This window comes from Canis lupus, chromosome 20 (genome assembly GCF_048164855.1).
Source record: "Canis lupus baileyi chromosome 20, mCanLup2.hap1, whole genome shotgun sequence".
Lineage (NCBI taxonomy): Eukaryota > Metazoa > Chordata > Mammalia > Carnivora > Canidae > Canis > Canis lupus.
Genome location: NC_132857.1, coordinates 36,930,183 through 37,210,379, shown reverse-complemented (window position 1 = coordinate 37,210,379; position 280,197 = coordinate 36,930,183). Strand labels below are relative to the sequence as shown.

The 280,197-nt window shown below is 42.6% G+C and overlaps 4 protein-coding genes, 1 long non-coding RNA gene and 1 pseudogene across 17 annotated transcripts; 4 read left to right on the top strand and 2 right to left on the bottom strand.

The window, feature by feature from the left end:
• Positions 1–41,772: 41,772 nt before the first annotated feature.
• DDX18 (DEAD-box helicase 18) lies at positions 41,773–58,189 on the top strand. Its single transcript, XM_072788946.1, has 14 exons — positions 41,773–42,306; positions 44,203–44,487; positions 46,297–46,437; positions 47,855–47,990; positions 48,342–48,442; positions 48,559–48,758; positions 48,850–48,964; positions 50,414–50,553; positions 51,819–51,980; positions 52,290–52,442; positions 53,129–53,242; positions 54,691–54,747; positions 55,109–55,286; positions 56,383–58,189. The coding sequence occupies exons 1-14, from the start codon at positions 42,222–42,224 to the stop codon at positions 56,523–56,525; spliced, it is 2,010 nt and encodes a 669-aa protein (XP_072645047.1). The 5' UTR covers positions 41,773–42,221; the 3' UTR covers positions 56,526–58,189.
• Positions 58,190–82,687: 24,498 nt separating this feature from the next.
• LOC140611878 (5-hydroxytryptamine receptor 5B-like) lies at positions 82,688–97,070 on the top strand. Its single transcript, XM_072788945.1, has 2 exons — positions 82,688–83,717; positions 96,081–97,070. The coding sequence occupies exons 1-2, from the start codon at positions 82,959–82,961 to the stop codon at positions 96,384–96,386; spliced, it is 1,065 nt and encodes a 354-aa protein (XP_072645046.1). The 5' UTR covers positions 82,688–82,958; the 3' UTR covers positions 96,387–97,070.
• Positions 97,071–105,719: 8,649 nt separating this feature from the next.
• CCDC93 (CCC complex scaffolding subunit CCDC93) lies at positions 105,720–196,658 on the bottom strand. 10 transcript variants are annotated; one of them, XR_012013132.1, is made up of 26 exons: positions 196,454–196,658; positions 192,381–192,494; positions 190,836–190,930; positions 180,740–180,851; positions 176,496–176,594; positions 175,508–175,564; positions 165,555–165,655; positions 164,891–164,908; positions 157,728–157,764; positions 154,534–154,626; positions 154,182–154,232; positions 153,242–153,328; positions 140,216–140,332; positions 134,443–134,505; positions 130,808–130,881; positions 129,578–129,659; positions 129,063–129,134; positions 127,732–127,785; positions 125,727–125,789; positions 122,901–123,009; positions 119,551–119,633; positions 117,243–117,280; positions 115,767–115,851; positions 111,412–111,525; positions 107,451–107,590; positions 105,720–106,127 (listed from the first exon to the last, which is right to left on the bottom strand). XR_012013132.1 is itself a non-coding variant. In XM_072788941.1 (25 exons), the coding sequence occupies exons 1-25, from the start codon at positions 196,493–196,495 to the stop codon at positions 106,074–106,076; spliced, it is 1,914 nt and encodes a 637-aa protein (XP_072645042.1). In that variant the 5' UTR covers positions 196,496–196,658; the 3' UTR covers positions 105,720–106,073. The 10 variants fall into 10 exon arrangements, 4 of the variants coding, with proteins under 4 accessions (XP_072645042.1, XP_072645043.1, XP_072645044.1 ...); XR_012013133.1 differs by having other exon boundaries at positions 140,216–140,329; XR_012013134.1 differs by having other exon boundaries at positions 154,182–154,229.
• LOC140612169 (U4 spliceosomal RNA) lies at positions 183,819–183,884 on the top strand (annotated as a pseudogene).
• A 59,611-nt stretch (positions 196,659–256,269) lies between the features above and the next one.
• LOC140611876 (uncharacterized) lies at positions 256,270–259,555 on the bottom strand. Of its 2 annotated transcripts, none has more exons than XR_012013131.1 (3): positions 259,428–259,555; positions 258,733–259,081; positions 256,270–257,160 (listed from the first exon to the last, which is right to left on the bottom strand). It is a non-coding gene; the product is annotated as an uncharacterized lncRNA (long non-coding RNA). The 2 variants fall into 2 exon arrangements; XR_012013130.1 differs by having other exon boundaries at positions 259,302–259,442.
• On the top strand, positions 259,543–279,211 carry INSIG2 (insulin induced gene 2). Of its 3 annotated transcripts, none has more exons than XM_072788938.1 (6): positions 259,543–259,679; positions 265,457–265,837; positions 272,430–272,554; positions 275,745–275,911; positions 276,116–276,215; positions 277,389–279,211. In XM_072788938.1, exons 2-6 carry the CDS (start codon positions 265,594–265,596, stop codon positions 277,428–277,430), a joined length of 678 nt encoding a protein of 225 aa, XP_072645039.1. In that variant the 5' UTR covers positions 259,543–259,679; positions 265,457–265,593; the 3' UTR covers positions 277,431–279,211. The 3 variants fall into 3 exon arrangements, with proteins under 3 accessions (XP_072645039.1, XP_072645040.1, XP_072645041.1); XM_072788939.1 differs by having other exon boundaries at positions 259,636–259,802; XM_072788940.1 differs by lacking the exon at positions 259,543–259,679 and adding an exon at positions 264,677–264,794.
• Positions 279,212–280,197: the final 986 nt, after the last annotated feature.

Sequence of the window (280,197 nt, the reverse complement as noted above, 5' to 3'; positions counted from 1 at the left end):
AAAGTCCTACTAGACCACCATGCCCCATCCTGTCTTCTAAACAGATAACTGCTGCTACCCTTTGGCATGTCTCTTTCTAGAGCTTCTTGCATTTACATTCACATACGTGTACCCATGAAAATACATAGCACTGTTTCGTGGGAGCAACTCTCACAGAAATGATGTCATGTATTGCTCTGAACCTTGCTCTTTTTTTACTCAACAGTGCATCTTGGAGATCTTTCTCTGATAGAGCACCCAGAGCTACCTCATTCATCCTAACCATAGCAATGCATTCAGTAGCCTGGCAGTGCAGTGTGACTTATGTAGACATTCCCCCATTGTCGGGCATTTAAGTTGTGACTAGCTTTTTTTTCTGATGTAACAGTCTTGCCATGACATGTGGTGATGACCCAGGCACATTTAAGGACCCAACACAGGCAGACCTCTGAGAATTATCTGAGAAAGCATCCCAGGAGATAGAGAGATGTGGAACCTTTAACCCAGCGAGGAGGCTCCAGTGGTGATGGCTGCAGGGGATGCTCAGGGGAGCCTGCTGTCCCCAGTGGCCACAGATCACGTTTGTTGGAAACTGAGAAGTTCCTGTGAAAGCCAGACGCAGCCTTCCAGTTTAAAGAGGAGACTGCAAATAAAAAACACACTTAAAAAGTATAGTTGACGTAAAATGAAATAGTCACTATGGAAAACAGTATGGAGGTTCCCTCAAAAAATTAAAAATGGAATTGTCACATGATCCAGCAGTTCCGTTGTTCCAAATATACTCCAAAGAACTAAAAGCAGTCTCTCAAAGAGAGATTTGTACACCCATATTCATAGCAGCATTATTCACGGGAGCTAAAACATGGATGCTAGCCCAAGAGCAGACAGATGAATGAATAAGGAAAATGTCATATATACATACGGTGGAATATTATCCAGCCCTAAAAAGGAAGGGAATTGGGCAGCCCGGGTGGTTCAGCGGTTTAGCGCCGCCTTCAGCCCAGGGCATGATCCTGGAGACCCAGGATCAAGTCCCACATCAGGCTCCCTGCATGGAGCCTGCTTCTCCCTCTGCTTCTCCCTCTGCCTGTGCCTCTGCCTCTCTCTCTCTGTCTCTCTCATGAATAAATAAATAAAATCTGTTAAAAAAAAAATAAAGGAAAGGAATTCTGCATGTGCCACAACATGAATGAATCTTGAAGATATTATACTGAGGAAAACAAGCCAGCCACAGAAAGACAAATACTGTGTGATTCCACTTACTTCAAGGTATTTGGGGTAGTTAAAAATCATAAAGTCAGGGGCACCTGGGTGGCTCAGTGGTTGAGTTCTGCCTTTGGTTCAGGGTGTGATCCCAGGGTCCTGGGATCAAGTCCTGCATTGGGCTCCCCACAGGGAGCCTGCTTCTCCCTCTGCCTATGTCTCTGCCTGTCTCTCTGTGTCTCTCATGAACAAATCAATAAAATCTTTTCTAAAAATCATAAAGTCAGAAAGTATAATAGTGTTTGCCAGAGGCTGGAGAGGTGGGGGCATGAGGAGTCCTTGCTTAATAGGTATCGAGTTTCAGTTTTCCAAGACAAAAAAAAGTTCTGGGCATAGATGGTGGTGACAGGTGCACAACAATGTGAATGCATTCGATGCTACTGAACTGTACACCTAAAAAATGGTTAAGATGGCAAATTTTATGTCATTATTTTAACACAGCAAAAACAAAAGACAAAATAAAATTTTTACAAGTGTAGTTACATTTTCCCTGGAATAATTAAAGCAAGCCCTACAAAACTGAGGACTCCATGCATCCCAAACCCAAACCAACTTGAGAGGTTAATATTGATAAAGTACAACTTCAGCTCTTCAAACTAAACAAGTATTGAAATGCAGCCCATGCTTTAATGCTCTTTTTATAGATTTATAATATTTTTCCTCTTTTGAAGCAAATGAGAAAATAGATTAGTCCTATATCGGATCCATAAAGGTGCAGGGAGACACTGGCTAAGGAAACCTACTAATGTGGGCAAGTGGAATCTACTAGGCCAGAAGGAGAGCAAATTAATTTTATTCACTATTCTTACCAGTCCAGTTAATCCTGGATTGCATGAAATCCCAAAAGATTATGTTTTATTCTGCCTGTTTCCCACCAGCCTATGCCTGGGGAATGTCTGCACATCCCTCCTCACCCTGCTTGCCTTCCCATCCTACAGGACAGCCCTTCCCCCCGGCCCCCGTTCAATACCAGCAGAGCAGTGCATGCACATTATATACACAGAGGTTCCTGCTTGACCCTCAGACTAACTATGTGTAAGCTTTGGGGAAGGAAATTCTCTGGTATGTGCACTTTTTCTCTCAACCTATAATGCAGTTTCTGGCGCTGCATTCTCAGTAAACACTTTTTGACCTGAAGATCCCTAAGGAGAGTACTCTCCTCATCCAATCATCTCCAAAAGTTTACAGGAAACAGGTGGGGCGGGGTGGGGGCGGGGAGGAGAAGCAATAAGTTACCAGCTCAATTCATCAATTCACTCAGTAACTCCTTAAGGAATTAACTCTGTGGAGTAAAGGTTTTTTTCTTTCCTCCTTAAATTCAAGCATACTTCCTAGAATCTCCAGTATCTGGGAATTTGTGTTAAGTAGTCTTTGTTAATTAAATAATAGATTTAAGAAGCAAAGAGCTCATATATAATATATATATATAATATATAAGGCTCATATATAATAGCCTTCTGGTAAACAAAAGCCCTCACTTCTGACTCCTGGAGAATCTACCTCCTGGAGCTGGGGTGAGGAAATGTCCCATGCATGGGTGACACTCTCTTGGCTATCTTGAGAACCACACTGAGGTTCAGGAGACTAGAAACCACGTCCAGCATTTCCATTAGGAATGTTCATGATCTTAGGTGTATTATCAACTCCTATATGTCAGTTTCCCCATTTACAAAATGGAAATAATAAACATGCCCTGCCTACCTAATCCAGATTGCCGACTCCTACTCATCCTTAAACCATGTCCAAGCATCACCACACCTTGGCACTGCTCCTGCACACCTTCCCATTAAGAAAAGTATTTGCAGCAATGGACAGATTCTAAATTGACTACAGCAGTATCTGTAGTCTCGCATGCTCTTCCAGTAGCCTGCTCCCCTGTTCCTCCTCCTCCATCAAGAGGTGGAATCTACTTCCCCTTCCCTTGACCTTGAGCAAGGCTTTGTGACAGTTTCCACAAATAGAATGCATGAAAGCCTAGAGTCAAGTCTTACCTTATAAAAGATGACAACAGTGAAAAATTATGTTTTGTGCCCTCTTTGGAGATACACCTTCAGAGCCCTGAGCCATCACATAAGAAGTCCACTTACCAAGAAGCCACCAAGCAGGGGAGACTATGTGGAGAAACCAAACCGACGGAGAAAGACGTCCAAAGGTCACCAACCACCCCAGCTGCTCCAGCCCCCAACTGCTGTGTCTTCTCAGCACAGGTGACAGACACATGAGTGAATAAGCCTTTGCAATGTCGCTGGCCCCAGCCACCACCTGATCGCAACCTCATAGAGACTCTGATCCAGAACTGCCCCACCAAATTGCTCCTGAATTTCTGACGCTCAGAAACCATTACTGATAACATATGACTCTTCTTATTTTAAGCTGCTAAGTTTAGAATGAATTGTTACATAACAACAAATAACCAGGGAACACCTGGGTGGTTCCATGGTTGAGTGTCTGCCTTTGTCACAGGTTGTGATCCCGGGGCCTGGGATCGAGTCCCATATCAGGCTCCTCGCAGAGAGCCTGCTTCTCCCTCTGCCTATGTCTCTGCCTCTCTCTCTCTCTGTCTCATAAATAATTAAATAAAATCTTAAAAATAAATAAATAAATAACCAGAAACACTCTCTCCCCTGAGAAGCCCACACCTACATCATACCACACCTACATTTATACACCTATAAAATAACTATGCGTTTATCTATTATAATTTCCTATTTGATAGCAAGGTTTTCTTGGTCTAGAACCATATATCATTATACTCAATTTTTAGTGCAGTGCCTCGATAAAATGTATGAGGTATTCAATAAGTTTGGAAGGATGGATAGATGCACGGATGGAGAGATGGAGAAATAATTAAGTAAACACCTCCCAAAGAGGCTATAGAAAAATATAAATGGATGGATATAAAGTATCTGTAACAATATCCTCCATATTGTACAAGGTTACCTGTTCTAAAATAGCCATAAGGGATGCTGAACTCTAGGAAACTGAGGGTTGCTGGAGGGGAGGTGGGTGAAAACAAGGGATAATTGAGTGATGGCCATTCAGGAGGGTACTTGATGGAATGGGCACCAAGTGCTCTATGCAACTGAATCACTAAATTCTTCCTCTGAAACTGAAAAAAAAAAAAAAAAAAAAAAAGAACAGGAAAAAAAAATATGTCTGTTACTTAAGATGGGTATGATATGGTTAGGGAAGTTTATAATAAACAACATTTTCGGGGTGATAAACTCGATAACTTCCACTCATTCTACTCTGATCCAGCTAAGCTGGGCTACAGTTACTTGACTGCTTGTCTGCATTTCCATTAGTTATAAGCCCCATGGGAGCCACAATAATTTTATTTTGTTTACCACTTTACCCTTAGAGCCTAGCATAGTGCCTGCATAGACTGATGTGTTAGAGGTAGAGGAAGGAAAGGCAGAAGGAAAAGTGTATCAGAATTCAATATAAGTCTCTTTAATGGTCTCCTTGACTGTGTAATTGTCACCTTTTTAAAACTTTCAAACATTTTAGTTGTTCCTGATTTCAGATTGAATCCAGAAGGCATTTGGAGAAAGGGAGATCCTAAGCCCAATGCTTATAATCTTCCTCATTATCAAGTCTTTATCAAGCAGCAGTCTGCCTCAACAATGAGCTATGCAAATGCTGGGCAATTGCCTTCTGGGGCAATTGCAATCTGAACAGAATCCTGGTATGTATTGCACGTGTAACTCTCCCAGCAGTGCATGAACAGAAAAAAAAAATTAACAAAGAAGGAGTTTGATGAAGTGGCTAGGGTCATCAGGAGTTTTATTATATGTAGAAAGAACAAAACAGTTCTGAAAAGTTCGATAGTCTGCCTAAGGTTACTTACTGCTAGTAAGCATAATAGCTGCTACTTAGCAAGATAAACACTTTAGTGGATTAACTCATTTCATTCTCATAACAACCCCAGGGGAATATTATTAGCACCCCCATTTTAAAGATGAGGATTTCGATGAATAGAGAAGCAATGTGCGCAAGTCAGAGGCCAGGAACTGGGGAAGACAGAACCTAACCCAGAAAATGTGTCTGAAGACTTCAGGCTCTTGAGTGTTATGTCAACTTGCCATAGACTGTGGTCACACATTACAGAAGTAGGATCCACAGCCAGTTTTTCCCAGCTATGGGCAACATGATGCAGCAGGGAAGCAGGGGAGGTGGTGATTACTTTGAAAATAACCATAAAATTCCTCTCAGGGAAAATTAAATAAGCAAATCAGGTTTCATGGACCTTTTTGATAGGGACTTGAAGGCCAGTAGGCATAGCCCGGAAGAACTGAAACTACAGAGTTCACTGTTTGTGACCTTGTGAATTTTAAAAATATATATATTTATTTTCATTATTTATGAAAGAGAGAGAGTACAAGCAAGGGGAGGGGCAGAGGGAGAGGGAGAAGCAGACCCCCCGCTGAGCGGGGAGCCTAACCTAAAGTTGATCCGAGGACCCTGAAACCATGACCTGAACCAAAGGCAGATGCTTACCTGACTAAGCCACTGAGGCACCCTGAGAATTCATTGTTTTATACAAGAAATTAATGAGAAACCATAAGAGACTCTTAATCATAAGAAACAAACTGAGGGTTGCTGGAGGGGAGGTGGATGGGGGATGGGGTAACTGGGTGATGGGCACTAAGGAGGCCCTGTGATGTAATGAGCACTGGGTGTTATATAAGACTGATGAATCACTGAACTCTACCTCTGAAACTAATAATACATTGTATGTTAATTGAATTGAATTGAAATAAATTAATATATTTTTTCATAGGAAAACTACTTAAAAAAAGAAATTAACAAGAGTATAAGAAGTATGCTAGGTAGAAGTGGAAAATGAGGCCCCTACAAACACAGCAAGAGGCAGAATTTGGATAGAAAATGCTGTCAGTGACAACTCTCCAAAGGTGGAAATGACCAAGTTGCTTTAAAGAACAAGGACATCTAGCCATTCATGCAGAAGTCATTAGTGATAATCATCCACTGTTTCCAGCATTTCCATTTCTGGGCACACAGTTGAGGTGTACTTCCCAGACTCTGCAATTGAGTGGAGCCATATGACTAGTTCTCTCTAAAAAGACATGAATCTCTTCCTATTCAGTACATTTCATTGCCTCTAGAGTTCTCTTCCCCTCTCCCATCCAAAACATTTGAGACAGGGACTACTCCAGCCTAGGACCCTGAGTTTCCATGATGAGCAGAACCCCCTGCTGACCCTTGATGGAGTATAATGAGCTATAGTTGCTTTCCCAACATTCCTTTATGGAAATTCTCAAACATTCAGAAATCGAAAGAATTTTATGGTGAACATCTTTGTAGCCACCACCTAGATCCTACAATTAACATTTTGCAATATTTGCTTTGTCTCATTTCCATCCATTCTTTCATCCCTCTATCCATTCATCAGTCCATTTTATTTTTGGATACATTTCAAAGTTAAGTTGCAGGTGTCAATATAATGTCATTCCTAGGGGGTCCCTGGGTGGCGCAGCGGTTTGGCGCCTGCCTTTGGCCCAGGGCGCGATCCTGGAGACCCGGGATCGAATCCCACATCGGGCTCCCGGTGCATGGAGCCTGCTTCTCCCTCTGCCTATGTCTCTACCCCCCCACCTCTGTGACTATCATAAATTAATTAAAAAAAAATTTTTTTAAATGTCATTCCTAAACACTTCTGAATTCATATTGCTATGTAGAACCCATATTTGTCTGTACTTATCTTTCTGGCAAAATGTACATATATATTTTGAAATGTATAAAACATATGAAGTGGCTTAAACAAATCCTATATGCCCATTTGATGAGTTACACTTGTTGGTTTAAGCCATTGCTGTTTAGAGTTGTTACCACAGCATAACCTAGCCTATCCCAGTTATGAATTCCATTGTATGTTGTGCTGCCCTGTGATGTTACCAATCCTAGGTATCCCTAAATCTACCAGTCTACTGAACATAGCCTAAAGATAGTGAGAAGGGGAGGGTAGATTGGTCTCCAGTATAGTGGTGTGGTAGCAAATCGGGCAGTGCACAGAGGAGTCAAAATGCCAAGTAGAGATTAAGAACTCTACACAAACAGACCTTGAAGTCAGAGGCATCCATCTTGGAGAAATGCAAGCATCTCCCCCCATCCAAGACAATTGGAGAATATTAGAAGGAAATCCAGAGGTGCTTGGGTTTCCTTCTAATGGAAACTGGCTCAGTTGTTTGGGCATCTAACTCTTGAATTCAGCTCAGGTCATGATCTCAGGGTCATGAGATCAAGCCCCACATCAGGCTGCACTCGTGGAGCCTGCTTAGGATTCTCTCTCACTCTTCCTCTGCCACTCCCTCCCCCCACCATCACCATGTCTCTCTATCATTCTAAAGAAGAAGAAAAATAAGAAGGATGAGGAGAAATGAAGAATGAGGAGGAGGAGGAAACCCTGGGCTTGTCTTTATATTATGGAATGGATTTGAGCCAACTTGATCTGAATTTATTGGCACAGTTAGTTACTCATTCCTCCTTGAATAGTTTTCATTTGGCCTCCAGGATCACCCTCTCTCTTGTGTTTCCTCTTACCTTCCTGGGTGCTCATTCTCAGTCTCCAGGTTCACTTTACCTTCAAATGTTAGATTACTACAGAGTTCAGTTTCTGGGTCTCTCCTCTTTCCTATCTATCTTCATCCCCCTGCAGATCATGTCCAGTGCTATGACTTTAAACACAACCAGTGTAATAAAAATTCCCAAACTTAAATCTCTATCATGACTTCTCCCCTGAACTCCACTTTAAGATTTGACAGCCAACTTAACATCTCTACTGATAAGTAGAATAGGTACCTCAAACTTAATGTGTCCAGAACTCCTAATTGCTTCGTGAAACTGCTCCTCCTGAAACTATTCTTCCCCACCTCATATGTGGCATCTTCATCCTCCCATTGCTTAGGCCAAAAATCTAGTAGTCATTCTAGATACTCCCCTTTCTCTCATAGATATATAGACAGATAAAATGAGGAATTAAGCAATTGATAGAGATATATCCTCTTATGTCAAGAAATGTTCTGGATGTGAAGGTAAGCTGGCAGCAATATCTGTCACCCCATTGATCTCCAGGGTTGACTGGGCTGATCTGTATGTCTAAGCAGGTGCCCCTTTCCTTCCTCACCATTCCATGTGCCTCCCTTTTAAAGCTGCACTGTTGATAAAAGAGGACAACCTTCCTTGATAAAGGAGGACCCTTCCTCAGTCAAGGGTATCCAAGCAGTTATGCTCCCCTCTGGAGCCTGCAAACAAGCTCTCAAAATCCATTCATAGGAAAACACAGGGTAGTGGAGTTTCCAAGACTCCATACTCATCCAAATGAGATGCTGCATGTAGCAGTCTGCCTTTCTTGGAAAGGAAAGGAAAGGAAAGGAAAGGAAAGGAAAGGAAAGGAAAGGAAAGGAAAGGAAAGGAAAGGAAAGGAAAGGAAAGGAAAGGAAAGGAAAGGAAAAGAAAGGAAAAGAAAGGAAAAGAAAGGAAAAGAAAGGAAAAGAAAGGAAAAGAAAGAAAGGAAAAGAAAGGAAAAGAAAGGAAGGAAAGAAAATTTCTTTACTTCTAGAATATCTCCAGAACCTGATGCCTTCTCTCCTCTTTTAGCACCACTCTCCTAGTCTAAGCTACCAACCATCTCTCCCCTGGATTATGTCAATAGGGTCTCAACAGATCTACCTGATTCTATTTTTGACTTTCTACAGTCTATTCTCAACATATCAGCCACAGTGGTTCAGTTAGTTACACGAGTCAGAACACATCATGCTTCTGCTCACTCTCCAATGGCTTCTCATTCACAGAGTAAAAGCTAAGCTCTTACCATGTTACAAAATCCTGCCTGATTTGGTCTCCCCTTACCTCCTAACCTCATCTTCTATTTTCACTGGTCTCCAAGCACACTGGCCCCTCATTTATTCTTGAACATACCAGGCATGAGGGCAGCCCAAGTGGCTCAGCTGTTTAGCACCGCCTTCAGCCCAGGGCGTGATCCTGGAGACCTGGGAGCGGGAGCGGGCTCCCTGCATGGAGCCTGCTTCTCCCTCTGCCTGTGTCTCTCTCTCTCTCTCTCTCTCATGAATAAAAAAATAAAATTAAAAAAAAGAACATACCAGGCATTACTCCTGGCTGTTGTTTTTGTTTTGTTTTGTTTTTTAAGATTGTATTTATTTATTCATGAGAGATACAGAGAGAGAGGCAAAGACACAGGCAGAGAGAGAAGCAGGCTCCATGCAGGGAGCCTGACATGGGAGTTGATCCGGGGTCTCCAGGATCACACCCTGGGCCGAAGTCAGGAGCCAAACTGCTGAGCCACCCAGGCGTCCCTCCTGCCTGATTTAAATCAAAGAAGAATGGGAAGATGTAATCAGCCACAGGCTTGCTCAGAAGATCGATAATATCTACAGGGATGAGACTGATCTCATCTTTCCACTCTGTCAACTTCAAGGAAATGGCAACCAACTCTTCTTACAATCAAAAGGTGAGTTGTCATGGCTAGAAGCCTTGTGTCCTCCATGACAGTGTCCATAGGACAAAGTAAAGGGAGGATTAGCCCAAGGTCTCTGTTCTCAAGTGCCTCCCTCCTCCCCAGGAGGCAGAACTGTTCCAAAGCGCACTAGAAAAGCTCCTCTTCTTACATATCATATTCCAGAGCATATGGGCTGGCAAAGGGGAACATGCTTACCATGACAATCACCATTCTATGCCCCTGGGGCTAGGGACTTTATGACAACCATCAAGTAAATATTCTGGGAGCAAGGAAGAATGAGACAATTGGTATGTACTAAACACTATTGACAGGCCACTAAACTCAGAAAGAGGAGCACTGAACTCAATACTTGCTCTGCCATTAACCTTATGACATTTATAAGTGATGCCCCATTCTAGGACAGTTTCCTCATCTGCAAAATGAGGAGGTTGAGCTAGACGTTGCCTTCCAGCTTGAATTTTCTCTTATTCTGCGGACTCTGTGTGCCGTGGTAAAGATCTGAGTCTTCTTATGTGTCATTCCTCATATATGTATACATCTCTTTTAAATGATGGGAACTCTGGGAAGTCTTTGATCCTCTATTTTAAAAAGAGAAGGGAAATTTTAATGAGAACATTTTGTACTGCTCATTCCCTGCTGGCCCTTAAGAATAAAGGATCTTTTTCTACTATTACTGACATTTAAAACATAGCCATTCAGATTCAGTAATTAGGTCTCAAAATCACTCAGCATAAAACTATGGCTTCCCAACAATTATTCTAGCAAGGAAGCTAGAATGACCCTCTCATATCTGTGTTGCTGACAGTAATTCCTAACCATCATCTTATTACTTGATGTAAGAATGAAAAAATGAAAGCAATGCTCTTCTTGACACCAGAACCTCTGTCATTATCAGAACACAGAGGAGTAGGCTTGACCCTCTGTTTTCTGAAGGTCATTGGTGTTGAGAAGCTGGAAGACAAATTGTGAGCTCCAGAATCTCTGGTGGGAGGCATAGGAACATCGATCTCTCTGTGGAAGATGAGAACAGAAAAAATGGAAAGAGACAATTAAGCCATTGCTTTTTTTTTTTTTTTTTTTTATCAGAATGCCCAGCACCCAGCACGGTGCTTACCAGTACTCACGCAGTATGCACTGCATGAATTAAAGGACAAGTGAACCCATTGCTTTCTCAGAAAGCTCCATTTAGGTGTAACTGGCAATCTGCACAGATCAGCCACCTTACCTCTTCACTCCTTCTGCCTTTGGCATTGACTCACCCTGACTATTATTTGTCAGCTCATCTTTGATTCTCATGTTCCTGAGACAGTAATTGCAAAACTGCTCAGAGACAGTAAAATACAACTCAGCCCTCTGCCCTCGTACACAGCTCACCTCCTAACAGATCCAAATGGAGGTTGATTCAGGGAAATGCCGTCCCAGCCCCTCAATTTCACAGGGCATATCAGCCTTACTCTAGCCAGGCAGTTAGGGCATCTGGGTTCCACACTTAACTGGCGACACTAAAGGCATACACCCTAAGCATTCACCTGGAAGTATAACATTAAACATGCTGCTGCCTTTGGGTACTTATCCAAAGCTCAACTTAGAGGAAAAAAATTGTTTTGGAGGATATATGAAATCTATCCTTTTTATCCTTCCATCCAGATATTCTAAAGTCCACTCCTGATTTAAGTAAGACCAGCAGAAATCTGTTAGCTAACAAAGTCTCTGACCCCTTTCCCTCTCTACTGCCTCCCATTGAAAAGCTTCCACTGACTTGGGCTATGGTGTGACACCATCAGTCTACATTGAGAAACATAATGAGAGGCACTCCAAGGGAGCCCCAAATATCTACACAGAGGAAGCTGAGAGTACTGTTGCATTACACAGTGTTCTCATCGGGAAGAATCCCAGAAGGAATGTTATTCTTACCATGGCATCGAAATGAATGATGCACTCCTTACGGATGGGTTTGTTTTTAATCTCATGAACTCAGTAGTATAACCAATCAAATATCCCTTTTCATTTAGTTTCTAGAATACTTACAGAGCAATTTGAGGCCCATCTGCTACAAGAGTAACAGATTGTATGGTCTGCATTTTTGCTTTGGCTTCTTTCCTGGCTCCTTTTTCTATCTCCACCAGTAATTTCTCTTCTCATTTCTCACCTACATGTCTTTATGGAGTTTTGAAAAATTGAATGTATTCTTGTAAGTGCTTTAAATCATTTATGGACAAGGGAAGGGCATAAATTTGTTAATTGGTTCAGGCACATTAACATGAAATCCCATCTTATCAAATTTTGACAGGCATTTGAAATGTAGTCCTCCTTCCCAAAACCTTAGTGAGATGTGATGACACAAACAAGTGTTCTGATTATTTTCCCCATGAGTTGCAACTAAAAGGGCTTCAACCCACAGCGGTTCTAAGATCAATGGGCAATGCTATGTTTAATAACTGCACAGAAGGACAACTGGCAGGAAAGGATGTGGTTACTAATTATTGACTCAGGACTGGAAGGATGAGCAACAAAGACAAATGTTGTGTATGTAATACCTGTGCCAAAGACTAGCCCAAGCATAGGAAGGAGCCAGGTGTGAAAGACTCCAAAGCTTGACTGAAAGAATGCTGGCAGCACAGAATGTCACACCAGAGCAAAACTGAGTGCCTGGGACATCCATAACTATTCCATACAACCTTGACCCACCACCTTGGTTGATTGTATCATGCAATCATGTACATGCGATTGCATGTACATTTCACCTGTACAGATTGTGAAGCTTCCCTTTCACTCAGAATGAAGAAACTTTAAGGTTAAAAATGAAAAACAAGAAGAGTCGATATCACAACAGCTGCTGTAAAGACAAATACAACTTGCAAATTTTCTGAGGGCTAACACTTTAAATTCTCTAGGCTATGTATGGAGTGATGGGGTGGGATCTACAACAGCTGTAATTCAATTCTTATGTTATATGAAGCTAAAATGGCATTGCTTGATATTAAAAGTTCTTATAAAATAAAAAAATCTTCACAAACAGCATTGGAAATAAAATGCAAGCCCTAAAAATTTCAGATTGTACCTTCCATCCCAGCCTCATTCCAAATCTAAACTATGTATCTCTTTTATTCATAAAATGATACATATACTTATGAATAAAAGCCCAAAGCTGGGCATTTTGAAATGAGTTATCTAACCTCTGAAAGCAAATAAGATCATTTCCTTTCACATCTCTTCATTCCTAGCAATTACCTGGCTGAATTTCAACCTGACTCTGAATCGGGAGGGAGCATCTACTTTGCCCTGGCTGAATATATTGTGAGCAATCCGTATGCATGTTTTCTTCCATTCTAAAAGCCTATCTCTTAATAAGATTTTTTATTAATTTCCTCAAGCAGATTTCCACTATCAGAGGTGCTGGCTGTGCATCACAAATGACCTACATTTTAGTGGTTACCGGTCATTATGTAAGTAAGGAGGGAAACATCTCCTTCTGTGCGACTCAATGGTTTAATAATTATTAATGAGACATTATGCCTTTAAACATTTCTGACAGATGATTAAATGCACTATAAATGTTTAACATCACTCTCTGAGGTCTGGCAATGTGATGTCAAATGCCTACTCATGCTTCACACAATCAGAAAAGACAAATTAGATTATGGCAATATGGCAGCATTATTGATTTTTGTTTGTAATATTTACAAACTGCAGGTAAAACGTAATGTGAAAAAAAAAAGCGTGTATGACAATGGCAGGTCCATTTACTCAAAAGTTTTTCCTTTACACTCATTTGGAAGTAATTTACCTGGTAGGCAGTGGTGTTGGGACAACTCTTGAGTCAACTTCTTGAGCTGTATATCCTTCTTCCTGGGCTCTGGATGACAGGAGGAGACTCATTCTCATGTTGAGACTCATGGCCCATCTTTGCCAATCCTAGGAAATAGGAACTTTGGCCCAGAGACCAGTTTGCCTGTCAGAATCACCCAGAAATTTTTTAAAGACCTATGTAGGCCTCTCACTATTTAGTCAAACCAGGATCTCTTGAGGTGGTCACAAGCATTGGTGTTTTATTTTTAACTTCAAAATATCTGTAAAATATAGCTAGGGTTTGAGAACTTTTGATGTATACCATCCGCTGTGCCAGATTTAAAACATGGACTCAAAATTCTTTGACATGCCTCTCATTAAGAGGTGGAGCCTAGAGACACTTCCCTATAATCTGGGCTTCATGACAACTTGACTGATGGATTATAAGGCAAAAGTGATGCCGTGCTAATTTCTAGGTTCAGTCCTTAACAACTGGAAGCTTCCACTTTCTTCTGTCTCCTAAGACCTCATTCTTAGAACCCAGCTACCATGCTGGGAGGAAGCCCAAGCAGCCTGTGGGAGGTCCATATGGAAGGAAATTGAGGTCCTGACCCAGAGTCTGCTTGAGTAACTAGACTCACCAACCATGTGAATGAGCCATCTTGAACGTCATTCCTCCAGCTCCCGGTAGATCTGCCCTAGCTTTCATCATATAAAACAGAGACATGCTGTCCCTGCCAAGCCTTGGCCAGACTTCAGATTCATGGACAAAATAAATCCTCATTGTTATTTTAAGCCATTAAATCATGTGGTGGTTTATTAGGCAACACGTAACTGGAATATCTGCTTATCCAAATGGTGTCATGGAAGGGGATTTACTCCTTTAAGAGTTGAATTACAAACATTAATGGGCTTAGAGCCTCAAAAAAATGCAGCCTTCCACCTTTTCTTTGGTCAAAATAGTGAAACTCTCCTCCCTTCTTAACACATGGTAGAGCTCCTCCAGGAAGTCTTCCAAGTCTGTATCATTTCTCTGTTATTCTCCCAACCACCCTAAGCCTGTTTACAAAATGAATTAGTGCCTTAGTCACATAAAATTGTAAACTCAAAATATTGAATACCAATTTTTATGTGGAAGACAGTTTGATGAGAAGATAATCATAGTCTTTAAAGAGCCAAAATTTGGAAATAACGGCTTGAATTGATAACAACTCAGACGGAATGAGTAAGAACACAAGGATTGGGGGGAAGGGAATTACAGTGTGAGAGAGGAGGAGGGCTTTATACAATACCGAGCTCAATGACAAGCTGTGGGCCTTGAAATGTGTCTCAGTCAGTTCTGCTGACTTAGCAAATACTACCCACTCAGTGGTATTTATTTTCTCATAGTTCTGGAACCAAGATCAAGGTGCCAAAGTTGGTTTCTGGTAAGACCTTTCTTCTTGGTTTGTTGATAGAAGCTATGTCCTCACATGGCCTTTCCTCTGTGGGAGTGTGGGGAGAGAGAGATCTCCCATGTCTCTTCCTCTTCTTATAAGGGCACCATTCCTGTCAGATTAGGCCCCAACCTAATGAATTCATTTAACCTTAATTACCGCCATAAAGGCTTTATCTCCAAAAGTAATCACATTGAGGGTTAAGGCTTCAATGGTTGGGGGACACAATTCAGTCCATAACAGAAAGGAAAAGGCTTAGAACAAGTGGACAAATTCTACAAGGAATTATACCCTTCTTAACATGCCCCAGACTAGGTAGTCATCTTGCCATTTTTGTTACTAATAATAATAACAATGGTAATCATTTATTGGACAAATATGAAGTGCCTGACATCTCATATTGTCATGTTAGCTTCTCAGAACTACTCTATCAAAAAAAAAAAAAGGAATATTATCCTCAGGGTGCCTGGGTGGCTTAGCAGTTGAGCATCTGCCTTCAGCTCAGGGCATGATCCCAGGGTCCTGGAATCTAGTCCCGCATAAGGCTCCCTGCTAGGAGTCTGCTTCTCCTTCTGCCTATGTTTCTGCCTCTCTCTATGTGTATTTCATGAATAAATAAATAAAAATAAAATATTTTAAAAATATATATGTATATATATTCCAACATATATATATGTGTGTGTGTGTGTGTGTGTGTGTGTGTATATATATATATATATATATATATATATATATATACACATGATGGAATATTGTACAGCCATTAAAAAGAATGAGACCTTGCCATTTGCAACAACATGGACAGACCCAAAGGGTATGATGCTAAGTGAAATAAATCAGATACTATATACCATATAATTTCATTCACATGTGGAATTTAAGAAACAAAACAAACAAGCAAAGAAAAAAAGACAAACAAAAAACTGTTAATTATGAAAACAAACTGCTGGTCTCCAGTGGGAGGGATGGGTAAAACAGATGAAGGGGATTAAGAGTACACTTATCCTGATGAACACTGAGTAATGTAGAGACTTGTTGAATCACTCTATTGTACACCTGAAACTAATAGAACACCGTAGGCTAACTATAGTTGAATAAACACAAAAACAAATTTAAGAAAAAAAAAAAACAAAGTTTTCAAACTTTTGCTCTAAGAGAAAAATCAAAAACCATCAGGCAGAAAAGAGAATTCTTGCTAGACCGATTCAACAGGATTCTTGCTGAAATCAGGACAGGATGACAAGACCCTGACGCTGTGAGGATGAGGAATCTAATTTGACATGGAGGGTAGGAGGTTTCCACCCAACTGGTCTGGCATGATTCTTCCCAAACTGGACTAAATGGGGTAAAGGCAGGGCTCAAGGTCAGGGCCTAGTCAAGAAGACAGCTCAGACGAGGCTGACCGGTTTGGTCAAGGAGAGCCTCTTTGTCACCCTGCTGATGAGGAGCTTATAGTTGGATTGAGAGAGAGATGGCAGCCAGCAAATGCAGCCCAGAAGGCTAAGATGGTGGATTTCCCCTACAAGTCTCTCTGCCTACAGACTCTGGTTTTGAAGAGGGCAGAAGAATGTACAGGAGGAACTGTAGGTGCCATCACTGAAGAGGAGCCAGGAATGGCATGGTGATAAGACAAGGCTTCAGAGAGTGCTGGGGGCCTATAGAAATGATCCGACCATAGATCAGGTTCTGATAACTTTTGGCCCACAGCAACTCTGAAAAAGCAAATACATCCTGGCCCACGGCTAGTCAAGCAGTTTATCCCTAGGGGCCTCCTACACAGGTTTCCTCAAAGCAAATCAAGCAGTCATTTCTTCACGACACACCCTTTGTTGGTCCTCTCATCCATATTTCTTTAGTGCCACTAACCAAATCCCTGATCTGTGCTCAGCCAACCTGAACACATTGAATGTTAGGGGACCTTCCTTGCCTCCTCCTTCAACTTTTACTTTAAAAGCTGAATTCCTTTGAAGTATGAAAAACAATCTGCCTCTAAATTAGCCTGGGAGGCTTCAAGAAATCCAGCACAGTTGACAGCCACAGTGTATCCCAGGCCCCATTGCTGACCTGTATATACCACTGGATTGATTGGGAATGGCCCCGATTGATTCTGAACTTGCTCCCAGAGAGTGGAGGATTTTCTGAGATAAGTTTAAGTATTGACCAGCGCTGCCAAGAGGTGGCTGCTGATATCCTGAGGGAGAAAACCCCAGGGACATCCTTGTCTATGCTTCACCTTCTCTAACTTTCTCCCCAGCCAGCTCTGCCCCTCATCTCTCTTCCCAGAACCCTCAACTCCACCTCCAGTCTGCCAGGCAGCAAGAGCACAGAGACTACTACATATTTTTTAAAGTGTTAAATATTTGAGACTGCTTCTTGCCCTACTCTCTCCAAGATATAAAACTATTGGAAACATTTAAGTGTCCCATATAAAAACAGGGAAATTGAAATAATTTGCCACAGAGATTTTCAAAAAAGGATGCAAAATACCAGCATAATTACATAGTCTTTAGCTCAGGATATTATATTCCTATTATATAGTTATAAACCTGCCTTTTCTTGTCTTCCTGTCGGGTAGAGCAATTTGTTTTAAAACCTTTTAAGTTTTGTTTAAAAATCATAAAATTTATGTCCTGACAAACCAATATTTTCAAACTCTAAGCTATTTCCAGAAGACCATTTACACCCAGAGCAGCCCAGTGGTGTGTGTCCTGGCTGATAAAGAATTGAACCGTCAGGGGATGTCGGACAAAATTCCAGTAAGGAAGGAGCTTGAGGTGAGTGAGCTTTTTCCTCAAGACAGAGGACCGGGGGGCAATCAAGTAGTTGCATAGTTAGACTGCTGAGTTCTTTTAGCTGGAAGTTGGAACTCTGTTTTGATTTTCTCAAAATCCAAATGATATTAATAAATAGTGACAGAAAGAAGCCATGTTTAACCTAGTTGTGTAATGATATATTAGAATAGAGAGAAAAGAGATCACAAATTCAATGGTCTTATACATGGTCATAACCTAGAAAAGGCCTAGGAAGGAAATATCTACCTGACTACTGCATGCGAAGTCGCTGCACTTAATACTACTGCATGTAATAGCCCTGCATGTAATATCACTGGATGTACTATAGACATAAGGGTGGGAGAACACAAGGACCTCCCTGAAAGCCTTCATTAGCCAGTTTAAGATTTCTGTGATCCAGAAGTTCAAGGATGATAGACATAGGAACTTCTAAGGTGTGATGGTTAACTTTACATGTCAGCTTGACTGGACCACAGGATGCCCAGGTATCTGGTCAAACATCATTCTGGGTGTGTCTATGGGAGTTTTTCTGGAAGAGATTAACATTTGAATCAGTAGACTGAGTAAGGCAGATCGCCCACCCCAGTTTGGGTGGGCCATACAATGCATTGAAGGTCTGAATAGAACAAAAAGTTGGAGAATTGGTCTCTGCCTGACTGGTTTGAACCAAGGCATCAGTTTCCTCCTCGCCTTGGACTTGGACAAAACTAGAACTTATACCATAAGTTCTCCTGGGTCTCCAGTTTGCCAATTATAGATGTTGGGACTTGTCAGCTTCCACAATCATGTGAGCCAACTCCTTGTAATAATTCCCTTTTATGTATGATTGATTGGATAAATAGGTAGGTAGATAGATAGATAGATAGATAGATAGATAGATAGATAGATATGATCTATTATTTCTTTTTCTCTGGATACCCAACTAATACACTTGGTGACCTTGGGGTATATAAATCAGGCCCCACAAAAACAAAGGAGTCAAGAGAGACAGACACAAACAAAGCAAGACAGAGACTAATAGAAAAAGATTTAGACAGGCATAGAGTAGAGAGACATACAGATAGAGAAACACAGAAGCAGAATGAACAGAAGCAGACAAGATGAAAGAGAACAGACAGGCCTACACACAGACATACAAACAGGCACAAATGCAGACAAACAGGAAGAAGGTGAAAAAATACAGTATCTCATGATGCTGTCCATAATTTGTTCTTGAATCTGTCTTTATTTCTCTATTTCAGGAAATACTCTGAGGGGGAAACATGTCCCTTATATTTTAATCACACCTGGGCCCAGTCAGGATTGGCTATTATAGATAGCTGTCAGTGACCTGCACCACACCCAGGAGGAAAGGATCAGCTCTCATATTCCACAGATGCTCAGATACTAACCTGCAACCACACCAGAAGCCTGAGACCTAAAAAAATAAAAAAAAATAAAAATAAATAAAAAAAAAGAAGCCTGAGACCTAGTCTCACCTCTGCAGGTGACACCGTGTAAGGATGGCATGCTTAGACAGGAGGTCTCAACACAACTGCCCCCTAGGGTCTCCTTGGACTTGACTCCCCCCAGACCAATTAAAACAGAATCTCTAGGGCTGGGCATTGCTATTTTTTGCAAGCTCCCCAGGGAAGCCAGGAAGCAAAGTGATCTGGGTTCTGCTACAAAAGGCCATATGCCGAGCTGCAGAGTTCAAACCCAAGAGCATTGCAAGTAGCCCAGTTTGATGATGTTCATCCCCCAGGCACACGACAGTCACTACTTACAGCCCATGAGCTCTACTTTCTATGCCACTTTCAAAGCTCCAGGGAGCACAGACTAATCACAATGGCACATTGTCACTGCTCCACGCCAGGCTAAATGCTATACAGGCATTGCCTCATTTAATCTCACAACACCCTGTGTCATGTAGATAATCTCTCCGGTTTTCAGGCAACAAAACTGAGGTCAGAGAGATCAAATGGTTTGCCAAGATCAAATAACAAGAATGTGGGAGAAGTTCCCACACAGATGGTCTCACAATGAAAATCAGAGCTGCCCTCTGTGCAGAGCACAGGACCACACACAGGAGGGCACCTGGGGCTTCCGTCTGGGTGACAGTATCCTGGCCACACCAACTGTACGCTGTGCTGTCATTTCCTTCAGCCTGGTCTGAGGAAAGACACAGTTAGAGCCTGGGCCCACCAAAGGTAAGAGGGTGGGGTGTTGGACAGCGTAAGCTTTTTCATTGACTTCAATTAAACTCACCAGAGAAGTAGATCACAAGGGACTCCAAAGAACTTTTGCTAGTGTTATTTATATTATTCTTAATTCCAGTTTAGCAGAAAAATGTTTTTCTCAAACCTACTCCACCAGGTTAGGGCTTTCTCTATTATTGAGAAACAGCGCCATCTACTGATGCATCTTCTCATTGTTCTCGTAAACCAGGAGAAAAATAATTACTGTTGTTTATGCCTTTAATTATGAACGTGTTCCAAGACGTGGCCCTTCTTTCCAAAAGTCTGTTCTACACTTAAAGCCAAATAAATTATCTTATTTTATAGCCACAAATGACAAATGGGTTTGGAATTACACGACAACTTTCAAGCATATGTCTTTTTTTTTTTTTTTTTAAGAGAGAGATTGAGGAGGGAGGAGGACAGAAAAAGAGGGAGAGAAAGAATCTTAAGCAGGCTCCATGCCCAGCATGGGGCCAACTCGGAACTTGAGCTCAAGACCCTGAGATCATGACCTGCCCGAAATCAAGAGTTGGACACAACCAACTGAGCAACCCAGGCGCCCCTCAAGGATGTCTAGAAAAATGGATCCTACAAATCAGGATTTGATGAGATAGGGCAGCCACGTGGCAAGCCCTTGGGTGTAGAGTCAAGAGGCCTACACAGCAGGGACCATACCTGTTTCCCTGAGCCTGCATGGGAGCTTCACAGCCAATCCAAAAGGATATGAACCCTAAGTTCCAAAATACTAATGACCTAGGTATTAACCCACAAATAGATGTTTATAACTACTGTGCAGAAAAAAATAAAACATCATTAAGATAAATAAAAGAATATCTAAATAAATGGAAGGCTACACTATGGTTGGGATTCACAGTCACAGTGGGGATGAAATCTCCCTCAAAAGGGATAAAAAGTGGTTTTGGGGGGGATACAAAAATCTGTTTTTATGTGTAAGGCACAGATATACAGTATATCTGTGGCATTAAAATTTCAGGAGAGAAAAAAAAAAAAAAAATTTCAGGAGAGTGGGGGCTATTTAGGGGGAAAAGTCTAAGAAAGATTCTTTAGGGGGCGTATGGGGGGCGTAGACTGAGAAGCACTGGGTTTAGAAGATTCAACATTGTTAATATGTCAATTCTTCCAAAATGATTTACAGATCCAATGCACTTCTAATCCAAACTCTGATAGGGTGTGTGCATATGAATTGACAAGCTGGTCATAAACGCATATTGAAGGAAGAAAGGTATGAGGTTGCTCCACTAGATAGTAGGATTATGGCAGTGCTACAGTAATGAAGACAGTGCACTACTAGCCCAAAGTAGGCAAAGAGACCAGTGGAATAGACTGGAAAGATTCACACACATATAGACATTTGGTTTACAGAGCAGTGGAGAGAAGATTCTTTTCAACAAATGGTACTTGGATTTCCATAGCAAAGCAATGAAAATTGACCCTCATGTCATTATTACTAGTGGATAAAAATATAAATATGAAAGGCAAAGCGACAAAACTTCTGGACCACTGGCCCTTAAAGTGTAGTCCCCAGACCAGCAGGACCTAGGAACTGTTAGAAATGCAAATTCTCCAGCTTCCCCCAACTAACACCCCCAGACCTCCTGGGTCAGAAAATTTGGCAGTGGAGCCTGGTCACCTGTGCCCTCAGAAGCCCTCCAAATGATTCTCACTGAAATCTGAGAGAGAGCCAATTTAGGGGAATATTTGTGTGATCAAGGGAAGGGAAGACTTCCTGAACAAAGCATAACTATAAAGGAAAAGATGGGGAAATAAAAACGTAGAGCTTATGTTCATCAAACAATACCATGAGGTAAAAGAACAGATCACTCAGCAGAAAAATAAACTTGTAACACATAACTGACAAAGGCTCATCCCCAGAATATATAAAGAACTCTTACATATCAATAAGAAAAAGCCCAAAAGAAAAATGGGCAAGAGACCTGAAGACACTCCTTAGATGGTATTCAAATGGCCAGACAGCATGATGAAGAGCCCAATGTCTTTAGAAACTAGAGAAATACACATCTAAATCACAATGCAATATAAGTACAGACCCATCAGAATAAATTAAAAAGACTGGCAACACCCAAGTATTGGTGAGAAAGTAGAACAGAAATTGGCAAACTTCTCCTGTAGATGACTAGATAGTAAGTTTTTTAGGCTTTTTGGTCAAGAGACAAAACTGAGCATATTATCTAGGCAAGAACTTCTCTAATGAGAAAAAATTCTTGTTCCCTTCCATGCCATGCCCCCCACCCCTGCCACATTTTATTGGAGTGGGCCATCCTTGGTGGTAGGCAGGTTTTGCTCCCAGTTGTGGTTGGCTGGAGATAGGCCCAAGGAGCCTGGTGGGCAGGGAGGTGGGAGGTGGCCATCATGGTCAGTTTCCCTCTCTGCCCCAGGGACACTCAGATCCCAATTCTACCACCTGTTTTTTGTAAATAAAGCTTTATTGAAACACAGGACACATAAGTTTACATATTGTCTGTGTCTGTTTTTACAGTAACAATGGTAATTGTGACAGACCATATGGCCCACAAAGCCTAATACATTTACCATCTGGCCTCTTACACAAAAAGTTTGCCAACCCCTGTAATAAATCACTGAGCTGCACATTTCCATTTTATATATATAATATATAATATTATATGCATATATAAATATGTTATATTTATGTATATACAAACATACTATATTTTATAATCTCAACTATATATGTCATATATATATATAAGATTCTATGTTTAGCTCTGCCTCATTTTTGGCAAAGACCTTCAATGCACAAAATAGCAATTAAATTAAATACCTTTAAAAAATAAGCACACTTTTCTTTAATTAAATATATTAATTACAGATGATGAGTATTAAAGAGGGCACTTTAACTGCTATAAGCGCTGGATGTGGTATGTAAGAGATGAATCACTAAATTCTATTCCAAAAACCAATATTTCTCTGTGTGTTAACTAACAAAATTGAAAAAAATTAATTATATAGACAAAATACTTGCCTCCAGAGCTGATTTTAGTCTCAATTTCTACATTTGTAAAAGAATAGATCATCAACTTTTGCCCCAACTACTTTGATGATATATTTCTTAAAGATGTTTCAAAGATTGCATGATGATACTTGAAGGCACTTTCGACAAGTGCCTTGCCAAATGTTGTCACTTCTCTATTTGAGTTGTTCTTACAAGACTGAACCCGCGTATCTATAAACACAACAAAATTCAACAAAGGAGTCACATTTAGTAATGCTTTATTTACTCAGTGATGTGAGGGAAGGCAAGTTTTCTGATGCACTGAGTTTCTCTTTGCATTCTGTAATTCATCCATTCAGCATATAGTTATTTAGAGCCTATCATGACAAAACGTTTATTTTCACCATTTTAATACTAATATTTCTGACATATTTTGTATCTTTCCCTGTCTTTTACACAAAGAATGCAAGAATAATTTAAACTTTTCTTTATGATTCAGGCTTATTATGGAACCCAACTGTACTCAAAAATGTTGGTTTTCAAATATACATTTTAGCTGATAAGCCCTTTTATAAAATGCTAACATATAACATAGATAAAAAGAAGAGTTGAAATGAGAGATGGGGATACAGCCGAGTCCCACCCACTCAGCATCCCTGGGACACAAAAAACCCTAACAACAGAGTCATCATTAGAAAATATCAGTGCCATACAGAAACACTTTCAAAGGCTAGTAAGAGATAAAAGATAGCTCCATCTCAATAATCCTGAATTATGTTCCAAAATTACTGCTTTTTTTAATTTGAATGAGTTCTATGTGTCCTTCTCAACATCAGCAGTCACCTCTTGTGGCTGATCACTGTGGCTCCCAGAATCTTCTCTCTCCTCCACCCATCCACCCCCAACATCTCTGGTTTCTGAAGATTGAAAAATCAAATTTACCAGCCTTCACAGGAATGTGGCTAAATCAAGAGTCCAGAAACAAGCAGGACATGAATAGCACTTTCTTGAATAAAGGACATAGGCTTTACGTTCTGCATCTCAAGTGCATCTATTTTGAAAACCAAACACATTTTTCTAATTTCCTGGTTGCCAAATGTATATTAGAAGCTAAGCAACCCCTAGATAGGTAAAGAAAGTCTCTGAGTCTAAAAACCATATCTACTAGTAACTTTCAAATGCAAACATTTGGATTGACTCCTATGTGTTTCAACTTAAACTTATATAAAATATGTATCCATAAGTGCTGGTGAAGAAAATATAAAGCTAAGGCATATGCATAGACAAAGCACAGATAAACCATGGAGGTGCCCAGACTCATTTACACCCAAGGACCAGTTACAGAAACAAAGCCAGTTAAATAATTTAATTCTGACTTAAATCCTCCAGGGGCCTTAAGCATCCTTCAAATTAAACTTCAAGTTTATTTCACATCACAAAAACATTCTGTCTATAAAGAAACCATGGAGTCTGGGGAAACCAAAAGTTTTACAGAACTGAATGTAGTATGTGATTTCACATATATATAAAATCTGGATTGTGGGCAGTATCCTAAAAGGTATATCTACTCACCAGGGTTATGATGCTTAAATCTCTCCTGCTAATTCCAGCCAAGTGCTCCTCTGCTTATCACTGAATACAGGGTTAGAGAACTTTCTGAGTCAGTCCTATATGTATTCAATCTTTCTAGGATATATTCACGTATTATTAAAAATTCGTATTTGGTACAACTTCAATTTTGAATTCAGTGTAGCTTTCAATAAAACTATAAAAGTCTAATACCTAGGATAATCATACTTCAGATAAATAATGTTAAACCCAGAGAAAGCAATTTAAAATGTAAGCAGAATAAGCTGATGATCTTCCACTTCTTCAAAATAACAGTCTTACTACCTGTATCTCATTTTAAGTAGTATGAATCCTTAAAAGAGATAATTTAAATAAAAACAATAACAATTTGAAATTGATTCATAATCTGTTAGTATCCATCTGAATATGAGAAATACTTCTTCAAAAATTTAAATGAATTGCCCGGATTAATAAAAATATCTTACGGCTACAAATATTCCCTTGAGCAATAGTTGCCTTGTAGGTGCCACAATTAACTATTCATTTGAAAATAATTCCGGGTTTGAAATAGAAGATCTAAAGGAAAATTCAGGACAGATCTGGTACAAAGAATGGGATGTTAAGAAAACCCACCACACACTCAGCATGGACCTTGCAAATACCTAGTTATTCTAGCTCAGTAAAAAGGTAGAGAAAATAACGTTAACTTTCTTGCCTTTAATTTAAAAAGAAATGTACCTTTTTTTTTTCCTTACCACAACGAATATCAAATTTACACAAAACCTTAGCTCATCAAAAAGAAGTCAAGGCATAAAAGATTATTCAACATTACAATAAAATTTTTATAAAATTCAGACTATATCAAAGCCATTCTGCAGCTGCTGCTCCATTCTGGATGAAAATGTCCATGGGAGAAAGCCAAACTTTAAATAAGGACCAAGGCACCCCTCCAATTTGCACTGGGGGTATTTTATCAGCTGTGCTCACAGAAAGACACTTCCGTCCTTGAAATCAGATAAAAATGCTTTAGGGGCCCCCTGGTGGTGATTTTTAGATCTTGACCATCAGATAAAAATGACCGTGAATCAAAGGAGCAGCCAGGACTCAAGACCAGGTTCTATAAACCGATAACTCCTCTGCATGATTCTTAGCATTTTCAGTGTGTACATTTGTCCATTCAATTTCTCTCTACATATTCTTCTAAAAAAAAAAGTTTTCTTGGGACGCCTGGGTGGCTCAGCAGTTGAGCATTCTGCCTTTGACTCAGGGTGTGATCCTGGAGTCCCAGGATCAAGTCCTGTGTTGAGCTCCCTACATGGAGTCTGCTTCTCTCTCTGCCTGGATCTCTGCCTCTTTCTCTCTCTCTCTCTCTGTCTCTCATGAATAAATAAATAAAATCTTTTTTTTTTAAGTTTTCTTACCTCTCAATTCCCTGCAACTTAAAAAAATGAACATCTAATGCCTTGACACAAATAAACCTCCCTGTCTCCCGCTTCAGATAATTTCATTCAAAAGCATATTGTACAACACTGTGGTTAGTGCCAAACAGTACAAATTCCTAAGTCTGCATGAAATCTATTTATTTACTTATTCTCAGTGCTGGCAAATGCATTACAGTTGGCTTAAATATTTTAATTGCCAATATGTTGCTAAAAGTGGTGGATTTAACAAAATAGAAAAGCATACATAACTGAGTTTTACTAGGAACTACAACCCAAAACAGGAGCTTCTTGGTGGCCTATTAAACTTGGAATATTCTGCCTAGACACATGAGATTGATCTAATAAACCATTCTTCTAAATCTACCTGAAAGGTGGACAGCCCAATTAGTAGAACCTGAATTCACCGAAGAACATGCTCAAAGATGCTTAACTTGACTGAACATTATAATCAACTAGGGAGTGTTTTTAAAATGAGGAACCCACTCTTCCAGGGATTCTGATTTACTTGGCCTGGAGTTAGACCCAGACATCAATATTCTGTAAAAACAAACAAACAAACAAAAAAAAAAAAAAAACTCCCCATGAAATGTTTAAGGATAGCCAAGGCTGAGAAACATCACACTATTTCCAGGGACTCTGGCCACTGCAGTCAGACTGCTCCTGTGTCTGCTTGTGGCTGAGGCCAGACTCTAAAGGGTGACTTTCTACACCCACGTTTCCCTCTTCTGTTATTTCTCCCTCTTGTAATTACATGCAAGATTGCAAGATTGTAACATAGCCAATAAACTTACCCACTACTTAATATGTTGGGTTACAGCCAATTATAAATTTTTAAATCTCATGCTCACAGAAATTATATAAGCTAAACTGCACAGAGTAACTTTAGAGTTCTAAAATTAGTGAGATTATTCATTCATTCATTCATTCATTCATTCATCTTTTTAAAGGTTTCATTTATTTATTTGACGGCGAAAGCACAAGCAGGAGCAGCAGCAGAGAGAGGAAGAAGTAAAGTTTCCTGCTGAGCTGGGAGCTTGCTGGGATCACGACCTGAGCCCAAGGCAGTAGTTTAACCAACTGAGCCACCCAGGCACACCTCATTCATTTATTTTAAATAACAAGTTCCCAAGCAATGCTGTGACTATTGATCTGGGGACCATACTGTAAGAATTACCCTCCTATACTACATGTTGAAAGCTCCTCAAGGCTCTATCCCGGACACTTTCTCATTTTACATTACATTCCCATTGTATACAATTACAGCCAAAACTCCCCACTAGACTACACAAATGACCCCAAGTTTCTAGCTCTGGCCAGACTTTTCTGTCAGCTTCTTCTAACCTCCAATTGGCTACTCAACATCTCCACCTCGTGGTCTCAATGGCATCACCATTTCCACATTGCAAGTCCAGGCTTGTGATCTTGACCCTACTCAAACCAGGTCCTCTTCCTCTTCCAAGGTTCCATGGCTCAGTGAATGGTGTCACCTCCCACTTGCCCAGGCCAAGATCCTGTGATTCATCATGGATACCATCCTCTAATGTGGTGCCTTTAACAAACAAACAGTTCATTCCAAAGTTTATCCACTTTATCTCCTAAATATCTCATAGCCGCTACCTACACCCCAACCCAGAATATAGTCATCCTTCACCTGGACCATCACTCCCTCACATTCATCCTGCATCCCACCCCCTCTAATTTTTTTTCTCCACACCACAGTTTTTTAGCTTTTTTTTTTGTTTTAGTGAAAATATGATATTATTCTCTGCCCTTCAATGGCTTTTGATTGACTTTAGAATTAAAACCAAAAATCTAACTTAACTTGGTTTATAAGGCTTAGAAAGCACCAACTTCCACTCACCTTACCATCCTCACCTCATGCTACCCGGTCTCACTCTGAGCACCAGCCACATGAATTTCTTTCGAATGTTGAATTGTCCTGCCTCCATTCTCCAAGGATACCTTACCATGATGCCCGACACAATGCCTCCCCTCACCTTTTGCCTAGTTAAACTGGACTCATCATTCAGCCTTCAGGTGAGGTGTTACCTGTCCTGAAAAGTTGTCATATACTTGTACTTCTCGACCTCATGAGACCCAACACTTTTTACAACAAATATTTTGTAATGTCTCCTTTAGTATCTTAAAATTAAATTTACAAATCATATGACCACCATATAAATATAATTTCTAGAACAGTGTAGTATCCAAAGCATAATGTAAAGCAGAAATTAAAGGAAAGTAATTTAAAATAAAAAGTAATCTCTATTTCAACGTATAAATGATTAGTCATGGCCACATAAAAAGATCCAATAAAGTAATCACATGTTTGCCTATGATTCCATATATAGAATGAAAGAACTCCAAATGCAGACCAACACAGATTTGTTGTGTTGATGACTCAAATACCATCTGCAGCTCTGCCACCAGCAAAGTGATTTTCCAAAATAATAAGCAACTCTTATTAAAGTTGCAAACAAAATAAAGTGCAATCTTCCCTCCACTTACACCAAAGTTACATTCTTAGAAAATTCTATGAACATTAAAGTCATGCAAAAATACTTAGTATTTCTATGTAAAGTGGACTTCAATTCCAAACTCAGATGATTAAATATATAAGTATCCAGAAAGACATTTGAAGGTCATGTTAAACTAAGACAATAGTTGGTAGAGAGAAGTGTCCTGTGAGCTGTAGTATGTCCAACACCCTGTTCCTCTCTCATTAAATGCCTCCAATCATTTATAGGGGCAAACAAAAGTGCTCCTATGGATTTCCAAAGTTCCTCCTGGGTGGCAGTACTGCCCCCAGGGGAGGCAGATTATAGCAGCCTCTACCTTTAGCTCTGACACATACCATATGCCCTGGCAGAGCCCTGCTTTTCCTTTGTAATGACACATCCACATGTAAACACTCAGTTAATGTCTGGCCCCTTCATAGACTAGGGGCACCAGGAGAACAGTGACAGAATCTGCATTTTTTTCCATCATTGTGTCCCTAGTGCCAGCACTGCATGCTGGCACTGGGCACTCAATCAGTTCTGCTGAGTGAATGAATTAACACGATTCCTCTGGTGCTGTGTGCTAGAAAAGCAGACAGCTTCATGCATGGCTCCACACTAGTGACAAAAGAAGCAGAACAGGAGTCTGGACGTAACACAGAACATTAGCTTGATTAGAGAGGTCATATGGATCTCTCCTGTTGTCTTAGTCAGTTCCAGCCACTATAACAAAATTACCAGAGACTGGGTAGCTATAAATACCAGAAATTTCTCACAGTTCTGCAGGCTGGAAGTCCAATATCAGGTACTAGCATGATGAAGACCCTATTCCTATTGTAGATGGCAGACATCTGGTTGTATCCTCACATGATGAGGAGAAAGAGGACATGCAAGTTCAGATAGTTATAAGGGCACTGACTCTATTCATAGGGGCTCCACCCTATTGACCTCATCTAATCCCTCCTACCTCCCAAAGGCTACTTCCTAATACCATCACATTGTGGGGGAGAGTTTCAACATATGAATTTGGGGGGGTGGAAGGGGCACAAATATTCAGTCCATAACATCTGTTGAATTTAATACATTTCCTTTTTCTTTAAGAACTACCAAGTTTAGGGGCACCTGGGTGGCTCAGTTGGTTAAGCATCTGACTTGGCTCAGGTCATGATCTCAGCGTCCTGGGATGACCCAGTGTCCAGCTCCTTGCTCAGTGGGCAGTCTGCTTCTCCTTCTCCCTCTGCCCCCACCTCCAGCTTATTCTCTCTCTCTCTCTCTCTCTCTCTCATAAATAAAATATTTCTTTAGAAAAAAGAACTACCAAGTTCAGCGTATACTCACATTTACAGAGTAAGATCCAAATCACACAGTTTGTAATAAGCCCTCCAGTAATGGTGAAAGGAACAGAATACAAGTTTGTCATAAAAAAATAATCGGAAAGAGGCAACAAAAGAGTCAATTTACTGCCTTCAGGTTATTCACAAAATAAGGTGAGTGGCCAGGACAATTAGACTCCTGGAAATGTTTCAGATCACTGTTGCTTTGTTTTACATGTGGCTATCAGGACCAGAAATGATGACTAGGCTGTTTCAAGTTACAAAATCCATTTTATAGCTAAAAACTCTGCTGGATTCAAGAGGAGCAAAGTGAGGGCTTGCTGTAGCACAAGTTGCACATGAGAAAAAAAGATAACTACTTTTTAGTATCATATCCTAAGAGTGTTCTCATTATAAGTGATATATGTGTCTTTCCTCCCAATATATCTTACAATTTAGAAGCAAATATTCATCAAGCTGTGTAAATCTGCCCCAATTTATTGAAAATTTTGACACCAGGTAACAGGTCCAAAAAACAAACAAACAAGATCGAAGCAGTAGAATAGAGACTTCTCAAAAACATGGCTCTGTGGGGGAAAAAAAAAAGACAATTCTATGGTGAGGAAATGTTCATATTATGACATCTTTTTAAAACTTAATATAGGTGAAAAATAAATAAATAAATAAATAATTTAGTGAAAAACAAGACAATTAAATCACTGAGAAAGATTTTTTTAAAAGCCACATGCTTCTGTCATTATAATATTTGCATGTGTATAATGAAGTAAACATGAGTTAATAATTAAGAATAGCAATCAGTATCAAGAAGGAATAAGGGGAGACCCTCTTCAACAGAAAAGGTCTCCTATTCCTTTTTTTTAAGTAGGCTCCATACTCGGTGTGGAGCCCAACCCGGCGTTTGAACTCATAGCACTGAGATCAAGACCTGAGCTGAGATCGAGTCTGATACCTAATAGACTGAGCCACCCAGGCTCCCCAAGAGACTCCTATACTTATGTAAAGTCAAAAAGCCTAAAATCCTAAAGTTAAGATATAGCAATCTCCCAATTACTTAGAATAATGATATCTACATGAAGAAAGAGCTTAGAAAGTTAAAAGAGGTTACCACTGGGATTAAAACTGAAATCAGAGACGTTTTTCATCATAAATGTCACAATACTTTTTTTATTTTTATTATATACACATGGTCCCCAACTTACAATGGTTTAACTTATTGGCTTTTTTACTTTATGACGGTGTGAAAGTGATATGCATTCAACAGAAACCGTATTTTGAGTTTTGAATTTGGATGTTTTCCCAGGCTAGGTACATGCTGGGGACAATGCTCTCTTGTGATGCTGGGCAGGGCAGCCAGGCAATCACAAAAGCAAATAACCAATACATTGACAACCACTGACAACCATCTTGTTTCTCACTTTCAATACAGTAGGTAAGTTGCATGAGATGTTAAACCCTATTTTATACAATAGGCTTTGTGTTAGATGATATTGCCCAGTTGTAGGCTCCTGCCAATGTTATGAGCGTGTGTAGAGTAGATGAGGCTGAGCCACAATGTGTCGTAGGTGAGGTTGTAAATTCACATTCAACTTAGATGTTTTCAACTCAAGACAAGTTTATTAGGCTCTAACTCCATCGAAAGTCAAGGAAGACCTGAATAACTATTATCTCCATAACTTTTTAGTACTTAGCTTCTGAGAAGGTCCATAACCAGGCTGTGAGCCACATGAACTTTTAAAGGATGTATTTATCCCATTCCATGTTAAAAATACTATTGCTTAATATATTGTTTCAGTTACAAAAATACAAAATCTCAGGACCTCAATGCGGAACCTGAACAACCATGCTATATTAGTGCAAACATTGGTGAAGGTCCAGACTGTGAACTACAAACTTTAAACCCACAACCATAATGACTTAATAGCAAGTTGCACTTTTGCATGACTCCTTGGTCATAAGTTATTTCCTGAACTGAAGACAGTGAGCTAGGTCTATAGGCTTAACCCATTCTTTTCTTTGTGCGTGTGTATGTGTATGAATCAGTCTTTCATCAAGACTTCTTTAAACATTTTTTAGCTGAATTGTTAGCATTGAAGTGCATTCTGTTGATGGGAAAGAGATCGTATTCCTTTCATTGAGAAATTTCATGTTTTTTAGAAAACAAAAAAAAAGAATAGCTTATTATAGAAGAGCACTGCTCCCTTGGGAAAATTATGATTTTTAAGGAATATGAACCTGTCAGTCTGTAAGTTATGAGCTAGAGGCAGCATCTGAAGTTTTGATTAATCTACTCATTATGCAGTTGACCCTACTTGCTAGCCTTGACAGCAAAGAGAAAAATCTGCACTGCTAATATTACTTCAAGTAGAAAAACATGGAAGGAGGTTCTTAACAAGACTCTTCGAAGGTTTCAAAGTACCGGGCAAAGTCTGGAGAGGTGATCTTGGAAGAACAGGTCCTTGGTACTTAATGGCTTAAATCTGCACCTCTGAGAGTGCTCCTTCTTTCCCCACCTTGGACAATTTCAAGCCAAGGGACTTACAAGTATGTACCAAAGAGGATGTGAGAGGAACTAAGGACTGAGAACAGATTCACTCATTCAGTCATTTCCTACTGAGTACTAACTATGTGCCAGGCACATATGCTAGGCACCATGCTGCATGTTGGAAGACAAATATAATAAGATCTGTTCTTTTGGCACTGAGAACCCAGCACCCAATAAGCACATTTTTATGAGCTCTCTGGCTGCTTTCATTTTGCACAAGGCTTTCTTTTCAGACACAAAATAGCAAACTAGAGGACACCTACTGACATGATATGCAGGGTTTTTTCTACATGACAAGACTATTCTAAGCACTTGACATGTATTTATTCATTTTATTCTCTCAACAATGCAATTTGATAGTGACTAACATCATCCTCACTTTATACATAAGGAAACAAGCATAAAAATTTATGTGACCCACCCCAAGTTGATATAGTCTGACTCCAAGACTTGTAGGTATTGGGGATACCAGTCGATCATTCCTCTTACACAGACACAAGGCAAACCGAACGAAAAGGCAGAGGAGATTAAACAGACATTCTTGTTTCATAGCTGTAGAAGTGAATTCCTCAAGATAAAGGGGAGAAACATTACCAATACAGCTACCTAGATATACCCTGAGCTAGCCTACCATGTTCATAGTTTAGGCCTTCCTTTGTCTACACCTGTACTCTTGCTCCAGGATGTCTTACACTTCCAAATTAATAGATAGCTATTTGCAAAACTAAACCCATGATAATGAAGCACTTAGTATAACACTTGGTAATATTAAGTTGAGAAGAGTTTTAAAGAGGCTAAAGAAATTAACCATTGATTTTATTTGTAACTTTAGCTCCATTGCAATGCTTTCTCTGAGAAACTTGGAGGAAAATGAACCATTGCAGGTGCTAAAAGGCCCACAAACATAGATGACATAGATGCTGTAGACTTGCTGGAGATGTTGATGGAACAATAAGGCACAGGTATGACATGAAGATACACCAAGGCTGCCATCCAGAGGTCAATTAGAAGGTACTGGTTAATCAGAGGACCACCAATGCCTATGGGAACTTCTTAAAATTGAGTTCCTTTTCTGTGGAATCTGCTGGGGCTTCCACCTGTACAAATCTTCAGATAAGGAGCTAGATGGGGGGCAGTGGTGACTAGAAAAATAGGGAGAGTAACCTCCCACCATCCATAGGTGGCTCTCTGCCTAAGAAGAAATCTTATCCAACCAACAAAGAAAAAGAGAACCAACTCACCTTGGAAAATCAAGAAAATAAGTCACTCTCTACATTTTTTTCCTCTCCCTTACCCTCACTGCAGAACCCACGGAAGAGGACAGAAGATGGACGTGGGCAGACAAATGTCTCAAGTGTCTCCTTGAAGTCTTTGGAGAGGAATGCCTAGCTTGCTGTATGTAGAGCAGAGGGCAGAGATTTTAATTCAGTGAGAGATTGACATGTTCAATAGGCTAGATTTTTTTAATGAGTAAAGATGACAGAAAAGCTATAAAATCAAACTGAAATATTGTTTAGGGACTCCACCACACAGCTGGTAGAGAAATCTGACACCACATGATAAGAGTTAAAAAAGTCAAACTCTACAATGTTTATACCCAAAGAACCCGAGATCCCTCAATCAAGCCAGTTACAGGTTGATTTGGTGTCTGAGGAAAAAAGAAATAATCAATTAATATAGAAATAATTTCAAGATGTATCTTAAAACTACCCCAACTCCACAATGTGAAACACATTTTTAAAATCCTAGGCTGGATCACTCAAGTTTGAAGCTAACTTAATGGCTAATTATGAATATCCTCATCTCATTAATGAATACTTGATATAAAACATACAATCTATTAACACCATTAATAAATTCCTGATGTAAAATATATCTCATCTGTACTGGACAGAGAGGAGCAATTAATGCCTCTACGACAGATGAGATCAGCAATAAAAATTATAATTTCAAAGGAAAAAGTTGTATCTATTTGGATTTGTGCCTGAATCCTGGGCCAGACTTGCCACTGAGCCATCATCAGTATTTCTGTTGGTGTATCCTAGTTCATATTTTTCATGGCTAGTGATTAAAAAATAACTTGTAAAGGTTAAAGGGATTGTTGCTTTAAATTATCTAAAGGAAATGTACCTTGTTGTTTCTTTCTGTCTTAAAAATATTTTACCCTGAAGGTGCAGGCTCATATCAGGCTCAGGCGTCACAGAACAACACAAGGGATCCCACCATTCCTGGACTTCGTTCTCCCTTCATAAAACTGAAGGCACTGGGCCTCTTTGTTTTAGTGGAAATATTTCCTTGTCTAAAACTAGGTAAGTGATACCTGTTTTACTGTGTGTAGAACACACACAAACATACCAGAGTTCCCTGCAATCATAACTCTGATACTTGTGTCAGAGGGTCCCCACCTGCATCTTCTCCATGCCCCATCCCCACAAGAAAGACCTTTGTGATTCCCTCCTGAGCCTCTTCCCTGCGAGATTGATACCCCAAGATTCTTTCCAGCCCTAACACTCCATGGATCCTTCCAGACACAGTATCTCTGCCTTTCCTGTTCCAGATCAGGCCTCCACATCCCTTACTTGAGAATACAAATCAGACATCCTGGCAAATAGGATGAGTTAGTCCTTGCACATCTTTACATAAGCCCCAAAGAAACCCCTGGAAGTTTGCAGCAGGCAGGCTGCTGTCTGTCACAGGCTGGAAATCCAAACCAGCTGCTCATAACTTTCATATTTTCAGAATAATAGTCAATTAAGGCATATGAAGATACTCCTTTTGGCTTTGATAACCATTTCCTTTCTGTCTTCTAAAAATGGATAGACAGCATAGGGCTTCAAGAAATCTCATCTCAAGAATCACAACCCTAGACCCAAGGCTAACACATTCTCTTTCCTTTGATGCAGAAGGTTGATCCTGGCTTATATATATTCCTTCCAATTAGTTACAGGAATGTGGTTAGTATTTCAACTCAAATTTCTTGTATGAAATATAGAAATTCTGTCATGAGATGCTTCCATGATATAGGTGCAAGTTTAATTAAGCTTACTCAGAAGTGATTGCATGAATGTATGAGAGATGCATTTCTCGTGTACCTCATTTTCTTGCCTTGGTAGAAATTCTAGTGCTCAGCTCAAGGGCTTCCCCACAGTCCGAGGTTTTAATTGGCTCTCCCTATTCCTAGCTAACTGTGCGTTAATTCTGCCACAAGTGGATGAATAGTAATGACAGTTGTCACTTACTAAAAGCTAAGTATCAAGCTAAATGTGCTTAGCATATAAAAACCTCATTGACCCCTCACACAACTCCATAGGATAATTGTTATTACTACATGTCTTCTACAGATAAAGAAACTAAAGCTCTAAAAGGATAAATATTTGCCCAAATTAGGATAAGCAGTAAATGGAAGAGCTGAGATTCAAGCTTATATCTGTCTTATTCCAAAACTGAACCCTTAACCGCTAAATTTAATTTTTCCCTTGGAATCAAAACATTTAGCATTCTATGGTTTCCAAAGTAAATGTGTGTGGGGAAAGGTATATATGATTTACACATGATGTATTATTGCATATTATGTTTATGTATACTAAATTACATATAGTATATGTTAAGTATATTTACACATTATATATAGTTACAGTTATATATTCATATATATCGCTGTTCCAGACCAAATCTGCCATTCCCAAACACCCCACCATCCCCACTGTACCCTCAACAAATACAGGAATTCTATGATGACAGCTCATCTTCCTTTAATTAATCAGTAAGTCTTACCAGTTTTGTTTTGTTTTTTTTTTTAGGATTGTATTTATTTATTCATGAGAGACACAGAGAGAGGCAGAGACACAGGCAGAGGGAGAAGCAGGCTCCATGCAGGATCCTGACATGGAGCTCGATCCTGGGTCTCCAGGATCAGGCCCTGGGCTGAAGGCAGCACTAAACCGCTAAGCCACCCGGGCTGCCCAAGGCTTACCAGTTTTATCCTCCAAATATTCCCTTGATCTTTCTGTCATGAATCTATTGAACAGAATTGAAATTAATGTACTGACTACCTACTATGTGCTGGACAGAATTCTGGAAACCAAAGACATGTCTGTCTGTAAGTATCTCATAGTGTATGAAAAAAAGAAAGATATTTAAGAGAACACATCACCATTTAGTGAAAAAGGAGCATCAGTAGACATTGCCCACAACACACAGGCAGCCCCTGAGGGGAAGTGAGCAGCCTTGGCCCAGGAGTTTGGAGGAGCTCCCCAGAGGGGGCTGCACTGAAGCTGAGTCTTGGGGGGAGGGATGATGAGAAGGGGACTGGCAGCTGGACAAGACTGAGCGAAGGCAGGGAAGGGGGGGGAGGGTGACTCAAGCCAGAGACCACGTGGAGGCAGGAAGCAAGCATGGTGAGGTCCCATCACTTTGTCCCCAGTATACTGTGAACGAACAGCCACCAGCTGTTTACCCAAGTCTGCCTGAACACCCCAGACAAATAAGTTCTCCAAAAGCATAACTTGAATCACCCGCCACCACTGCACCCTTCTCAAGAAGCTATATTGTCATAAATTATCAAATTACTCCCTAACTGCTGCCTCTTATTTTAGGGCCTTATGTTCCTTATGTTTTAGGGCCACATTTCCTTATCTTCACTACTCCTTACCCAATCTCCTCCAAAACCTCAAATGAATCTATTCCCTTGCTGACTATAGGATCAACCGTACCCTACACCTGTTTTACCATCCCCACCAAATTAGATGCATGCTCAGGACCCATTTCCTATGCCACTGAGTCTTGGTCTGCCCTTACCTACTCCAGGTGCCAAAACTGCCAGGCAACTGGCATCACAGACTCAGAATGGTATGCATTATCCGCCCTTTGGTCCATCTTTCCATCTGCCCACAATTACTCACGTAGTGATCCATTCCCACGTTCTTCACTCATTCAAGGGGTACTTGTGGATCATCTATTTTATGTAATTCTTCTCAAAGGAAATATTCCGTACTAACTTCATTTTCTCTTTCACCTTGATCCTCCCCTCCGCCATCCTCCAAAATGGTTTTCTTCTTCTTGTATTTTATACGACACATCCCAAGCTGGAGATTTCAGAAGCATCCCCCGTTCCTTCCTCTCTCTTCACACCCACATCCAATTTGGCCACCCAGTTATGTCAGTTCTCTCAGAAAACATATCTCTTTTTTAAAATATTTTATTTATTTATTCATGAGAGACACAGAAGGAGAGAGGCCAAGACTTAGGCAAAGGGAGAAGCAGGCTTCATGCAGGGAGCCTGATGTAGGACTCGATCCCAGAACTCCAGGATCATGCACTGAGCTGAAGGCAGTCGCTCAACCACTGAGCCACCCAGATGTCCCTCAGAAAACAGACCTAAACGTATTCTGTTCTCACCCCATGATCTTCATAATGTCCCTACCGAACCATTACAATGGCCACCTGATTCATCATCTCACCACTATTCTCTCCATTTCTGTCACAGGTCTTCTCCAAACAGGTGTCAAACATTTAATGGGGACCTATCTAACTCCAAGTACTCTGCTGGACATTGGAAGTCTAACTTGGAAATTTTCAACTTCCACCAAAAGTGTGACTATTTTAAGGGTGGGAGCTTTGGCTAATTTGATTTTATATTGCTAGCTCCTAGCCAATTACTGGCCGATCATCACTGATTAACAGATATTTGTTTAAAAGAATGAGTGAATGAAAGGAAAGTTCTCTGTCTGGGTGGTCCCAGATGAATTCATTCCAGGTGAATGAAATAACAGTCCTGTTTTCAAGAAGGCAAGATTAGCTGAGAAAAGACAAAAGGTGGAATATGGGCAGATAATTTGATAAATTGTATAAAATCAGTCGGTGAAAAAAATCAGTCAATGAAGAGTCAGATATTTTGCAGTTTTCACTGTAGTAAAATAGGTAGATAGAAGGGTGGGGCATGGCAGCTGCTTTCCTAAATTTACTCTCCAAAAGTAATCACTTTCCAAAAATGTTTATAGAAATAAGTTAACTTGGTGGTTGTTAACATTACTACAAAGGGACTGTTATGTGAATCCCAACACTACTCTGGGAAATGGAGTGAATTAACATGGAGAGAGGGGATATCTTAAACAGTACATGTATTATTTTATAATCATGAAGCAGTAAAAAAAATAACATGTTGAGAACTACGATGTGGACTTTCCAGCTTCTTCATATGGATTGTTCTTCATTTGAAGAACCTTCATATGGATTGTTCACGAAACAGTCAAAATTTTATTTCAGAAAATTCTCTGCGTGCAATATAGTATCTTAATTAGGATCCTAGAACATAAAAAGGACATTAGTGGAGAAACTGGTATTATCTGAATAAAGTTTAGCTCATAGAAACTAGTTTAGTGTTAATAGCAATTTATCAGAGTCAATGTCTTAATTTTGACCACTGTCTCATCACTATCTGAGTTGTTGAAATTAGGACAAACTGGGTGGAGGGTAGTATTTTTTGCAATGTTTTTGTAAATCTACAATAAATAAAATAAAAATGTATTAAAAACTAATCTCAGGGCACCTGGTGGCTCAGTGGTTGAGCATCTGCCTTGGGATCCTGGGGTCCTGGGATCGAGTTCCACATCAGGCTCCCTGTGGAAAGCCTGCTTCTCCCTCTACCTATGTCTCTGCCTCTCTCTGCGTGTCTCTCATGAATAAATAAAATAAAATCTTTTTTAAAATCCCAATTCTGAAGCCTTATCTCCACAACATACGGAGAAGCCAGGGTCAGTCTATGATTCAATCACTAGTGGTCAGACTGGAGGACCCTGCAGGGAGAGAGGACTCCCCACTCCCACCCCACCACACTTTTTCTGTGGTCCCGTATTGTTACTTAATAACATGTAAAGCTGTCTTCTCCAGTCTTTTCTCTGACCCCAGGTCTTTGCTAAGCTGTTTCCACAAAAATACCTCTAACACTGAGCAGCATGCTGCCCGACCCCTATCCATCTCTCTCTATTATACTACATCATCTTGTTTTAATGTCTTCCCAGCTTTTAGCCCCATGTAAGTTACCTTGTTGACTCACTTGTTTATCTGATTCATATTAATCTCCCTCTCTAGGCAGTAAGCTCCCTGAAAACAAAAAGCTTGCCCGTCTTTTTCACTGCCTGACCTTGGGAGCCCAAAGTAGCACCTGGCACAGCATTGGGGTTTTTTTTAAAGTCATAAATGAATATATTTCTTGTGAGAAAGGTTTCTATAATGTACTTCTGTACCCTCTCCACCTTCTAGAAGCTCTGCACCATTAATGCCTTAGAGAATTGTGGCAGCGCTCCCTGAAATCATCCCTCCCTTTCACAACCATTCATTAAGACATTTCTTTTTTTTTTTTTTTCATTAAGACATTTCTTAAGCACCTGCCATTGCTTAGTAAAATCCAGAGAACCAGAGTCAAGCCACATGAGGGGAGCAACACCCCACTTATTTATATAATATAGCACTTTTTAAGTTCCTATACACTAGAGTGGTTGGCTTGTAGCAACTAGCGTTTGAAAGTTCCCAGAAAAATCGCTTCAAGAGTCTTCATGCAGTGGTTAGAGAGAGTGAGTCAGTTACTTCTTTTTCAAATTCTAAGGAGTTTGTGAAATAGACTGTTTTCTTTTCCCAGTGAAGTCTTTTGTTGTTGTTTTAGAGAAGGAGGAAGAGAGAGAAAGAGGGAGTGGGAGCAAAGGGAGAGGGAGAGAGAATCTCAAGCAGGCTCCACACCCATAGCAAAGCCTGAGCTGGGGCTTGATCCCACAACCCCCAGATCATGACCTAAGCTGAAATCAAGAGTCTGGCTGAGCCGTCCAGGTTCCCTGGAGTGAGGCTTTTTTAAATTATTTAAATGAAAAAAAATCATACACGAATCTGCTGTTTATTATATAAACTCTTGTCTAAGGCTTAAAACCTGAAATCATTACTGAACCAAAGCGGGTCCGCTCCTTGGTGAGCTATAGACAGAAATCACCAGGTGATTGCCTCACAAGGTCACTTTATTTCTCCCATAATTTCCAAAGCATGACTCCCTGAGCAAGGGAAAGGAGGCTCCTTTCTTTAGGGCTTGGGATGATGTTCGGAGGGGAATTTCACATCATACTGAAGCTGAGATTAACTGTGGATTAACTGAGTTAATCACTTCAGATTAACTTCTGATTCATCTGTGCTGGCCTCATCCTCGGATGTTCCTTTTTCCGTGTCAGCAGTTCATTAGTGAGTTTCTAAAAAGTCAAGCACAAGCTTCTAGGAGGGTCTTGGGTTCAGGAGGTCAGCCCTGAAATCAGAGGGCCAAGGGGTCTCACAAGTGACAAAACAAAACTGAAAGAACGGGATGGCTGAGGCATGATCCATATTAAATTTAAGTGTTCGAATAATATTTAAATAAAGGCAGCATCTTCAATTCCCCGCTCTGCCCGCTGCTAGCACAGTGCATATGCACAGAGGGTATGGAATGAAAGACTGAGTCCCTATCCCCATCCCCACATGAGAGTGCTGAGCTGCCATGGGCTTCCCTCATCGCTGCATGGTTTGCCACAGCTTAATTTTCTCTCCTCTCCACATGCCAACTCTGTAAATTCCACGTGCATCTTACCCACCGTTCCATTCCCAGAAACGAGCACACACCTGTCACATTCTCCTCGCTTAAGAATTGCTAAATGAGTGAACAACTGATGAATGACTATATTCTGGGAAAGGAGACGTCTGGGATGGGGAATCCCGGGCAAGAGATTTCAAAGAGCTCAGCATACACTGCGTAGATGCTAAGACAGGCCCTAGAGTCCCAGACAAGAGGCATGTCAGAGGCACGTGATCAATTTCCACCTCCCCAAACCCTGGCAGAGGCTTTCTGAGATCTGATCTAATGATATCAACTTGTCTGTGAGGCCTGGTCTTAGAAATTCACTGTTAAAAGTGCTGGACTCTTGAGCTGCCAGGAGGGAGCACGGGTTTATAAACCCAAAAGCCACAAGGTCACACGACTTGTTTCCAAAGAATTGCCATTACCTGGCAGAGCGAAACTGGCCATCTAACAGCCCCATTATCGGTGTAGCTAGCAGAGCTTACATTAGCTCGATTTCAGCCCAAAGTGGAAGACTGTGCTGGGGGCGCGGGGGGGTGCAACTGACCAGCTGCCACTGCCGAAAGTCAAGAGCTGCTGGTGCTCCAGGAATTGGAGCAGGGCGTGCGGAGACCCCGCTTCCCAATGTCCTCCCAACCCTGCTTCAAAGGACTCTTAGCATCACTTAGCTTCAGAATCTGCTTTCCCAACAAATACACGAAATTTAGGGGGTTTTTAAAGATTTTTATTTATTTCTTCATGAGAGACACACAGAGAGAAGCAGAGCCGCAGGCAGGGGGAGAAGCAGGCTCCCTGCGGGGAGCCCGACGTGGGACTCGATCCGGGTCTCCGGGGTCACGGCCCGGGCTGCAGGCGGCGCCCACCGCGGAGCACCCGGGCTGCCCCGACATTAGACTGTTTCCTAGTTTCCAGCAGTGCAGGATACAAAGGGGGCAGCACACATGCCCGGAGACTCCCGGAGGCCTCCTGCTCGTCCTCGTTTCTTCAGCCTCCTCCGGGGAAGCTCCCAGCCCCGGGACCTGCAGGGGCCCTACAGGTGCAGCCCCGGGACACAGCGTCAACCGCGGTGGGGCCTCCATTCCTCCAGAGGGCGCTCAAGACTGCGGGCGCCAGGGGCCCCGGACGCATTTCCGCCCAGACGCATCCTTTTCTCGCGGCAACCTCCTAGGGGGGGGCCGTGACGTATTTCCGGTTGCCGCCGCACGTGCGAGTCGGGCGGAAGTGACGTCAACCCGGTAGCCGAGGGGTGGCGCCGCAGTGAGGGCGCCCGGCCGGCACCATGTCCCATCTACCCATGAAACTCCTGCGCAAGAAGATAGAGAAACGGAATCTCAAGTTGCGCCAGCGAAACCTGAAGCTCCGGGGTGAGTGCGCTGCGAGGACCCGGGGGCCTGGGGCCGGCGGCTGCGCGGAGCCCGCCCCTGGGCCGCTCTCCTCGGGCCGCGTGGGCCTGGCGCGCCTCCTGGGGTCCCGCGCGGGGCCGCTCGCCGCGGGGGGCGCCCCGGGTCGGCCCGCGCTCCCGAGCCTCCGTTGCTCCGCACAGAGTCGGAGCAGGAGCGCGACGCCTGGGGTCTCTAAGCGGGCCTCCAGCCGGGCTTCCAGCCCCAGCAGCTTTTCCTGCGCCTGCCTCCTTCTGGCTTCCTCGCGTCGCCTCGCCCGCCCCACCCCCTAGGCCCATTTCCAATCAGACACGTGGAACTTGCTCATCTGCGCGCACCTTCTTTCAGATCATCTGGTTAATGTCTGCGTTGCTTCAAAGGAAACTCCTTGGCTGCTTGGTGGGATTGGCTTCCCCTCCCCTCGTCCATCCTCTCTCGAGGCCTGGAGTGTATCCTGTTTGCAGCTCTGCAGTGCCCCCTGCACGTGTCCAGCGCGTGCCCTCGATTCCATTGCACCCAACTCTAGGTTATGAATGCCTCAGCCGCCTCCAGGTGTTTGCATCCTTCATAAAGACTTACTTACCTGTCGGTCACCTTGCTTACCTGCCTCACTTGCAGCCCTCCGTTCCTAACAGGGAGCCAGAGATCTTGAAGTTACCGCTTTTGGATCCCGTGTAACCTCAGCCCCCGAGGGCAGTGTTGGGAGGCATAATTCCTTACCCTACTTGGATTTCAGCACAGATGAGTTGCTTGAAAGGAAACCTGAAGAGGACAGGTTGTGGGTTTTAGAAATGGTGTGTGTGTGTGTGTGTGTGTGCGTGCGCGCGCGCGTGTGTGTGTTTCTGATGCCTATCAGTAGTGCAGCACTGCTATTTCTTGATACTTAAAGGTAACAATTGAAATTTTAAGAAGTGTTGTTACTTTTTATCCTATATAAACGGAAACTTTTTAAAAGACATCCTTAGGCATATATATATAAGGTAAATACGGGGACCGATAAGTGAATTTTCAATTCACTGCTGCAGAGGAAAGTTAAGGTTGAGTGTTTCGAAATTATAGGAGAAGCAGCAGTTGTGTGAATAGATGACAGTCTTTTCTAATCTATCCGTGAGCCATGTATTTATCAAATACCTGATATTAACATGTGTATTTGTAGCTGCCGTTGTCTGGCCCCATCCATTCTTTTTTTTTTTAAATTTTTATTTATTTATGATAGTCACAGAGAGAGAGAGAGAGAGAGAGAGGCAGAGACATAGGCAGAGGGAGAAGCAGACTCCATGCACCGGGAGCCTGATGTGGGATTTGATCCTAGGTCTCCAGGATCGCGCCCTGGGCCAAAGGCAGGCGCCAAACCGCTGCGCCACCCAGGGATCCCTGGCCCCATCCATTCAGATGTTTAACTTCACTGAAATTTTGCTGTCTCAGATTTTTTTTTTAAAGATTATTTATTTATTTATTCATAGAGAGAGAGAGAGAGAGGCAGAGACACAGGCAGAGGGAGAAGCAGGCTCCGTGCAGGGAGCCCGATGTGGGACTCGATCCAGGGTCTCCAGGATCACGCCCTGGGCTGCAGGTGGCACTAAACCACTGCGCCACCGGGGCTGCCCAGCTGTCTCAGATTCTTAACTCCATAAGGACAGAGACACAGTTTTTTGAAGTTGAATCGATGTAGCATTTCCTTTTCCAGCATTTTTCGTTAAAGGAAACTTACTTAATTTGGTAGAAGAATGCCATAAACTTAAGTGGTTTTAATAATGTACATGAAAGGGAATTAAAAGCTAAATCATTTCAGTCACAGACACCATGAAGTTTCTAACCTGAGATTCCAGCGTTTTAAGCAAACCTTCCCTTTGTCACAATGTGTTTTCCGTTTTTAAACAGGGGCCTCGGATGTGAGCTTATCAGAAACACAAAATGGAGATGTGTCTGAAGAAACAGTGGGAGGTGGGAAGGTTAAAAAATCTCTAAAACAGTCTGTGAACATGGGCTCGTCAGAAGCCCAGAATGGAGAGGTAGCTAAAAAAACAGTGGAAACTGTACAAATTAGAAAGAAAAAAAAGAAATCTACCATAATAGTCAATGGAGAAGCAGAAACACAGCCTCCCAATTCAGAATCAAAAAAAAAGAAGAAGAGAAAGAGAAAAATGGTGGATGATGCTGGGCCTGGTAAGTACTTCAGTTTCTTTGAACTTCAGGCATTGAAACAGTTTTCACAGTGTCACCATCTTTCTGTTATAATTTATTCATAACAACATGCAAGAATCCTTATACTCACTGGGATACCAGAAAATAACCTAGTAGCAAAAAGAAGTAGGGTGAGGGCTGGGATGTAACATTTATATAAGACACTGAGAAATGTGTCCTTTTGTATTTCCTAATGACTGAAGGAAACCTCATGCTTCAATAAAAGCCTCCTTTGAATTCTAGAAATTTGCTCTTTTTGACAATTGGCTAGGTTTTTAAACAGACCATATTATGGCACAGTATTTTAGGTTTATTACCTATTTTCAATCAAATGTGGCATTACACTGAAGACATCTGGGCTGGTACATTTCTTCCTTCTCGGGCCTTTATTTCAGAGGACTTTGCATTAATGATTATTTTTACTTACCACCCCCCTTTTTTTTTACTCCCAGTTTTTTTTTTTCCTACCATAAATTCTCCTCTTGAAAGGAGACTTAGTAATAATTTGGATATGCAACTGCAACGTGTATATAAAAAGAGCGAGTACTTCTGTATAAATGGAATGCTAGTTTCTAAGTGAGTAGGATAGCCAGGATAGGAGGAGGCCAGCTTCTTTTGGAAGATAGTTAGATTTGGATAAGCTTATATGAAGGATAGGCCTTTTAATTGAGATGTGAACAAGCAGAGATTTCAAGGGGGACTATAACAGGTGTCAAACTATCAGCCCGCTGCCTACTTTTGGAAATAAAGCTTTATTAGAACACTACAGTGCCTATTTGTTTACTTGGTCTTTATTAGGGCAAGCCATATGGCCTGCAAAACCTATAATGTTTACTCTGGACTTCTATAGAAAAAGTTTGTCAATGTCTGGGTTAGAACTTCGTATTCATCTAACTTAAATTAAGATTCCATTTAGAAAGGAGGAGCTTTGGATTTTTCCAAACATGCCTAGCCATCCTCATGCTGCCTGTAGATTGACCATTTCCCAGAAGGAGAGTAGTCAGATGCAAGGAAGAGGCCAGTCCTGAGCCACAGAGTCCTGAGTTCTGGTCCAGGTCAGTTCTGTTCTAACTAGTATAACTAGCTACCATGAATTTATAAAAGCCCTGCATGATAGTTAACGCATTTGATCCCGAGTGGAACATTGAAGAGTTGATGGGAGGTAAGGCTGGAAGAGTAGTTTAGGGCCCTGTTAGGAAAGCTGTGTGTAGAAGTGAAACGTCAGGAGGCCTTCCCCCTGCCTCCTCTCCCCACTTAGTTTCCGGGAGCTGCCAGTCACCCAGCTAAGGGAATTGTTGCACTTGCACTGAGGTCTCTCTAGTAACGTGAAGAGCCTTTGGGATTTCTGCTCATCTTTATACCACAGCTAGCTTTTATGAAAGATTTATATTTAATGGAATAGTAGGACAAATTAGTGCCTTTTAAGAGTTTGAAAAACCATTAATCATAGCCCTTTTTTCCCCTCTGTGAAATACATAGAATTTGATGTAGTTAGTATATTTAAATTGTTTCAACTTTCCAAAAATGTCTTGGTCACTTAAGATGCTACAATAGGCCTAAAAAATACAGTTTGTTGGTGAATCTCCATGTCCCCCCTATAGATTACATGTACATTAATTACATGTAATTAAATTTTTAGTCATGAAAAAGACATTCTTCACATCTTGAAACCAGAATGTGTTAAGCTTTTGAAAACATGCCTCTTTGCATTACAGATCTTTTTATTTTGTGATCCATTTGGTATTATATTTTAACAAAAAAATGGGGGGGGGGTGTCCTTTAAAACCAAAGATACCAAAAAATCAAAAACTGAAGACAAAGGGGACTCTGAAGAAGGGACCCAGGCTCCTGAAGAGACAGAAAACAATGGGGAGAAGCCAGATGATGAGGAAGAGGACAGTGAAGTGCCCAGCCTACCCCTGGGACTGACAGGTAACTTGAGAAAGTTTTCCACAGAAACCTTAAATATGTCATGCCTTCTGGATTCTAGTTTGAAGTTTCAGTTGTGATTTTTAATTTACCTAGAACAATTATATGCAATTTTTTTTTTTTTATCTAGCTGCTGCTTTATCTACTTAGTGTGCCTTAGTTCTTGTTATTTCTTTTTTCCTTTTATGCATTCTTAGCACTAAATATTTTGATAAGCACACCAACAGCTTCTCGGGTCCTCTAGTCCTTTGGTTTATTGTTTTCTAAAGATCATTCCATTTTGTAGTAGGAAGATCGTTGGCACAAGTCTAGAGATCTGAGGTTTAAGTAATGCTGGCCCAGTTACTAGTAAGGAAGGATGAAAATCACATTATTAAGGGATTTTGGCCAGGGTAACTTCCTTTGGCCTCTGTTTCTTTATAAGGTCAAAAGTTTGGGCAAAATCATTTGATCCAAACCAGAAATGTGTAAGAATTCCTTGGGTTTTTCAGTTTGGGTTTTTTGTTGTTGTTGTTGTTGTTGTTGTTGTTGTTGTTAAAATACTGAGGCCTGATAACCCCAGGCTTATTTAATCAAAATTCAAAGGTTATGGCAGCAGTTCTCAACCAGGGCAATTTTACTTCCAGGAGGGGTGACCATGTCATCCCAGTTTACCCAGAACTTGACTGGTTTTTGCATCTGATGTCCTGCATCCCATAAACCTCCTCTGTCCCAGACAAGTCTTGAAGGGTGACTTTCAACATGTTTGGTTCTTAGAACTGAGGGCAGGCCACTATCATTTAGTGGGTAGAGGTCAGGGAGGCTGCAGAACACCTGATAATGCATGGACAGCCTCTCACAACAAAGAATTATTCAGGCCAAGGTGGACAATCAGCAGAGCATGTGTGGGGTGGGGGCTACCCCAGATGATTTTGGTATCTTCCCCTGCTCAAGAATCGTGCACATTTGACATGTGGGTTCAGTCTAATGGTGTGTGGCTATATCTGACCTTCTTAGTTGTTTTTTTTTGGAGTGAGATTAACTTGTGGTTGACTTCATACTCAGTTTCTACTATACTGGATGCTTTCCATTTGTATTTCAGATTTCCTAAATATTTAATATCTCTCTGAACCACCCCCATGCTTGGTATTTTCATTTCATACAAGCCCCTTTATTATACCTCCTCTCCATCCTTTACTATTTTGTTACAAGATAGGTTCTAGACTTTACACGGCCGTCAGCAGTGGAGAAACTTCAAAAAAGGATCTTTATCTTAGTATTGTATAGAAATGGTTGGGGTTTAGTCCTCCTTACTGGAAAAAGTTTTACTAAGTTTGATTCCCACCCAGTGATGTTTGCAAACAGCAGAACTATTTTACATAACTATAGCAGCATTAACTTAGAAGATAAATTTGCTAACGATAAACCTTCTTTTATTTAGGAGCTTTTGAGGATACTTCATTTGCTTCTCTTTCTAGTCTTGTTAATGAGAACACTCTGAAGGCAATAAAAGAAATGGGTTTTACAAACATGACTGAAATTCAGCATAAAAGTATCAGACCACTTCTGGAAGGCAGGTATGATTAGATTATCATTGATGTTTGGTCATTAGTGCCTATTTTTAGCACTAGTCGTTTAGAAGAAATTGGGAACATATTCTGTTTTGCAACAACAAAAGTATTTATGCTTCATTAAAGGCATTAAGTTACTGATGTTTGAAGAAAAGTGTTTCTGTTTCATAACACAATTCTTATTTCTGTATTTAGGTATTTAATCTCTGTGATTGATTTCAGTGATAAAGAAGCTAGGGACTTTTTCTTACTCGTTTTCTAGTCTTGATGTCTAAAATGTGATAGTACATAGTAGATATTGAGTAAATGCTTGTTGAGTAAGGAGACGGTCTATTCCTTTCCATTTTTAATATTTAGGGATCTCCTAGCGGCTGCAAAAACAGGCAGTGGCAAAACGCTGGCATTTCTCATCCCTGCAGTCGAACTCATTGTCAAGTTAAAGTTCATGCCTAGGAATGGTGAGTCTCTGATCTGATTGTTTTTGCCAGTATCTCACTAGAAGTTTATTGTAGCTATTGAGGACTCCTGGTGATAACAGCGGAACTTATACCATCTGTCATTTTTTGCCTTTTAGGAACAGGAGTTCTTATTCTCTCACCTACTAGGGAACTGGCCATGCAGACTTTTGGTGTTCTTAAAGAGCTAATGATGTACCATGTTCACACATACGGGTTAATAATGGGTGGCAGCAACAGATCTGCTGAAGCACAGAAACTTGGTAACGGGATCAACATCATTGTGGCCACCCCAGGCCGTCTCCTGGACCACATGCAGGCAAGCCAACACTAGTATGGGGTACCCTGTCTCATTGTCTGTGTGAAACCTAAACCTGACAGCTAATCAGTTTTTGCTTTTGTCTTGTTAGAATACCCCAGGGTTTATGTATAAAAATCTACAGTGTCTGGTTATTGATGAGGCTGATCGTATCTTGGATGTTGGGTTTGAAGAGGAATTAAAACAAATTATTAAACTTCTGCCAAGTAAGTAGGTAATATCTGCATGTGGTTTGCAGAGTAGTTGTTGGAAATGGATGAGGGTTGTTCGTCTATGAAAACTGTTAATACTGTAATTTTAATAGAGCCAAGTGAAGTGGTTGTGCCAGTCATCCCTGGAGAGAGTTTGCAATACAACTTATCAGTAACTTCTTGCAGTGGTTTTGCTACTTTAGAGGTTATAATGCAAGTCAGACAGTTCTAACATAGGTCGACTCCCGTCTGCCCCCACTACCCCTTTTCCCTTTTTTCACCCAATCTGACATCTCCTAGGTAGCCATAAAGGTGTTGCCTTCTGTATTGTGTTTGAGTTGTCCATACCTTCGTTACCGTACTTGCAGCATTATGAACTGTTTATAATAAGGTCATGATTCCATTTATTATATGGTTTTTTCATGCTTTATTGAAGTATAATTGATATTGCAAATGTCTGTACATGTTTTAAATATACAATTTAAGTTTTGACATGTTTACACCTGTGAAACCGGTCACCCCTATCAGTAGAGAAAACATTCTTTCACCATTAAGTATTATCGTGTTAGCTATAGATTTTTTTTTTGTAGCTACCCTTTACCAGATGGAGAATGAGAATGATCCCTTCTGTTCCTGATGTTCTGAGTTTTTTTGTTTTTATTTGCATATATTACATTGCTTTTATTAATCCTGAATGGCATGCTACAGGTACCGTACGATGTGTACATTTATTCATTACAAAATGGCTTCCAAACCATTAGAAATGAAATTGCAATAACAGCATAAAACAGGACAGTAACATCACAATCAGATGTTAAATCTATCAAATGCTTTTACCCTACTAAATTAGATGTTTTTTCCTTTAAATTTTAAATCTGTTAATATAGTAACTTATATCGGTTAACTTTTAAATATTAAACACTTGAAGTAAACCCCACTTGATCGTGATTCATTATTCTATGTGCTATATTCAGCTTTGCTAAAATTTTGTTTAAAAGTTTTGTTTAAAAGATTGTGTCACAAATCATTATTGGGTTTGGTATCAGGGTAATGGCTGGTGTCAAAGAATGAGTTGGGAAGTAACTCTTCAAATCCTGGAGAGATTGTGCAGAATTGGTAATATTTTCTACTTAAATCTTTGATGGAATTCACCAATTGAAGTCTTTGGAGCTGGATTTTTCTTTATGTAACATTTTTAACTACGAGTTCCGTAATAGATACAAAGCTATTCAGGATTTCTATTTAATCTCAAGTGGGCTTTAGCCATTTGTCTTTCAAGGAAATTTTCCATTTTATCTAAGTTGTTACATTTATAGTCATAAAATTGTTCGTGATACTCCCTTCTTAATATGTAGTGATATCACCTGTCCCATTCCTGATAGTTCTACTCCGTATTTCTAGTTGTAAGGTGATGCTAAAGATTCCCTGAAATAGTTGAGTTATTTTTATATGTATCTGTTTCAGCACGCAGGCAAACCATGCTCTTTTCTGCCACACAAACTCGAAAAGTTGAAGACTTAGCAAGGATTTCTTTGAAAAAGGAGCCATTGTATGTTGGTGTTGATGACGATAAAGCTAATGCGACAGTGGATGGTCTTGAGCAGGTACTTTTCATCAAGATCTTACATTTAAGGATCATTTTTGGTGTGTATTTGCAGTTGTTTTGATCATCCAAAAAGCAGATGAATTAATGAACTTTTAATTCAGATACAGTGAATTGGGTTATTGTCTCACTGGCATCATGAATCTTGAACTTTGAATAGTTTGGTCAGCTCTCTTTATTCTGCCTCTTAATACTGTTTGCCGCAAGAAGACATTAATCACTACAGATTGTAAATGCAGTTAAGAAAAGAAGCGTATTGGGATGCCTGGATGGCTCAGTGGTTCAGCATCTGCCTTTGGCTCAGGTTGTGATCCCAGGGTAGTGGAATCAAATACCACATCAGGCACTCCAGGAGGAGCCTGCTTCTCCCTCTGCCTATGTCTGCCTCTCTCTGTGTGTGTCTCATGAATAAATAAAATCCTTTTCTTTTTTAAAAAAAAAGTGTGTTATTTAGTGATCTTCTACTCTAAGATACAAGGTGAGTTAGCAGATGGAGAGGCTGGTTTCAGGCACACTACTGTGAAAAGTTGGAAATGAGGTGGCATTGAGATCCAAATTAGGTAGACTAAAAACAGAACTTTGAGTCTTCTGATGAAAAACTATTTCAGGGATCCCTGGGTGGCGCAGCGGTTTGGCGCCTGCCTTTGGCCCAGGGCGCGATCCTGGAGACCCGGGATCGAATCCCACGTCGGGCTCCCGGTGCATGGAGCCTGCTTCTCCCTCTGCCTGTGTCTCTGCCTCTCTCTCTCTCTGTGTGACTATCATAAATAAATAGAAATTAAAAAGAAAAAGAAAAAAGAAAAACTATTTCAAATAACTATCTCATTTAAAAACTTTTTGTTGGTTGTATATTTTAAAAGATGTATTCACTCAGCTTTGTTATCTTGTTTAGGACAGTGCACTTTTGCTGTAGTTATTTGAGATCTTGCTATTAAGGACCTTTATAAAAATGAAGCATTGCTTATGCTTTGATGGTTCCAACGAGTAGGTGTTACTTTATTATGGCTGCACAAACTGGTAACCAGAAGTCTATAATCTCAGAAATACAAAAATTATTGATATCCAGTGTTTGCACCCAATAAAAGGAACCAGAAGAGCTAAAATGAGTGTCAGTTTATGCTTTGTTTTAATAAAGACAGTAATTTTGGTAGAGGTAAGGCACGATGGTGTATATGGAATGTTTATTTGTGCTCTCCAAATTACATTGGTTTATGAACCTGAAAATGTCTGATTATTTTTTTATCTATTTACTTGAACCACTTCTAGGGATATGTTGTTTGTCCCTCAGAAAAGAGGTTCCTTCTGCTCTTTACATTCCTTAAGAAGAACCGGAAGAAGAAGCTGATGGTCTTCTTTTCATCCTGTAAGTCCGTGAAATACCACTATGAGTTGCTGAACTACATCGATTTGCCTGTCTTGGCCATTCATGTAAGTGATCATCATGAGTTTAGTAAAACACAGTTAACACTTACCCAGTCGTATAGATTGTGGGGTTTGTGGTATCGCCCTCTAAATGTGGAATGATCCCATGTGGAGGGAGCTTTGCCGGGTATGAAAGGGTAGGGACCACAAAGGGGTAAGACATACCACCGACTTAAGGAAATAAGATACAGGCCAGAGAGTGAAATTGAAATGAAGCAGGTTAACAACTCCGTAGCTGGGGGTTCTTGTACAATTAGACCTCCTAGAAAGGACCTCAAGTTTCCAGCTCTAATGGATGCTTTGATTTGATTCTAGGGAAGGCAGAAGCAAAATAAGCGTACAACCACATTCTTCCAGTTCTGCAATGCTGATTCGGGGATATTGTTGTGTACAGACGTGGCAGCTAGAGGGCTGGATATTCCTGAAGTTGACTGGATTGTTCAGTATGACCCTCCAGATGACCCCAAGGTAACTGGCATCCGCAGTGGCTCTACATTAAGGAATGAGCTTTCTGGTTTCCCTGAGACCTCCCGTATTTCATACTCAAAGGTGTATCCCATAGTCATTCAGGTCATGTTTTACTCTGCACTGACCGTGGTATTTCTCTGGTGCTGATGATATTTAGGGCTTTTGCAGGACCCAAAAGGAACATGTAAGATTTGAGAGGCCTCAGTGAGGTTGGAGTTAGGAATGTCATGTGCTTGCTTGGAATGGTCTATTAAGAGCAGTAGGTGTTAGAAGAAAATAAAATCTGCTTCCAGAAATAGGTAAGATTCTGTGCCTATGTAGTAAAATAAATTTTACTAAATATTTTCAACAAGCAATAGGTTACATAAATTGTCAGCTAGCAGGAAAACACGTTGAAAATGTTATTTTGAAGATGAAGCACACTTAGTAGTCATTAGATCACAGAGTTAATGTGAAGATCAGGTCCAGTGACTATTGGGCCTCCGTCATTGCGCTGTTACCTCTTTGGTCATGGCACATGCAGACGCCGGGGACGTGGCCATGGTGTGTGTGGCACCGCCCTGTGGGAGGAGCACCATCTAATCCAGATGTGCTGACACGCTTCTGTTCGCCACCATGCAGGTCCTAGAAAGGCAGGTTCCCATGGAACTTAATGTATTAATTCAGGTTTTCTCTCTCCATCAAAGGAATATATTCATCGTGTGGGAAGAACAGCCAGAGGCCTAAACGGAAGAGGTCACGCCTTGCTCATCTTACGCCCTGAAGAGTTGGGTTTCCTTCGTTACCTGAAGCAATCCAAGGTAAAGATCTTGGTTTGGAAAATTTTAAGTGGGAACCAATGCCTCTTGATAGGAATTGTGTGCCAAGGCCAATGGCTTTAAGCACCATTTCAGGATGGGTCTGAGGTATTGGGAGTCACTGCGGTGCTATGGGAACAAAGCAGTTAGGTTGGGCAAGGGAGATTCAGTGCGGGTCTGGCCTCACATGAACAGCCCTTGACCTCTTGTCAGGCACTGTGTCCCAGCGTCCCCAGGCGCTGTCCCTTTCCCCGGCCCTGTTTGAAAACACCTCTGCCTCTCCTAAGCATCTTCACACCTGGTCACTTCCACCTGCCCTCCCTTGCTACAGCCTTGTTTTCATGATGACTCCATTCACTCCTGCCTCTTTCTCCTCCTCCTCCTATACCCTTCTCACTGACTCTGTTTTACCTCTGTCTCTCCCATTACCATCTCAAGTCTCCCAGTAAAAAAAAAAAAAAAACCTTCAACCCTAAAACCCACTTTCCTTCTTCTCCCTTTGTCATTGCTGCTGATGATTGCCTTTCTTCCTTCTGTTTTGGAAAGGTTTTGGTTTTTTTTCCTCTATTTCATCTCCACTCACCCTGATCCCCAGCCCACCCTCATCTGGCTCTGACCTCCGATCTTGTGCACACCCATCAAGCCTTCTCTTGACACTCTCCCCTGCTTTGGCCTCCCTTGCCACTGTATTACCAGGTGGATTTTCTTCCACCTTGTAGGTATGTGCAATTCCCTGAAATGGCCTTTTCATCTTGTCCCTAGAATGCCTTTTTCTGGATCTTTAGGATGCTTCTGTTTGAGTGAGCTGTGCTGTCTTGTGGGATGCCATCACTGATCTCCTGTGGTTTGTGTTCCCACACCGCAAGTGCTCATCCAGCTGTCGTCTTACCCCCTACCTGTCTTCTCTGCAAGACAGGCCCTGAGGGTGGTGTCCAGAACTTGGTGGCTATTTTTCCAGCACCTCTCCAAGGTCTGGCATTTTTACAGTTATAGGTGATGACTGGTGAGAGATCCTTCTTGTAGGAGTATGTGGTCTTCATGAGCTCTGGTATCACAGACCCCAGTCACGGGGCTACATGGTCCTAAAACAGCTCTCGACACAGAGGGAGGGGCTAGTGGTCCTTCTGACTGGAAGCATCGTGCTGCCTCATGTTAGATCCATAGAGGTCCTTCTGTAGAGAAAAGGGCTTTGTTTATTCACTTTCCCTGTCCAGTTCCTCACCTTTCCTTTCAGGAAGGTTCCTCAGCACAATGCATGTGAAGGTAGCAGAGGTAGGAAAGCTTTCCTTTGGCTTCGGGAGACCAGAGGAGCAGCTGTCTGTCCTGAGGGAGTTGTACATGCCTGGCTGTCCTGGTTCTTCATGGCACGGGATGCTTGTTATTGCTCGATCATCTACATGCCTGATATTGATCCATCCTGGCTTACTAATCTCCATGCTTTTGTTTTCTAGGTTCCATTAAGTGAATTTGAATTTTCCTGGTCCAAGATTTCTGACATTCAGTCTCAGGTATGTTTGGTATTTTTGTTTGTGTGTTTTTGTTTAAAAAAAAAAAAAAGTTTGTGAGGAAGAAGTAGCCTCAGTTGGTAATCATTGTCCTCTGACTTTCCCCTTTCATAAACCAGGTTTGGACTGTGTGATCTTTTAGGGTTCTTGCTATGCTGTTTACCGGGTTCCTGTGTTCCCTACCTTATTTCTGTTTATACCTTACAAGAACTTTGTCATTATTCTTACTGTGCCCTGATTTTATAAGTATTAGAAAACTTGGATCAAGTGTATTGGGACAAATTTTTTTTACAGGTTGGTTTTATTCTAATATATATGAAGTTTGTTTTGTATTTTATTGAAACCAGTGTCTTCTTCATTTCAGCTTGAAAAATTGATTGAAAAGAACTACTTCCTTCATAAGTCAGCGCAGGAGGCATATAAGTCCTACATTCGAGCATATGATTCCCATTCTCTGAAACAGATCTTCAATGTTAATAACTTAAATTTGCCTCAAGTTGCTCTGTCGTTTGGTTTCAAGGTGCCTCCTTTTGTTGATCTGAGTATCCTTTTTTTGTTGTTAGGAACTCACCCAGGAACTGAGAGACAGTTGACAGAGGGGCATTTGGGCTTAGCGTTTGGTTTGGTGTCCACTCTGGCTGAGGTCTGGAAGCCCTGAAATTCATTCTGATCATTATGTGCTTGTCAGTGCTAGCACATGGCGAGTGGGGATGAACTGTCACAATGGAGATTACAGAAACAAGACAGCCTGTGGTTAAAGCCTTTGAAAACAAAGGCAGATGGTGAGAGCCAGAGAGTTGTGCTTTCCAGAGAGAAGCACAGAGGGGTATAGTTGCATGCAGGGCTCAAGTGGTCGTGCCGCTTCCCTGTATGAAGTCGTGGAGAGAAGCATGCCCTGGAGCTGAAAAGAAATGGTGGGACCTTAATTTTTATCCTGTCAGAGCCATTGAAGGATTTCATACAAGGAAGTTGCAAGACTAGCAAAAGAAAATAACACTTACATGCTACTCAGGGTAAAAGGCAAAGGAAACAGTTCCAGTTGCTGCTGTTGCAATTGCTAATCTATACTTTATCTTCACGTTTTCCACCAAGAAAACAAACAGTGAAAGTTTGGCCTTAAGTTAGCACCATGACATTGACTCCCAAATGGACGAGACTAGGGGGTCACCATCCTCATCATAGGCAGTGGGTAAATGCCTGTTGTGATGAATACTTCTTGAATCATGAGGAAGGAAGAGCAACTCCTCCAGTAGCTAAGCATTCCTGAATCCGTTCAGAACAGAGCTGAAAGTCACTTGTTTTGACACTGAGGGTGGTTTTAAATGTGTTTCTATAGACTTGATGGTTTAGGTCTCAACTTCTTATAATAAGTGTCTTCAGTTTCTTTGTGCAGAGAAAACAGTATGACTGTTCCATTGGGCTTAAAAGTCATACCTGCTCGTTTTTGTCCATGGTCACATGACCACTGTAGACTTCCTGGAGATGTGTCACGTAGGTTTATGGTTATGTTTTCGTGGTGCGGGGAGGGGTTGTGGTAGTGGAACAGCAGTGAATGTGCTGGTTTGTTCTATGTGTGGATATTAGAAGATGGGAGTTCATTGTCTTCATGTTGCTTGATTTCCTTAACCTTCCCTTCAGATGTGAACAGCAACGACGGCAAACTTAAAAAGAGAGGAGGTGGTGGCGGCTTCGGATACCAGAAAGCCAAGAAAGTTGAGAAGTCCAAAATCTTCAAACACATTAGCAGGAAGTCCTCTGACAGCCGGCAGTTCTCCCACTAAAGACACACCTTCCTTGCATCTTGAATAGCTTTGTCCCGAAATGGATTTTTTTCCCTTTTTCTAACTAAGGAATTGTTGTGGCTTCAGGATTGGGACTGGTGAAACAGCAGTATGAATTAATGTTGCAGCACTGGACATGGATACTTCCAGGAAATACTTCTCTTATTTGGGGGGTGTAAAACAGAGTTCAGTTTCTCTAGGTTGCTCAAGGGCAAAGCAAGAGGCCTTTTGGCTTTTGTTGTGATGAGAGAGTATTTTAAATCTTTCATCTCCAAATTAGTCATGATTGTTTGGTTTGTTTGTTTTTTTTAGAGGGTTTTATTTTTTTATTTTTATTTTTTATTCAAAATCAGTTAACATATAGCCTATTATTCGGAGGTAGAGTCAGTGATTCATCAGTCTTGTGTAACACAGTGCTTGTTGCATCATGTGCCCTCCTTAACGTCCATCGCCCAGTTCAACCTTAGAAGGCAGTAACCTGGTGCACTGAACAGATGCTAGGGGTGGTGATTAAGAAGATTGACTCAGGTTTTTTTGGATTTGGTTGATTCTTGGACCTTAACCATAGTTCTTGACCTCCCCTGATAATGCTACTGTGGCTAGGAAGCACCTTATATTAAAGTTGGCATTCGTTTTTATATATGCCAGATTTTAAAGCAATGGGCCTCTCTCCCCTTTTTTAAGAGCAAGAAATGTGGGCTGTCATTGTTACTTGAATAAAAGCACCTTTGGCATTCTAACATTTATTGGGAACAGTGGGAATCCGATTTTCGAGCCTCATTTATACCAATATAGGTGTAATACTCTGCTCTTCTCCATTTAATAACTTAGCAAACCTTTTTGATAAAGGCACAGAGTGATAACACAGTTCAGTCAACTTTGTTTCAAGTGGTTTGAATTTTGGTGAACCCTTCCAATTCTGCAGAGTACTCAGGCAAAGCATCGTTTTGAGAAAAAGGGCCCCTCTTATGTCTATGAAACAAAAATAGGTTTATGATGAAAATTGGAAAGGAACAGAGTTCAGAAAGAGCAGCAAAGTTGGGGGTTTCATCACGTGGAGTTTTTCCTGTAGGAACTCTTGATTTCTGGAGTGTTTGATGTGTCTTGTGTTATTTCCAGTGCATTTTATAATTATAAAATGGTTATTACATTTTGATCAATTTGAAACCAAAGTTGCTAGCATCATTTTGTTGTGCCAATTAATATTCATAGTTTCCTGTTAAATGTTAGTACACTGAGAACATTGAATATGGAGGACGGAAACAGCCTGACAAAAATAGCATCCCAGTATTAAAAAAAAAAAGTGATACTCTGTGTCTGGGCTTGACCACTGTTCCCCTGGCTGGATCTGTCCTGGGGTTCAGGATTTGACTGCTGGACTCCTGGCATTTAACAATTCTTCATCTAAGATATCCAGGAACTTGTTCTCTTTTTTTGTTTCAGAAGAAATTATTTCTCAAAAAATACACAAAAAACAAAGGGAAATCTTGCTTTTAATCAAAGAGCAGGAGTAAAAACTGAATATTTTCGTACATAGCCATCTGGTGTTTTGTATATATACTTTTAAATTTTCTATCAGAACTGAAGTCATCCTCTAGCCCCTACTTGTAAACCGCTTATTTCATAATGTGTCAATTTTCCTGTCATTAAATTAATTACATCGATTTTATATTTCATTTATTACGGTGTCTTGTTAACCCTTACTTGGTCTGCCTAGACCAAGGTTCTAGGTACCTGCTCATCACAGAGGGAGTTTCCTGTCTTAGCATGTTTCATGCTCCTGTTTGTCCTGCCATGGGTGACATCCAGTGTAAGGCAGTCTACGAAGATTTTATGAGATAAGTACATTAAAAAAAGGTTGAAAGATTGTTTTTTCTATAATAATGGTTTTTATTTCAGGTACTTACTGAGTCAGGAGGTTCTGCTGGCAGGATGGTCCAGACTAGGGACCTCCAGAAAGCCAGCCTTGACCAGTCTGGCCAGGATTTACATGTGAGGAATCCACTGACTAGAATCAGATACAGTCAGGGCAGCACCATGTGTAATGCAATGCTCATTTGCCCAAGAGGAAGGAATCCATAGGCTTCTGTTCTGAGAGCACAGCTGCCAGTGGCATATGTTGGAGCTGTTAACTTGACAAGTGGGATTAAGTGGCTTCAGTCAGGAAGGTTAGGCATAATGGGCAGGGAGCCAAGCAGATGACTTGGTGCAAATAGAACCCTCTGAGTCCTCTGGGCTGCCAGGGACAATATGTCATTGCTTATCTAAGTTTGTTTTAGTCTTAACTGACCATGTTGGTGTAAGTAAAGCCAAATTCAAGATACCTCAAAAGGATCTTGTTTATTGAAAAATACTTAGTGGTTAGAAACGAGTGTTCTCGAACCAGAGGGTCTGGGTTCAGATTCCAGCCATGCCTCTTTTCTAGGCCTGTTAAGTGAATAAAATAGAATAATAAAACCTACAGCATAAAGTGGTGAGAACTGAATGAACGGAACCACATAGGAGAGTGCCTGGTGCAAATCTGTGCCCGTCAGCTGTCAAGCGCATCCCACAGGAGAGGTTTGCTGTTAAGTAGCATCAGGTACAGGGACTCATTGAAAATCTGGAGCCAGCTTGGACTTTTAGAAGTATAGACAGGATTTCTGGTAGTCCAATCTCCTAGAATTGTGATCTGACCCGGGTTTTGGAAAGCGCTCCAGTTCTGCAGCAGCACCTTCCTAAGGCAACTGTCAAATAGATGAATGCAGGTCTCACGGCCATTCTGGGTTGTACCCGGTATTAGGTGGAGGCAGTGATGATGCCTTTGGATAATCATAGGTTGTCATGAATTGAAAGCCTGCTAGGTACCAGAAGACAGGGCTGAGTATGGCCAGACTCTGGCTATAGTCTAGAGAAGGAAAAGAGGTGTCCTAAACAATTGCATTCTTGTTTTCCAAGTCATTCGATGGATGGAGAGAGAGATGCTAGCCATTTCTAAGCCTGGGAAATCTGCATTCTTGGATTCTGGTAGACATTAGCTGGTGGAAAGGTAATGGAACCTTCTCTGCCTATAGAAGATATGCTTTCTGTTCTGGAACAACAGTTCCAAATGGTAGTTGTGCCAGACTGGCTACTTAAGAAATATTATGGTGGTGTAAGATTTTCTCGCCCCATGGCCAGGAGATTGTGATTTAGGCCTTTGATGGGACGGAAGAACCTCTGGATAGTTCTTGGGCATGGGTAGGTGTGGGAACATCCGTACACATAAAACCCATTAATAAACCTTTTATGTTCTCATCTTGCAGGGTGAAAATGCCCAGTACAGGAGGTGGTGTTAGGAAGTTTAGTCATCTACAAACCAGGTGGCCCAGAGTAGGCACATAGACCCAGGCTTTCCAGAGGAAACAGCTTTGAGTTTGTTTAAATGGCTTACATGGGAAAAGGCACACTAGGTCAGCATAACAACTATGGCTTTCCTGCCGCCTCCTCCAGCCAAAGCCTCCAGATCCCCTGACAACGTGCCATTCAGTTGGAATGCAGTTGATTGGTCTTGGCACAGGAGATGAAACAGATATGCCTTGACCACTTGTCTAGGACTCAGCATCCTCATCTGTATCTAAGGAGAAATGCGGCAACTTTAACTTGAAGGCACTAGTGGACATTTTTTTGTTGGAGGCGCTGCCCAGCATCTATCTAACCTTCCTGTGTTTAGAGACCATACCGTTTAAGCCCTGCTGGGTCTTCAAAGCAGTTCCCATCACAAAAGCCTCCTCTGCAGCTCGGACTAGTTTTGGTAGGTGAGATAATGCCTGCCCCCGCCTCTGAATAAGGTACTAGTAAAACAGGTGGCAGCTGCCTTATCCCACCCTGAAGGCCACTGTGTCAGGAGCAGAGGTGGTGCTTGTTGGGCCACCCAGGCAGCAGTGCTTGATGTCAGCTGGACTGTGGGGGCTACGGCTATCTACAATTGCCATTGTTTCAATTCATCCCTTTTCAGTTTAATTAATTCAGAGTAGCTCTTTGTTGCTTATAACTGAGACTCCAAGGCCCCTCTAATATCTAATGATCCTCAGACTTGGTTTCTATCTCTCTCTTTGTTTGTGGGTAAAATGTCTAGGTTGCTTCCCATCCTTCAGGCTGTCCTTATCCAGAGCTGCCCTGCTCCAGAGTATAGGGGAAATGGTGGATTCGGAGCAAGGCAGGGATTTGGAACGTGAAAGGCAAGGATCTGTCAAAGGAAGAGCAAGTGGCAAGCTTGCCACCTCTCGGGACAGATCCTGGAAAAGCTGGTGTAGAACTAGAGGTTTTGGAGGCAGGAGAAGGTGTTACTTTGGCATCAGTCACCCTGCTGGGAAGTGCTGGCACTGGGAAGGGACAGGCTGACAGTCCTTGGGTGGTCTTGGGCAGCAGTTTCTGGAGGGAGGCAGAACTTGGAATCTCAATTGTACTTGGAGGTCTGCCAAGTTCCCTTGGCTGTAGAGGGAGGCAGAGGTGTCCACCGGATGAAATGCAGTCATGCACAAGAAGCATTTAGCAGAGTGGAGCAGTCAGGTCTTAGAAATGACAGCTATTGGTACCACTTCCAAGATCATCCAGAAAGGCGGCAGATGGTCAAACAAGAAAAATGATGTTCTTCAGGACTTAACCTGCTCTCCCCACCATCGCAATGTCATGGGTTCGGCTGCTTTAGGACAATAAAATGGTGGTTCTGTCTTCCTGATTCCAGAGCTCCCCAGCAGAAGGCCTTTGGGGCTGAAAGGGGCAAGGCCCTCATAAGCATGCTGCTCTCCCCCTATACCTGTCATAGGATCGTGGAGGCAGGGGTTGATGGGCCTCCGTTTTGTAGTAGAGTGGGGAGCTGCTGCAGATTGGCTCCTCTCCAGCTAGAGAAAAGTGAGTGGTGTAGGGAAGAACAGGAACAAACACTCATCAGGCTCTAACATCTTCAAAGCATGTTCAGGATGCTGAGCTATGGGCCTGACCCCTGGGGAGGCCAGGCTCTGACCTGAGAGCTCCATAGACTTAAACTCCTTTACTCCTGCCTCCAGACGGTCCTGAGAAGGACAGATATCCCCACAGTACAAAGACAAAAAGGAAGCTCAGAAGAGAGTTACTAATCGCTCTTAAGTCAATGGCCTAGCAACTTAACATTCACAGCACTAGCTCTGTTGTGCAGGAGAGAGTGCTGTCCCACTCAGGCCTGCAGCCAGGCCACCATCCCACTCAGCTCCTAGGCCAGCTGTGCAGGGCTTTCTTCCTGCAGGAGAGGGAATGCTGGTGTCCTCAGATGCAGACGGGAGAGCCTAGTCAGCACCTGAGATCCTGAATCCTGACAGCTGGCGGTGCTGGGCAAGGACGCAAGCTTCAGCTTGCAGCCCCGACTCTCCAGTCCTTAGCTGCCAGGGCGACCAACTTTGAGGAAAATAAATGAGGTTAGAAACCACGTGGGCAGCAGCCTCAACTTTGTTCCCTGTACCGTCTTCCTTCTGCCATTGCCAGTTGAAGGACTTATTTGTATATGTGCACATTTCTCAGGATTCTTAGCAACCATTTGAAAGCGAGAAGCTGCAAAAACCTGGCTTCTGATTTCAGCCTTGGGGCCGTGTTTCACAGCCATAAAAAACGGGTTTAAATGTTAATGGAACTCTGCAGGAACGGAAGGAACTTTTAAGACCAGCTATGTGTCAACCCCAAATTAGACATTTCGTGGCCTCACTGCAGACAATACTGCAAACCTGATGTGACCAGAAATTAAATTCACCACCATTCCCTGCCTTAGAGAATTGTCCTCTGACAAATCCAGTTGGCTTGGCCCTTTCTCATCTACGATGGAAAGTACAGCAGCTTACCTTTATGTGTTTGTCTCCCTTCACTCTTCGAAGGGCCTGAGTGTCATACATGGGGACTGAATGGCTGGAGGACTCTGCTTTTGTCCATCTTTCTCCTCCCCTCTTAAGGACCTGCTTCACATGCCTAAATAGGTTTCCATAGCAATATTTTCTGAGCAATAGGTGAACTGAATTGCACTGTGAAAGAAGCCCAGGAGAAAACATTAATAACCTGAGAAAGTCCAAATTCTTCTACAAGTCTTGAGGCTGTTAAAGTGGGAGGGGACGGATGCATTGCCTGGAGGATTGGAAAGGGCAGTGCTGCCTCCTGCTCACACAACACACATCATGGAAAGCTACAGATCACCCCAATTTCTCCACCTCCTCACTTCCAAACCACCCAACCCAAAAGCTCAAATGACAAAAGACAAATGTAAGTAGGGAGGAAGATATTTGTAATTCATATCAAAAAAAGTGTTTTGCAAAGGTCTCCTACAGGATTTCTGGAAAGATGGTGGCAGCAGTGCCAGGATAATTTTTGGATTTTTGTGAACCTGCATATAAAAGTTGAGCACCTAGAGAGCAATTCTAAAAGGCCAAAGACAGTTACAACAAAAGTAGGTGACAAGTGTCCCCAAAACGAGTGGGTGGGGCAAAGCACCAAACAGCCACAAGACCTACTTGTTATGGGCAAAATACAGGAGGAAGTATACAACGGCTGATGGACCTGGGAACAGGAGAATGTGGGGCCGGTCGGAGGACAGCAGCTGAGACTGGAGGGTTTTCCCAGTCTATGGTGAGTGAGAGCACAGACCCACCATAGGGTCTGAGGGGCTGGAGGAGTCGTTTCCCTTTGAGATTTATGTTCTAGTGTTGCTCACGTACCATACGGTTCCCACATGGTTTCACACACAAGGTATACAACCACCATCAGCTTCAATGTGACAATCTTTCCACTGCCTCAGAGAACCCCAGTACCTGTTGGTAGTCACTCCCCATGTCCCCCTGCCCCAGGCCCTGGCAACCACCATCCACATTTTGTTCTTTTTTTTTTTTTTAATTCATAAGAGACCCAGAGGAGAAGCAGGCTCCCTCCCAAGGGACTCAATCCCAGGACTCCCAAGATCATGCCCTGAGCCAAAGGCAGACGCTTAACTGCTGAGCCACCCAGGCATCTCCACATTTTGTTCTTATAGATTGGCTTGTTCTGGACCTTTCATAAAAGTGAAATCATATGATAGGAGGCGCTATGTGTCTGGCTTCTTTCACCTGGCATGTTTTCAAGATTCCTCTGTGTTGTCCAACAACTCTGTACTTCCATTCTAATTTATGGCCAAATAACAGTCCATGGTATGAATATAACCACATTTTATTTATCCAGTTCTTCACTGATGGATATTGGGATGGTTTCTATTTTGATTATTATAAACAATGCTACTATGGACATTTGAATAAGTTTTTGTGTGGGCATTGGTTTTCATTTCTCTTAGGAATGCACCTTGGGGTAGAATTGTTGGACTATGACAGATCTAGAGGGAGATTATAGAAATCAGCCTACCCTGAGTATGGAAGCTGAGAAGTCTCCAATACGCCATCTGCAAACTGGGAAGCCAGTGGTATGGTTCAGTCCAGTTCCAGAGGTCTGAGAACCCGAAGAGGATCGAGTGGTGTATGTCCCAGTCCACATCTGAAGGCCCAAGAACCAGGAACATGAATGTCCAAAGGCAGGACATTCTGTCTCCACTCAGAGAGAGGGCAGTCCACTCTACCACTACTTTTGTGTACTACTTGGGCCCTCAATGGATTTAATATATGTTTAAAAGTTATGTTTTGGATGTACTTGAAAGGGAAAGCCATCAGAATATTGGAGAGTGTTTTTAGTTGTATGTTGTTTAAATGTATTTGGCTAAGAATGTGGGGTCAGTCCGCTCAGGCCAACATGACCTGCAGGAGAGAGATGAATTTTTCTGCTCTGTGAGTCAGTAGAGGTGGTGACCCGGAATCAGGGCACCACTGAATGAGCCCCATGGGTGGGGGTGGGGGGATCCAAGCAAAGGCCATCCTGTGCACACAGCACTCTCCTTGCCCCGTGGTAACACAGCCCCTCATCAGATGGGTGCTTGTGCAGTCAGAGAAAGCAGGCAAACACAAATACCAGGAGCGGAGTCCCATCTGCTTGTTTTCACACCTCAAGGAGGACCTGGGAGAAGAGTTTGGATTACTGATTGCAGAAGTCTCACCTCTTCCTCAGAGCCTCCGGGTGCTGCACATGCCCCCTGCTCTGGGAAAAGCCCAACCCTGGAAACCTAGTGTTTGTGCATCCATATGGCCACCACCGTTCTGCACAGCCACACTACAGCCTTAAAGAGACTTTGGGCTGGAAGCTTCTCCTCCAGGTGGATGCAGGCCAGGCAGCCACTCCAGGCAAGGGTAGCTTCCTGCTGCTTCAGCTGCCTTCCTTGCACCTTGATGTGTCCGGCAGGCCTGAGCCCACCCCGATGTGGGGAGAGTTGAGCCTGTCTCTGATGTTTAGTTAAATGTCAAATGTTGAATGTCCAGTAGTTTGTATTTATTTATTAGGGAGTTACAATACATTTTCCTTATCTTTTTTAGGCATTTGTATTACTTTGAATTGTCTCCTGAGGACCGCTGACCACTTTTTTCTAACACTTCATTTTGAAAAAATTCAAACATGGCAAAGTTGAAAAAAAAAAAATTTCAGTAATACCCATGAATTTATCACCACCATTGTACCACTAATGTTTATACCTTCTGTCTGCTTTTGTTTGGAATTTTGCTTTTTTTTCTTGTTGCATCTCTTTCTATATTAACATTATTTATTTATTAACACATGTTCTAGTTCCTTGATGGAAGGATTTCTCTAGTTTATTGACTTCCTCTATTCCATACTTCCGCATATGTTGCTCTCTTCATCTTCTGTGTTGGTTCACTTTCCAGGCCTGTCAAAATTCAGGGCCAGCCTGTCTGTCTGCAACTGTAACTTCTTCTATATCCTTAGAACATTTGTGCTTTAAGTGAAACAATATACAAATCATGCAGTAATAATTTAATCTATTTATGAAGCAAGGCACTGATCCAGACATCAGGAGTCCTGACCTACTGTGATTTCAGATTTCACCATTTGGGGCCTCACTTCACTCATCTACAAAATAAGAAAATAGGATTAGATAGTCTTTCCAGATCTGCCATTCTGTGGTACTAATATGGAAAAAGCTAGAATAATAGATTACATTTTAAATATAAATTAGATTGCAAATTCAGACCATAATGTGGCATATTTATGTAGATAAACTTTCCCTAGAAAAACCATTAAATCACCCCAAAAAAATACAGCATGAGCGTCTCAAGTGACAATTGATGGCCATCAGTGCTAGATTCATTCTGGCCATATTTGCATGCCTGATGAGAGATTTGACATAAAAATCAGTAAATCCGGACAAAACTGATCTTCCAGAAACAGAAGGCCATTTCCAAGGGGAGGAAATGCTTGTCTCACAGTCAAGTGAGATCCTCACTGTGTGATAAAAACATGAAATCTGACAACCAGCTTTGGAGGTGGCAGGTGGACAGCTCCCATGTCACTCACTCTTCCTCCAGGGAGCACGCTCAGGAGAGTGAAACTGTGTCTGCTAGGGGGCTTTCATCTGTGATAGGACACTCAAGCCCCAAAAAGGCCTAAAATATAACAGGCTTTTCTCTGTCATCTAATGAGAAGTCTAGGGCTTGGGGATTCAGGCTTGGTAATTCAGGGCTATGTGTCATCTTCTCTGTGGTTTCCTTTGTTCTCTCCTGCTGGTCGCAAAAAGGTTACAGCAGCTCCATGTGAGCTTCACATGGCAATATTTAAAGGCAAGAAGGAAGGCAGGTTTTTCTTAAGTCTCTTTTTTCCCCCCACTGAGAGGTAAGTCTCTTCCTAGATTACCCTAGCAGTTTGCCATTCAATGTGTGGTCCAGGAACCAACACCACTTGAGAGCTTTTTGAAATGAGAAATTCAGACTCCATCCAGATGTGTTGAACCATGATCATTTTCCACAGCAGCTGGACCATTTCATATTCCAGTGGAAAAGTGTAAGAGTTCCAGTTTCTCCACATCCTTGACAATACTTGTTATTTTTCATTTTTTAAATTATAGCCATCCTATTGGGTATAAAATAGTATCTTGTGAGTTTGGCTTGCATTTCCCTGGTGACTAATGTCCTTAAGCCTCTTTTCATTTGCTTGTTACCACTTGTATATCTTCTTTGGAAAAATGGCCATTCAGGTCATTTTTGTGGTGGTGGTTTGTTGTTGAGTTGAAAGAGTTCTTTATTTTAGAATCTAGGCCCTTATGGGACACCTGGGTGGCTCAGTGGTTATGCACCTGCCTTCAGCTCAGGGCATGATCCTGGAGTCCTGGGATTGAGTCCCACATCAGGCTCCCTTCATGGAGCCTGCTTCTCCATCTGCCTGTGTCTCTGCCTGTGTGTGTGTGTGTGTGTGTCTCATAAATAAAATCTTTAAAAAAAAAAAAAAGAATCTAGGTCCTTATCAAAAACGTGATTTGCAACTTGTCTCCCATTTTATAGGTTGTCTTTTACTAACGTTCTTTGATGCATAAAAGTTTTTACTTTTTATCAGGTTTAATTTACCGATTTTTTTTTCTTTTTTTGCTTGTACCTTTGGTGTTATGTTCAAGAAAATACTACCAATGCCAAGATCATGAAGATTTTCCTTTATGTTGTCTTTTAAGAGTTTTATAGCTTTAGCTCTTAGATTTTGGTCTTTGATCCATTTAGTTAATTTTTGTATAGGTGTGAGGTAAGAATGTAACATCATTCTTTTCTGTGTGGAGACTCAGTTGTCCCAGCTCCACTTGTTGAAGAAGATCCTCTTTTGCCCATAATGGTCTTGGCATTGTTGTCAAAATCAATTGGCCATAGATGTATGGGTCTGTTTCAGGGCTCTATTCTGTTGGTCTCTTGTCTTATGCCAATACCATTTCGATCACTGTGACCTTGTAATTTTAAACTTGAGAATTATGAGTCCTTCAAATTTGCTTTTTCAAAATTGTTATGGCTACTCAGTATGAATTTTAGGATTAGATTTTCCATTTCTGCAAAGAAGCTATTGTGATTTTCACAGGGATTGTATTGAAAAGATAGAGAATTTTTTTAAGGATTTTATTTTTTATTTATTTGAGAGAGAGTAACAGAGATAGCAAGAAAGAACATGAGCAGGGAGGAGAGGGAGAAGCAGGGTCCCAGCTGAGCAGGGAGCCTGATGCGGGGCTCCATCCCAGAACCCTGGGATCATGATCTGAGCCAAAGGCAGATGCTTAACCGACTGAGCCACACAGGCCATGCAGTCGCCGCAGGGAGAATTTGTCTTAACAATATTGTCTTCTAATACGTGAACATAAAAGTCTTTCCACTTATTTAGGTCTCTTAAAATATCTTTCAGCAATGTTTTGTAGTTTTCATTTACAAGTCTCACACCTCTTGGGTTAACTTTATTCCTAAATGTTTTATTCCTTTTGATGCTATTATAAATGGAATTTTTCCTTAATTTCCTTTTTGAATCACTCATTTCATATATAGAAGTTAACTCATTTTTGTATGTGGATATTGTAACCTGCAACTTTGATGAATTCACTTATTAGCTCTTAACGGTTTTTTTTGTGGATTCTTTAGAGTTTCTTACATGTATGATCATGTCACCTGTCATCTCCCTTTCTAATACAGATGCCTTTCCTTTCTTTTTCTCATTTAATTGCCCTGGCTATAACTATGGTGAGCATATGTGGTGACAGTGAGCATCTTTGTCTTTCTTAATCTTAGAGGGAAAGCTTCAGACTCTCACCATTGAACATGATGCTAGCTGTGGGTTTTTCATCACTATCCTTGATTATGTTGAGGAAGTTCCCTTCTAATTCTAGTTGATTGTTTTATCTTGAAAGGATGTTAGACTTGTCAAATGCTTTCTTTTTCTATTACATGCTGGTATAATTTTTTAGAGATTTGGAAACAACACCCAAAGGTCATCTTTACCCCATTTCATATTCAAAACATGCAAGAAAGAGAAAGAAAAGAAAGCATGTTTTATTTCCATCATGTACGACTGCCATTAGCCCTTCCTGAAGTCCTAAATGGAAATAATGGCTAGTATTTGGAGAAGTTTTTAAAGAAAGATAATCTGAGAATTTCCAGAATTTGTTATGGAGTCAATCTTGGCAGCGTAAAGGGTCTGGTTGTAGTGGCTTCCATAGCCCTGCATCATTTCATCCTCAAACAACACTAAGATCCCGCAAGTTTTATTATCTGGCCAACAGAATATAAATGTTATCCCCAAAATACAATGAGGACTAACAGTTTGCCTGACTAGATGAGTTCAATTGTCTGATTGCTCAGGAAACAGAAAAATCTCCACCAGACCATAGAAGCATAACACAAGACACTCAAAAAAAAAAAAAAAAAAGGCATAAAGCAAGAAAATCTTCCATGACAAGATCATCTGGAAAGTGAAAAGCAATTTGTTGTTATTTAAAGATTTGATTTATTTATTTGAGCATGTGCCAGCGGGCAGGGCAGGGGTGGGGGGATGTATATCAGGAGAAGGTAAGTATTGACTCCCCGCCAAGCAGGGAGCCCAGGATCACGACCTGAACCGAAGGCAGACACTTTAATTGACTGAGCCACAGGTACCCCAAGTGTAAAGCAGCTTGCACAGAATTTCATAACACAAACACATAGCTCACAATGTGAGCTCCTTGAAAGCAGTTAAGCGTTTTTGTTTTTTACTTTGATCCTTTGTATGTGATTTAAACTTTACCTATTTTCAAAAAGACATGCACTAAAAAACCAACAAGACCTTGAGTAAAAGATACAGAGCTAGTTTATTAAATTACACAGAATTACCGTATGACCCAGCAGGTGTATATTCCACCCCCAGGTGTATGCCCAAAGGAACTGAAGACAAGAACTCAAACACTTCCTCACCTGCCTATGTTCACTGCAGCGTTATTCACAATAGCCAACAGGTGGAAGCAACCCAGCATCCACCAACAGATGACGGTCAAAAAAATGTGGCTTCACATTAATTCAGCCACAAAAAGGAATGAGATCTTGATCCATGCTTCACTTGCTCCGATGTCTGTCCCAGCTCCCTTCACTCCCCACTTACATCAGTGAAATTCTCAACCCGCTTCATTTCCTTGTCCCAACACCAACCCATTGTATAAACTGCTGGCAAAATAGTCCTCCTAAACACGCACACCCAGGAGGGTCAAGCCTGGTGGCTCGTGCCCCGGCCCTCTCGCAGACCCATCACAACGTGCGCCTGCAATGGAACAGCCAGAAGTTCAGCTACACATGTAGTGAAATTTGGGTCATTGTTCTTTACAACAGCTTAAAAATTAAGTCAAAATGAGAGCGATTTGCAACTACTGGTATCAAGAATTCTGAAATCTCTGCCGACCCAGCACCAACAGAGTCCCCTACACTGAAGTACGCTTCGTGTGTTCCAGTTCTGCTCCAGCGTGCTGGCTTGTTCCTCACCACTCGTGGGTATGGGGTGCCTCTGTCTGGTGGCCAGAAGTCTTCCAGATGCGACGTCGAACCCCGATCAAGCTTATCGAAGCCGTATACCCAGCTCGCTCCACCCCACAACTAAGTATCTGCTTTGCTCGCGTACAACTCCTCTTTCTCAAACCGGGGGTGTTCCTTCTCAAATCACTTGAGCAACTTCCTCTACCTAAAGCCTCCTGTGCCTTTCTTGTCCGTTTCAAATCCAACCCCTAGGCAAGTCCTAGCTCTTAAACGCCTCCTCCAGGAAGCCTCCCCTCATGCCTTGCAGCCCATCCGTGTTTTCCTATGAATGCATTGTTTGGTAGCTCATGATTCTTTACTAGTCGTCATCTTGTGTTGCCACCGGTCTATTTCATGTGTATTTTTTTGGTCTCTCAACTCGTGCCTTCTGCATCCTACCTCCTCACAGCTGTTGCAGGTGGGGTTCCCTAGAACAGAGGTGCTGAGGTGGAGATGAGTGTGCAGGAGGTTGTCACACACGGCAAACATCTCCTTTGGGGATGAATGAAGGTTTGGGCTGAGTGAGCAGCTGAACCTCCACCCCCCTACAGTCTAAGCCCATTGCGAGGTTGACCAGGGTGTCAACTCTGATAGCTTAAAGAGGAAGTGATGGCAGAAATGGTCCACCATGATAACTTGTCAAGTGTCATCTGCAGCAGACGGTGACAAGGTAGTCACTCTGTTTTTAGGGGTGGAGAGCTGACCAAAGGGCACTCTGCTGGCCAGCGCTGAGCTGACACCAGCACCCACCCACATCTTCAGTCTCCAGAGATGCCACTTTGTTCTTTATTCGGTTGGCACACTGAGCCTCAGGTCATGTCCTTGTTCAAGAAGTATGTGGAGAAGCTGGAGGAAAAGTGGGTACAAAACAAAGAACCTTTAAAGCCCTCTGCTTTCTCTGTAACCCTGAGAAAATGAAAGAAAGATTTCATAGAAGGAAAATTGATCCATGGCTTAAACCAAGTTTTTAAGGGTAAGAGTTAAGTTTGCTTCAAGTTTAAGAGTACCCAGAGATCAGACTTTCTGGAAGGGCCAAAAAAAGCAGTTTAGACTTCATGAGATAAGAGTGTGTGCCTGAAATGTGTCGGAATCAGAAATGATAAACATCAAAGAAGGTCCATGGAGGAGGTGTGGTAATAACTCTCCTACCACTTATAAGAAATCAAATTCCAGCAGAGAGAAAGATCGAAAGGAGAGAAAGGCAGTGGGAGAAAACAAGGAGGTAGAGATGAGCCCGTCAGGGTGATCCAGTGACTTGAAAGCATTATTTCCAGCTTCCCACTTCTGAAGTTCTTTGAGGCAACCCCCCTCTCCCTTCCTTTCCCCCTCCCTTCCACTGCCCTCCCTACTCCCCCCACCTCATCACAGGAGGAACAGAGGAACCACAGGGCCACGGGGGTATGCTCTACTGCAGCAAGAATCTGAAGTCCTCTCAGAACCAGCCACTGCCCTCCCCCAGAATGAAAGTCTGGGGCTTTCAGAAATCATAATACCTCTGCCCTCAAGGTTGGTGGGCAGAATTGGGGATTTCATCCAGGAATTATGAGGCAGAACAGTGAGTGAGGGATTTTTCTTAGAATCTACTTTTTCCAAATAATTCATACTTTTCCAAACTTTAAGCTGAAATTCACCAACAAGGGGTACCTGGGTGGCTCAGTGGGTTGAGCGTCCAACTCTTGGTTTCAGCTCAGGTCATGGTCTCAGGTCATGGGATTGAGCCCCACGTCTGGCCCTGCACTAAGTGCAGAGTCCGCTGGAAATTCTCTCTCCCTCTGTCCCACTTCTGCGTGCTCTCCCTCCCTCTCTCTTTCAAATAAATGAGTGTGGGAATCCCTGGGTGGGCTCAGTGGTTTAGCACCTGCCTTTGGCCCAGGGCCTAATCCTGGCGTCCTGGGATTGAGTCCCACATCGGGATCCCTGCATGGAGCCTGCTTCTCCCTCTGCCTGTGTCTCTGCCTCTCTCTCTCTCTCTCTCTCTCTCTGTGTGTGTGTCTCTCATGAATAAATGAATAAAATCTTTAAAAAATATGTTGTTATAAAATAAATGAATAAAATTTAAAAATAAATAAATAAAATTCACCAACAAGCCACAAATTGGTAGGATATTTCTTTATGGCTCTCTCTATTCACCCTATAAATCTATAAATTAAACTTACCACGTGTCATCTTGTCTTGGTCTATTTTTCTCATTTATACTTCAGGCAATTTCTTAACTTACCTTTCCAAATTAAGAGCCTTCAAGTTCTGGAATTTGCTTTGTTTTAAACACTTTTTTATTCCCGGGTTGTTCGAAATTGCAACTATTGGTCATCCTAGAGCTGATGCTTCAGTTATAGGATCTGGGGCTAAATCACCTTCTTGAGACTCAATGCAGAGTGTGGTGTGTAATGGAATGTAGGTAATTCCAAACCTGGTTATAACCCTCCTTCTCAGTGTTGCCTTCCTGTGAAGGCTTACCACTCTCTTGCATGCACCCCCCTGCTTCCACGCCTTATTCTGCTTCTTTTTTTTTTTTTTAAAGAGAATCTTTTTTTTTCTTTTTTTTATTTATTTATGACAGTCAGAGAGAGAGAGAGAGAGAGAGAGACAGAGACACAGGCAGAGGGAGAAGCAGGCTCCATGCACCGGGAGCCCGGCGTGGGATTCGATCCCGGGTCTCCAGGATCGCGCCCTGGGCCAAAGGCAGGCGCCAAACGGCTGCGCCACCCAGGGATCCCCCTTATTCTGCTTCTATCCCTTCTTCTGATGAGGCCCCAACAAGTGGCAAGATGAGCCAGAGGGAATAAGAATCCGGTGGGAATGGACCAACGAACCTGGAGACTGTTGAACCGGGTAGAGTCTTCAGCTGCCTACCGTGGATGAGATGGGACCCGTGCGTGTAGGGCCCTGCAGGTACGGGGTGGTCTTCATTATCATCACTGACTCTGGAGAGCTTCCAGCTCTAGACCAAGAGTCTTTGCCAGAGGCCTTTGCTTTAGCGGGAGCGGTGGGATTTTTAAGGGTTGAAGTTTGAATGCATGGAAATGAAAAAACAAAAAACAAAACCACCTACCTTTGGTCCTGTAAAAGAAAGCAGCTGGGGGGAGGGGGGAAAGGGAGCCCATCTGCTAATTAAAAATCCAAGAGTAGTGGGAGGTACAATTACTCTAAGGCTCTCTCTCTCCCCACATTCCTGCAAACAAATTAGGCCCGACACCCACACAATGGAAAAACAAACGCCAATTATGCCTGAATGTTTCCTGGAACATGTTTTCTCTTCCCCATCACCATCTGATTATTAACATTACTTTGATAGTGGGTTGGAGATAAGCCCATTGCTTCTCTGGAGAAATTATTTTCACCCACTTTCATTCAAAAGCAAAGCCACAGTAGTGGGGAGGCCAGAGCCAACAGAGAGGCCAGGGCAGTTTCTTCCTGGGTGTGAGATGGGAGAGACTGGCATCTCCAGCCCCGTAGAGAATGCAGGTCTGCAGGGCTGAGGACCAGCCACAGTAGATTATAGCAGAAAAGAGGAATGTGCTTTTTAAAAAGGATTCAATTTCACCGTAAGACATAAATGAAGAAATGTGGTTGAAAATAGTTTTCTAAAGGCAGATGACAATATGGCATATGTTAATGTATAGAGGATATAGGATATATTTCTGGACTTATTTCCAACTCTAGATATAATGGGGTACCTGGCTGAGACTAGCTTACATGCTTTTTAAAACCTTGATTAAGATAAGCAGTGGGTGTGAGGGGGAGAGACGGCTATTTTAAAGTCGCAGGCAGCTCTGGTTTTCCTGGAGGTGGAGGAATTTCACCTTTGCTGGCAGGCAGCTCTTTTGAACATTTTGGTCATGCCAAGGCAAAGGGGCAATCCTTTCTGGAACAGAGAGGTTCAGGGAGCACAAGATCTGCAAGTCCCCATAAAAGACTATTTTCCCTCTGTGTGGAAGTCTTCTCTGCTGATCATGTTCCCTTTAGGTGTGAAAAAATTCCTCCAGATGTGGATTTAGACTCCGATGTCCTTAAAATATTTTGCTTTGTTCCTGAGGAGTATGTGTGTGCCGAAGCACGCTTGTTCAAGAACATAACCATCTGGGATAGGAGCAAAGTGGCGCCAGGACCGTAGCCAGAAGGATGCAGTGTGTCTCTTCACTTCATACTCTCTTCTTAAAGCTTCTCATCAGGCTTTGTTGCAGACTGGATGACTAATTTCAGGGAACGTACCTCTTCTGGGGTTTCAGCTGGAGCTAGTTATTTGTCCAGGCAAGGGAGGGACTAAGGCAAGACCCAGGGAGGAACATTTATTTCGGATGGGAGTAAACATTCTGGGGGTTGGTCACCTTAGAAATGGGCTATGGTGGGATCCCTGGGTGGCGCAGCGGTTTGGCGCCTGCCTTTGGCCCAGGGCGCGATCCTGGAGACCCGGGATCAAATCCCACGTCGGGCTCCCGGTGCATGGAGCCTGCTTCTCCCTCTGCCTATGTCTCTGCCTCTCTCTCTCTCTCTCTCTCTCTCTCTGTGACTATCATAAATAAATAAAAATTAAAAAAAAAAAAAAAAGAAATGGGCTATGGTGTGTGAGGACTGAGGGGTTGTTGAAGCTGCAGTTCTAGAGAGAAGAGGAATCCTCACGTGGAGGGAGGCGGCTAACCCTCGCAATATGGTGATCCCCAACAGCTATATCCAGCACCCAGTGGTTTTCCCTCTGATTCCTTGTTAAGAATATAGGTTATCCTGTGGGAGGCCATGCCATTGTGAAGGGGCTTTCTCTGGGAAAGCACAGGCGGGGGACCTGGAAGTTCTAGACTCAGAATTCCTGTGGTCACGCAGGGCATTCCACAGGGGAGAGGCCAGTTAGAGAGAAACATCCAATTGGCTTAAGTCAGCAGTTCTCAGCTGTAGCAACTTGGACCCCCAGGGCACACTTGACAATGTCTGGAGCCATTTTTGATTGTCACAGTTGGGGACTTCCTACTGGCATCTAGTAGAGATCAAAGATGCTGCTAAACAACTTCTAGCTGTTGTAATCCTAGAACAACAGCTTCCCCACCACCGCACACACACTCTTCAAAGAATTATCTAGCCCAAATGTCAAGAATGCTTAGGTTGAGAAATTCTGGCCGAGATGGAGGTAGTAAATGCATTTAGATATTTATATGCAAATATAATAAAAGCTGAATCTCCAAAATAGGAATCATGTTGCTTTTAAAAGAAAACGTTGTTTGGCAAAAGACAACAAGATGAATTTTTGAGGGTCAAGCAGGTGTCAGGCTTTGTTCCGGGTCCCAGCAGCCAACAGAACAAGTTTCTTGTCCTCAAGGAATTTGTGTTCTAGTTGGAAAAGTAGACCCTTAAGCATCGTGTACATTTCAGATGATAATTATAATGATAATTCTTGTGAATTAACTTATTTAAGCCAACAGTCCTCTAAGATACCTGCTCCTCTAATCCCCGCTTATTAAGACACTGAGGCACAGAAGTAGCTCGTCCATGATCCCACCCTTGACAGCCTGACTTCTTTATAGCATTTGACATTGCTTACAGTCACACAGACTTCAGCAACAGGATTTTGGTACCAAAACTTACTTTGTCTTGCTGATTCCTTCATGAGTAGAATGGAGGTAGTAAAAGTATCTCATAAGATTACTGTCAAAATTAAATGTGTTAATGTATAGAAAGTCCTTGGCATTCAATGAGGGTTAGTGAGTTAGTGAGAGCAAATGCAGGGTGGATGGAGAATGGCTGAAAGCCCACGTTAGACCAGTGGTTCTCACAGTGCGGTCCCTGGATCAGCAGCAGCAGCACCTGGTTATAAATGCGACCTCTTGGCCCCTAGCCCAGACCTAACCCTGGGGTGGTGGGGTCTGGCGTCCCAGCAATCTGTACTTTAATAAGCTCTCCCCACGCACGCTGGAGTTTGTGAACGAAGGAATCAGACCATTCTAAGGTGGTGGTGTTTGAGCTGTGATGCAAGAATTCTCCTAGACCCTGTCCTGACCTCCTCCCTGGCTACAGACTTGGGTGCTTTGCTTCTTTCAGTCTTTTGGAAATTCTATTTCCTCCTCCTTTTTTTTTTTTTTTTTTGTTACTGTTTCTTCACTTCTACTTAGCTTTGTGCTTAGCAGACTCCTTCTCACCTTCTATAATAAGATATTTTCCCTGATACCCTTAAACACCCTCAACTGTTCCCCCATCTTCAGTGAACTGGCCCTCCCTCCCTCCATCCTTCCTTTCTTAACTCCCTCCCTCCCTTCCTCCATCCTTTCTTCCTTCCTTCTTTCCTCTCTCCCTCCCTCCCTCCCTTCTTCCTTTTTTCCTCTCTCCCTCTCTCCCTCCTTCCTTCCCCCTTCCTTCCTTCCTTCCTTCCTTCCTTCCTTCCTTCCTTCCTTCCTTCCTTCCTTCCTTCCTTCCTCCCTTCTTTCCTTCCTTCCTTCCTTCCTTCCTTCCTTCCTTCCTTCCTTCCTTCCTTCCTTCCTCCCCCCCTCCCTCCCTTCCTCCATGCAGGTTGAGGAGCCACTCCAGGCACCAAGTAATGGAGGAAGAGCAGGGAAAGGCCCCACCAAATCCTCAGGGCCCCTGTCATCTAGTAGAGACAGAAATGTGTCTCTGTCACTGGACTGGCCTCCAGGGCCAGCCAGAGCCGGGCACCAGTGGAGTCTGGGGGTGCAGCACAAGTGGGGATCAGAAGAGCTTCTCAAGGGAGGTAATGCTTGTCGGAGACTTAATGAACAAATGGGAAAAAAAAGCCTGACACAGTGATATTAAAAAATCATCTGGAAGAACAAGGGCAATACTAGCAAAGAATGAATGCTTTTTAATAACCGCACCACAACCCAGAGACAGAATCATGGAAGCGGCATGACAGCAGTAAAGAGAAAGAGAAGGATCAGCTGACGGAAGATGATAGAAACGTTCTCTCTCTACGTTTTCATTAAAAACAAAAATGGACAAGCTGATTAAACTGAATAAATCCTCGTTTGGTCAATGGTGGGCGCTTCTGGATCCTTCTCTGCTGATGTGTTCACTATGTGGCTGCTCTTCCCCTGCTGGCAAGCCTTTGCTCACCCCTCTCTTCCTGCGCCACCGTGTTCTCTCCTCCTCTCCCCTCACCCCTGTCAATAAAAATCCTCCAGGCTCTTAATGTCCAGGTCAGAATCTGCCTCCTTCAAGAGACCTTCTCAGCGCCTCCTCACTGGAGGGGATTTCTCCTCCCTGCAAGACCAGAAACCTTTGTCTATACCTCCAATTGGCTGTTGGCACATCTTGCTGCATTCTGGGTTATCAGATTTGCTTCTCTGGTGGCTGAAAGGGATCCAGGGTCAGGACAGCTTCTTATCTCCCTTTGTACCAACACCATGTCTTGCTCTCAACAACCAGGACAGGGCTCCCCTGGACAGGATTCCACGCAGCACGGGGATAGGAAGGCCGGGACCGGACCCCACCGCCTGCTGTGGCCCACACGGCTCCAGCGGAATCAGAGTAACGTTGCTGCAGCTATTCATAAACTTTCATAGCAGAAATAGAGGGCAGGAAAGCGACTTACGATTCTGGAGTAAATTAAGGACATTGATGGAGACAGGATCGATGTGTCCTACTATATAAAAGAAAACCTTATTCAACACAATGTAATAAATGCAAAAGAGAGGAATGACAGAGAAAAAGATATGTGACGACACTGATGGAAACCTGCTCCCAATGTCCACGATAGCCAAACTGTGGAAGGAGCCTCGGTGTCCATCGAAAGATGAATGGATCAAGAAGCTGTGGTCTATGTATACAATGGAATATTCCTCAGCCATTAGAAATGACAAATACCCACCATTTGCTTCGATGTGGATGGAACTGGAGGGTATTATGCTGAGTGAAGTAAGTCAATCTGAAAAGGACAAACATTATATGGTCTCATTCATTTGGGGAAATATAAAAATTAGTGAAAAGGAATAAAGGGAAAGGAGAGAAAATGAATGAAAATATCAGTGAGGGTGACAGAACATGAGAGACTCCTAACTCTGGGAAACGAACAAGGGCTAGTGGAAGGGGAGGTGGGTGGGGGGTGGGGTGACTGGGTGATGGGCACTGAGGGGGGCACTTGGCAGGATGAGCACTGGGTGTTATGCTATATGTTGGCAAATTGAACTCCAATAAAATTTTTTTAATTAAAAAAAAAAAAAATCTGCTCCCTAGGGGCACCTGGTTGGCTCAGTGGTTGAGTGTCTGCCTTCTGCCTTCTGCTCAGGTCATGGTCCCAGGGTCCTGGGATCGAGTCCTGCATCAGGCTCCCCGCAGGGAGCCTGCTTCTCCCTCTGCCTGTGTCTCTGCCTCTATGTCTCTCATGAATAAAGAAATAAAATCTTAAAAAAGAAAAAAAGTCCCTGCTCCCTAATTACATTGCAATTGATCAATATTCTCGATATTCTTAAGTTCAGTATCCAGGTTCCTGTATAAAGTAGTTAAAATGAGATGAACAGCTCTACACAAGGATATATAGATGATAAATCACCATGTGGAAAAATGCAGGATTTTTAGCCATTGAAGAAATGCAAATTAAAACAAAACATATAAAAAAAAAACATATCATAAGACACCAATTAAACATTTTTCTTCTAATGAAAAAAACATTGATTTTGGCAAAGTTGTCAATCTCTCTCTCTCGTTCCTCCAAAGCCGGAGCCAAGAGAACAATAAATCTATTAAATCTCTCTGAGGTACAATTTGGAAATATGTAAAAAGAACATTCATACTGTTCCTTTGTTTCATCTCCATTATTAAATTTGGGAGAAAATGCACCGAAAGGGGGCACCCCAAAGGGGCAAAAGAATTCTAATTGTAATTTAAAAATGAGCCATCAAAATGCCTGGTAGGCACAGTGGGGGGGGGGGGGGCGCGGCCGGGGATTTGGTGGTTCTCACGAGCAACAAGCTCCTTGGTACGTGTTCAAAGCTGCCGTCAGAAGAAATGAGACAGTGGGTCAGAGACTAAGGACTTTATTCCTCTGGGCAGAAGCTGTAGCCTGAGCTCATTCGTGCCGGCTCCCCACATTTCCCAGGTCCCACAGGGGTTACCAAAGGGCCAGTGATGGACACCTGGACAGGTGTTAGGGGAGCTTGGGGTTCCCCCACTCCTATGGGAGCAGAAGCAAGCTTGCCCTTTGCCCAGCGGGGAGAGCTCACCTCACCCCAAAAGCCTCTTGCTGCAAACACAACTCTGACAAGTGGCCTGGGTAGCGAGCAGTCAAGACCCTGGATCCTTGGCGTGCCCTGCGGAACGTGCAGGCGCTCCGGGCCCATGGATCTCCTCTCCCAGCAATGCCTCTTTCATTCGCTCAACACAGCCATTCAAATTTATTCGATCACCTTCTGCGTGGACAGAACTAGATGGTGAGGTACAGCAGTGAGAAGATTCTGTGTCTAGGAGGAGCTTAGACTTTAGTGGCCAAGGCAGGTAACAAAAAGGAAGGAAATAACGTGATGTCACTTTGTGAAGTGTTGTGAAGCTAAAGCAGAATAGTGGGATGGAGAACACCTTATCGATTAATTAATTTAGCTTTCTGATCAGATTTACTCATTACCAAAAAAAGCTTCTGCTATTGACAATGCAAAATCTGAAGATGTTTAGTTCATTTTTTATATCTTTATTCAAAAGGTAAAGTTAGGACTTTTAGAATCTTTTTGTCTCATTAGAACTGATATTTATATAATAGATTCTGTGTTACTCATTTCTTTTCTCCTTTTGTGTATTTTCTTAATCAGAAAGTGTGTTCCTGTGTGTAGTTCCAGCTTTATATTCCTCCAACATATTTCAGAGTTACTTTCTCACTTTGGTTTTAAGCAAGGAGGGTGCCTTTAGAGAGAGGGATAGGCTGTAGATGGATGCTCAGGGGAGCCTGGGGACGGTGACCCTGGAGCAGAGCCCGCAGTGGAGTGAGTGAATGAGACTCAAGAGGGAAGAGCATCCCATGGGGAGGGAACAGCACACCCACCAGAGCCCTGAGAATGGAATGTGCTTGTCCTGCTCAAAAAACCTGAGGCCAGGGTGTCTGCAGTGCCATGAGCAGGACAAGAGTGATCTAAGATGAGGGTGGAGAAGCCCACGCAGACTTGTAATTGAGACAATATGGGTTTCTTTCTTTTTTTTTAGAGAGAGAGAGAGAGAGTACCAGAATGTGCACACAGGGATGCCAGGGTCGGGGGAGGAGCATAGGAGAGGGAGGGAGAGAATCTTAAACAGACTCCACACCCAGCATAGGGCCTGGTGTGGGACTCATCTCAGGACCCTGACATCGAGGGTCCTGAGCTGACTTGAGCCAAAAAAGTCAAGCCTAACTTGACTCTGAGCCAAAATCAAGAGTCAGACCCTTAACCAACTGAGCCACGCAGTGTCCCAGAGACAATATAGTTCTCTAACATGACAAACAGACTTTTTATATAAAGTAATTTGTACAAAAGAGTTAAAGGGAAACAATCGGACAGGAGCCCACTCCAGTGTACAGACGGCTGCTTGGCTTCATGGACACGGGGTGGGGGTGAGGGGCGGTCAGAAGAGCTGAGTCCCAGCTGTGAGGCACAAGGCAAGTCCGCAGACCTTTCTGTTCTCTGTCTGCAAATGGGAATGAGGCCTAAAAGGGGTGTGGGTAAGATCAAGGGGAAATAAAATGTGTGGAAGAATTTTCTTTGTTGCAATGTTTGAGGGTCACAACTGTAAAAGCAGGATCTACCTCAAAAAAATAAAAAAAAGACACAAGAGAACTGAATCGAAGGTTTAAACTCAAAGTTGAATAGTAGCAACTCGTCACCATGTACTGGACACTTCCTCAGCCCCCTGCCCTGGCTTCCTTTAACTATAATGTTCTAGAATAATCTCCTGACAGGTGTCCTGAGCCTTTTTTTTGAAATGAGCAAACAGAGTCTAAGTTGCTCAAAGTCTCTCAAGTAATCAATGGTACATGATAAAAAGTGCAAGTATGAAGAGAATATATAGCGACATGGAACGTGTTAAGCCAAGTCTGCAAAATAAAAAAAAAATTAATTTCAGGTTTAAAAAATGTATGTGGCTAAAAGCAAAAGCAAAAGAACAGCGAGTCGGGCGTCTGGGGCAATACGAGTGCTTTCACGTTTCTGATACACTTTGTTCTTCTTACAATTTTGTCCAATAAAATGGGGGGGGGGAAGTTATTTGTGAAACTATTTCGAAGGCCGGTCCCCCTGCCTGTTTGTCTCGCTGCACCCCCCACCCCCACCCCCCCGCGCTTTTATGCTCCTGCCGCGTGCCCCGTGCAACCCTCCGTTCCTCTTGTCCACTGTCCACACTCCCTCCCTGCACTTCAGGACGTGGGGAGCCTTCTCTGACCACAGCATCCCCGTCTCTGTGATCCCAGAACAGCCCACTTCTGAGATTTTATCAGCCACCTGACACTTCTGCCTGTATTTTTGACTTTCTCGAATGTTGCTCTCTCTGCCCTGCGAGTGTGCTCCCGACCTGCCCTACACAGTATGCAGGAAGCAGAAAGTACCTACTTACCAAAGGGGTGAAGAAGGGCGAGCAGACGAGAGGAGCATTCTTGGGGTGTCCTCCCTGCTTGGTCCAGGTCCCCAAAGACGGCCCCGTGGGCCGGGGTGGGACCGCTCCGGGGAGGAAAACCCTTCCACCTGCCCGAGCCTCAGCGGCCTCTCCAGAAAGCGGCCCTCTGGGAGCTGACCCTCACTCTGCTCCTGGGGTGTCAGTGGGGAGCCGGGGGTGACCTGGGGTCCGCTGAGGTCACCCCGAGAGGGGCAGTTGTGGTCTGCGTTCACGTGTCTATCCTGCCCAGGAACAGAAGTAACGCAGTGTTGGGTTGAATTTAATTGGTTTCTACCCCTGCCCGAGGGGCGACAGAAAACCAGTCCAGCTGTCCCTGGGCTGTGAAGAGCCGGCAGGGAAGCTGCTGACGTTCCGGGTCCGTCCGCGGCCGCCAGGGGCGCGGGGGGGGGGGGGCCACGCTGGCGCGGTCGGAGGGGGCGACCCACACCCACGCGCTCGCTCTTCCCGCGCCTCCGCCGAGCTGCCTGGAAGCAGCGGCCGCCCCGAGCCGGAGTCAACTCGTGCGGGCACCGCGAAGCCCCTGCCAGGCCCGATTGTCCCCGGGGAGGCAGCAGGATGCGCTCGGGGCGGGGGGGGGGGGGGGGGGGTGGGCGCGCGCCTCCGTTTCTCGCTGTGCCCCCGGGCGGGTCCGAGGGGTCGGCGGAGGGGGCGCCGCGGCGCGACTGGGAGCCTTCCCCGCCCCTGGGGCTGCGCGGCCGGCGGGAGGCGGGAGGCGGGAGGACCCGCGGGGCGGCCTGAAGGCCTGGCCCGCGCAGTGGCGGGGCCTCGGGCCGCCCCCGTGCGCCCGCCACCCCCGCCCCGGTGCAGCCCGCCAGGGCTGGGGGCGACTCCGCAGCCCGTCCCCCCCCCCGGTGCAGCCTCCTGCCCCCCATCCCCAGTGTCGCCCGCCTCCCCAGTGCAGCCCGTTCCCCCCGGTGCAGCCTCCGCCGCCCCCTCCCGGTGCAGCCCGCCATGGGTGGGGGCGACTCCGCAGCCCGGCCTCCCCAGCGCAGCCCGCCCCCTCCCCCGGTGCCACCCGCCCCAGTGTAGCCCGTCCCCCCAGTGCAGCCTCCCGCCCCTCCCCCCCCCCCCCCCCGTGCAGCCTCCTGCCCCCATCCCCGGTGCCGCCCGCCTCCCCAGTGCAGCCCGCCCCCTCCCCGGTGCAGCCCGCGCCCCCCGCCCCGGAGCAGCGCGCCGTGGGTGGGGGCCACTCCGCAGCCCGCCCCCGCGCGCGGACGCTCGGGGATCGCCAGCCGGGTGACAGCCCGTTGCCCCGGGGACGGCGCGGAGAGGTGGGAGGGGCTGGCGCGCCGAGCCCGGCGGACTCCCGAGGGTCCCACTCCCTTTCCTCGCTCCAGGCGCTCCCGCAGAGGAGCCAAAGCGGGACTGCGGCCCGGACCGCTGTCTGCCCTCCAGGGCCCGCGGCGACCCCTCGCACGCCCGCGCCCCTGGGGCGCCGGAGCCTGCGTGTCCCCTGCGGGGAGCCGCGTCCCGCGCCATGGAAGCCGCTAACGTCTCGGTGGCCGCCGCCGGCGTCGCGCTCGCCCCGGGACCCGAGGCCTGCAGCAGCGGCCCGAGCCCCGGCCCCGGCGGGGTCGCCCTGCCGGGCCGCGAGCCGCCTTTGTCCGTGTTCACGGTGCTGGTGGTGACGCTGCTGGTGCTGCTGATCGCGGCCACCTTCCTGTGGAACCTGCTGGTTCTGGTCACCATCCTGCGCGTCCGCGCCTTCCACCGCGTGCCGCATACCTTGGTGGCCTCGACGGCCGTGTCGGACGCGCTCGTGGCGGCGCTGGTGATGCCGCTGAGCCTGGTGAGCGAGCTGTCGGCCGGGCGACGCTGGCGGCTGGGCCGGGGCCTGTGCCAGGTGTGGATCTCCTTCGACGTGCTGTGCTGCACCGCCAGCATCTGGAACGTGGCGGCCATCGCCCTGGACCGCTACTGGACCATCTCGCGCCACCTGCAGTACACGCTGCGCGCCCGCCGCCGCGCCTCGGCGCTCCTGATCGCGCTCACCTGGGCGCTCTCGGCGCTCATCGCCCTGGCGCCGCTGCTCTTCGGCTGGGGCGAGGCGTACGACGCGCGGCGCCAGCGCTGCCAGGTGAGCCAGGAGCCCTCCTACGCCGTCTTCTCCACCTGCGGCGCCTTCTACCTGCCGCTCGGCGTGGTGCTCTTCGTCTACTGGAAGATCTACAAGGCCGCCAAGTTCCGCTTCGGCCGCCGCCGCAGGGCCGTGCTGCCGCTGCCCGCCGCCGTGCAGGTGAGGGGCGGGCGGCCCAACGAGGGAAGGGGACTGCGGGGGGGGGGGGCTGCCGGGGGAGGAGGGGGCTGCCGGGGGCTGCCGGGGGAGGAGGGGGTGCCGGGGGAGGAGGGGGCTGCCGGGGGAGGGGGGGCTGCCGGGGGAGGGGGGGCTGCCGGGGGCTGCCGGGGGAGGGGAGGGTGCCGGGGGAGGAGAGGGTGCCGGGGGAGGAGGGGGTGCCGGGCGAGGAGGGGGCTGCCGGGGGAGGAGGGGGCTGCCGGGGGAGGAGGGGCTGCCGGAGGCTGCCGGGGGAGGGGGGGTGCCGGGGGAGGGGGGGACTGCCGAGGGAGGGGGTGCCGGGAGAGGAGGGGGTGCCGGGGGAGGAGGGGGCTGCCGGGGGGGGAGGAGGGGGTGCCGGGGGAGGAGGCAGCCGGGCCGCGCGGAGAGTTGGCGGCGGAAGCCTGCGCGCTTGGGGCGCGCCCGGGAGCGCCCGGGGAATTGTCATCCGCTCTGCTGGAGCGCGCACCCCGGGGGCGCGTCACTGCCTCGGGCGCTCAAAGTGGGGCTGGGCCCCGCCGCTCGGCTGGAGCGCGCACCGAGGGGGCGCATCACTGCCCCGGGCGCGCCCCGTGGGCCTGGCCGCCCGCGCACCGGCGCGCGGAGAGGAGGTTCTCCGGGCGCCCCGTGGGGCTGGCGGGGGCGCTGGCTCCCGTCCGGCGGCTGCAGGGGGCTGCGGGCAGCGTGTCTGCGCGGCGGTGAGGGCTGAGGAGCTGCGCCCCTGTCGCTCCCCGCGGCAGTGATCGTATCCCTGCGAGGCCCGCAGCTGGTGCCGACGGCAGAGGGCCTGGGGCGCGCAGAGGAGCACGGGGCTGTCCCTCCCGCGGCCGCCGCACCTGCTCCCTCCTCGGCAGTCCAGAAACTGGCTCTCGGACTGGGTGGGCCAGCCGCCTGCCCAAGAGGGAAGCGGCGTGAAGTAGAACTCAGGAGTCACTCTGCTCGCCCCACCCCAACTTCAGTGCTTTCCTCTAGCGACTTTGGAACCAGGTAGAGCTGTGGGTTCAAATCCCAGCCCGGGACATTGGGGGCAGCTGCTTCATCTCTTTTCCACATCTTTAAACCAGTTCATTCCTGGCTCATAGGGCTCTTGGGGAGGAAGGATCACAGGAGATGAAGAGTGTGAGGCACCAGCGCAGGGCCTGGCACCCCGGGGTGGCTGGAGTAGAGATCAAAAGGGTGTCCCCGGGCAATCTGCGGGAACAGAATCCTGGAAATGGATGAGAGGGAGGAAGGCACATTTGGCAGAACTTCTCTGACTGTATTTAGAACTGGAGCTTTCTGCCTTTTGGCCAGGCCCTAACGTGTCAGCTCCCTCCCACCCTGGAAGCCCCAAACTTTCCCCTATGGGGGAGGGGGTGGTCAGGCCGCAGGTCCTGGAGAGTAATAACAGGACTTATTGCCACTTCCCAAATACAATAGAGTGGTTGCACTTTGTCTATAGGGCTACTTCCAAGACTCCCAGGGGATGCCTGAAACTGCAGACGGCGCGGAGCCGTCTATATTGTTTTACCTATACAAACGGACCTAAGGTAGAGTTAAATTTAAAAATCAGGCACAGAGATTAACAATGTACCTAATAATAAAATGGAACAATTCTAACAATATACTCCAATAAGAATTATGTGAATGTGGGCTCTATCTCAACATAATTTACTGTACTCACCCCTCCTCCGGTGATGCAGTGAGATGATAAGAGGCCCACGTGGGGACACAGGCACCCTGGTGGAGTGTGAGGCTACTGCTGATCTGGATGATCAGGGCCATCTGCTTCCGGACTGTAGTTGGTCAGGGATAACAGAAACTTCGGGAAGTGAAACCAAGGATGAGGGGGAGAGGGGACCAGTGTGCCCTGTCCTAGGAGGAAGGACAGCCGGCGGGAGGGGGCGGGGAGAAGGAGAAGGTAAGTTTTCTGTTGTTAGTTTTAATTTTGGAAAGTTAACTCAGATACGTAGGCTACCCAAACATATGCGTTTTAAAAAAGCAGGCTTTTTTCCTCTTCATTAAATGGCAGAGGGATTCTGTAGCATAAAACAGGAATGTCAAGACTATAATTGGAAAGTGTTGGTAGGGGAGAGCTTTATTCAGAATTAATGATGTTCTTTGAAAGGTCCCTCAGAAATGCCTGGGGTGGTTATAGCTTTTCTGTCTGAGTGCGGAGGTAGGGCTGGCTTTTAATAGCTCCATCCATCCAGTGTGCACCGAGAGAATCCTGGTAATCCTTGGCAAACCTCAGCCTGGTGTCATGTTTGCGGGACCCCATTCAGGCCGCTGATATCGAGAAGAAATGAGGGAACAGGAGCCTGGCCAATCCGGGTGGCCATGGGTGAGGAGACAACTCTGGGAGGCAGGGCCAGTGTTGGGACCTTCCACTTGGGGACAGTGGGGCCTCAAGGCGAGCCCTCTCCCCGCTTTGGGGCTGCAAATTCTCTTCCCTACTCCACAGTATCAGTCCAAGCCCTGGCTGGGACTCTCGGGTCACATGATTCTGAGACTAGATGTGACAGTGTTGGAGAGCATCCTGCTTCTTCAGCCTTCAGCCCGGCTCTCACCCAAATGCTGCTGAGTCAGCATCTCCGAGCTTTCTGGCCACAAGACACCCAAACAGAACTTTAAAATAATATGCCCCGAATACTATCTCTCTACCTTCCCACCTCCTCTCCTCCCTCCTCCCCCGTCCACACCTTCCCCCTCCTTACCTCACCTCCTTCCCATCTGCTGTTTCCTGCACTCTAGGGAAAATGAGTTAAATCTGGGTCCTGCAACATATCTGTACTGCTTTCTCTGGGCAATAGGAGCATTTATGAAGTCTGAAGACTCCGGTAACGGGGCTGTGTACATCCTTCACCCGTTTTGCAGTTCGTGGCCAGGTCCCAACACTGAGATGTTATCAGAACGAGAGCAGCGATAGTTCCTGCGGAGTGATTTCATTCTCTGGGGCAAAAATGCAATTTTTGAAAGTAGAGCCAGAAACCAGCGTCTGCTAAGTGAGTCCCTCCCTCCAGACACTGATGCTTTACATTCATTCTTCTAATTTCATCTCTACGACCCTGCCAGTTTGGCCCTATTATCTCTACCAGTCAGGATAAGCTAAGATATGCTCAGCCACAAATGACCCCCAAAGGGGCCACTTGTCTCCCTCTCAAAGCTCACTGCGGGTCCCACAGCCCTCCTGCAGAGCCAAGCAGCAACTCAAGGATGCGGACCACTTGCCCCCTTCCAGCTACGTGGACCACTTGCCCCCTTCCAGCTACGTGGTCTTGAACGACTGGCTTCCGAGGTTGCGGAGTGAGGGGAAGAGACGGATGGCAATACAGCAGCCTTTAGCTGCCTTGCCCTGGGCCCATGGGCCAGCCGCTGGCTCTCAAATCCAGGGAAGCACGTGGATTATTTGATGAGCACTGTCTTTGCCACCAGCCCTCATTTTCCAGGGGATAGAACTCAGTCTCCGCAAAGTGAGTTCAGTTAAGACCACAGAATTATCAAGTGGAGAAGCTGAGGTCCCCGTTCTGTACTTGGTCTCTCCTCCACGCCGTCCCCAGGGAAGTAACTGCTGAGCACTGATCCACTGCCCACAGGCACCTCACCTTCACAGGAGTGAGGCAGCTGGGCTCCAGGCAAGGTGGGGCATGGGCACAGGGTCCCGATTCTCTGCACGTGAACTCTGACCTTCCCTGACCACAGCTGAGCACGGAGGCACCCCCACGTTCTCTTGGGAGGCGGGGTTCATTCCTTTCTCTCAGCTCTCTAGACCGACCCACATACAGGGTATGTTCTGGCCCCTACCAAGCAACCCCCATGGGGTGTGATTGTTGCCTACTGCCCCATGCCCTTTGCTATTTAGAAGACGAAGAAAGCAAAATCAATGGAGATGATGTATTTGGCTTTTTAGAATGTGACGTCAAAGTTTCTCCCTTCCAGTTGTTTGACTGCTGTGCCCAAGTTGAGAGCAAGGTCTAATTATTCAGTGGGCACAGTAGGCACACTACCCTTTTAGGGGCCCGTGGAAATGGTTCAGTTTTAATTTCTTTTTTTTTCTAAGATTTTATTTATTTATTCATGAGAGACACACAGAGAGAGAGGCAGAGACACAGGCAGAGGGAGAAGCAGGCTCCATGCAGGGAGCCCGACGTGGGACTCGATCCGGGGTCTCCAGGATCAGGCCCTGGGCTGAAGGTGGCGCTAAACCGCTGAGCCACCCGGCCTGCCTCAGTTTTAATTTCTTTTAGAATTAGGGTAAGAATGAATATGATAGCAATGAATATATAATCATGTAGCCATCCTCGACTATATTAGTCTTCATAATAATATGGTCCTAAAATATAATTTGTAATATTTTTTTAATGGAGGAAGGGGCCCACAGAGAAAAAGATGCCTAGGGCTCATGACTGTGACAACGCAGTGCTGGTTGACACCCTTCACTCCCTCACTCACTCAATCAATAAACATGTGGTGGGAGACAGGGGGCACGGTGGTTAAGAGCATGGGATTGGGAAGCAAGGAGACCTGGATTTCAATTCTTTTTGTGCCACTCATTAGCAACCTAACTGAGTGACTTAACCTAAGTCTGAGTTTCCCCATAGGTAAAAGGGAAGTACTGCGCCTGCCTCATAATGTTCTTGTGACGAGTGAACCAGATCATGGTGTACATGGAGTCTCTAAAATAGTAAACCCCCCTCAAAAATAAATAAATTAAAATAAAATAAAATCGTAAACCATAAGTGAAAGCTGCTGTGCCACCTTCATTATTATCTTTAAAAATTCCTCTTGTAAGTCATAAATAATGAATTATGATTTTATTCCCCTTACTGCTGTTACTCATCCCAGGTAGCAGAGTTTACCTTTTGCTTGCACAACAGATTAGCCCAAAGATCAGTGCTGTGAAACAACAAACATGTATTAAGCCACAGTTTCTGTGGGTCTGGCTTGGGGATGTCTTTGACCATGTGGGCTCAAGGTCTCATGTGACCAGAGACCTTGGATGTTGGGTGGGGCAGCAGTCATTAAAGGCTTGGCTGGGCCGGGGACTCTGCTTCCAAGATGGCTCATGCACGTGGCTCTTAGCAGGAGGTCTCCTGAGGGCCGCAAGGAGGAAACTGCAGGGCCTTTTATGACCTGGTCTCAGAAGTTACAGGAGCTCACTTCCCCTCTATTCTAGTCACTAGAAGTGAGTTGCCGACTCCAGGCCGCCCTCAAGGGGAGGGGGCTTAGGATCCACCTTTGGGAAAGTATCAGTGAACTTGTGAACAGATTTTAAAACCACCACTGTGAGGTACACAGATGGTGTTCAAAATTACATGACTGTTACTGACCTGTATGTTAGACAATGTGGTAGCCTCTGAAGTCTAAAAAATGAGCAAGCCAGGTCTCTGTTCTCAAGGGATTGATTTTAGTAGACCATAACTGTGGAATTAAAAATTCAATAAAATCTTATAGGTGCTCTGCTAGAAGTCTGTCCAGAAGACAGTGAATGGTCCTGAGAGACTGGATAGTATATGGGAAAGCACTTTGCACATGGTAAAGGGCCTAATAAAAGTGTAATGTGGAGCTGTAGGGCTTGCGACAACTTGGACCTGAGTGTTAGATAACGTTTGTTATGAAATATTTGCCTCTCTGAGCTCTCTGTATTAGCATAAATAAGTTTTTGTGTCATAAGCATACAGTACATATATGCCTTCAGTGACCTGACATCTGTACAGAGCCCTTTATGTTTTGTGTCACTTGTCCACTGTTTAGGTGTCAGCTGGACCACCCCAAAGACTAAGGTGCTGGTGGGCTTGCAGGTTTGTCAGAGCTCGGGGTTGGGAAGAGGGTGGTGGAAAATCACTACCCTCGTTCTGATTCCATCTATTAAAAGAACTGTGGGCTCAAACACATTCCCATGCCAGACTGCAAGGTTATTTTAACTTTGGGAAAGTACATTTTATGAATCAAATTGTATCAGTGGTAATAAAAAAAAAATCTGATTTATTTACTTATTTATTTATTTGAGACACAGAGAGAGAGAGAGGCAGAGACACAGGCAGAGGGAGAAGCAGGCTCCCTGTGGGGAGCCCAGTGTGGCACTCGATCCCAGGACCCCAGGATCGTGACCTGAGTCAAAGGCAGACACTCAACCACTGAGCCACCCAGGTGCCCCTATGGCTTGATTCTTTTAAGATTGGCACCTGAGAGTCTGAGAGTTTCCAGAAGTACTTGGATGTGTTAAGGAGCATTTTCTCTACACCTTCAGAAATGTCCCTGGCTTTCCCCAACTCCACAAACTTCTTCATTTTCCTTACATTGGGACATTCATTCTGTCTCTTCACATCTACTTCCATTTCTCTCTTCTCTCTGATTGGATTGTCAGGGAAGAGTGGAGGGGAGAAAGGGAAAGGGAGGGGGTGGAGGTAAATATGGTACAGGGACCATGTCTCTTCATAGTGACCTTGCAACGAGCTACTCCTCAAATTTGTGTAGGTCTTGGAGAAGATTGAGCTTCTCAGTGGAACACTGAGATCCGAACTCCATGGTTCTTTTTTTTTTTTTTTTTAAATTTTTATTTATTTATGATAGTCACAGAGAGAGAGAGAGAGAGAGGGAGAGGCAGAGACACAGGCAGAGGGAGAAGCAGGCTCCATGCACTGGGAGCCTGACGTGGGATTCGATCCCGGGTCTCCAGGATCGCGCCCTGGGTCAAAGGCAGGCGCCAAACCGCTGCGCCACCCAGGCGAACTCCATGGTTCTTAACCTCTTGATAGGTTGCAGATGCCTTGAAAATTAAAGAAAGCTTTGGACTTGCGGCCCAGAAAGTTACGTGGATGTGTAGTCACCCGATTTGCATAGGGCACTCCCTGAAGCCCATCTCTGGAGAGTGCTGCTGAGCCTTCGTTCCCCCTGGCTCTCCTGGGAGATGGAACCCACAGTGCAGGAGTAACTGTGACTCTCTGAGGCAGGCCTGTAGTCATTGGGGCATAGCCCCCACGGGGGCAAATCAGAATACTGAGTGTGCACAATACATGTGCAAAAGGCAGAGTCTCCCTTCTTGCCACTACTCCTCCCTTCCACCCTCTGTGCCAAGAATCTCTGGCCGGGCGTTCCAGGGATTTCAGGGTATGAACTCTTGCCACAACAGAGGCCCTTCCGTTAGCATCCACTCATAAGGAGATGACTTCAGGTCAGATGATATTATAGCTGAAAATACAGATGTATTCCCCTTCTCAGCATTAATTCCAGTGGACCTTTAGCCAATCCATGGTGACTAAACTCCCCATAAAAATCCATGTTCTCCAAAGACAAGAATGGTAGCAATTGTACCTTATGTTATGATCACACCTAAGAGCTTAGCAAAACTATTCTCTGTTGTGAATAAAATTACGATGAAGAGAAAGTTTTTTTTTTCGAGCATAGCCCTGCTTTTTTTTTTTTTTGTTTCACAAGAAAACTTTCTGAACTTTTCTTTTCTCTTCTTTTCTCTTTCCTTTCTTCTTTTCTCTCTTCTCTTCTCTTCCTTCCCTTCCCTCCTCTTCTCTTTCCTCCCTTCCCTTCCCTCCCCTCCCTTGCCCCCTCCCTTCCTCTTCCTCTTCTCTTCTTTCCACATGAGAAGCAGTGGAGGAAATTTCCTGATCTTGTCAGACAAGCTAAACAGTTTCTGTTCACTTTGAGGGATTATTTTGGTTAGTTATCTCCTTAAAGTGCCTTTGGGAAGTGCAACATGGAGCTTGGGTATCTCAGTGAGGCCTGGGCAGAGAGACTGGAGCCCCAGCTCTTCAGGTCCTGACCTGCGGAGCTCTGGTTAGATTGGTTAGATACGGGGAATTCGGGGAATTCGAGTAACAATCTGGATTGCCTTCAGCCCCAATCAGAAATCTCTCTCCAAAAAAAAAAAAAAAAAAAAAAAAAAAAAAAAAAAAAAAGAAATCTCTCTCCATGTCCTCTCTCCTCTCTCAGATGGTGTAGGGCTTGGTTGGTCACTATGATTTCACTATGATTAGTGTGGTCACCCCACCAGCCTTGTAAAGAGTCTCACTGCCATACTGGATGTCTGACCTGTGGGGTCACAGTGCAGACTGGTATGTTTGTTCCACGAGTGATTAGGACTATCCCTCTTCTTTCTGTTTCCTCTCCTATTTCTTATTAAGATATTTAATTGAGGGCAGCCCTGGTGGCCCAGCTGTTTAGCACCGCCTTCAGCCTGGGGTGTGATCCTGGAGACCCGGGATGGAGTCCCACATCGGGCTCCCTGCGTGGAGCCTGCTTCTCCCTCTGCCTGTGTCTCTGCCCCTTTCTCTCTCTGTGTCTCATGAATCAATCAATAAATAAAATCTTTAAAATAAAAAATAATTTAAAAAAAGGAAGCCTGAATCCTTTATAATGGGTTGCAAGCAAAGCTGCCTGCTTTTCCATGGGCAGACATTATCTCAATTTTCCAATTGTTTGCTTTACAAACATCCTCGAGAAGCCAGTCTAAACCTGGGGCTGTCCGTGTCTTCGCTAGCAAAATGTGCAGAAATGCAAGGGACATCCAAAGGAATCCCCCATTTTCTAATTCAACAAATTTGCACTGAGTTTTTACCATATGCCATACATGATGCTGCGTGCTAGGGGGACTCTTCAGGGGACATGCCAGTCGTGGTCCCTGCCCTCTTGGAATGTTGGTGGTGACACAATATTCTGAACAAGGATTCAGAATCTGTGCCCTGGCATCAGAGTGCTGATGGGAATTGTGGGACAGAATATTTCAAATTGGGACTTGATGGGAGATGATCACGACAGAGTCCCCATACACACGGTAGGTGGCTAACAAACGTCTAAGCGTATATTGTCTGGCAGATTTGGTCCTTAATCAACTTTAGATGAAAAAGCCTCAGATTCTATGGAGATGTTAAGGCAAGCTCATCTTTTAGGTCCCGTCCCAGTGTGGCCCAGAGAAGCCCTACAGCCCTGGAACCGACACACTAGGCAGGCACCATGGTTCTGCTTTGTCCTGCTTGTGTGGCCTTGGCCATGACATCTGGTGTCTCCAAACTTCTGTGTACTCGGAGCACCACTCCTTTTACACCTGGACCCAAAAGTACCGGGTCCTACCATTGTGTGCATCCAACAGGCCGCATTCTTCTATGCCAATTAGGGGGTTCTAACCAGAGGTCAGAGGCTCCCTAAAGCCTGAGTGATCAGTTTTCAGACAGGTGTGCAGACGGAAAGTCAGGGTAAAGAGGCTGAGGAGAGAGAAGACCAAAGAGGAAAGAGGGAGAAGCTCAGGGATGGTCCCAGAGCTGCAGCCAGAGACCCTAGACATCACCAGGAAGCCATATACGTCCATCCTGAAAAAATCTCAAGCATGAGTATCCTTAAAATAGATTCTAGGGCACCTGGGTGGCTCACTCAGTGACGTGTCTGCCTTCAGCTCAGGTCATGATCTCGGGGTCCTGGGGTCGAGCCCTGGTTGGGCTCCCTGCTTAGTGTGGAGTCTGCTTTTCCTTCTCCCTCTGCCCCTTCCCCCACTCATACTCTCCCTCTCTCAAATAAATAAAATCATAAAAAAAAAAAGAAAAGAAAAAAGATTCCACTGGAACCCATCCAGATCAGTCACTTTTACTAAAGGTGCAGAACAACAGGTAGGGATTAAGAGTGTGGTCTCAGGTTCAGAATACTCCCCTTTGACTTCTAGCTCTTCCACCCGGTAAGCAGCTGGGTGATCTTGGACAAGGTATTTAACTTCTCACGGTGTTTTCTCAACTCTAAAATGGAGATGAGGGGATCCCTGGGTGGCTCAGCGGTTTAGCGCCTGCCTTTGGCCCGGGGCATGGTCCCAGAGTCTCAGGATCGAGTCCCGCGTCGGGCTCCCTGCATGAAGCCTGCTTCCCCCTCTGCCTGTGTCTCTGCCTCCCTGTCTCTCTCTCTCTTTCTCATGAATAAATAAGTAAAATCTTTAAAAAATAAAATAAAAAAAAATAAAAAATAAGATGGAGATGATAATACCTCAACAGTTTGATGTGAGAACGAATTCAAGCCATCCCTTACAAGACTTTAGTAAAGTATCTGTTTTATAGTAACTTCTCTGGAGCTCTTCTGAGCCTCTTTTGGTTTTCTGTTGGATGTTACGCTTCAGACAACGAAAGCCAAGCTAGTCAGTCTCCTTGCAAATCAAGACCATCCCAGCCAGGTTGACTCAGTTTCTTTAAAGCCGTTTCTGGAAAGATTCTACAGTCTTCCCCGTCTTCCTACCTTGATAGAAGCACCAACTCTTCTCACTGTAGCATTCCAGCTGGTCTCTCTTTAAATCTCAGGCCGAATTCGTAGATCTTCAGGATGATTTGAAGGTAATTTGGTGGGGACAGGTGACTTGGGGACCCTACTCTTCTGCCATCTTGCCCCTCCCCCCTCAGATTCTACAGTCTTCCAGCGTCTCTCTCTCTCTCTCTCTCTCTCTCTCTCTCTCTGCACAGGCCGTAGCAGGCTCAGGTGGAAAGCTAGGAGCGCAGGGGTCTAGCAAACAGATGCCCTGGGGGCGCAGAGTTGGATTCTGCTAACCACCGCAGTGCTGGAGGCCAGGTATTTTAAACCAACTTAATCAGTGAATTTGCCTTTTTCTGGTTCTCTTCCCCCAGGAGCCCTTTTGAACTGAATTCACCCCATTTCTTTACCCCAGCAGCATAACAAGGATTTGGAATTTCCCTTAGCACGGGAGGGCCTCCAGTGCCGGGGAGGGGAGGCCGTTTAGGTCAGCAGAGAAGTGGCTGGGAAGTGCCCATTACTGAGCCCAGAGGGAGGAACACAAGCACGTCCCCTTCCACTTCTGCTCCTGCTCTGCTAACAGTGTTCCCTCCCCAGGGGACAGCTAACTATTCACGGGGGGGGGGGGGGGGGGGGGGGGGAGGATTCAGGATGGCACGTGTGGTGGCCCGCGATGAGGGAACTGGCCAGTATGTGTCTTCTAAAGGGGAATGGGGACATGGGGCTCACGCCCGCCTGCGGGGGGCCGGTGCACCTTGGTTGGGAGGGCTCATCCCAGGGGCTCTGGCTGGCCTCTGGGGGGGTGCAGGGTGACGGGGGGGGGGGGAATGCAGTTTGGTCTTAGCGGCATCGCTTGCCTTGTGGTGTCTCTCTCCAGGTGGGGGCGGGGGGTGTGTACTGGGAAAGGAGAGGAGTCTTGTCCATACCTCCACGATCTGTTTTCAGGCTGATGTAGTGAATCTGAAGGTGGGGCCGAGGGGGGGACCCCAGGTTTGCAGCATCCTGGCCCCCTCGGGGCTCCTCCACCGCTGGGCTTTGGTCGTCCCGACACAGTGTGAGGGGACGACGTGCTGTGGGCCTTATAGCGCTCTGCGGCCGAGGGGCTGTCCCCGGCGTGTCTAGCTAAATGCACCCTTGCCTCGGAGCCTGTCTCCCTGTGTGTCCCCAGCACCTGCCGCCATGGCTGGCAGGCAGCACCCAGGGAGGAAGGGAAATGCAGATGTCATGTTAACTCAGCAGCTGTTTCCTGAGCACCCGCCAGGCACCGGGTGCTGCTGCTGGGCCCGTGCGTTCGAGGAAGACACAGTCCATGCCCGGTTCAGCTTGGACCCGGGTGGGGGTGGGGTGGGGGGGCAGATGCAATGGCCATAATCGCACAAACTGCCAGGGAAGAGGAGAAAGTGGTACCAACCTGGGAGATGTGATTGAGTTTGGAGGGTCAGAAAGGCCACTCTGAGAGGGCTGGTGGCCTCTGAGACCAAGAGGTAGATAGGAGCTAAAGGATGGGGTGGCAGGGGGGACACTGGGCCGGGGGCTCCTTAAACGGTCTGGGTTATCCCCACAAAGGCATTGGCAGTTGTCTTTTGAAAGCTGGGCAGTACAGAACCCCCCGGAATCCACACAGAATCCATTTAGCAGATAGTTGTAGAATTTCCTGCAATCCGGGTGTTTACAGGCTGCCTCTCCAGCTGCAAACTTTGTGCCTGGCCCGGGCTGGGGTCCGTTTCCTTTGGGGTCCTGGTCCCAGCCCGAGGCCGCTCCGCGAATCTCAGATGGAAGCGAGCTGGGCCCGCGCTCCGGGTTCGCCTCCCGAGGCCTCCCCCCGCCGGGCCAGCGGGTCTGGCCTGTGGCCTGGGCCTCCCCACTTTACCTCTTATCACCTGACACCGCGGGGACTGCCACTGTCACTCCCAGAAGAGCCTTCAGGGCCTATTTTAACCTCCAGTTTCAGGACCGTTTCCGCCCAGCATTTTCGGGGGACCAGGGTCCAGGCGCGCCTGGAAGGAGGCCGCAGGGGAGCTGGGGGGTCCGGGCGCCCCGGGGCAGCCCCCTGGGGCTCTTCGGCCCAGCGTCAGTCGGGCTTTCGCGCTCATCGCACGTCTCCTTTGTTCCCAGGTGAAGGAGGCCGAGGCCCAGGTGGCGTCCGGGGCGCGGGGCCCAGGGGCGGCGGGGCGCGAGCAGAAGGAGCAGCGCGCCGCCCTGATGCTGGGCATCCTCATCGGCGTCTTCGCGCTGTGCTGGATCCCCTTCTTCCTGGCCGCGCTCATCAGCCCTCTCTGCGCCTGCAGCCTGCCCCCCGTCTGGAAAAGCGTATTCTTGTGGCTTGGCTACTCCAACTCTTTCTTCAACCCCCTGATTTACACGGCCTTTAACAAGAACTACAACAACGCCTTCAGGAGCCTCTTCAGCAAGCAGAGGTAGACCGCGTGGAGCCGCCAGGCCCGGGCCGCGGGCGAGGAGCGTCGGGACCCGAGGCCCGGCCCTGGGAGCAGCGGTGCGGGTGCCGGTGCCGGTGCCGGTGCCGAGGCTCTGGGGCCAGAGGCGCCGCCTGGGGCTGTGGCAGGCGCTAACCCGCCAGGCTCCGTTTCCGGGGCGCTGCTCTCCTTGCTACTCAGGACTCGGGGCTGGGACGCACCCAAGGGCGACAAGGCTGCCTTGCCTCTTCCTCTGAGAGGATCCCTCAGCACAGGGTCCCAGGGGCCCGCCTTGGGGCCCACCCAGGAGGCTGTCTCCTTTGCCCAGCGGCCCTTGCCCTCACCCTGTACCCACCTGATTCAACTTACCCTCCCTGATCTCCAAGGCAGCGCATCCCAACTTGGGAGACGGGAATCATCTAAACGTTGGTTTTGGAAAAAAAAAAAAAAAAAGTGTCGAGTACAGCCCATGTCTACTGAATCGGACTTTCAGAGAAGAGGTCTGGTAATTTATATTATTGAGTCCTCCAATTTTTTTTTTTTTCATCAGTAAGAGACAGGAGTCTAAGCTGGATGCTTAGACTGTTCTTTAGCCCAATTAAATTGCCATTTCTGGGGGTAGAAACCCAGGCAGGAGTGCTTTTCAAAGCTCCCTAGGTGGTTCCACTGTGCAGTTGGCCAGTGTTGAGGATGGGGGGGGGGGTGGGGGGTGGGAGGGTGAGGGAGAGGGGGGTCCTTTCTCTGCTTCTGTACAGGGGAGAGCAGCTATGAGAAATGTTCCCACTACTTCACCATATGGACTTGTATGTGGAATAAAAATACTTTTGAACCGTTGATTTCTAGGCTCAAAATCATTCATATGTATGATTGATCACACACACACACACACACACACACACACACACACACACGCCACTGAAACAGGGATGACTGCTAACTAAGACACAACCACCTCCAAACTGCCATAGTGAATCTTGGCCTTCCTGAAAATACCAAATATGGCCCAGGTATATAGGGGTTCAAGGCCCTGGATGAGGGGGGATACCTGGACTAAGTCATGCTGGCCACAATCCATCTGATTTTGGAGAAGGGGTGGTTGCGAACTGATTACGTTTTTCAATTTACGCAAGACAGCCCACTCCACCATCGGCTCAGACTGGATATCTGAGGTATGCAGGTATTCTTTAAGCTTATACTATAGAGGACCTACACTTCGGGGTTTATCAGGGAACAGAGGTCCACATTGCCTTTTCCAAAATCTTTGGGGCCAGATGGGCTTTGGAACTTATAATTGGTTTTTAAGTATTTATAAGACAATATGGCGCCTATTGCATAAATTAGGTAACACCCCCAGCTCGGTTGGGGGGCAACAGTCTCTATTCAACCCGTGCAGTAAAATATATGAATATTTATACTGTGAGAAAAGACTAAAAATATCTAGCTAGCCCTGAGTCAGATCAGATTTTGTCACTGAGTTAGAAACCACCTCAGTTTACCGAACTTTGTGTTTTTGCAATTGAGACCTGTACAACCTCTAACCACCCATAGTCCCAACTTTGCTCCATGTCAGCCCTGTTGAGGGATTCTGAAGGCAGGCAGGGATGAGTATGTGGTCCAACTATTCCTTTGTGGCTAGAGGCTGGGACACCACAAAGGTGCTGGGTCTGGCTCCCTACGACAGCCTTCTTGAAGTCATCTTTTGGAATTTTATTCTTTCATTGGAAGGTGCTTCAAGAAATGGTCTTATGATACATCATGCATTTCGCATAAAAGATGTAAGAGAAATCAGTCTCTTCTCTGTTGAGATTCATTTGCTGAAGTATCTTCATGTCAGAATCCAATTTCACAAAGTTCCAGGTCTATAGGATGGATATGGCTAACCAATCATTTTATTTTATAATGTAGTCATGCATAATGGATAAAGTACGCTACTTTTCTCTCCTTTAACATGGCCTCCAGGTTTCTTCAGGTATGTCTGAAGGGAATTTGGATTCTGATCCTGATTGCTGTCCAGTGTGAGCATTTATGCCACATGTGGGTACCACCCCTAGAAGCCTGATCTTCTGGCCCCTGACCTGGTCCCTCCACATTAATGCTGGTTTGTACAGAGAAGTGTCTTTTAAACTTCAGGTCACGATCGTGAAATCACTTTGATGGTTGTCTTAACTATTTTTTTTTTTATTTATTTGAGAGAGAAACAGAGCAAGAGTGTCTGGCAGGGAGGGGCAGAGGGAGAGAGGGAAGCAGGATCCCCATTGAGCAGGGACCCCAATGTGGGGCTCAATCCTAGGACCCCAAAATCATGACCTGAGCCAAAGGCAGACAGTTAACCAACAGAGCCACCCCGGTGCCCCAGTCACCTATGTTCTAACTGTACATAATTACTACAAAATCTGGGTGATATACAGATAGCAACAAACTTTTATTTCTTTCTGAGATGTCTGGGAGTCGGCTGGGATCTCACTGATCCTGGCTGCACTCTTCTGGGTCCAGCTTTAAGCAGCAGTTTGTTTGGGCCTAGGTCTGTTCCATGCGTCCCTCAACTTCCTTGGGCCAGCATGGTATGTTATTGTCAAGATGGGTGTGCAAGTGGGCAAGCCCAACCACCCAAGTACACTTCCAAACCTTTGCTCATATCAAGTCTGCTAACAACCCACAGACCAAGCAAAAGCCCAAAGTAGTGGGATGGGGAAGACGACTCCACCCACTAGGATGCCATGACAAAGGTATCCGTTCTGGGGGAGTGAAGAATGGCGACCAATAATTCAGAGCTGTATATGTGAAAAAGGTAGAACATTAAAAATCAGAGTGTGGTATAAAAAGGCTAAGTACTGTCTCAAAAGACTTCTGTTTCCATTTAGATTATCAGTCATCTCTTATCTGAGCTCCCCGCTGTTGCCCTTGTCTCCCAGGTCTGTGGTCAGCACAGCTGCCAAGGCATCCCTGTTGAAATCTCCAAACCCTCCAATGGTTTCCCACACAGGTACCCTTCACGTTCCTCAAAACTCACCTGCTGGGCCTGCTTCTACCTCAACAACTTTACACTCAGTACCCCCTCTGCCTGGCATTTCCCTCACTTCTCATCAGCTTATTTATATTTATTTAATGCTAAGAACACAGATATCCTAAAGAGACAAACAATGGACAGTTTTTTCTAGACTGGATTTTGATCATAAAAACGCTAGCGATTCAAACTTCTGAAACAAAGCACACAAATCTAGAAAATACAAAACAATTTCTTATTGGAATTAAGCTGAAAGCATGTGAACCGTATCTTTAAAAGATAACAATATTAGAGATGCCTGGGTGGCTCAGTCGGTTACGCAGTTAAGGTGTGCCCTCGGCTCAGGTCATGATCCCAGGGTCCTGAGATTAAGCCCTACATCAGGCTCCCTGCTCATCAGGGAGTCTACTTCCCCTCTCCCTCTGCCTGCCACTCCCCCAACTCATGCTTTTTCTCTTTCTCAAATAAATCTTAAAAAAATATACCAGTATTAAAGTCATGCAGAGAAACTACCCATAGTTTTTAAACCGTAAAACCAATACCTGGTTTTCTACATGACGAAAATGAAAGCATGTAAAATAACATGCAGTTTATAGAATTCAAAGAAAATCAGGGTGGTTAAGAGGTGAAAGAGGCTATTAGGGACAGGGGACATTTTGTAAGCCAGATGCTCTGGTGTCATCTACGGCAAGCCTGGATAGAATCAGTAGCCAGCAAACTACCCGGCGCTCTGGTGAAGTTTCCAGAATGAAAACCAAGGTAGTTCCCAGTAAAGAATGTAAAGGCAGCCCCTAACTATTCATTATAAAATTGCAGATCACTTCCAAACCACTCTCCATGCTTCTTCCTTAAGCAGCAGGCTGGAGCAACATGTTTCATAGCTTACATTCCACCCTGCTTGTATGTCTTCCCTGCTGGAGTGTATTTAAGTTCTTTGTTCACTGCTGTATTCCCAGAGCCTGACCCAAAATAGAACCTCAAATATTTGTTGATTGAATGATTGAGTTGTCAGGTATTTGTTTTTCTCACGGAACAAGAAATACAGGGGTGAGTGGTCCCTGGATAGGTTCAAGAGGTTCGTCATGCCTTCAGGGAGCCAGGCTCTTCCTATGTTTTCAGTCAAGCTCAGGGTATCGGGATGTCTCTTCTCATGGTCTCAAAAGGTTAAGGCTGCTCCAGACACCTTGTCCTTCCCCAGCAACTTGTAAGAACAGAAGCTCTCCTAATGCATCTTGTGCTGCCAGCAGGAAAGTCACTTTGGCTCAGGGGTACTGTCTCCATCTTTTGCACCTCAAAGCCAGAGGAACAGCGGTGGTGCTGTGACCCTCAAAAGAGAGGGGCAACCCTTCGGGGTGTGGCCACTTCACAGTCCACTGCCCCCTCCACCCCGCCGCCTTACTGCCACCCAACACATGCACACAATCAGAACAGAACCATCCTCACTGCTTCACCTCCATACAGCTGTTCTGTCAGAAGAGGATGGTCCCCTTTCCCCTTCCCTATTTCCCCCAAGACCCAAGAACAGGAGAGATTTAATTACTTTGGGCATAGGGCTTTAAATTCCTAAGGAAAGCAGACTTACCAAACAAGAATCTTGTCATGTTTCTATTTTGTAGAAAATTAAATCAAATTAAAATTTAAAAACTTTATTATCTGAATAGATAATACATGTACATGGTATAAAATTCAAAAGGTACAAAAGATATACAGTGAAAAGTAATTCCCACCCCTCTTCCCAGAGGCAACCAAAGCTGTCAGGTTCCTGTGTATCTTCCCAGACAGTCTAGGCATATGCAAGCAGATATGCATGACAGATGAGCGTGTCTACACCACATACACACACGTGTATACCCAGTGACACACATTTTTCTCCATCCCCTTCCCATTTTTAATAACAAACCCTACTATACCAAGAACCATGCACCTTAGGGATCATCCCATGGCAGTACATACAGTGTGACTCTGTTAAATTTAACATCCCATTGTATGAATTCACCAATAATTTATTGAACCATTGTCCTACGTTGGTGGTAGTTTCCAACTTTTTGCTATTCCAAATAATGCTGCAGTAAAAATCCTCATATATGGAAACAATTCCTAGAGGCAGCATTGCTGGCTCAGAAAGCTTGTGCATTTGCACTTTTCATTGATATTATCCAACTGTCCTCCATGGATTTGTACTGTTCATACTTCTGCCAACACCACATCCCAGTGCTGCTCCCTACTTCCTGGTTTCATGTGGCTGAGTCATTTCAACCTGTCAAGTTACCTTTAGGTTCATGACACACTTTGAGCCAAAAGATGATCTAATCTCTGACATCTGCGTGTTCCCTCTCTCTTTCCCCCCGTCTGGGGAGAAAAATCACATGTGGAAGGTGATTTCTTTCAAAGGTTTGAGACCCCTGACACCTCTGACATCTGAACCTTAGAGGTTAGAGTATAACAAACAAACTGAGAGAGACTCTCAAGCTGCTGAATAAAACCGTCCACCTGTATGCAAACACAGCATAAATCAGACAAAAGTTTCAGTCTAAACTCTGCTAATCCAGAGATGCAAGTTGCAATTTAGAGAAGCTCTTTTATCCAACCAGAATTTGCTGGCCAATGACCCGAGCCAGACTCTGGGGGGACTGCGAGGTCCCTGCTTCCACTACACTTCCACTCTAGGGGGGTGGGCAGGCAACAGACTTCGCAAAGGACTAAGCGATCAAACAGCAGCATGTGCCACCAAGGGAGACAACAGCGGAAAAGGCAGAGTGTGATCGAGGCCGCAGGCAGACACCGAGTGGGTCTGTAGCGGGTCAGGCTGCCCATGACCTCAAATGGACAGTGGTCCAGGAAGCAGCAAGGACAACAGCCACGGGCAGGTGTGAGCTCGGCGCATTTGAGGAACTGATGTAAGGCTGATGTGGAAAACCGACGGTATTCCCCACACTGTCGAATGAGCCATAGTCCAGTTACCAGATCCCCTCAACGCTTTTATACATTTATCATGAGAAGAGTGGGGACCCTGACAACATGATTTTTTACGTAGTGTTCTTCAGCCTGTCGCTATGTGCTATTAGAAGAAATGCTCTGGACTTGGGGAAAAGGACTGAGAGAAGGCCCGGGGGGCTCCAAGGATGCTTCCAATAAGGCACCCCACCTGACTAGTGCCCAGGCACACAGACAGACGATGGGCACCTCACCATGCTGGGGCTCTTCACTGGACTGCTGTGCAGTCAGATGTGCTTGTACCTTGAAGCCAACACCGGACGCAAGTAAGCGCTTCCTTACTGTTCTTCCTCAAAGCACGCTTCAAGCCAACACTGCCCCTCAGCCTCAGCCGAAGTACCTGTTAAAGTTTATTGCTAGCATATCTACTTCCCATGTACACCAGTCACCTGTAGAGAGGGCAAGACAAGGCCACGTCCGGGTAACAGAAATCAAGGCGGCCCAGGTTTACCAGCCCGCGTGCCTACGGTCCATACTGCCTTTTCTGGCAGGTCTGCTTTGGTCACTACAGATGTGATCCATCGATATTCAACCAGAGATCATGGGGATGGTGCTTTGCCAGGTAGTAGAGGGCTGCCTGAGGCCTGCCCTGTCCTCTGCTCCTGGTTTGGGAGGTCCCAAGAGCTACACTGCTTGCCAAGGAGTGCTTCCTCAGCCTGAGCAAGGCCTGCTGTCTGTACCAGCCCCCCGGCCTTCTGGTCCTGCTTCAGTAGACACCGGCAGGGCGTGGCTACCCACAGAATATGGGCAATGGACCGAACCCAGTGAAAACCATACACATGAGACTCTAACAAGAACTCAGGCCTGACAAACCTGCAATCTGCCCTCTCTGTTCAAAAAGGAAACTCAATCCAACATCTCATCTTGGCAGTGTTCTCTAACGTTTGGCATCTCACTCTAGTACAATGAGCTGACCCCAGGGACCCATGAGACCGAATCCAGGGCAAGGACAAGAAGAAATACATCCAAATGTCTTCCTAGACACCTTGTGGTCCTCTAGTCTGTACTGCTCAGCAGCTCTGATTTTGGTTTAGATCAAGGCTGCCCCAGGTACGCCATGAGACGCGTGTAGGGAGGTGGTGCTCGACGCAGATGCTGGCAGAGAGTGCTAGGGTCCTGGGTGGCCAGCCCCGGGAAGGCTGCCATGTTAGCAAGCTCACGGCTCTGACAGAAGGGGGCAGCTAAAGGCTTCCCGGGGAAACCTCATTCCTCCGGAAGCACACATTTCATAAAAGTAACTTAAGCATTTTTTTTTTTTAAATCCAGAAAAGTCTCTGCACTTAGCCCAATACCCAGCCATACTCTGGGCACACAAGATGTCCTGGGAGGAACTCTCCTGAGTGGCTTCTGAAATGAAGGGGGCCCTTGGGGCATCACTTCAGCCTGTAAGGCCTGACTATAAGGCACGCTTGCTGTCCTAATTACTCACAAAGGCACCATCCACGCTGGAGGTCATCTGTGGCAAACATGCAGTTCTCAAAACTGCCTCCGGCAGTCTAATTTAAGATGTGTCCAAGGAATAGGAATGAATTTCTTATCTGTATTAGGCTTTGTGGATTATAAGGGGAAAAGAGATCTTCTGATAACTCCTATACCAAAACCAAATCAAATGAAATACTTTGGACACATAGCCCAATAGATGCCCTCACTTTTAAAAAGGGTTATTAAGTAGTTGCTTTGGATTAGTCATGGCATACTTTCCCTGATAGCAGAGAGGCAGGCTATGGAGCCCCAGAATCTAACCCACTCCTCCTCCCTACCGCCTTTGGACAAATAGACAATTTCATAACCACTCAAAACGTTGCTAGGGAGTGGGGTCTAAGAGTTTCTCAACAAGAAAACATCGATGTTTCCCTGAACCTGGAAGATTCTGTAGTTACACTGCTGTCCCCTCCCTTGCCCTCAGAGTGCCACCTGCTTTCTAGCAAGCACTAGCTTCAACTTCCCCGGCCCCTTTCAAAAATCAGTCTGCAGATGACCGTGGCCATGGGAGCCGCTGAGGGAGATGTACCTGGCCCAGGAGGGGCACGCTGAGCACACGGGGAGCACCACTTCAAACACTGCTGCTTCCTCTCCGCTCTGGGGGCAGCCATGCTCAGCAGACCGGCCTCGCTCCCGGGCACAGAAACCAATGGCTGTTGGTAATCTGGCATGAGATTTTTTTAGGTGTGCCCATGTCGGATTTACTTAATGCACACATTAGAGAGCTAAAAGTGAGCATGATGTTCCCATGACTGTACCAAATGCCCTTATTTGCCTGACATGCATCAGCTTTTACGTTTCATGGTCTGAGGTTGCTGAGCAGTCTGTGTGTGAGGTTTACACAGAACGAAGCACAAACGTCACACTGGGGTTAACTGAACCTGGCTGTGTTGCCAGATCCTGGGCTGCCAGGGCAGGAGGCGCTCCATGTCTGGTTTGGACTGCTCATTTCCTGAGGCCTCCAGTCTGCCTTTACTGCAGAGACAGGCCTGACCTCTCCTTTCCCAACAAGCATGCTGGTACTCTCCCTGTGTGCTTTTCAGTTTCTAATTACAGTCGTACTTTTTTTTTTTTTTTTATTACAGTCGTACTTTATCCAAAGGGGCCTTCCCCCCATCTCTGTTTATTAAAATGCAACTCCCCGTTCATTTGCAATCCTACCTCCCCCACGAAGTATCCTGGGTTTCTGCACACCTCCCTGCTCTTCTTCCTCCAATGTCCTCTGGTTCCTGCTCATGGCCAGTTGCTCTGGCATTTACCACATACTGCCCTGGACCTCACTGACTGGTGTGTGTCTTGTGTCTGCACTTAGTCTATGACCTGTCCGGAATGTGGAGCACAAGGGTGTGCTCATAATGAGGAGGGATGCACAAGACCACCCACGTTTGGCTGGGACTTATTGAGAAGGAGGGCATATTAAGGGGTCATTTGGGGTGGTGTCCTCAATATGAGGCCCCTGTTTTCAATTTTTGGTGAAAGAAACTCGAGTAGTGTGTAAGAATTAAAACAACGGCAGCCACTGAGCTTTCATGCTTGTTGCTGGCTGGCATCTCAAGGAAGGAACAAAAGGCACCAAGGGTGAGTGAAGGGCCCACGTGACCAACACTCACATGGGCTGGTCATTCAGCTAAAAGCCTTTGTTTACTTAAAAAAAAAACCTAACATCTATCTATCTATCTATCTATCTATCTATCTATCTATCTATCTATCTATCTATCTATCTCAGGCGACCAAGCTCTGAGGTCAAGTGGGCTGTTTCTGCTCCCCGGGCCACCTGCTGGATGCCTGAGATGCAGGGCCTGGGTTTAATACCTCTGTTTCCCTCAGTGCTTACTTCTCACTGGTTGCTCAATTAACATCTGCTAAACAAATGAATTCCTTTTTATTCAGAGAGTCCATACAAATACAGGTACCTTCATATGTGTGATGTTACTGGAGAAATAAAAGTTGAACTGATACAGAATAAAAACTGCTTGCGTTTCTTCACAGGAGAACAGGTGTTATCCAAGCCATCATGTTTACACCACCTGATTCCGTCAACAACAGAGAGATGAAATGGAAGCAGATGGGAGAAAGAAAATATCCAGGTGTTGAGATTATGACACTTGCGTCTTTACTGTAGTGTAGTGTTCAGAACCATCTCTCTCCATCTTGGGGTTGCTATATGGTGTTAAAAAAAAAAAATCAATGACATACGCTGATGTCTAGGAATTTTCAGGAGGCCTTGGCTTTCACCTTGGACAGCAGCACCTCATTCTTGCGGCCCTCCTGGAAAGGAAGCAGAGAAAGTAAGCAGGGAGGTGGTGACATTAGGTCCCACCTGAGGCTCTTTCCCCATCCCAGGAGGGACAGCGACTGATGGACTAACCACCCCCCTCCTGCCCTGTCCATGCTGCCACTAGCACAATGGAACTTCTGGGACAGGTTCACCTGCCTTTCAGTGCTAAAGTCACCATAAACGACAGTTGGGTTCTGGACTATCAGACCAAGAACTGGATGAGGATTAGGCACTGTCATTCCAAAACACTTCATGAAGCCACTAAAATCCTCCAGGGGCCAGAAGCAGCAAGCAGACACTTAAGCCCTGATCTTGGACCACTATGATAAGGATAGAGAAGGTCCTTAAAGCTAGCAGCCAAAGGAGTGACAAAAGGCAGACCTAGTTCACACAGCAAGCAGAGCACATGGCAAAGTTCTTACTCTGACAACATTCAAGATCATGAATATCCTTAGCTTTAAGAAAGAAACTCACAGAAGACTGGGTGAGGGATACATATAAAAAAAAATGATCTGTATGTGGGACCCCTGGGTTGCTCAGTGGTTGAGTATCTGCCTTCAGCTCAGGGCGTGATCCTGGAGACCCAGGATCGAGTCCCACATCAGGCACCCTGCACAGATCCTGCTTCTTCTCTCTCTGCCCGTGTCTCTGCCTCTCTCTCTCTGTCTCTCATAAATAAATAAATAAATAAAATCAATCTTTAAAGAAAACGAGCTGAAATAAGTAAGTAAATAAATAAATAAAATCTTTAAAGAAAACGAGCTGTATGCAATCCATTACTACAGGTGCTGAGGGAGATTACTGAGGGAGGTCGCTGGTCCTAGCCCCTGTGTGTGGAATCTGATGTCCAGTGGTACAAGGTCCCCTCTGCATCACTCTGTACCCACAAACATGTTCCAAAGCTTCTCATTAAGCATCCTCCTTCCCTCTTGTTCTCACTGGTCTTGACATCTTAGGATACCTCCATCTGCTGGCAAACAATGTCCCCTCCTTCCTTGGGCCATGTCACCCGGAGCCCCGTTAAAACTAAGAGGTGAATGTGGTAGTGGGAAGGGCCTGGAGAGGCAAGCTGGAGGGGCCCAGACCAGAGAGGGAGGCCAGGCCTCCAGGAGCCATGCTTCCCTGGAGATTCCCTTAGTGTGGAAGAAACTCTTCCAGCCTTGAACCCTCTGCACCAAAGACCGCCAAAGTCAATGCTTCCATCTCCCTGGGCCTGCCTAAGTGCTCCTAGCTCTCTGGAGGCCTTTTGTTCTTTCTGGCAGTGTCATGGCTCATGGCTGCAGTGACCCTGTTTTTTCTAAGTGCCAGTTCACCTGTAGGTACTTATCCTTCTCCTCAGAGCCGGAGAATAGCTAGGCTCTGGGCTGGGGGTATGGTTGAATTATTGTCAGTAGCAAGGTACTCTGACACTTCTTGAGCACATGTTTCTGGAAGGGGAGGCAGTTAATTGTTCCTGGGGGAGCAGAAAAGGAAAGAAGTTGAATAACATTTGTTATACTAGTGAAGAAAGCTTTCCTTTTAAAAAATGTGTTATTGAAAATAAAATAAAGTGAGTTATTAAGATTTGTTTAGGGAGATAACCTCCAGCCAAAAACAAAGTGTAGGTGGGGGTAAAGATGAAACAAGAACAGGAAGACAGTCATACTATTCTATTATTAACCTAACTTTCTCTACTTCTGCGGATTTTTTTTGAAAATTTCCATAATAAAAAAGATAAAACAACAAAATGATGAATAAATACATTTACTTGTCACCCACTTCAACTTTAATTTATATATATATGTATATTGGGAGGAGCTATGTAATTTAAATTCAGTTTGCCAACATATAACACCCAGTGTTTATCACATCATGCTCCCTCCTTAATGCCCATCACCCAGTCACCGCGTCACCCCACCCCACCCCCATCTCCCCTTCCATAATCTGTTTGTTTCCTAGAGTCTGGAGTCTCTCATGATTTGTCTTCCTCTCTAATTTTTCCCCACTTAGTTTCCCCTCCTTTCCTTATCCACTTCAACTTTTAAATGTGGCAAAATCAACTTAGAAGCATCAAATTGCTGCTGTGGGACAGTCCCCAGCAGGGACAATTCTGTGTATCACACAAAGATGAGATGATGCTTGGACTTCTCAGTAAAGGCATCCCAGGCTGTCACCTGGTATTAAGTTTCCTGCAATCTACTGAAGGCCTTTTAGGAAACCACAGAATGATACTGTCTCTCTGTTCAAAGCAAATACTGGAAAGGTCCTTTAGCATTTCTTTCTACAATAGATGGGAAAAAAAACTCCTTGCTTCTGTTTTTTTCCTACTGAAGACCGTATGGGGCCCACCATGTACCAGACATGGTACTTCAGCCCCCTCGACATTAGGTACTCAAAGTCAGCTTCATGAAAATGTATGGTCTGCATTTGTCAGTGCTAGGCTAGAATTTAAACCTTGCTTTGATGACCTTATGAGAGACTGTGGTTTAGAGACATCATTAATGAACGTAATGTGGCAATTAAAGTGGTTTCCGAGTATGTGCTGTTCCCTGGCAGACTTGCTAATAACAAACCTGCTGGGATGAGCAAGCCAATGGAAATTCAGAGATGGCTGGGTGTCTCTAACCAGTGTCTTGATACCAGAGGAGGCAGGGAGTCAGGATGAGCACCACTGTTGCTCAATGAACGTGCAATAAGCCAAACCCAATGAAGGAACTGCTAAGGTAGCCAGGGCCACACTCTAGGCGATGATACTGTGCTCTGCATGAAAAGTAACTGCTGCCAACACAAGGGCCAGAGACCAGGATATACAGTGAGACTTCAGAACCCAGGAGGAGAAGACCAGGCAGGTTGGAGAGAGGCAAAGAAAGCAAGCAGAACAGAGAGGGTTCTGGAAGAAGATCCTGCCCTGGGATGAAAGTCTGCTTTTCCAAACTGATCTATGACACATGAGATCTTAACAGGTACTGCAAGCTGCAAAATAGCAGAATTACTCTGGTTGAAGGAATGGAGAGGAAATTGGGGAGCAGCAAGCCTCCACTGCCACTTCCTCCTGAACCTGCAGTGGCCCCAAGAGGGGCCAAGTTACCTCAGAGGAGCTAATAGGAAAAGCTTAAGATATTGGAACACTGAAGGGCAGCCGCTAATCTTAAATTTTTGCCAAGTAAAGTGTTAAAAAAAAAAAAGAGTAAATACTATCAATTTTAATGTAAAAAAAAAAACAAAAAAAAAATGCCTTTTTTTTTTTAAGGTGACTCTTTTAAATGATATATATTTAGTCGTCTGAAGGACATTTATTCCCCTTTCCCCCTCTTGTTTTGGACTAAGGAAAACAGGCATGGGGAAGCACAGGAGCCGGTTAGGAGGGACCCACCCTTTTTCTCTGATGTGACCCTCTCTGCACCCCAGGGAGGCAGGAACACAGAAAGCTTGATGCTTAACACATCTGAAGGAACCTTTTCCTTTGGAGGTCATCTTAAGCCTTCAGCCCTGAGAGCGTGTAGTGCAAGAATGAGCTCTTCCATTTCACTTTTATTTGGTTTGAATTTGACAGCTTATACTTATCCTCCTCAATTTAATCTGCTTTTTGTTTCTGCTGTCAAAAGGGCAGTGCTGGCATGTCCAAGCAACATTTAATTCTTCTCTGCTGGGCCTTTTCTCTTTCTGAGTTATTTGCATTAAAGGGAAAAAAGAGCTCTGTTGGGGAACAGCGGGTCCTGATTGATCCTTGCCAGCTCGCTCACTAGCCCTTCCAGAACTTCAGCTCCAACCCCTGCTAACCACAGGGGGCTCCCAGACCCCGAGCACCTCACCCCGTCACTCTCCCACCTGCCTGGCCTCAGGGTCTCACTCCTGCTTTGCCCCTGACCAAGCCCTGACTCGAGAGAGACCTCCCCTAACCATACATCTCCTTGTGTGCCCCTGCCTCTGGCAAAAACTGAAGTTAGTTCTTTTTTTTTTTTATTACTTGTTTACTAGGGTTTGTGTTTCCTAGCTTGTTATCTGTCTCCCCAACCACAACACAAGCTCCTTGACAGAGGAAGCAGGTCTGTTTAACAACCAGCTATATCCCCAGGGGCATGGTAGGAGCTGGAATAACACTGATGGAAAGTGTGAGAATTTTGAAATGTCTGTGGGTTGTGGCCCCTAAAAGTTAAATTAAAAAAAAGGAGGGGGGGAGGAGAAGTAGGAAAGGAAAATAGAGAAGGAAAGAAGGGAAAAAAAAGTCTTTAAAAGTACACAGGAATAGGACGCCTCAATGGCTCAGTCAGTTAAGTGTCTGCCTTCAGTTCAGGTCATGATCCCGGGATCCTGGGATGGAGCCACATGGGGCTCCCTGCTCAGTGGGAGTCTGGTTCTCCCTCCCCCCTTGCCCCTCCTCCCTTCTCATGCCATCTCTCTCAGATAAATATAACCTTAAAAAAATGTACACAGGAATAAAATTATTGGTATGAAGAGATCCTGTTTTATTCTGTAGATCAAACACCAGGATACAACCTACATCTCTAGCTCCTCTATGCTCAGCAATCTCTACACTCACTGAGACCACATGGATTTGGCCTGGAAACGGGGAAGGAATTCCTGAAAATGAAGTTGCCAATATCCTAGTAAATGACAAAATGAAGTCTTCCTTCTAGAAAATCTCAAGAAGAGAGCACTTTTCTTTCCTGACCCATACAGAGTAACTTTGCCCAAATGCAGAAAAGGCCAGGACAAACACAATTCAGTGAGTGTAGGGTGTCAGAGGAGTGAGATGCAGTGCTAGATGCTCTCATCCCTCACTGGCCCAGCAGATCTCAACAACAAGGAAACAGGTTTGGGGGGTTTTGTTACTGCCCAAGTGCACAGCTGGTAAGTGGTAAAGGCAGGGTTCAGACCCAGCTCCTCATGCTCAGAGTTCATTCCTCCCACCGGCTTCTCAAGGCCCACCCCCCACCTCAGATGGAGGGAGGGAGAATTTCAGATCTGAATATGTAACGAATGTTATTTCCAGGTGGCCTTTGATGCTATTTTATTTGTGAGTTTACTAATGCTTACTAAATGTCAGGTGAATGAAAATAAAGACGTGATGTCTCTTAGAACCCTCAATTCGGGACTTGAGATGGGTCACTGAACCACGCAGTCCTGAACTACTGACATGCCACACTTTACTGTCAGATCACACTGCCAACCTGCTGTTTCCCCACCTACAGACCAGTGGAAAACCAGGGAATCACTCTGGTTTTGAAAGGCTCATCTTGGATGAACACTAATCCCCCCATAGCCTTATATGCCCAGCCCCATCTTCCTCTTTACCTCCTTGAACTCCTTCACAGTCTTAAAGTACAGCCTCTGTTTTTCTAACAGTTCCAAGTACTGGTCGTTCAACTGATCTCTTCTCATTTTGTTCTCTTGCTTCTTCTTTTCCATCTGTTGAAACATTTTAGGAAATGATGAGGAAAGGGGCATGTTGTGATCAAGGACTGCTGGCAACACCCAAAAGGCGACTATTACCAATATAATCATGGACTTCCTTCCAGTATTTCTCTTCTGTACATCATTTCTGAGACTGGCCTATTTATTTGCATGATATTACATAGAGGCTTCTCTAATTTACTCAGGAATTCTGCATTGCACACTAACTGTCCCACTTTTGTGTGTGTGTGTTTACCATTTCACAATCAACAGGCTGGTGGTTCTCAACCAGGGGCTATTTTGCCCCCAAAGGGCATGAGGCAATGTCTGGGGATGGATTAGATGGCCACCACTGTGAGGAGAGGGTGCTACAGGTACCTTCTAATAAGGGCCAGGGATGCTGCTAAACATTCTACAACATAGAGGACAGATCCCACATGATAAGGGGTCATCTGGTCCAAAAATGTTAATTGTGTTGAGAGTAGAAAACTCTTATGTAAATAACTGAGTTCTCTTTCACTTAACAAGTATTTCTATGCTATTGTGTACTTTCTACAATCAAAACTTAAAAAAACTATACAATATTCCCAATCATACTCCTTACCCATCTTTCTAATGGTGGACAATTTAGGTTGTTTCCAGGATGGTGACCTCATAAATAAAGGTTGATTTGGGTTAAAGAGATTTTCCTGAGGTACCTAACAGCTTAGTCTTTCAACAAATATTGTGTGGACACCCTGAGGACTAAATGTGATGGTGATGAGGCAATGTTACTGCTCCCATGGAGGGAGCATGCCAGAGGGGCTGATGCTAACCAAGCACTTCACACAACGAGCTCTGTGTGCAAACTTCTACTGGTGATCGCTTCTGTGAAGAGAATGACAGGGTTTGGTGATAGAGAGGAGGGTTGGATGCATGACCTCTTCAGACCAGATGGTCAGGGAGGGCTCTCTGAGGAGGTGACATTCAGGCAGTGGTTTGTGCACTATCTCCAGAAGCACATGAAAGCATCACCCATATGGTGAGGGCAGAAAGCTGTGGTGGCCAGCAGGTGCCTGGCTTGCAGCACGTGCTCAAGAGCTGGATGAAATCGCTGGTCTTCTGATGCTTGCGCGGTGCTTCCAAGTTACATCGTGGAAGGGATTGCCCAGTAAATACAGGTTAAAGTTCAACTGGCTGCACTGTATTCCAGTTGTCCCCCTCTCCAGGCCATGGGTTGATCACCTGGTGAACTGCAACCCGGTGCCCCCACTCCCTATCCCAGCCTGGCTGAGGGGAAAGCCCACCCCATATGGACATTTGTCTGCCTGGTCTACTCCTGACTGTGCATCTGGCTCCTAAGTCACCTGGTGACCTAATCCTGAGACCCTCTGGCTCTCTTCTTTCCACAGGTCTGAACATGGACACCTGTCACATGTCTGTGCCCATGTCTGGAGTCTGATAACCTGCCTGCCTCTCTGGGGACTCTGGCTAGGCCCATCCTACACTCAGCCCTGGCTTAGTGGTCTGCACTGCTCCTGTCTGGCAGGCTTCCTGATACTGTCCACATGACTAAGGTTCCTGCCACAATGCCCACTGCTGTTACTTCCTGTACACCACTTCCCACAGCTGCTAGGAACATTTTGTGCTGCAGTGGATGGGATCTCACTGCTGAGTCCGTACCTCTTAAGTAGCAGAGCCTGGCTGATGGATCTCAGACCTTTCCTTCCTGCTCTGTCCTCCAGCAGAAAATCTGGCCATGACTGACTATGTCTTAGTGATATAAACAAGGTACTTCAATAAATTTAATTTGAACATCTCCAGGACCCACCATGGAAGGTGGCAGAGCAACCCTGCAAAGAACTGAGCTTGAAGCCAGAAAGGCCTGGGTTCAAATCCTACTTCAATCACTCACTGTGTATCCCTGGAAAGACTTTTAAAATCTTTCTGAATGACCAGTCGCCTATTTGCAAAATAAGGATAATATCACCTAGATTACAGGTTACAAGGTATATATGATATTAAATGTTAAGTGAATGACACATCACTTGGTTTATGGTAGCTACTCAATAAAGACTGTTTTATCTTCACACTGGACACCCTACAATGTACCTGGTAAAAAGTTATACTAAGAGTCCTCTTCACTCTCAGAATCAGGAGCTGATTCTTAGGTCTGAGTTTTATTTTCACACTATTCTAGCAACCCCCTATACAGGCCCACCATTTCCACTCCTTGTTTAATCCACTTCACACTCTAGGTCAGGAACCCCAGATTCTTTTGCTGAGCACTCGCCCTTAGTATTCCAGAGCTCCAGAGACTTCATGTCTTCAGGATGAGGTCAAAATGCCTTCCAGTATGTGAGTCTCTTCACTCAGAAACCCTTCTATGCACCATAACACCTTTTCTATTGCTTGTACGCACTGTCAGTCTATGATCTACTCTATGTACACCTTGCCACCGTCAGTTCTGGAGATGTGTGTGCTCTTTGAGGACACAGGCTCCCGTGCCACATATACTCTGAGCAGGAACCATCGTGGCATCCATGTAGGGAAGGCTGTGGTTTTTTAAAGATAGCAAAAGACATGCATTCAAATGAATGTTGTTCTGCAAAGACAGACTTCTTACATTTGAAGTGCCAGCCAATATTCAAACCTGACCAGGACCCCTCTTTGAGAACTATCTTTGCAGTCAACTGAATGGATTTATTCACTCAGCAAATAGTTCTTGGAAGCCCACCATGAGTCAGGTGCCAGGTTCGCCCTGGCCATGCACACATGAATGAAGAGATTACGTCCACTTCCTTCCCTAGGAATGTATCTCCTCGTAACAGGAAGGGAAAGCCAAAGGAAAAAAAAACCCTCAATAAATTCCTAGTGTTCTTTAGTATGGACAAGAGCAGCTCTACGGGGTGTTTGTGTGGCTCAGTCAGTTAAGCCACTGTCTCTTGATTTTGGCTCAGGTCATGATCTTGGGGTTGTGAGGTTGAGCCCCGCACTGGGGTCCGTGCTGGGGCCTGGAGCCTGCGCGCCTCCCCTAGGAGGAACATAATGGCAGGATGGCAAGGTAGAAAGGTCCATCACACTGAGATCGGGGCTGTAAAAGCCTGCAGACTAGGTTCTCTGTTGTCGTCCTCCTTCACTATACCCTTACCTGCCTTGGGCAGATGCACATGTGCAAGTAGGTCAGGTGCTGCCTTAGGACTGCTTTCATTTTGGGGGCTGAATAGTCTTGTCACTGGTAATTTTTTTTTTGCCCCACTGACATCATTTTATTGAAGTCATTAATGGAGAGATTAATATTTTCTACAAGGGAAGGGATAGAAACAGCTTTTGCCCTTAGTTCATCTCCTGTGAGATGAGATTATAGGCAGCTTGAATGTTTGCCTCTTGTGAGTGGGTTTTTATGATGACAAATCCTTCGTGTGTTTACACTCTGGTGTCACTCACTGTACCACTCTGCTCCAGCTCCTGAGAGAAGCTGCCCTGAGTCCCCAGAAGGTTTTACTGCCAGGCCTGAGGACCACTCTGGTGTGATCCATTTTTTAAAGGGATCAAACGTAAGAGATTTGGAAATATTAGTGAGGACTCATCTGATTATAACAGTAGAAAACCATGGCTACGTCTGGTTTCTAGAGTCTGAATCTTCTTTGCTACTGTGAAGATGGCCCAAGTGCAGAGTCACAAAGTGATGAAAACTCCATGCTGAATGATTCTCTGTAAAGCTATCTCTGGAACTCCCACAATGCTTATCGATTCTTCTTTTCTCTTTTGACTTCTGAGGCATAATATCCTCTTACTTTGGAATTCACTTCGACAATTATTTGCACTTTTTATAGAGGATTCCTGAAAACTAAAATGTTCTCAAGATCCTAAGGAATGAATGGTAGAATTTCAGGAACCAAAGATCCAGTGAAGAATAGATTGTGGGCAAGAGGGAAAGCCTGCTGGTGAAAGCTGGCTTCCTCATCTATATAACAGGGATAAACTACTCACTTAGAAAAGCTTCTAGGAGGACCAGCACCATGCTTGGCCCACAGCAGGTGTTCAATCCATGGGACTACTGTTAAAAGCTGCCTTTAAACCACCAGGCTGTGGATCTGGTGCTGGCCATTGCAGGGTCAGAGGTATGCTGGGAACCCACACTATAGACACTGAAGATGTGTCTTCTGAACTGGGAACACATTACTAAGACAAGCAGAAGAAGCCTATCCTTCTCAAGGTCTTCTCCAAAACCAGTATGAGGTCCTGGTTGCACTATAGAAAACAAGCCCTCTCACCTTCATTCTGCTCTGCTTAATTCCTTCTACAATCTGTTCCATCTGACGTAAAAACTGGTCCCGGGCAGTAGGGGAGGCCATGGCTCTGAAAGGAAAAATCGGCAGAGTGAAAACCAGCATGGAGGACGCTGAGGAAGGGGGAGGCATCAAGGAGTCTGCCCCGTGCCCAGATGATGCTCTTTTGAGACATGGTGGACTCCTGGGGGCCCTTGGGCCCCAGGCAGTTAGAGATTCTAAATCCATGGGACACACGACAATTAGCTTCATTTCATAACTGAATACTAATCTTTTCTCCGATTTTATCTGCAATTTGCTTAAGTAATACGTATTTTCTTAAAGCAAAACAAAATGTTATTAAAATCAACAAAAACACTTCTTGCTTTGATGATGACATGAACTGCCTAAGAAATGAATCCCATTTAGTTTTCAGAAATGTGAGGATTTGGAGACACTGCTCAAGACTGGTAGAAATATTCTCTGAGCTTTTCCTAAAACCAGGGTCAGGAAACCTGGTCCTGTTCCTAAAAGCAGCAGTTAAATGAGTGGATTTCCTGGTGTCTGAAAATTGCTCCTTTCACTTCCTGTTGTGCACTGGGAATCGCACCAGAAGGATCAAAGCACTCAGATACAGGGATTGAGAATTATTCCAGAGGCTGATAGAGAGAAGAACTCATCACAAAACCACTCAAACACTGCAGCCTTTCTCAATTATCAGGAATGATGATGAAGGTACCATTTAGAGAAATGTCACAGGGTTATAAGTCACTAATTGAATCTGATTCTTATCAGGGAGTTATGGCTTTTTTGGTCTGTTTTGAGTTAGAAACAAAGCCTAACATTTAGAGTTTGTAATCCATTCAGATCTTAGTCACTGATCACTTGCCAGGGGATCAGAAAGGTTTGTACAGACAGCAAGCCTTGGGGCTCCTGGAAGGTGAGCAGGCCACTGAGCATGCTTGAGGGCTGGTATGACCTGGGTACAACAGGGCCCTGCCATACAATTTTTGGAGAAAATGAATTCTTATATGAATAAAGTAAAAGATGCACATTGACTTAAACACAAAATCTATCATTAGATTTAAAAAATCTTTTTGAAAATTAGATTATTTCATTATCTAAATCATAAAGCATCTCTATGTGCTTAAGAACTAATGGTAGTAATCTAATCCTAACAAGACAGAAGTAATATACAAAGAGTTTATAGTAGTGAGGCACAGTCAAATTACTTCAAAGTTAACTTTTTTACCCCAGATATTCCTTGGTGTTTCTCAAACTCAAACACCACCATTATTTTTGCAAGAACGCAGAGACCATGTAAACCAAGACACATGTGTACTTGGCAGTAAGAGTGAGAGTGTAAAGACCACATATCTAGCACCGTCTCACTCCTTGTACTTCCCTAACATGAAGGTGAGCCAAAAGCACAGTGCAGGGTACACCAAGGTACTGACGGGAAGGAGGACTGCTAGTACTTACTGTGAGAAGTTCTCATGAATTGAGTTCAGCAAGCTAATCTGAAGAAGAAAGGGGAAAAAAAGGAAAAACTGTAAGCAAAAGGATGAAAGATCTCTGTGTGGCTCCAAACACTGCTAAGCTGTCTTGTCTCTGGACACTGCTTCTGAAAGCAGCACACCTTGTTTACAGATGAAAGAACGTGAGAAAAAGAGCAGCATGCTCTTAGCCCCATGGTTTTTCCCAGAGCATCGACCTTCTGACAACCCATGACCCCAGGAATGTAGGAAGAGGGCCCCTAGAAGGGCCAAAATTCCATATGAGAAGACACTCAGCTAACATTAGGGTCCTTTGGGCAGCTGCCACCAGTTCTTGTTTCCTCACCAAAAGTGTACTTTGTTTTCAGGGCTATCAGATTAGTGGAGGGCCAGTTGTGGGGGAGAGCGAGGACACCATGCCCATCCTGTTACTTCCTAATGTGGCCAGCCGTGGGGCGGCTCTGAGGACCTGCATGGGAATGCATCATTCAAGGCCCCATGGGGAGAACTCTCCCATGGAGAATGCCTTAGCCTGCACAGGCGGACCCTTCTCTGCCCCAGTGATATAGTTCAGGGAAGGGCTCTGAGTTCGGACTCTAAAAACCCAGATCTTCTTTCTGGCTGTGTCACTAACTCAGCTTGTCATTTACCCTACTTGGACCTCAGTCTGTAACATGGAAATGATATTCTTGTCCTTAGGACACCTCAGGGATGCTTGAAAGCTAAAATAGCACTGGTGTAAATGCATTTGGAATAAAAGGCATAATTTATCCAAATGCAAAGTTCTATGTTAATATGGCTTGTAATCAAAAGCTCCTACCTTCCCCTGCATACTCCTAGTTTTTAAAAGAATGCGAGAACTTTAAACACTACTGATGAAGGCAGGTGATGGGCTTTCTTGGAAGGGGCTGGCCTGTCCCTAAGTGAGGGTTGGCTGGCTTCCTCTCACTAGGTAGAAAGCCCCCACAGCCATGGTGTTTGGCAGAGCTATGCCCCCGGGGTCTGATGTAAATCCTACCAAATGCGCTCAACTCATATATTCAAATATTTACCAAATGCTTGTCATGTGCCCATCACTGTGTAAGACCTCAGGCATAGAGAAAAACAGAAGTCAATGCCCTCCTCAAGAAGTGTCCTCTAGGAAGATACAGATTGATCTGGTTTGATGGACAATAGCCAATAACGGTGATGCTAATTACACATGCCTCTATTTGGGGGCGGGGGGAGGGTAGGTAAAAGACACACCTGCGGTACTGTTCTCATTAAGAGGGTGATCAGTGCAGGCTGCAAGGTGATGACGAAATGGAAACAAATTCTGTTGACCTTGACGTGGGGGGGTAGGCAGGAACTAATATGTGCAGGGAGCAACCAGACACAATGACCTTCACCGTCATTTACCATTCTGTCTCCATCATATCATACAGAGTGAGTGTGATGCCCTCTTTACAGGTACAGAAAATATGGCCAGAATAAAACCCAAATCTGTCTGACTCGAAAGCACATGCTCTCTCTGTTCCAGTGTGCTGCTACTGTAAAGACCACATCGTTCCTTTTTTTTTCTTTTTTTTCTCCTTAAAACATAGTTGCACACCCTGCTCCAATCATTTGTCATCGAAGTGAGGGAGTCCTGAATCATGAGTGTGTGTAACCTGAGTGTCAGAGTAATGCGGAGAGGGTGTGAGTACCCAGGGCAACCCCTTTCACTCCTGTTGGCTGAGGCTGATTAAATAGCTAGTTTCTCCATGTCAACTAGAATAAGCCTACCACCTCTATTTTACTTAGCTGGTTCTTTCCTTCCTTTAAAACTCAAACTAGGGGCACCTGGGTGGCTCAGTTGGTTAAATGTCTGCCTTCCACTCAGGTCATAATCCCGGGGTCCTGGGATCAAACCCCACATTATGCCCCTCTCCCTGTTCATGCTCTCTCTGTCAAAAAAATAATTTATCCAAATGTGAAAAATAATGCACTATTATTAAAAAAAAACAACAAACTCAAACTAAAATTTCACCACCCACGTCCTCTCTATGTGCACCTGTGTTGCTTTCTAGACGTCCTTCCTCACAGGCACCATGGAACAGCTGTCCATTATTAGTCCCATGTCAGCCCATGCAACTGTGCTACAGCAGCCCTGAGGTGTCTCTTACTCTAACTTTGTGACCCAGCACTGGGCACACAGCAGGCACTTCTTGCACTTACACCTGATTACATCCTAGACACTGTTTCTCTGAACTTCCTGGGATCAGTGGCCCTGGTATCTGCTCATCTGATTATTTTCTTCTTATACAGGTTCTTACCTCTTTTTCCAAATAAACCTTTTTATCATCCAGAGTATTATATAAAGTGAAGAACTGCTTGGTTTCTTTGTGCACTGCTGAAACTGTAAATGCAAAGACATCAACACATGAGTAAGAAAATGGATCAGAACAATCTTAAGCTTCCACTGCCCCAGGAGGCCCACCCACAGGACTGGCCCCACTGACTGGCCCAGCTGGGATGAGAGACTAAAGGAATTTGTCAGCATGTGGGACAGGTGGGTTTCTCAGGTGAGACATCCTGGGGGTTGGGGGTGGGGAGGAGGTGGCAAGGATGAGGAAGCCACCATGTCACTTCTTCCTGCTTGTCTTCCTTCCTCCTCACTCCCCTCATGAACAGGAGCCACAGCCTATTCCCTTTTGTAATCCCTATGCTTTGCACATGCCTAGACAGCAGGCCCTCCAAAATATCTACTGGATGAATAACGTGCCCAACCTAGGGCAGAATATGTGCCTAATAAGTGTGAATTTTCTCCCCATTTCTGTGCATATGACTAAGGGAGAACGTCTTATTTACCAGGCACCCAACATCCTTTCCTATAAAATTCTTCTATAAAATTATTCTCCATCCACCTCTTTTTCTTCACTTTTCCTTATAGAATGACTTAGGGGGAAAGCACCCCATTCACAGACTGGGACTGGGCCATATTTACCAGAGGACATTGTCAATGGGGGGCAGCCAGCTTGTCTTTCTGCTATGTGGCTGGGTGCCTGAGTGGCCCCCACTTGGTTCTGAGCCTATATGTCTCCCTCATGGCTCTGAATTCTCTTAACATATGGAGGCAGGTAAAAATCCCAAGACCTGGATTCACAATCAGGCTTTGGGCCTACACTGAGCCCTCCATTTTAGCTGTAGCCAAAGATCCTGATGTCTAATGGTCAAAAGGCACTGTCCAGACAACAGGGGGATCTGCTTTCCCAGTGGCTCTTGCTCCCTCAACACAGGTTCCCTCTGGAGCAGCAGGAGTTGGGGAGGAGAGAAGCAGAACAGGCTGTGGGCATTGTAGTTTCCTTGGGCAACTGCCACTAACATTTAAACCTGACTCTTTAAGCTAATCAGCCAACTTTTAATTCTACTACCTAGTGATACTGTGTCTCCCCCTAGCAGTGCAGCTCAAAGACGGGTGGGGGCTGACAGTACTGTTGTACACATCTGGTAACAGAAATTAATAACCTGATTCAGGTATTTTGAGACAATAGTTTAAAATGTTTCCCATATCAAAATGTCTGATTTGTATAAAAATCACTACATGAACTACTCAATATAAAATATTAGCTTTAGAACAGTGGATTTCAAGCCTGGCTGAAACACAGAATAGCCTGGGAGTTTTTAAAATCTCACGACCAATTAAATGAGATTTTTTTCTGGAGGTGGGGTCGGGTGATTACAATATATAGCCAAGGTTGAAAATCACTGTCATCAATCAATCTTTAGTTTTGCTACTCAGGAATGTGCCTGTCACCCTTCCTCTATCCAGATCAAGGACTGGGTGGGGGCTGAAAATATTTGCCAACAATAATAATGAAAATGATATAGATATTTTGGTGTAACTTAAGATTTCTTTGGTGTAAAAATGTCCTGTCAAAAGGACTTAAACATGTGTCAAATTTACTGTGAAATATACAGATGCAAAACATCATTATTGTTAAAAGCTGGAAAGTAGCAGGAATACAGAATTAAGGGGGAAAATTTAAGTAAAGGCAGAAATTATTTTCTTATGGGAAGCTGCCACAGTTGATACCTGCCTCTCACCATCTGAGTCAAGCTCCAGGGCTGTATAAAACATCAGGATGGGAGTAGGTGTGAAAGGAAGCATGACTCCAACCAGAGTAAGGATACTGCTCTGGCTTGAGCCAGGAAGGATGTTGGAGAGGCCAAGAGCCCAAGGCAAAATCTAAGGGGGATTTTGGAAGAATTGATGGAGTCTGACACGTGGAATTGTAGGACAGTGGCATTCTGGACCTGGGAACCAGCTCATAGGCCAAAATGCAGACGTCATCACGAGAGGGGTGAGGCGCTGAGGAAGTGCCAAGGAAGCTGGCCTGCCTGATGCAAGACTCTGATCAGTGTCATTAGAGTTCTGAAGATCATCCAACAAGTTATGGAGAGCTACCAAACATTAAAGCTTTTAAAGCAAGAGTGTAAAATGATCAAACTTCTGTTTGAAAAAGACCTCTCAGACAAGAGTGCAGACTCTGGGCCATGATGAGAAGGTGGCTATAGCCGTAGTCCAGAAGAAACGGACCTGACCATTACTTACAAAAAGAACCAGAAGAGCAGCTAGACAGTGATCCCCGTGACCAAGAGGATAAATGGGGTAGGGAGGCTGAATTTAGTTTTGTATCTGTTGAGTTGGAGGTACCCAGGGCATATGCACGAGTCGGAACCTAGAAGAAGGGGTGGTAGTCTAGGACCTGTTTACAGACTAGATCTGAGTTGGGTCTGACAGAGTTGAGAAGGGGTCCCAAGCACAGGTAACGAGAGGAGTCAAGGCCTAAGATGTATGTCAAAGTAGATGGTGTGACAAGGGCTGTGGACTGGGGAAGCTGAAATGTGGGCTCAGAGAAGGAAAGGGTGCCTCCAGGCAGGCCACTTAGATTGGGGAGGTTCTGGAGCTAATAAGGAGATATTTTCTTTGGTAGGCCTGGGGAGCTCCTGAAGACTGGTCAGCAGAGAGAGAGAACATGACAGGCTGGTGGGTGAGGGACTCAGACAAGGCTATACAGACCAGCTAATAGTCAGTCAGCTGAGCTATGACACAAGTAAGCACAGCTATCACAACAGCAGTGGGAACAGAGAAGCAATGACAACTTTGAGAGCCACGGTGAATCTGACAAGACGAGCTCACTGATTTAGGCTGAGGGAGGCCTGGTCCTGGATTACAGTGCTGTCAAAGTCCAGGACCACATGGGCAAGAAAGTTCATACAGAAGAACAATGAATGAGGATTGATCCAGAGATGCTACAATATGGAGTGCTCATGCTCAGTCCTGTGTGAGGGTGGAAAGTGGATGGGGAGCTCAGTGAGCCAAACGGTTGCCCAGGAAGAGGGCGGGTTTGAAACATTATGCTAAGAGCTCACTTAGCACAGTATGTCTACAAGGAGGGCAGCAGGGCACCCCCAGTGCTGCTCCTGGGGTAAAGGGTCACTTAGCAGCACGCTGTGTGGAATGAGCACCTAGTGTGCCTGATGATGACAGGAAGCCCCTTCTGGTGGTGGCTTTCAGCAACTGTGCTACGATGCACAATCCACCACGCTCACGCGGGAAGAACCCTCGCCTCCTGTGCCTCCCAGGACCAGTCTCAAGAGTGTTGGTGGCTGATGCACCTACTCTGGCGGTAGAGTTCAATAAATCTCTTCTGATACTGTATTAGCTCAGCTCGGCTGGGTACTTCATCAATCTTTCGATGCAAAATTGCTATTTCTCGATTTCTTCGAGCCTAAATGCAAAAGAAAGGGGGAGACAATAGTATTTGGTAAAATGTCTCACATGTTCTCAGGGGGGCCAAAATACTGCTCCCCACTTCCTTCTGAGCACAACTACATACCCCAAAAATCTGCTGTTGGCTTGAGGTCCCCATCTCAGATTCTGAAGCACTCTCCTCCCACTTTGAAACACAGGGAGGAGGTGTGTGTGGCTATGAAGCAGAACCAGAGAGGGCGGCAAATGAACAGCCAGGGAAGGATGACTCTAAGCGGGAAGGGCTTCTAGGACAGCCTTCAACTCCAAAGGACTCTAGAGTAGCTGATTCTGCCGTTACCAGGTGGGGATGGGAATGAAAAAGAAGGCCTCCCAGGTGACTAGGAACTGATGCCATCCTGCTGCCTCCATAGAAATTCCAAATTTCTTCACCTATTGAAAAACTCCTACAATTTACTCCTATAGCACCTTTCTAGCACTTTCGCCCTACCATGGACCAGGGGTACAGCAACCAAACTGGCCACTGATGGCACCTGTGGTGGCAGAGCAGTATGGTGTAGCTGAGCTCCAACACCACTTGCTGCTGACATTCATGGGCCAGGACTAGTGGGCTCTCTGCACTGCCTTCCTTCTGTGCCATCCCATCTCACTCTCCGGCCTGCCCTGCTCACAACAGCATGTGTGGGTCTCTAAGTACTGGGAAAGTACGAGCCTCCTGGTGAGAAACCCACCATCGGCTCTGGCCACCAATCCCAAAGTAGGGTCTCTGTGGCTCTGGTCAGAGGGAAAAATGTTCTCCTTTTGGCCAAGGCTACACCCCCTGGGTACTCAGGCTCTGACTCCTGTGTTTGTTTGTTTTTCCAGGAATCTTAAGATACAATTATTCAGTGTTTTCACTGCATCTTTCACCTTTCCCTTTCTACTGGCCCCTTCTCACCAGCATTTAGATAGGCCAAAGTCCCTCACCCCTCAAAAGCCCTTTCCTAAGCCCTGATTGCCTTCCAGCTAGCAGCCTCTTTCTTCAGCAACAATAGCCCACCTTCCTGAGAGCCATGACCCCCAGGTCCTGGAGCTGCCCCCACACCCTGCAGTCATCCTTCTCTCCACTGGCAACTGGCTTCTCCCAACACCTACCACACAGCTCTCATGAAGGTCACTGCAGACCTTCTCTGGGATACAGTTCCTGGATAACTGTCAGCTTCTAGCTTTCTTGATTTCTAGCAAAAGTTACCATTCTCTCTGCTGGGCCCTCTGCTCAGCTTCCATAAGACCCTGGCTTCCCCATGCCTCCAAATACTGCACTGGAGGGTTCCTCCTTTTCCTCTGCCTGTCCTCACACAGATTTCACCCCATGGTTACCACTTACATAGTGCTGATACCCAAATCTCCAGCCCAGGCTATTCTGAGCATCAGGCCTGACACCCAATCACTTCTTGGGCATCGCTACTTGGTGAAGTGCCCCAACTTTTAAGAGTCCCAAACAGATCTCAATAATATTCCTATTCACACACACATACACTCTTAAACTCTATTCTTTTTTTAATGCTTTTTCCTCAATGAATAATATAAGTATTTCCACCTGAGTCAGAGACTCAAGCACCATCCTTGACTCCTCTGTTTCTCTGACCCAACTGATGCTAAGTCTCATCAGATACAGTTTCTCAATCTCTTGTGTGCCAGGTGGTTTCCACCCATCCCCATGGCCCCCGCTCTGGCTCACGGCCTCAGCAGGCTTATGGTTTTACTGGACATTCCCTCTGGCGAGTCTGAGGCTGCCCACAACCACAACAGGCATTGCATAATATTGACTCCCTCATACTTTGATGTATATAGACATATCCTGGTTCTCAAATAGCTGGCCAGCTCCCAGAAGGTGGGCCATCCCATTTACTACTCCTGATACCTACCTAATGCAACAGTGAATATACATATAGGAAGCACACAGCCACAAAGTTTCCAAGTATACAGCTGCATTTTCCTGATTTTATTTAATTCAGTTTCTTTAAACAGTAACAGTGTCCCTGTTTTAAGGGCAAATTTGATGTACCTTAATTTAACCAAACAGCTCAGCAGAGTAAGCAAGAACCAGAGATAGGAGAAACAGAGGCTCACTGGCCTCTGCAGCCCTGGGAAAGCCTGGCTTTCTCTTCCCAGAGAACAGGAAGAAGGCACAAACTAAAGAACACATGAGTTAACCCTGGGCTTCTGAGCTTCCCTGAGCAAGATCCTAGCAATGCAAGGGATTTTACGAAGTAATTTTGACTCTATATGACTTTAGTTTTGGAACCAACTTTAAAACCTACTTCCTCCATATCTGATGGCTTTCTTATAAATCTCCAAGGTTATCAAATAAGACAGCTAAAATGGGCACGTAATTTTAGAGGAACAGTACTAGACAAGAGCATTGGAATTTGAATGCTGGCTCTGCCACTTACCAGCTGCTTAACTTTGGACAAGTACGTAACTGATATGAATCAATTTCTTCATCTAGTAAATGAAGCTAATACCTACTGTCCACCCAGGGTGGGGATCAAATCTATCGAGATGACCATGAAAATAAGATACCGATGTCAGATGTTATTGTCAACATCTTAAATCACATAGTTACGCTCCAGACAGAAGGCTGACAAATAGCAGCCTCCGTGTCAGTCATTCTTAGATACCAAGACTTCTAGCTCTTTACAGATACCCATGTAGCTGTATTTATGTGTTTTTTTTGTTCTTGCTTTCACTTACCTGTAGTAAACGGATCTTGTAAAGTTTTTCTTTCTCCATGGTATACCGTCTGTCTAGGTCTTCCTAAAAATTGGAAAAGGATACAATTATCTAAGAGCAGGAAACTTTGATTCCTTGATGAAGTGTTTTGAAACTAAATATTTTTATCATACCTCTCCGTTCTGAGGCCCCAAATTTCTTTTCTCAAATGGCCAAGTTTAGGGTCTGTGTCCTGTGAGACCCTTGAGACTCTTTCACCTCACTTTAAACAATTCTTCCTTCTTCTGGGGTCTAGGCAGAATCTGGTGTTCTTAAGTACCGCCCGAATTTATGTACCCCCCAAAAAAAAACTATGATGATAAGGAGATAATTACTACTTTAAGAATCTGTTGGGGGATCCCTGGGTGGCGCAGCGGTTTAGCGCCTGCCTTTGGCCCAAGGCGCGATCCTCGAGACCGGGGATCGAATCCCACGTCGGGCTCCCAGTGCATGGAGCCTGCTTCTCCCTCTGCCTGTGCCTCTGCCTCTCTCTCTCTGTGTGACTATCATAAATAAATACAAAAAAAATTAAAAAAAAAAAAAAAGAATCTGTTGTTTGTCCCCACATTTACAGTGATGCTGGTTTGCTTTCTTGTTTCTACTTAGAGATACTCTCTCCAACATGATAACCACTAGCTATGTGTGGTTATTTATTAAATTTACATTAACTGAAATTTTTAAATATTCAGTTTCTTTTCTTTTTTTTTTTTAAAGATTTTATTTATTTATTCATGATAGTCACAGAGAGAGAGAGAGAGGCAGAGACACAGGCGGAGGGAGAAGCAGGCTCCATGCACCGGGAGCCCGATGTGGGATTCGATCCCGGGTCTCCAGGATCGCGCCCTGGGCCAAAGGCAGGCGCCAAACCGCTGCGCCACCCAGGGATCCCAAATATTCAGTTTCTTGATCGCAATAGCCACACTTCAAGTGCTCAGCAGGCACAAGGAGCTAGTGGCTATCGCACTGAAGAGTGTAGATCTAGAACACTGCCATCACTGCAGAAAGTTTTTTTGGACAGCACTGAATTATGAGGAAGAAACTAGCTCTCACTGAACTCATAGAGATAAGAGACATGGCTAGATGGTTTGCTGCCATCAAAGAAAGCTACAAAAGGGGTCAGAGGTGTCTTCACCCCAAGCACGTGTGTGTACACGTACACACACACACACACACACACACACATGCACAGTCAGCCTCCTCCACAGGGCTCGGCTGCACACCAACCCAACGACTGTACTACAGGAGTCCTGAAGCTCATTCTCTAGTGGAGTCTGAGGGGACAAAGGGAAGAGGCAAACATTAAAAGAGGCAAATGTTTACAGGCTGTCCTGCTTTGCTCTTCCTCCTTTTGCTTTTTTTTCTTTCTCCTGGATGTTTGTTGGAGTTCTGGGAGCACTGGTTTAACTCACAACAGGGGTCAGCAAACTACTGTCCGTGAGCTAAACCATACAACTCTTGGGCCAAAATGACCTCACTGCCTATTTTTGTAAATAAAGTTTTATAGCCATGTTCTTTCATTTACATACTGAGCATGGGTGCTATAGTGGGGTTGGCATACAAGGCTGAAAATAATTCCTATTTGGCCCTTTACAGTTTGTGGACCTTGGAACAAAGTACAAAAGAGAGTTTTCCCCCCTGCCCCACCCCCACCCCTCACAACAGCCTATGTGTTGTGACCAGCATGTGTGGCCAATGCAGGCTTCTCCTCTCCTCAGCTGAGATGCCAGAGCAGACAGAGAATGCTCACACAAAGTGCTGGGAGAAAACCCACCAGAATGGTGGCCTTCAGGGCCATCCCTGGGGAGAACCTGCTTCCATCTGAGGGGCTCTGTGAGGACAATGAGACAGTGCCCCTGAAAGTCTGCACACGAAGTGGTGGTCACAGAGAAAATTAAAGTAGGCATGAGAAAGTGTCAGGGGAGGGTACAAAGTTGGTTGCCACTCCCACAGAGGACAATGGCAGTCCTGAGAATGGGTTGGTACTTACATTATGAGTCATCACAGGGGTTAGGGTACCATGTGGCTCTCCAGCAGACAGGGTCTGAAATGATGAAAAGTAATGAACACTTGACTGAGTAAGGCAAATGGGACAGAAGCTGTGGTTCTGCATGTAGGATGGGGTGTGGGTGGGGTGGGAGTTAGTTCACTGACCACCTCTTTGGGCCCCAGATTTTAAATTGTTCTTAAATGTGTGTCACACATGAACAAGCTAAACTGCAACTGTCTTTGGATGTAATAGTCCCTCTAACAAGATGTGATTGCTAAGAAGAGGAATAGGATCTTGAAAGTCTGATTTGTACAAATTCAGAGGCTGACGGGCTGATTTGAGACCCAAAGGCTCGAAGTTTTAGAAACAACCAGAAAGGCTGGCTATGTGTGTGATGATGGTCCCGGGGCACCACTGTCCTGCTCAGCCAGACTCTGCTAGGACTCCATGCTAGTCCTGTCCTACCACTGCTGAGGCACCTCCAAGACATATGTCCTGCACAGCCAGGGTCAGGGTCCCCGAGCGGAGGGCATGTGGATGGGTGCTGCTTGGTCTGAATCGGTCTTTTCCCCTCCCTGAGCCTTGAGGTGGAGTTCTCAAGGCAGAGGGCTCGGCCAACGCGCCACCCTGAGGCCTCGTCCAGCTCACACAGCTTCTGCACAAGGCTCTCAGGAAATGAGCTTTGAGAAGGGAAAACAAAATGGTAATCCCTACAATCTTATTTGGTGAGAGAAATGCTTTTCTTTCTGGCCTGTGTTTTAACTTAACTTTTAATAGCAATTCACACTAGCTCCTTGGAAGAGCAAATCCTCTGTCCTGTCCTGAGGGCACCTGGTCTGAAGTGTTCAGTTCAGTAATGCTCTGGTGCTGCTGGAGCTCTGACACTAGATCTTATTTCCTGCTTACTGCTTGCTGCCTTTCAGGGGTGGAACATGTCCCTAGGCAGGAGAGGAGGATGAAATGAATTAATTGGTACAACAATTAGAGAACAGGCTGCACAGGAAACTGAGCTCAGAAGGTTCTTAGAAATACTCCTTCCCTAAGTGGTGGGAAAGGTCAGGCTTGGAATTTAGTTATTCCTGTCTGCTGTGCATGTCCCCACTGCTGCCTTTTACCCGCCCTTGCAAGAGAAAAGAGAGGGATGGAAACCTAAGAAAATCCTGTGATGGAAACAGTTAAGAAATGTGTGTTCACAGGCCCAGGTTATGGGAAACTAGCCGGTCCTTTTTAGCATCAGTCTCTTTGCTGGGTAGTCCTCCAGAAATCCTTCCACCAATAAGGCACAACAGCACCTAACAGTCTCGAAGACTCCTCTAAGAGCCTGAACTTACCTTTTCATCTCCGCCTGGCACTCTCTCAGCTTTCAGGTTCTCAATTTCCTGTTGCAGCCGTGTCATCTCCTCCTTTAAAAGCAAAATGAACATTTACAAAACTCAGACAAGCTAGTAAATGGACTTGTGCCTGCACCAGCCCTCTGCTGGACCACCAGGAGCAAGGGCTTGTCCCATGTTTACAGGACAGCCCTAGTTCACATGGTGTTATTCTTTCACACTTAATAAGACTTTTAAATATATGTATGTCTATAAATCAGAAAACAGTGTTTGTTAGACTGTGCTCTCAATTTGGAGTCTGGCATGCCCAGTCACTAATCTAACTCACTTCCAGTGCCCTTGGGGGGGCACTTACTATAGCACCCTATTCATCTTAGGCAACTGACAGAGCTGCTCCATGAATCTACTTTTTCGAAGGCACCTGAGTAGGATGCCATGACAGGACAAGTGGAAGTAAGGTAAGAGATTTCACATGAGTCTTGGTTCAAGGTCTGCTGACATCAGGCAACACTTACTCGACAATGTGCTTTAAACTCTTGTTCCTGACTTTTCAGATTTTCATTCATGGCTACGAGTGCTCTCAAGTTCTGCAGGATACTAAAGAGAGAAGACCAAATAATGACATATGGAAAGCCGTTATGATTTTGTGAATCACAGCTAAAACCAAGTCCCCAGCTTTTAATTTCCTTTGTCTCTCCCAAGGGTGTCTAATGGGTTCTCCATAAATGATAATGACTACCATTTAACTGACATTATCACTCATTTATATATCCATCAGGCCACATCCAAACAAACAAACATCACAGAATCCAGAATTAAAATGTCAACTGCAGAAACATCAATGAGTTTCAAGAGTCCTGGATCTCCTTGGCATTGATTATTCAACAGTACTCAGAACACAGACAGTATCACAAACCATTTCTAATTTCCATAAAAAGGGAACAAATTGCTCAGGGTCATTAAAAGAATTAATTTGAAAATATAAATGTCAAGTATTTGACAGTACTTTGCTCTCTATCCTGAAAGAAGGGTTTCTAATTATAAAGCCAAGTAATCTGTGGGTATTTCTTTGCTAAAAATGTCCTTCAAATCTAGGACTGCCGAATTTGTGTCTGAAGCTTTTTATGATGTAAAGTATCATTCAAGTGAGTGATACTTAACCACCTAACTGTTTTGGTGCTAAAAAAGGTCAAATGTAAGTGTGTCTTATGTGTAATTTAAGTTGTTAAAGACGATTAATTAAAAAAAAAAAAAGCCCAGCAGCTGTTTCTTGGTTTAAAACAAAACAAAACAAAAAACCCAACAACCCACAAAACTGTACCTTTAATCCAAAGAGGCAGGGCTGAAGTGTTACCAGTAAAAAAGCTGGTAGCAAGGGTTGACTCCAGGGAGGAGACCTGGGTGGCTTGGGTACAGGGCTGACATGCCTTTTGTGAATGTACTATTTGGCTCTTAAAAACAGAAAAATAAAAAAAGCAAAAGCAAAGCTAAAAGTGTGCTGCTTCTGCTCCCAAGGGGAATCAGGAGAAGGAGGTGGCCGGCTCAGTGCAGCCCAACATGTTGGCATGTGCTCAAGCAATGGGGAGTGACCAGGCGTGGCTCAGGCGTGTGAAAGGAAATGACCTGCATGGGGGTGGAAGCAATGATCCTTGGCTCCTTAGTCCTGTGCTCAAACAAAATAAACCACGAGGCACTGACAGAGTTACTTTCTTCAAGGAGAAAATAAACATGCTGAAACCTCTTACCTTGGATCAGCTTTGGATTCTATCTTCTCCAGGGCTGCTTGTTCTTTGTCCAGTTTCTCACTGTAACTCTTCAGCTGAGGGAGAGAAAGGAGGTGCTATTGGTAGGGAGTTGGAGGACAGAAGAGTGAGAACTTCTGTCCTCCCTCCCTCGACTCACATCTGTGCCCCACTTCTGGCAGCTGGCCAAGCTCACCGGACCTGGCTGTACACTGAGTAAATAGGTGGACAAGAGAAATAGGATGGGGGTGGGGAGTACAACATGGTAAGGTCAAAATCAGACCCGTTTAGACACATTCTGTTGGTAAAAGAAACCTAGGCAATAGCTTTAAATCACAACAGCAAATGGGTGGAAAGCCAAAAGTGATGCTGAGAGCAGGTGCTTTCTGGCAGATCTGTAGGCAGGGGGAAATAAAATGAGGCTATGAGAGACAGACCTGGTTGAAATTCCCCAATACCATTGTCATGGCTATTAGCAGGGGCAGGGTTAAATCCATCTTCTTGAATAATTTCACTTTCTTTTTTCTGAGTCAGGGTTTTAAAAAAGAAATTTTAAAGAAATTCAGATTTCCATTTTTAAGGTATACAGTGGTATCACAGAATGTGAAGCTGCTAAAAAAAAAAAGTAAGAATAGAGCAGTTCTTTTATGATGATCTCTAGTATCTACTGTTAGCTGGAAGAATGTATAAAAAACATCGATTCCATGTTTTTCCAAGGTGTGTAAGGGAATGTGTACACTGAATGTATACATGTATAATGGATATATATGTTACTTGTATCTGCATATAGTATTTCTGAAAAGAATCACAAAAGACTGATTACCCTCTGGAGATGGTAACTATATAGTTGGGTTACAGTGATATAACCTTTGTACTTTTTGAATTCTGAACCCTGTGAATTATGTTACCACTCCAAAAAAAAAAAAGTCAAAAAACCTCCAAGGGAACTAGCTGAAAACAGAAGAGCAGAAGGTGCAATCAACCCTTCTTGCCTCAAGGCTTAAAAAAACTCAATTACCCTCAAACACAGAAGCAGGTACCTTAGGGACAAGAAGATGGCCAATAGAGAGGAAGGGCTGAGGAGGCCTGCTGTGTAGGATCAGTAGACACAGAAAGGATGTCTGCAGGGCTGGCATCTCAGTAGGAGAGCCAGCTGAGCTATGCAGTGAAGCCTGGCTCCCCTGACTGAGAGCTGGAGTTCAAACCCCAGAGGCAGGCAGGCTCCCAGAATCACCAAGATCCAGGAAAAAGGTGGAGTGCCCAGGCCCCAAGTACCACTTACTACTGGCTGATTTCAGCCAACAGTACAACCACCCTTCCAGAATAATCATATGGGGCAGGCTGCATGAAATGGATAGAGAATCCACACAGTTGGTAACAGGAAGTTTCAGAATCAAAGATAAGCATACCACCAAGAATTATCAAACATCTGAAGAAAGATAAAACCACAAATGAGAAAGAAAACTGAACAAATGAATTTTGATCTGAAGAAATGGTTTATAGATCAAGAAAAACTTGAAACACAATTAATTCCCTTAGAGAAATGGGAGAGAATATTGCATATACTACAAAGAATCAACCTCACACATGGGAAATTCAAGTTGTGATTGCTGAAATTGAAAAGTGGACAGGTTAGAACCGGGGAGCCCACCAATATACGGGCACACAGTCTCCTTGCAGGTGTCATGTGCTGTCACCTGTCCTTGGCCTTCCTTGCCTTTACTTTACTCAATGTCTTCTCTATTTTTCAGTGCCACCAGGTTACCCTGGGAGGGCAGGTATCGCTGAGAAGGTGAACCAGGGCACACTGGGGGGAGAGAGGTCAGAGTGCTCGTTTTGCCCAATCCTTGACTTGAACAGGTAAGGAGGCTGAGGCCCAAAGGTGAGGTTCATTACTTATTTGGGGGTCTGGTCTTCAGTGTTCTGACCAGTCAGGCTACTTCAGAAGTTGCTGAACATGAAGTTTGGGACATCTTCCCATTTTCCTAGATGGGACTTAGTATGACTGTCTTACTGGATAGTGAGCTCTTGGAGAGGTCTTCAGGTGCCAGACAGCCAGTGCTGGGATTCTGGCACCCTGTGCATGGCTTTGTGTCCCCATCTGCAGAACAGGGATGCTACCCGCACTGCTAGCATTGTTACGGAAGGTCAGGGGACCATACAAGTGAGGTGCCCAGAGCACACCTGGCACACGTGGCCCAGTAAACTGCTGTTATTTGTTGAGGATAAGACTATCTCCTATTGTCGACTTAAATTACATTCCCTACCTTTCCAGCACATGAAAAGAGCTCAACAAATACCTGATTTAGTGTTTAATACAAAGAAAATTACTTCATAGCCACTTAGGATTTATATCCTAAGGCATGTAGCTGTCTTAGGAAATTGATATCAAGACGTGTTGCTTGTAATCTTTCCCAGATGGTCATACAAAGACTGATCCATGACTTGGCAAACTTCATGCCAGGCACTCTGTGGCATTAACATTTAGACAACAGCAGGGGTTCCACCCCAGGAGTCTGCCATCCAACCCATAGGAATGTAGCCCCCGAACAGTGTAAAAGAAAGCTCCTCTGTCCAAATGCAACACAGACATCTCTGGAAAGAAGGAAAAAAAATTCATTCTGACTCTCATTCTTTTGCCTGCCCTTTTCAAACATTCCGACAAGAACTGAAGTGACTAGCCCAGGTCAGAATTAAAAAGTTTTGTCAGGCTGACAGCAAGGCAGTGAACTGAGTGTTACATACTGCTACAGAAACAAGAATATGAAATTTAAAGAGAAGAGGGGACTGCCTTAGTTTCAGAGAGGCCTTTGAAGATCAGTCCTGTTTCCATATGGTTCACAAAGTACAAGCCCCCCCCCCCCCCCGGGCATGAGGCCCTTGTAGAGGACAGCCAGAGCTCAAGTACCAAAATCACAATGAGGAGAGCTTTCCAGATCCAGATGAGGATAGCTTTCTATGGAAACATGAGACAGAAATATCTCCACTTCCCTCCTGACAGAGCTGGCATCAAAAGCATTTGTTTCCCTGGCCTGGTTGCCTAGGCAGTGAGAAGTGGGAGGTAAACAACACTGTAATGCTGATGGGAGATGGCACACTCGAAATCCAGGTTAGAGAGATCATGTGGTTTGAAATGCACCCATTTCAAACCCTCCTCCTCCTGAGACCCTCCCCATTCCGTGGAGGAGAAAACCAGCAATCCTGAACAACCAGTTACAGCCCTCTATAGTTCTCTTATCTTATAAAAAGAAATCTTCTCATTCTTTAGGACTTCAGTATTTTGAAGATACTCTACAATCTGCTGTTTGTAGGCTGTAGAGGAGCAGGGCCCACTTTCCGTGGGCAGAACTTCAAGCTCTGTGTAGTCCTCGCTCTGCCCATCAGGCTGCCCTCCTTCAGAAAGCCCTTCCTGGGCCTCAGGGCCCATGGCAAGGTCTCCTGCCAAGATCAGAGGCTTTTAAACATGGCAGCATGGATAAACTGCTGGCAGGGGTCATGGACTACCACCATGTGTTTGTCCTGCATCCCCAGGTGGCCCTGTGTCCTGAGAAGGGGACGGTGACTCCTCCACACAGACTGACGACACAGGGCATTCCATTAGTGGTGCAGGTCAAAAGCGGTTCTGAAAATCTACTCACCTCTGTCAGAGTTTGCTTTGTTTCATCGTATCTGGCTTGTAGGCTGGTATGACTTGCCTGCAGCTGTAAAAGAAAGGGAAAAGATACCTGCTCTCATTCAATCCTCACAACAGCACAGCTGTGGGTGGTGTTCCCATATCACAGATGGGAAAATGTGAATTCAACAGATTTAACTGAGCCAATGGGGGAATTTCAGAACGGCTGCCAATGACAAGTGAAAAAAACTTCATATAATTAGGAGCAACTACATGTTAGGTGACAAACTAGATACTCTGCATAAATCCTATCATTAAATCCTTATATTTGATGGAAGAAGACATTTTTCTTGTTTTACAGATGAGCAAATAAAGACTCAGAGGGGTTAAGTTACTCAAGGGAAGTTTCACAGCTGTTAACTGATAAAGCCAAGATTCGAATCCAGGTCTGACTTTTCTGTACAGCTATAGTCCGTTCACTTAACCAATGTTCCCGTACTCAGAATATAAACTGCATTTCAGCACCCGGGATTCTGGCACAGAATACAACTGGTTGACAACAATCTGAGATTGAAGACAGAATTCAGGACTTCAACACTAAGAGATAGAAAATGACTTACTTTTACTGTTCAAAGTTAAAAAATTGTAAACTGACATCAGGAAAATGTCATTTCTCTTTTCCTCACTAAAAGATATATCCTTGTGCTGTTTGTGAACTTTTAGAAATCTGAAAACTAATCAAAAGCTCAAAGGGTTTGTACATTTCCACTTTTGAAAAGGGGAAGGGGCAGAAAATGACATCAGACTCTGGCTATTACCTGTGTAAAAATTAACAATGAGAAATCTTATCCAGACTCTCAGTGATTGCTTCAAAATACCTTGCCCCATCCCTGAACATGTAAGCAACCCATTAAGAATTATGCCACCTTCAGAAATCATTGCTTCTAAACCATGCTTCTAGTTAGTCTTCATGACTGATGGTTACATTTCCAACATGGCCTATCAAGAAGCCAACTGAAGTAGAGAGCAAAAGTGATAAAGGAGGGGAGCAGGTGGGCTCTGGCTTTTCCCTTTGCAAAGGAGGCCATCTGTGCGATGAGACTTTCATTTACTTATAACTGGTAGAGAAGAATATTTGTGGAGAGTTTTTCTCTTGAAATATGAGCGGTTGAACTCTTTAAGTTCTTTTGTGGCTCCAGGAAGGGGTCCTGTCATTTCCCATATTCCTGCCCACCTCTCATGAATGCACCCACCCAGCCGCCCATCTGACATCTACTGAATGCTCCGCTCACATGAGGTGTGTGGGAGGAGTTGATGAACGAGACACAGTCCTTGCCGGCAAGGATGTGGACCAGTAAACCGGGGATTAGAGTATGAGACTAGCTGGGGCAGAGCCAGGCCCAGGGGAGGCCCAAGGAAAAAGTCTGTCTCATTGGGGAGTCTAAGGACGGCTTCACAACAAAGACTCATGTGGGTGGATCTTGGTAAGGACATAGCTTGCTAAGAAGGGAAGACTCATCTCTTCTCTTTAATTAATTTAACTAATAAGAGCTCTCATCTATCTGTTCATGGGGCCATCTTTTCTCAAACAGGGGATATACCAATAGCTTAGCTTACTTTTCATCTTGCTGGAATCCTTCATGATTGTCCTACTCCCATTTTCTTCTTCATCATTAACCCCTAGACCTACCCCCAAAATTAGCAGCAGGTTACCATTCCCTCTCTTGATTCCCCTTTCCCCCCTCAATTCAGGTTTCTGCTCAGCTACCTACTAGCTTTGTTCCAGTCTATGCCTCCACAGCACATTCCCTTGTCAGACCACAAGATACTCTTTACTCCTTCTCTTGCTTTGCCCCTCCTCCCATTTCTTGGTTGGGCTAGGACTCTCCTTGCGGCTGTCACTGAGGCCATGAGTGCATCTTGGTTGCTTTCCACCTGTATGACTTTGGAACAGGAGTTCTTGGATTTAAAGGTTTTGGATTCTCTCATACACTACTGGTAGAAGTATAAATGGGTAAAATGACTGGTGAATAATTGGCTGGTTTCTAGGAAAATAGAAAATGCATATATTTTGACCTAGCACTTCCACTTTCTAAAATCTATCTTCCACAAATACTTACATATTTGCACAAAGGCAACTGTACAAAGATGTTCATGGTAGCATAGATTTGCAGTTGTGGGGGAAAACCCTGAAACAACCTACATACCCATGAACAGGGGAAGGGACAGGTACAGTAAATTATAGTACATACACACTATGTCATACTATACAGTCAATTCAAAACAATGAGGTACATCTGTATATTCAAAAGTTTGGTTTCACTGTTAGTAAGCTGTGTGGTCACAGGCAAAACTACTACATTTCTGTGTCTCAGTTTCCTTATTCATAAAATGAGGATAATAGTAGTACCTCCTCTAGAAGGATGTTGTGTGAAAAGACTGAGTTAGTTTTGAAAAGTACTTTGTAATTACTTAGTAAAAAAAAGTCCGTATTAGCCATTATTATTACTGACAGAGAGATACCTATAATAGAATAAGTAAAAACAACCTAGATTTTGTAGTCCGACAACACATTCTCTCCAGGTGAATGGACAAATATAAGTGTTTGCAAAGGTCTCCAAACAGTGGCTTTTCCAAAGAGAAAAGGAGACTTACTTTTTTTTGGGGGGGGGGAGGGAACTCATTTTTATCTTTTTTTTTTTTTTAAGATTTTATTTATTTATTCATGAGAGACACACAGAGAGAGAGAGGCAGAGACACAGGCAGAGGGAGAAGCAGGCTCCATGCAGGGAGCCCGATGTGGGACTTGATCCCGGGACTCCAGGATCACGCCCTGAGCTGAAGGCAGGTGCTCAACCACTGAGCCACCCAGGTGTCCCTCATTTTTATCTTTATATAGTTCTACATTATTTGGTTTATTTACAGTGAGCTTGTATTATACCTATAAGTTTTTTTTTAAGTGGCTGAAGCTATTAAAAATTGAAAGAGACAAAAAAATGCATGTGGCAGACCACACACACACACACACACACACACACACACACAGGTGTGGAATATATGCTCTCTCATGATGACTTGCTATTCAGCGCCCCACAAGAAGTGGGTGTGATTTGGATGTACAGGGCTGGGTGAGGTGGCCAGGGAGGCAGTCCAGGAGGGTGGCGGGGGAAGGAGCTGGGGCTGAAGCTCCAGGAACCTGGATTCTTGCACAAGAGGCTTGTCTGCTGCCCCTGTAACCACTGGCAGATTCAGAAACTACTAGAAGGTGAAGAACTCTGCAGACCAGCAAGCCCAGAGGTAAGCAACTTTTTTGTAGAAGGGCAAACTTAGGAAAAGGCAACCTTTTGTAGAGGAGCAAATTCAAATTTAAACCTTAGTAACAAAGTTCAGTGGCTGCAAATTTTTTTTTTTTGATTGGATGGTGCAAATTAAAATGGGTTTATTAGCAAGTTATCTGGCTAGCTCAAATCACTTTCAGAAAAAAGTGTTGACAAAAATGCTTTTTTTTTTTTTGATTGGATGGTGCAAATTAAAATGGGTTTATTAGCAAGTTATCTGGCTAGCTCAAATCACTTTCAGAAAAAAGTGTTGACAAAAATTTAATCTTTATAAAACATTCACTTCTACACTTATTTGAGAAACTTTTTAATCTTTCATTCCTTATATCTGCATAAAGCTTTGGTTCATCAAAAGTGCATTCCTGTTTATATTTTCATTTCATCCTTGAAGAGCTCTCTCTTCTTATCATCATCTGAGACCCCCTAACTCATAAGTGATATGTGACCCTGGGCAAATCTCTCCCTCCCTATCTCATTTTCCTCATCCAGGTAGCTAGTTATGTGGCCAGGGACTACTGCACATGCTGGTCATCCTTAACAGCACTACTTGCAGCAATAATCACTGCTGTCCCTTACAGAGTGTGCAACATATAGGCAGTGTGCTCGAAAAATAACAGGCTCATGGTAAACACAGTTCTGGACCAACTGCAGAATAGACCCAAGGGTCAGAGAGGACTGCCCTTTCAGCTGAACTAAGAATATTCCAGGACTGCCACTGCAATGAAGTTTAGCACTCTTTCTCCCAAAATTTAAATGGGAGAGAAACATCTTTTCATGCTCAGGTACTTTGGGCTCAAGGGGTCTGCAGTATCTTCAAAACTATCTTCTCTCATGAGGATAAAGACATTATGGTAAAGAAGCATCATCCTTGGTTCATGCTCATCTTGATTCTGTGATGAGCTTTTTTTGAACCAATCACTTTCAGGTTCTTATCACAATGGCAAAGGTCAGGAGTAATAAGCTTTGAGCTAAGAATTAAAATGTCTAAATAAATTATCAAACTGAAATCAAGACACAGTCAATCCTTGCATCTTTGTTTTGCTTATGATCCAGGGCATTTTGGTAAAACCAACCGTTTTGTTCAACTATGGTAGAACAAATTCTAATAGAACAAATTCAAACAAAAAATGAGCAAGACCATTTGATGTATTAACATCTTTTGAATAGGTGGGACTTGGAAACGTAAAAAATATACAAGTTCAAAACATCAAGTGGCACATATTTTTGGAAATCAAGCCATATTCATTCCCATAATCTTCTGCCACATGTGCTTTTCTAATTAATTAAAGCTTATTGCCAATGGAACTAAAGCATGTAACAACTTTTTATCCTGTATTGACTGTTTCTGAGTCAAACTCCATAGTTGTCTCTCATGTCTACTTTCCGGAATGAATACAGGGAGGTCTTCCTAAAATAGTTCCATCCATCACCAAGGTTACAGAATACCATGCCCTAACATGCCCTTAAAAATGATCTTGTTTCCTTCATTTGTGGAAATCCATCAACAGTCTAGACTATTGGATCAGCATCCTAATGGTTAGTTCAATTAATTCATGCTCAAAAAGCAAACAGAATGGTATATGAAACATGCAGATCTGATCATGCCACTCCCTTACTTAAACCTTCCAATGGCTTCCAGTGATCTTATCAGGGCTTAGGAGGTCCGGTTTGATCATACTTTGCCAACCAACTGCATCATTCATGATTCTCTAGCCACAAAACAGAAATTGGACAGCACCCTTCCTCTCCCAAGTCTTGGTTCATGTTGTTCCATAAATTCCCACCTAAGCCCCCACATACTTTCCATAGACTTCCTCCCCAGCAAACACCTCTTCATCTTTTCAGCTGAAGTCAAGTCTCTTCACTTTAGCCTCCTAGACATCTCCTTCAAGCACTTATCACAGCTATAATTTAATGACGTTGTATGTGATGTATTTGTTTATTATATGTTCGCTCAGTGCTACCTTAAGATCCTTGAAAGCAGGGATAACCTGTTCTTCATTCATCTCCACAGCTAGTTTTGTGCCTAGCATAGAGCAGAGTTCAGTGAACATTTGTGAATCAATAAATGTTATTCTTGTATTATGATCTTCTAGAACAGAGGTTGGCAAATTTTTTCAGTTTGGGCCAGATGGTAAATATTTTAGGTTTCGTGAGCCACATTTGGAAAGGGCCAGATAATAAATATTTTAGGCTTTCTGGGCCACATGGTCTCTGCTGCAACTACTTAGTGCTGCCCCTGGAGCTTGAAAGCAGTCACAGAAAATGGATGTGCATGTATCCCAATAAAACCTTACTTATGAAAACTGATGGCAGCTGGATTGGCCCAAGGGCTGCCGTATGCTAACTCCTGTTCTTGAGCCTTCATTCTAACATGAAGATCTTCACTCCTTCACTAGTTTCTCCCTTGAAAAATAGTTTCATTTTATTTGAATTAAAATATAAAAAGAAAACACCAACCTCTTCCAGATGTTTGGTCTTCTGCAGAATCTGTTTGTTCAAGGAGATGACTTTTCGACGATGTAGTTGGGAGGTTCCTAATTTTTCTGGACTTTCTTCGGCTGACAGCTCAGACTGCTGTGGGAAACAGGGAGAGTAAGCCCAAAGGATTTAATTAGCCTACCTCAGTGTACATAAGACCGACCCATCCCTGCTCCACCTGGGCAGAGCACTACTCAGCAGCCTGTCACGACTAAGCCAGCGCAGCCATGGGGTCCTATGCAAAACTCATGTCCAGATAAAAGATTCTGACACAATGACTAAGATCCTTACAAACAGAACCTACATTCCTGGCAGACAGAACAGTGTGTGCAGAAGCAGACTAATATATAACTGTAGTTACATTAGTATCATATAGGCAATAGGCACCATCAAAGGGTTTTAAATAGAAGAATAACATGGTCATATCAATATTTTTGTAAGACCACTCTGGAGTGATCAAGAATGATGAAATGATTCACTTTCACTGAAGTACTATAAGTATATGATCAAAAAGTTTAACTGTCTGGAGCATTTATAATGAAAAGCAATGGCCTATTGACTTATTTCTCCCCATCTGTGGGTCCATTGCCTTTTAACCATTTCTTATTTCCTCTCTTTGGTGTTCACAGAGGATAGATTTGAGAAGGATGGAAGATGCTGACTGGCCAGTAGATTCCTGAACCGAATGTGAAGAGGGGAGGGAGAAAAAGGGTTGAGCAGGAAGCTGAGATCTGTCAGGACTCAAAGGGAGAGATTTCTGGGTAAATGCAGCAACAGCACTGAGAAACCATGCAAAAGAGGAGGTAGCTTGGTATGGACACTGAATACAAACATCAACCTCAAGACAAATTAAAAGGTCAATCTTATTCTAACAGGAGTCCTTTCAATACTTCTTAGATGATCACAAAAAAGCTTAGATGAGCGCTATTAAACAAATGCCCATTTCCACATTTCCATTTTTTACTGGAAGTAAAAAAATGTTTCAGACTAAGCACTGCCCAAATGCAACACAACTATTTGGATATTCAATTTTCCCTGCCTGTTTTAAAAGTGATCATAAGCTTGAAAGTCTGGAAGATTTGCCCAAGGGGAAAAGAGATGGGAAAGTAGGGAAGAGGAGAAATTGGATGGAATAGTCACCATTTATTTTGGTTAAGGATCTCCCTGAATAATTCAGCAGCACTACTAACAAATGATGAGTTTTTGCGGCTTAATGGTTCCAGAGGTGGGGAACAACCAGCAGGATACGGCTGCATAAAACAGTAAGGAACATTGCTTTCCATCTCCTGGACTGATGGGCCATAAAGGAACTAGAAAAACTAAGCATTTGGTATTGAACATATCTAGCCTTGAAACCTGGGACTTTAGAAAATGTCAACTAACGCACTCCAGCTTATCTGAATCTCTGGGAATTGGAGTTAATTTTTAAAAATACAATTAATTTGGTCATATTAAGATATCCACACCTGTAGTCTAGGGAGGGAGAACTGTTTCTGAAAATGATTTAAGTATAAAAAAAGAGGCATTGGAACGACCACTCCCTCTCAATTTCCAAATCACTTGTCAGAAACAGAATTATAATGAACTAATTATATCTCCTTACTTTTACGATGTCATGAATTATGCTATTAATTTGGCCATTTTGGCCTGCTATATATTTAATAGCTTTTTCTTACAGTTCATCTTCAGATTTGGGTTTTAACATACAACTCATTCCTGGACACTGATTTTCCAACATGTCTCTGGCATATCCTCAGTGCATTTAACTTAGCTGGTAGAATTACATAAGCCTTCTAGCTCATGATTTATTGACATTTGAAATAGAATTAATTCCCCATTCATTAGAAGTAACCCCAGGTTATGTCCCTGATATCAGGACTATCTTGAATATCCTGACCTCCTCCAACTTGCCGGTGTGGCTCTGGACCAGGCTTAGTTGTGGGCAGGCAGGCTCCAGGGGATCAGTGTCTCGCTAACCCTCCAGACTTCCTCCAGTCTGTCCGGGCAAGCACATACTCCTTCAGTGCTGTTCTGCACCTTTGACCTGGCTTGGATGGCGTCTCCAGTTTTCAGCAGGTTTTCCTGCTGATGAACTGCCTTTATGGCCAAGGTCCCAAGATAATGAAAAGTGCATTTGCCACCCAGCTTCTTCACCTACCTGACATACATACAACTTTGTTTTAAAATCAAGACCTCTGACTTCACTTCCAAGAATGCTTCTTGCAGGAAGATCAGTATCTATCTTGATATCTGGAAATAAGGTTTCCAGGCTGGTTGGCTATCTTTCTTTTTTTCTCTCTCTTTACAATCGTTCTATCTAGATTTAATTTTTAGCTACATGGTCCCTCAAGACCCTCACAAGGGCCTTAAAGGTCAAAATCTTTTTCACGATAATACTGTCATTTTTTTCATTCTCATTCTCTCATGATTATACAGTGTTTTCCAGATGTCCTATGTCATGTGATAATATCATTGCTTTGATGTTAATATATAAAGCATTTACCATTGTTCTTTGTAAAATTAATTAACATGCAAGCTATTGAGACCTCAGTAGTTTTTAAGAGTTCTTAAAGGGTCCTGAAACTAAAAATTTTGAGAACCACTACTTTAAAGTGCCTGGCTCACTTGGGAATCATATATTGGTGCCAACCACAGCCTTATTAGCAAGGAGCTCCAGTCAGTGGAGTGGGCCCACCTATCCCTTATATAACACTGAGAGAAGAAAGTTCTTTCTGATTCCACTCTTTTACTAGACAAGCAATTCAGAGAACCATACACAGAGAGAGAAAATACTTACAGTGCACAGAAAGAACCTTGAAGTCACTATACAAACTTACTGTATCTGTTATGATATATGCCCTGAGTAGACATGGGTTTTCAAAATCTTTTCTCTTATTTATAGGTAGCAATTCTCATTGCTAAGTGCAGTCCTTTAAATTTGAATCTGCAAAGCAGTAATGTACATTAATATCAGAACATTAAGTGCCATTTCCATATCTGACATTTCCATAGCCCAATTAAAATAATATGCACATGAACATGCCTATAGTTCATATGGATTTGTAGTTTCCTTTGTTTGCCTCTGAGTCTAGAGATGGTGCTATGCAAAGTGCTTTGTTTAAAAGGAAGTTATTTTTGTGCCGATATAATCGTTTATTCTAGAGCTGAACTGAAGAATCTTAACTAGTCAATGGAAAGCTGATAGCTCTATTTTTCAAACAGATTTTTTGTTAAGCAATCTGGAGATGAATAAAGGCAGAAACAGGTCTTTAGAGCATCTGGCATTCTGGTCACTAAGAGCTACAGTGAGAAGGAAATTAAAGATGACAAAGTTGGATCTGGAAGGACGAGACAAAGTTGGACAGATGGAGAACAGGAGAGGAAACTTTATAGTAAATTCTTGACATAAAAATAATTTAAATCCTTGGGGCATCTTAACTGATTTCTACCTAAAAAGTGCAGTATCTCTCAAGGAATGCCAATCATCTATAAATATTCCATTTGTGTTTACACTGGAGGGAGGGCTAAAGAACCAATCTAATTTTGTTCAACAATTGCAGATTAAGAACGTGCTTTCAAAACCACAGTGTGGATTAAGACGACTTCTAGTGCAGATTCAATGTTTCCTAATAATTGACAGATATTCACAACTTCCACTGTTAGGGGAACCAGATTTAAATGTCATTCAATAATATTAGTCTGGTTCAAAATAGTAAATTCCCAAGAGAAACAAAAAATGATTACTTTAGCTAAAACTATATACTTTTATAATGAAAGAGACCCCAAAGGTTATCCACATATCAACCTTCTTCCTAAAATAGGAATCTCTCCTATATTACCTCTCCCCCCTCCACTAAACTATGGTCTCAAAGCTGTCAGTAAGAAAGATCCCTATCTCATGATATAGTTCTCTGTCCTGAACAGATGGACTTCAGTTTCTGGCACCTTGATGAACCCTTCTTTGAAAGCAAATAAACAGGTAATCTGTTAATTAATTGTGTGCATGAAGGAGGCAGGGGTAGGGGAGAGGAAGAGGGAGAGAGAATCTCAAGTAGACACCCCACTGAGTGCAGAGCATGACATGGGGCTCAATATCACAACCCTGAAATCATGACCTGAGCTGAAATCAAGAGTCAGACACTTAATCGACTGAGTCACCCAAGCATCCCCAAATATTTATTTTTTAAAAAGCAGACACCATTTTCTTCTTCTTCTTCCTCTTCTTCTTCTTTCTTCTTCTTCTTTCTTCTTCTTCTTCTTCTTCTTCTTCTTCTTCTTCTTCTTCTTCTTCTTCTTCTTTCTTCTTTCTTCTTCTTCTTCTTTTTTTTTTTTTTTTTTGCTGTTACTGTGTTAGTGCATCAGTCCCTCAGGTTTTAAAAAATTCTGGATATTTTAGAAACCTCACATATTTTGCATTATTCTCTCCAGATGTATAGTGTTCCTTAATTTCTAAATTCATATTCCAGTTTTAAATCTATCTCACCTTTCTTTGCTTACTTCAATTAGCCCTTACTCAGATCCTATTATGTGTGAGGCACAATGGTAGGCAGTGAGGACATAGAAAAAGACACAGACCTTACCTCTGGACCTCTACAGACTAGTCAGGTAAAACTGACTCATTCACAAATAAAAGTGTTATCCTCTACATTCTCTCCAAGCCTAAATTGTGCCACAGAGAGAATTTTGAAAACTCTTCTTATTCCTTCTTCTATCTTCCTTCCCTTTTTCCTCCCTTCAACAAATGTTGATGAAAAGTCTATTATGTTAGACACTGGGGATGTACAATGACCCCAGCCCTCACTGAGAGCAGACATCCTAGTCCTGGGAGACCAGTTCAGGCAAATGAAATAGAGCGTGGTCCACAGTGCTCAGAAGGAGACTACCAGGAGTCGAGCCACATGACATCACAGAAGAGCCCTTCTTATTCTTAGGAAGAAAAGTCACCCTTCCTGGCCACTGGGTGAGTCCCTGCACAATCTTGTAGTCACTTGTCAGCCTTCAGTGAGCATTTATTATGCATTAGGCAACAAAGATACAGAGATGAAAGATGAAATCTTGGCCCTCCAGACATTTACAGATTTAGGGTATGATTTGTCTAATACTTGTGACTGTGTGTGAAGAAATGCATTCCAGAAAGAAGGAGTATAAAAATTCACTCCTGGAAAAAAAACAAAACCCTTTTTCCTATCTGTGGTCATAGCAGATTCCCAAGAGGGCAACTCCTCCTTTGTCCTGATTTTTTTTCCTAGCTCCACATGCTAATGTGGTAAGAATACTTTTCTGCGGTGAGTCACTGATGGGATTAGAAACACTCATATCTACATGGATTAGCAATCCTGCTGGTTCTACTTCAGGCCTGATTCTTCTAACAAAGTAGTCAGTGTTTCCCAGTTGCTAAGGTTCCCATGATCTCCTAATCTCAGCAAGGTCCCTGGAATGTGGTATCTTTCCTCAGTCCCCCCTTAAATTATTCCTTTCCATTTCACTTCAACTGGGTATATTTTTAAGAAGTCATTTGTTCAGCCTATTTATTATCAGGAGAAGTTCAATTATTAACTTCATATATACAACCACTTTGCTTTGGGCACATACTGACACTTCAAATAACAACACAAACCAAGTAGCAACTGGTATCCATTTGAGATCAGACAGATTTTATTATTCTGTAATTTGTTTTTATGGGTCGACTGACCCCTAACTAGGAGCTCCTGGAGGCAGCCTCTACATCTTCCTCCTGGCTCTGCCCTGCTCCCCACATCTGATGCTGCCTAGGACACAGTGTGAGCTCAACAGGTATTTGTTGCAAGAGGAAATCTCTCCATCTAGAAGCTCAACTCTATCAGTTCTCTGGCAGAAAAGAAGTCAGGCTGAAGACTTAAATATCTCCAAAATGATACCATTTTTTAAAGATCTTATTTATTCATGAGACCAGGGAGAGAGGCAGAGACACAAGCAGAGGGAGAAGCAGGCTCCATGCAGGGAGACCAACATGGGACTTGATCCCAGGTCTCCAGGATCACATCCCAGGCTGAAGGCGACGCTAAACTGCTGAGCCACCCAGGCGCCCTTGATACCAATTTTCTTTATAAATGTTTGAAAAAGCTAACTGGAATAGCCCTAATTGGAAATATAAAACTAGGGTAGAGAAATAACAACACAAAGACTGTTACCACAAGAGGGTGTATGACACATTAACAACTGAGTCTTTTGGGTCAATCTCATCCAATCTAGTTAGACAAATTCCCTGAGTGAAAGCTGGCCATTGTGTGTGCCCAGCATCCTTTGATTTATAACAGCTCCTGTGGGGGACCACTATCACTTATTCTTTCTTATTCCAGATGGGATGCCAATCAAGAGGCTGGCCACCGCCTGGCCAGAACAATTGGCCCACAGAGGAATATGTGACCAAGCCATGCCAAACAGAGAGATCATCCTTAGGACTTTACACACAGAAGGGGAGAGGGTGTGAGAAGACTGATAGGCCAGGTGACAACAGAGAGAGAGACAGAGTGAAGCAAGCGCAGAGAGATGACCGACACAAGGCTGTTTAAGTCCCTGGGACTCTCACAATCATGGACCTCCTAGTATGGCAGCTGATAAAAACTCCCTTTTGCTTATCCCATTCTGAGAAGCTTCTATCATTTGCAAACAAAAGGCTCCTACATGGCATACTGTCCAGGTTAGCAAGTGGCAGAACTTAAGAGGTAGCTTTCTTTCTTTGCTGGTTGCATCATAGTGGATATAAATTATCATGGTAGAGAGGGACAAAATCTACTCTCATCACATGTGGTTGTTGTTTCTCTATGTGCATTCTCTAGAGACTTTCTTTCCTTTGTGTTTTGTATGTGCTTCCCTGACCATATACCCTGGCCATTACTTCTTTTTGGCTACACCCAGCTCTAATTACCTGAGCTCCTCCACTCCCCCAACTGCTTCCCACATGGCCCCCCACCCCACCGTGCTACAAAAAGATACAATTTCAAGACAGTCTGTACTTCGGATTAACTGCCAGATAATGGTCCTCAGAATCAAAAAGTTCAGAAGCAATGGTGCCAGAATTTCTTAATTGCTGGAATGGAAAATTTCCAAAAGCTATTAAGAAAAAAAAAATTCCTTCCACAAATAAGTCCTTTGATGGCTGAAATTCATCAAGAAGTTGACAGTCTAAGGAGTTATAGGAGATTATTTTCCAGTGATATGAAAAACAACACATGCACACACCTCAAACAGAAACTTCCATAGCTTCCATAGCTATATGATTGTGTGTGAGTGCCTGGGCCACAGTATTTTCATTTTACTTATTTCTGTAGCTAGTTCCCAACATGACCTGGTTTCTTCTCTCTACCTAGCCCACAGTAGGCAGCTGTATGGTAAAAGAATCTAAAAGGGCTTTGTCGCTGCAAGCCTGGAAGGCAGACACTAAGGATGGCATAGGAGGCCTTCCCTGCTTTGCCCTACAGACACTCTACCTTGCCAAGGAGATAGGTTTCAAAGTCAGACAATCTAGGTATGTAAACCTAGAACTTCTTAGCTACGTGATACTGGACAAGTTATTGAACCACCCTGATCTTTAGTATCTTCATCTGCAAAATGGATATAATATCACATGCTTACATATTGAGCACCAACACTGACTGCCAGGTCCTTGGCAAGCCCCTGAGGTTACAAAGAGAAGTAAAATGTGGTCCATGTACATGTAAACAAGTAGGTTCAACTGTACATGAGTAAGTATAATGATGAAGGAGGCAGAGGATTATAGTAAGGAGGGGACACACGGCTCTGAGAATTAATGAAATAATTCTAGTACAGAGGAGATAGATTCTTTGGATTCCCTAAGACAGAGCTGTGCCTCTAAATTTACAAAATGTTCTAAGATTCTGTCTCAGGGAGATGTTGACCAAGGAATGATTTAGCTGGCTGTCAAGTAATAGTGGCTGAAATGGTACACGGTTGGTTAGTATGTGGGTGGCATTAAGGGAGAGTCCCTTCTTGCCCTTCTAGGGACCTGGCATCTTCCCTGGCTCAGCTTCCTTCCCTTTCTTCTGGCTCAAGCTAGTGGGGGATAGTAGAGCAGAAGTGGGTTTTGGACAGTCAGGCTTTTTAAGTGTTCTGCAAATCACAGTCATAGACTCTCCTTCCCTATGCAAATGCAATGAGCATATTAGACATCAACACCAAAAAGCACAGTGGTGTCTCATCTAGCACATTCTGGGAAGGGCGTTACCCTTCAGGGAAAAACAGGGAGATGGCGCTCCTTGGCCGAGAGCCTACATGAACTCATGAATTATATATCTGGGAGCTTCTTCACATTCCTCTTCCCTGCTGCTTTACAGGAACTATATTCAATTGAGTTACATATCTCAGAGACTTGCTTTGAAACATATGGATTATTTATCATGTTATGCTGTTATAAGAACTTGTGAACTTTACAAATCAAAGAGAAGCCTGCACATGTGTTTTACCACATTTTTATATCCCAATGCTTGTCAACTCTCCAACTTGTACCAGGCAGGCTGTTCAATTCACTCCCCGGTCACAAAATCATTTTCATTCTTTCATCCTTCCAAAACTATCTTGTCCCTTTTCTTCACTAAGCAAAAATCCATCCTGCTCAAAGCCTAATTTGGGTTTCTTTCAAGTTTCTCTGATGGCTTCCCTTTTGGGCATCCCTCAATCCCATCTGCACTTCTAAGGAGTTCATTTATAAAATCCTGAAGGTAAGGGTATGGATTTTGGATAAACTACCAGTGCCTGGGATTAGCCCAATTTATGGCAGTAAGATTAAGTGAAAAACACATACATCATGGTGGACAACCCTACGAAAACACCAACCTCTCTGCCTCCTGGGGTTCAGGCCTTTGTGTAAGCCCCTCCCCTGAATGGGGGTAGGACCTGTGACTTGCTTCTAACCAAGAGAATACAGCAAAGTTATGGGATATATGTGAGTACAGGTACATGGCTACGTTACATAAAACTGTGATGTCTAGCCTATGAGGAGGTGCTAGATGCACTTTGATGAAACGAGTGACAAAGTTGGGGAAGGCTACAAGTCAGCAAGGAATGAGGGCAACTTCCAGCTGGCAGCCAGCAAGAGCTGAGTACTTCAGCCAACAGGAAATGAATGCTGCCAACAAACACATGGGCTTAGAAGTGGATCCTGCCCAGGTGAGCCTCAGAGAAGACAGCAGCCCTGGGTAGCACCTTCACTGTAATCTTGTGAGAGTCCTAGACAAGGAACCCTGCTAAGCTGTGCTCAACTGCTGACCCACAGAGACTGTGAGATAATAAATGTGTGCTGTTTTAAGCTACGACCTTTGTAGTAATACTGCTATGAAGCAATAGATAACTAAATATACAAACAAAGAGAAAAAAGTAAAGCAGTCTCTGGCATTGAGAGCCAACCTGGCATTCTCAGCAAGGCCCTGATATTGCTGGGAGCTGCCCTGCACATACTGGGTTCTGATGTTAAAAAAAGATAATTCCAAAGAATGTCAACATCACACAAGGTCTTGAAGATGAAGGCAAAAACATGACCCCTCTGTAATCATGTCTGAATACAGATAAAACCTAATCATTCTTCAAATTACCAAAATGACCAAACATCCCCCTATACAGGCTAATATGAGTATACAGCTTTAAACTTGATTCATTACCCCATCTTTTATAATTTTTCCTCCTATCTTATAAAATTTATTTAGACACTCATTTATAATAGAATTCCCCTTCCTTAAAACATTCTGTTCACAGAACAAAGCCCTACTTTCTTGGTCCTTCCCTCAAATCACCTAAAACAAGCCCAAATTCTGTAGTAAGTCTTTTTTTAATACCTCCTTACTAAGATGCCGTATGGCTCCTCACTGGTGAGTAGCCTCCCCCACTAGCACCAGCAATAAACCCAAATGTTCAACTATAGTGTTTTCCATGTGGTCTCTGGTGGTAGGCCACTGGCAAAACAAGAGTAAACAATAAAGCAAACAACAACTACAACAAAGTTAAATATAACTTCATCACGGAATTTGCACAAAATTAGGAGTAAAACCAAGAAAATAAGAAAGAGTCCATATACAGTTTAAATTAGATAAAAACCACAAAAATACAATAAGCTATCTCCATGTGAGTATAAAGAAATTATTAATAAATAGTATTAGGGTAGTGGATAGGAGGAGGAAAATTAGCATGGATCCCATTTTAGATTAAATAAAAGTGAATTCCACATAAATTAAAGAATTACACATAATCAGGAAAAGATGAGCTGAAATATAATGGATTATTTTATTGGATCCATGGAAAAATGATAACCCTGTCATCTGCAAACAATAACAAAAAGATACACTGATTTAGGTATAAATTCCTTATTTATAATGAAAAGCAATACAAAAATAATGGCCAAGAAATACTTCGTGAAGAAATATATAAATCTAGAATATAGACTATATTCAAATTTTCAAGAAAAACACCACATATCCAAAAGAAATGAGTACAAGGAATAACAGATAATTTATACAATAGAAAATAGAGCAAACAAAAATATGGAACCATGGTCCATCCTCTCGGGTGCCATTTTATAGCTACTAAAGTAGCAAGTTAGACAAATGAACATTGGAAATGTAGAGCCATGGTGAAGTCCTTTCATCACTGACAGTATTTTATGTTGTTACAACTTATTTGTAAAGCAACAAAGAGTCATAATCCAACATCCAACTCCTAGTAAACCTTTTAGCAGAAACTATCTGCTCAGTTTACAAGAGCATTATCCACAACGGCAAACACAACTTAAAAGTCTAACAATAGAAAAATGTTTGATGAATTGGGCTGTATTAACACATGGATTATCTAGTATTCAAATAACTGCAAAGGCTAGAAGCATGGAAAATGTTCAGAATTTGATGAGACAAAAACGAAAAAAAATGCAGACTATAAAAAAGTAAATGAAAGTGACCATTAGCTGAATAGCTATCATGTGCCAGGCACTGTTGGAGGCATTTAGTCATATTTCACCCCAATGTTTTAAGCAAAGTAATGTTATTATCACTTTATAGAGGGACATACGAGGACAAAGAGGGATTAAGCAAATTGGTCAAGATCATATAGCTGGAAAGTAGAGGAGACAGATATGAATCAAGATATAACTTCATACACTGTCTTTTTAACTATATCACCCTTCCTCTTTCAGACATACTTGATGGCTGCAACTAGGAACAACCATGGATATGTGGGACTAACCCTGGAAGGTAATATGCAAATGAGATGATTGTAACATGGGAATAGGATTAAAGGCAATTTAATTCTAAAAATCATCACGTTTAATGCTTTAAGATATACATATATGATGCAAATAGCACAATCAAGCAGTAAATTCTGGACCTCTAATTCTCCGTAAGAAGTTTAATTATATATGTCCTTGGAAAGAGATCCATCCAAAACTACTTCTAATGTCACTCTTTTCTGGCAGAATGGGATGTAGGTAGAGAGCATAGCTGCTGGTACTGGGTATAGATCACTGTAAGAGGGTAAGGAGAGGAAAGTTCAGGGGATAAGAGACCCAGAAGGAAACGTGGACATGCAAAGCTAACTGGGGAGAGAGGTAAACTTGAGGAATCCCAGGCAAGGAGGGGCATACTACCAACAAAGGAGAGTCGGCCTGCTTGTTTTCCCCTTAAAATAATCTGAGCTCCTATCTGCCCAAGGGGGGTGAAGACAAAAGTCAGGGCCCGCACTGTGAGTGCATCTTCTAGTTGTCTTTAAAAAACAAACTGGATTTAGCAATGTTGTAGGGAAATGTAAGGGCAAATATAGACACTCTTGCCATCCATGTGTGTCAGACCTCACAAGAAACTTTCTTGTTGGGGCGCTGAATGAATCATTCTCCTCATCTACATTTTCAAGGCTTTTAAGCTGATTTGTAACTTCAAGAATTACCTAAGTCCTTTTTCCGATCAAATCTCAGAGGACACTTTGACCACTGTCACCTTGCCTGGGTGGCAAACTGAAACAGAGGACACTTTGTTTTTTGTTTTTTTTTGACACTTTGGATTTTATGCAAGTTGGACTAGAAAACTTGTACTCAGAAGCACTGACTGGTAGGGGGGGTAGGAGAAACATGAGAATCGCAGTCCTAGACATTCTAAGCCATTTTATTCACTGTGTTACTCAAAAGACCCCTCACTTTGTGGGAGGTGACCACCTGCTGTGTTTACAGTAGGTCATAACTCTCAGTTCCAGGAGATATCCCTTCCCCAAGTACATCATCTGTGCAAAATCACTTCAGAAGAATATTGCACGGAGGGTCGGAGCAGAACTAATTTGTCGTCAAGGCTTCAGAGACAGGGAAAGCAAAGCTAGATGCTTCAACAGACATCAACGTTTTAGGGGATGGACTGAGTATGGCCAGGAAAGGAAGGATGTGAAACAATGCCCTGTAAATCTGATTTTACTGATACTACATCTCAGCTGGACCAGAATCAGTTATGTGCAAAATGATTAATCACTGTCTCCCTGAAATAGTCAAGGTCCTGCTGCCCATTCTTAGAATAGAAAAAAATCTAACACTGAAATATGACTTTTAGGCTTTAGTTCATTCTATACCCTTTTAATAAAGTGGGACAAAAAATTTTGCCTTGGGCTTGGCTGAGTTATGGGGTTTGTCTCCTAAGTGCAAAGCTTATTCCTCGACCCAATCACTGAAGTGAGCCCGAGTTATAAGAAGCTTGGTAGAGAAGGAAAAATGCCTGTGCTATACCTCAGACATCGATTTATCAGATGCGATAATCGCTCTGAGAGACAGGTTTTCTTTTTATATGTATAGAAAAATAGGCACTGTAGAAGAAAATTAACCAAGCTAACGGGCAAATGCTGACGGCTTTGCATGGCATGCATGGTTTCAGTGACAAATGTCATTGGTGAATTACAACTTAACTCCTTCAATGCTTCGAGAGGGTGTAGGGACACAGAACAAATCCCTAGGGCATGACCTGAGGCAAAAGCTCCCGCTGGGCCCCCATGTACCTTCTCTGCATACTCGGACACAATCTGCTTGATCTCAGCAGAGCAGAGTCCCACGATCTGGCCCACGGAGCTGGCGGTGAGGCGGCTCTGCAATCACAGGGAGAGGGGGTTCTTAAGGCCATGCCTTGTCTTTCACAGAACTGGAAAATCTGAATGCTCGAAGTAGTATAGCAAAAACAACAGTCTTGGGAGGGAAAGACTCTAGCTTTTGTTTAGGGTATTCAACGGCAAGGAAAGTGGAAAACAAGCCTTGGGACAAATGTTAAGCCACCTCTCTACCTCCTGAGTCATTCGGATCATTGTGCCAGATTCTTCCTGGTCCCTGGATACCCCTGGGAAGTCATTCTTTACTCCAAATACCCCATCTCAGGGTCTCTTCCTGAGGGTCACTACAGAGCCTACAGGGAACCTAACGGCTGAGGACTCAGGAAAAAGAAGTACAAATGGGAGAGGAGTGGGAATCTTAGAACTTTCCAAATACCTCTTTACTGCCACCAGCCTTTCCTGCCCTAAAAAGGAGGGATCCTTTCAAAGCCCTTGGTTAATAAACCTCTTGGACAGGCCTTGAGCTTTGGAAAGACCAATGATAAATGCAGTATTCTACTTCCTACCTAGATAGCGTGGGAGGGAAACAGAAGGCAAGGGCTCGTCTGGCAAGGGTGGTTATAGGAGAGGCAGGGCTGGCAAGGCTCCTCTACAGAGGCCCTTGTGATGCTGTCCCAACAGGGACATCCCTCTCTCACATATGGACAGCAACACTACGCATTAGTAAAACAGTGTCCTAAGAGAAAAACCCCAAGGAAACAGGAAATACTGAGTGCTAAAAAGAGAGGGCTCTGAAGAAGGTAGTCCTTCTGGGGGTTAGCCCCCCACTGAGCAGCTCAGGGAGGTTCCACATCCCCACCTCCACACATACACACCCCAACACAGTCCCCCTTACCTCTTCATTCACCATGGCGGTCATCTTGGTCATCAGTGACTGAATACGCTGCTGGAAGAGGAACGGGGAGAGGTAACAGTGAGTGGACCCCAGTTCTAAGGCTTCCGTGATGTCTCTACATAAGACCTTTGCGGTGCAATCCAAGGGTTGTTTACTTGCTCTTTCATCATGAGCCTCATGGGGTGGGTGGTGGTGGGAAGGTGAGAAAAGTAAACTGAAAGGGAATGAGAGGCCAGCTAACAGCAGTTGGGGGTGGAAGGCAGCTGGCCATTTTGCAAAGCTGGCGATGAAAGGGCAATCCTCCCCAGATGACAGAAACAGAAGCCTCAGGGGACCTATGTGGGTTACACACCTCTTCAGCAGCTTGAAGCTCATCCTCCTCATGGGCATCAGCTTTTTCCGAAGCTGAGAGTCCTGTGGGAAGTGCTGTCTTCTTGTCCTCGGCCTGGAAAGGAAGATGCAAAAATAGCTGGGCACTGGAGAAGAAGACTCTAGAGAAAGGACAATGCAAAGGGGCACGAATCTGTGAAATGCAATACACAAACTGGGAGAGATGAACCGGTTCCCTGACAAAGAGTGGGAAATCCAGAGACCTGAGCTTCCATTCCAACCACAGATGGAGCAGGTTGAGCTCCAGGCCTTACCCCATGTCTAGCTCCATTCCTACTCTGCTTGCTGATTAAATTCCTATCAGGTCACACACATTTGCCAGACTTGCCCTTTGAGGGGCTCCTCTCTGCTTTAATGCCTTCAAGAGCAAATCACTTTCTGACAGAGTGTTTTTTTTCTTCAAACTGCCAGTTGAGACCCATGGGTGGGACATCAGTAAAAAGTGTTTACCTGCAAGTACTTTAGCAGGTATGACCAGCATCTATAGAAATTAAACAAGAAGAACAGGACACATCAGAGCACATTACATGTAGTAAAGGATTAAGTACTGCTTTGTGAAACTTTTATTTTGGAGGTGTCTCTCTGTGTGTGTACTAAATCATGACGAAAAACAGAATTCTTCCTGCCAAGAGTGGTCAACATAGTTTAAAAACCACTGGCCTGAAGGATAAAAATCTGAACTGTTTCACCTGGTGATCAAGCTTTATACTCTGGACCCAGCCAGCATCCACTACCATACCACACCACACTCAAGACACCTAGATTAAATAAATGCTGTTCCTCAAACATGCACTGGAAGTCTAATGTGCCTGGTGTTAATTCCAGCTCTGTCTGCCACCAGCTGGTTGATGTCAGGCTTACTTTCTCTGGATATCAGGGTTTTCTTGGGTTGAAAAAGAGAACTGGTGGTCTCAGATACCCTTCGCAGACCATCTCAACTCTAGGATGCTTTTCTAAAACACGCCTATAATTGATCCCAGGGAACACTGTAAGTGCCTAACTGCTGGGTGTACAGGTAACCTCTGCTTTGGAAAGTTTCTGTTAGGTGACATTGTTTCACAGAAGATCTAGATTTGTACCTGTTGCTGTTGACCAAAAGAAACTTAAAAAGGATTTTCACTTTTACAAAAAAGGGTGAAAGCGAAAACAGTTTTCAGTGTGTGTTTAGCTGGGAGCCATTATAGAAGGAGCATGGCCCCTGGCAGTGACAGTGGGCTGCTGCGCCTCTTTCCCAGGAACGACACTCAGCATCTCAGCATCAAGCTGCCAAAGCTTAGAACTGTATCTGCGCATCTGTGCGTTACTACAATTTGTGTGTCTGTTAGCAAGGTATAGACAGAAAAGCCTAAGAGTGTCTAGGCTTTTTTGGGTCTAGGAAAGCTCAAAAATTTTTTCATATAAATTCATGGCAACTGCTTCTTTGCTTTACATTATTTTAACTTATAAAAGGCATCAGAAGTACACTCTACTTTGGGATAGTGGAAGAAACCTGTATCCATGGGGGATAAGACAAGCCCAAAGTGAATACTATTTGATGGGCATCGCATGACTTTTCCAATCATAGCTAATGCACCCAATACCCATATGTACAGACATTCTTTTCAGACTAAATTATGTATCAAACTGAATGTACACATAAAATTCTTATTATGTATTAGATGCTACCTGACACACTCAAATCCAGAGAACACTTTGCTTTGGGGGAAATGGCCATTTAGTTAAGAATAAAAATATGACTGTGGAAAAATTAAGTAATAAGAAAACCAAAAAAGAAGTTATCATAATCACTAGATGACTGATTGCTAATGAACTGCTACTATCAATGTTAAAATAGCTAATGCTATTAGTTATCTCTTGTGTGATGGGTCATTCCTAGTCCTTTACATCTCAGTCTTCATAACAACACTGTGAGGCAGTACAATTACTGCCTTTATCTTACAGATGTTGTGGACTAAGGCATGACGATTAAGTCCATGGTCTGAAGTCACAGAGTGAGGGGATTTGAAACCAGCCAGTCTGGCCTCAGAATACACGCTCCTAGTCACTATCTGTGCCCTCTACTGACTGAGACAATAACTACCCCATAAAGCAGAGGGAGGCTGGGAGCCACAGCAGTCTTCCAGGAAGGACTGAAGGATGGTGGTTCTGGACAGAGGAAGGGGGTGGGGCAGGAGGGAGCAAAGGGAGTAAGTGTCCCACACAAGAGACTCTAGGCATCTCATGGGGAGTGAAGAAAAAAAAAGGTACCCACAGATCTCAAACTATAGGACTCTACTTTTTAAGAGGCCACTGACAACTTTAGTTAGCATTTTATTATTTAAAAGCACAGGCTTTGATGGTACACAGACCTGGGTTCAGATCCTTATTGTGACACTTTAGGGGCTTGTGTGGTCTTGGACAAATCCTGGAGCCTCTCTGAGCCTTACAGCTTTCTGACCTTAGATTTTCTGAAAAAAGGTAGTAAGTATTTTCCTCATAGAGTTATTCAGGGAAGTAAGTGAAAAAAATACATGCAGAGTCCTGAACAAAGCGCCTGAGACACAGCAAGGATTTGGGATGATACAATGCACATGACTGCCCTACAGCTGACAATTAAGGATCATTAAGAAATATATAAAATAAGTAAAATTTGAGACTGCTCTGTAAAGTCAGAAACCCCATCTTGACTTACCTGATTTTTCCATACTAGGTTATCTTAGGGCAGGCTTGCAATATATGGCTGTGCTCTGCATCACTGCCAGCACCTTGCTCATACCTGTCTAAGGTGTCTCTCTCATGGTGTGGGGGGAGGTGCTGAGGGCCCTGAAGTTCATCTTCATACCTCTGGGGTTAGGAGAGCCTGTGGGACTGCCCCCGGAGCCATGACTTCCAATTACCCTTCACTTCCAGCCTTTCCTTGAGCCTGCTGCTTCAGCTCCCTGGCCCACAAAGGTGGCAGGCTGCAGATTTGAGGCGGGAGATGCAGTTGCCCAAAACAGCTGCCACATCCCCACTGCCCCGGGGTTGCCCAGGGACTGGAGCCTGGGGTGCCACAGTGCTGCCACCCTACTCTTGCTAACGCAGGTGGCCGGCCAGCTAGTCAGGGTTGGACAGAGGCAAAGGGGAAGGGCACTTCCATCTCTCAATGTTCTCTCCCATTATCTAGGCTTTTCTTACCTTCTCTGTTTTGTTCTGGCGGCTAAATCCATATCTCCTGCAGGCCACAAAAAAGGGGAGTTCGATTACTATTCAAAAGTCACACAAATTTGGTCAAACTATTTTGGTTGGATTTTTATATGAGAAGTGCCGAAGAAAATTTAGGCCATATGGTAACTGGAGAAAATGTTTTAAGTGCCTGAACCACAAACATATTCCACTGTTTTTCAATAAAGGGCCAGCCATTCTATTTGCCATATGAATACTACAAATGGGAACTCTCAGAGGGTACAGAGTGCAATATTCTCTTTAAGTGCAACCATTACTCTTGGAATCAGGAGCTGCATTTCAGATCTAAAGTTTAGGCTAAAAGCCTTAAAACTTTCTGTATAAACAAATGTGAATGTGTTTGTTTGGGCTCAGGATGCTCTCTAATGTCTATGTTCAGAATCTGGAGTCTGGCCCATTTTTCATTCTCAAACACAGCCCAAGCACAATGCCAACAATGTTATGTTGTTCACTTCAGGCAACTTTAAACTTGATGAAACTCACAAATGCACTTTAATTTAAATTAGTTTTAGATTCTCTCTTTTTTTTTTTTTAAAAGCAAGTATAACAATGCAAAAACCATTCAACCTAAAACAAAAAGCATTATGCAAAGCACCCTAGCTCACTTACCTTCAAATAGTTCATAAAGAGTTAAAGTTACATGCAGCCATTTAAGAAAAGCAAATTAAAGACTCCTCCTCACCCCTCACTCATGCCATGCCTCACTAGCTGGGTCAGTGCACTGGCCTCTGGCCTCAAAGCACTCTCACCCCTTGTTTCACTCCCTATCCAGCTTTCTAGTGACCTCGTCTGCAAGAGTCCATGGCAGTCTTCTTCCCTCCCGGGCACCTTCATTAGGGTTTCCCTTCTATGGCTCTGCCTAGCAACTCTTTAGCCTCACTTCCTCACCTGACATGCGCTTATACATCCACTGCCTGACAGACAGCTTTGCCTACACCGTGCTATTCTCCTACTTTCCTATTCGTGCCCCACACCTCAGCTCTCAAGCCACCTCCTCTCCAAAAGCATCACCTATGCATGACACTCTGCCCTGGCCCATCCATCTTGTAACTGCTCATGTTCCCGCCAGACGGCAATCACATCCAACTGTCTTTGGGCATGTCTGCATCCTTTTACCAGAGGGCATGGGAGCCACTTTTACAGTTTGTATTTCCAGTGTATGCTGAACAAATAAACTAAACATAAGTGGAAGAACATGAAGAAATCAACAAGCCAGAACATGACCCGACATTGCAGTAGGCTGTCATATAACTGGAGAGACAACAGAGTGATAGCTGGGCACAGTGTGCCCACTCATTAAGCATCAATGTACAGGCACAAAGTGCAGCAGACTGGAGTTAAATTCACAGTGTCCACACACATTTTCTAAAGGACCTTATGGTGGATTCTATGCATTGGTTTCACAATGTCTATTGCATCTTTCTATACTGCAGAGGCTGGAAAACAAAAGACTTGACTTTCTTTTTTTGGGAGGGGAAGTGGGGAGGGCAGAGGGAGAAGGAGAGAGACAACCTCAAGCAGGCTCCACACTGAGCAGGGTGTGATATCACAATGCTGGAATCATGACCTGAGCCAAAATCAAGAGTTGGATGTTTGACCAACTGTGCCATCCAGGTGCCCACAAAGACTCTATTTGCTATATAGTCCCTTGTACCAAGGGTTTGGAATACTACATAGGTTCCACCAATCAGGTATGCTTCTAGGCATTCTGAATGTGCAGCAGCTGGATGAGGAGAGAGGGAGGGCATCAAGGGTGTGCTGTGCTGCTGCCAATCACAGAGGTAACCTGGTTCTGGGATCAGCAGCTGTGGTAGTGGCATCCTGATTTTGGCCGAGGTGGCACGGTTACTTTGTCAGCAGCCATGGCACTGGCTTCCCAACCCCACAAGGCTGATACCTAGCTTCTCCATGGTGGAGGCAGAAGCAGCATCCCTGGAGGCCCGGTTCTGATGTGTTACTTGGGAAGTGACCCTGGCTCAGCCTGGATCCCATCTCTCAAATGTTCCTAAGGATCCATGCAGTCAACTCCTTCTGCTGAACCTAGCCAGAGGGTTGTGTTCTCATCTGGCAAACCTTGACCAACAGAGGGTCTCAGCACAGTTCCCCACTCCTGGAAGTAACCTTGCACCTTGAGTGTTCCTTCATTTTCCAGACATTTAGTCTATGGAGACCATTAGGGCAGACAACATATCCTTAGGCAGAAGACATACCTCCATTTAAGGACCCAGAACTTTACACGCATTTTCCAAATAAAGCAGTAAACAACTAAATGTGAGTGACTCAGTGCCTAGGTCCCTTCTACTCCTTCGTAAAGACAGAGGTTACAGGAAGACCCAGACCCTTCTGATCACCCAAAGGCCCAAGTTAGGCACCAGTGCACTTATTCCACCAGGTACAATAATTACGTGTAATCCCATAAATCTGTTGAGCTCCTGGAGGGGGTGCTTCACTCATTTTTTAAACTGAGATATGATTCATATCACATAAAATTTACCACTTGAAACCATATATTTCAGTGGTTTGTAGTTGATTTACTATCTGTGCAAACATCACCATTATCTAATTCTAGAATAGTTCTATCACTCCAGAAAGAAACTCCATACCTACCAGCAGTTAGTCCCAATTCCCCGTCTCCAGCCCTTGGCTACTACTAATCCATTTTCTGCCTTGACCGATTTGCCTACTCTGAGCATATCATAGAAACAGAATCTTAGGTGGCCTTCTGTGACTGGTTTCTTCACTTAGCATGTTTCCAAAGTTCATCCGTATTGTAACATGGATTAGGATTTCATTCCTTTTTATAACTAAAAAGGACTTAATGACTTATCCCCCCACATGGATAAACCACACTCTTGTTGACATCTGGGTTGAACATCTGGGCTGTTTCCACTTTTTAGATGTGAACAGTGTTATCAATGTTCACAGACAGCTCCATTTGCTTTTATATCCCCAGGACTAGGACAGTGCCTGGCACCTAGTAGGTACTCAATAAATGTATGCTGTATGAGTAGAGTCCAGCTGATTTTTCTAAAGGCCTCCTTCTTCATGTCACATGGTGACAATGCTTCCATGACAAAGAGCTGTCCTCGGCTGCCTATTAATGCCTGCCTCATTATGTTCACTGGTCAAGATGTCTCTGGGAGACTTCCATGTTGTTTGAGCTTCACAGGAGAACATGGTATTCCTTTATGGCCTATCATCCCTCACAAAGAACAAGGGATGGTTCAACTTATTTCTACTACAAAGCATTTACTTCTGTTTTATCTTTTGTAGGTATGCTGCTCTATCCTCCTACCTCCCTATCCTCTTGCCCTGTCTGCCTTGCCCCTTCCTCACAAGTGCCAGCCTGATCTGTGCTGTCAGATACTTTAATTTGTTTCTACCTTTCCCTTTGTTAGCTCTGACCCACCAGTCCTGCTGATGTCCTACACTGTCAGCACCAACAGAACTCTGGCCTCTTACCACCCACTTTACCTCCTCATATCCTACACCTCAACACTTGATCTTTAACATCAAGGATATGCATCTCCTGGAACAGCATAGTCTGGAAAAAAATATATAATGAGAGCCAAATATATAACTTTAAATTGGCAGGTTCACATTCTCCAGTTACTCCAAATCAAGTTAAACTTTTTCTAATCACTAAATCAAGCACAAATCTTTAAATTTAAATGTAACTTAGTTAAAATTAAAATTCTGTTCTTGAGGCACTGTAGTCATATTTCAAGTGCTCAATACTCACATATGGCCAATAGCTACTATACTGGACATCACAGTTCTGGAAAACAGACTAACCTTCAAAAACAACTGCCACAAGACAAATTAAAACATAGATCAAATTATCTGGAATCCTGAACAAAACAGAGGCATTAAAAAAGCCCTACTCTGTTCTTTCTTAATTCCACAAGCATTTACTAAATACCTTCTATGAGCATGTCAAAGGCCTTACCATCTAAGACAATACACATACAGGTTGGGAGATATGTTATATTTCATTTACTAAATACAGAATGACTTCAAAGCAACTAAAATTAGTCTCAAATAGTGTGGATTAGGCTGATGCCAATATTATAGTGGTTGCTTCAAAATTCCACTGCAAGTCATTAAAGAGAAAACCATAGGCCCAAGGTACAATCACTTGCCCCTGTGACAGCAACCAGGCCTTAACTGCAGTTCAAACCCCTCCAGGAGTAGAATTTTAAGCCAATCAATCTGAAATTTCTGGTCAGCACCAAAGAAGTAATCTGTCATATGGGCCCTCCCTGACCTCCAAAGGAAGATGAGGTAATCATCTAACAAGACCCCTTCCTTTCCCTTTAAAGGAAAGTGACCTTACTTGAAACAATACTTTGTTTTCTTTTGCTAATAACTTCTTGCCCCACTCCCCTTTCTATAAAAACTTTCATTTTGGACAGCTCCTGGGAGTTCATCTCTACTTGCTATATGGGAGGCTGCTGGATTCATGAATCACTTAATAAAGCCAATTAGATCTTCAAACATACTTGGTAAAATTTTGTTTTTTACCAGTTATATATAACACACATAAACTGCATTTCCCCACAGTGGCAATTTTATATCATGCTGAGTTGTTTTAATTTAGCTCCTAAAAGCTGATTGGACCCATAATAAAATTGAAATATTACAGACTTGCAATTTTAAGTCTAAAATCAAAACTGTGAATCTTGTTTTTCCAATATCACGACATTTAAACAAATTTATCCAAACATAAACAGACACATACAGGTCCTTAAGGCCTTCAGCATGGCTGACCAGGCTCAAAATCCAATTTTACTTCAGCAAGTAAGTAAAAAAGGTGGATGAAGCTGGAATGCTGACCTCAAAGTCAGATGCACTGTGGGCATGGCTAATGAGTAGCTTCAACCCCAAAGAGTTTGAGACCTTCTTACTCCAGCAGTCAAAATACTTTCCTTCTTTTCAATAGGTGAGATACAGAGGAAACCAGAGGCACTGAGGAGAGATGGGTGATGTGGATTCCTCGGTGGGGATGAGCAGTTAACAGGTACCATGATGTCGACATTGAATGGAGGGAGAGGATGGAAGGGAGCGAGTCCCAGGGCCAGTGAAAGCCCCACCTTGCTCGACTGGGGAAGAGAAGGAGGAAGAATGGGTAAGACTTCTCAATGAAGTTAGGGAAGGGCTAGTCCTAGGGGCACAGAGTATAGGGACAAGGAACTGAAAGGGGAGGCACATTTGAATCTACAGGGCATACTTAAGAGCATTTGAGAACTGAAAACTGTTGCTACTAAGGATGATGATGATGACAATGACGACAGAACCTAGAAGTTGGCATTTACTGTTTTCTGCACAGGACCAACTACTCAGAGTTCTTCACATGTGTACTGTAATATAATCCTCATTTAATGGGCAAGACCTCTGTGCCGGGGACAGTACTCACAGAACCTGGAGGAGAAAGTCTGATAGCCAGAAAGGATGGGAGGGCCTTCCCAAGGAGGAGGAATGAAATGCACTTGCTAGGGCTTTAAGTTTTGTCTAATTTTTGCCGTCAGTTTTAATAACTACTTTATTTTAGTTCAGTGTCAGACCAAACAACAAAGACTGGGCCTGTCTTTCTAAAACCAGCAGCCAAACTTCCCCTGGGGGCTCAAACGATACTTGTAGATAATAATATGAGGACACTTTGAGGGTCCAAAAACCTGAGTACAAGTCCCAGTGAGAGGCTCTTACTAATCCTCAATAATAGTTAATAGTTGACTTTGGGCAAGTTACTTTTAAAAATTGTATGAATGCTATCTCTACAATTCTCAAAAAAGAGAACTGAGCTAAATCAATCATCAGAACATACTAAGTATCCACTTACCCACTTACAAGCTCATCCTCTCCTCACCAGGAAAGCTAAAAAGAGAGCAAAGTAACCCCTCTCCTAGAAAAGTCCTTCACTGATTTACAACTCAGTAGAAGTCAGCCTGACCCCACCAATAGGAACCAAGACTGACACTGACACACTCTGCTCTTTCTTATACTTCAAATTTGAGAGGAGTCTTGAAGAAAATCTGAGCATTGCTCCCTTCCATAAAGAAAGCCCCACCAGACTCTGGACTCAAACTGCACCAACCACTCCTGATGATGAGCAGAGATGTCCTGAAGTTACCCAGCCATCAAATGACAATAATGACTGCTCTCTACAACACATGCAAAAGAGCCAGTTTTTTGTTTTATTTTTTTAAGAGGCAGTTTAAAACTGAGAATTTCAAAACAAGAGGAAAGTACTGTCAGCCTGGTCTCTGTGAGGTGGACAATTCACTGAATCTCTGATTCCTTTTCACCCCCAGGAGTGAATGTTTGAGTATCCATGACAATGGAAAAAATGGAGGTATGAACAATACAAACTAAGAAAAGCACAACATTCCCCTGAGTATTCTTTGGCTCTGGAACATGTGACACTCAGGGAGTTGTCTCTCCAACTTTGGCTCACCCAGAGCAGCGTGGCCTCACCTGCCTACCTCCAACTGGGGCTTGGTTGGGAAACCCAATCACAGTGCCCAGGGCATACAACCTGTCCATTTGGTCAGGGCCCAGCATTCAGAAGGGCCTCACATCTGGTTGTTGTTGCTGTCTTGATATTCTTAATAATTAATCATTAGTAATAATTCTTAGCAAGGGGCTCTGCATTTTTTTTATACTGGGCCCCAGAAATTATGTAGATGGTGTGGTAGTGCCTGACTCAGAAAAGGAATTCAATTCACAGAAGGAATTGGTGAGTTGTGGGGTAGCCATCGTACCTGGCGTAGGGCCGGAACTCACACCTTTGAGTCAGACTAGCTTTCATTCTTAGGAAGGACGGACCTGATGCCACACACATCCCTTTCAAAAAGCAGAAAGAAAAAAAAAATGTGGCAACTTTAAAAAAATTTTTTTCCCGTTTCAAATATGGAATATTTAAGCCAATGAAGCCTAATTTCCTTCTGGTTCTCTCTAGTGCCCTAGATGGGGAAGCTGTCAGATGCTCACTCAGGGAGGTGCTGGAGGCAGAGCTGTTAGTGCCAGCCACCCAAGGAGGGCTGGGTTCTGAGGCAGAGCAGCACACAGCAATCACTCTCAGGATACACAAAGGAAGCACAAGGAGACATACTCACATCAAGGAATCAATTACCCTAGGTAGAAAATGCAGGACATAAATGAAGGTTAATACCCAAGGTCAACCAAGAAATTCAATGAGAACAGAAGACACAAAGAAGGACACTTCTTTGAGTGCTTTTTCAGTAAAAAATGAGGATAAAAGTGAACTGTTTTTTAAAAAAAATTCTAAAGGGTATTAAGAAGTGACAAAATACTTCTAAATTCTTCATCTTCCTGTTCAGGACAATTCCTCACGGGAAACCAAAACTATTATTCTAACACTCAAAGTAAAACTACCGTAACTGTTTTCGAGTCTGTAGCTTACCTAAAGATTTTAAAGAAGGGCAGGGGAATGAAGGAGAGATGGCCCCTGGCCTCTGCAAATACCCCAAACACCCCAACTCCTCAGGAGGACAGAGCCAAGGTGCACAGTTACACACACATTTCCAGAAGGGAACTGCCAAGATCAGGCCTCCACCACCATCAGGGAAGCTACCCACAGAAATGTGGGTCAGTCAGTCCCAGAGAGAAAAGTCCCTGGGGATGGAAATCTCTCCAAAAACAGTGAACTCAGTCAGGTAAAAGCCAACCAAATTAATCTCAATGAAGCAATCCAAATGAGCTTTTCTTTTCAATGGTTTTATAAATTAGGCACTTCAGACTGAGTATCCCCTTCCTTACCTGCCATATTCCAAAAGCGTTGCATGGACTCGAGATTCTTCATCAAGCAGCTCTTCTGCTCCCTGTTGGCGTTTGTATTTCCGACGGGGCTTGTAGACATCCTAAGAAATGGATGAGACAGACGACTTACTGAGTGTGAGAATGCTGTCTTCCTGAACTGCCTGCTGGGTGCATCCAGCCAGTCAGGTGAACAAGTCTTTCCCCATCGTGGCAAGCGTACCCCCCTCCTGCAGGAGAACAGTGGGCACTCAGGGAGGTTGCCTCTAAGGAGTCTGCTCCTTTGACATTCATATATGTAGCAAATATTTCCACTCAAGATATTGCTTGTCGCGGAGCCCAGGTGGGTAAGCGGTTTAGTGCTGCCTTCGGCCCGGGGTGTGATCCTGGAGACCCAGGATCGAGTCTCAATGTTGGGCTCCCTGCTTCTCTCATGGAGCCTGCTTCTCTCTCTGCCTGTGTCTCCTCCCACCCTCTCCTCCCGCCCTCCTCCCTCTCATGAATAAATAAATAATATCTTTAAAAGAAAAAAAGATATTGCTTGCCAACTTCATTTTAACTTGGTGTTTCTTTTTTCTTTAAAAGATTTATGCATTTATTTTTAGAAGGAGAAAGGAGGGAGCATGGGGGGAGGAGCAGGGGACAAAGGGAGAGGGAGAATCTCAAGCAGACACTCAGCATGGAGCCCAACACAAGGCTCATTCCCACGACCCTGAGATGATGACCTGAGTAGAAACCAAGAGTCAGACCTCAACCGACTGAGCCACTCAGCCCCAACTTGGTGTTTCTTTTGTCCTATGGCATTTTGATATTTTACATGGTCAAACTTACCAATCATTTTATATCTTACTTATTACCAGGGATTATTTAAAAAAAAAGTTCTTGTAAAAAAAAAAAAGTTCTTGTATGTTACTTGTATAGGTTATATTTAGCTTTTTAATCTATGTAGAGGCTTTTTTAACTAAATGGAAAATTAGGAATCCTGACATCATCAATTTAATAGTCCAGCCTTCCCTGATCTGAAATGGCACACATGTATACAACATGTACCAATGTTACCCTTTTCAACTCCTCTTGATTTATGAACCTTTATCCTGTCTCCACTGTTCTTTCTCAAATTCCTGGCTATTGTTAAACATCTCTCTTCCAAATGAATTCTAGTATCAACTTGTTAAGTTCATAATAAATAACTGTTGAGTTTTGATTAGAATCACACCAAATTTATAGATTATTTTGGAAAGAACTGGCAAATTTATAATACTGAATCTTGCCTTGAGAAGCAAGGTTTATCTCTCTATTCATATTTTTTAAAATTCTTTAATAATAATTTCCAGAAAAAACAAATTATCTAGTCACTGCATATCCAGACCTTTCCACCACTGTTTCCACAAAACAATTCAACAACCACAGGTATATAGGTTAACCAAGAATCCATAAAAAAAAATTCCTTAAATGGGAAAGGAGATTTCAATTCTTAGACTCTAATAGCAAAAAAGAAGAGTAGATACAAACCCTTCAGCAATAATATCTTTTTAACAAAAGTATATAAAAATACAAAATGCTCTATCAGCTTTCACTGACTTTTTAAATTACTAGAGTAGGATTTAATTATAAATGTAGAAGCAAACATAGATATCTTTGGTATAGGATACATTCTGAAACTATTTATCTATTTCTATATCTACATGTCGTAGGTGCTCAGTTAATGTGGTCCTCATCCCCAGATGATCTGATTTAGCATTCTGCCCTAAATGAGTGTCCTTCTTGAGTATCAAGCTGGCAGTCAAATGCAGTCAAATAATATCTTAATAAAATGAGCTTAGGGCTCTGAGTGCAAGTAGGTAAATATTTGTGCAAGGAAGGTATTCCAGCTGTTTGTTCTTGGATCTTTTCTTCTCCACTAGCAGAGTTCATCATAACTAACCTCTATGTGGATGGACATCACTATGACAAGAACTATTATCAGGTTTCTTCAGATAGTGGTATTCTTATTCCAATTAGAAATGTAACTCCCTTGAAAATCCTGGTTAACTCTATTATTTTACTTTTTATTATGAAAAGTTTCAAACATACAGAAAAACATTCTTTTATAACACAGACTATGTAATCTTAATAATTTTGTAAAAAAAAAAAAAAAAAAGGAATGGACTAGGGTCTGGGATGACGTTGGAATATTGTTCTTATAACTTGCTGCCAGAAATAATTCTTAGTTTGCTGCTGGTGTCTACATAAATAGGAAGCTATAAATAACATAAAACAGATTTATGGGGAAATGCAACATATAATGAATCCACATGACGTCAGTTAGTGCATATGATTTAATTCTCACTGAGCTCCACTATTATCGCAGTACTGTATAATTGAGCTTAACTGCTATCTTCCTTAGTTACCACTGATAGAGTCAATGACCCAAGACAGGAAATTGGATTCTTCTAAAAAAAGAACTGACTCCAAAACAATAGCATACTAAAACCAATAGCTACAAGGAACTTTTATTCTGCCAAACAGTGACAACATCGGCCTTTGTGTAATTATTCCTTATACTTAAAAGCACCTCATATATGCACCTCACTTTTGCATTATATAACTGCTCCAAGAGGCAGAGACAAGGCAAATTCTATTATCCCCACTTTACTACTGAAGACACAGAAATTAAATAATTTTTCAGGATCTCTAAAATAGTATTAGGCCTGGCCTTAGGTCCCCAAGGTTTTTCTAATACACTGACTTGTTTCTGGTGGGCATTGCCACCAACCTCCAGCCATCTCAAAAGAGTCTTCTTATGAGACTGCTATATACCTGAGGCTGCCACGTGGAGCACTACAGTGGTTTGCTTAAGTAATAAGAACCTACATGTCAGAGGTTTTCAGGACAACTTTAAGAACTATTGCTAAGTCACCCTTTAAAGCAATAGGAATCAGGGACACTGATGTCTAGTCTGGTCTCTGCCATTAACTAGCTCTGTGACTTTGGGGATTCCCTTCAAAGGGCTTGTTTCCTTATCTGTAAAACCAGGCTGGACTAACAGCCCTTGAACAGTGTCTTGTTCTCTGTGCTAAAGGACACACGAGCAGGGGTAAAATATTAAAGTGCCTCTTTTGTAAAGCAGAGCTCTTGCACCATAGCGTCACAGAGTTCTACCTTATAGATTAGGCTACAAGTCACTGGTTAGAGTAATTCCTGAGTCACATTTCAAACTGCAGGGAAGAGAAGTGAAGAGCACAGCACCAGGGCAGTATCTGTAGCAAACACTGATCACAATTATGGTGGGTACCTCTTTTACGAAACAATGAGCAGGCAGTCAGAAAGCCACCACCAACTTGGCATTCTATGGCTCAAAGATTCAGGGGGTCAGGCCACACTCAGGTCAGCAGGAAGTGATATTCCTCTGACTTGTCTTCACTGACCTTAAAACACTCTCTCAGGGCTCAACTCTCACAGACACACCTCAGCCCAGAATCCCAATGAGCTAACTCTGTTGCACCTAATGGAGCTCCACAGATGTCTCCACTACCAAGAGTGATGTCCTGAAAGATCCCGTAGGAAGAAGTTATTATAACTGAGACAAATATATTTGCTTTTTTTTCATTCTCATTCTAATAAAACAACGAATGAAACAAAGTCCCTGGGTACTAAGTGAAGGAAATGGGAGACCAATGGATGGTGACCATTTCTGGAGAGAGGAATGTGTCTGCAGGGAGGAAAGTTAGCTGAGGAGGTAGTTTTCTTCAGACTTTGTTCCTTTTCTATTCTCTTTCACATGAGCTCTGTTCTACTCCTTCAGGACCAGCACACATCCCACCTCAGGGCTCTTCAGTAAGACTAAGGTCACTCTATCAAATAATGGAGCCAAAGATAGCTTCTGCACCTTGGCTCTTAGGTTTATTTCTTCACAGCAGGCTGAGACACACTGACTCAAAAGTGTGCCAGTGCCAAACTCAAATTTTTACACACCAGGTTGCCTTAAACATGGCTCCAGTAGGCAGATTTTTAACCACTTACAGCCTATGTTGCATACTCTGCAAAACTGTATTTGCTAACCATACACAGGATAAGCCGAGACTGTAAAGACCCAAAACTGCTGCTGCCCGTCAGAGATCTCTGACCTAGAGATTCTCTGTATTGTTGCTGAGTGACATCACCAAGGCACACGAACAATCTCCCAGGGGGTAGGGGTTCCCTTGGTCCCCTCTTCTGGATGCAGCCCTGATGCCTAAAACTCTGGATGGTGGCTGCTGTGAGGGACTGCACCATCCTACAAGCAAACCTGTCAAAGCATCACCCAAATAGAGCCTATGTATGCTGCTGCCCCCTTGTGGCCACATCTTCTCCTTGATGAGACCCCCAAATTCCCATGAATCCCCTACTGATGGAATGTCACTGCTCTTACCTCACCTCCTAGAGTGCGATCTGGCACAGTGAGAGTGCAATTAATATTACTGAAAGAATGCATGGACGACCGAGGTTTTAGTCCTAACCCCATAACTTACTACCTGTCTGATTTGGGGCAGGTTACTTTAACCTATGTGACTTTCCATCTGTAAAAAAAAGGTATAAGCAGAGTTACTGTGAGGATTAATTAATTATTTAGCAATATCTGACACACAGTAAAGGTTAAGATAGATACACATATCTAAGATAGAGAGATATACATGTTTTCTGAGGAGGGAAGCGGCAGAAAGAGAGGGAGAGAAACTCTGAGCCAAAATCAGGAATTGAACATTTAACTGACTGAGCCACCTCTAGGATATATATTTTTAATATAGATATGTATATATATTATTATTGATAAAATGTACTAATTTTATTTTATGTATATAGCCATATTTGTATTCTATGTGCTGAATGAAAAGGACTTCCTCTTAGCATTTCTTTTTTTTTAAATATTATTTATTTATTTGTTTATTCAGAGAGAGAAAGAGAGAGAGAGAGGCAGAGACACAGGCAGAGGAAGAAGCAGGCTCCATGCAGGGAGCCTGACGTGGGACTCCATCCCAGGTCTCCAGGATCACACCCCAGGCTGCAGGCAGCGCTAAACCGCTGTGCCACGGGGGCTGCCCCCTCATAGCATTTCCTGTGAAGAACACACTAGAGTAATAATTTCAAATGCCGTGGTCTCTGAAGGGATCAAGAAGTTCTGCAAAGCATTTTTTTTTTCAACTAGACTGGCAGCTCTGAGTCCTTTTTTTCTCTCATTCCCTCTATTTTCATACAAAATTCTAAATATTATCCAAAAATGTTCAATGAATAGTAAGCAGTATTTTTTGGAGCTTTGGATAAAATTTCACAGCTACTCTTTACTCAAGGTTAATAGGGAGTAACAGACCTCACGGCATAGGACAGATACTTGAAGAATATGAAGGATGACAGCTCAGACAAGGAGGAAGGAAGTTGTACAACTGCACACTAAGTGAGACAAATGAGCGATTATGTGATGACACAAAAAGGAGAAGGTGGTAAGGGATGACCTGTCCTGGGTGGCAATAGGTTTGGCTTCTTATGTGCTTTGGAAATATACCTCCTGTCAGCAGGCCTTCTACAAAGCAGCTAGCTATTCTGTAAAGAGGAAGTATGGAGAAGCCAAGAAGTAACATTTCAAGAAGAAAGCTGAAGCACTAGGGATAATCCCTAAGAAGAAAAATGAGGGCAAGATGAAGAGAGAACCCCAAAGTGATGAGCTCAGGAATTCAAATTCACGGCAGGTTTTCTGTCTGGCAATCTGCCAAGAGGCATTAACAGCCTTAGGCATAACCTCTGACCCAATTCCATTTTGTGGAATGTTTCCTAAATAATTAAAGATACGAGGAAAAAATTAGCTAGGAGAATGTCCTACATAACCACCAAAAGAAAAAAAAAAGATACAAAGTAAGCTAGGTAAATTAGTACCACACAATGAATAATCTACAGCCATTAAAAATGCTATGGAAGTATATTTATTGGCATGGAAAGATATCCTCAATTATATTGTTGAGCAAAAAACAAAACATACAGTAGAATGACATTTTTAGAGATCTCTAATTCTCTGTATTGATATCCCAAACATTGTATTTTCTGCTTGGAATATATATCAGTACCCATATCCTGACTGGTTGTATCATGTTGACTTAGTCTTTAGTAATTTTTTCCCATTTCTTAATTTTTTTTATTATTATTACTAAGATACTAGTACAAAATAAGTACAACCTTTTTTTTTTTTTTTAATTTTTATTTATTTATGATAGTCACAGAGAGAGAGAGAGAGGCAGAGACACAGGCAGAGGGAGAAGCAGGCTCCATGCACCGGGAGCCTGATGTGGGATTCGATCCCGGGTCTCCAGGATCGCGCCCTGAGCCAAAGGCAGGCGCCAAACCGCTGCACCACCCAGGGATCCCCAGTACAATCTTTTTTAAAGCAAAAAATCAAGCACCAAAAATGGCTGAGCTACATAACCAAGGACAAATGCAAAAGATGGGAACAATCCAGTAAAGATGGTTAAGGATAAGAATAAGCTAAATATTTTGAAAAATATTAGAAGGTTAATATTTATTTTTTAAGAAAAGGTTCTAAATAAGCAAGAATGAGTAAAAGCCTGCTGGTTGAGGCACAAAAGTATTATGCTCATAGATGAAGAAAGACAACATGATAGTCTCCACTTTGCAGACATTCTCTAGCTGGACATATGTCACAGTAAACGCCCCTACAGGGGACTCAAGAGGTAGCAGGAGAGCACCCAGCCGCTCTGGATAAATCTGTGTCACTGGGATCTGGATGAATAATATCTCAGAGTCCTGAAATAAGTCAGAAACATTGTTGTAAAACTGGCGCCAGGAATATGTGGGAAATCAGAGTCGAGGCGAAGAGAGGAAACCAGAGAAGCATCACACCTGTCATGTTTGAGGAGTGCCATGTAAAGTCAAAACCTGGCTGCCTCTTCCTGTCCTGTAAATATGTAGGGAATTTGTTGATCTTTCTGGCTTCAACTTTCTGATTTATAAAATAGAAATAGTAACATATAACTCCCTGAGTCTTGGTGAAGAGGTAATGAGATGATGCTTGCAAGATGCCTAATCAGGTGCCAAACACACGAAAGGCCATCAGTCAGGACATGGCAGCTATGGATGTATTTTATAAAAGGCTGGGGTCCAGAAATTAGGCACCTGTTGTGTGACCTTATTTGAATCCTTAATTTACCATTCATACAATTTAAGTCTGGGATTCCAGATTCATCAATAAGGAACAGGCAAGGGGATCCCTGGGTGGCTCAGTGATTTAGTGCCTGCCTTGGCCCAGGGCATGATCCTGGAGTCCTGGGATCGAGTCCCACATCGGGCTCCCTGCATGGAGCCTGCTTTTCCCTCTGCTTGTGTCTCTGCCTCTCTCTCTCTCTCTTTCTCTCTCTCTCTCATGAATAAATAAAATCTTTAAAAAAAAATAAGGAACAGGCAAGAAACACTGATGAGGCATGTAAAGGGCAGAGCTGGGTAAAAGGTGAAAGGATAGGGAAATACCCTTCAGAATCTGAGATGTACAAAGAGCCTGGCAGTGGAGGAAAGGCTTCACTCTCTTCACTAATGGTCAGATTTCCCTTGGGGAGACCGTTGACGAATGGAAAACAGCTAGTGGTTCCATTCCTTACATGACTCAAAAGGATAAGCTAGGGACATGCACTACAGCCCTGGAGTCTCTTGTAAGCTTCTGGAACTCTCATGCCAAGGCAAGGAAGCCAGGAAGCACTTGCAAAAGTGGTGGGTGGGAGGGAGGGAAGTTCATGGCAGTGTAGTTAAGAAACCTAAGAAGATAGCATCTGGAAGTGAGGGGTATTTTCAGTAGAAAGAGAAAGAGGAAAACAAATGAAACTCATAGGTCAGCTCTGGCCATCCATCAAAATTCTTTATCATTCCTGCTACAAATATATTGACAGTCAACTGAGAAGTAAGTTCACACATAAAAAAGGGAAATAAACTAAACATCTGAACTAAGAGATTTGCTAATTTTCCCTTATCTTGATATTATTTCCTAATTAGCTGCAAATAGCATTTTATCTAGATGCCCACAGGGTAGTAGTTATAAGACTGGTTTGCATCCTGGCTCCATCATCACTAATGTAATCTTGGGCAACTTACATAACCTATCTGTGCTTGAGTTTCCTCACCTGTAAAAAAAAAAAGAAAAAAATACTACTATTTCAGAAGATTCTTTTGAGGACTAGGTAAGGTATACATAAATGCTTACCACAATGTCTGGGCACCATGTATTTGTCATTATCATTTACCTCCTTAAATCCTATTAGGTCACATTACCAAGCAGAAGAGGAGAATTTTCTTTAAGAACTCCATTACAAATAATAAGAAGAAAGACTGTGCCGCTAGAGGCCTGAAATGTTTAATGGCTATGGAGATGCCAGGCCTAGTTTCATTGATAAGACTGCTGACAAGTATGCTAGCCTTTTCTTCCTGGTGATAAAGATGAAAATTATTGTTTCTCATTCTCTACTCAGGGCTAACAGTGAGATTTACACAGGCAGATATTCAATTAAGCATTTAGAAAATCATACTTTTGTTTACTGTTTTGGAATAAGTAACACACAGACGTGGTATAAAATTCAAATAGTACAGGCTTTAAAGGGAAAAGGGAATTTCACTTCCTCTCCTGCCCTGGGCTCCCCAGTTCTCTGGATGAGAGGTAATGCTGTCTAATTGGTTCTCTAGCTTTTGAAAAATGAAGTATCATTTAAAATAAGGGTAAATCCAACAAATTGGCTATTATTTTTCATGGTAAATGCAGTTAGGAGGAATCTTCCATAGCTTACAAAGACTCTATATTGGTAAGTTAAAAAAAAGCCCCACAGAATTACACTTAAAATATGACACCAATTTGGTATAAAAATGTACATTAAAAAAGCATCGAAGAAATATGTCCAAGCAGCAAAAGGAGCTGCTTCTGTGCTGTGAGGTTAAGGTTGATTCTCTTCCTCTGTATTTATCAACTTTTAAAAAAAGACAAAAAACTTTAAGAATGTCTCAAAGGAACAGCTATTTCATAACCAGAGGGAAAAATTACTCTGATATCCTATCATGTCTTGTTATTATTTAATACTACCACCAAGCCTGAAAATGGTATCTGGCTTCAGAGTGTAACTGTCTTGAAAGTTTTCCACTCCTTCCACTTCCAAAAGGAAATTGTGAAAAAGATACAAATTACAATTATAAAGTAACAAAGACTTTCTTGTTTTAAATGAGTGCTTTATGTCATCAAATGATTGTTAATCTTTTTTAGAGTGACCACCTTTGAAGACCACACATTTATTCTTCAAGTAGAAAAAAAAAAGCAAAATACCACCACGCATTAGTTTTGGAAGAAAGTGAAGTTACCCCCAAGCACTGTGGTTTCATTCCCAGCAGCTCAGGTAGGAAGGCTTGGGTGGGGTGGGATATGGGGCACTGATAAGTTTCTGCTGGACTCTGGCCCAGAAAGGTTTGAAAAGCTCTCCTCTGACTCTTGCACTGGTGGAGTGGGTGCATTAAGTGCAGACCCCATGGTTAAGATACACAGTATGTGGTGACCAAGGCCCTCCTGTGTCCCGCATAAAGCTCAGGAGCTGCTGTGCCTCTCCAAAGCCATCAAGGGGTGCTAACCTAAATTTACCACCTTTAGTTCATCATCTACTCTTTGAAGCTATTCAAAGTTTATACCTGCCAGTAGCACAAATGAGGAAAGACTTTGGATTTGGAAAATTTCTCCTGTAAATCTCAAACTAAGAAAAACCCAGGGCCATGATTGTGGCATTTTCTACCTGTGAAGGCTGGTGTCCAGATATGGGCACTGAGGTAGACAGGGTTTCTCTCACACAACCACCTGAGGTCAGCACTGGGCAATCCCAGGAGGGACTGGGCAAGGGTTTTGGAATTTGAACCACAGGGCTATTTGGAGGTTAGGAACCTATGTTCTTCCCTTACACAAGGACAGGGGAACTTACTGAAAGATCAACGACTGTCTTGATGGCCTTTTCTTTCCTCTTTATGAAGTCATCATCCTGCAAGACAAAACACAGGGATTAAACAAACCCTTTGTGAAGAGTGAAACTCAACCGGACTTCTCAGAAACCTGTCTTACAAATTGATTTCTCATCACAGCTCTGCCTGGAGAAGCCTCAATCTTCTAACAAATTTGAATATATTATGCATGGGAAGAAGCTAGGGCCAAACAGATCCCAAGGTGGTAAGAAAGAGGGGGACCCCAGAGTGTACTGGTGAAGACAAGTATTTTCGTTCAAATCCTTATGAGCTCTGATACCCAGGGCAAGCTACCTAGCCTCTAAGCCTCAGTTTCACTGTCTGTAAATGGGGACACCATCACCTACATCAGGGAGCAGTTGTGAAAATTAAAAAGAAGGCATGTGATGCGCTGGGACTTAGTGTAGTTAAGTATTATTCAATAGGTATCAGTTGTTATTTTTTTTTAATTTTTTTTATTTATTTATGATAGTCACACAGAGAAAGAGAGAGAGAGAGAAAGGCAGAGACATAGGCAGAGGGAGAAGCAGGCTCCATGCACCGGGAGCCCGACGTGGGATTCAATCCCGGGTCTCCAGGATCGCGCCCTGGGCCAAAGGCAGGTGCCAAACCGCTGCGCCACCCAGGGATCCCGGTATCAGTTGTTATTACTGTGTGTGTCGGGGGTGGTTACTATGAAACTGTTACTATAGGAATCCCTAGGCAACGATCTAGGTGGTCTCTTGAAGAGCTTTATATGTACTCTTAATGAAATATACTCATATTCTTATAATTTAATAAAAGTTCTGAAGAGGCAGTTCTTACAAACCAGGATGCCCACTGTCAATGCTGGCCAGGTAGGGGCAGAGATGTCATGCAGAAGAACTTGAGCTTACTCTGCTCCTTCCTGGGGAGTCTCTACATGTACTCACGTGTTCTCAGTTGGACGAGAAAAGGAAGGAAGATACTGACCTCAGGGAGACTGTAGGTTTTCTGGAACTGGGATATGGAATAGGAGCGGATGTAGTCGCCCATCTCTTCCTTTGTTTCTATAGCTCGCTTCACCAGCCACTGGGAAAGAAAGTTAGGAAATGTGAGGACAGGGATGAAACACCACTGTGGTAAAGGCCAACTTGGAGATAGTACAATTTGTGAACCCCAATCACTATCCTTGAACCGACCAGGTGATGAGAAACTGTCCATGTGTACTGTCCTAGGTGAAGAGCAGCTAGCTGGGCATCTGAGAAGCTAAGATCCAATGGGATCGTGCTGCCTGCACCACAGACCAGGGAAAGGGAAGGACTTCAGAGAACATCTAGTTCAACCTCTTGTTTCTTTGGCTGAAAAAATCCCCAAACAAACAATCCCCAAACAAATATTCTGATTGGAGAACAGGTTTGCTGAGTACCCAGCCCTGGGCTTCCAGTAAGCCAGGTACTCACAATATTTGTTCTCTTAACCCACACAACATTATAAGTACTGGCCACGTCGTATAGAATCTGAAGCTCAAAGAGACTATATCATCTGTTCATTGTTCTATAGGTAGCAAGCGAAAGCTGAGTCACAACTCAGAGGCTCTTCCATACCAAAAGACTGGACATACAGATTTTATTAAATGTTTTCCAGCTTTACTGGGCTGATATGCAAAGTAGCTGTTCTTCATTGCTCTCTACTTATTATTCCTGTTAATTAAAACACAGAGACACACTCCCAACCCCATAACCTGTGGAAGATCTAGGTACTCTGAGAGTAAGATTGTAAAATACAAAAACACAGCCTTTGTTTCTCATCCCTGGCTTTTCATTCACTCCTTGTTTTATAACTAAAGAGCATCATGGAGGGGGAGGCCATCCGTCGGAGTCGCCATCCTCTGTCCCAAGAGACCTACTACAACTCGGAAGCAGTCTGTGCATAGTAGTTGTATTTCCCCAGGAGCGCAACACACCTGGTCTGGCAAGGTTTAGCTATGTAGGCAAGCAGACACATGGCATATGGCATTGTGCTCCTGCAGGGATGGACAGAATGCTTGCTCACAGAGGGCAGCCAGCTCAAGTAAGGACATGTTTGGGAAGTAGCTGCCCAAGATGGGGGGTGCTTGCAAATAACTATGAATATTCTTTTGTTATTATCTTCCATTTATTTCTATCACTCTACTCCACCCCACCTCCAAACAATGACCCCAGGCACTAAAACTCAGAAGCAGGGGCAGAAGATCAGACAATGTTCAGAGCTTCTGTAGCCGCTCTCCTGCACCCCCACCCAGCATCATGGCCCCGAACAATTAAGGAGGCAGACTCCTTGCTCAACTCAATTTCTTTCTACTTTCCTTTTGGATCCAGTTTCTGGACCTTCAAAGTTGTTTCTCTTTCAAATGTTCCTCCATGAATTAGATCTACACTGAGTTGTTACTTTGCCAGATCCTGGTGAGTGTAATCAGATAAAGAAGATAAGGAGTCTCAGGATTTGGAGAATCAGTCACTATTTTGGAGTTCCTAGAGAGAAGGGCTGTGGAGAGAACTTCTTGGACAGCCAATCTCTGCCCTGGGTGCCTAGCACTCAAGAAAAATACCTTCCGTCACAGGATTCATGTGTCTGGCATGGGAGAAAAAGATGTGACCTGGAACTACTGGGGCTGGAAGTTAGATCCATTTTTCTCTGGGTTAGCATTCAGAGTGTAACTACAGCTGTGCTAAACAGTGTGAATGAAGGTGGTGAACCTCTAGAGTCACTCAAGACCACTAGCTTGACCACTGCTCTTTCACCGGTCTCCAGCGAAACAGGCAAAAAATGTCAAGCACATGGTTAGTTTTTTCATAATACTTTCAAGTATTCCATTTGAAGGACTGTCTTTTATTCTGAGATTGAGAGTTAAAAGGTCTTTCTTTTAGGAAATGACAGAGAAAGCAAGATAGTTGTTACTTAAAAAATATTTTTTATTGAAGTATAATTGATGTACAATGTTATATTTGTTTCAGGTATACAACATAATGATTCAACAATTCTATACGTTACTCAGTGCTCACCACGATAAATGCAGTCACCATCTGTCACCACACAGTGTTATCACAATAGTACTGACTATATTTCCTATGCTGTACTTTTCACTTTCACGTCTGTGACTTATTTATTTTATAGCTGGAAGCTGGTACCTCTTTATTATTCCTTTCACCAATTTTGCCCAAGCCTCCCCTACATCCCCTCTGCAACCACCAGTTTATTCACTGTACTTAAGTGTTTGTTTTGATAGTTGTTACTTTTAAAAGATGTTCTTGCCTGGCAAAATATAGATGGCAACCATAGGTCAGCCTCCATTTTTGCTTTAAAATTTTATAGATCCATGAAATCAAGAAATCTGGTAACCTAGATTCTCACATCTATACCAGAAGCCCTCTGGCATTCCATGTACAACACAGAACAGATATTCAAAATGCCCAAACCAGTAACAGATCACTTCCCTTTCATCACCTATCTGGACCACATTTTTTTGCTCTCAAAGTTCTACCATAGGGCCGAGTAAGGTCTAATAACTAGACCTTCAGGCTTTGGGGGAAAAGCCAATAACTTCACAGTGTGGTAGTGGTGGAAGTTTCAGTAATAATCAGCATGGGGTCCTTATTTCCTGTTTTCACACAAGGGATCAGGAGATCCCCCCTCACCCCTTGCATTGGATACAGAAAGTCTAATGGACCTAATGAATTAAATTCCGAGTTAAAGTCTTAGCTTCTGATTTACAAATTTCATGGGATTTGACTGAAAGTCCAGTGCAGGGGAAAGTCCACCATAACAATAACAAAACCAGAAAGGACCACGGAACACTTAGAAAGTACTTACTAAAATGGGCTGGTGCTTCAGCTAAGTGCTTTATACATATTAATGTACTTAATTCTCATCTTGTCAGGTAGGTGCTATTACTGTTTCTATTTAACAGATGAAAAGTTAAGTCATTTGAGTCATGAAACTAAGTTATGACCTTGTGGGTCATAAGGTTATGCAACTAAGTGGCAGAGCCAGGATCTGAACCCAGGAAGCCTCTTGAGCGTGTGCTCTCAACCTCTGTGCTACCTAATCTTAATGCAGGATTGGAAGACTTTTCAAGCACAAATTGCATGAGTGGCAGGGTGAGAAAAGTAGGTTTAGTGACAAGGGGTTTAGACTGGAATCTTGTCTGCACACCAGTTCTCTGCCCTTCAGCAAATGAATTACTCTCTTTGCATCTCACTTTCCTCATACGTAAGGACTGGGATTAAAATCAATGCTTCAAAGAACTCTATTAGGATCATTTGCAAAGTGCTGTTGATACAGCAGGCCCTTTGCTCCTCCTCTTTTCAAAGTGCCCAGAAGAAGCTGAGACAGCAGACCACAAGTTTGTAGGAGGCTGTACAGCATGAGCCACTTAATCACAGAGCCTTGGAAAACAGCCAGGGTGGAAATGACCTCACATCAGACATCTAGTCATCAAATAAAGACTAACTGCCTACACAGTGCCAGATATTCCACAAGGTGCTGGAGACACTACGGTGAGCAAGGCAACTATGGTGCCTGCCACCAAGAAGCTTGAGAAGGTCTGACAGGTAGGACAGAAGTGACCAGACAGATACACATGGTTACAAACTGCAGCAAGGAAGATCCCTACAAAGGAAAGGAATGTGGCCAGTATGAGTGTATATAGCAAAGGAACCTGTTCTAGATTGGGGGCGGGGTGGGGTTAATGGAAGCTTTCTTGAAGAGGTTTGGTAGAATTGAGATCTGAAAGATGAATATGGATTAAGTAGGTAAGGAGAGAAAGAGAAGAGCTTTCCAGCCTGAAGGAAAGGCCCCATGACAGGAGGAAGCATAATATGTATGAAAAAAATCTGAGGGAAAGTCAGAGGGGCTAGAACAGAAAGAACAAGGAATAAAGTTAGGCTGGATAGCTGGGACAGGTCCCCATGGGGGGGCTATAGGGTTCTATCTTTACCAAAAGGGGAATGAAAACCAATTAATGGGAACATTCAAAGACCACAATAGGTGACGGTGAAAGTGACAGTGAAACTAGGGCAGAAGAGATGGAGTACTGGCAACCTTCTGAGGATGACATCAGGAAGCACCATCATGTCCTGCTCCACCAATTCCATACCACACCCATCAGATCCAGGATCTAGGCCAGATGGCCTGAGAGCCAGACCATGCAGGAATTCTGATGTGCAGAGGACAAGAAATCACATAAAGGCTCTCACCTGAACAACAGGAAATATATGAATAAAATCCATGCCCTGGATCTGGTGGGGCTCCAGCTGGTGTGGACACTTCATCCTTGGCAGGACTGACACGATCTTTTCTGATAGCGCTCTGTTTGGAAAAAACAACAAGCAAAGAGTGAGAACACACCAAGTGGCCCTTAAGACATCTCTCAAGTCTGGGCAGCATTCCAGAAGAATCTGGGGCTTTTCAACACCAGACCATGACCAAGCTTCTCTTGGCTGGCTGCAAAATGAGAAATATAAGCACTATTTAGACGTGCGTGTATGCGTGCATCTAAGGCCACACTGCAGCTTTCATAGTTTATTCTAGAATTTTGTTCTCCCTACCTTTTTTTTTTAAATTTTTATATTTATTTATGATAGTCACAGAGAGAGAGAGAGAGAGAGAGAAAGGCAGAGACATTGGCAGAGGGAGAAGCAGGCTCCATGCACTGGGAGCCCGATGTGGGATTCGATCCTGGGTCTCCAGGATCGCACCCTGGGCCAAAGGCAGGTGCCAAACCGCTGCGCCACCCAGGGATCCCTCCCTACCTTTTTTATATTAAAACATACTGTTTCTTTATGAAATTATAGTGATGTTTGAGGTAGCAATTATTATTTAATATCCTCACATGGTAAAATAAAAAGTTATCAAGCCTCATTGTCTTTTATATTTCATTTTACTGACCTACATTTTCAAAAAAAACCTGGGAACCACTAGGTCACACATTAAAAAAACTTGTTCTAAATAGCATTCAGGCCACAAATAATTACCAGGGCCTGTGCTGGGTGCCCAGAATATTAAGACAAAACACAGGGCCTTATGCTTAAAAAAAAAAAAAAAAAAAATTGGAGTTCTCCACTCTGGTATAAAAGTATTTTTAAAATAAAAAATAGCCTTTCATTTTTTTGATACTTTGAAATTAATCTTAGATTTGAGGAAACCATGTCCTTGTTCTTTTTTTCCAGAGAGCAGAATTTTTCTGTTTCTCATGAGGGGTTATCTGATCTCTCCCTGATACCTTACTTCAGTCCTATGAAACATCTGGGAGTAGAGGGGGGAAGAACAGAGCTCCCTGAGACCCCAGAGCATTCTTCTTGCTCATTCTTCTTGCATCCTCCCCCTGCTCCCTGGACCTGGGTGGGACAGCTTTATGGCAGGAATGATAGAGTAATCTGTGTGCAAGTCCACCACCACAGATTTAAGCTTCCTTCTCTACTCAGCTGATATTTGATCTCCAAGTGTCTGGTTCCTGTTTCTTACATCTTAATTGGATCAGATTCAAGAGGAAACAGCAGAAATTATTTAGTGAGTCTGCCTTGAGAAACAGTCACAAGGCATGGCCTTGTGAGGCCATATGGAGAAATGGGGGCTTCTGGCTCAGCTTACATGGATAGTTTAGGTTATAGTCCCATCTAAAACCCTTTAAAAAATTTTTAGCCAGTTACAGCCATGACTATGGTCTTGTCTACAAGTGAGCACTATTTCCTAATAGAGGAAAGACCCAGTGAACAAGGTCCCCAGGTCTTACTAGACGCTTCAAATACAGCAAGTCTGGGTCTACCTAAAGTGTTCCTTGTTCAAAGAAATCTTGTACGCTTTAGTCTCTCTGTAGCTCCATAATCCTTCCCAAGAGAGACACCCTTAAGACCAAAATATAACAAAGGCCTGGGTGAGAGCAATTATTGTCTTACCTATGCTTCCCTTAGTAAGTTCCATCCCCTTGGTCTTAGCAGGAACTAAATAAACTCTAGGGAGAAAAGCTAGGCAGCTCCCCAGGGAATGGTCCCTGGAGAACACACTACAAACCTACGTTTATTACTAGACAGTAGCTTTACATGGTGTCACCAAGGTTAAAACTGCTAAGAGAAATAGCCACACCCCCAGTTCCATGGATCATAATATCAATGTCAAGCCCAATATGTTAAGGGTAAAAAATATGGACATGGGAAGACGGATAGTCTACAGCATACATTCACAAAAGGAGGGAGCATTCACCTCCCAGGAGGGAAGCCTACAGGAGAACATTTTCATCCCCAACAGAGGGAGTACATATGTGAATTATCCAAAAGGTCTGAGACATGGAAGGAAACTGTTCTGTGGCTCTCAGCCACTACAACTGTCGCTCCTTTCTGAGAAGTCTGTCTTTAGGGCACATGTGTCTTTTTTGCGATGAGATGTGTGGCTGCCCCAGTGGGGAAGCCTATGGCTGTCCAGCTGCTGCTGCGCTCAAATAGGATAGTTTGATAGGCAAGTATTAACGAACTCAATTGGTAGCATATCTAAGGCTCTCTCTATAACATACTTTATTTTTTATTTTAATTTCTATCAGACTCCCATGCTTTAATTTCTTTGAAACTTGTGAGGCTAAGAGACTGGTGCCTCATTGGCCTTGCTCCCTAAACTCCAAGCTTAGCAAATGAAGATGACCCTAAGTTGGCATCCTTGCTCAGGGTAGGTATTAACTATTAATATAATTGGGGCATTTCTGCACAGTTATATTTTGTTTCAGTGAGAGGAAAGCTCCCCCTAGTGGCTGCAGATCTGAGTCTGCATAGGGTTACTGGTTGCACAGAACCATTCAATAGCTTAAAAATAAGAGGCTGGGACTTCCAACACTATCTAGCCCAACCCTCTCTACCTTCAGACCAACTTGTCTCTGGCCACTGCTTAGAGACTGACTATTTTCCAAGTTCATAAAGGCCCTGAGGGAAGGATTCCCGGGGTCATTTTAGGGTTTATAAGCCTCTTAAACCCACTTCCCATGAATCACTGCCAAGACTGAGGTCTTGTTCGGCAGCATATGGAAGCAGCTGGAGGAAAAACGTTGCTGGGCCAAGGGAGGGACGTGGGGGAGACACAGGCAGGCTGAGGGTAGGGGGCAAAAGTTAGGATTTCTTGTAGAAGCCTACCAGACCCTATCTGTTTCTCCTTGGAGCTCAGGGTAGATTCTCTGACTTTCTGAAAATCTGGGAAAGTGACAAATGCAGAGGTCCTCAGTCAGGCTTCCTAACCTAAGATTTTAACAGTGCCCACTTGTCACTACAGGTGATTGGTTTGATTCCTTCAGTTTTTAGCTTTGCACAGTGGCAGTATTGTAGCCAATGAGGTTTATCTGAGGCACGATTATTGCTAATTGATTCCTTTAGTTTTTAAGACTGTTCAGTACCCTACTTCCTCCCCTACTGCAAACAGTTTGAAAGAAAGTGAATTAAACTAAATTCCAGCTCCATTATCAGCTCTGGGGCTTTTGGCAAGTCACCTGATCCCTCTGGTCCAATACTCTCATCATACAATGAGGAATAATGCCTGTCCTACTTACTAAAACTTGTTGTGAAGGTAAAATAGTAAAATGCATGCATAAGTGCTCTGTACATAGGTGCCTACTTGTGTGTTGCTGAACTCAATTATAAGTCTAAAATCTCAAGATCTCTGAGCACAGACTCTGTACTAATGGGGCTTTAGGACAGGCTGGGAGTGTAGAAGGAGGATGTAGGTAGAAGCTCATGAAACTCTCAAAAAAAAAAAAAAAATCAAAAGAACAAAAAGGCCTCAATTGGGCACGCATAGAAAATAGCCTAAAAGATAATCAGGCCCTCAAAAGGCAAGTGCACTCCTCAGACAATGCTACCTGGCCCCCTAACACCTCAGCTAGGACATACTGAGGCACTGCAAATATAAGGCAGTAATAGTCTAACTTGCACCTATAGAGAAACTGTGGAGAGGAACCTCAAACACAGAATATACTACAAAACCAAACAGAAAAGATTTTTGAATAATTCAGTATATTTTGGCTATTGCTTTTCTCTTACAGATGTTGAGACCCAAATGCCTGATGCACTGCTCGGAGTCTGGAGGACCATCAGTTATGCAAACCCCTGTACCAAGCTTTGCACACAGTTATAGTTCATGGCTCTGCACTTAAAAGCACATCAAGTACTTACCAGAGAACATAATACTATATATTCTCAACTCTTTATCCAAATCCTTTGGGGCCACATGTGTTTCAGAATTCAGAACTTTTTTAGATGTTTGCATTTTCCTGTACCTAAGAGGCATATATATTATGTAGAGCCCAAGTGAAGTCTATACTTGAAGAAATTATTATTTCTGCAGCAAAACTTGTGAATATTCAGGAATCCATCAAAACCCTAGAGGAGAACACAGGCAGCAACTTCTTTGACCTTGGCCACAGCAACTTCTTGTTAGACACATCTCCAAAGGTAAGGGAAACAAAGGCAAAAGTGAACTACTGGGACTTGATTAAGGAGCCTCAATGTCCACCGATAACATGAATGGATAAAGAAGATGTGGTATATATATACAATGGAATCTTATTCAGCCATTAGAAACAACGAATACCCACCATTTGCTTCGATGTGGATGGAATTGGAGGGTGTGATGCTGAGTGAAGTAAGTAAATTGGAGAAGGACAGTCATTATATGGTTTCACTGATACAGGAAATATAAGAAATAGTGAAAGGGATTATAGAGGAAAGGAGGGAAAATTAGAGATGGTGACAAAACATGAGACTCCTAACTCCGGGAAACAAACAAGGTGTAGTGGAAGGGGAGGCAGGCCGGGGGATGGGATGACTGGGTGATGGGCACTGAGGCCCAGGCACGTGACAGGATGAGCACTGGGTGTTATACTATATGTTGGTAAATTGAACTTCAATTAAAAATAAAATAAAAAATAAAATAAAATTAAATTAAATTAAATAAAAGCTTTTGCATAGCAAAGGAAATATCTGACAAAATCAAAAGGCAACCTACAGAATGTGCAAATGACACATCAGATAAAAGCACATCCAAAAATCTATAAAGAACTTATGACACTCAACACCCAAAGAACAAATAATCCAATCAAGAAATGGGCAGATGACATGAACAGACATTTCTCCAGAGAAGACATACAAATGGCCAACAGACACATGAAAAAATGTTCCATATCACTCGGCATTAGGAAATACACATCAAAAGTACAGTAAGATACCACCTCACACCAGTCAGAATGGCTAAAATTAACAAGTCAGGAAATGACAGATGTTGGTGAGGACACAGAGAAAGGGGAATCCTCTTCACTGTTGGTGGGAATGCAAGCTGGTAAAGCCACTCTGGAAGACAATATGGAAGCTCCTCAAACAGTTGAAAATAGAGCTATCCTATGACCCAGCAATTGCACTACTAAGTATTTGCCCCAAAGATACAAATTTAATGATCCAAAGGAGCACCTGCTCCCCAACGTTTAGAGCAGCAATGTCTACAACAGCCAAACTACGGAAAGAGCCCAGATGTCCATCGACAGATGAATAAAGATGTATACACACACACACACAGTGGACTACTACTCAGCCATCAAAAAAAATAAAATCTTGCCATTTGTAATGACATGGATGGAACTGCAGGGTATTATGCTAAGTGAAGTAAGTCAATCAGAGAAAGACAATTATCATATGATCTCCCTCATATGTGGAATTTAAGAAACAAAACAGAGGATCACTGGGGAAGAGAGGAAAAAAATAAAATGAACAGAGAGGGGGACAAACCATAAGAGACTTAAACATAGGAAACAAATTGAGGGTCACTGGAGGGGAGGAGGGTCAAGGGATGGGGTAACTGGATGATGGGCATTAAGGAGGGCATGTAATGTAATGAGCACTGGGTATTATGTAAGTCTGATGAATCACTGACCTCTACCTCTGAAACCAATAATGTATTTTATGTTAACTAATTGAATTTAAATAAAATTTTTAAAACTTAATGAATATTCACCCAAGTGGGATCACTATAAATAGCTTTAAGTTCAGGTCATGTTTTGTTTCCAAATGAGTTTTGTATCCACACTTTGAAAGAAAAAGCCTGTTTTCATTATTTTTTGGATTTGAGATTAAGAATCTGCATAAAAAACACTGCTCCAGTATCTATTAAGAGTACTGTCACTGATAGGGAAGTATCATAACACCCAAGGTGAAAAAGGGGTTAAGAATCACCATAAAAAACTCCAAGGGAATTTAGGAAGAAGGGATACATAGAACCTAAGAAATGATAAAACTGGTGCAGAACGAATGCAATTGAAAGAAATCCCAGCATAACAAGAGTGCCACAGGTGTAGAAAGTAATCACTTAAACTGAAAAACAGGCTTCAATCAAGAGTGTCCTCGAGAAGATAGTAAATTTATGTTAATAGACTAAGAATCTGGCTGATCTGAGCTACAGGTAAAGCTATGTGGTTCCTTGTCAAGATGTAAAAAAGGCAATCAGAAACTCAAGGAAAATAAGCTATAAAAATATGATGCAAATTACAGTGTGCCTGATTTTTAGTGACTTTTCATAGAGACCACCTCCACTTGCTCAGCCCAAGCACCTCAGAACTTGGGTTCTGACTCCTCTCTTATTCACACTCAAATCCAATTTGTCATGACATCCTGTTGTTTCTACCTTTAAAACAGATCCAGAATCCCTCTATTGCTAGCCCACTGTCCTGGCCACCATCTTCTTCTGTAAGCACGGCTACAGTATGCTAAAGAATCTCCCTGCTGCCAATTTCACCCCCTTAGTCAGTAATCAGAGGGTTCCTTCTAAAATCGATTATGAACAGATTATGTTCCTCTTCTGCTCTAAACCCTTCAAGAATTTCCCATGTCACTTGGAGTAAACTCTATTCTAACCTACAAAGCTCAACCTGATCTGGCCTCCATAAAATCTGCACCTCTCCCATTACTCTCCCCACCTCACTGCACTCCAGGTAAACTTCTGTTTGGAACCTCCGCACTCATGATCTCCTTTTCTCTCAGGTCTTAGCTCCCATATCACCTTCTCAATGAGGCCACACTGACCTAAAGTTAGACAACTGCCTCCAAACCTTCATATACCTTCCCAGCTACAATTTCTTTTCATAGCACATACTACTTCTATGTATAACTCAATTATTTATTAAATTATTTATGGTCTGTCTCCCCCCAAAAAAACTCTAAGCTCTGTGAGGGTAGGACATTTTTAGTAACATATCCAAAGTACCCAGAACAATGCCTGACCCATAGTAGGGACTCAATAAAATATTTGGTGAGTCAATGAATAAATGAAGATTCCTTTTGGGGGATCCCTGGGTGGCGCAGCGGTTTAGCGCCTGCCTTTGGCCCAGGGCGCGATCCTGGAGACCCGGGATCGAATCCCACGTCAGGCTCCCGGTGCATGGAGCCTGCTTCTCCCTCTGCCTGTGTCTCTGCCCGCCCCCCCCCCTCTTTGTGTGACTATCATAAATAAATAAAAAAATTAAAAAAAAAAGATTCCTTTTGACTCTAATATTTTGAATATTCTCCATCAAAGAGCACTATCATGGTCCAGAAGATTACATTTCTTTTTCTTTGGCACCATCACAATTCTGTTCTTACTGTAATCACTTCATAGATTTACTTTTAGAATCTATCTGTAGATAAAGCATGAACAATTTAATTGTGATTACAGAGCAGATTATAAATACTATGCCCTGAACATTGTAAGAGTAATGATATGATGGTAGATGTAGGCTGAAAAGAAGGAAAAATGGATAGTAAAACGTTTACCCTACATAGCTAGGAACCAGGAGAAACCATCTGATGTAAATGAGTCAAAAAAGTGATCACAGAAAAAAAAAAACAGATAATAATCACAAAACTGGAAGATGGAAGACAAAAGGGATATAGTGAGTAGTGTAGGTAAGCTAAATTCCTCCTATCAGACTTGAATGAAACGTACATGGTTAAAGATGTAGAAGTGAGCTCTCTGAAAAATCTAAAACCTAAACAAGCAAAGATGATTCTTTCTGGGGAATAAAACCAGGGTACAGAATGGGAACAGGAGGAGAGACATTAGCTGTATACTGGAACCCTTTGGCAGTATTGATTTATTTTTTTAATTTTTTTTTATTTCATGGATGTAGCACCTACACAATAGAAACAAAAAAACCCAAACACACAAGGATAAAAATCTACCTCTGGATTTAGCCCAACTAGCAGAGAGCAGAACCATATGCCCAGACTCTGTCCCACTGATTCCCAGTAAAGGACTTTTCACTACAGGTCACTGGGTACGATGCCACAGTCCCAGAATGCTACAGATGTAGAGCTCTGCTAGTCATGGCTAGGCACTGATGAGCAGTGTCACAGAGAACAATACGTCCTCTTTAATGAGGAGCCGAGAGATACACTTTGGTCTTATTATTAAGAATTTCGGTGATTCTGTGGGCCCGATTTTTCTTCTGTATGGAAACTGTGAATTGGGTAATTTATCATGTTTTTCTCTTTTTGTTGGCTGCCAGAAAGCTTAGAGCCAAATCTGTGGCCCACCCTTAGGAAAACAAGGCATGTTGTGGCCCATGACGAATATTGTAGCCTTTTCCCCAACTCCATTTGTTTTCCGTCTGCTTTGCTTCCCCCTTTCTCTATCACTGCTTCTTATGCATATTTGCAAACCACCTTTAATCCATTTGGAAGAGTTTTTTCCTGGGGGAGGATAAAGCCTCAGAAAAATGATTAAATAAGTCACAGATGCACACAAATCTGAAATCACAAATCCCTGACAGATAAGGGAACTGAGGCTTGTCCAAGGTCATACAGCTGCCCAATGGCAGGGCTGGGCAGAACCAGGGATCCTTAGTGGTCTAATGAAATCACCAAGCCATGGTGAGCTATGGAAGACCGGGCAGGATACACTCAGGTGTAACCTCTAGCTAGTCCACGCTGCCTTCTCTTGAACGCAGGCAAAGTGAGGCTCTGCCTTACACAGAGGCAGTGGGGAGGGAAAGATTCTCTCCTCACCCTATTCAACTTCCATCCAGTATGTTCCTTCCAGCTGCCTTTGGACAGAGAGAAACTAAGCAGCTACTGGAAACTATTAGAGTATTAGAAAAACTATTAGAGTTACTGAACATCACATCACTAATCATCAGGAAAATGTAAATCAAAACCACAATGTGATAAAACCTCACACCTGTTGGAACGGCTAAACTCAAAGAGACTAAAGATAACTGACATCGGCAAGGCTATGGAGGAAAAGGAATCTTTGTCCACTGCTGGTGAAATTAAAATTGTTAACAGCCCCTATGGAAAACAGTATGGACATTCTTCAAAAAAATAAAAAAATTTAAAAAATCATAGAACTGTCATATAATCCAACAATTTCACTTGTGAGCATTTACCAGAAGGAAATGATGTCAGTATATCCAAGAAATATCTGCACCTCCATGTTCACTGCAGAATTATTCACAATAGCCAATCACTGAAACAACCTAAGTGTCCATGCATGGATGAATGAACACACACACACTGGAATATTATTCAGCCATAAAAGAAAAAAGGACACCTTGCCATTTGCAACATGAATGGACTCTGAGGGCATTATACTAAGTGAACTAAATCAGAGAAAAAACAAATACTGTACAATTTCATGTGTATATGGAGTCCAGCATAACTGAATTCATAGAAACAGAGAACACATTAGTGGCTGCTGGAGGCGAAAGGGTGGGGGCTGAGAGAAATGGGTAAAGGGAGACAATAAATACAAAACACACTTGCAGTTATAAGATAGGTAAGTGGGGATGTGATCTACAGCATGGTGACTAGAATTAACAACACCATATTGTATACTTGAAAGCTGCCAAGACAGTAGGTGTTAAAAGTCCATATCATAAGAAAAAACATTTACAACTATGTGAGGTGATGGATGTTAACTAAATTTATTGTGGTGATCATTTTGCTATATATATATATATATATATATAACAACATTATGTAGTACACCTTAAATTAATATTATAAGATGATAATCTCAATGAAACTAGGGAAAAGAGAGAGAGAGAGAGAGAGAGAGAGAGAGAGAGAGAGAAAGTGTTAAAAAAGTAGTCTGAGCATTAAATGACTCATGCTAACTATGTGACCATGGCTTCTATCAACCTCAATTTCATAATACATAAAAGTGTGATAATACCTGTTGCAATGAAAATTAAAATAAGACATGCAGTGTTTGGCACAACTTTTGGCATACACTAGACACTCAAAAGTTAGCTCCCTTCACCCCCTTTAGGCTCTTCTATGGCAAACCCTGACAACTTACATTTTTTGTCCTATTGTAGAGTTTTCCTGAAAGAGCAAATCAACGTCTATGTCAAAGCTGCAAGTGGTAATGCACCAAGTCATTCCTCCTACTACCTGCAAGACACAAAGAAAGTATCTGTTTTCTCTTTCTAGCTTGGGGATAGGGGAAGAAATGGAAGGTAGAAAAAAAAACAAGTAGTTTTTACAGAATCAATGACTACACAAAAATACATATCTTTTGAGAGAGTATATGTGTTCTTCTGACTCCATCAACTACAATTCATCTAAAATAGCACCAATGAATAAAACTCTCCACAGTGACGTTAATGTATCTGTACCATCCAATACAGTGGCTGCTAGCCACATACGGCTACTGAGCACCTGAAATGTGGCTAGTGTGACCAAGAAGCTGACTTACACTATGACATGGGCACACCATTCACAGATCCTCTTTATACTGAGAGGGATGGACATTAATTCTCAGCCAGGAGAAGTCTTAATCCAGTTTCAGGGATGTGCCAGACTCCAGAGGAATTGTATGTTTTACAGATCACAGACAGGTTAGTAGCAAGGCTGACATTTGTGGCTCATTACTGAATTTCCATACATTTTATTTTTTTCACGTATCTAAAGGAGAGGAGAATCCCTGCTCTATTTTTCTCATAGGGTTTCTCAGAAATGCAAATGAGACTGAGGCTAAAACACCACTTCGAAACAAAATCCTTTTCAGGCACAGCTTGATGTTAGAAAAAACAATAGGGACTCTTATCCTTGGCTGTGTTTTAGACACACATGAGATGCCTATAAAATACAGATTCCAGGCCCCTGCCCAGTTCTAACCAAAATATCAAAGGGCAAGGCCTCAACATCTGTATTTACAACAATCCACAGTGATTGTTATGCAAGGCCAGGCTGTGGCCCACTGAAGCACTCAACACTTTCATCCACCAGGAAAGCTTTCCTGCTGTCTGATCTGGAAGCTTCATCTCTGCTGCACTTACTGCATTGTGACACTTATTCTACATATGTTGCTTTACCTGTCTCCCTTCCCTATGCTATAGAAGCTGGGCTCCCTGAGTCTTATCTCTGTGCCCTCAACACTTATTATATGCCTTGTGCTTAATTCTTGAAGGTTCTGCTGAATTAACAGATTTCATCCCACAGTGACTTCTCTCTCCTCTAAAATCAGAATTTACCATCATTAGAATATCTGGCAATTGTGAGCATACTGACTTGGGACAGCTCCTTATTAACTTGGATTATTTTATCTTACATAAGCTTTATCTTTCCACCCAAACGGTAAGTTCCTTAAAAGGAAGAACTATTTCTAATGCTACTTTGCACTTCCCAAAGATCTGTACACAGAACAGGAATTCACAGCATATCTGCTGATAGATTTTCCTTTTAATAGGAAATTGGAACACTTCTAATAACAAACGTGAATCAGAAAGAAATATGGACACTGGATAAAGTAAAAACACAATCTCTTCCTCTTTTCTCCACCCCGGTAAACCATGTCACTCCAACAAAACACAGCCTAATGGCTAGTAAGGTTTCCTCTTACCTTGTCAAAAGGTGATAAACCTTTAATTCTTGCCCTGAAATACCCAGCCGCCACCAAAAGCTCCAGAATTTCAGTTAGCTTGACATTTTGTTCTTCATCTTCTCTTGTTTCTACCTAAAACAAAAGGTAAAAGTTAGGCTGGTAAAAGCTACCTTGAGTACAGGACCACTGGGCGCATCCTCTGATGCCACAATTTAATAGCTAAGGAGCAGGTGACATTGGCTATTATCACTGTGTTCATGCAGGAGCGTGGAGACACAGTGCTGCCAGAGTCACAAAGAATAGCATTCCTCAGGCCTCCATGAGCTGTGTTAATCGTCACAGGTGGCAGGAGAAGACACACACAGGTAGTATAGATTACTTATCCGGTGCTGAAGGAATCCAGGGACAGGAAAATTACAGCACATCACCTCCCTATTCTCAAACACGCCGTTTCCTTGACAGGTTCCTGACTACATTATAAACTCCTTACAGACAAAAACAAAGTGTTGGGTTTTTTTTTTTTTTTTAACTGTATATACAATCGGTCCCAGAAGCTACTGACAAACAATGCAAGAACAAAGAAGGGAGTTCAAATATGTATCTTTCTCTGCACTTCTCTTTTTGACCTCTAAAGCAAATATAAGGAGGGTTTTCAACCTAGATACATTAAAAGGTGATTACTGCCACATAATGAGATTGCCTTAAAAATAATAAATTCATCTCATGTATTTAAATAGGAACCTGACTTTAAAATTTTAAGTTCAAGCTTACCTTCACTCCCAGATGTTGATATACAACTTAAAACCACTGAAATATTCTAATACTTTTGCCTCCATCTACTTTCAGGAACTGTACCTTCCCTCTCTTCTGTTACTACAGAACATTAAAAAACCACTTCTCTACCTAAAACACGACCAACGTATAGCTGGCTCAAATTCTTGTACCTACCTCTGACTATTCCCTCACCCAAAATGCCTGTGAAATCTTCCTTTACTATGTGTGTCACATTTATCCTCCCCTCCCTTTTATTTACACTTCATGCCAGGACTATTGCAATTGCCTCTCAATCTTTCTTCTCTTAATCTGTTTTCCTCAGTCCTTCCTAAATCACAGCTTTCGCATCATCCCTCTTTTGCTCATCCCCTAGTCCTTATCATTAATGCATCATACACTGTCTGTAAGATAAACTCCAAAGTTTTTGGTTTGGCATTCAGATCTTTGGCTGCAAACTATCATTTCAGCTTCACCCTTTACCTCCCCTCAAAACAATCCAGTCATGGCTATGGCCCACCTCAAGCATGGCTCATTCCCATTTCTTCACTGTTCACAACCCTTCCCTTTTCCTGATATTCTCTACTCACCCAGAAACAATTTTCAAATTCTAGCTCCTATTTGATGCCATCCCTGACAAACGGTCACTCCTCTGCATTTCCATTTTATTTATAGTTCTTGCCATTTATACAATTAAGTATCAACCTCTTCTGAGTAAAATGTCTGGTGTTAATATATATGCCTGTCTTTTGAAATGGACTATTAGCTAGATCAGGAGAGGATCCATATATTATTCAGTCATGTTTACACCTCTTCAGAAGTAGCAGTAAGGCTCAAAGGACAATTAAATATGGAATGACATATTCAATCATTACAATAAAGTACATGACCTATGCCAGTTGTGGATTAACAAAATGTTTTCATAGTCATGACACTGATAATGGAAATTCAAGTTTATTTTGAAGTACAAATTGCCAAGAGAGGGAGCTAACATATTAACAAGTAGTTGAACAAAGAATTATTAAAATGATTGACAATCTCTTGCAATAGGGGGTGGTGAAGGTGACAGCTTGTTTTACCTCTCTCTCAAATAACCCTGGTCCAGCCTATCAAAGCATTCCCAAGCTTTTGGTGGACATGCAAAAATAATGTTAACTATTCACACCTTTTCTTCCTTCGCAAAAGGCCTGATAGTTAAGCAACATCTCTAAGTGGCGAGGCTCAGAGAAAAGAGAAGGTAAATAGTAATATGATTCACAAAGATGGAGCAGAAAAGAAAAATGAGATGATACAAGCATTTTCTTAAAACTCCCAGGATGTAAAACAGGAACCCTTCATTTGGTCAGTCATCACTTATCATGACACTTCCAAGAAAAGGACATTTCATCCCAGGAGAACCATTTCTGCCTCCACTTGTACCTAAAGAATACCCACTGACCAACCCCAAGGCAGATGCATGGCCCATGTTCTTTATCCACTCGCCCCCGGAATGGAGAAGTATATACACTTTTGCAATATAACCTGTGAAATAACTTCCTGGTGCAAGACACTGAATGGAGAATATAAGACTCCATATTGACTTCACAGATTAAAACATTGAAACAAAATGAAAACAGCCACTGGGCAACACACAGCGACTGAACGCATACCCTCTTTTGAGGGCATAAAAAGTCATCAGATTGGCTAATACATCTGTTAAAAAAATAATAAAGTTCTGATAAAGATGAATGACTATGAGCTCTTAGACCAGGCACGCTAAGTTTTCATTTGCTCTGTACTGTAGTTCATGTAAACTAGAGGGCAAAGCCAAGTCTAGCTGTCTTCCTATCCTTTACAAACATAAAGGGTTTAAAAAATTGAATTTAAGGAATTAACTGGATTAGTGACAATCTAATGACACACACTATCCATGTTTGTATGCATTATTCTTTTAACTAAATGTTAATAATTTAACTATATTTACTCTGTATGCCTATTAATTGCCAAGAACTGTCTTAGGCTCCTAGAAAAGTGACAAATTAGACCCAGCCTCCTAGCAGTCACAGAAGGGTTAAACAACACCGAGGACCAAGTTCCTTTTTATTTTAGAAAGACACCCCCCCCCCATTTATAGTACTGTGGGACACTGAATTGGAGGGATTTAAGGAACGTGAGAGGCCAGAGGGAGTCTAGAGAATAAGGCCAGGCAAAAACTTGATGAGAGCCTAAAATAAACAAGTGGCAACAAAGAAATGTCAAGTATCACGATACAGTTCTGTCTTCACAATCCCCCATTCCATCGATGTAAGGTCTTACCTAATATGAGGGTTCTGACAACATGACATTTCTTAGGTTTACCTACAATTCCAACAAAATGGACTTAGGTTCTGGGATCACACACTGACGGATAAGTCTGTCTTTCCATCACTACGTCCCCAGCTTTCACGCACAGAATAGTGATCCCTCCATTAGTGGGTGCTTGTGGCATGAAAGAATTGAGGGCTGGCAGAGAGTGGGGTGGCTGGGTGGGGGCACAGGCGGTCAAAAGCGAAGGAACCCCTCACGGTGTCAAGCAATCAATCCTGCCACACGCTAGCTTAGGAGCGGGGAAGAGGTGCGGTGCGGATTCCATTTCTTTGCAGAATCGAGTAAACTATGCTAGCTTTGGAGTAAATCAAGTGGAGGAAAAGACGCTTGCAAACCACCTAGCTAGCTGCATGGCATCTGCAGCCAGAAGCAAACGCTCGCTCCTTTTATTCCCAGGCATCGTGGAAATCCGGAAACCACCGATTATCCTAGCCCTCAGGATCCAGTGAGTGTTTAATAACAAACACCTCTGCAAGGAAAGGGCCCCGCTACGTCCCGGAGCAGCAGCCACGCTTCCGCCGGCCCCGCACAGCCCCCCAGCGCCCCCCCCGGCGCCCCCCCAGCGCCCGCCCAGCGCCCGAACTTCCTGCTGCTGCGGGCGCGGGCGCCACAAGGTCACCGCCCTCGGCGCCCGGGGCCCGGACCGTCCCGGCGCCGTCTCGTGACTCCCAGCGCGGCGAGCCCCGGGGCGCAGGAGCACTGCCCGCGGGAGCCGGACCCCGGACCCCGGACCCCGGACCCCGGCGCGGGGCGACCACCTCCGTCCCGCGGGCCCGCGGAGCCGCTCGTCAGTCCCCGCGGGGCGGGGCGGGGCGGGGCAGGGGGGCCGGGGGGGGGGCCGGGGCCGGGGCGCACCTGCGAGGGGGGCGGGGCGCCCTGGGGGTGGCCCGGGCCCCGCTCCGCGCGCCGCCCGGTCCCCGCGGGCTCGGCCTCTCCCAGGAGCGCGGGCGGGTCGCCGAGAGGCAGGTCCTTACCTCCGGGACGCCCTGGCCCTCCGGCCCCCTGGGCAGCCCCATGGTCCCGGGACAGGCGTGCGGCGGCAGCAAAGCCCGCGGGGCGTCGGAGGAAGCTGTCCCCGGCCGCGAAGCTGCTACCGGGGTGGAGGCGAAGCGGGAACTTCCTCCGCCGCCGCCGCCGCCGCCGCCTCCCGGGCCCGGAGCTCGGCGGCCGGCGGAGCATGCGCGCTGGGCCGGGAGCGCCGCGCCACTGCGCCTGCGCGAGAGCGGCCGGGGCCCGGGGCCAGGCGGGCGGCGGGGAGGCCGAGCTGCTGTCCCGGGGCCGCCGGGCCGCGTCCCGCGGGAGCCTCGCTCCGGAGCTCCGCGGTTTTCTCCGAGGCCTTTCCCGAAGCGGCGAGTCCTTCGTCTCGGGGAAGTTTTGCACTGTGGCTCCGTCTGCGTCCCACGGGCCTCCGCTGCCCCGGGTCGGGGTTCTCTGTCGGCTCCGCGAGCGAGCCGGACTTTGAAGCCCCGTCTCGGCTCTCGAGCTGGAACTCCGGGCCCCGGCCGGGGTCTGGCTGGGTCACGGAGTCCCCTGCTTCGTGCGCACTTGGGCCAACCTCTGGGTGTACGCACGGAGCCCCCAAGAGCTGCTTCTGCAAGCCCGCCGCCGACCCAGGCGTTCCAGCCGGTGCATCTTGTTTCCCAGGAAACCGGGTTCCCCAGTTCTGGGTCTTCCGTGAGAAAAGGTCATCTCGGAGAGTGCATTTTAGCTGCCGCATCACTTACATGATAGACCCCCTGTCTGTTCCAGAAGAAGGCAGTCGTGTAAAAGGGTTGTCTCCCGGGCCACAAGACACCCTCAAAACGCACACTTGCTTCGTGTTGGCTTCTCCAGCCTATACACACACACACACACACACACACACACACACACACACGAATGAGAGGGGGAGTTCGTTCTAAGGGATGAAGAAGACTTGCTGTAAAGAAATCATTCCCTCTCCGTGTGTAGTGGGGAGGGGTAATAGAGGGCGTCAGGGGAGTGCGGATGCGAAGCTCTGAGCTCCTGGAGATCAAGGGGTGTGTGTGTGTGTGTGTGTGTGTGTGTGTTTCCTTTCTGCATACCTAGCTTCTTACCAAGTAGATACTCAGTAAATGTTTGTCCGGGAAGAAATTCTTTGGGCTTTTTGGTACTCTTCCTGGAGTTTGTCCTGACCGAATACACATAAGGTCTCAAAGGCCCTAAAAACAGCTGTTTTCTTCTTAAGAGCCATTAGCAAATACTGCTTAACCAAACTGTGTGCCAGGCAGCCCAAATGTGAGAAGTTTGAATAAGGAAATTAAGGCATCGAGATGGGAACTCTCTTAGTGAAGTTATGTGACATCTTGGGCTCACCCATTGGGGGGGGCCAATGAATCTCAATTTTTTAAGGCACCCAAATGAACTTCCCAAATGTATTTATTTTTCTAATTTTAAAATTGTCCTTCCCTGAAGTGGTAGAGGATGAGAGGGAGTGGAGGGTAATTTGTTGAATGACCAGGAAGTATTGATGCCTAGGGACAGATAGCAAAATCTCACATAGCAAGGAAGTGTAAATTGCTGTATATAAGTAGTTCAGGGAACAGGGTCTGGAGAATAATAGAACTCAGGTATGCTACACACAACTCCCTGTTGTAAATGCCTTTGCAATGTTTAAATAAACACGAGGAGCTAACTTTCCCAGTTTTACTGTCTGTGCAGGGTGATAGTAGCAGAGCTGGGTTGGCAGTATGCTTTTTCTTTTTTCTTTTTTTTTAAAGATCCCCGCAAAGCAAAACGGCCATGGCAGTAGTCAAGAGAACTTGGGCTTCCTGTGTTTGAGAGAGGAATCCCAGTGCAGCTTTGGAAAAGAGCTTGAACAGACAAGATCAGAGAAGGAGGTTTCTGAGAAATCTGGAATAAATGCATATCTAGCCCTCTCTCCTGAATCAGGGTACCCTACCCATACACATAGTTTATCTCCCTAGAGAAATCTTTGGGGATTAGGGATCATTCTGTCCCTCCTCTGCATATTCAGTACAGAGCTGTGTAATGCTTTTCAAAGTGCAAGATTCTCAGGAACCTCACAAATACTTTCCTTTTTGAGGGGTAAAAAAAGGGTGCCATAGTAAAGAGTTTCCTGTTAGGATCATCTTTATTCTCTTTATTTTAAGTGAAGTTTTCGATAAGGCCTCGGTCATTCTGTTCTGATTTCTCCTAACCCTTCCAACTCTGGGCTCTTGCTGTGACCAAGAAGGAGAATCATGAAGTCTTAAAGTAAGAAGGCATCTTAAAGACATCTAGTGCCACTGTGGGTGTTTAGGAAAGTGGAGTAACACAGTTTAGGTCACATAGCATGTTTGTGGCTGTGCTGAGACCAGAACCCCAGATTTCTGATTCACAATGTCCTTTTACTCACCTATCAAGCATTCATTCATCCAACAAATATCACTTCTATGTCAACGGCTCTCAAACTTGCTGCATATTGGGATTATGTGCGGAGTTTTTAAAAACTACAAATGCCTAGGTTCTATTCCCAGAAATTCTGATTTAATTGGTCTGGGGAGAGACCCCATAAATACTGGATTTTTTCCCCTTGGAGCATACTGTTTTACATGTAGCACAGTAGTGACTTCACTATTACTAAGTTTCTTTATAGATCACACAAAATTTTAGATCCATAAATGAACTAAGAGTCTTTAAGTTAAATTCATTCTTCCTGAAAATTTTTAATCATATGCTAATCTATTCTCAAGCAGTAAAGTTTTTCAACACACTGTCCTATACTTAGCATATCACATTTCAATGGTAAAAACTGGAGGCCCGGGTGGTGCACGGAAACCTAAACCTCTTCTGCTTTTGAACACAACCCAGCACCCACACACAAACACCCACACACTCATACATTCTGTATCTCCCGTAGAAAATTATATCTCACATTTTCTTGGTCAAGGGACTTAATGATTAAAGATTTCTTATTTTGGGGGGCAACATTTTTAAATGTTTAAAATTTCACAGGCAATTCCTATGAGCAGCCAACTTGAGACCCACTCTTGACTGTGCCAGAGAATAGTTCCTGGTGGTGGAGATACTGCAGTCAGCAAGCCAGACAAGATAGTTACTGCCAGAAATGAAATATGTCATTCAATAAGATAATACTGGCTAGACCAGTGCTCTTCAGGGGAAAAACAAAACAAAACAAAACACCAGTATAATGAATATGATAGGGGATAGCTGGAGTCCAAGGCTCTTCCAGATGAAGGGGTCAGGATAGGCCTCTCAGGCAACTTTTGAGAGGAGATCTAAATCTTAAGAATATGCCATGGAAAGAGCTCAAAGAAAAGCATTCCAGGCAGAAGGAGTATCTGGAGGGTTCTAGACAACCTCCCTTTGGCCGCTCACCCCAGGCCCACTGTTACCCCTCTCACCTTGCTTGCTGCCAGACAAGGCTGACGAGTAAAGCCTTCATGAGCATAGCCTGGCATGTAGGCACCTGTAGTGTGAAGATATGAGGTGTGGGTCCTGGAGGGCAGTCTCAAGAGTCATCAGCAAAATGTATCAGAACTCAAAAAATATCCTTGGATGTGATACTTCCACTTTTAGGGCATATGTACAAAGATCTTCATCACAATGTTATTCACGAGAGCAAAGCCTGGAAACCATGTCATTAGCCCATGAAAAGGAGTGACTAAATACATTTTGTTGTGTCCATTTTGTGTAACATGATGTTGCCAGTAAAAATGTTCACAGCAGCAGGCCATGAAAGAAAATGGTGAGAGATGAAGCTAGGTAAATATGAACAATATCTGTCTGTCCTGTCAGAAAATCAGTAAAACATTTAAAAGGCAAAATGGGAAAATATTCATTACCTGTGACAAGAATTCTTACAAACGAGGAAGAAAAATTTAATACAAAAATGAGCAAAAGAAAAAAAATTGAACAAAAGAGAGAATTTCTAAAAGAAATTGTCACTAAACATATAAAAAATTCTCAGCCTCACATGTAAAAAATTAAAATAAGATACCTTTGCATGAAAGTAATAATTACTGTTTAAAGGACATTAAACTGCCATTGCACTCCTAGTCAATAAGTAAGTTTTTACAAAGGTTTTAGAGTGTGATCTGGCAAAGTTAATTTTTCACCAAAGACGCATGGAATGCCTACTGTGTGACAAGCACTGAGAAGTGATCTCAATGCATGTGCTAGGAGTGACTCAACACCCAAGGAGCTATTGGAGTCTTCACAATGACTGGGAAGTATTACCAACATTTAGCCTCCAGCTGCTATGGATGTCAAGGGTCCTACATTGACTTTGGGTCATGAAAATTGCTTTGGCCAAAGGAATGTGGGAAACTATGTGATTGTGTCCATTCTGGGCTGAAGTGCTAAGATCCCTTCTGTATTTCCATCACTCCTTTATGCTCATCCTATCCTCTATGAGACCATACTCAGGCAGCTGCTACTCCCTCCACCTGAGCTGCTGACTGAGAAACAGACATGAGTAAAGGAAAGGGACCTAAAACCCCAGCCCACATCAGTCCAGAGAGCAAGATATCAATGTTTATCCCAAGCACTGAGATTCAGAATTGTTTGCTAAGCATGGTCATCATAGCATAACCTGACGAATACGCTATACAAAGAATTGTCCTTCCAAATGCCATGCACCCTCTCCCCACCTGGCAAACACTGGATACAGAAAATGAACAAAGTGGAGTTGTTTGACAAATATGTACAGTCAACAAATAATCACATCAATAATTATATGTTTGAAAAAAAAATAATAATTATATGTTTGATTGTTGAAGTCAGTGCTTTTTTAAAAAAAAAAAGATTTTATTTATTTATTCATGAGAGAAACAGAGAAACAGAGAGAGGCAGAGACACAGGCAGTGGGAGAAGCAGGCTCCCTGCAGGGAGCCTGATGTGGGACTTGATCACAGGACCCCAAGATCATGACCTGAGTGGAAGGCAGACGCTCAACCACTGAGCCATCCAAGTGCCCCTGAAGTCAGTGCTCTTAATAGCGAATTGAAAAGTGAGATGAAAAAGAGGAACAGGATTACAATTTTGAGTGAGAAGTCAGTCAAATTTTCTCCAAGGACATGATGTTGGAGACCTGGAGTTGAATAAGAGTTAGAGAGTAGGGAAAAGCATTTTAGACTGAGGGACCTGCATGACCAAGCAGAGGAGCTCTGCATGCTGAAGGGACTGGAGCACAGACAGCTTAAGGTGGTTGATGAGGCTGTGGGGTCCAGACAAGGCAGGACCTGTTGGACCTGGGTTTGTATCTCACTGCAGCACTGTGAGAGCATTCAGATGGCCTAAAGAAAAATTGTTTGGTAAACATTTCGTCCCATCACTGGAATCAATTCAGTCCTTGGTCTACAGAAATGGACTTTGAGATTCAAATGTTCCTAGTGGCAAGACTGCTTATGTAAAATTCCTACTACTCTTCATGTTAAGGGGACTTGGTAAACGACCGCAACCAAAAATCCAACTCTGACACTGTCTGGAAATGGAAGAAAAGGAAACAATTCAACTCAGGATATTAACTGCTAAACAAAGTACATTTATATAATTTATATAACATTGTCCTAAGAATTATAGTTCCATCAAGCTTCCACAGGAAACTAAATGAGAGACAATCCAAAATTACTTTAGAAGAGAGGACAAAGAATGCTGTTTTTCTAGATCAATAGGATAGACTTCTTAAGTAACATTAAAGGTACATTATGCTTTCATTATCTTGAAAGCAAATAAGATGGAAATAACTTACTCAGAATATTCAATGTACATTGTAGATTTCTAAAATGTTATCTTGGGGCACCTGGGTGGCTCGGTCAGTTAAGCATACAACTCTTGATTTCAGATCAGGTCATGATCTGGGGGATGTGAGATTGAGCCTTGAGTTGAGCTCTGTGCTCTTTTCCCCTGCCCCTGCCTCCCCCTCTCTAAATAAACAAATAAATCTTATTTAGCCTAAGATCCTTCATGTGTCTCGATAAAGACAAAAATTACTGCCATGTTTCTGGATTATTTTGCTGGACTTGTTAACAACAACAAAAACACTCTAATTACTCTACCCACAAACAGAATAACACAGAAGTCATTAATTTATAAGATTGCATTTAAATAATCTAAAATTGTAAGACATAGGTTATAAAACCTATAATCCTAACAAGCATTTACTGGAACCATTGTATCATCACTTAATAACAATAAAAGAGAAAAAAAGCTGCATTATATTAATAGAGAAAAAAATCTTGTTGCTCTTCTTGGTCAGAAGTAGACTCATTACAAGTGGGATCAATTTGGGAGGTGACTCACTTGTTTTCAGGTTGTGTGGACATAGGATGGAGTCCAATGCTTGCCACAGCAACATTTCTTGTTGCCAGCAGAGGATGTAATGGACTAGTGAAAAGTCTCAGTGGAGAGAATCCCTAGGGAGATTCTTCCTCACTTTTTAGAACAAGGGGCTAGGGGAATGATAGAGGGTCTCTTCTCAAGAACTGTGCATGCAGACAAAGAGATGTGCGTGACACTGTCCATGGCTTGAGGTAGAAAAGTACTTAACACGACCTAATATTCATCAAAAGAATGGGTGTATGATTTGTGATATCTCTGTGGCATAACATACGGTAGTGAAAATGATCTAGAGTTACATTTGAATATTACAGAACTATGGGAAATATAAAGTTGAATTTTAAAAAGATTTTATTTATTTGAGAGAGTGAGAGAGATAGCAGAGAGAGCACAAGCAGGTGGAGGGGGAGGGGCAGAGGGAGAAGCAGACTCCCTGCTGAGCAGAGAGCCAGACTCTGGGCTCAGTCCCAGGACCCTGGGATCATGACCTGAGCCAAAGGCAGATGCTTAACCGACTTAACCACTCAGGGGCCCCTAGAGCTGAATTTTTCAGAAAACAGCACTTGTAATGATTTGCTAAGTTTACAAACACTCAAAATAATATTATTCAATGTTTATGTATAGAAACGTGGTAAAGGTGTGAAAACATGCCTGAGAATTATACTCATGATTGTGGTTTTCTCAGGAGAGGATGGAGGAGGAGCAGGAACAGAAGAGAGGCCGTCAACTCTATCTGTAATGTTTTATTTCTTAGGGGAAAGAAGATCTGAGGCAAATGCCATATAATGTCAACATCTGAGAGAGCATATGATAAATAGATGGGTAATTATTATTATTATTATTATTATTATTATTATTATCTTCTGCATATTTTTATGATCAAAATATATGAAAAATGAAAAAAAAACATTAAAGTGAATTAGAGGCAAGAAAGAGGGTGTTGACTCCTCTTTGGAAAGGCTTGATTATGATAAGAAGGTTAGGAGTAGCATGATTGATGGAGGTTTTGTTTCTTTGGATTTTTTTAAGATGGCAAAGTTATTAAATTACAAGGAAGACTCCAAAAAAAAAAATAGGTTGAAAACATAGACTAGAGCCTTAGAGCCTGAGCTCTTACAAATCTCTATCAAAAAAAAGTTTTTTCCCAGTAGATTGTCAGCTCTTTAAAGGACAAGGACTGTGGTTGTTCTATTTATCTGCATGCCTAGAGCTTGTCTCAAACAAGTGTACAATTAATGGGTGAGTGGATGGATGATTGGATGGATGGATGAATAATAGATGGATGGATCGGTGGGTGGATGGATGATGGTCTGATGGGAGAACAGACGAAAAGGTGTAGTGTGGGGAATATTAGCATAATGTGTTTATCAGAGTGGCCACCAGGTGGCAGATGTGACAGGCAATGATGATCCTTTGAAGAGAAAGGAGTTCAAATGGTAGCTACAAGTTATAATTCTTTTCTCACCTAAGCTTATGTAAGTGGAATATGCTCGACATGTAAGTGGAAATTTGGGATTATCCTGCTAGCTGTTGATCTCTCATTTTGAATATCAAGAGGTCAACTTAGTGTTTCCTGGAAAAGAGGTTCTCAGTACAAAAATGTAAAGTTGTATTGATTTGTGGTTATAAAAGGGACTGAACACATGTGTTCATCTTCTCTTTCTTTTGAAATTCAAATAAAAGGATGGAAAAAATTTGATCCTACAAAGACCAATGGAATGGGAAATGAAAATGCTATTATAACCAGTTTATTTCAACGGGTTATACTTGATAAGGTGCAAGCAGGGAACAACCGGGTTTATTTCCCATCCATCCTCTTTTAAGTTGTTCTGCTAGGTTTCCTTTCCCTCACACTTGGATGATATCTAGTGCAAATTCTAAGGCTCTTCTGGGTACTCTTGGAAGTGAAAAGAGTCTCCTTTTATTAAAGAGTCCTGTCAAATCTAATCTTCCATCGTTCATTCAATTCACACCTTTCCCCTTTCCTAGCAGGATCCAACCTTGAATTCTGCAAAATGGAAGAAGTAGGGATTCATTGTCTATACTCTTATCTCTCTCTCACCCCTGTTCTTGCCCCATTTACTGACTGATGCCTCTGCCCCTCCCATTAGGGGAGAAAAAGAAACTTGTATTCGATTGGGCTGTTGTACTTGGCACTGCTGCCTCTGTGTCTTGCTCTGTTCTCCCCACATGTCACTAGATGAAGCACCATGCACATGACATCTCATGATATTCCCTTAATTTTCCTTCCACATATTCCTGGTGCAAACCTTACTCTGTTGGTGCAGAACTCTTGGGTGAAGCCACTCTTTTTCAAGCTCACTCTTCCTTTGCTAGTTCCTACTTAGTTCTAGGGGAAAACTTATGAATCTCTGTCTAATCTAACTATAGAAGTTTAGGCCTACCCACTCTGGTCCCTTCTTTGTTCTACACAGATATCTCCAGGCAGCTTCAGGTGAATAGAAGGTACTAATCTTCCTGTCCCCACCCACCTGACCCCCCTAAGTCCAGAGAACATGAATCTAATTTTCCCAAAGACATTCTTCCCCCTCACCCCTGCCCTTTGCCTAGGCTTCAAAATAGAGCGGGCCCACAGGCTTCTGCAGCTCAGCAGAAGCTGGCTAGGGGCTGAGATGTTGGTCTCAATCCACGACAGGTCATCCCAGGGTTTTGAGTATGTTTATGACCTTTTCTTGGCCCAAGAGATGAAAAGAAACACTTACTTTAAATATTTACACCTCCACATGTAACTCTTCAAAAAAAGTCCCCAGGTGGAAATCTCTAGCCTTATTTGTTTGCTTGCTTATGTATGGATGTATGTATTTTCACCTATGGGGTAGAGATAGGAGATGGGCTAAGGGCACAGGAATAGGATTTGTTTTATTGTCTCATAGTAAGTCCTATATGATTGGTCTGGCATCTTCCTTTGGAATATTGGGCACATTACATTCTGGGCTTTGAGCCTTTGCCAAAACTCCAAATTCATTTTTAAAAATCTCACTTAACAGCCTGGCATACCTTAATTACATAATTATAATTATAGATAATTAAAGATTATAATTAGTAATCATCAGAATATTTAAAAAGAGCTCTTAGAAATTTGAGAAGAATGATAACCAAAGTTAAAAATCCAATAGAAGAGTTGGAAGACAAAGCCATGGATATGTTCAGGAGGACAGACACCTTAACAGAAGACAACAAGAGAGGGAATTTCCAAAGCAATAATAGAAGAGTGTCCAGATTGAAAAGTCTCTCCAAGTGCTATGTATAATGAGTGGAAAAATGATCCATACCCATGCACATTATACTGACATTTCAGGACACTAGAGACAAAGAGAAGATGCTGAGAACTTACAGAGAGAAAGACCAGGTCACATGACAAAGAAATGAGGATCAGAATGACAGGATTTCTCAAGAGTAGTACAGGAAGCCAGAACACTATGGAACAATGCATTTAAAATTCTAAAGAAAAATTACTGTTAATCTATAATTCTATAGTCTAGTAAGATTTAATCAACCAAGAGGATAGAATAAAAAATATATTTAGATATGCAAAATGGACTTGGTGGTTGTCTCTGCAATGTTCATTCTCCCTTGCACCCTTTCTAGAATCTATTTGGGTGTAAAAAATGTGCTCAGTATAATTTCCACAGTTCCCAGATTTTCGTGTAGATTAGATTAGTAGATGTGTGACCTACTTTGGAGAAATACAATGTAAGTGGATATATCCTAGGAAAAATTCTCCAGAGGGGTTAAGACACAGCGTACACATTGTTTACCTTTTTCTAGTCTTGTCTTCCTGCTTAGAAAAGTGACAGGAAACTGGAGTTGGAGCAGCGTTTCCCCCCATTTCTTTATATGGTCTTGTTGACTTGTACATACACATTTTTCTGATTTCTGTGGTTTCCCACTTTATGGTTCTGTTAATGGACCTTGAATTCTTCTCCTGCCCAAAGATGGTAAGTCCTCTTTTGATCAAATTTTGTGATTTCATGTGTCTTTTGGTGTCTGTACTCTCCATGCCCAGTGGAGTACGTTTTCAAAGACAGGTTTTTGAATGAATAAATGAACCAAAGGAAGAAGAAACCTCCTCTTCTACCACCTTCAAAGACACTCCCATCCTCCTTGAAACTTTAGTACTTAATCCATAATTTATTTCCGTCATCATCTCTTGCTCACAAGCTCCATGACCTCAGCACCTATGAGATCCTTCCAAACTCTGACCTCACCGTGCCTTGACTTCTAAGGGGATGAATGGATGATTCCCAACTTCCTTCTTGCATCTTTATTTTCCTCTCCCACGGTTCTTTATTGGCTCTCATCAAAACAATTGCAGTACCTTTCAGCACTCCTTCATCTCATGACACTGCCACCAGACGTATCATTTGAACAGCACAGCCCCTGATTTAAAAACCAACTTAGTACAAAGAGTCTGTGCACTTGGTTTCCCTTTCACGATCCGATCTCAACATATTTTCCACTCGCCACCCTAGATTTCTTATCCCTTTTCAAACCTACCTGGAACTGTCCTAATGCTTTGCAATTGTTCATAATCTTCTCTCTGCCTGGCATTGCTCTCATATTCCCTCCAGCCTGCAGCCCCTCATTTCATCCAATTGAAAGTGTACCTACCCATTGTCCTAGGACCAGTTCCAATGCCACTTTCTCCCATGAAGCATTCCCCAATGATTCAAGCAGGATTAATCCCTGGAGCCTCTATGACTGAAAAAGCCCTTTGCTCTTCTATTATAAGCATTTATTAGGACTGTTAATATTGTACATGGTTACCTGCCCATGTGCACTCATTGAGGATGCTCTATTTCTATAATACTCATAGACTTAGCATACAGTGCCTGGCATGTAGCACACACTAAAAAATTGTTAGATGAAGTGAATTGAGATTCAAGGAGCTTATCCCCAACAGTGATTTAAGTCTAGTGACTTGTGGAAATAGGCAAGGGCAAGGCGTATCTACTCCCTTAGGGACACTGCCTGATAATTATTTTAAAAGTTTTCTATTTTATCAAAGAGCCTTAGAAACTGCTCCTTTTCAAAGCTCCACCAAACTATTATTTTCCTAATTAATTATTGCTGCGGGATAACTATTGCATAAATCAATCCTCAACTTAGTTTGATCGTGATCACTAATGAAATAGATTGGAGATCTGGAGCCCCAAAGAGAATGTTTTCAGATGAATAATATATTTTATTTGTCAGCAGTCCTCAGGCTCAATTTATGGTGAAATTAACTGAAAGTGGATTGCAAATAATTGTCAGCTCATTGTCAGTCTGCATTTCCAAGGCCCTGAATAGATAGAATGACGAAAGGTAATTTCGTTTTTCTTCGTAATTGCTTCTGGATAATACCAGAGCCTTTGAAAGAGAGTGTGAGGCTGTGCATTTTGAAAATTGCAAAGGAAATGCAAAGCCTGGGTTGAATACCAAAAAATCTCAATATTTCAGATGCAGCAGAATTAACATTTCTAGAGTTCTTGCAGTCTGTTCCTCTAAAATTGTCTACAACAGATAACATGATTTTGGACTTTAGATATGAAAAGCATTATTTCATATATCAACAGTGATAGTTTGGATCTGAGCCCACATAGCTTCCTGGTAATTTCTGAAAGGGGTTAAAAAGCAATAAGGCTTCTTTCAAATGATTTAAAGAGTTGGGGAAGTCTTTTAGGTACTTAAGTTTACCAGAGAAGAGAAGATAATAGCCAATGGAGATGAATGAGCTTCCCAAGAACAAATAAAGAAGATGAGCAGATAGCGGTGAAGGAAGAAATAAAACTTGGTGAAAGACAAGAATAAAACAACAACCTCAGCTTTCTATCATTTATTCTAAAAATTAATTAAGATGAAGGAGATTGTTGCTTGTCATAATGCCATAAATTCCTAACTAGTAAAAAATATTTGACCACCGTGCTGTCAGATTTCAGATCACCACTTTCTACAGTGTGTTCCACTGAATAATACCTTGAATTGCTAATATAGTTCACCCAAGAAAGGGCTGCATGTTTCAAACAAGTTTGGAAATGTTGTACATTGTTTTCCCCTGCTAGGGGATCATAGCGCTAATATAGAAAACTCTTTGAGAAGTCCTGCCGTAGAAAAACCGTACACCTTTCACCAAGAATTTCACAAGGATATTTGTAAGTGTATCCAGTTGATTTTACTTATTTTTAAAATATGTACAAATGAATATCTTTATTATATCTCTTAATTTTTAAAAATTCTAGTATGATTAACATACAGTGTTATATTAATTTGAGGTGTACAATATAGTGATTCAACACTTCCATCCCTTTGATCCATCCATGTTGTTGCAAAAGGCAAGATTTCATTCTTTTTTATGGCTGAGTAATATTGCATTATATAAACCACTTCTTCTTTATATATTCATCAACTGATAGACATTTGAGCTGCTTCTATAATTAACTATTGTAAATAATGCTGCAATGAACAGAGGAGTTCATATGTGTTTCTGAAGTAGTGTTTTTGTTTTCTTTGGGTAAATACCCAGGAGTGGAACTACTGGCTCATATGGTGATCCTATTTTTAATTTTTTGAGGAACCTCCTTGCTGTTTTCCATGGTGGCTTCGCCAGTTCGCATTCCTGCCAACAGTGCACAAGGATTCCTCTTCCTCCACACCAACACATGTTGTTTCTTAGGCGTGTTTAACTCTAGCTAACAACTGATGCCCCATGGAGCACTGGTGTTTCCATGGAAGCTTGTTTGAGCACTGGCTCACTAGCTGACCATACTGGCTGGTTATGCAAAAAAGTCTTGGTCTGCATATTTAGATGTAGTCCAACAGTTTATATCTGGGAGAGAGGTATCCATGCTTGATTCTGTGTATCTTAGAGATTCACTTAGCAGCACTGCTGTCTTGAGCAGGATGGGCAGAAAAAGTAAGGAAATAAGTTATGATCTGTATTGAGTGATTCCCTTAGATGCAAATTGATAAGTGAAGTATTGCTACGGAGAGACCCTCAGTTGTCAACCCAGCTGTTAGAAAATGTACCTGAATTGACCGTCCACTGTCTTCTAAGTCATCTTTGGTATGTTTGCTCCTTGAAAGCCTCTCCATAGGTTTCAGTGCCATGACCTTCACATAGGCTTCAGGTGGCTGCTGGCTCAGACCCAAGCCCATCTCTGCATACTTGTCTCACACCATTCCCTGTTTTTGCTCCCTGTGTCCCAGGCCCTCTGGCATCAGATCTCCCAGAGGTCCAGCTGTTCTCAGCACCTACGGAACCCCTCTTTGAAGCTTCTTCTGACTTCCCTGAAGAAGCCATCCTAAACTCCCCAGATCAGATCAGATCCTCTGTGGAACACTAGTTATTCTTGCTAGCATTTTTAGCAAATGATTCATTATATGTGGGGATATTTGTTAATGAGATACTGGGGCTTGATAAACACCCAGGAAAATACTGAATCTTGAAGAATGTTTACATGTGTGTAAATCCAAGGATCTGCTGCATAGATTGAGGTATAAAATCCAACATCCCAGAAGGCTGTGCCTTCCCTCTCTCCCCATAGATGATTCTGTTTTCTGAACTTTATCACTAGAGGCTAGTTTTTCTGTTCTTAAACTTCCTACAGATGCTCACCACTGTGGCTGTGAGGGGTCCCAGGTTGTTGTGTTTAGAGGCATTTTATTTTTATTAATGTAGTATTCTACTGTATGAATGTACCACAGCATATTTATTCTCAATACTCATCTTCTCTGTGAACTTCATGAAATTGAAGAGATGTGCCTGTGTCATAGACTGGAATGTCCTTGGGCCTCACACAGTGCCTGACAAAGAGAATGAATGCAGAATTTTTTGTGGAAAAAGTGGACTGGGTTTTTTTTTTTTTTAATGTTATTGGTGTTGGTGTTAATCTTTTTTATAAGCTAACACAGTGCTCTTGTTTTATGGATAAAGAATCAGGACCTGAAACATAAAGAAGTGAAGCTAACATTAAAGCAAATCCACAAATCCAACCATATACAATTATGCAGAGGCATGTCAGGAGATGCCACAGATTGCCAGCAAACTGAAGCTAGGAAGAGGCAAGGAAGGATTCTCCTGCAGGTTTCAAAGGGGACATATCCTTGCTGACACCTTAATCTTGGACTGCCAGCCTCCAGGACTGCAAGGCAATGAATTTCTGTTGTTTTAAGTCACCAAGCTTGCTGTACTTCATTGCAGCAGCCCTTGATCCCGAGAGTAGGATTTTAGTATATGTGCTGCCGAAGCGAGCACTGATCCCGAGAGTAGGAAGAAGGAAAAATGCAAGCCTCCTAGCACCCTTGGCTGGTGACAACTCTGTGGCACCCTTGAGAATGTGCCTCTTAGATTTTCCACTGCAATGAGTGCAGTTGGCCAGTGGCTTCAGGTGCTGTGTTCTGATGCATCATTGCATTTGTATCAGAGCCATGCTGCCCACACTCCAGTGACTGAGCACAGGAGAGATACCATGGACTCTTTTGGGCAACTTTGATGTGAGCACTTCTTCCTCCATCTCCCTAATTTCCTTTGTGAACTGGGAAAGTGGGTGGGGGTGGGGCTGCAAAGGGGGTTCTCACCACCTCAACCTCAATGAATCAGATGACCTACCAAAGAAACTATAGCAGGGTAGGCCAGTGGATCAGTGACTACGTGTCGGGGCCGTAGTGGCACCTAGTACCCTACACCCGCATTTAGAATATAATGGAGCCTGCTCCCCTCCGTTTTTCCAAACTTCACACAGATTTCTCCTGTCACCCTAACCCAGAACCACACAGGGAAGGAGATCCTGCTAAATGTATTTCCCACTTAGCTAAAGTGCCACAGTACAAACTGCCATAGTTTGTACTCTTTGTTGTTTTTCCAGAGAAACTAGTTCAATGTCTTGCTTGGGCATATACTCCTGACTACTGGTGTTCTGGTAAAAGGTAGGCCCATAGCCATGATCCACGACCCATTCCCTAATCTCTCAGCTTGGGGCACAGAACCTCACCCATGACCCCATTCTGCTCTGCTAAGGATTCCAGAGTCAAGATCCTGGTCCTTTCAGTGTTTTCATTATTCTCTGGTTTCTTATGGGAATCAGAGGGTTAGTGACCCAACTGTAACAAACTGGGGTGGTAGATTAGGAATATGTCTAGTTGCTCTAATAGAGACTTCACACAGTCTTCTTGTTGTCAGCCTAGAGCCTTCCTCCTGTTTTCTAAGCTACCTGGCCCCGGAGCCCTGGGGTTTTTGGTAAATTCTCGGTGGTAAATAATTCCCACCATCACTCCAAGGGAGCTCTGAGATGTCTCTCTTCCTCCCTTTTGTAAAGCCAGATACTAGTCTTCCATTTGTTTTCCCTTTTCCAAACCTTTGTGGGCATTTTTGTTTGCAGGTACCAATTTTTACCCACTCTCTTGTTCTCAATGTCCTTGTCTATTAAACTTTATTATTTCTTCTTATCACTTCAGCTGTCTCAGGAAGAAGTAGTGAGCAATATGTGTACTCAACCTACCATTTTATTTTAAGATTTTATTTATTTATTCATGAAAGATACAGAGAGAGAGAGGCAGAGACATAGGCAGAGAGAGAGGCAGGCTTCCTGCAAGGAGCCTGATATGGGACTCAATCCCAGGATCCCGGATCACAATCTGAGCCGAAGGCAGATGCTCAACCACAAAGCCACCCAGGCATCCTTAAACCTGCCATTTTAAACACAAGATTCTTTTGTTGACTCTTCATATTCAGATCCCAGTCTTGTTTCCCACCACCTAAGGAACTCTTGGCACGAGTCTCCACTGGCCTCTTAATTCCCAGGTCATGGTCAGCCTGCTTCAAGATCCTAGAGGAGAGGGGTTTCCTCTCTTCCCCACAGCTGTAGTGAGGTTCTTGGGGAGGTGTGGCTTTGCCAGGCCTGCCTGAGAGCCCTTTTTTGGACCATGGTGGAAGGGAAGGGGTGGGAGTTCACCTCGCTTGAACAATGGGGACTCAATAGGATTTGGTGGCATAGGAAAGGAGAAGTAGGTCAACAAAAGAAGGGTGGGCCAGGAAAGGGCTGGAGAGGAGAGGGAAGGACTACTGCATTCATTTTGACAGTCTGATTGAGGAGGTCTGGATATAAGACGCCAGGGCTGTCATCCTGGCTCTTTAGGCCTCTTATCTGTGTCTGTAAAATGAGGAGGCTGGACTCCCAAGGCCCTACAGCTACTATAATCTTTATTTTAATTCTATGAATAATGGATGCCTAAAGTAGAACCTTTTAAACGTGCCTCTGGGCACAGTCTGAGGGCAGTAGAGCATGGTGGTTGAGAGCAGGAGCTCTGGATTCAGACTACCTGGGTTCCACCTATAGCCATCACCTCGGGGTCTGCTTTGTGGGTGTGTGGTCTATACAGTCTTGCGGGACTCCACATGCAGAGCACCTCACACTTGGTTTAATGCTCCGTGGTCGCTGTCTTGAAATTCTTTATAGTATTATCTTAGAGCTTATGTTTTATAAGCGAAGTCTGACAAGACCTTGTTGGAACATGTATGTGAGTAGAGAAGATGAGTGCAGCCTGAGTCCCACTGTTCCTGGCCAGCTCCCGCTCTTACAGGGTTTGCAATGTCCCAGGAGCACAGAATTCTGGTGGGCCAACAGTATGTGGGAGCTCGGTGACACCCAAAGTGCATGCAAGGTAAACCTGTTATGTCTATGACTGACTTTCTGTTTGCACCTGGACTCTGATTGCAGAGAGAAGGCAGTGGCATTCTAAGATACACGAATGACAGGGAATGCGGCCACGTCCTGCTATATATTATTTCTCTGTATTAGCCAAGTGTTTATGCTGCCAATGATGACATGGAAGGAAAAAGAATTATAATTCCTTTTCCTTTGAGTCTTTTCTTGCTCATCAGCAAGCCAAAGGTAGAGAGCGTTGGTAGAATGTGCACCTGTCAAGTGAAATAAGAGCAGCTGAGTTAATTTTGTGCAGCGTTTCCACTGTTCTGGTGAGAGCAAGATACATATATAAGCTACAAAATAACCAATTGTATAATTTCATTTATTTTGCGTAGAAGTTAAATGTTCTTACATTTGCCTTAAAAACCAATATTATGAGCAACCCAGGTGGCTCAGCAGTTTAGTGCCGCCTTCAGCACAGGGCCTGACCCTGGAGACCTTGGATTGAGTCCCACGTTGGGCTCCCTGCATGGAGCCTGCTTCTCCCTCTGCCTGTGTCTCTGCCTCTCTCTCTCTCCTCTCTGTGTGTCTCTTGTGAATAAATAAATAAAATCTTAAAAAAATAAAACCAATATTGCACAATATAAAAATTAATGATACAATTCATACTTATAAATTAAAAATAAAATTTTCTTTGCTTAGAATGACGTAAAATAGCGAATAATTCATAGCAAGAAAGAGAAGAGAGGCAAAAGCTTTGTATTTCAGTTCCTTTAAAAGCATTTTTCTCTTGCTATTGAAGTGAGAGACTCCACATTTTCATCTCGCCCTGGGCCCTACAAATTATGTAGCTGACTGTGAATCAGCAAATTATTTTATTTTTTATTTTTTAATTTTTTTAAAAAAAAGATGTTATTTATTCATGAGAGACAGAGAGAGAGAGGCAGAGACATAAAGGCAGAGCGAGAAGCAGACTCCTTACAGGGAGCCCGATGTGAGACTCGATCCTAGGACCCCGGGATCACTACCTGAGCTGAAGGCAAATGCTCAACCACTGAGCCACCCAGGTGCCTCTCAGCAAATTATTTTACTCTCAGTGCCTCTGCTTCCTTATTTGTAAACTGGGCACAATAACAAAGTCTTCATCCCTGGGTTCAGCAATCTTTCAACAAATCCCTGAACTTTCATTACACAGATGAGTTAATGGAGAGTGAATCTGTAGGTCAGTTGGTGATCAATTTTAAATTTCCCCCTCTTATGACTTTATGTAAACCACGTCATTTAGCTGATCTCCTCTCTTCCCTGATTTGGTGTAGTTTGAATTTTTCACCACAGTTTGTTAATGGACTCACTTAATTTACCACTTAGATGATACCATTGAAAATAGTCTTGAAATCAAGAAAAAAATTTCAGGAAAGAACAGTGTGCACCAAACTTTTTCGATTCCAAATAAAAACTGAGGTGAGGATTAAGCTATTGTTTACGTGAAAAACCCCCGAAAAAAATGGTTTCCACTTCCCAACAACAGATGGCGATGTCGCTAAGCAAATGGAGGACATTGTTCCTTTTTAGAGAGTCTGTGATCAAGTGTGAGGAAGCAAAGCTATAAACAACATATGGAAAACAATGAATATTTTAATTAGGTGTTAATAACTGAATATTGAATCCTTGTCTTCCACCTAACTCACAACAGTGTTATGACAGCTAATTAATAAGTGATTGTAAAGGAAATGATTAATTATTTACAGTAATAATTCGAGTAGCTTACATGCTTGTAATCATAAAATGGTTTTCAAAAGTAGATGGATGCAAACCAAGTATTGTTCCGCTGTTGCAGGAAAATTGCAGCGCCTCTTTTGGGATGATTTCTATTATCATTCCACACTGTCTGGATTTATTAAACAGGTACCTTTATGCATTTGTTCCATCAAGTTTCATTCTAGCCATGGAATATAAAATCATGTATGTGTATTTTTTTAAAAGGATCCCCTGTCATACTTATTTAAAATTATGTACATGAGGGGAAATGTGAAAGCTTCCTCGTGTGGGGGGAACTTTTTGGAAAGATATCAACCATAGAACAAACCAAAACAAAATCCTGGACCAGAAGAATAAAGCCTCCCCCTAGAGTCTCTGTTTCTAGGGTCTAATTCTCATATATAAAAACAAAACTAAAAAGCAAGTGTATAAGCCCAAACTTCTCTTCCTCTTCCTTCTCATTCCATATTTCAGATCTCTTTGAACTGCCTCATGTCTTCAGGATATAATGAAATCCCTTGCTCTGGAAGGAAGCCACGAAAGATAGATTTCAAGACCTTTTCCTTGCCTCTCTGCTAGTAGCAGAGCTAATGCAGTTTACTTATTAGATGAGTCACCATGGATACTGATATACTCAAGCCAAGTCTACCCGAGTGAGGGGAATTGGAGAATTGAGGCAATTATCCTCATAATTTAAATAAACAAAGTCCCTCTCGTTTTTGTTTTGGTTACCTGAATTTTTCAGGTGAATGTCTAATTTTAGTTTGGAATTATTAGAGGTGGTTCTTGCCTTAACTCTCTTTATTAAATTAGCTAGCAGAGCCTGGGACTTCTTTGCTGTGAAGCACTTTAAGAAAATGTACCCCAGGCAAATGTATTCCTGTACTCTCTGTTTTATCATCCCAAGCATTTCTACCTGGCGTTTGGATAAACAAGAGGGAATAACTCAGGTCTAGGATGAGATATTTCTGGAGGGTAGGCAACATTCAGGTCTGCAAATGGTTGCTTAGAGAGCCCAGATATTTTCCAACTGACAAAGACATTCATAATACCAGGTCCTTCCTGATAATATGGCCCCCAACATGTTGTGCACAGACCCCACATGTTTCTCCCTTGGCCCCAGTCCAAGCCATAACCTGTACTGGCACTTCCAATTGGGATTTCACGGCTGGTCTTGGCTGCCTCTCCTAATCCTGTCTTCTCAGGCCATGTCCCAACTTTGCCAGTGTGAATCCCCCTATCTCATTACTCCTAACTTAATGCTGATGAGTGTTCTAGGGAGTGCTAGGGAAGAGGAATTTTGTAAGTATAAGGCAAGAGTGTATTTCTAAGTAACATGACACCGTATTATTGTTATTTAACAGCCATATTTAATGTCTTGATTATTTAGTAACTTTTGACTTTAAGCCACTATTGTTAGAGTTTAAAGAGAATCCTGGTGATGGTTAGTGCCATGATGTGAGCCCCAGATGACTTGGATCTGCATTTCTATTCATATTGTGCATTTTTGAAGACTGACTCAACTGTGGGCTATCCATTTTGCTCTGTGACTCAGCGCTGAGGGCTCCTATGGCTATCTCATCTCTAATTTCTTTCCCCTACTCACCAGGAGGGGATGGCTATAGTGCACGTGCAGAGGTTGAGATTCTATGTGATTGGCCAGTAATTTTGTGAGTGGAGGGGCTATATGATAGAAATGGACATTGGCAGCTGACAAACCTGTGATCGACTCTCATTCCTTTCCTTCAGCATTGTATTTTTGTGAATATATCTTACCTTCCCTGAACTTCAATTTTTGTTTCTGTGAAACAAGGATAATAAGACAGATCTTGCAGAGTAGTGATTGGAAATAACTTCTGTAAAGTGTCTAGCATAAGGTGAATGTTTAATAATGGTAGCCATTATTAGAATTGCTCTTCATGCAACAGGAGCACAGATATTTTTATCTATTGCTATTATGCTTCATTCTTCTTTCTCCACCTTATCAGGACCTTATCCATCAGTACTTATGTTCTGAAAACATAATGGGAGCCCAGCACTGTAGGGAACATAGATGACACGTGCTGCTGTGGCTCTGCCTTTAATGAATTGCTCTCTTGTTAAGAAAAGGCATGAACAGAGTAATAATAATAATGTCAATAATAATCAGACCTAATATAGATTGAGGATTTTACTCTGTATCATGCTTTGTGCTAAATGCTTTACAAATTGGATCTCATTTCATCGTCACAATAATCCATTAAATGAACACTATTATTGTCACTCCTGCTTTCCAGGAGAGGAAAATGGGCTCAAAGTGGTTAGGAGACTTGCCCAAGGTCAAGGTCACACAGCTAAGAATGGGAGAACCAGGACTTAAACTTGGGCTGTCTGACTCCAGAACCTGAGCCTTTCACCTCTCTACTTATTTGTTCCTGTGGGCGATATTAAGTGGTACAAATAAAAAGCAGTCTACTTCCAGAGGATGGAGAGGCCACCATAGGATGGAAGGCACCCAGGGGAATTTTTGAAAGGGGAGGTACCTTTATCTGAGTCTTGCAGGGTAATTTTTAAAAGGTAATAGTTAATGGTAAAATGTAACAGGTACAAGAAGGTGAATTAAAAGTTCCCCCTATGAAGTTACGTGTCCCTCAATTGTCTATTTTGAGTTTATGCCAGGGCCTGAATCTTCCCAAGTGATTCACTCCTGGTGGAGGTGTCCCCTGCCTCCTGTGGTCTCATTTCTCTTACATTAATCTTTAGGACTTCATTGTTTAAGGATCAGGGATTTTGGTGCTGGAAGGGATGCCAAGAGTCCCATTGTGAACTTGAGAGAGAAGGTATGAGTTGCCCAAGATGATACAACTGGCCCAGCGAGAACTCAGGTCTCCTCACTGCCATACTGGCCCTCTTTCCACTTTGCCCCAGGAGCCCCGACTATTCATGGCAACAGGGATGGGGATGTAGGTTTTACAAAATTTCTGTCGGCTCCATTTCAAGTGCTGAGTGAATGGCTCTACTGAACACACACATCCTCCCAGATACTTTTCTTCTCTTAATCAGGGTGGAAGGTGGACACCCGGGTGGCCCAGTGGTTGAGCTTCTGCCTTCAGCTCAAGGCATGATCCTGGAGTCCAGGGATCAAGTCCCGCATCAGGCTCCCCGCATGGAGCCTGCTTCTCCCTCTTCCTGTGTCTCTGCCTCCTTCTCTGTATCTCTCATGAATAAATAAATAAAAATATTAAAAAAAATCAGGGTGGTAAATATTTACCCAAAGACATTATAGGTCAGTCTGCATCTTCCTCATCAAAATGCCACTTTATTATCTTGATTAGAACCCAATACGACACGCTGAGGACTCCCTTTCTCCTACTGAGACGTCATGCTTACCCCTAAACTGGAAGTTAGAGTGTTTATTCTCAAAATCCTGAGGGTTTGATTAGATTTTAGAGTTGGCTGTACACCCTCTTCCTGCCACTCACTATATTATGTGTTCAGCTAGAGACTCTTGTTTTGAAACAATGTCTTCATTTGTAACAAAAATTCAGAGCTGCATTAGACAAATGCATAAACAGATATTCGATTGCAAGTAACTTCTTCTAAGAGGCAGCTTCTTGCCTGCTGTCAGTGGGTCCCTGCTGAGTTGTTTGATGCATTCACTGCATTTTATATTACTTAATGTGCCTTATGTATCTGCCAATAAATCTGAAATACAGGTCACAGAATATGCAGCTCAAGGAAATCCATAAAAGTAGTAGAGAGAGGCTTCACTAACTGCATCAGATTGCCAAAAGCTGAGGTCATTTCCTCTTGCTAAAAATGTAGAGCTTCATAAATTATTTTTATCACCTCCAGAGCCAAGCAAACAGTTTTGCACAGATGCCAAAGGGGTTTCATTGCTTTTCTTTCTCTTTAAGCTGAAAACATTTTTCTCAAGTCTTCTGCAAAATGATTGTGCCTTTTTTTTTTTTTTAAACACATCCTGGCATTTTGCTTGTAAATCTAGCAACAAAAACACAATTGCATCTGGTCAGGGTCTTCAGTGAACTTGATGCCAAGTACCTGAGCTCAGAAGAGGGTCCTGATCTAGGTTTAATTACTCCTCATGATTGGGGGTTGACATTGTTTCCTTTAAAACATTTTTAAGGAGATGTTAGGTATGCAGAGACAGTAAAAATGAGCAGCGAACATTCAGTGAGGAACTTTATAGAAAACACTACTGAATTAACTTACAGTACATTTGTTAAACATGAGCACCTCTAATAATGACATTTCATTTAACAATGCCCTTTGTCTTTTCAGTTCATCAGTTACCTATTTCAGTAATGAACTGCAGTCATACCATTCTGATTTTCTCCTAATGTAAAGGCTCAGCTCACTTCACTGCCAGTGAAGCATGATGCTATTATTCAGTTCCTGGCTTAGGAAAAAAGCTATAGAATATATCACAATTCTAATTGGCTAACAAATATTAAACCCTACGATTGTTAAGGGCACCCAGTGATTCTGTTTAGCTTTTGATGGGGATAAGTAAAATAAAGAAAGGGAAATGGTTTGAAGAAAAAAAAAAAGGTTAGTGTGTATACTTTATGAGCAGTAACCCAAGTATCCATTGAAAAAATATGAGCACACATTATATTTAATAGCTCAAATGTTATCTTAATTCTTTATCAACAATTCATGCAGATAGCTTAATACCAAATATTTTAGTTCGGATTAACAATCTGTGAAACAGAAGGTTTAGCAAATGAGAGATGGAATTTGTTCTACCTGCAGCCGCAAGCGGAGGCAAATGTAAGCTTCTGGAAAGCTGGGTCGTGCAGGAGACATTCTTTTTCTGCCAAGTAAATGCAGGCAGATTCGGAAAATATTATGTCTCTTGTAGCCCTGATTTATCCTCCTGATGGAAGGTAATGAAGCCTGTGTCCAAAATTTTTATTGTCCCTTTTGCAAAGCTTTGCTGGGACTGAGAGATAGATGCCTCCCTTGTTTTCATTTTTCCACGTGGCAGAGCCCCCTAAAGCATCTGCCCCCCTCTCTCTTCTGAACTCACCAAAACATCTCATTAGTAAAGGCAAGATTCAGCTCACCATAATCTTTCCCCAGCTGAGGCAAAGCTGCACAATTTACAATAGATCTTTGGAAAACTGCTTTTTCCCAGTGCTGCTGCATCTATAGATCTCTCTCAATTACCCACAGTAAATTTAGGCATTGTACAAGAGCAAATTTTACAGTCCATGAAGAGATGAAGTGAAATCTAGATGAAATTCATTGTGACAGATTCCCAGTTAGTGCTCTGATGTGTCTGTATTACAGAAGATAGACATTCTATTAGCATGGAAGCTCCCATAATGGACTGTGAATCATCTCAGGTAATAGAGATGCCAAGCAGAATGACTGAAAAGCACTATTGAATTCCATTAGAGCTCTTTGTTTTTAAATCAGTCATTTCTTGTGAATAACCAACTATACACTTCTTGACCCTATCTCCAAGTGATAATTGGGGACTAATATTACAATACATTAATCTGAGTTACGGTGCGATTAGCATTTCAGTTGCAGGCTGATTTGGGGTATCCTAAAATGCAAAGGCCCTTTCCTTTGAACGTTGGGACTTAGACCGCAAATTTGCAGTTTCAGAAATGGCCTCTTCCATGGTTCCGTCTTACGTTCGATTTCGACATTGATGGAATCATTCCCCGGTCATAGTGTATGCAAAGATACTGTGTTGTGACCCTGTGATTTTCTGCCCCTCTTCCTTCAAAGATTTCCCCTGAACCAGGTCAGCATCCCAGGCAAAACAATTAGCACAAAGCTAAACCTATAAAGAAACCAGTTTAAATAATCCAGGTTAGCAAGGTTTTTACAGAATCTTAAGTGGGTAGCCAACCATTAGGAAAATAAAGAACATCACATTCTGCTGCATAAACAGCCCCACCTCATCTATCAATCAAATATGATTGATCAGACTTAGTAATTACTTGGATAATTAGGACAGGGTTTAGGTTTGTGCAGTACTCTGAAGCCTTCGGGATGCCTGCATAATTACCACTTGTACAGTAGACCCAGTTATGTGATTTATTCTGTTCAATTATAACATAAACACGAAGCACTTAGAACAGACAGCCCAAACACCACACATTTCTTAATTCATTGCATTTGATACAAATGCAACAGCTTGTCGCGGAGAGAAGCTCTCCCTGACCACAAGCTCTAAAGTTCACATATATACATTAAAAACAAAAAACAAATCTCTTCTTGTGTCTTCTGTCTTCCACCTGATTTACATGGCAGAGGAGAGGTAATTTTGAAATGGGATGGTGATATCCAAAGTGTGGCAATGCCAGTTGAGTTGCTTCAATGTTCTCGCACAAATCCCCCGGGGACATCCTTAAAGAGAGTCGACTTTACATCCTCTGTCTACGATCATCTATTTTCACATCAGGATGAACAACATTATCCTCATCGCGGGAGGACCCGAGACCAGCGCCTCAACACGAGCCTCTCTCCTTAATGTTGTAATGACAGGTGTAAGATTAACTTTGTTAGGTGTCTAGCCACTCATGCAAACTAAATTAAATTAATGGAACAAATTTCTCTCATAATTAAGATAAAAATTCATGTCAGCTGTAACCTTGCTGTACACTAATTATATACAAATGATTTATCATCTGCTTCGCCCAGAATATTAATCCTTACCTCATTGATAACTGCAGCCAGTGTTAAGAGATGAGAGTTGATTAACTATGACAGATTGGGCAACCACAGCCCTCGGTGCCGGCACAACCAGTGAAACCAATAACACTCAAGTAGCTTCTCTGTGTTGAAAATGCATTCCCATGGAAACAGATGCATGCTTAATGAAGGATACTGAGATTATTTTCAATAATGACTGATATTGGAACAGTGGGCAGAGCTGATCAATAACAATTAGCCACTTAGTCTGCTAAAGACATGGTTAGAGAAAGCAGGTTATTTACACATTAGTAGAACCTTATTCGAAGACGAGTACTCCATAATGTCTCTATGCTGCACCGTTTGTCTTTTTTCCTGCCTGGGAGGGGTTGTGTGGTGGAGAGATGGTAATGTGCCAAGCGCCCTCCTGTCGCCTCTTAGTGCCTGCTTATGAAATGAGTGATTGATGTTGCCAGCGGTTCTTTGGATGCTCTCAAGATAGCTGCCAAATGTATCAAGGAAGGTCCAAAAGCAACTGTGACCATGAAACTCATATTGCTTTGTAGGGATTTGGTTTGGTGGAAAACTTTACTGCCAAGGCGTAACTCAATTGTACAGAACATTCTTTTGATCTTTCATTGTATGCTCTTTTATTTAATTTTAAAGAGTCCAGGACGAGTCTAGGAAGACTTCCACTTTGGACTCCTGTCATACTGGCTGGAAAGAGCTTTAATAACATAAATTTAATAATAGATAAGGCTTTCAAAGCTATTTGGAAATTTGCACTTTTATTTTGTATTAATTTGAATCACCCCAGGAGTCGAGATCTTGTAATGCTAATTACTAATATAGACTCCCAGAATCCCTGCCCTGACAGTCAGCTTGGAGAAATCCCAACTCCCTGGACCAAAAAGTGTTAATAAAAAGTGATTAGCTACTTAGGCCAAGTCCTATTATAATAATGCATTATATTTCCCTTGAATGGGTTACGTGCATTCTCATTTCTCTGAATGAAGAAAATGGTGGAGGGAGATGAAAATCAGGCATTTTAGCTGGCATTGTGACTAAAAGAATCAAGCTCTCCCCTCCCCCCACCCAAAATAGGAGAGAATGCTTCATTCTCCACAGTTCTTAAATTTTGACTCTAAATCTGAAAATACAAATAAACAGAAACATGTTCTGCATATTTGCCAGTCTAGCTCATCTATTTGTTCTGTTATGCGGACCTAGATTTGAACTGATGCTAGCAGCTAACCAGCTCCAACACGCTATGTATGTGTTAGAATTTTTAAGTTTAGGGAAAGAAAAGAGCATAGTAATTTTGCCCTTTAGTCCTGTGGGACAGAACCCCCCCCACACACACACACTTAAATCTTTAGCCACAGGGTGGGACTCCACACAGATGCTAATGAATTTGGAACAACATTTATGTGGCTGAACAAAAATGGATCCTAAACACCCCAAGTCAAGCGCAGCAAACAAGAAATAGGCTGACACATTTCTATCAGGAAGGCAACCAGAATGTCAAACTCTTGAATGATATTGGGTGATCTCAGCTCTGTTTTATCATCTCAGTAAATAAATCTGGAGATGATAAACAACCATAAATACCTGTAAAGAATGCTCCATAAAAATCAAATCTTAAATGTACACTCCCCTATATCCCTCCCATATCATTGTCCCTCTCCCAATGACTCTTTTGCTAAATCCCCCCATAGAGATAGAACTGCATTTAACACAAAAGTAGTGATAGTAATGGTATATTTCCTACCTACAGGGACTAGAGTATTGGGAGGGGGAAAAAAACAGTATTCTTAGGGTATAGGCTCATTATTCTATTTAGCTGTCCTGATTGGACTGTTTACTGTCTTTCCAAAAAGATCGTGATCTTACCCCAGTGCTGAGGACTTCAGTTTTTACTATAGCTGAAAACAGTTACACCCCTATAGTCTGGCTGGCAATGCAGTAGAGGCAATTACCCTATCCCTATCGTCTGAACAACACAATTATTGGGAAGATAATAAGATTATCCAGGCTTTTGCTTCTTAAAATTATACTGAGGAACACCAGCAGAATGCTGTTTCTTATGCATTCATCTTTAAAACAAATAAGGGAAGTAAAAATGTGCCGCTAAGCTAATGAGGACCGTGAGACAGAGCCATAGATACATTTTCTCACTTGCCTAATGAGCAAAGTGACAGACAGTGAAACAGTTCACACTTGAGTAATTCCCTAGTCATCAGCAACTGCAGAGGGGCCCCTCCTGCCTGAGCTTTGGAAGGGGGGGTGGTCGGGAGATGTAATAAATAGACCCTGGCTCTGCTGACCAGAATAAGTTATCACAAAGAGAGAGGTCTTGGGGTACACTCCCCGAGGAAATCTAACCAGAAAAAAAAGTCCATTTAAGGCATCTCCAGCCATACATTCAATTAGAATTAAATTAAAACAATGGGAAAAAGAATCACCTTCTCCTCATCAAGCCAGCTGCCTGAAGGCGGTTGGGTGGCTAGAAATCTGGAAGGCAATGACCCCTCCTCACCAAGGTCTGAACATTGCTTTTAAATGGTCTTAAGCAGGCTTCATTTCTGGGGAAAGTGGGCAAGGTGGGAGAGAGTAGGTATAGTCTAGGGGTAGTGGGGTGTGTGTGTGTGTGTGTGTGTGTGTGTGTGTGTGTGTGTGACAGCTAAAAATAAAATTTTTACTGACTAGTTCAGGGGCCTCTGTGAGAGTCCATGGGACTAGTGGTGGAAAATCCACCAATTTTCCTGCTCACTTGTTGGAAGGAAAGAAATTAAAACCTTTTCCATGCTGACTATGCGTCAGGCCTTCTTTATCCTAATTTTATCCACATGCTGACATTGGGAATGGGCCCTGTGCTGCTTTAGCCAAGGGAACAAACTCAGACCCACAACCCACTGTGAAGCAATTTGCTGAAGTTCACGTGGCCAGCAATGGAAGCACTGAGATTTAAATTTCAGTCTACCTGGCTTCATAGCCCACACTCCACTCAGAAGAGAACCTCATCAGTTCCCTTATGAGAAGGCTGATAAAGGAGAAAGAATTGAGAGACAAGCCAACCAGAGAAATGTGGGGAGCACACAGTCCTTTTAAACCATTAAAACTTTGTGTCTAGGAAAAGAATTCTTCGACCTGGGGGTTGAGACTTAGAATTCTTTCACTTAAATAATTGTATTTACCTCATGAAGGCAGTCGCCATGTTATGGGGAGTGAAACAGAGGTCCGGAAAATCTGGAAACAAGCCACAAGTCACATAGCTTGGGGTGCTGAAGCTGGGACTAGACTAAGTTCCCTGGGCTCTTTTCATATGACACGACACTCACTGGCCTGTCTGCGCATAGAACATGAAGGTTGGTTGCCTAAAGCTGTTGCTGCGTGATAGGAACAAATGATGTCCTGCAAACTGTCGTACAAACTTTCTGTTGCTTATATTCTTATTTGTTGAAAATTATTGGTAAGGAAGCAGTGCTTGGAACTCTTCCAACTGGATTAGTGTTAGGGGAAAACCATATATGTGAGGAGTTCCACCTTGTTTGCATGAGATTAGCTGCCATAAACCTGAGTCTAGATTCATTGAAAGGAAGAAGACAAGAGGGGCTCCCAGATGGCTCAGTCAGTTAAGCATCCAGTTCTTGGTTTCAGCTCAGGTTGTGATCTCAGGGTCCTGGGAGGGAGTCCTGCGTCCAGCTCCATGCTGAGCGTGGAGTCTGCTTGTCTCTTTCCCTCTGCCCCTCCCCCGCTCTCTTTCTCTCTCTCTCTCTCTCTCTCTCTCTCTCTCTCTCTCTCTAAAATAAATAAACTAAAAGAAAAGGAAGAAGACAAGAAAAGCACGCCTAAAGTGTTTGATTCAGTCAAACAAGGAGGGATGGTATTGATCTTACAACAATATTAGTTATTAACTTCCTGGTGCCCACAATTCGCTAAAGTGAAACGCATACATTATCCTTAATGATCATGACAACCCCAAGGTGAGGGAGGGCACTACTATTACTCTCCTTTTACAAATGAGAAACGTGAAGCTCAAAATGGGATTCTTCTTGCTCATCACTGCCACTTTGTCCCCGGGCCCTGGCATGTTGGTGTGACTCCAGGGCCAAAGGTGACTCCCAGGATACCAAATATCCAATATGTTCAGTCTTCAGCCATTTGTTCTGATGTCATTTATATCACACATACATATGGCTTAAAGCCTGTTTAAAATATTTAGCACCTTCAGTATCTTTTCATCTTAGTGCTTTAATTACCACAGTATCTTCCAAATCAGAGTGGGCCAATTCTAGCACTTAGAAGGAGGCCCGTTTAACATGTGTCAGTGCTCCATCTTTTAGTGAGGTTCTTTGCTTCATTCAAATTACTAATCATTTAGAGCATCACTAAAAGCCTTTCTCCCTTGCTCCCCATGCATGCTTAACCTAATTAACTATAAATGAGGAAAATGCTATCCACATTAAAAGAAAATGTTAACGTATAAATTATCCAACTCTTTCTGGTGAGGCGAAGGACTCCTTTAGACAGCTCAACTGTGGGGAAAGACTCCCTGTTTCTGTGTTTTCAGGGCTCTCTCCTTTGATAGAACGGGCCACAGAATTTTCAGGTCAGGGCAGTTCCCTTCATCTGTGTTGATTATGATGCTATGTGTAATCTCTCAAATTGTCCCTTTTTGTGTTTGCTTAAATACTCTCAGAAAACTAGAAGAATAAGGTGAAAAGCATCTAAAGGACTTTCAGAAGAAAGTCTACCCCTAAGGTAGAAAAATAGCAAGTGACATCCTAGACTTGTCCTTCCGTACAGGAAATCCTGATCATCACCTGACTCTATAGATAGATCCATCTAGAGGAATCCAGAAGTGTCTTGCAAGCCTCAATTCACAGATCCCCACAATATCCTCCCTGGCGGACATCACCTAACCAACCACTCCCGATGCTGCCTTCCTTCAGGGCCATTCCATTAAATGGTCAACACAAATGGACAAAGGTCTTCTGAAAACTCTTATTAGAAAGAGTGCCCATTAACACATTAATCTGAAAGCCCAGATTAATTTATCAAATTATCCTAGCTTTGACCTTTGAGAGTTGAGGGCAGACCTCTGGCAGAATAGAATATGGAGAAGAAATTGGCTATCGGGCAAGAGGAGAGGCTGGAAATGTAGATCATCCCCCTGGGGAAGCTGTTGGGGACCCTGAGCAGCTAATGGGCCAAATGGAGGCCAAGTGTCAGGGACAAAGCAGTGAGGACAATGGGTGGCAGTGCCCAAAGCAGAATTCCCCACTCTTCAGCTTTGGTGGTATTTGTCTTTGCTTTGAATACATGTAATGTATTAGGACAGACTATTCCGAGATTGCAATAACTAGGAAAATGCAACTAGCAGTTCCTGATTTTCTCTTCAGTGATGCCCTCCCTCCTCTCAGCCTTTGCTCTGCTTGTAGGGTGCATAACAAAGCTCACTTCATTCCTACAGGGGAAACTCTAATTTTTGAGGGGTATTTATAGAGGTCCCTGCTCCCCAGCTTTGCTGTGCATTTACACCTCCTACCCTGAGCTCTGTGTGGTGGGGAGTAGTAGAGGCTGTGATCAGGCCACTGGGGGATGCCCGGGTCCAAGCAGGCGTAACATCCACATGTGCAGTCAATTCTTGATTATCCACACCAATGGTCTGTGACCCAGGCCCAGGTAATCCCAAATAATTGACAATCCAAAAGGAATTTCTCTTTGGTTTTGGAATATGCTCTGATTTTTCCAGCTGAAGCTCTCCTTCTCCCACTTATGCTTTCCTTGGTAGGATATTAAGAATCATTTATGTTCCTTTAGCTGGGCATGTGGTCTGAGCAATGGCTTGAAGTCAGTCTCAGATTGAAAATTTGCCTACTCCATAGACAAATGATTCCCTCGCAGGCAGTTGAATTTGACAGTATCATATATTGCATAAAGAATAGGCTGTCTGGGCTAGTGTTGTTCATTCATTCATTCATTCACCCGTTTGACATGCATGCATTGAGCTCCTACTGTGTTCTAGGCACTGTACTATGAATTAGGGAGATAGAGATGAAAGATTGAGCCCCAGCTCTTGAGGGATATACCTTCTAGTGGGACTTAATGGAATAGAATTTAGTATCTTCCTCTTGACCTGCCTGTGCCCACTGCATATTCATTTATCACTCCCACTTTCAGCTTAACATATATCTAGTTCCCTTTGTTTGAGAAGTTTCAATATTTTTGGGGAAGAGCGGTAGGTGATTAGTGGGTTGGTTGGGCTCCCACAGATGGAAAGAATCAGATCACTCCATTTTTGAGGATCAGATATACCAAAAATGTAGAGCTGCCTAAACAGGGCATACATAGGCAGTAGATTTTAAATGTTTACATTTGAAAAATTAATATTTTAACATTCCAAAAAGTACAGTGTTTGTATAAATTTATTTGGAGAAAATGTCAAAGGTCTACATTTCAGGCCCTTCATGAGTGTGAGGTCCGGCTCTTCCTGCTTCTGCTCCTTGCTCACATGTGAACCGGGCCAAGTAGAGCCCTTGTTGGAGGGAAGGAAGTCTGGATGGGGCTGAGTGGGGTCAGTTTCGTGCTCAGAAGAACCTCTGCAAATATGAAGTAGCTGGTCAATGGCTTTCTGCCCTGTGGTCACAAGGAATCGTTCTCAGCAAGGTAGACACATCTTAAGTACTTTGACTCAAAAGGCATAGATCAATCTGTTTCTACAAAGCCAGCCTGTTCCCATTGGAAGAATCTGATGGAGTACCTAGCTATGGGCTACCACCACTGTTAAATCCATACTTTCCTAGTGTGACCCCTTCCCCCACCACTCTTCATACACACCAATATCAATCTTCCTCAGTCCTCTTCCTGAAAAGCCCATGGAAGATAAGGAACTTCTGACAATGTGAAAATTGGAGTTAAAGGCCAGAGGTTGTCATTTACCTTTTGTTTTCGTGTTTGGGAAGGTAAAGAGCACACTAAATACATTTCTGGTAACAATTCACCCATTTAAATTAGTTATAACTGGTGGATGCTATATAATTAATGTTGTCTTAACTCCTATTGCTTATTATCAGCCTTGCAGGGGATCCCTCCTAGAGAAGATCAATGAGATGTTTATAAATTGGTTTTTCAGATAATATGCATGCTATGAGGCATTTTCTCTCTGTGCCTTATCCTCTACTTATATGTTCAATGTTTGTTAATGTTATGACTCAGGATCATTAGCTCTCACCTCCAAGATCCTGGGTCCCCTGTGGGTTCAGAAATGTAGAGTAGTTTGGGTCGCCAAGATAGAAAACGCCTTGGGCTATCTTCATGGCTAATTTGGTATATTTGAAATAATCTGTCCGGTAGCCAGGATTATAGCTTCAGCTCTGCCCTTGGGCCCATTCACACGCAGCTCAGTCCTTTGCCTCCTGGCAGAAATAGGTATTTTCTCCTTTTTTTTTTTTCAATTTCCTCTCAGAGTTCCCAATGTTCCCTTACAAAAATCTCTATTCCTCCATTGACTTCTATTTTATTCTTTCTTTTCTATTCCCAACACCTAGTTATTTCTCTCTGTTTTTTAAGTTATTTCCAACAGGAGTGATTCACATGTCACACAAATTGGAACTGGAATTTTTGTGGTTGCTAAAAAGACATTCAGAAGTCAATCCTTTAATACTTATATTTCCCACAGGAGAACTTGTGGTTTAAAGGCATTCTCTTGGTGTGTGTGTGTGTGTGTGTGTGTGTGTGTAAGTTTGTAGGCCAACAGTGAGAACTGGAGGTTGGAAGCCATAAGAGGATCAATAGGATCAGACTTGGTTGTGGTTGTGGTTATGAAGAAGCAATAAGGTATGGGCAGAAGGTCCCATTAGTCCTGCTAGTTGGGAGGGATGAAGTCACTGAAAACTTTTATGAAGTCAAAGTCAGGGTCATTTTATAAAGCGTGTGATGATTTACTATCTTTTGATGGAAAAATTCATTACTTAAATGAGAGCTAACATTTAGCAAACTTTTATTATGTCAGACACTGTGCAAGTGCTTTATAGAAACACAACTCACTCAATCTTGGTGCTTCTTTGAAGAGGATTTTTAATAACCTCTATTTTGCACAGCTAGGAAGTAGATAAGTTAAGAATTAAACTTGGATCTGTATGACTCTAAAGTCTGTGTGCAGTTACTGTCAGAGCAGTAGGGACAGGATGGTATTCAGTCTAACATCCTTCTTCCTTAAATATCATGGATGGGAGAAAGCAACTGGGATGAGCACTGCAGTGTGGTCCAGGTACATAATTCTGGGTGAAGAAACATCCTAAAATTTCATATTTTGTAGTATCTCATGACTTTGTGGTTCAGGAATTTAGGCAGAGCTCATTCAACTAGACAATTCTTTCCCAAGTAGCTTTGATTTAGGTCACCTAGATTCATCTGGGGGGTGGGCTGGTGTAGAGGCCCCAAAATTACTTCAGTTGCATGTCTGCCACTTGGCAAGGAAAGTGGAAGGTGGGGTTCAGATGAGACCGAGATCATAGCATGGTGGTGTCAGGGTGCTGGGACTTCTCATATGGCTGCTTGGGGCTCCCAGAGAGTATTCCAAGATACAGAAAGTAGATGCTTCTGGGCTCTTAAGCCCTGGGCTCAGCATTTGCATATCACTTGAAAGGAGAGTTCACTCTCACTATTTATTCCACTTATTGCCCACCTCCAAGTTCTAGCCTCCTCCTCCCCTAGTCCTCTGAAACTTACCTTCGTGCATTTACCTAGAAATCTCCTCATCATCAAATTAAAATATTTTTTTCTGCTCGTATCTTATGTAACTTGTCTGGAACAGCTGACTTTCCCAGTCATTATTTTCTTGAAAGTCTCCCCTCTTGAACATTCACACCAGCTTCTCTTCCTCTGCGTTACTTTTAAGTGCTGGTTGACCTCAAAGTTCAGTCTTTCGGCCTCTTGCCTTTATTCTCTACCAGTGGCTTTCTGCCAGGGATAGTTGTGCTCCCTAGAGATATTTGGCAATGTCCAGAGACAGTTTTGATTATCACAATTGGGGCGTTATTGGAATCGAGTAAGTAGAGGCTAGGAATGCTGCTAAATATCCTAGAGTGCACAGAACAGCCCCACACAACAAAAAGTCATCCATTCCTAAATGCCAATGGCGCTGAGATCCAGAAATCTTGTAGCTTTAAAAAGGGGGCACTAGAGAGAGGATGACTTGTGGTACCTCTTCCTTCTTGGGGAGCTATCTCTGAAAAGGGGCACCTTCTTGGCAAACAGCATGGTGTGTAATGGAAAGGCAAAGGCTTGGGAAGCCTGGGTAGCTCAGAGGTTTAGCGCCTCCTTCCTCCCAGGGCGTGACCCTGGAGATACGGGATAGAGTCCCACATCCGGCTCCCTGCGTGGAGCCTGCTTCTCCCTCTGCCTGTGTCTCTGCCTCTCTCTGTGTCTCTCATGAATAAATAAATAAAATCTTTTTTAAAAAGACAAAGGCTTTGTAGTTAGTAGATCTAGGTTCAAATCTTAACTCTTCCATAGCAGAGATCATAATTTCTACTTTGTGGAGTTGTCTTTGTGGAGATGATCAAATCAGATAATCCACATAAAATATCAAGTACACAGTAGGTTCATAAATGTAACTTTTCCCTTTAAATTACATAGCAGATGTCTCCCTCAAGGCTGGGCTTAGTCCACCATGAATACCAGGAAGGTACTTGTTGCAAAATAAGAAGTGAATAAATATTTGCAGGAGTAAATATGAATAAACCCACTTTAACTCTCAGGTAGATTGCCCTGAGAACCTATCTAGAGATGGTTTTTTTCTTCTGCCCTTGTTGGACCTTGTTTAGAGGAGAGTTTCATAACTCTGATTTCCTTATACAGCCCAGCCCCATCAGCGTAATAACCACTGAGGTTTTATGAGGCCAGGTCATTGGCTCGGCACATAACCCTCCAATTAGAGAGCAGGTGACTGCTCGTAATATAAGGTAGTAAACACGGACAGCCTTGTTCTCTTGTGGTCACAGCAAAAGTACAGAGGAGGATAACTTGAGAGGCCTGTGTGGTACTTCTTGGTCCTTAGTATTGATACTAACTGTAAAAGGAAAGGTTTATGTATTTGGGAGTTTCTCTTCCTCTACCTTTTTGTGCCTAATGAGAAGGTATCAACCTTTCTTTGAGGTTCAAAGAAAGAATCACAATGGAGACTACTTCTTTGGAGTTTTGTACAATATAAATCAGTAACATTTAACATGTATGCCCCGTCTCCTTCAGACTTAGTTTCCACATGGCCATCAAGGTAAGCTTTTGGAAACACAAAGTTCAGAATACACTATCTACTATTTCCTATTATATTAGGATAAAAACAAAATTTTATAACACAGCCTATAAACCCCCATGTAGTTAGCTTTCTTTATCCTCTGCTATTCCTCCTTCAGACCTTGATTCACTTCCCTGACTATGTCAAAGCCCACTCGTGGAGCTGTGTATCTCTCAGTCATGATCCTTGGCCAAGTGATGTAATTGTTACTCTATTAGTGTCCTTCTTTGATTAACATCAACCTCTCTCTCATAAGCTCTTGGCTTGATAACAGCAGACATTGTGTGTCTTCCACCCTTCTCTCGCATCCCTGGAGCCTGACACATAATAGGTGCTCAGTAAATATTTCTTAAATAATGAATAATTAAGCAGAATAGATATCAGTAGTAGTTCTCATTGCTTGACTTCAGCCTTGGGCCAAATCAAAGCCCACTTTCACTAAAATATGTAGCTTCTACTTCTAAACCAAAGGCAATGTGAGCTAGAAACAGAACAAGTTCATTGATGATGATGGCGATAGATAATACTAACATATAATTAAACTAATAGATAATTTTATCTAATTGTTAAATCTTAGTATTTGTTGAGTCCTCACTGTGTGCCAGGTAGTATGCTAGGTAACGGAGATAAAATATGGAGCAGACACAGTGACTTCCATGTATTATCTCATTCAGTAGGTCCATTAATTAGGTATAATTATTTTCCCACTTTATGGATGAGAAATTGTGGAAGGTTAAGTAAAGTTCTCATGATCATACAGCCAGTAAGTTGCTGATAGAGCAGGTATTTGAACCGGGGTGACTCCAAAGCTGTTAACCATTAAATCGTATACTTTTTAAAGAAAAGAGATTAGAGATTAGGGGAGGGCTAGCTAGTACAGCAATCTAGGAGGTAAATATCTCTCGGCAAACACTGCAAGTGCTAATAGACCCACTAGCCTCCAGAATGAATTAGGCATCACTGCATGCCAGACACTGTTTTAGGTGCTATATATACATTTTCTTTAATCTCCAAGGGAGTCTACTGGTAGGAACTATTCTCCACACCTTACAAGGCTCAGATGGGAGGAGTGGGTCAGGGAGGAGGGCATAGGCAGGTGGGACACTTGAAAACTTCCAGCTAAAAAAAAAACAAAAAACTTCCAGCTCCTAAAGTCTGTACAATATAACTTTTAAATTGTATTTTAAAGGCAGGAAAACCTTTTGAATTCAGACTCAATAAACCTAGAATTTATAATATTGAGACACTGAATCATAGACTTTTACAACTGAAAAAGACCTGAGAGATCATCTAGGCTAAGCCCTTCATGGGGCTTCTGATTGAATATAAAATTGGATAAATCTTAGGTAGCTCAAAACTTTTATTTTATTCACATAATGTCATGATTTATAGGCCAATCCCAACTTGCCATTTTAAAAGACCTACTCAGTTTAAACGAATTAGTAACCACTCCAATCGATTTAGAACTACAGTTGTGTGTAAGAAAAGTGTATTTCTTTATAAATATTTTACATTTGTAACAGTTACTAAATCAGATAGGAGGTCACCAACAGGGCTCCTCTTAGTGGAGGAATGAGATATGAATGAGATTTTATTATTCAAAGAAGTCTCAAGACCTGAGGCACACATATATTACAGAGTCGAAAAGCATTCCCAAAGTGAGATGAAAGTCTCCCTTTCCTGCTCCTTCCCTTCTTCCCTTCCTCCTTCTCTCTCTCTTTTAATCCCTTGTTACTGTTGCATTCTATTGTCTTGGACAAGTGAGGATAGCTCATATTTTAAAGCTTTAAAGTCATCTGTAGGGTCTGGAATGCTTCTGGCTCCCCAGGCCATTCAAAAGGAATAACTTTGAGCAGAAAAGATGACATTATTGGTGAAATTGAAGGCTTACCTGAATTTACTTTAATGGGGGACCCCAACTCCCTAGGGGGAAATGTCTGCAAAGATATCACTGGGAGCTCAGAGGAAAATATTATGTTCTAACCTTTTAAAAATTAATCCAACTATTAGCAGGGATCCCAACTGTATTTCATTCAAGCCATAATCCGAATGGTATAATGATTAAACCGAGACAAATGTAGTGTCATAAGCAAATGTCATGCCATAGATTTACCTACCAACAAGACATGGGCATGGTTCAGGTCAGAGGTTAATTAAAGACATCGAAAGGTCATTCTGTGATTAGGTGAAAGCAGAGTTTTAATAGGGCATCAGTCCGAGCCACACAGACAGAAGATTTATGCCAGCCGCGATGACACCGCCACGAATCCTGCTGATAACAAGAGCCTCAATATTGGACTGAACAGAATGATGAATGGAGCACATATCTCCTCACACTTCTCATTACAAGCTCTTTCACTCCTGGTGGCACTTAGCAGCATTTATTTACTGGGGTTTGAAGGTGTGGGACAGCAGGACAGTATATCTAATACTTTTAAATGTAGACTTGCGATATAAAAATGAAACAAGAGATAAGATTAGGTCTTTGAATAATTGCACAGCTTTTCTTCCAAGATTATATTCACTAGTACTAACATTATTTTTCCACCTAATGTTCTTCTAGTGTGTGAGCAGTTCAAGAAAATTAATTGTCTGAGGCAGGAGGTCAGGGGGAAAAATTACTGATAAGCATTAAACATGCTATAAAATAGCACCTCACCACATCCTGCCTTCTGTAGCCCCTCAGGACGTGAACAAAAGATAATATAAAGAAAAGGATATACACATTTCCCCCTATGCCATATTTTGGGTTGTTTCGGTGCTGTTCTCTTTGGATTCAGTTAGGTATAGGATCCAGAAAGAAAGCCAAATAAATGAAAAACAAATAAAAATCACACAATTTATAATATTGCTCAGCTGAAAGCAAAATGTTAGAGAAACCAAAGCCCTGATGAATAACGTTTACTTTTTCACGAAACTCCTTTTCAACATGTTATATATTTATCAAACCACTAGAGTGTAAATTCTGTGAATAAGTCCTATCATCTCTCAACCAGTAGACACCATGAAAATTATAACTACAGAAAATTGTTAGTATTATAAAAAGGCTACTTTATGCAGATCTAAATGTATCAGCTGCTGCAATTTCACAATAGAAACATTGGACTCTTTCTGCTTGAGCCACCAACCCCAGGCCAGACCAGGGGAAGATCACATTACACCTGACCCCAAGTCAGTCCTCACATTTATTCAGAAACCAAGATGAGTCAGCCTGAATGGAAGTCATGGAGCTGGAGGCTTGCTGCAGGAGAGCTTTGAGAATACTACTTCCCTTTTTTCCCCCAGTCGATTGTATTCACGGGTAGAGAACAAATTGCAGGTGGATTTACCCAAAGTAATTTAGGATTTTCATTTGCCCTGACAAATGCCAGCTGGAGAAGTTTTCAGAATTGATAATATGGCCATGCAAAGAGCTTCTTTTCTCCTCCAGTCTGATATAGCTGAGGCTCATTTACATAGGCAACCTGCAGTATTCAAGAGGCCATTGCAGACCAGTCCTTGCTGGGAACACAGGTCTCAGCCAGGCCACTCATTCTACCAAGTGGCCATTAGCAAGATCAGCATGGTGGCCATCAGAGAACCATATTGATCAATTTCTGCTAGGCCACATTCTGTCTGCTAGTGCTCATGGAGCCTTTCAGGGGTGTGTGTGTGTGTGTGTGTGTTACCTATTTGGAGGTAGGTGGAATCAGCATATAGTAGAATGGGAAAAGTAGTAAAGTTCTGTAATCTGTATATAGACAATATAATATTTTCCAGACTACTAAGAGATGTCCCTCTGAGGTTTTATTTTACTTTCAGAGAAAACTTGAAGCAATGTAAACAGCCTGTGCCCACTTCCCACTGTAAACCACTAGGCTGAAATGGTATGAAAATAACATATTATTTAATCTCTCCTTTTCGGTACCAGGAACATCTCATGGGAGAATTTGGGAAAATTATACTCATTCGAAAAAAATCAATAAAAGAATCCATTGATTAAATAAGGTTTATTGATAATCTATTCTGAGATACATGTTACAAAGAACTTCTTGGGCTTAAGACCCATTGAGAAACACTGGAAATACAGAAAATAAAAAGATGTGATTAATTCAGGCACTCAGTAACATCCAAATAGTGAATAAAGTTGAAATAAAAAGAAAAAGACCCATTGAGAAGACATGCAGAGGGCAGCCCGGGTGGCTCACCGGTTTAGCGCTCCCTTCAGCCCAGGGCATGATCCTGGAGTTCTGGGATCAAGTTCCACATCAGGCTCCCTGCATGGAGCCTGTTTCTCCCTCTGCCTGTGTCTCTGCCTCTCTCTCTTTGTGTCTCTCATGAATAAATAAATACAATCTTTAAAAAAAAGAGAGAGAGAGAAGACATACAGAAACAACAAAACATGAGTTCCAACACAGAGCAAGGCTGGATCTGATAAGTACTAAAGAAACAGTACAGAATTTGGCAAATTTTTCTGTAAAGGGTAGATAGTAATTATATTAGGTTTGCATGTTATATGGTTTCTGTCTCAACAGTTCAGTTCTGCCCTTGTAGAGCAAAAGCAGTTATAGACAATACTTAGATGAATGGTGTGGCTGTGTCCCAATGAAATTATATTTACAGAAATGGATGGCAGGCTGCATTTGCATGGAGGACCAGGCTTTGCTCACCTCTGATGTAGCCAGTAAGTAGTATGAGTTTTTAAAGGAAGGAGGGAGTGTTAAAGTGGGTGGAAAGGAAAGTCTTCACATAGTAGCAGGAGATTGAAGACTATGTAGGAATTAGGCAGAGAGATGGTATTCTTGGTGGGAACACTGTAAACAAAGGCTATGTATAGTAGGAAGGCTCTATGTTAGGGTGGATGGGAGTGAAAAAAGAAAGAAATCGAACTTCTCCATGATAGCACTCCAAGAGGGAAGGAAATTTCCTCTCCTGACAAGCAATTGCTGAGAGATTAAATGCACAAATAGGTCCTGAGATGCTTATTCTGTAAACCACCATGCCCTGTTTAGATCCTTTGGCTCTTCCGCCAGGATCTAAGTTTCTAGCCTATCTCTTTTTGCAGGATTGGCATTTCAGGCTCCAGGGTACAGAGGTGTCAGCCCACAGAAGAATGAAATTCATTATATGAGTATTTGGGTGAGTCCTTTTGCAATGGTTTCTCTCTGTTGTCAAGCGCTGCACACCAATCCAAATGACCGCAGTAGTTCTAAATGTCTGTGTCTTGATGACAAGAGCTCCCAGTTCAAGACAAATGCTAAAGCAAAAGGGTGACATTTCTTTTTTCAATTTAATTTTTTATTTAAATTCACTTTAATTAATATATACTGTGTTATTAGTTTCAGAGGTAGAATTCAGTGATTCATCAGTTGCATACAACATTCAGTGCTCATTACTTCAAGCGCCATCCTTAACGCCCATCCCCCCACCCGCCTCCCCTCCAGCAACCTTCAGTTTGTTCCTATAGTTTAGAGTCTCTTATGGTTTGCCTCCCTCTCTGTTTTTGTCTTTTCCTTCCCTTCCCCTATGTTCATCTGTTTTGTTTTTTAAATTCCACATGAGTGAAATCATATGGTATTTGTCTTTGTCTGACTTATTTCGCTTAGCATAATACTTTCTAGTTCCATCCACATTGTTACAAATGGTAAGATTTCATTCTTTCTGATGGCTGCATAATATCCCATTGTATATCTATGCCACATCTTCTTTATCCACTCATTTGTCTATGGACATTGGGCTTTTTCCATATTTCGGCTCTTGTGGACATTGATGCTATAAACATTGGGGTCCATATACCCCTTTGAATCACTATGTCTGTATCATTTGGATAAATACTAGTAGTGCAATTGATGGGTCATAAGGTAGCTGTGTTTTTTAACTTTTTTGAGGAAACTCTATAAACTGTTTTTCAAGAGTGGCTGCACCGGTTTGCATTCCCACCAACAGTGTAAGAGGGTTCCCAAAAGAGTGACATTTCTAAAAGTGCTTTATTTAGAACTCTAGTCTGGCCAGATGATTCCAGAGAAAGAGGGTTCTGTGGTGTGAACTATGCTTCCTCCTAGAGATTGACCAAATGTCAGAAAATTAAAGGACACGAGAAGGCCTATTACAAAGCAATCCGTTTAACTTGCATATGTATGAATTTCCCAAATATTTCATCACAGAATCCTTTCCATGAAGCACCCATGAACATTTCATGGAACCCATTTTGGAAAACAATGCTTTGAAGAAACAGATGTAGGAATAAATATTGCCAAGTTTCTGGTAGCTTCAAGTTCACATGAAAGACAAAGGGGGGTGGTAAGAGAAAAAGATTTAAAAGCTCAAATGACTCTGAAGGGCTATAAGTAGAGGGTGGAATGGAGCCTCCTTATTTCTGGTAGCTATTTAAAGTCTACTGGTCCCAACATACTCACAACATTCCAATTTCAGGTGAATGGGAGTATTAAAATGCTGAAATGGGATAGTAAAATATGGGGAGCAGGATATTTAAACTTATTTTCTTCCTCTTTTTTCTTATTGTTGTTGATGTTCAACTTCTGGCTTTGTTCCCTTCTTCCATGTCCTTCTGGATTCTTTGTTTGACTGAAAGCATGAAAATGATTGTCATCCTGAGCTATTCTTGGCAGGCAGAACTGAGCTTGGAGGGAAAACAAATGTATGATTAGCAAGTACATAAACATCCCCATCCAGGCCTAACTCCCCTCCTCTATAGAGCAGAGAAGAGCTGTGCAGAGGAGCGAAGCAACCAAGAACTCCATTGCAGTATCTAGAGAATTCACTGGGAAATTCTGCGAAATTTGCTGCAAACAAAGTCAGACGTTACAATCTAATTAAACATGCCCTATGTCTAAAAGAGTGTACTTAGCATTTCTTTTTTTTCTTTTATGTGTTTCCAGGACTTACTAATTTTTATGCGCTATATAGCTATCTAGTTTTGTTAGCTCATTCATTTAGTAAATATTCAAGTCATACTGTATATCACATGCTTGCAAATCAATGAAGAATAGGATATGAAAAAAAAAAAAAGAATAGGATATGATTCCTGCCTTTGAGTGGCAGATGGCCAAGATGGGGAGAGAGACAAAGAAGCTAATAGATGCAATCAGGTGTTCTAGATGCTAGAACTCTGTATAGGTATGGAGTAATCCAAGGGAAACAGTTATCAGTTCCACTTGGAAGTGCCAGAAATCTCATGCAGGGACTGGACTTAGAACCAAATCTTGAAAAATGAGCAATAGGGCATGTACTAGATACATAGGTATTCACATGATCCAGAAATGCTTTGCTGTTTAGTTCCATGTGCCTTTAGTGATCTGCAAATCCTTGCGCCATCCTATCTCTATATCATCTTGTAGTTGAGGATATTTTATTGTTGGGAATCTTTAAGTTGAAATGCATGAACTCAAGGTGGTGGATGTTCAAGATGATCCACTGGAGCGTGGAAAGAAAATGCCAGAACTTTAAAAATTTCATCCCATCCCTTTGAAATGTGAGTTTTGCAATGTGCATATGAAAGCCATCATACATGTTTATAATTAAATATCCCTATGTTGGTGGTGCATGATGCAACTTTTTTTCACTTATGGGGCACATGATCAAAAAGCTTTGTACAGACCACTGTTATTCATTATTCATCTGTGAAGTGATTGCAAGTATCTTAGATTTGTTTTCTTTATTCAATAGACTACTCCTTGGAGTTTTCTTAGACATTATTATTATTATTATTACTATTATTATTATTATTTTAGGGATAGTAATAAACTATTTTGTGCCTCTATTATGTTCCAGGTTTTGTACTAGGTACTTTGCATAATTTACCTCAGTTTACTTTTCTAATAGTCCTAATGAGATTGAGATAACTATCCCAGTATGTGCTTAAAAATTTAGGAGCATAGAAGTTTAGTAATTTCTTCCAGATTAAAAAGGTGGCAGAACCAGGGTTGAAATTAAATGTAGTTTGATTTAACTGACAATGTATTGAACAATTAACAATTGTCTTTTCAAAGTTAATGGCAATAAATTCCTACCTTGCCTTATTGTTTTGTTGAAGGTGTTAGAAATTAAATATTTATAGCCTTTTGTGCTCTAATTTTTCTATGAAAGTATGTATACTTGTGAACAAAAGTGAACTTTGGTACTTATTAGATTTATTCCCAAGTCTTTTATGATTGCATGTGGTTTTTGGAACTGTATTTCTTTTTTGATCTAGAAAGAAATATCCATCTCTGATAATATAAATAAGAAACATTTCTTTAGTACTTACTGTAATATCAGACGCTGTAAAAAAATATTTCTATATAACAGCACATCTCCAGCTAAATTACTCCTCAGGTAATAGCTAGTAATGGAGCCCAAATTCTAATCCAGGCAGTTTGACTCCAGCTTTGGGACCCATGCTATGCTGTTAACCATTAGGCTATATTCCCTCCCTGTAAAAGGCACACAGTTGCATGAACAAAAATGTTCATGGCAGTGTTATCTGCAATAGTGAAAAACTGGAAGCAACCAAAGCGACCATCAGCAATGTCTACCACTATATTACAGTCCCTGTGATACCTCTATGTGGAATGGAATACATAAATACTATGCAGCCAAGAGAAATGCTCATTGTGTGAGTTTCCTAGGACTGCCATAAGGAGTTTCCACAAACTGGGCAGCTTAAAACCACAGAAATTTCTTCTCTCACTGTTCTGGAAGCCAGAGGTCCAAAATCAAGGTATCAGCAGAGCCACACCTCCTCTGAAGGCTCTGGTGGTGTGGGTAGGGGAGAATTTTTTGCCTCGTCCAGCTTATGGTGCCTCCAGGTGTTCCTTGGCTTGTGGCAGCATCCTCCAAGCTCTGTCTTGTCTCCATATGGGCCTCTCTCTGTCTGAATCCTCCTCTTTTTCCTCATAAGGACACCAGTCATTGGATTTAGGGACCCTATATACAGAATGATTTCATCTCAGCACCTTTAACTAAAAATCTCTAAGACAGGATTTCCTGATAAGGTCACATTTTCCGGTTCTGGATGGACATAAAATTTGGGGGAATATACTCACCATACTAATTTAAACCTATATTCATTGAGATGTAAAACGAGATATTATTAAGTTAAAAAATTCATTAAAAAGCAATATGCCTGGTATGATTTAATTTTTATAAAAATGTGTATGTTAACATGTGTATACACAGACATAGAAAAATGTTCAGAAAAGTGCACACCAGAATGTTAATATTGATTATCCCTCTGTAGCAGTATTATGGGTAATTTTTGCTTTTCTCATTATGGCTTCCCATACAGTCTGTTTTGCTATGAAAAGAAATAATCAGAAAAACAATTTCTTTTTTTTTTAAAAACAAATCTATATTTGACTCAAAATTTCCCAAACACTTTAATGACAGAGTACAAAATCCTATTGGTCTTAGACTTTTGATGCTTACAGAAAATCACTTCAGGGAATGGTTAGAAAGGATTTGGCTTTTTGTTTGCACAGAAAAACACTTTATCAGCTCTTCCCAGGTTCCAAACCTCAAGTCCTTTGTCATTGCCCACAGTCCTCCCCCCACCCCCATTAACTACAAAACCCCTCTAAACTCAATGTTTTACCTCTTGGTCATACATCTTTTTTCCTCCATGGAATCTTCAGATACTAGACAAAAGGTTTTTAAAGTGTTTTACAGTGTCAATCAATATCACTTTAATTTTTCCATGTGCAAAAACTCACCTTCCCACCAATATTGTGACTCAAGGTGAAGAGTGTGTCATACTTCTTTATCTTCTATTATAAGAACTTATCTCTGAATGCTAAGAAAACGTGTTTATTGGAGATACTAATTTTTCTACCTAAAGATACCTTTTTAAAATAAGTATTTAGTTCCCATAATGGCCTGATGTTTTATGAGAAGTTGAAAGGCCTTCCCCAGATGCCTTTTTTTTTGCGGCTAATCTGCTGTTTCTCTCGATGTGCTAGCTGTCGATCTGTTACTGCCAGCTATTTGGGTGGGATTGTTTCTCTACTTGCTATCTCTGCAGTCAGAGTTCCAGTCCCTTGGGATGGTCACATTATTTTTGTCATCATGTTTGCAATTTATTTTCATAACAAATACATTTGGAGGTTCTAAAAATTGAAAACAATGTTGAGAACATTAACAGATCCATATACAGTTAAACTTACTATGATGTAATGTATACTAAGTGGGTTTATATGGCTTTCAAGACTCTGGACCGCCCATCAGCATATTAGGTTGAAACTCAGAATATTATTTATTTTCCCATCAGGGATGGGCAGTGACAGTGCCTAGCAGCCCGAGGAGAAAGAGGGCCAGTGGATTCTTCTTACCTTGGTTGTCAGTGTGCTAACTTTTCTCTTAGGGTACAGGGCATGTGAATGTCTTGGTCCTCAGCTCTGGGCACACTTGCTTCTAAGCTGTGATTTAGGGATACAAGACAGTGAGCAATGGGAGGAAGAGTTTCTTCAGTGAACATTTCTTAATGAAAAGGATTGAGGCTCAATGATATGTTGTCAGCTTCTCCTCACCCTCACCCCATCTATTCTACTCCAGTTGTCAGCCAGGCAAAACATTTGGGATAGCCTCTTTGCCTCCATGCCCCTAATGCCTGTCACATGCATTCTCTACATGAACACTGTGTGGTGCCTGGGACCAGCAAGCCCACTACAGACAATGTCCATGAACATCCCCCACACCTCAACTTCTGGGAGAAGTGTTGATATTGACTGTGTTTATATATTATTTGGTGAATGTGTGATGACAGAGGAGGTTGGAGATAGCCAGGCCACACAGACTCGGAGTTCTTGGGAAGCAGGTACAAAGAGTAGATGGCACATTTTGCAGCAGAAACAGTGAGGAGCCCAGAGGAACTTCAGTTTACACTGTGGGGTCAGTTGCTGCCTCAGCGGAAGAGGTAATGTTCTCAGCAGAGGTAGTAAGGTAGGATTCTAAGTGTGGAGGAAATGCTCGGTACCTTTCCCTGACCAGGTAAAAGATGGAGAGTGACAGAGTTAGTTGAATATTCATTTTGTAATCACTGGCATGACTGAACTTGTTATTGTTTTAGCAACTGTCTTTCTGAGAAAGGAGGTAACATTGGTTAAAAGAGTAACATTGGTTACTGGGTGGCTTCATTCAGAACAGTCTTCAGGATAATATCAGGAGTAGACCACATCTTCCTGCTAAAGAATAAAACAGAAAGGGAAGCAGCTGAGTCAATTGGGATGCTGAATAAGTGAACAACATTCTGCATAATTACTGGACCAGGAAAGAAGTGCCTGTTGTTGTTTGTATCATTTCTTGCTTCAAAAAAGAGAAGCTAAAAACCCTGATAAAGACAGATGTAAATTTTCTGATTCAAGACTCCCAGTTGACACTGATAGATTCCTGCTAAAAAAAAAGAAAAAGAAAAAGATGTTTTCTAAAAAGTAAAATAAAATCTTATTGCAAAAATAGCAAAATTGCAAAGGAGGAGAGAAAAGTAGCCTCAGATTTGTGAGAAATATCAATCTTCAAAGTCCATTATCCAAAGACCTTGTACATCAATACTTGATTTGAATTATGGAGCTGGGTTGTACCTTCATTTACATGGTATTTCCCCAAGTAGCCAGATAATATCAATATCTTGCATTTAAACGATGATCATCTTCCCAGATGGCTTCATTAAATTGTATGTTTTATGAGACCCACTTTCTGAAATGTGGTCATCTCTGAATGAGAATGATGCTCCTGGGTAACCCGGGGCAAGGGAAAAATCGTGTTTTGCATTTCTGCTGTCTTTCTATCAGTGATCATAAAAATCTTCAGTTAGCAAGCATTTCCTGAGCATCTGCGTGGGCAGAGCCCGAGATGAAGCTCTATATGGTAACATACGGAAGATTAAAAGGTGTGGTCCCAGCCCTCCAATACCTCAGTCTTTGTTAAGAACAATTTTTCTGTTTCACAAAAGTGAAAACTTGTGGCCAGAGAAGTTTAGAGAATTGGCACAGGTCATGTGCTGTATTTGTTCCAGAAAGGGGAATCCTTGTTTCTGGGTTTGGGTATGAGTGATTTTGATGGCACATCTTAAAATGTTTCAAATATTTCAAAGTTGTATTTAAATGGAAAGCTTAAGGCTTTGCTTTTAGTTAAAGAAGAGAAGATCAGACCCTAAAGGAGGAAAATTAAGAAGTGTCCTTTATGTTGTCAATATAGATTTATACATACTGCTAAAATATCTAGGACTTTGATGGTTGTGATGAGGGCACCAAAAGAAAAGTTTGGCTGACTTTGAAAGCAAACTATTGTCTACATGTGGTGGTTTCAAGGAAAGAGAAAACTGCACTTAACCTCTTGAATAAAGATTTAGTTTGGTAGCTTATCTCTCAACCTTGTAACATTGTAAGTACCCTGGTAGAAGGAACATTTTTAGCTATGCCCACGATGATGTTTGGCACATGACATTCAGTACATAAGGATTATGAGGATGTTACATTGGCTGGATAAATTTATCAGAGCCTTTCTTGAGCACTTAGGTTTTAATGACCCTGGACAAGGAGTAAGATGGAGAGGGGAGAAGGTAATAGTGGATGAAAGAAGGGAAGAAGAAATAGTCCAGGGTAAAAAAGAAAGCAAAAAGGAGAGCCTATGGGGCTGGGAAAAACTTGCCTTCTTTATAAGCCCTACAGGGACTGCACTGTAGCATACTATATATCTGAAGATATGGGGATATAAGACTATTATATTTAAAATACCTACAAGGTCATACGTCATGGTTGAAATCCCAATGCTAATACTGGTCTCTTGGGATTTGGGGTGAGTCACTTCACCTACCTGGACCTTAGGTATCCCATCTGTTAAACAACAGGGTAGACTAGATGACCTCGAAGACAATTTTCTATTATACAGAAGTCTGTTATTCTATTTAAATTAGAATATGGACCTTTTGCAACAACAAGTAGAGGAGTGATTGTCCTGATGCTTATTTAGCTTGGTAAAGAGAAGGGACAATATTAAAATCTAAGATCTTGTAACACTTTCTTAATGTATTACTGGAGCATTTCAACACAACAGCCTACTGATCGAATTGCATTGGATTCTATACTTTCAACCTTAAAAGACCTTAGCCAACTTCAGATGCATTTTCAAGACTGGATGTTTCATCTCCATGGTAGATTTCTCTGTAATTTTTCTTTCCTAAGCTGGGCTCTTAGTCAGAGGTGTCCAATTTGTAGTTCTCTTAGTAAGAAAATATTCAAATTTTTTCATTAAAAACGGAACTGTTGGAAAAAAAAATGGAACTGTTGGGACACCTAGGTAGCTCAGTGGTTGAGCATCTGCCTTTGGCTCAGGTTGTGATCCTGCACCCTAGGATCAAGTCCTGTATCGGGGTCCCCTCAGGGAGCCTACTTCTCCCTCTGCCTATGTCTCTGCCTCTTTGTGTGTCTCTCATTGATAAATAAATAAAATATATTTTTTTAAAAAATGGAACTCTTATCTAGAAAACATTCTAAATTTCAAAAGCTTTTCCCACAAAATAAGAGTGCTAGATTATGGGGTGCCTAGGTGGCTCAGTCGCTTAAGCATTGCTTTTGACTCAGGTTGTGATCCCAGGGTCCTGATATTGAGCTCCCGTGTTGGGGGGGTCCCTGCTCAGTGGGGCATCTGCTCTCCCTCTCCCTCTGTCCTTCCCCTTGCTCGTGTGCCCCCCATCAAATAAATAAGTAAAATCTTTTTTTAAAAAAGAGTGCTAGATTATATGTTAAGGTTCTAAGTGCTGTAAGAATTTAGAGACTAGAGAGAGCATAATGGTCATAGATATTCAGGAAAAGCTTCAAAGTAGAAATGGGGCTTAAAGCTCAGACTTGAGGAAAGGTGACACTGGAGAAAGAGGCTTTCTAGTTCTCAAAGTATTTTAAAGAGCGGGACTTCCCCAATGCCAGTTTAAGGATCAGTCCAGCCCAGAATGAAGTTTTCACTGATCCATGACTGCTCAGGAAGGTTAAGAGCAACGTAGTTAAATGTATCCAAAAACTAAATCTCATCAATGTAAAGACCATTCTTTATTTGAGACGGTATCCTTCCTTTGTTTTAGTGTTAAAGTCTTTCATGAAATGATGAGTCATTGTGGATAGTAGATGTTTTTACTTAGGGAAATAATGGCTTTGAATTTGGCCTCCATAAGATGGACTCTCTCTTTCCCTTTGAATTTTACTAGCCACTGATATCCAAAGATCTGAGCACCACCAGTTGGCAAGTATTCCTGGTATGTGACCTTTACTGCAGCTCTCACTCACGTAGGCCAAGAGATCAAGTATAGCTTTCTAGCAAGGGAAAGGACCAGGGTGTATTAGGATTTTATTTACCTGTTCTGTGATATGTTGTGGCCGTCAACGCTGATCGGGCTTAGCTGTGATGTTGAAAGAGTTAAGCTTAATATGCTGGACATAGGATATGTCCCAGGTCTTTCAACTGTATAGCACCCTGGAAAACACCATCTGCTTTGTAGACTTTAATTTATTTCAGAGCTACATGCCACGTTGGCAGCAGGAGAGCTGCCAGCCTGCTTACCAAAGTCCCTGCTTTGTATTGATTAAATAAAAGAACCTCGTTCACAATCCTTCCTTATTTTCTGTGGTTGTAGAACGCTCGATGGTAGGATTTTTCACTTTAGTCCGGGCAGGCTGAGTTGCTCTGGGAGAAGGCAACCTGGGGTATTTAAAATGTTCCTTCACTCCTGCATTCAGGGTGGGACCTTCCTTCTGGGCCACATGTAAACAACTCATTTCTGTCTGGAGGAAACAAGTATGGGGACATAGTGTTTTATTGCAAAACTTCATAGTTTTCTGTGTCCAAAGTTGGCCCCGTTTCCTGGCCTCATACTAAAGAGTATACTAAGGAGTAGAAGGAAATTTTAATGGTGGTGATAGGGCTGGTGCTGTGAAAAACGAACTTTCTATATTTTAATAGGCAAATTTTATACATGCTTTTATTAGCTCACTCTGATCTTTGAGCTGATATGGGGAAAAAAGCACTTTAGAAACACAAAACTCTGATTTCATCTTTTTCAACTCAGAGGTAAAGGAAACAGAGGCCAGGTTACATAGTGAGTAGTTCAAGGTCACCTGGCTAGTTAGCCAAGGTGCAAGGACTCGAAGTTGATCTAGTGGAGTCTCTCCTACCTCCCTCCAATACCCCACCGGAATTGAAATCATTGCAATAGCCGCTACCTAGTACTTAACAATGGATATTTGATGGTGGTCCTTTCAGTCTGTGCCAGGGTGGTTTTCACTTTTTCCCTTCATCAGCACAGGAAGGCAAGGACATTGCAGTGCCTCTAATATTTCATGCTTAGCTCTGGATTCCCTTGGTTTTATATTTCTGACTCTTCCCTCAGTTTCTTGTAGGGCTTTATGATTTAATTTAATTTCAGCTTATGGCTGGCTTTGGTACCCAGAAGAGTGGTAATTTGTCCTTTAAATTATTCACCCAGGGGAGTCGGTGTTCTTAGAAAGTGAGGGAGGAGAACCTACGGGTTTCATCCCCTTGGAGGGATACGTGACACCACTGATGCTTCACTCACTTGTTCTTTCCCCACAATACCTTATCTCCTGTGTTCAGCCCTGGTTCCTATAATAACTTGTATTTCTGCAGAGCTTTTTGCATTAACAAATAAAGCAATTTCCAGAGTATTTACACACTGACTAGTGACTAATTATACACCCGCAATTATCCACTCTGGGCAAGCAGCATTCCTCTACATTAGGTTCTCTGTAGGAAAGTGTCCTACAGTTATTTGCAGAGAGAAACTTGAGTCTTGGCTCTGACATTCAGCTGTTCAACGCAGGGACAGCTTAATGTGATCTAGGATGCACCTCCAGACTTCGGAGCTCAGGCCTGAGGTAGGTCCTGCAAGGGTTACAAAAGAAGGGAAAGAATGGGTCACCATGACCCTAAGAGACAAATTGCTGAAATTGTTGACAAAATCAGGCAAAAATATATGCAACTACTCGTGAATAACACAGGGTGTGATAAAGTCACCTGCCAGGGTGTTTGGTACAGATATACTGCTACTGTATGTATACCTGGAGTCCAGAATGGAGTGATTCTTGCCATTTTCAGTTAAAAGATAATAGGGTGATTGGCTCAGTGGGTTAAGCATCTGCCTTTGGCTCAGGTCATGATCTCAGGGACCTGGGATCGAGCCCTGCATGGGGCTCATGAGGAGCCTGCTACTCCCTCTCCCTCTGCAATTCCCTCTACTTGTGCTCTCTCCCTCAAATAAATAAATAAAATCTTTAAAAAATAAGGGTAAGAGATGAATAAGATTAATAGTTACTTTTAAGTGAGTGCCTACGAATGTGCCGAATCCTCTATATGCATTCTTTCATTTAATCCCACTGTTAGTTAGGGGCACTGGGGTGGCTCAGTCAGGCATCTACCTTTGGCTCAGGTCATTATCCAGGGGTCCTGGGATCGAGCCCCGCATCGGGCTCCTCACTCAGTGGGGAGTCTGGTTGTCTCTCTTCTCTCTCTCTGCCCCTCCCCACTCCTTGCTCTCCCTATCCCTCTCTCTCTCATATAAAAAACTTAAAAAATGAATCTCACTGTCAGTTAATCCTTCTGTCATCCCCATTATCACATAAAATTTACTCTTTTAAACAAGTAAAATCATGTTCTTCAAATTACCCAGATATTAATGAGGGAGAGCAGGAATCAACTCTCAGGTCTGCCTGACTCTTAACCTTGTGATTATACTCCCCATCTCCCCCAAGAAGGGGGAAGAGAAGCATCAGCAAGAGGCCAATCTCTAACATATTAATGTTAAGCGGGGTTATGCAGACAGAGGGAAGGGATTGCTAGCATTCCATTTACAGGGGCTCTAGAAGAGGAATGAAATATTTTCTAAGCTTAATTTTTGGCAATACAGTGGAGTGGAAGCAATGGAAGAGCCCTTAATACCCTGATATGACTCTGCAGGGTATTCTCTGATGAATTCAAACAAAAAATAGACAAGCAATTGTGTTCAAAGGTAAAACAGCAATGTAAGCCTGTAAGAATATTAGATCCTAAAGGCCAGAAGGGAGGGAGGTGTATGAAACATGTTAAACATTCGAGGATTTATATGCTTATGCAGAGAGAAGGAAGAACAAGTAACTGATGGCTTTGCATGCAGGTGCCAGGGCTCTGTTTCCTGGGCTCTGCTAACCTGATGGCATTTTAAATACTTATGTGCAAATTTTCTGACACTCCTCTCATTGAGAGCTGGAGCCTGTGTCTCCCCTTTTGAATCTGGACCAACCTTAGCGATCGGTTGACCAACAGAGTATGACAGAAATGACACCGTGTGACTTAAAGGCGATGAAGCTGCTACCTGGTCGGATACACAGCAGTGGATGGCTGGAACACCTGGTGGGAATGTCAGGCCCAAGGAGATCAGCCAACGGAAAGAGCCCATTTGCTGAGGAGTGGTATTTACCCTTGTGGGTTGAAAGCAGTAGCCAGAGAGCAAATAGAAAAATCGGGGAGTATGGGAAGTGTTAGGTCTCAGGAGAAAAGCAGACATGAAAGATAAAAATAAGTCAGAAGGTTAGACAGGAAACAGATTAGACTGTGCAGTGCTAGCATTTAGGAATGAAGTTGTGAACAATCCAAATGTAAGTGGTTGAGGCCTGATGCGACGGGTCCCACAAGGCACATTTTCATGGATGACACAGAAGTGTGCCCAAAGTTTAAGAAGCCTACTACCTGCAGTGTTAAAAGAGAAGAGGAGGAAAGTAGAATCAGTTCACTGCTTTAGTTCCTATGTTTTCTCCAGCTGAAAGACTGCCAGAGAAGGAAAAAGCAGCACTAATACTAGTTTTTAAAAGTAAGGTAGATGAGGAACCTGTAGGAAAGCACTGGTCATGCAAAATGCATATAAGTCTCATGGCTTGGATGAGGAGGCACATTTCCTAGATACTATAAGAATTTTGGGATCAAACTGAGGAATTCCTGTCAATAATTTTTGAAGGAGCTTAAGAATTAGGGAAAAAACTAAAAATGTACAAATGTTTTATTCTCAAAGCAGAGATGAATCCTGTGAATTCTGGGAGATGGGCTTGACTTCTGGGGAATTTTCTAGAGCAAAGTATTAAAGAAATGATTTGCAAGCTCTCAGCAAAGGAATCAGCATAGGTTAGTGAATATGAAATGGTTAGCCTGACTTTCTAAACGAACTGACCAGTTTGTAATGACATCACTCTGAACATAAGCTGGACCTTATAATAAACAGAATTCTTTTTAATGAATGGATTTATGTCAAACCAAATGGCAGCACTCTCTCCAGAACCCACCACAGTCCCCTATACTTGGTGCTGGACTACCTAAAGTGTTTAAGGACTTGGGATAAATTCTGACGGTATGCTGATACAGTCTGCAGGTAACACAAGGCTTAAGGGGGCTCATCATCATGTTGAAAAGTGGAATTTGTATGGGAAAGACATGGTTTAAGATGAAGAACTTCAACAGAAAAATCATAATCCTTTTGTTTAGGCATCTACCCATCATCCTCAATGGAAAACATTGAAAAAAATTTGAACACCCCAAAATTCTATCCACAACTGTACAGGAACACGATAGAGAAAATGTGGTTTGTGCACATGGAAAGGATTTAAGAGCTATTTAAATTTAACAACTCAATACAACTTAATAGTAGGATATGACTGCCAAAAATGCTACTGTAATGGGGTGTTGTGTTAAAGGAAGTATCTAAAACGAGAGATTTGGTGATGTGGCTTTGGTGTTTGTTCTGGCATTAACCCTATGGAGGAAATGTTGATAGTCTAAAGCATGTCCAGCAGAAAGCAACAATTATCATAAGGGGATGGAGAACCTGTCATATGGAAAATGGTGAAACAAATGGTGTATTTAACAAGGACAGGAGTCTGTGGGGAGTACAGAACAGGAGAAGAATTTTATAATTTAAACGTTGTCACATGGAATGGTGTCAGCGGGTGGGAAGCCATCAAGAAGCTGGATATAGTTGAACTCCAAGAACTCTCTGGCACCTCTGACATCTCTGCAGAGATGAAACAAGTTTCTTATCCTGGAGGCATTCAAAAGATATAGGAACATCATTTGTCAAGGAGAATATCAAAGTGATGAATTATAATACCCACAAAACTATGACCTTTTGTGACTATTTTATTACATGTATCCTTTATGACAAGAAGTACTTGATGATGAGGAAATAGAGGATCAGTGAAGGCAAGTAATTTGCTCAAGAATATAACCAGCTGGCAATGGGGAGCAGAGCCCGGAACCCAGAAATACCTCATTCTACTCAGGGGGCATGCTTTTCCTTTACTCCAAGCTCTAAGAGTAGATACCATAGCAATTTTTGGAACAGGGGAGCAATGGGACCTACTGGAGCAAAAGTGTCTAATAAACCAAACCCTCTGAAAATAGTGAGCATCACCAGGATTCTCAAGGCCATCATTGAGCTACACATATTATTTTCCAGTTTGGAATGTTTTTTCTATTAATGGTTTTATCATACTTCAATATTAAAATTAATTTTTTGAATCCAAGATCTGCTTTTGCAAAGTCTAAGTTCTTTTATTTCTCTCTAATCATAATTAAAGCATTAATTCCTAGTCTTTAAAAAAGCAATGCTTCTCAAATTATAAGGAAATAAATTTGAAATCATTTCAAGGAGAGTCTTTATTACTATGGAAAATTCTTTTAGTAGTTTCTGTTTTTGGCAAATCTGAGTCCTAGAAGAAATCTAAATCCAAGCCATTGAGTTTCTGTAAGTGTGTTTTATGTCTGTTGCATCACCTAGCCTTCTATATATTTCATGAGGGAAATTTTCAATGATTTGATTGTGTCTTCCATCTGTTATCAGATGAAGTCCTCTGCTTTTGTGAATCAACGTGTATACAGATACATATATAATTGACAAAACAGAGGAGATTCTCTGCTACTTTTTCACTGTCTTATAAAAATAATGCTCTTAGACAGCTATGAGTCTACTTTAAGTTCAATTAGAGATTGAAATACACATTCTGCCTTTGGGAGAGACTGAATACTACCTAAGCCCTTCCTGTGTGAATTCAATTTGAACACAAGAATGTCACACAACAGAAACAACGGTGTAGTGAATTAGCAAGAGAGGAATCTCTTAGAGAACACCTTGTTATGTTTTTTGACCTCAAATGGTATGGGCCCTTGTAATAATTAATTGCTAGTGTCGCCTCTCTGTTCTTGGTCTCTATCATTGCCTCTCTGATAAATAGTTTATAGTCTATAGTCTTTCCAGTTGTCTTCTCACCATGTTTTATACCTCAGTGATTTTGTCTTAGAGTTGTGTTCTGCATTTGCTTGCTCATCCGTGGTGACCTTGTTTGGGCTTTGTTTAGTTTATTTGCTGCCTGATGATACATGGCAAGCCTTACAGGGACCGTTTGACTTTATATACATTCAATTTATTGACTTTAGTCACCACTACTTCCTTACAGACCCCAAAAGCACCCTGACAGCATTATACCAAGGCCACTACTAAAGGTGACTGCCCTTCTTATTGACCTCTTTTTTCAGAGCTTTGGAGGTTCACCCTGCCTCTGTTCTCTGTTCTCCTCCTCTTTTTGGCCATGTGTTATTGTTGTTGTTGTTTTTCCTCTATAGCTAGCATTGATCTTACTAATAATCATAGATCGAAGTAGCGCAACCATGAGAATTCAGGTTAGTTTGCCTCCTTGTGACTTGATTGATTTATAAGCACTTCTGTCACTTCCTCCACCACCTCCAACCCCCAATTTCTTTGAATGTGCTATAGATTTTGCCACCAAATGAAAAGAATTATAAAATCAGGCTAAGATCAGTAATTGCAGAGAACATTTAATGAGTTTATATCCAAGAAGATAAATATCTCTATTATAAATTCTCCTCACATTTGTAACTACTACTGAATAGTAGGTATGAAAAGTTATGAAAAGATAAATAGATTGAATATTCTAGGAATATTATCATGGATAGGTATAAAAGCTTTATCTACAAATATACCAATAATTATCTATTATCATCTCAGAGTCTGTTAAACTAATACAGTAGAAAAAATTCTTTTTATGTGATCTAAAAGATTTCAAGCATGGTTCTTAGATGTAGATTAATTCTATTAAACAAACAAACAAATATTGAATTAGGAACCAGAGATCTGATTTCTATTCTGACCAAACTGCTAGTAAACCATGGGTGAGAACTTCCTCTCTGTGAGCCTCCTCTGTCTCCCTCACAGCACTGAAAAAAAGGAGGTAAAAAGATCCTACACTTAAAGTAAAAGGCAAGTCTCCTTTCCCTGGAAAAGCACATTCTATTCCTGGACGAGTTGCCCCGTCATTTCCAGCTCCAGCAATTAGGTTGTGTGTCCAAACAGAGTCCATTTTGATTGTTGCCAATTATATTGTTGTGATTGCATAATGTAGTACAAAATTTAGATATTGATGGGGGCACCAGGGCAGCTCAATCAGCTGATTACCCCACTCTTGGTTTTGACTCAGGTCATGACCTCATGGCCATGGAATCGAGCCCTGCATGGGGCTCACCACTCAGCATGGAGTGCTGATTAAAGATTCTCTCCCTCTGCCCCTAATCCTACTCATGTGCTCTGTCTCTCTTTCTCCAATAAACAATCTTTTTAAAAAATGTGCAGATTGATGAATTGGAAATATAAAAAGGGTAGGCTTCATTTCCAGGACAAATAAGTTAAAAGCTATGGGCACTTGGTAAAGCTGAGTGTTATTAAAAATTTTGAAGATGTATTAGGTGTGGGCTAGACATTAGTAAAAGACTGGAAAGACATTTAGAAGACGCATTCAATTCATACGTATTTTGGACTCCATCAGTCTCAGACACTTTAAACAAAATTAAAGACATGAAGCTTTTTCATTTGAATTTACTGAGGTGGAGTGAATTTGGAATGTAGATTTGCCTGAGGGTCAGCTTGTGCCTACATTTCCACAGATACTTATTTGTTATGTTTTATTTCCTTCTGCTCTGCTCCATTCCCTGTGTGGATGGGGAGGAGCATTACTTTGGATTAGCTTTATGCCAAAGGTGCTATCCTTTGGCAGTCCCATCTTTTAAACTTGAGGTCTCTGAGTCCCCAAATTAGCAACCCCAAGATTTTACATTTGTCCTCTTGTCTGAAACATCTGTCAAAACAGAATTTCAATGTTTTTCAACCAGAAAAACATTTTAGGGCAAGTTGCTTTTTTGCTCTGCTTACTTCTCTCCAGTTCTACTTTCCCTTAGCTTTTGACCTGGTAATCCTTCTTCTCAGCTCTTTGATGATACTTAAAATATATTCCAACAAACACTTTTGTTTTCAGAGGGAGGGCTTTTCTTTACAATCTGGTCTACATTACATGATGTAGGCTTTCTACTTGTGACTCTTGTTGAGAAACCAAGCTGTCTTGAAACTGGCACATCCTTCTGGAAAAGGTTGGTGCTGGGTCTGAAAGTGGAGACTGCCATAACTCAAACTTTTTCCTACAGTAAAACTAGAACCACTGGGTCTCTTTGCATTATACAGTTCTGTCTCCAACATGATGAAAGAGGTTACAAATTTTAGGTAGACAAATTGCTGTTAGATAATAATTTAATTTCACCTCTATTTCTTGTTTGTTTTTCCTACTTTGTTAGTATTTTGAGGAAACTAAGTTCACATAAATAATCTAATACAGTGTTTTCCAGTAAAATTTAATGTGATGATAGAAATGTTCTAATCTGCACTGTTTACATGGGCTATTTGCACACTTGATATGTGTGATTACATAACTCAGTTTTTAATTTATTTTGTTTTAATTAATTTAGGGCACCTGGGTGGCTCAGTTGGTTAAGTGTCTGACTCTTGGTTTTGGCTCAGCTCATGACCTCACAGTTGTGAGACAGAGCCCTCTTCCATCAGGCTCCATGCTCAGCATAGAGTCTGCTTAAGATTCTCTCTCTTCCTCTGCTCCTCCCCCTACTCATACCTTCTCTAAAATAAATAAAATCTTAGATTAATTTAAATAGCTGCATATGGTTAGTGGCTGCCATATAGGACAATATAGATTTTAAGGTAAATTTCTTATGATATTTCAGGATAAATATTGGTTATGTGACAGGCTTCATAAAAACACTTTTGTGACCATGGTCTTCTCTCCAGAAGATTGGAGTTCATGAAATCAAAATAGCAGCAACTGTTATGGACATAAAACAAATAACAAATACAAAAAACCCACTAATTAAACCTCAAAATATTTATTGAGTTCGTATTATAAAATAGGCACCACTAGGCACTGAAAAGTGTTCTACATGCCTGATGATGCTTCTATTTTCTATGTAGGTGTCACTGATTGACAGATGATAGAGGATTTTATAAACAGCCTTCACCATAAAATACACTTCATTCCTTCAACTTTTCTTAAGTATAGTAGACAGAAATGTTTGACACTATATAAACATAGTCAAATACTAGCCCTGTGAGATTCCCTGAAGGAGGGAAAGAATCACATGTTCCATGGGACAAACCATGTCCTGGCAATGTTAAAGGATCTCTGAATCCCCATATTGAAAATGTATTTAATTTTTTTCTGATCTGATGCTTACCAAGTACAAATGTAGACCCCTGTTTTCTCTCCCAGTAACCACTTGTTAATATTAATTCTATGGAATACATCTTAAGAATTGGAGATTTATGGTAAGGAATTTTACAAAGCATAAATAATCAAACACTTAGGATAGGTTTTTTTTTTCAAAGTGGAATTTGCAAATCTTAAGGGGATGTAAATATATTCTCAGTATTCCGTAATATCTCTGAAGAATTTTGAAATGATGTGATTTTACTTACATGATAACCTTCAAATATTAATTCAAGCATGTTGTGGATTATGTTGATGAACACAACATAGGATTAGGATTGTCCTGTAGTTGTTTTATACTGATTTAAAAATATATATATATATATAGAGAGAGATGGGTTTAAATGACCATTTGCTCCAAATAAAGGCCAAGTAATGGTAGGGTTTGTTGTAAAAGTAAAGGTTTAATAAAAAGAAATGGTGAGAGAATTGAGCCATCACATGACACATGGTATTAAATGCATGTTCTATCTTAAAATAATCCATTCTGAAGCAATGATTTAAAAATTTATTGAAATTCTTGAAGATTGAGATCACACCTTACCCATTATTATAAGTATTATAAGTTACTAATTTTATGCTTTTGTTCATATTTTGCGAGCATTTTGGTTTATAGAGCTGTATGAGCTTAAGCCTAAGAATTTTTTGTCTAGATTTGTGTTTAAAATACTGTAATTTTTGTAGTTTTAAGTAATATTGGGATAAAATAATTGAAGTCAAAACTAGAGGTACATAAAATTATTTATGTGTGGAAACACTGCTCTAGGATATTTCTATTACATTTCTGAATGCATCATATTGTGTTCTTAAATATTTAGCCAGTATTTAAAATTGGTTTGCATTCCATGGTTATGCATCATCTGTTAAATTTGCTGTGAGGCTAGAGAAAGTCTGGAAAATATTAAAAACTCATCACAGATGATCATGAGTTGACTGTATTTAATATCACTGCAGATAAAAATAGCTTTATTGAACTTTTCAAATATGGCAATGTCAAATTTGGTGGGTTTTTTTCTCTCTTGATCTCTATTCTCTTTTAAAAAAATTCCATACATAGCATATACATTATACAAGCATGGTTTCAAGTACTACTTATAAGTCAGTGACTCCAGATCTTTATTTCCAGACTATTTGCTCATTTGAATTCCAGATGCACCCTTCCAGTGCTCTACCAGATATTTCTATGAGAATATTCAACAAGTATTTCAAACGCATTCAACCTCAAATTCAATTCTTGTGCTCTTGTTCTAGATCAATGGTGTTACTTCCACTCATACTCAAAACTGTGAAGTCATCCTCCACTTCTTTCTTTCCTTCATCCTCTCATCAGTGATCAGCAAGTCCTGCCAATTCTCTTTGTACCGCTGCCATGGTCTTAGTACAGCCTATAATTGCAATAGCCACCAGTTACTTTCCATGTCAATCTAGCTCAAAAAAGGAGGAAACATCACAGAGTTTTCAGCTGACTTGCTTCTACCTTGTGTGAACTGGCCTAGCTTCGTTTACTGAGACTTCTGTCTTATACGGCTGTGAATTTATTGAAGGCAAAGGCTCTGTCTCATTCATCTTGTGTCCCAGTGGTTAGCAAAACTCCTAGCATGCAAGTGGTGTGTGCTACATGTTGTTGAATGTTGATGGTACTAGTGAGCAGCTAAGAGCACAGGTTTTGGAATCTGATAGATCTGGGTTGAATTCCTGCCTCCTCTGCCACTTACTTAGTTGCTAAGTGACCCTGGCAAATTGACTCTAAGGCAGTGATTCTTAGCTCTGATTGCACATTGGGATTACACAGGGAATTTATTAAAATGGTTCAGGTCCCCTTTTCAGCCCAATTAAGTAAGAATATATGGAAGATGAGGCTCAGATACAAGAAATTTTAATAGATCTTTGGGTGTTCCTAATATGCAGCAAGGACTGAGTATCACAGCTCTTGGCCTTAATTCCTCAGATACTATATAGTGTTTTTTTTTTAAGATTGTATTTATTTATTCATGAGACACACACACACACACACACACACACACACAAAGAGAGAGAGAGAGAGAGAGAGAGAGAGAGAGAGGCAGAGTCACAGGCAGAGGGAGAAGCAGGCTCCATGCAGGGAGCCTGATGTGGGACTCTACCCAGGACTCCAGGATCACGCCCTGGGCCGAAGGCAGTGCTAAACCGCTGAGCCACCCAGGCTGCCCTATATAGTGTATTTTAAAGGAGTTTTTGAATAGGTGAAATGAAATTTAGCATAGTGTCTGGCACATAGTATATGCTCAATTATGATATTAATACATAAACTCTATTTGTAGCCTCTGCCTTTTCAATTGCTACTTACCGCCCCCCACCCCTGCCTGCCCCAGTGATTCTGCTTTCCTTTTGATTCCTGGAATATACCAAGATTTTCCAGCTTTAAACAAATATTTAAACTAAAATAATGCTTCTGTAGGTTAAAAATTTTCCATAATGATTTTCTTGAAGGAAATTTCTAGAAAATTGGGGGAAAGGGCAGGGATAGGGAGAGAGGGAGAAAGACTCCTCACTGAGCAGGGAGCCCAAGATGGGGCTGGATCCCAGGACCCAGAGTTCATGACCTGAGTGGAAGGCCACGTTTAACTGACTGAGCCACCCAGGCGCCCCCTCTTTTCCTTTTAAAATTCCTCATCCATTCATATAATCGGCCCATATCTTATTTTACTGGTAGTATGAAAACCTATACAAGAGAAATTTATGGGGCACCTGGGTGGCTCAGTTGGTGAAGCTTAAGCATCTGCTTTCGGCTCAGGTCCTGGGATCAAGCCCTGCGTGGGGCTCCCAGCTCAGCAGGGAGTCTGCTTCTTCCTCTCCCTTTGCCCCTTTCCCCCACTTATGCTGTCCCTCTAATAAATAAATAAAATCTTTAAAAAAAAAAAAAGAACTTTATGAGCTATAGGAAACATTAGAGAAAACAAGATCATATAAATACTTGCCTAGATGCGTTTTGTTGCAGATTTCATTTCGACTTTAATTTTCAGAAATAAATATACCGATATAAAGGCTCGAAACATAAAAATTCATCTTACTGTTAACTAGTTCGAAGGAAGGAAAAAAAAGGGGGGGGGGATTTCACTGACACTATTTATGCAAAGCGCTTAAATAATTAGGCTAAGCCCAAATTTCACTTAAAACTTTCCTCCAGGTCATCCAGATGACAGCAGGGCTGCAAGATTCCGTATTTTCTCTCCTTTGCGACTGACCTTCCTATGAATACAGCTGTCCCCGAACTGGGCTACTTGGTGGAACGTGGGGAACGATTTTCGATGAAAACCTTGTAAAGTGCTGTGGGATGGAGATGAGAGAAAAATCAGTTATGCTTTTACGACTTGGTAGAGAAGGGAAAAAAGTAAAGCCCGGCAAAAACACAGATCCTGAGAGTCAGCGTCCCCGGCGGGGGGGGGGGGGGGGGGGGGGCAGGGGGGGACCCGGCGGCCCGAGCTCCAGAGCCCTCCATCCCCCCGCAGCCCTCCATCCCCCCACCCCCCCCCCGCCCGCAGAGGACCTGCCGAGGATCACGCCTCCCAGGGAGCCTGCGTGTGTCAGCGCGCGATTCCCCGGCACCGCCCACAGGGCCCAGGCAGCCCTCACAACCCTCGACTGCCCGCCGGGTCGGCACACAACAGCTGACCTAGCCGCCTCCCACCGTCCCAGCAGTCCACGCCCACAGGCGGCCGCCGACTCGGGGCCGACCGGAAGCCCCTCTGCCCCGCGTCGCCGGCGCCGCAGCAAGGGCGGGCGGGAACCGGAAGTTCCGCGGCCCCGACCGTGGGAGCGCCGCCTCGTGGCCTGCACAGGCGCAGTGGAGCGCCCGCGGACTGTGGGAGGGGAGCCGGGAGAGGCGGAGGGGGCGGAGCGGTCCCAGAAGATGGCGGAGGCGGGGGTGAGTCGGGGTCCTCCTGCGGAGCGCGGGGGGCACGGCGCTGCGGGAAGCGGCCCGAGGAGGGGGCGGCTTTCGGGAAGAGGAGCCGCTTGTGGTTGCGCAGCCCGGGAAGCCTGCCGGCAGGTGCGGGTGGCCAGGACCCCAGATGGGGCCTGAAGGGCGAGGGGCCCCGCTGACCTGGAGCAGGGTCGGGAGGTCCGGGAGGGAGCCGCGGGGTCGGGCGGAGGCCACCGCCGAGGCCGAGGCTCCCCGGCAGTGGACGAGTGTGTGCGAGCGGACAGAGCCAGGAGGACGGCGGGAAGGGCGACCCTGGAGGTCGGCGGTGCTGTCAGGATTTGGGAGGCTCGTGGCCGGGAGGCTCAGGCTGGGCGGCGGGGGGGGGAGGGGGGGGTCCCAAAAGGAAGCTTCTGTAGCAAGTTTAGAATCCGCAAGAAGGCATGTTGATCTCGGTTTGAGGAGTGGGACTTCGGCACTCTGGGTTAGGACCGGACACCTCTGGGGTAGGCGTGTGGGTAAATCCGGAGGGAACACTCGCCAGGACCCAGAAGTCGGCTGGGGATAGTCGCTGGGATTTGGGGGTTGCTCGGTGGGGACTGGCAGTCTGGAGAAGGGAAGCGGTCAGGGGGCGGGGAGGGGCTGGGGGGGGGGGTGTGCCAGAACAAGTGATGTTGGAAACAAGCATTAAAAGTAAGGTGTCAGCTTGCTGGCCTAGGAAATTGCACCATGGAGGGCTTACTGTTTTGTAGGATTGATGAGGAGATGCTTTAAGAGGGAATGGGGTAGACTTGACAGCTGGGCCACTCAGACCGGCCCAGGTCACTCCTGCAAGGGGATGGAGGATTGCACTAGGGCTGCAGTGAGACTGAAGGCAGCCAGGCAGGGGCCCGGTGGTGTTTTCCAGCTTGGGGGCTTGGCCCTCCCGGAGTGCCCACCGAGTGAAGACCAAAGAAGGGGATGCCCAACCAGTAGGGTCTCCAAAGGGGAAAAGAAAATATTGGCCATGCCCTCTTCCTGTTTTCCCCTTTCACTCTTCCTCTGCGTGTTGTGTTGACCTGTGTGGTTTGTTGTAGTTCTCAGAACGTGTCTGAATATACAGTGACCAAGCAGTGAATCATGGACATTTGGGAAGGAGGTGGATTCTTTTTAAACTGACAACTGTTGCTTTCACGAATGGTCGGCTGTACAGGACAGGATAAACGCAGATCAGTAATTTGGGAACAGGCTGTTTTCATTGTTATCAGAAAATTATCCCAAATGATAGCACGTTTGTGTGCTTTTATTTAAGGAGAGTTAAGTTTTTTTCATTGATGTGAATGTGTTTTTCCTGATGTTTATGCTTATTCTGTTTTGAGAACGCCATTCTAATTAAGGAGAGCATATGATGAAAGATGTGAGGCAGCAATTAAATTTTATTATCCAGTAGCCTGCCTGACCTAAACAGGGTAATATGAGGCAGGGAATATACGTCTATGACTATTAATCATTGGAAGATAAATGATCTTGTTTGATTGAGGAGGGGCGGTATTGAAAGTAATAAAATACAACTGGTTCTTAAGGTTACTAGAAAATTTTGTTTTCAAATGCCCATTGCCTGAAAGTTGTTTCAGTGGAAGGTATGAACTTTGATTTTCATTCACAAAGTCCTAAATCACTTATCACTTATGTTTTAAAAGGAATAATGTCCTCCATTAACAGATAGTCATATACTGAGGTTTTTCCAGTTTCGATGATTTGTTATTGGCCTGTCTAAACTCTTTGAACTATTTTTATGTTTGTTCAGTAATATCCTTTATAGATATTGTAGGTCAGGGCTCAAGGAAGAATAAGAATTTCTTTTCTTTTTTTTTTTTTTTTAAGATTTTATTTATTTATTCACAAGAAACACACACACAGAGAGAGAGAGAGAGAGAGGCAGAGACAGGCAGAGGGACGCGGGACTCGATCCCAGGTCTCCAGGATCACGCTCTGCTAAATCGCTGAGTCCCCTGAGCTGCTCAAGAATTTCTTATATACCATGGGAGATTTTTGTCAATTTTTGAAAAAAAAACACACACATTGTTTTGCTATTAACAGTAGTTGATTAGTATGACTTTAAAAGTTGCCACTTGTGTGTGGCACTGCTTTGGTATGGAGTTTTTACTTGGAGCAATGTGGTGAAATGGGAAAGAACTCTAGAAGAAGCCAGAGTATTGGAGAGGTGCCGGGAGGGCCCTAGTCCCTGGAGGCACTAGTGGGGGGGGGGGGGGGAGCTATCTGGTAACAGTGTTATCATCTCAGGAAGTTACTTAACTTTGTTTTGCAAAATGGAAATTAAAAACACTTGCCTCTGTGCCAGGATTACCATTGAGGATCTACTGTGGTATTGTTCTCTCTAAATAATATCTCTGTACTCTACCAAAGCCTTCTTCCCTGGTCAGCAAATTATTTCTTGAGAAATCTAAATTTTTCAAATACAGATTTAAAAAAATTTTTTTTGGAGAAGAATCAAATTTATCATTTTTTTTTCCCCTTTGGGGGAGTTTATTTCCCAGTCAGAAAATCAAATTTATCATTGATGTAAGAATAATATTTAAAGGTATAGGTACATTTTGTTTTAATAAAAAAATATCAATAGGTAATCAGAAAACCAGACTTTACAATAAACAGATTAAGGGGATATTTAATTCCAAGAGCTTGCATTTAAGTAACTCACTCCCCTGTTTTGTGACTGATTATTGTACACAGCATGCTTTTTAAGAAACTTAACTGTTGCATAGTAGGGAGTGAGTGGTCTTCTGGAATTTCGTATCCCTTTGATGAGTCTCCATTTCCAGAAGTTCATTTTACACATTTGTGGTAGCAAGATCCAGTAGTACACACAGCCTTTATCTTGTCACCTCACTTGATCACTTTGGGTTTCATTTGGTATGCTGGTAAAATGAGAAAACCGTTAGATCAGCGGTTTTTAACTTCTTTTGGGTCATGGACTTTTTAAGTACTTGATATAAACTGTGGAGCTCTCCAGAAAAATGCACATATACACAACTGTTTTGTTTTGTTTTGCATCAGGCTCATGAACTCCCTGGAATAGATGATGGCTCAGTTCCCTCCTATTTCTTAAATTTTAGGATACTGTGATTCTAAAGCATTGTTTTATTTTTGTCTCTAGTAATTATTTACTATTGTATTATCATGTAGTCATAAAAATCAGCGTTTTGGATTTTTGAAATATTACCTTAAAAAAGACTCATTCAAATGTACAATCATCAAACAAATGCTGTGTTACTTTTAAAGAAAACTTTTGAGGTGAAGTAGGAAACTATAAACAAGCACTGCCAGGAAAGGTTGAATAAGCAGCTGTGGTAGATAACATAAATAAACAACTTAGAAAGTCTTCTAGCTGGAGGAAATAGTCTGTGGCAACCAGTGGCTCTTAGGAGGGCATTGCCTCTCTGTGGGTATTTGGAAATATGTAGGAACATTTCTGGTTGTCTCAAATGGGTGAGGGATCATGTGCTGGCATTTTGTGGGCATGAGCCAGGGATGATGTTAAGTGTTTTTTGCAAGGCCTGGGGCAGTTCACACAACAAGGAATTGTCCTGCCCAAAATGTCAGTGCCCTCTGTCAAACACTGGTGATTGTGAGCTGGGGCCTGGCACAACTGAAAAAAACACTTTTTTAAAGCTGAGGTTACTATGCTCTTTTAGAAACATAATTCAACACAAAATATCCTTTGCTGTTAATTCATGTTTGGAAAAATCACAGACATAAAACAATGATTTACTAGAGGAATTTGGGCTACGTAAAATGTATATAAACTCTTTGTCCTCCAGTAGCCATTTTAAGAGTAGAAGTTGGGGTGGTTGTTGTGTCTACTGGAAGTCTGGGAGGTTAAGGGTTTTATGAAGTATGCTGGTGTTACACAGCATGTCAATTGGCCAAATGATTTTTTTTTTTTCTCTAAAACATCTTTTTTCCACCTTGATCTAATAGTTTTAAAGAAGATTTCAAGGCACTGGTACATTTACTCTCATGATCTTTGTGCTGTTATATAGTTGCCTACTTATATTGAAATTATGTCTCAGTTGAGTTAATTTTTCCATGTCTGCCATCTTTTCAATAACCAAATCCCTTTCTATAAACCAATGTGCCAAAAAAGAGGAGTTGGGTTGGAATGGGACTCAGGTTTAGAGGGAAGAGGTTGGGTTTTGGAATCAGACCTAAAGTAAAATGCTGGTTCTGATACTACATGTCATGTGATGATAAGAAAATGCTAAATCTCTTTGACTTTACATTTCATTTGTAAAATGAGGGTGATAATACTTCTCTTTGGATGATTTTGAAGATCAGGGCTAACTAACTCTGTGTCTGGTGTGGAGTAAGCCCTCCATAAATGGATACTATGTCAATAGTCATGATTATGGTGATAATGAAGAATCCTGTAGCAGCTGAACACCTAGCATGCTAATATGCTGGATAGCAGAGCCAGGAAGAGTCTGCAAGACCAGATCAGGAGGAGATGGTTTCTAGGTGTTTTCTGCGTCCGTGAATCAGCCATAAGACATGAGTTTTCTATAGTCCTCCAAGCTATAGAGCTCAGTCATGCTATAGACTAAGTTAGGTTTGTGAGACTAGCTTGAGGGCAGAAGTCCCCCACCCCCGTGAGTGTTGGACACAGAACTTTGGATGTGGCAGAGGTTCAGGAAAACAACAACAAAAAAGTCTGTTTATCACATGGAAGAACTGATAGGCTATGAGAGTTGCTAGTACTCACAAATGTTCTCACTTTCATATTGGTTATTTCTAAAGTCAGTACCTCTCACCAACCCCCAGTTTACACATGGATTTTGTGCCCATAGAAGGTGTCAAATGTTGTTTATCTTAAAACCAATGCACACAAAAGAAAGATCGCTTTCCACTGCCATCATGAGCCACGTGGCTAAACTCCTTACAATCTAGCTATTGGATTACCCTTCATTTTCTTAGCTTCCTTTCTTCTGCTTCCTATTTCAGCTTTTATCACAGTAGCTCTGTGGTTGCAACAGAAGGCTGACTGGGTCCAGGCAGGGGTGGGACACAGCTGTGGTCCTGCCGAGAGTAGGTCAGGTCTGGTTTCTGTGCTTGGTGTATGTGTAGGTAAGTGCGTGGCAGCCTGTGTTTTGTAAGATGCTTTTGTTTTTTTGTTTTGTTTTGTTTTGTTTTGTTTTTTTTGTAAGATGCTTTTGTGCAGAAATTCAAATACATAACCTTAAGCATGAAAATGTTTTGTTCCCCTAAAGAGGTCATCCTCATGAGCAAGTCACATTTTATTGTGAGCAGTACAAAATTTTCATTCAGAATATGTTGTTTTCTGTAGACATTTATTTATTTTTTGTAAAGTATAAAGACTTTTACCTAAATCTCCTGGCCCATCTATTCTAAATGATGGGGTTGGAGATTAGGTAGGAGAAACAGAAACCAGGATTTTAATCTTCGAGATTCTGGTGGAACTATTTCAGGTAACCTGCCCTGCTTTTCTTTGAAGTGGAGCAAGCTATTTTTATTATTATTCTAACCTTTGAGCCTTGCAGGTCATTTATTCTGTCCTAGTAAATAGAAGTGTTAACACTTTTTTATTACATCATGCATATAGAAATACTTTTTAAGCCACTTCTTATTCAGTGAATAATTTAAATGAATATATAAGCTTGTCATTTCATTATTTGTACTTTGAAATTCATTAGTACTGAACTCAGAAAAATTGTATGATCATGCATATATTAGACAAACATTGATTTCTTTTTTCTTATCTCTTGCAGGATTTCTGGTAGGTCCTCTTTTAGGATAAGATGCTGTGACTTGAAACACCAGTCTACTTTGATTCACAGACAGTTGGCTTTCCAGCTGGGAAGCCTTCCCCCACCCCCCCTTCCTGGTTTACTGAACTTATGAAACCATGGCAGAAGAAGAGACAGAGTCACCTGGGCCCAAAAAACGTGGCCCCTACATTTCATCTGTCACTAGCAGGAGTGTGAACTTGATGATTCGTGGAGTGGTGCTGTTTTTTATTGGAGTATTTCTTGCATTAGTGTTAAATTTACTTCAGATTCAGAGAAATGTGACACTCTTTCCACCTGATGTGATCGCAAGCATCTTTTCTTCAGCATGGTGGGTACCGCCATGCTGTGGCACAGCCTCAGGTATGTGGAAGTTGCTTCTGTAATGCTTAGAAAGGAAGGAGGGCACATGAGTGCGGATGTTGACTGGGCAGTACTTTTTTTTCCGCTTTAATTTAAATGCAGCAGACCTGTTTTAAGTGAACTTAAAGTTCTATAAGTTGAAGCAAATGCTCACCGTCATGTGACCAGCCACCACAGTCTGGCTGTAGGACGTTTCCATGAACCACAGATTCTCTTGTGTTCTCTTGCAGTCCATGCCCCAGCCCCAGCCTCAGGCTTCCACTCATCTGTCTGCCCCTAGATTATTTTTGTCCATTCCACAATGTAATATAAAGTAATCACAGGGTAGGTACTCTTGAGTCTGATTTCTGTCTAACCTATGCACTGTCAATTTTTTTAAGGTATATATATATATATATATATATATATATATATATATACTTTTTTTAGGTATATAAATACTGGATATATATATATATTTTTTTTTAAGATTTTTATTTATTTATTCAGAGAAAGAGAGAGAGAGAGACAGAGACACAGGCAGAGGAAGAAGCAGGCTCCATGCAGGGAGCCCGATGTGGGACTCGATCCCAGGTCTCTAGGATCAGGCCTGGGGCTGGAGGCAGCGCTAAACCGCTGAGCCACCCAGGCTGCCCCTAAATTTTTTTTTTTTTTAAGATTTTATTTATTTATTCATGAGAGACACAGAGAGAGAGAGAGAGAGAGAGAGGCAGAGACATAGGCAGAGGAAGAAGCAGGCTCCTCACAGGGAGCCTGATGTGGGACTCGATCCCGGATCTTGGGATCATGCCCTGAGCCGAAGGCAGACGTTCAACCATGAGCGTCCCTGCACTGTAAAATTTTAATCCTAAAAAGAATCTTGCTTCCTTTGGAATGAGGCTTTTAGCTTCTTTATTTTGTCCTTTCTTCAACCTACCTCATATTACTCTGCGTTATTTTGAGGATCATCATCACTGTCTGGCTTTAAGGATTAGATTTGTGTGTGTTATGGCCTTGTTTTTTAGTAGATGAAGGCTTGAAAGATGGAGTAGTTTTATTCAAGTTTAAAGCTTATTTTTCTGATTTTTATACATCCTTTTTCTCTTGCTATTTTGTTTTCAGGTGTAGTTTAAGAATAATGAATACTTAAATTAATAAGGTAGATTCTCTTTGCTTAAAGTCATTATCCTATTACAGTAGTTATTTTAGATCTTTTTTGGTGGACAATGTGTAGCATATAAAGTGGAGCATTTCAGAAAGCCTTCTTAATGCCAAGTTTCCATAATGGATCCTCTTCAGTTTTTTCTAATGATGGAGACCAATAGATTAATAATATTTTATGAAAGAAAGTAATAGATGGAAGACATCATTGTGTGGTAAAAGAAAAGTCTAATCAAGGGAGAAAATTGCTTTTTGGAATGTCTATTTGGTGTCTCATACTTAATATACACCAGTGCCTTGCAATGTAATGTAGATCCTTCTTGACTTCCATCCTAGAGCTGGAAGTTGAAGGGTGAGGAGTTGGGTGTGAGTTGTTTTAGAATGACCTTGTGGAACCTACTGGATGCTGTGTGGATGGAAGGGCACGTTGTGGTCAGGTTTCAGTGTGGCTTCTGTGTTGATGTCTCTATTACAATATTCACATTAAAATTTTGTGAAGGCAATGATTTGTAGTTTCTCAAGGTAATTACATTTTCTGAGAGACCAGGCAAATTCATCCAAATAGAGGGGAAAGCATAAATTATATTTTATCATTCTCTGTTGTGTCTACTAGTCCTCATATATTTTCTTTTCCTTTAAACTCAAAAGAGAAAGATTAAGTTTACCCATTCTTCTTTTCCAGTGTGTTTATTTTCTCATATAGTAAGCTGCTATCTGGCTACCAATTGAAGCTTTTTGGGATTTGGAAGAACATGTCTTTTCAGAACAGACAAAAGGAAGGTCAGGGAGGGAAACTATTACTTATTGAATGCCTCCTAATGTGCTAGGCACATTCCTTAACCCCAAGAATCTGGAAGCCAACTTTGGGAGTGAGATTTTGGCATGGTGTCTACTTTGGGGGAATGAGGAACCTGGGATGAAGAGAGGATGTCTGTGAGCCCAGGGTCTCAGAGGTGGTGGATGATGCAGCTAGGTCCAGTGTCACATGCCAGAGAAGGGGAAAGAGGAAGCTACCCACACTTCCCCTCAACACAGAGTGCCTCTTTTGAAGCTTGCAGATGAAGTGCTGGGCTTGGATGGAATGTACTCTTGTATGTTGTACATTCATGGCTAGGGTGGGAGAGCTGGACTGAGGTTTCATGTACCTCCAGCAAGGAGAGGACCTGGGGCTGCATCTGTCCCTGTGGTGTGGGCACTTTTGCCACAAACTCATATTTAGGAAGAAAAAGTCCAGATGTTAATGCTACATTTCAGTTTCCTTGCTTTTCCCAGCCACTGGGTTTGTCACCCTTACAAGCTTAACTTCATACTTCTCTACTTGGGGGATTTACATTTACATTTCTTGCTTGAGTGTTTCTCTTGAAAGCAGTGCATTCCATGAGGTTCCTGAGCAAACAGAGATAGAGAGCCATTTGGAAATCTAGATCCCAGTTAACCCTGCTACTGATTTTGTGGGATGAGTCATGGTATTTAGTAGATGAGAGTGTAGCGCCAGATTTGTGAAAGTTGCCAAAGGTAGAAAATGGATTCTTGCACCTCCTGTCCCCAATTTTAGAGAAAATATTAAGGAAATAAGAAGTAAATGATACAAGAAACATACCATGTACAAGTTTTATGTGTGATACAAGAAACATAGCATGTACAAGTTTTATGTGTGTTTGAAGTGTGTATATGTTTTTGTGTACATGCACTGGTATGCATTTTCAAAACTCTTCTAGGTTCTTAACCATCTTAAGTCAGAAAAACTGATCATTCTTTGATTTTCCTATCCATCTGATATTCATAGACTGAACAGCTATGAGGTTCTCCAGAATCACCACTTTCTACATGCAAGCAGAAGTGTTTTGGTTATTTGCGGTCTTTCTCTGTAACACATGGTGCTGTAAAATTTGCTAGCAGTGCTTCTAGAGGGACACCCAGTAGGAAATTCTGGTACATTTCCTTTGATCTCATTTTACTTTTCTTAGTTCTCTATTTTTAATTTAATAACGGCTGATGTTTCAAGTTAACTTCTCTATATGTGCAGTGCTTTAGAATCAGAGTTAGAAACCTCTTGAATGTTACAGATGGTTGCAAAGTCATCTTTCTGAAGAATGGATACAGAAAAAAGATAACATTGTATGGGTCAAATAACTAGGGAAATTGACTAGAAAATTGTAAGTAAACAAATTATATTCATACCTATGAAACTAATACCTAACATAAAAAGAAAAAACAAATCTTTCCAGTTTACCCAGGCAGTTCGTCATTTACCCAGATCCTAGAGAGCCGTACAAGACTCCTGCTGTCATCCCCTCAATTTTCTAAGTTTCCATTTTTCTCTTCTTTTGGTCCAGGTCCTTTAGTACTCTGATGGGAATTTTCGGTTTTTTCTTTTTCTGCTTCTAATTTTGTACTCTGCCTGCCTGCCAGTCCCCTCTCCCTTTCATGTGTTGTGCACTCAGCCCCGTAAAAGTGAGTGGCTCCCTATCTGCTACAAATGCAATGGCATTACTTTCTGATTCCCTGGGGTCTGTAGGGTAAAGTCTCTATGATATGACCCTTGCCAACTTTTTTCTTCTTCAGAGTCTTTGGAAGCTCCCTTTTTGCCTAAAGCTTACAATTTCCAGGTGATAGTAGGTATTTTACATTGTACATGCTTTTTACCAGATGCTTGCCTTGGATTAGAAAACCCCTTCCGCACCACTGACCTGCTGAACTCAGCTCCTGCCTTAGGGGCCACCTCTTCTGTGAAGCTTTCCTGACACTCCAGCACCCTGCCTCCCCTCAGCACATGTCAGGAGAAGACTGGGCCCCCACTAGGCCCTGTCAGTGCCTCCCCTAACGTGTTACTGTATTGAATTGTTTCTGTGCTCACTCTGAGGCTGGAATCATGTCTTACTCTTTTTTCTTTTTAAATCCTCAGCAAATATCAAGAACTGGACAGGTTATGGGAGCTTAAGTATCTATTGAGTGAAACATTGCATATGCTGGAGTAGTTTTCCGTGAAAGTCTATCACATTCAATGGCTTTGTTTTCTTCAGCCCCTCTTCCTTGCAAAACATTTGATTTAACTGTTCTTCTTAGTCCATCACGGAATTAAACACACTCCCATGAAGAAGTGATGACTTAATATTGATGTTTTACAAACTACTTCTGGTTTTGGCTTGGTAACACAGTAACTGGTCACTGGGAAGTAACATAAATCTATCCCAAGAAATGTTACTTTGTATCAGAGAACCCTATTAAGCAGAATGATGTTTGCAAGTAACATTACACGGGCATGATTTTAACAATCTCTCTTGTTAAAATAAGAAAGTGGAGAAAGGAAAAAGAAGCCCCAGACCGGACATAGTTCTGCTGAGCTCTCAAATGGTGGAGCCTCACTGTGCTGTAGTTATTGCTATCAGACTCTGCCGTGCCTTTATTTAAAGGGAAGGAAGAAGACATTTAATGGGAAGTGACAAGCTTCCTCGAATTCTCCTCCTCAGTGAGCAACTGAGAACCATGCATACTCAATGGATTTGATTTTTATTGGCAAATCCCAAGGTTGGCAGCGTGGCAGTTTAAATTCCTTTTTGTGTTTTTGCTTTCTCTCCTCAGTTGTCTCTCACTTGTGAGTCTGACATCACATGCATACAAATCTAGTCAATTTTACTTATTTATATCTTTGCACACACGTCAGTATTCTCTATGTGATAATTCTTTACCTGTGGCATCAGCTGCTGAGGAAAATTGACTTGGAATGCCTGATCTTAGTTGATTTTACTCAGCAACAGGCACAGGGAGGAGAGAGTGAGAGTGAGAGTGAAGAATGACATGAGCTGTTAGTTTCATGACCCCTGGAGAAAAAAAAAAGTAATATTCATTTAGATGTATTTCAACTGTTAGGCATGCTTGTTGCCATTTTAATTTTGTAGAAATTGGGAAACGCTGTCAGTTAATCTCCCAGGATTTTAGAACCAAGCCTTTTAAACAGGAATATGATATGAAAGTTTTAAATTTGCTGATAGTTGTTGGAGGTCCGCATTGCTGAAATTTGTTGTTAATCTCTTGATGGTCTGTGAGCCATCTATATACACACAGCAAAAGCCCAACTCAGAAGAGCACTTTCAGTCTTGTGGATTAGAACACATGTACATCATTGCAGCTGCTCACCCCCAGATGAAAGGGTGGCTGTGCGGCCTCTTTTTAATAATGTTCCATTGGTCTGCTAGCCTGTGATTTTTTATATTAATTTATTTCCATTTTTCCTTAAAGATTGAATGCTTCATTTGTAAGAAATAGCTAGTCAATACCAGGGCAGACAAGGGGTTCCTGATCCTTAGGCACTCAGATTTTGGTAGCATTGGACATTTTAAACATTGCTTTTCAACTGATGTGACAATTGTGTCTTTATTACTTAATGGCAACATAAACCATTCTGTTTTTAGGAAGATTAACAAGTCAAAGCTATCGAGTTATTTCCTGTTAAGTTTAGTCTGTAGAAGTGCATTTTCCTTAAAACTTGTTGAAGAATGTTTTGGTTCATTAAGGTCTTTTTTAAATGACTAACTTAGCATTTAAAATCTTCTCCCATTAAATGAATAAAATGTTGAAGCTTGGCAAGTATTTTAATTAAAAATTCGGTGCAACTATTTAGAGTCTCAATCATAGACATTTTGCATACAGTTATTCATAATTATATGGTTGACATTCAGGATATTCTTTCCAAAACTAAGAAATATACTAAAATGATTTCTCCTTATTTTTAAGACTGAATTTAAATTTTAACTGAAAATCATTGTTCTCATAGATTGTTTCCTAAGTTTCTCTATGTGCAGAATGAGGCTTACATGTAGATTTCTGTTGCAAGTTTCCCGTTTTGACAGTATGACCTAGTCTCTTTAGAGGGTCAGGGTAAAGGGGAATGTCAGGACACAGCACTGGGTGCTGAAGACAAGCTGGAGGCACTAGGATAATCTGTACAACAGGACGGCTATAGACATCCGAACAAATACTGTGTGTGTGATGACCTTATTGTACGCATTTATGCTTCTAGCTTCTCGCTTTTCTTTAGACAGTTGGTGGCATTTTATAGCATGCTTCATGGTTATGTAGTTCAGAGAGAACATTGCTTAACTGCCAGCTGGTTTGATGTTTTCAAATCTCAGAGATGGTAGTAGTGGAGAAGTAGCATGAACCATCTAGTCCAAACTGCTAAATTGTGAATCATACACTGAAATCGTGCTCTGCCAATTATAATTTGGAATTCTCTTGTAATCATTTATGGTGCTTTCTTCAGTGGTGTTATTTATTTTTCTTTCTTTTGGGAGGTAAGTTTAAAAATATTGGTGACTGATGTTATATAACTTGGAGAGCTTGTAAAACAATCTTTCAAATGCTTATGGGGGTCGTAGTAACTCTTTTCACTTAGGTTTTTGCCATTTTGGCATTGGAGATGACTTAATTTTTTTTCTTTTTCTTTCCACAGCTGTGATTGGGTTATTATACCCTTGCATTGACAGGCATCTAGGAGAGCCACATAAATTTAAAAGAGAGTGGTCCAGTGTGATGCGGTGCGTAGCCGTCTTTGTTGGTATAAATCATGCCAGCGCTGTATCCTTTCCACTGTAATGAAATGCATAATCACAAAGCAGCTCCAACAAGCCAAAGGTTAAACAGTTCCTTGCAACTTCACTATTGTCAAATTGTGATATGTCCCCTTAGTCGTAAAAAGAATGTGTGGCGTATTGTTGAAACATCACAGTAGCAGCTGTGTTGTTACTGGATGGGGTATAACCTTCCATTTAAATCCCCATGTTTCAGTATCACTGAGAAACTTTGCACATTTAAACATTTTACGTGTTTTTCTTAAATTAGGTTGCTTAATTCTGTATAGTTTTGGTAACTCTAAGATTGAAACAAGTACATTTTCAAAGGATTTCTTTCCTCTCTCTTTTTTTAAGACTTGCCAATGAGGACATGTGGCTTCAGGTGCCAGCTGTTTTTGGTTTGTTGTTAATTTAAGGAACTTATGATTTTTTCCAAAAAAGACTCATCTATTGGTTTTAATCAATGCCAGCAAAGCACATAAATTTTCTTAAAGGTGGCATAAGTAGAAATATTCAGCTTAGACATTGGCCAAAAAGAACTTTTGTCCCTAAAGTACGTAACTTTTCAAGTTTGATCATTTATGGATTCTGACATTTTATTTAGTGATTAATGAGTGTTTTTAGACTATACCAGCTAGAAGGGCAAAGTAGCCTCTATTTCCCTTCTCCCCGCTGTCTTCTCCCTGGCACCCAGAAAAAAAGTCCACCCCAGAACGAGAAAGTTTTTGCCCTCATAAAACTTTCACTGTGGCATCCTCCCTGTTGTTTATTCTCTTCTCCCCTACCCCTGACTTTCCTTTGTTAGAAGAAAATCTGTAACAGGCTAGTTCAGTAGTACCTTTTCTAGAAGACGTGGCTTAGAGAGTGGAGGGGCAGAACCTTGGTGCCAGGAAGAGCATGGAATGCAGGTCAAGCTGCCCAGGTCCCCTCTCTTTGCTCTGCACCTGGCTCAGGACTAGAGATTAGCTGGAGAGAGGGGAGAGGGTGGGTCACGTGGCAGGTGGATTCCTGTGTCTTTAACAGGAAGTATTGAACTGTTTTGGAGAAGCTTGGGACAGGAACCAAGGACCCACTTGGCTGGGTCCTCCATTCTGCAAACACATTCACCTTTCTGTTCCCAATTGTACTAGCCCCTGGGGATCTGTGGGTTTGGAAGCCCTTTAGTGGCAGTTACTAGTTTGATTTTCCATTTCCTTTCATATTAAAGGATTTCCCAACATGTTTAGCTAGATGAAATCTTTAAGATTTAGTATATTATAGTAAACAAATTTAGTAGTTGGGAGGGCTTAAAAAGATAGACTCACAGAATATTGTATCTAGAGGAAAACTTAGAAATCACCTAGTTCCACATTTTCTTTATTAAGATAGTAAGACAAATGAAAGTTAGAGGGTTTAGGTACTTTGCTAAGGCATTCATACTGCAAGGCTGCAACAGAGCAGAGAGCAGACCCCAGAGATCCTGGCTCGAGTCTAGGAAGGGCTCCATCTCCTAGTCGGGAGCCCCCTAAGCATGTAAATTCCCCTCCCAACTGATGCATTAGACCTTTCTATCCCATATGTTTCAGAGAAATTTAGATAGCCTTTTCTGGAATTTAAAAACCTTTATATATCTAAGTTTTTTGCTTCAGCCATTCTTTTCTTTCTCTGTCAATGAATACTTGAATATAGGGATTTTTAACTCTTCTGTCTACCCTTGAAGCAAAACCCAAAATGTCTGCAAAATTTATAACATAGACTTAATAATATTAGATCCCTTAGACTAGAGAAGATCCCATGGTTCTATTTTTCAGATAAAAGTATTTTACTGGTTTACCCTAGAAACTTTATTTTGTTTTGACCTTTAATAAAGTTAATTTAGTTATCAAAGATAGAACTCAGTGAATATAAAATTCTGCTCTTTATAAAAATGTTTACTGCACAGAAAAATCAGAGCATATAACCTTTTCTTTGGAGTTTTAGGTGTAATACCTGCTAAAGAATAATAAAAGCTTTTACAGAAAGCATACCATAAATAATAGTTTTTGTTTTTGTTTTTTTGATAAATCAAGCCTAATCAAGAAATGACCTTGAGGGAATGGCCAGCAACAGCCATCATATGCTGAGAAGTAAGCAAAGCTGGTGTTGGAGATACCAGCTGGTGTGGCAGAGGCAGGATGGGGATGGGTGGTGGTGGTTAAAGACGAGCTGTTAAAGGAAGTGGGAAATAGTTTTATATGCATTTTTTTGAACTTCTCCTCTCTTCTCTGTAGTTGCAGCATGGCCAGTTAGTTTGGCGAGCTATCTAGTTTCCCTGGGGGAGCTGGATATAGAGCCAAGATGTGGCCTTTGGGACTTAGATAATGCCCTTTTAATGATACTTGAAATTAATTCCTTTAGTGTAATCCTCTAGCAAAGAAATGAGAAAATTGAATTTGTAAAGCTTCGTTTTGCCAGAGATTTTGGAGTAGAAAAGGGCTGTACATTTGTGAATAGATGCTTAAGTAGGTGACGGAAATAAAATATCATTTGAGCAAACTGTCCTATACCAGAAAGTCTCAGGCACCAAAATAACTTGGCAGGTTGCAAGATAATGTTCACTTCAAGGCTTTATCCTCAACAAATTAAAACTAGAACAGTTGACATAATAGAAAGGGATACTGTGTCCTTGGTCCTCTTGTTTCTGAACTGCATTATTATAAAATGTGTCTGTCAGTAAATCATATAGAGAATGTGGTACCCTGTTAAATAGCTGTCAACTCTTCTATTTTCAAGTTCTTGTATGATTCTCAAGTAATTCTGAACCTGTTTGAGAAGTAATATTGGTTTCTTTTTTAGCAAAAGTGTGTTCCTTTAGCAATACTTGTGTTCTCAGGCTTTTGGTTACATTTTTAGCAAAGAAAGCATTTCTCAAATAATGGGTCTGATCTTATAATTGTGACTGTAGATAGAGGGCTTTTTTTTTTTTTTTTTCTTTTTGGACTACAAGTAGGTGGGATCTATTAATGAAATATCCTGCCCTCTGTGTGTCTTTGGTAAATATCAGAGACAATTTTAATCTCACCTAATGTTGTCCTGCATTGTATGAAAAGACTGAACACACTCTAGAATAAGCACTCAATTCCCCTCTCAACAGTAACATCTCTTATTTTAGAAAAATGAATAGGCGCTATTACTTAGTTACAAGTTTTAAGATGACTCTTTAACACCAATCTCAGAAAGTGGATTTTGATAACAACATACAGTTGTCTCTCACACTGGCTGCACTCTCCATTGGACTATGGTGGACCTTTGATAGATCTAGAAGTGGTTTTGGCCTTGGAGTAGGAATTGCTTTCTTGGCAACCTTGGTCACTCAGCTGCTAGTCTATAATGGTGTTTATCAGTAAGTATTCTTCTTGGTGCTTGTTTGTTAAAAGAAAGAAATGACAACTGATTTCATTTTTTTTTTTTTATGACAACTGATTTCAGAATTGAGATCTTAAGTTAGCCACTTTAATGTACAGAGTAACTTATTTCTGTTCTCATTATCTTTTAAGTGTCATTGTACTTCTTCCATGGGTTGTTAAAAACATTTCTATTATTCTAGATATACATCTCCAGATTTTCTCTATGTTCGTTCTTGGTTACCATGTATATTTTTTGCTGGAGGCATAACAATGGGAAACATTGGTCGACAACTGGCAATGGTAAGCTGATGCTTATTTCATCTGTTACTGAGATGTGGACAAGCTTTCTCCAAGCCAAGCATACTAAAAGTTGAAGGAATTGCTGGATAGAAAAGCTAAAACGTGTTACAGATAAGGTGATAGGAATTATCCTCTAATTTTTTAATTTTTTTTTTAAATTTATTTATGATAGAGAGAGAGAGGCAGAGACATAGGCAGAGGGAGAAGCAAGCTCCATGCACCGGGAGCCCGACGTGGGATTCGATCCCGGGTCTCCAGGATCGTGCCCTGGGCCAAAGGCAGGCGCTAAACCACTGCGCCACCCAGGGATCCCTATCCTCTAATTTTTTAAAACGAATCTGTAGGTGTCTGCTCTATCAAAAAGTGAAAAGAGGCATTACTAATAACTCTGTTGCTTTAATAGATATAAATTAGGACTACTTCTGGCAAATCAAGATATTTGAACATTTTAGTTAAGAAAATGGATACTGTTGGTCACCCCAGTCATACATAGATGACAAAGGACAGGGAACAGGATTCAAAGGCCACAGCAGTTCATGAATAAGTGCTGTCACTTCTATCATTATGGCCAGCTAGGAGAATTGTAGCCAGCTAGGAGAATTGAGTGGCTTATGTGGCTATCTTTTTGATAATCTGGTCACCTAATTATTTTAAGCCTGTTAGTTTCCCTTATCTTGAATTGTTGGTGTACCTCTGTAGCTGTACTTCTAAAATACTGTTTTGACCAGAATATTTTGCTAATGTTAATAGATTTTTTCCTTGAAATTGTAAAGTGATTTGAGAAAATATTATCTGAATTCTTCCTATCAGTCCTGTCCTTAAGTTCATGACCTTTCCTTTGCTGAGTCACCTTACTAAGCACTCAAAGAAACCTCTTGTGCTTCCTTTCGTATTATAGGGGTTGACTTACTGTTAGGTACTGTTATTATTTGCTTGTAATGCAGAAATCTTGTCTTCTGCCTGCATTTGCTATGTCTCTTTCACTTCTTGACTGTAAACTTTCTTTTTCCCTATCATATTTGTCATTTACTTCTAATCCTTGCATAAATCTCAGATTCTTTGACAAATAAAGTGGGCATACATTAATAAAGTATCAATTTTTAGTCTGTATGGAAATTGCTATTCAGAATAAACCTTAATCTGTTAACCTTTTAACCTTTTTAATTTTTACAGTATGAATGTAAAGTTACTGCAGAAAAATCTCATCAGGAATGAAGAAGCAAAAATATATCTTTTGTACAAAAAACAAGAAGAAAAGGGCATGGAAATGATAACTATATCAAAACTTTGGACTGTCAAATTGCCAGGATGCAGTTTTCCCCTTGATTGGTGTATACATATATGTGTGTGTGTGTGTGTGTGTGTATGCGTATATATAGACATAAATATATACGCATACACACACACATATGTATGCACATATGCATACATATGCACATACACATATATTACTATATTACTGCAATCTGTGATTGCTTCATCTGTAAATCAGTTACAAACCTTGATGTATTTGACTTAAATAACTATAAAATATATATATGCACTACATTAAACATGTTCATTAATAGATGAAATTTTTTAATTAATTTTTTAAACATACCATATATTGTATCACAATGTTGATGTGCCAAAATATTGTTATTGTCATGCAGAGTATAAGAATGCTTGAACAGTTTATAAACTTAGTGAAATAAAATACAAAGAAAGCCAAAAAAGAGAAAAAAAAAAAAAGAAAAATGGAAAGTTAGAATATTCTCTTTTGCTTACTGTTGCACCTTTTCATTTTTCTAATCACAGCAGTATGGGTTATGGGTGCCCTGAAGTATGGTTAGTTTCTATTTTAATGTTGTCTCAGAGAGCTTTGGGTGTTTTAATTTATAATGAAAATGAACTTCCACAGAACATTTTCAAACCTGCATTACTGGAGAGTGTCCAAAAAGGAATTATACTGGAGGTAAAAGTGATGAGTAGGAGAGGTTATCAGCATTAAATTGTTTCAAGTCAAAGTCTGCAAGACTACATATAATTAAAAGAAGGCACCATTGGGAAATTTAGCTAGAATAAATATGTTGTAGAAATACAAATGACCTTTTGCAGTGCCACAGAGTCTTAAATGATATTGTCACTTGCAATACAGTATCCCATTGCTTTTGCACATGGAACATGCAAGAAACCCCAAACAGCAAAATGAAGTTTCTAATTCTCCTAGATTCTGTAATCTGTTGGGTTCTATGAAGTAAAACCACATTGGTGGGGCTGGGTCATGTGACTGACTGTCAGTGGAATGCCATTTGGGAGATGGAGGAGCACATCACTTTTTACATATTCACATGTCTATTAGTGAACAGTTCGAGCCTGCTCAAGAATGTCCTGAGATGGCATATACTGTGCATGTTAAAGATCTCGATAGCGGTTTTGTGCATATCTTTCCAACAATGGGAACCATTTAAATGTGTTTACATATTTTTAGTTAACTTTTTCCCTATTTTTGAAATTGATGGCAATTGTCTGATACATAAGGGTGGAACTTTCAGCTTACTTTGGGTGTGTGTGTGTGTGTGTGTATGTGTTGGATTGAGTGAAAGAGATGATGTACGTGTGAAAATGTATGTGCATGTGCCTGTGCTCTCGTAATATGTCAACTAGATAAATATCTAGTTTCAATTTTGGGTTTTAAAACCATTGCTGTCAGACTGACATCTCATGCCAAACTGTAATCTGCTTTTACATTTTAAGGCTGAAAGTGTGAAAATCCTAAAAGGATTTCATATTGAATATATGTACACAATCTTAACTATAGTGGTGGTAAACATACTACTATAATTTATTATTCTATCTTCCAGATAATGTTATTCATTTAGAACAAATAAGGTATATTTTTAGAAACAACTTTGTAAGCACTATAAATCTTTAATAAGTTATAAGGTCTATGATGTGTTTACTTTGAAAATTGCTGTTAAAAGCAAGATGTATTAAATATATAATTATCATCTTGATTAAGAGTCTTTCTTTTTCTTCCTCGTGCTAAATCTTAGAATCTAATTTTGAGGATTAATTTAATAAGATTAACATGTATGGTTGAATTTGCTAAGAAATAATGAAAGGAAACCGAGTCTAATAATGTTACAGGAATTGAATGATTATCACTTGGGAATTCTCAGATTGTTTTCAGATGATCTAGAAAACAAAAGATATTAATGGCAAAAAATAAAATTGTTTTTATGTTTTGATAAGTATGTGAATGTATTACATCCATTTTTTTTTTTTGCAATGAATGAAAGTGGTAAACATCTTTTAACATTGCTACATTGGTAATGTTTCCTTTTATTAAAGTTCTGGCAAGTGAACACTTGAAAACTGAAACTTAGTTCTGCAAAAGCACAAGAAAACAATTAAGATTAACTAGTCAGAATCCTGCTAATACTTTTGTTATAAAATTTATTGTTTTCACTGAGCGATTTTATTTTATTTTATTATTTTATTTTTTTAAGGAAATTCCTGGTTTTTATTTATTTTTTATTTATTTTTATTTTTTTATTTTTTAGTTTTAATTAAGATCACTGGAATCTCCTTGTGGTGCACACACTCATGCAGCCTGTATTTTCTAGGTGGAATTCAGACTTGAGCATTGTTAAATACCTCTCTAATCTTTGGCTCACTTGTCTGCATGATGAAGTACCACTGACTCTTGAACAATGTGGGTGTAGGGTGCAGACCTCTGCACAGTCTAAAATCTGCATATGACTTTGGATTCCCCCAAAACTTAACTATGCAGCCTTAATGATTACATAGTCAATTGACACATATTTTGTGTTGTGTTCTGTATATTGTATTCTTATAATAAAGACAGAGATAATAAAATGTTCTTAAGAAAATCATAAGGTAGAGAAAATATATTTACAGTGCTGTACCACATTTATTGAAAAAAATCCATCTATAAATGGACCCGTGTGGTTCAAACCCATGTTGTTCAAGGACCAAC

What these genes read in the sequence shown, in the direction of transcription:
- CCDC93 (XM_072788941.1), bottom strand. Translation starts at nt 196,495, where the DNA reads ATGGGGCTGCCCAGGGGGCCGGAGGGCCAGGGCGTCCCGGAG. An exon ending in GCCAGAACAAAACAGAGAAG is followed by an intron (nt 154,627 to 157,727) that starts GTAAGAAAAGCC and finishes CTTCCTTTCCAG; the next exon opens with GCCGAGGACAAGAAGACAGC. An exon ending in CTGTGAAGGAGTTCAAGGAG is followed by an intron (nt 106,128 to 111,411) that starts GTAAAGAGGAAG and finishes CTTCCTTTCCAG; the next exon opens with GAGGGCCGCAAGAATGAGGT.
- LOC140611878 (XM_072788945.1), top strand. Translation starts at nt 82,959, where the DNA reads ATGGAAGCCGCTAACGTCTCGGTGGCCGCCGCCGGCGTCGCGCTCGCC. An exon ending in CGCTGCCCGCCGCCGTGCAG is followed by an intron (nt 83,718 to 96,080) that starts GTGAGGGGCGGG and finishes CTTTGTTCCCAG; the next exon opens with GTGAAGGAGGCCGAGGCCCA.
- DDX18 (XM_072788946.1), top strand. Translation starts at nt 42,222, where the DNA reads ATGTCCCATCTACCCATGAAACTCCTGCGCAAGAAGATAGAGAAACGG. An exon ending in GGTGGATGATGCTGGGCCTG is followed by an intron (nt 44,488 to 46,296) that starts GTAAGTACTTCA and finishes TTAAAACCAAAG; the next exon opens with ATACCAAAAAATCAAAAACT. An exon ending in GTCTCCTGGACCACATGCAG is followed by an intron (nt 48,759 to 48,849) that starts GCAAGCCAACAC and finishes TTGTCTTGTTAG; the next exon opens with AATACCCCAGGGTTTATGTA.
- INSIG2 (XM_072788938.1), top strand. Translation starts at nt 265,594, where the DNA reads ATGGCAGAAGAAGAGACAGAGTCACCTGGGCCCAAAAAACGTGGCCCC. An exon ending in ATGCTGTGGCACAGCCTCAG is followed by an intron (nt 265,838 to 272,429) that starts GTATGTGGAAGT and finishes TTCTTTCCACAG; the next exon opens with CTGTGATTGGGTTATTATAC. An exon ending in TTGGTCGACAACTGGCAATG is followed by an intron (nt 276,216 to 277,388) that starts GTAAGCTGATGC and finishes TAATTTTTACAG; the next exon opens with TATGAATGTAAAGTTACTGC.